Here is a 288,358-nt window from a genome sequence, read left to right as displayed (position 1 = left end):
GAAATGAAAAAGATTGAACGTTGTATCACGGAGTTTTTAATCATTTTCTGAATTTGGTGTTTTGCCCAAAAATGGCCAACTTTGGGACTACGCCCAGGCCAGACCCTTGGATGAAAACTCACCATTTTGAAAACTTAAGATCTCATATGTCTCCTGTATAGTCTGACCAATTTTGAAGACGATCCAACTATTTTCTTCAGCGACAAGGTCTCAAATGTAAATCGATAAAATTTCACATTTGATCCAAAATTTCCGACTTCCTGTTGGATTTGGAATATAAGTGCAAGAGACTTTTTGGAGCAGTTTTACGCAATGTATCGACTCACCAAATTTCATCATTCTACGTTGAAAAAACCTAATAGGAAAGGCCTTTTTGAAAATTTCAAGGGGGCGCCACTGAGCGATTTTGTTAAATTTTTTTGTAGATTATCAAAATTTACGCAAAGTTGCATGTATGTGCAAATTTTGGTGAGTTTTCGTGCATGTTCAGGCCTCCAAATGTAAACTCCAACTGTGAACCGAAAAAATTTCACATTTGATCCAAAATATCCGATTTCCTGTCGGATTTGGAATATGGGTGCAAGAGGCTTTTTTGAACAGCTAGGCATAAGGTATCTACTCCCCAAATTTCATCGCTCTACGTTGAAAACCTGAGAGGAGAGGCCTTTTTGAAAATTTTAAGGGTCAAGGGGGCGCCACTGAGCCATTTTTTGAAATTTTTTCAAAACGACGCAAGATTATCAAATTTTACGCGAATCTGCACGTATGTGCAAATTTTGGTGACTTTTCGTGCATGTTCAGGCCTCCAAATTGGCCATTTTCATTTGCCATGAAAAAAGAAGAATAATAATAATAACTAGGCCTGCAAGCAGGACTGAACGGGCCCTCGCAATCTAGCGCAACTCGGACGTCACGCAACTCGGACTGTGTGCAGGTCAGGGTGGTGGCAGATCCTCCTCTCTAATCATCTCATTAGAACCTAACATGCTCGAAAGTCGCCTATTTACATTCCCACACCCAAGAGATAAAAACCCCTATTGGAGAGAGTACTACAAAAAAGGAGCCACTACTGAGCTGTGCAGCCAAGCCCTTATTCAAAACCAAAATTAATCTTCTAACTGGGCCAATTCGACCAAGTGTGCCAACTATTGTGGCTCTATAAGCTCCCTGAGTCTCTGAAAAAAAATATTTCCTTTAAATGGCGAACAAAGGGTCGTCACGGCAACAGACAGAGACACGTGGACATGGGCCGTAAAAAAGTATTTTAAAAGGTCTTGAAACTACAATGACCAACATGAAAAGAACTGGACATGTTTTGGAAAAACGAGTGACTTTCTATCGCCACTAGTTGGCGCTGTAGGGTTGATGCAAATGACCCCTACAAGGCCCTTCAGGGTATGACTCTCAACAAGCACGGGAAGTTTGGCGCAGATATCTTGTATATCTGCCGAGTTATGACTGTTCAAAGTTTTTGGAGAGAAAAATTGTTGACAGTCATTTTCACTTTCCTGTTTGGACCCCTCCGCTTCAACGAAACTTCAATATTTTTCATCAGGCACCTGAAGACAGGTCTTAAGGTTTCCCTTATGCAGGTTTGAGGTAGATTGATTTTTTCCCTTTAGAGGAGGAGTGTGTCCCGTAAAAAAGGGCATTTCCTGTTCCCACTAGGAGACGCCAGGCACAAATGGTAAATTTTCAATCCAGTCCTGCTCAGGCTGGTATACCTCACACACATGGCAGATTTCAAATAGATTGAACGTTGTATGAGGGAGTTATCAGTCATTTTCCGAATTCGGTGTTTTGGCGAAAAAATGGAAGAATTTGGCGCCCCGCCCAGGTCAGGCCCGTGAATGAAAACACACCATTTTTATAACTTAAGATTTCATATGCCTCATGAACAGTCTCACCAATTTTGAGAATGATCAAACTAATTCCCTAGGTGCCAAGGTGTAAAATGTGCACACTGTAAATCGATAAAAAGTTCACATTCAATCCAAAATACCCGATTTCCTGTAGGATTTGGAATGTGTGTGCAAGAGACTTTTTGGAGCAGTTTTGCACAAAGTTTTGACTCTCCAAATTTCATCACTCTATGTTAGAAAAACCTAAATGGAGAGGCCTTTTTGAAAATTTCAAGGGGGCGCCACTGAGCCATTTTGTTAAATTGTTTCGTAACGTTGCAAGATTATCGAACGTTATCCAAAGCCGCATGTATGTGCAAATTTTGGTGAGTTTTTATGCATATTCAAGCCTCCAAATGTAAACTCTTACTGTGAACCCATGAAAATTTCACATTCGATCCAAAATACCCGATTTCCTGTTGGATTTGGAATATGGGTGCAAGAGACTTTTTGGAGCAGTTTTGCATAAGGTATCTACTCCCCAAATTTCCTTGCTCTATGTTGAAAAAACCCAATAGGAAAGGCCTTTTTTAAAACTTCTTTCTGTCGCCACTAGTTGGCACTGTAGAGTTGATGCAAATGACCCCTACAAGAACCTTCAGGGTATGACTCTCAACAAACACGGAAAGTTTGGCGCAGATATGTTGCATATCTGCCGAGTTATGACTGTTCAAAATTTTTGGCGAGACAAATTGTTGACGGTCATTTTCACTTCCAGTTTGGACCTCTCCGCTTCAACGAAACCTCAATATTTTTCATCAGGGACCTGAACACATGTCTTGAGGCTCCCCTGAAACAGGTTTGAGGTCAATAGATTTTTTTCCCTTGGAGGAGGAGCCTGTCTCGTAAAGAAGGCCATTTCCTGTTCCCACTAGGGGGCGCCAGGCCTAATGGGTAATATTTCAATGCAGTCGTGTTCAGGCTGGGATATCTCATATACATGCTAGAAATGAAAAAGATTGAACGTTGTATCACGGAGTTTTTAATCATTTTCTGAATTTGGTATTTTGCCCAAAAATGGCCGACTTTGGGACCACGCCCAGGTCAGACCCTTGAGTGAAAACTCACCATTTTGAAAACTTAAGATCTCATATGTCTCCTGAATAGTCTGACCAATTTTGAAGACGATCCAACTATTTTCTTCAGCGACAAGGTCTCAAATGTAAATCGATAAAATTTCACATTTGATCCAAAATTTCCGGCTTCCTGTTGGGTTTGGAATATGGGTGCAAGAGACTTTTTGGAGCAGTTTTGCACAATGTATCGACTCGCCAAATTTCATCGTTCTACGTTGAAAAAACCTAATAGGAAAGGCCTTTTTGAAAATTTCAAGGGGGCGCCACTGAGCCATTTTGTTAAATTTTTTTGTAGATTATCAAAATTTACGCAAAGTTGCATGTATGTGCAAATTTTGGTGAGTTTTCGTGCATGTTCAGGCCTCCAAATGTAAACTCCAACTGTGAACCGATAAAAATTTCACATTTGATCCAAAATATCCGATTTCCTGTTGGATTTGGAATATGGGTGCAAGAGGCTTTTTTGAACAGTTAGGCATAAGGTATCTACTCCCCAAATTTCATTGCTCTACGTTGAAAACCTGAGAGGAGAGGCCTTTTTGAAAATTTTAAGGGTCAAGGGGGCGCCACTGAGCCATTTTTTGACATTTTTTCAAAACGACACAAGATTATCGAATTTTACGCAAAGCCGCACGTATGTGCAAATTTTGGTGACTTTTCGTGCATGTTCAGGCCTCCAAATTGGCCATTTTCATTTGCCCTGAAAAAAGAATAATAATAATAATAATAATAATAATAATAATAATAATAATAATCCTTTGCAAAACAATAGGGCCTTCGCACGCTCAGTGCTCGGGCCCTAACTAGGCCTGCAAGCAGGACTGAACGGGCCCTCGCAATCTAGCGCAACTCGGACGTCACGCAACTCGGACTGTGTGCAGGTCAGGGTGGTGGCAGATCCTCCTCTCTAATCATCTCATTAGAACCTAACATGCTCGAAAGTCGCCTATTTACATTCCCACACCCAAGAGATAAAAACCCCTATTGGAGAGAGTATTACAAAAAAGGAGCCACTACTGAGCTGTGCAGCCAAGCCCTTATTCAAAACCAAAATTAATCTTCTAACTGGGCCAATTCGACCAAGTGTGCCAACTATTGTGGCTCTATAAGCTCCCTGAGTCTCTGAAAAAAAATATTTCCTTTAAATGGCGAACAAAGGGTCGTCACGGCAACAGACAGAGACACGTGGACATGGGCCGTAAAAAAGTATTTTAATAGGTCTTGAAACTACAATGACCAACATGAAAAGAACTGGACATGTTTTGGAAAAACGAGTGACTTTCTATCGCCACTAGTTGGCGCTGTAGGGTTGATGCAAATGACCCCTACAAGGCCCTTCAGGGTATGACTCTCAACAAGCACGGGAAGTTTGGCGCAGATATCTTGTATATCTGCCGAGTTATGACTGTTCAAAGTTTTTGGAGAGAAAAATTGTTGACAGTCATTTTCACTTTCCTGTTTGGACCCCTCCGCTTCAACGAAACTTCAATATTTTTCATCAGGCACCTGAAGACAGGTCTTAAGGTTTCCCTTATACAGGTTTGAGGTAGATTGATTTTTTTCCCTTTAGAGGAGGAGTGTGTCCCGTAAAAAAGGGCATTTCCTGTTCCCACTAGGAGGCGCCAGGCACAAATGGTAAATTTTCAATCCAGTCCTGCTCAGGCTGTTATACCTCACACACATGCCAGATTTAAAATAGATTGAAGGTTGTATGAGGGAGTTATCAGTCATTTTCCGAATTCGGTGTTTTGGCGAAAAAATGGAAGAATTTGGCGCCCCGCCCAGGTCAGGCCCGTGAATGAAAACACACCATTTTTATAACTTAAGATTTCATATGCCTCATGAACAGTCTCGCCAATTTTGAGAATGATCAAACTAATTCCCTAGGTGCCAAGGTGTAAAATGTGCACACTGTAAATCGATAAAAAGTTCACATTCAATCCAAAATACCCGATTTCCTGTAGGATTTGGAATGTGTGTGCAAGAGACTTTTTGGAGCAGTTTTGCACAAAGTTTTGACTCTCCAAATTTCATCACTCTATGTTAGAAAAACCTAAATGGAGAGGCCTTTTTGAAAATTTCAAGGGGGCGCCACTGAGCCATTTTGTTAAATTGTTTCGTAACGTTGCAAGATTATCGAACGTTATCCAAAGCCGCATGTATGTGCAAATTTTGGTGAGTTTTTATGCATATTCAAGCCTCCAAATGTAAACTCTTACTGTGAACCCATGAAAATTTCACATTCGATCCAAAATACCCGATTTCCTGTTGGATTTGGAATATGGGTGCAAGAGACTTTTTGGAGCAGTTTTGCATAAGGTATCTACTCCCCAAATTTCCTTGCTCTATGTTGAAAAAACCCAATAGGAAAGGCCTTTTTTAAAACTTCTTTCTGTCGCCACTAGTTGGCACTGTAGAGTTGATGCAAATGACCCCTACAAGAACCTTCAGGGTATGACTCTCAACAAACACGGAAAGTTTGGCGCACATATGTTGCATATCTGCCGAGTTATGACTGTTCAAAATTTTTGGCGAGACAAATTGTTGACGGTCATTTTCACTTCCAGTTTGGACCTCTCCGCTTCAACGAAACCTCAATATTTTTCATCAGGGACCTGAACACATGTCTTGAGGCTGCCCTGAAACAGGTTTGAGGTCAATAGATTTTTTTCCCTTGGAGGAGGAGCCTGTCTCGTAAAGAAGGCCATTTCCTGTTCCCACTAGGGGGCGCCAGGCCTAATGGGTAATATTTCAATGCAGTCGTGTTCAGGCTGGGATATCTTATATACATGCTAGAAATGAAAAAGATTGAACGTTGTATCACGGAGTTTTTAATCATTTTCTGAATTTGGTATTTTGCCCAAAAATGGCCGACTTTGGGACCACGCCCAGGTCAGACCCTTGAGTGAAAACTCACCATTTTGAAAACTTAAGATCTCATATGTCTCCTGAATAGTCTGACCAATTTTGAAGACGATCCAACTATTTTCTTCAGCGACAAGGTCTCAAATGTAAATCGATAAAATTTCACATTTGATCCAAAATTTCCGGCTTCCTGTTGGGTTTGGAATATGGGTGCAAGAGACTTTTTGGAGCAGTTTTGCACAATGTATCGACTCGCCAAATTTCATTGTTCTACGTTGAAAAAACCTAATAGGAAAGGCCTTTTTGAAAATTTCAAGGGGGCGCCACTGAGCCATTTTGTTAAATTTTTTTGTAGATTATCAAAATTTACGCAAAGTTGCATGTATGTGCAAATTTTGGTGAGTTTTCGTGCATGTTCAGGCCTCCAAATGTAAACTCCAACTGTGAACCGATAAAAATTTCACATTTGATCCAAAATATCCGATTTCCTGTTGGATTTGGAATATGGGTGCAAGAGGCTTTTTTGAACAGTTAGGCATAAGGTATCTACTCCCCAAATTTCATTGCTCTACGTTGAAAACCTGAGAGGAGAGGCCTTTTTGAAAATTTTAAGGGTCAAGGGGGCGCCACTGAGCCATTTTTTGACATTTTTTCAAAACGACACAAGATTATCGAATTTTACGCAAAGCCGCACGTATGTGCAAATTTTGGTGACTTTTCGTGCATGTTCAGGCCTCCAAATTGGCCATTTTCATTTGCCCTGAAAAAAGAATAATAATAATAATAATAACTAGGCCTGCAAGCAGGACTGAACGGGCCCTCGCAATCTAGCGCAACTCGGACGTCACGCAACTCGGACTGTGTGCAGGTCAGGGTGGTGGCAGATCCTCCTCTCTAATCATCTCATTAGAACCTAAGATGCTCGAAAGTAGCAAAAACCCCTATTGGAGAGAGTACTACAAAAAAGGAGCCACTACTGAGCTGTGTAGCCAAGCCCTTATTCAAAACCCAAAACTAATCTTCTAAGTGGGCCAATTCGACCAAGTGTGCCAAATATTGTGGCTCTATAAGCTGCCTGAGTCTCTGAAAAAAAATATTTCCTTTAAATGGCGAACAAAGGGTCGTCACGGCAACAGACAGAGACACGTGGACATGGGCCGTAAATAAGTATTTTAATAGGTCTTGAAACTACAATGACCAACCTGAAAAGAACTGAACATGTATTGGAAAAACGAGTGACTTTCTATCGCCACTAGTTGGCGCTGTAGGTTTGATGCAAATGACCCCTACAAGGCCCTTCAGGGTATGACTCTCAACAAGCACGGGAAGTTTGGCGCAGATATGTTGTATATCTGCCGAGTTATGACTGTTCAAAGTTTTTGGAGAGAAAAATTGTTGACAGTCATTTTCACTTTCCTGTTTGGACCCCTCCGCTTCAACGAAACTTCAATATTTTTCATCAGGCACCTGAAGACAGGTCTTAAGGCTTCCCTTATGCAGCTTTGAGGTAGATTGATTTTTTCCCTTTAGAGGAGGAGTGTGTCCCGTAAAAAAAGGGCATTTCCTGTTCCCACTAGGAGGCGCCAAGCACAAATGGTAAATTTTCAATCCAGTCCTGCTCAGGCTGGTATACCTCACACACATGCCAGATTTAAAATAGATTGAACGTTGTATGAGGGAGTTATCAGTCATTTTCCGAATTCGGTGTTTTGGCGAAAAAATGGCCGACTTTGGCACCCCGCCCAGGTCAGGCCCGTGAATGAAAACACACCATTTTGATAACTTAAGATTTCATATGCCTCATGAACAGTCTCGCCAATTTTGAGAATGATCAAACTAATTCCCTAGGTGCCAAGGTGTAAAATGTGCACACTGTAAATCGATAAAAATTTCACATTCAATCCAAAATACCCGATTTCCTGTTGGGTTTGGAATATGCATGCAAGAGACTTTTTGGAGCAGTTTTGTACAAGGTATCGACTCTCCGAATTTCATCCCTCTACGTTGAAAAAACCTAAATGGAGAGGCCTTTTTGAAAATTTCAAGGGGGCGCCACTGAGCCATTTTGTTACATGTTTTCGTAACGTTGCAAGATTATTGAACGTTATGCAAAGCCACATGTATGTCCAAATTTTTGTGAGTTTTCGTGCATGTTCAAGCCTCCAAATGTAAACTCCTACTGTGAACCGATAAAAATTTCACATTCGATCCAAAATACCCGATTTCCTGTTGGATTTGGAATACGGGTGCAAGAGACTTTTTGGAGCAGTTTTGCACAAGGTATCGACTCCCCAAATTTCATCACTCTCTGTCAAAAAAACCTAATAGGAAACGCCTTTTTGAAAAATTCAAGGGGGCGCCACTGAGGCATTTTGCTACATTTTTTCGTAACATTGCAAGATTATCGAACGTTATCTAAAGCCGCATGTATGTGCAAATTTTTACGAGTTTTTGTGCATATTCAAGCCTCCAAATGTAAACTCCTACTGTGAACCCATGAAAATTTCACATTCGATCCAAAATACCCGATTTCCTGTTGGATTTGGAAAATGGGTGCAAGAGACTTTTTGGAGCAGTTTTGCATAAGGTATCTACTCCCCAAATTTCCTTGCTCTATGTTGAAAAAACCCAATAGGAAAGGCCTTTTTTAAAACTTCTTTCTGTCGCCACTAGTTGGCACTGTAGAGTTGATGCAAATGACCCCTACAAGAACCTTCAGGGTATGACTCTCAACAAACACGGGAAGTTTGGCGCAGATATGTTGTATATCTGCCGAGTTATGACTGTTCAAAGTTTTTTGCGTGACAAATTGTTGACGTTCATTTTCACTTTCCTGTTTGGACCCCTCCGCCTCAACAAAACCTCAATATTTTTCATCAGGCACCTGAACACAGGTCTTAAGGCTCCCCTGATGCAGGTTTGAGGTCAACAGATTTTTTTCCCTTGGAGGAGGAACCTGTCTCGTAAAAAAAGGCATTTCCTGTTCTCACTAGGGGGCGCTAGACCTAATGGGTAATATTTCAATGCACTCGTGTTAAGGGTGGGATACCACACATACATGCCAAATATGAAAAAGATTGAACGTTGTGTCAAGGAACTATAAGTCATTTACTGAATTTGTCATTTTGCCGAAAAAATGGTCGACTTTGGCACCACGCCCAGGTCAGACCCGTGAATGAAAACGCACCATTTTCAAAACTTAAGATTTCATATGTCTCCTGAACAGTCTCACCAATTTTGAAGATGATCCAACTAACTCCCTCGGCGAAAAGGTCTCAAATGTGCACCCTGTAAATCGATAAAAATTTCATATTTGATCCAAAATAACCGATTTCCTGTTGGGTTTGGAATATGCGTGTAAATGCTTTTTTGGAGCGGTTTTGGACAAGGTATAGACCCCCCAAATTTCATTGCTCTACGCTGACAGACCCTAATGTTATAGGCCAATTTTAAAATTTCAAGGGGGCGCCACTGAGCCATTTTGTTATATTTTTTTGCAACGTTGCAAAATTATCGAAATTTACAATTTTCCGGACGTATGTGCAAATTTTGGTGACTTTTCGTGCATGTTCAGGCCTCCAAATTGGCCGTTTTCATTTGCCCTGAAAAAAAAAAAAAATAAAAAAAATAAAAAAAAAAATAATCCTTTGCAAAACAATAGGGCCTTCGCACGCTTAGTGCTCGGGCCCTAATAATAATAATAATAATAATAATAATCCTTTGCAAAACAATAGGGCCTTCGCACGCTCAGTGCTCGGGCCCTAATAATAATAATAATAATAATAATAATAATAATCCTTTGCAAAACAATAGGGCCTTCGCACGCTTAGTGCTCGGGCCCTAACTAGGCCTGCAAGCAGGACTGAACGGGCCCTCGCAATCTAGCGCAACTCGGACGTCACGCAACTCGGACTGTGTGCAGGTCAGGGTGGTGGCAGATCCTCCTCTCTAATCATCTCATTAGAACCTAACATGCTCGAAAGTCGCCTATTTACATTCCCACACCCAAGAGATAAAAACCCCTATTGGAGAGAGTACTACAAAAAAGGAGCCACTTCTGAGCTGTGCGGCCAGGCCCTTATTCAAAACCAAAATTAATCTTCTAACTGGGCCAATTCGACCAAGTGTGCCAACTATTGTGGCTCTATAAGCTCCCTGAGTCTCTGAAAAAAAATATTTCCTTTAAATGGCGAACAAAGGGTCGTCACGGCAACAGACAGAGACACGTGGACATGGGCCGTAAAAAAGTATTTTAATAGGTCTTGAAACTACAATGACCAACCTGAAAAGAACTGGACATGTTTTGGAAAAACGAGTGACTTTCTATCGCCACTAGTTGGCGCTGTAGGGTTGATGCAAATGACCCCTACAAGGCCCTTCAGGGTATGACTCTCAACAAGCACGGGAAGTTTGGCGCAGATATCTTGTATATCTGCCGAGTTATGACTGTTCAAAGTTTTTGGAGAGAAAAATTGTTGACAGTCATTTTCACTTTCCTGTTTGGACCCCTCCGCTTCAACGAAACTTCAATATTTTTCATCAGGCACCTGAAGACAGGTCTTAAGGTTTCCCTTATGCAGGTTTGAGGTAGATTGATTTTTTCCCTTTAGAGGAGGAGTGTGTCCCGTAAAAAAGGGCATTTCCTGTTCTTACTAGGAGGCGCCAGGCACAAATGGTAAATTTTCAATCCAGTCCTGCTCAGGCTGGTATACCTCACACACATGCCAGATTTAAAATAGATTGAACGTTGTATGAGGGAGTTATCAGTCATTTTCCGAATTCGGTGTTTTGGCGAAAAAATGGAAGAATTTGGCGCCCCGCCCAGGTCAGGCCCGTGAATGAAAACACACCATTTTTATAACTTAAGATTTCATATGCCTCATGAACAGTCTCACCAATTTTGAGAATGATCAAACTAATTCCCTAGGTGCCAAGGTGTAAAATGTGCACACTGTAAATCGATAAAAATTTCACATTCAATCCAAAATACCCGATTTCCTGTTGGGTTTGGAATATGCATGCAAGAGACTTTTTGGAGCAGTTTTGTACAAGGTATCGACTCTCCGAATTTCATCCCTCTACGTTGAAAAAACCTAAATGGAGAGGCCTTTTTGAAAATTTCAAGGGGGCGCCACTGAGCCATTTTGTTACATGTTTTCGTAACGTTGCAAGATTATCGAACGTTATCCAAAGCCGCATGTATGTGCAAATTTTGGTGAGTTTTTATGCATATTCAAGCCTCCAAATGTAAACTCTTACTGTGAACCCATGAAAATTTCACATTCGATCCAAAATACCCGATTTCCTGTTGGATTTGGAATATGGGTGCAAGAGACTTTTTGGAGCAGTTTTGCATAAGGTATCTACTCCCCAAATTTCCTTGCTCTATGTTGAAAAAACCCAATAGGAAAGGCCTTTTTTAAAACTTCTTTCTGTCGCCACTAGTTGGCACTGTAGAGTTGATGCAAATGACCCCTACAAGAACCTTCAGGGTATGACTCTCAACAAACACGGAAAGTTTGGCGCAGATATGTTGCATATCTGCCGAGTTATGACTGTTCAAAGTTTTTGGCGAGACAAATTGTTGACGGTCATTTTCACTTCCAGTTTGGACCTCTCCGCTTCAACGAAACCTCAATATTTTTCATCAGGGACCTGAACACATGTCTTGAGGCTCCCCTGAAACAGGTTTGAGGTCAATAGATTTTTTTCCCTTGGAGGAGGAGCCTGTCTCGTAAAGAAGGCCATTTCCTGTTTCCACTAGGGGGCGCCAGGCCTAATGGGTAATATTTCAATGCAGTCGTGTTCAGGCTGGGATATCTCATATACATGCTAGAAATGAAAAAGATTGAACGTTGTATCACCGAGTTTTTAATCATATTCTGAATTTGGTATTTTGCCCAAAAATGGCCGACTTTGGGACCACGCCCAGGTCAGACCCTTGAGTGAAAACTCACCATTTTGAAAACTTAAGATCTCATATGTCTCCTGAATAGTCTGACCAATTTTGAAGACGATCCAACTATTTTCTTCAGCGACAAGGTCTCAAATGTAAATCGATAAAATTTCACATTTGATCCAAAATTTCCGGCTTCCTGTTGGGTTTGGAATATTGGTGCAAGAGACTTTTTGGAGCAGTTTTACACAATGTATCGACTCACCAAATTTCATCATTCTACGTTGAAAAAACCTAATAGGACAGGCCTTTTTGAAAATTTCAAGGGGGCGCCACTGAGCGATTTTGTTAAATTTTTTTGTAGATTATCAAAATTTACGCAAAGTTGCATGTATGTGCAAATTTTGGTGAGTTTTCGTGCATGTTCAGGCCTCCAAACGTAAACTCCAACTGTGAACCGAAAAAATTTCACATTTGATCCAAAATATCCGATTTCCTGTCAGATTTGGAATATGGGTGCAAGAGGCTTTTTTGAACAGTTAGGCATAAGGTATCTACTCCCCAAATTTCATCGCTCTACGTTGAAAACCTGAGAGGAAAGGCCTTTTTGAAAATTTTAAGGGTCAAGGGGGCGCCACTGAGCCATTTTTTGACATTTTTTCAAAACGACGCTAGATTATCAAATTTTACGCGAATCTGCACGTATGTGCAAATTTTGGTGACTTTTCGTGCATGTTCAGGCCTCCAAATTGGCCATTTTCATTTGCCATGAAGAAAGAATAATAATAATAATAATAACTAGGCCTGCAAGCAGGACTGAACGGGCCCTCGCAATCTAGCGCAACTCGGACGTCACGCAACTCGGACTGTGTGCAGGTCAGGGTGGTGGCAGATCCTCCTCTCTAATCATCTCATTAGAACCTAACATGCTCGAATGTCGCCTATTTACATTCCCACACCCAAGAGATAAAAACCCCTATTGGAGAGAGTACTACAAAAAAGGAGCCACTACTGAGCTGTGCAGCCAAGCCCTTATTCAAAACCAAAATTAATCTTCTAACTGGGCCAATTCGACCAAGTGTGCCAACTATTGTGGCTCTATAAGCTCCCTGAGTCTCTGAAAGAAAATATTTCCTTTAAATGGCGAACAAAGGGTCGTCACGGCAACAGACAGAGACACGTGGACATGGGCCGTAAAAAAGTATTTTAATAGGTCTTGAAACTACAATGACCAACATGAAAAGAACTGGACATGTTTTGGAAAAACGAGTGACTTTCTATCGCCACTAGTTGGCGCTGTAGGGTTGATGCAAATGACCCCTACAAGGCCCTTCAGGGTATGACTCTCAACAAGCACGGGAAGTTTGGCGCAGATATCTTGTATATCTGCCGAGTTATGACTGTTCAAAGTTTTTGGAGAGAAAAATTGTTGACAGTCATTTTCACTTTCCTGTTTGGACCCCTCCGCTTCAACGAAACTTCAATATTTTTCATCAGGCACCTGAAGACAGGTCTTAAGGTTTCCCTTATGCAGGTTTGAGGTAGATTGATTTTTTCCCTTTAGAGGAGGAGTGTGTCCCGTAAAAAAGGGCATTTCCTGTTCCCACTAGGAGGCGCCAGGCACAAATGGTAAATTTTCAATCCAGTCCTGCTCAGGCTGGTATACCTCACACACATGGCAGATTTAAAATAGATTGAAGGTTGTATGAGGGAGTTATCAGTCATTTTCCGAATTCGGTGTTTTGGCGAAAAAATGGCCGACTTTGGCCGCCCGCCCAGGTCAGGCCCGTGAATGAAAACACACCATTTTTATAACTTAAGATTTCATATGCCTCATGAACAGTCTCACCAATTTTGAGAATGATCAAACTAATTCCCTAGGTGCCAAGGTGTAAAATGTGCACACTGTAAATCGATAAAAAGTTCACATTCAATCCAAAATACCCGATTTCCTGTAGGATTTGGAATGTGTGTGCAAGAGACTTTTTGGAGCAGTTTTGCACAAAGTTTTGACTCTCCAAATTTCATCACTCTATGTTAGAAAAACCTAAATGGAGAGGCCTTTTTGAAAATTTCAAGGGGGCGCCAGTGAGCCATTTTGTTACATGTTTTCGTAACGTTGCAAGATTATTGAACGTTATGCAAAGCCGCATGTATGTCGAAATTTTTGTGAGTTTTCGTGCATGTTCAAGCCTCCAAATGTAAACTCCTACTGTGAACCGATAAAAATTTCACATTTGATCCAAAATACCCGATTTCCTGTTGGATTTGGAATACGGGTGCAAGAGACTTTTTGGAGCAGTTTTGCATAAGGTATCTACTCCCCAAATTTCCTCGCTCTATGTTGAAAAAACCCAATAGGAAAGGCCTTTTTTAAAACTTCTTTCTGTCGCCACTAGTTGGCACTGTAGAGTTGATGCAAATGACCCCTACAAGAACCTTCAGGGTATGACTCTCAACAAACACGGAAAGTTTGGCGCAGATATGTTGCATATCTGCCGAGTTATGACTGTTCAAAGTTTTTGGCGAGACAAATTGTTGACGGTCATTTTCACTTCCAGTTTGGACCTCTCCGCTTCAACGAAACCTAAATATTTTTCATCAGGCACCTGAACACATGTCTTGAGGCTCCCCTGAAACAGGTTTGAGGTCAATAGATTTTTTTCCCTTGGAGGAGGATCCTCTCTCGTAAAGAATGCCATTTCCTGTTCCCACTAGGGGGCGCCAGGCCTAATGAGTAATATTTCAATGCAGTCGTGTTCAGGCTGGGATATCTCATATACATGCTAGAAATGAAAAAGATTGAACGTTGTATCACGGAGTTTTTAATCATTTTCTGAATTTGGTATTTTGCCTAAAAATGGCCAACTTTGGGACTACGCCCAGGCCAGACCCTTGGATGAAAACTCACCATTTTGAAAACTTAAGATCTCATATGTCTCCTGAATAGTCTGACCAATTTTGAAGACGATCCAACTATTTTCTTCAGCGACAAGGTCTCAAATGTAAATCAATAAAATTTCGCATTTGATCCAAAATTTCCGACTTCCTGTTGGATTTGGAATATAGGTGCAAGAGACTTTTTGGAGCAGTTTTACACAATGTATCGACACACCAAATTTCATCATTCTACGTTGAAAAAACCTAATAGGACAGGCCTTTTTGAAAATTTCAAGGGGGCGCCACTGAGCCTTTTTGTTAATTTTTTTCAAAGATTATCAAAATTTACGCAAAGTTGAACATATGTGCACATTTTGGTGAGTTTTCGTGCATGTTCAGGCCTCCAAATGTGAACTCCAACTGTGAACCGAAAAAATTTCAGATTCGATCCAAAATAACCGATTTCCTGTTGGATTTGGAATATGGGTGCAAGAGGCTTTTTTGAGCAGTTAGGCATAAGGTATCTACTCCCCAAATTTCATTGCTCTACGTTGAAAACCTGAGAGGAGAGGCCTTTTTGAAAATTTTAAGGGTCAAGGGGGCGCCACTGAGCCATTTTTTGACATTTTTTCAAAACGACGCAAGATTATCGAAATTTACGCGAATCTGCACGTATGTGCAAATTTTGGTGACTTTTCGTGCATGTTCAGGCCTCCAAATTGGCCATTTTCATTTGCCATGAAGAAAGAAGAATAATAATAATAATAATAATAATAATAATCCTTTGCATTACAATAGGGCCTTCGCACGCCTAGTGCTCGGGCCCTAATAATAATAATCCTTTGCATTACAATAGGGCCTTCGCACGCCTAGTGCTCGGGCCCTAACTAGGCCTGCAAGCAGGACTGAACGGGCCCTCGCAATCTAGCGCAACTCGGACGTCACGCAACTCGGACTGTGTGCAGGTCAGGTTGGTGGCAGATCCTCCTCTCTAATCATCTCATTCGAACCTAACAAGCTCGAAAGTCGCCTCTTTACATTCACACACCTAACAGATAAAAAAAAAAACTATTGGAGAGAGTACTACAAAAAAGGAGGCACTACTGAGCTGTGCAGCCAAGCCCTTATTCAAAACCAAAATTAATATTCTAACTGGGCCAATTCGACCAAGTGTGCCAAATATTGTGGCTCTATAAGCTGCCTGAGTCTCTGAAAAAAAGTATTTCCTTTAAATGGCGAATAAAGGGTCGTCACGGCAACAGACAGAGACACGCGGACATGGGCCGTAAATAAGTATTTTAATAGGTCTTGAAACTACAATGACCAACCTGAAAAGAACTGGACATGTATTGGAAAAACGAGTGACTTTCTATTGCCACTAGTTGGCGCTGTAGGGTTGATGCAAATGACCCCTACAAGGCCCTTCAGGGTATGACTCTCAACAAGCACGGGAAGTTTGGCGCAGATATGTTGTATATCTGCCGAGTTATGACTGTTCAAAGTTTTTGGAGAGAAAAATTGTTGACAGTCATTTTCACTTTCCTGTTTGGACTTCTCCGCTTCAATATTCAAACAAAACTTCAATATTTTTCATCAGGCACCTGAAGACAGGTCTTAAGGCTTCCCTTATGCAGCTTTGAGGTAGATTGATTTTTTCCCTTTAGAGGAGGAGTGTGTCCCGTAAAAAAAGGGCATTTCCTGTTCCCACTAGGAGGCGCCAAGCACAAATGGTAAATTTTCAATCCAGTCCTGCTCAGGCTGGTATACCTCACACACACGCCAGATTTAAAATAGATTGAACGTTGTATGAGGGAGTTATCAGTCATTTTCCGAATTCGGTGTTTTGGCGAAAAAATGGCCGACTTTGGCACCCCGCCCAGGTCAGGCCCGATAATGAAAACACACCATTTTGATAACTTAAGATTTCATATGCCTCATGAACAGTCTCGCCAATTTTGAGAATGATCAAACTAATTCCCTAGGTGCCAAGGTGTAAAATGTGCACACTGTAAATCCATAAAAATTTCACATTCAATCCAAAATACCCGATTTCCTGTTGGGTTTGGAATATGCATGCAAGAGACTTTTTGGAGCAGTTTTGTACAAGGTATCGACTCTCCGAATTTCATCCCTCTACGTTGAAAAAACCTAAATGGAGAGGCCTTTTTGAAAATTTCAAGGGGGCGCCACTGAGCCATTTTGTTACATGTTTTCGTAACGTTGCAAGATTATTGAACGTTATGCAAAGCCACATGTATGACCAAATTTTTGTGAGTTTTCGTGCATGTTCAAGCCTCCAAATGTAAACTCCTACTGTGAACCGATAAAAATTTCACATTCGATCCAAAATACCCGATTTCCTGTTGGATTTGGAATATGGGTGCAAGAGACTTTTTGGAGCAGTTTTGCACAAGGTATCGACTCCCCAAATTTCATCACTCTATGTTAAAAAAACCTAATAGGAAACGCCTTTTTGAAAAATTCAAGGGGGCGCCACTGAGGCATTTTGTTACATTTTTTCGTAACATTACAAGATTATCGAACGTTATCCAAAGCCGCATGTATATGCAAATTTTTACGAGTTTTTGTGCATATTCAAGCCTCCAAATGTAAACTCCTACTGTGAACACATGAAAATTTCACATTCGATCCAAAATACCCGATTTCCTGTTGGATTTGGAATACGGGTGCAAGAGACTTTTTGGAGCAGTTTTGCATAAGGTATCTACTCCCCAAATTTCCTCGCTCTATGTTGAAAAAACCCAATAGGAAAGGCCTTTTTTAAAACTTCTTTCTGTCGCCACTAGTTGGCACTGTAGAGTTGATGCAAATGACCCCTACAAGAACCTTCAGGGTATGACTCTCAACAAACACGGGAAGTTTGGCGCAGATATGTTGTATATCTGCCGAGTTATGACTGTTCAAAGTTTTTTGCGTGACAAATTGTTGACGTTCATTTTCACTTTCCTGTTTGGACCCCTCCGCCTCAACGAAACCTCAATATTTTTCATCAGACACCTGAACACAGGTCTTAAGGCTCCCCTGATGCAGGTTTGGGGTCAACAGATTTTTTTCCCTTGGAGGAGGAAACTGTCTCGTAAAAAAAGGCATTTCCTGTTCTCACTAGGGGGCGCTAGACCTAACGGGTAATATTTCAATGCACTCGTGTTAAGGGTGGGATACCACACATACATGCCAAATATGAAAAAGATTGAACGTTGTGTCAAGGAACTATTAGTCATTTACTGAATTTGTCATTTTGCCGAAAAAATGGCCGACTTTGGCACCACGCCCAGGTCAGACCCGTGAATGAAAACGCACCATTTTCAAAACTTAAGATTTCATATGTCTCCTGAACAGTCTCACCAATTTTGAATATGATCCAACTAACTCCCTTGGCGAAAAGGTCTCAAATGTGCACCCTGTAAATCGATAAAAATTTCATATTTGATTCAAAATAACCGATTTCCTGTTGGGTTTGGAATATGGGTGTAAATGCTTTTTTGGAGCAATTTTAGACAAGGTATAGACCCCCCAAATTTCATTGCTCTACGCTGACAAAACCTAATGTTATAGGCCAATTTTAAAATTTCAAGGGGGCGCCACTGAGCCATTTTGTTATATTTTTTTGCAACGTTGCAAAATTATCGAAATTTACAATTTTCCGGACGTATGTGCAAATTTTGGTGACTTTTCGTGCATGTTCAGGCCTCCAAATTGGCCGTTTTCATTTGCCCTGAAAAATAAAAAAAAAAATAAAAAAAATAATCCTTTGCAAAACAATAGGGCCTTCGCACGCTTAGTGCTCGGGCCCTAATAATAATAATAATAATAATAATAATAATAATAATCCTTTGCATTACAATAGGGCCTTCGCACGCCTAGTGCTCGGGCCCTAATAATAATCCTTTGCAAAACAATAGGGCCTTCGCACGTCTAGTGCTCGGGGCCTAATAAAGGTAATCTTATTAGAAAGGCTGTTCTAAGAAAATAACGGTCATGATTTGAAGAAAAGATGTAAAATGATTACTTATAAAATTACAGTTTTTCTCGAATGTCAGAACACATTTCAGGAAAATGCGCTCCGTTTTGTCTTAATTCTAAACACAAAACACTTTTCTTAAGCTCGCTCCAAAAACTCGCATTCTCTTTGCAAAACGAAACTCTCACTCCAAACCCCAAACTTCCAACCACATAACCCAAACTTTCGCCACAAAACTGTTGCTCCTATGGCCAACACCAAACTTTGACAACAAAATGGTCCTCACAGCTTGCAAAAGTTTAAACACTATTAGATATCTATCGCACACATCAATAAAAATTGAAAACACAGTGTTCAGGGTGTGATGTTCTAAGTACCCCATCATCTGTATAGTAATCAATAGTAAGTCACAAATTATTTTTAGGGGGATTGAACTCCATTTATTGATGACAACCTGTACAAATGCACTTTTCCTAAAACAAATATTTCAAAAGAGAACAAAAGCATACATGGGGATACTTGTCACAAATTCTTGTATGTACAGTAAAGAGGTGCTAGGGTGTCTGCGGGGGGGCCTGTGCGAGGGCCTGCACATCACGTCGTCGGGTGGGGTCAGGCCACAGGACCTCGTCCACATTGCAGGCTATGTTTTGTGTCGCCAGGCAGCGGGGGAAGCAATTTCTGGCATGCTGGACCCAGCCTGAGTAATCCCCCACATCATCACAGGCCAGGTCTATGGCCCTGAGAAGGTTCTCTCTACTATATGGTTCCCGCTCATACACCTTCCACCGCCATAATGAGAAGAACTCCTCTGTGAGGTTGAGGAAAGGTGTGTAGGGTGTCAGACATACTGTACGTTGAGGAATTGTTGGTGTATATTGAACCACTCTCTAATCTGGTTGGTGCGTTGAAAGCCGACGTTATCCCAGATGATGACATAGATAGGAGGAGGCTGTGCTGGAACCAGATTCTGCTGCTCACGGTCAATCAGGATATCCTGTAGCTCTCCCAGAATGTGAGGAGACACTGGTTGTTGACGGACCCAAGGAGAGCATCAGTTTTGAGTCGTTGTGCATTCTCAAGAAGCCAACGTGGATAGAGTCATGTGTCTTCAATTTTGAGTTACCGTGTTTAAGCAATGACGCCCGTGCTTTCATTGTGTTCAACTTTTGATGTCTGAGTCTACCATTTTGCATTTTGTGAGCAAAATGTGTTTAGTGAATGAGAATGTGTTCATATGATTGCGCAAAGTGTGTTTTAGCAAGTGCGAAAGTGTTTAGCCTAAGTGTGAATGTGTTTAGAGAATTGCAGTTGTGTTTAGAGTTGTTTGAAATTGTAGATTGAGGTGAAATGTGTTTATAGTAAAGCCAACTAGCGGCCTGATTTAATAAATGTTTTTAGGCAACTGGTCATTGTGCTCAGAGATCAAGAAATTGTGCTTTAGCAATCGAGAAGAACTGTAATATGTGATCAAGAAATGTTGGCGTTTACAGCAGTAACATCAAAGCATCACAAAGTTGTTCAGAGACCATTAAGCTAATGAACTTGTAATTATGAGGAAAAACTACTCTTACAAGAAATTAATGATAAATTGTAAAAACAGAATACAGGTAGTCCCCGGGTTACGAACGAGTTTCGTTCCTACGGTGGCAATGTAACCCGAATTTCCACGTAAATTGGAATTAAATCTTTAACACTAGAAGTCCTATGGGTTTCCCATTTTGAGACATCCTGGGATCATCCCTAAGACTGACAGAGTGTGGCCTTTCTTTTGTAAATGGGGCCATTACTGATGCACCGAGGAAGGACACGTCAGCCGCATCCCATTTCTATTTTTCTACCCCTACCCCTTGGCCCTTCAAACAGAGCAATAAGGGGTAGGGCTTGAAACGTCAGCCCTACGAATTGGGACACCCCTTCACACTCACGTACGTCATAAGTCCATTCGGCCAGTTGTTACGTAACCAAAAGCGACAATAAAAAGTGCACTAAGTGCACTTATGCGTTTAGCAAAACTGAAAAACGAAACAAACATTACAAATGAAGAAACACAATGAACTACATTACAATTAGTGGTGTCATTTTTTTATTTATTACACCCCTAATTAGTGCACTTTTTATCGTGATTAATCTTTTTAACTCTTACTTTTCTGACTGAATAAAACACATTGAGAGTAGATGATACTGGTCATCAGCTGTTAGAATATTATTTGGATGTATCAAGCTTGTTTAATTTAATTTAAGCAAAGCAAACAAAACAAACACTTGTAACTAACGGAAGTGTCCAAAACACATGCACATAGATGTGGAGCAGTAGTCCAGTTTAATTTAATTTGGTTTTAAATTAAATGTGATATTTACACCATTGTATGAAACCTGAATGATAGTTTTTTTCTGAACCAAGAGTGGTATTTACTAATCTTGCATATTTATTTCCAGCAATTTCATGTGAGGTGCTTTTCTTTTTACCACTGTTGCCTGGTGTGCTTAGTTGTAGTATTTCTAAATATCTATGTATATCAATGTACTGTATATCCACAGCAAATTGTTGATTGATCTTTTAAAAAAAATGTCATGTAGAGAGTATTCAAGCAAATACATGCGAATAAATTAGAATTATTAAAATAGTATTATAGAAATATCCTAAGAAGTTTAGCAGTTTAGTAGTATCAAGTAAGAAGTAACAGTGTCTGACAGTAGCCTGACTCAGGAAGGTTTCACCCAACCCCCTCCTCAGCTAATGGCTGAATTTGCAAGTCAGACCTTCCTGAAAAAAAAAAAAAAAAACGACTGGGGAATCTGACGTCGTAAAGTCTAAATCATGTAAGTCGGGTATGTCATAACCCGGGGCCTACCTATAAAGGCAAAAACAGATTTACTGTAAGAGTGAAAAGAAATGTCAGTCACAAAAGCCATTATTATATTAGGTAAAAGCTATACTATAAATGTAGGGAATATAGAGTTGTAAAACTAAAAAAAAAGTCTGTGGGTATTGTTTTTGGATTGTTTTCAGTGTTTACATGTTTGTGCTTTTTACTGTGACACAATGTCAAAACCAACACACAAATTGGAAGGTCATCAAGAAAAAAAATTTGAGTAGTAGGCTATACCTTTTATATAGTCCTGTACAACATTTTTTGATGATACTTACTAGCTTCAGCTTTTTTCCATCCATTAGAATGGCTAAGGCTTTCTACAGCGGATCATCTGTAACAAACAATCAAACTGATTGGCCAATAATATGACTGAGCAACAAATAAAAGTCAAGATTTCATCAAAAGCCAACTTGTACATTCTCTGGTACATTTGCCACAAACTGCACGAAAAATATGTCACTTTACCACTGACATCTTGGAGAATATCTCCAATGAATCGTGGAAGCTGTTCTCACTACAGAGGGGAAGATGGCAGCATGTTGCATACTAACATGACTTGAGACTGAAACACAACCGCAATTGAATACGATACACGAACGACCAAATATTTTCTCATTTTCCCATGAAATAACTGACTCTTTTATATGTGAACTAGCTGTCATGTCTTAGAGTAATGAGCTAACTTTTGACCCTTATCCAACCTAATAAAAATCTGAGGAAATGTGGTCTTTGTTATCTATTATTACTAGCATTTTTGTCATATGCATCTGAGAGGATGTTAAAGCAAAGCGTGTGACTTTAATACTATGTACTGTAGTGTAACAGATCCATCCATACTGAACAACAGGCTGCCATCATGGCAGTCAGGTGAATGACCTACTACACCACAGTAATCATACCTTAATGCAATTTCTAGCCTCCTGTGGAGAGTCATCTAAAGTTTTCATTACATACAAAGGAGGCATGCGAGATTACTTTTTAAAAAGTCCGTTTTAACTTTAACTGATTTTCAATCGCATTCTTCATATTAATATCTCAGGAAGAAAAGAGAAATTTTATTTACTCAGCATTAAAAACAGATTATAAAACGGTCATGCCTGCAGAAGACTCGCATTTATAAATTTGTTGGAAATGTCATTGCTTACTTTTAAATTTTCTCGTCATTTTGGTCACGAGTCAGTGTTATACAAACATAGCATTAGCATTATTAGCATTATTACCATATTGGCCCGAATATAAGACGGCCCTGATTATAAGACGACCCCCTCTTTTTCAAGACTCAAGTTTGAAAAAACTTTTTGAACACCAAATTAATTTTTATACAGAAAATAATTACAGTACATCAGAAACAAATGATTATAATAGTATATTTAAAAGAAAACGCATGTTATTTTGCCTCATCCAAATTTTAATATCTGAACATTTAAATATGTAAACTAAAGTGCAATCACATTCGTAAATGAATGGCTTCTGGTTTTTTAAATGTAAATAAACCAATCTATTGTGATAAAACAACAAAATTGCAATAACTGCATTAACCTAACCATCAAAGTGAACTCTAAAAGCCGAGTTATACTTCCGCGTCAGACCTACGCCGTCAAGGAAGAACCGAGTTACGACCCCACCCGTGGCCTGACGCGCGCCTCTCGAATTTTCTAACCTTCGCGTCCCGTAGACGTGTATGACGTGGCGAAAACGGACTGTGATTGGTCCGCTCAGACTGTTGTTTCCGGTTTAGCGCCAAATCACCGCCATTGCAGAATAGAATCAAACATTGTTTTCTACACGCAAAAATGGACCAAGCCGACGGGAGTATCATCGAAGAATAAGTCTCGTCAAGACATTATTGTGATTGCCAAATGGCAAGGTCGGCGATTGAAAAAAAAAATGGAAGAACCACTGAGACGTTTGTTCGGAATCGAGTGGCCACACGAAGCGGTGACCCAGTCGGCCAAAATTGCCGACTTTTTATCACTTTATGTCGTATTTTTGGTTGGTGCACTTCATCATTTATTGTGTACATATGTTTGCTGTGAGTCTGTGACTTATTTACGTGTCACATTTCATATACAGTGCCTTGCAAAAGTATTCGGCCCCCTTGAATCTTGCAACCTTTCGCCACATTTCAGGCTTCAAACATAAAGATATGAAATTTAATTTTTTTGTCAAGAATCAACAACAAGTGGGACACAATCGTGAAGTGGAACAACATTTTTTGGATAATTTAAACTTTTTTAACAAATAAAAAACTGAAAAGTGGGGCGTGCAATATTATTCGGCCCCTTTACTTTCAGTGCAGCAAACTCACTCCAGAAGTTCAGTGAGGATCTCTGAATGATCCAATGTTGTCCTAAATGACCGATGATGATAAATAGAATCCACCTGTGTGTAATCAAGTCTCCGTATAAATGCACCTGCTCTGTGATAGTCTCAGGGTTCTGTTTAAAGTGCAGAGAGCATTATGAAAACCAAGGAACACACCAGGCAGGTCCGAGATACTGTTGTGGAGAAATTTAAAGCCCGATTTGGATACAAAAAGATTTCCCAAGCTTTAAACATCTCAAGGAGCACTGTGCAAGCCATCATATTGAAATGGAAGGAGCATCAGACCACTGCAAATCTACCAAGACCCGGCCGTCCTTCCAAACTTTCTTCTCAAACAAGGAGAAAACTCATCAGAGATGCAGCCAAGAGGCCCATGATCACTCAGTGCAGAGATCTACAGCTGAGGTGGGAGAGTCTGTCCATAGGACAACAATCAGTCGTACACTGCACAAATCTGGCCTTTATGGAAGAGTGGCAAGAAGAAAGCCATTTCTCAAAGATATCCATAAAAAGTCTCGTTTAAAGTTTGCCACAAGCCACCTGGGAGACACACCAAACATGTGGAAGAAGGTGCTCTGGTCAGATGAAACCAAAATTGAACTTTTTGGCCACAATGCAAAATGATATGTTTAGCGTAAAAGCAACACAACTCATCACCCTGAATACACCATCCCCACTGTCAAACATGGTGGTGGCAGCATCATGGTTTGGGCCTGCTTTTCTTCAGCAGGGACAGGGAAGATGGTTAAAATTGACGGGAAGATGGATGCAGCCAAATACAGGAAAATTCTGGAAGAAAACCTGTTGGTATCTGCACAAGACCTGAGACTGGGACGGAGATTTATCTTCCAACAGGACAATGATCCAAAACATAAAGCCAAATCTACAATGGAATGGTTAAAAAATAAACGTATCCAGGTGTTAGAATGGCCAAGTCAAAGTCCAGACCTGAATCCAATCGAGAATCTGTGGAAAGAGCTGAAGACTGCTGTTCACAAACACTCTCCATCCAACCTCACTGAGCTCGAGCTGTTTTGCAAGGAAGAATGGGCAAGAATGTCAGTCTCTCGATGTGCAAAACTGATAGAAACATACCCCAAGCGATTTGCAGCTGTAATTGGAGCAAAAGGTGGCGCTACAAAGTATTAACGCAAGGGGGCCGAATAATATTGCACGCCCCACTTTTCAGTTTTTTATTTGTTAAAAAAGTTTAAATTATCCAATAAATGTTGTTCCACTTCACGATTGTGTCCCATTTGTTGATTCTTGACAAAAAATTACAATTTTATATCTTTATGTTTGAAGCCTGAAATGTGGCGAAAGGTTGCAAGGTTCAAGGGGGCCGAATACTTTTGCAAGACACTGTATATGAAGAATCAGATTTGGTGTCAAAAGAGTTGTTTTGATCTTTAATTTTCAATAACACAGTTGACACATGATACATCATCATTGATTGAGAGTGCCTCGGTGCTATTTATGATAACGTTAAAATCAAGGCTCCCAACGCAGTTTGGGAAGTTCCATAGACGCCAGAAATCTGCTATGGCTTCCCACTGGCTGGTTGTAGGACACGGCAAACAAATCGGGCTGGAGGGCTTTGCAGACCTTGAACGCAGTGTTTGACGCCAGTTTGAAGCTAGCCGCCACAGCTAGCTCTCTCCACCCGAGTCTAAAACTCTCTGTGTGGCATCAAAAGTCGGCCAGACCGCCTCGAAACTGTCTTCTGCGTCGCCTGCTCCTCAACATTTGTATGTTCAGTATTTATTCAGTGTTGATGAGCAGAATATTTACTTTCAAGAGTTCCATCTTGCATTGTTTATTTTTTCTCCGACTAGCGGAAATCAACAAGCATGCCCCAAAACCGTACAAACATAACGCCACATCCCTCTAGTGGCTTGCCGGTGAATTACAGAGCAACGCGTTCCCTCACCGCAGAACTATCGAATGTCGAATGACGCCGTAGTCGCTGCGCCGTCACCGCAACGCGGGAGTATAACTCAGGCTTAACTGTACTCTTGAAACAAATCTGAACAAGGAAAAACATTGCAATAAAATAATACAAACTGGTTAAACTTCAGAGTAGCTGAGATCTGTCATGACAGAACATCGCTTCAATGATATCTGGCGCCATCTAGCATCGTGAATGGGGAGAGTAGCTGAGATCTGTCATGACAAAACATCGCTTCAATAATATCTGGCGCCATCTAGCGTCATGAATGGGTATAATGTCTAGACTGCGAATATAAGACGACCCCCTCTTTTCAATCTTGTTTCAATGCAAAAAACAGTCTTATATCGGGCCAATATGGTATAATTATTAGCATTATCTGATGACTTGCAGAAATTATACATTTTTTTTTTCATAAAAATACAGAAAAAGTTACTGGTAAGTGAGAAAGTAGTAATTTATTAGACTAAAGAATCACAAACTCATAAGACAAGGTCAATTTTTAAAGACTTTTTATGCTTGAAAAAAAAAATAATAATCATGACAAACAATTTAGTGCTGAATTGCTGAGATAGCATTAAACCTTTTTTTTTTCTTTCTTTCTTTTTTTTCTTTGAGACGGTTGCTGTCAGGGCATCACGTTGGAGGAGGGGAAAAAATCAGATCGGGCAAGTGTTGCATCATGCAGCAGTGGCCTACACTAGGTCTATTGGGGCCCAAAAAATAGAAACACTTTTCCCACACTGTGAAGCTATGAAAATTATAGCAATAATCAACTTACTGTGAAATGACTACCTCTCTAACATTGTCAATCATACTTGTGTAATATATTCTTTGTAGAGGCATCACATGTGCAGGTGTTCCTAACGTTGTGGCCACATAGAGTATTCAGATTTAGTCTAAAGTATCCCTATGTATGAACAAGTGAAGAGCGTCACTTAGGCCATTTCAACTGCTCTCATGACTGAGTCGGGCGGCAAGAGAGCGGATCATGATGTTTTAACATGTGCTTGTTAAGCCTCAATTATTGAGTCAGGATCCACAGCACTGCAGCACGACTGACCTTTTCAACTCGGCACAGACAAGCTCGGTTTGCATGCATACTGGCATACATGCGCCTGCATGCACGCACGCTCCATATGGCACAATTAACCTTTTGAACTCCACGCAGACTCAGTCTGTGGGGCGCACACATGAACATACAGAGGCGCACATGCTCAGACTTAAACATGCAACGCTGCGTGCTTATGTTAAAGACTCCCAAATAAATCCTTAATTGGAAGCCTCCTTAAAACACCTCACGACATGCTTTGATGGGTGAGAGCGGAAACGGCGGGATTCTCATGAAACGGACAGCTGTGACCATGGGAGGGGCAAAAAATAACAAGATTAACTGCCTCTTGAACTGGATGCTTTAAAGATGTTTTAAAACAAAGACAAAGAGCACAGTAAAGTTGTCATATTAGATAAGGGAACACCTAACTTAACATTGCCTCGCTTACAAACAATTTACATTTTATAGTAATTTATTGAATATGGCAAATGCACAGAAAATAAGCAATATAAATGTTAATTGTGTGTTGTCTGTTTTATTGAGAAACATGACTTTTTGATTCTGCATTGTAAAATCAAAAACAGAAAATGTTGCATTCGCGGCAAAACATCGGCAGCTGGGGTTGGCAGAATCTTACATTTAAAACAAACAAGCAACCAACCAAATTTAAAAAGAAAAAAACATGAAGACAGTAAAATACATGTAAAAACAACATAGTGTTTCGGCCATCACACATTTTATGATAGATTTTTATAGTTTTACTGAAAATCATGGTAGTAGAAAGTAATTTTTTTTTTGTATTATACTGCAATTGACATGCAGTCGTGATGGTGGTGACATCATGTCACGCGTTTTCTAATTGACCTTCTCGCCATTTTAGATTAGAACCCAAATAAGTATTTAGTCAACCACTAATTGTGCAAGTTCTCCCACTTGAAAATATTACAGAGGCCTGTAATTGTCAACATGGGTAAACCTCAACCATGAGAGACAGAATGTGAAAAAAACCCCAGAAAATCGCATTGTTTGATTTTTAAATAATTTATTTGCAAATCATGGTGGAAAATAAGTATTTGGTCAATACCAAAAGTTAATCTCAATACTTTGTTATGTACCCTCTGTTGGCAAAAATGGAAGCCAAACGTTTTCTGCAATTCTTCACAAGCTTTTCACACACTGTTGCTGGTATTTTGGCCCATTCCTCCATGCAGATCTCCTCTAGAGCAGTGATGTTTTGGGCTGTCGTTGGGCAACACAGACTTTCAACTCCCTCCACAGATTTTCTATGGGGTTGAGATCTGAAGACTGGCTAAGCCACTCCAGGACCTTGAAATGCTTCTAACGAAGCCACTCCTTTGTTGCCCTGGCTGTGTGTTTGGGATCATTGTCATGCTGAAAGACCCAGCCACGACTCATCTTCAATGCCCTTGCTGATGGAAGGAGATTTTCACTCAAAATCTCTCGATACATGGCCCCATTCATTCTTTCCTTTACACAGATCAGTCGTCCTGGTCCCTTTGCAGAAAAACAGCCCCAAAGCATGATGCTTCCACCCCCATGCTTTAAAGTGGGTATGGTGTTCTTCGGATGCAATTGAGTTTTCTTTTTCCTCCAAACACGAGAACCTGTGTTTCTACTAAAAAGTTCTATTTTGGTTTCATCTGACCATAACACATTCTCCCAGTCCTCTTCTGGATCATCCAAATGCTCTCTAGCGAACTGCAGACAGGCCTGGACATGTACTGGCTTCAGCAGGGGGGCACGTCTGGCAGTGCAGGATTTGAGTCCCTGGCGGGGCATTGTGTTACTGATAGTAGCCTTTGTTACTGTGGTCCCAGCTCTCTGTAGGTCATTCACTAGGTCCCCCCGTGAGGTTCTGGGATTTTTGCTCACCGTTCTTGTTATCATTTTGACGCCACTGGGTGAGATCTTGCATGGATCCCTAGATCGAGAGAGATTATCAGTGGTCTTGTACATCTTCCATTTTCTAATAATTGCTCCCACAGTTGATTTCTTTACACCAAGCGTTTTACCTATTGCAGATTTAGTATTCCCAGCCTGGTGCATGTCTACAATTTTGTCTCTGGTGTCCTTCGACAGCTCTTTGGTCTTGGCCATAGTGGAGTTTGGAGTGTGATTGACCGAAGTTGTGGACAGGTGGCTTTTATACCGAGAATGAGTTGTGCCACTAATACAGGTAATGAGTGGAGCCTCGTTAGACCTCGTTCGAAGAAGTTAGACCTCTTTGACAGCCAGAAATCTTGCTTATTTGTAGGTGACCAAATACTTATTTTCCACTCTAATTTTGAAATAAATTCTTTAAAAATCAAACAATGTGATTTTCAGTTTTTTTTTCCCACATTCTGTCTCTCATTTTTGAGGTTTACCCATGTTGGCAATTACAGGCCTCTCCAATCTTTTCAAGTAGGAGAACTTGCACAATTGGTGGTTGACTAAATACTTATTTGCCCCACTGTATATGACAGAATGATCAATCAATCGGCGTCATCACTACCGCCTGCTGGGCTAAGTAGATTGTCGTCATCTGACGCCTTAGGTTCAAACATTTAAGGATTAATCTTTCCTGGGTGCCCTCATCATCGCTAACGTCATGAAAGAAGCGATCCTGAACGGATAATTACGCTGGAAATATCACTATTGCTGGTGCTGCTATTGATAAAGTCTGCCATGTCTTCTGTTGCCTTCAGTAAATGAAGTCTCACTTCTGGTTTTGGGAAGACAGTATTGATGGAGTGCTAAAAAAACGACCCCCATCCCCCCCAAAAAAACGCAAATTATTCTCGCATTCACGCATTAGAAATGTCAGTCATTTCCACGAACTCATCCAAAGTTCAAATTCGTCAAATTACACCGAAATCCGACAAACTCTTCATCTGCCCTTTAAGGGTCCTGCACAGAAAAAAATTAATATAATTAAAAATTTGACAATATTATTTTTCTTCCACAATATAATTCTGTCAACAAAAGCTGCCATTATTTTACCATAAATTCAAAGTGTTACTTTTTTACAGTGTGGCCTCCTCAACTCCTCACACAGGTTGCTGGTTGCTGTTGTGCACACTCAACTATCATCTAAAACTGTTGATCTCAACTGTTCATGTCAACAAAGCTCATAATTGCGCCTCGGTGTCTAACTCCATGCAATTTTAGCCTTCTGGTTTGCCAATGATAATCCAGCAGGTAACGAAACTCCCTCAAGGTACATGGCAGACACGTGTTTATGATCATCTAACAGAAATTGGGACCTCAAAGGCCAAGAAAAAACTTGTGCTGGAATGGACTGAAATCTCACAGTACCCGCTGGGCAGCTAAATGACTCAGAGAAGGATTGGGAAGAGTTGCTGTGGTGAGAAGAAACCAAAATTGAGCTATTCGGCATCAAATCGACCTGTCATGTTTGGATCATCCGTACACTTAAGCTTGGACATAATACAGTACCGGTATATTGGTTTTTGCAAAGAATCCATTTGCATTGGACGATCAATGTATTTAGTCACTTTCTATCAAATTTTTGATGGAGACCTTATTTCTGACTGATGTTAAGTATATTTCTACATTCAATAAATAATCATAGAGTTGTTTTCTTTAAAATTGAGGAAATACAAATTCTGCAGAGGATCACATAACTTCCTACTTTACAGTAAATGAAATACTTTTGAAAAGTCCACTAGGTTACACCTTACTGTAGTTTTTCCAGTGTCATCGTCAGTCGTCGTCAACATAGTCAAGGCATTGTCTTACAAACCGTCTCCCCATCCCACCTCATGATCCTCCATATCTTAGGCCACTGTTCAACTCATATTATTGAAACAGGAAATGTCAGCAGGCCTGTTCGATAAGGAGGTGATAGTGAAATGAGCCATACAGAGTAATTAGGTTAGGGTTTAAGCAGTATCTGCTCAGAAAAACAATAGTAATACTGAACATGTGAATAAGTCATCTCATAAGACTGCACTTTGATAAGTTCTTAAGCGTGATACTGTGGATCAGTCGGAAGAAGTGTCCATCCAGCTTAGGTTAGCTTGCTCTTCATATGCAGTGAGGTACAAAATTAACTTCTCAAAACTTCGCTTGTGTCATTTGCCTAGAACATCAGGGATGAAAGATGTACACTGTGTGGCAGGGGTTTTCCAAGTTTTTAGGTCCAAGAACCCCTAACAGTGGAGAAATGTTGCTAAGAATGCCGAGTATATTAATGAAATCAAACAACTACTGAACAAACAAACAAATAAAAACATTATATACATGTTCGATAGAGATTTTTTTAAGTAAATCCAACTGGATTCAAGTGAGAGAAGGCAATGATTTTTAGTGCTGCAACGATTAGTCGATTAACTCGAGTAATTCGATTAGGAAAAAAAAAAGCTTCGAAACAAATTTTGCTGCTTCGAGTATTCATTTAATCAGTGACATTATAATGGTTTGTTTTGAAAGTGTTTGCATATAGTTTTATTGGTTTGGGTGGGTACACTGCCCTCTAGTGGCAACAGTGAATATGACATAACTTATCTAACCTGGCTTAATCTAGCTGCTCCCTGTTAAGACCAACATAAGACATGTTTTTTTTAATGCATTCATAATTTAGTGGGAATGTGTTTGGACGATTAAACTAAGAGTATTGTTTAAAAAAAAAAAAACATTTTACAGCATTTAAGATAGCGGATTTTTGCTGTGTAATAGCAATTGTTGTGCTTAGATCATCATTTTATTTTTTTATTTTTTTAAATACCGTTTGCGGCTAAGCTCAGGTATTTTATTTTTGATTGAAAGTGCAATTCTGCATGGTTTGAAGAAACATTTTTATTTTCTGTTCGGATTTATGCCCTTTTGAAAGTGCAATTTCAGCAAGCATCTAAAATGTATTCTGTAACGCATTTAAATGTTCCTAATCCGATTACCCGATTATTCAAACTAACTAGTTGATCGATTAATCGACTAGTGAAATAATCGATAGCTGCAGCCCTAATACATTCACTTTCATTTTGGATCTTTGGGGTATTTTGTGTGAATCAAGTCACACACGTGCCTTAGTTAAAAACTTACCTGCTTATAGTTTACTTTTGACATAATTGATGCATTTAATTTCTATTATTTCCTGTGGGATAAATTGTTTCCAAATCCAATCATCCCTGAACAGATTACATAGGGCCTTAGAGGTTCACTGTACTTTTGTTTAATAGCCTGGTGTCCCAATACCTTGTCTGTAATGTGTATGTCTATTACTTGTAAACTGTCAGGTTGCACCTGTTTGGAGATTAAAAAACAGCTGACTGGAGGGAACAACTGGTTGCCGAAGTACTCGGTTTCATATGGTTTCCTTTATTGCACATAGAGGAAGTATTAAAAGAGCGCAGGGCAAAATAAGAACATAAAATGATGTGCTCAAGATAATTGGGAAGTTCTAAAATGAGGATGTCCTAACGGTAAAATGAGGCATTTTATGGTTACAGCGGTCTGTTCTCTGGGTCTCATACGTGTGAAACAAAGGCTCACACTTCGGCCCGAAAGTCTTTTTTCGTGCTCGTGCATAATGGTGCCTAAAGCTCAGCCCCGGGCTAGGTTTTAAAGGTCACGATCTCTATGTCGCTTTAGAAGGTCACTTAAAGTTCATGACACTAGGCTGACCATACTTGGCTGCCGCCTCTCTTAAAGGCTTATAGCTGAAATTTGAAATGATAGAGGAGGAAGGAAAAAAAACTGCATCTGGAATGTTCATTGGTTACAGCTGGGCATTGTTGAAGCAATGTGGACCTGGCCTCGTATAGTATGTGAGTATACTTTGTGAATTATGGATGTGTGTGAGCAAAGAGGAAGTAGATATTAATTCATTGTGGTGGTGGGAGGAGGTGGAAATACTGCGGGCACGTGTGTCTCTGATTTTTTTGGAATACAGAAAAATTCCCCCAATTTCAGAATTGGACCCAAACGAACCATATGCATCAGATCAGAGGAGTTTTATTTGTCAGTACAAGTGCAACGAAATTTCATTCCAGCTTCAGCCCGGCTGCGACAGTTACAACATCACATTGTACATGGGGGTACACAGGCTGAGCTGCCTGCCAAATCAATACAGAGAGCGTTCCCAAAAGTGTGAAATGGAACAATGTCAGGTGGTATGACAGTTTCCGCTATCATTACGTGAACAGCTACAGGGATGCCATCTGACAGAAAAATAACCTCTATTGTTAAAGTCCTCCATAATGACAACAAAGGCACTTATTTTGTAGTGTTGAACTTAAAAAAAAAAACATGTTTGAAAGAAATGACTCAGTTGTGATTTTAAGCATGTTTTTGTGTGCGAGCACTGGTGTGTTTTAGCAAATTTTGTGATTCCTCCTTTGCGCTCAAATGGAAGTATTGACGGTGTCGCTGAAAGAAAGCGTGCCCATTTTCTATTATTTTTAAACAGTATTAATCATTTAAGAAGAAGTCTATTGATGCTCTTGAATTTTTGGAATACCTTAAATGGGAGGAACTTAGTCTACTTCTTTGTTTTCTGGATCCGCTATGTCGAGTTTGTACCCTTTCATTTCCACATACTTTAGGTGGGTTTGGTTATCTAATGGTGCTATTGAAACACTAACAGGTTTGAGAAGGTTCTATGCGGTTAAAAGGTGTTTGTATGGTTGGGCACGTCAAGTGAATGAAGCTTATTTTGTAATAGGGAGAACTGGCGGACACGGCGTTGTATTTGACCACATATATATTTTTCTATCATCAAAAATAATCAAAATAGAAATGTTTCAATGTATTCAATTATGGAGTGAATGTGATTTTTAAGTGCTACTGTTTTGTGTGAGTGCAATAGTGCAATGATAGTATACATAAGTAATAGAGGTGTGCATCGACACCGCCCTCATGATTCGATTCGATTATGATTCGGAAGGCCACGATTCGATTCGATTCAGAGGGTCAAGATTCGATTCGGTTCGATTCGGCAATGCATTGCGATGCATTAAAGCCTGGGATGCATTACAATTCTAAAGCAAAGCATATTTTTCGTGAATCATGAGCCAACACAAGCGGACAGACATTAAACAACTTTTTATTGGCTCTTGTGTCACTCCTAGTTGAAGTCAAATGAAAATAGTATACTTTCATATATATCTTAGAAAAAAAAAAAAATCAGATCACAGCATTTAATTAGTGCTTTGAATGAGACCAGGGCGTTCGCTTTTTTTTTTTTTTTTTTTTACACACAGTAGCAGCCTTTCACACAGTGCAACATCTGAACTCCTGTGCAAAATCAGTAATAACAGTGACTGTATTTTAGTCACAATGACCCATCAATAAAAATATTCAAGTAAATATTAAAAAAAACGACAAAGAAAATATTGTAGTGCAGCAGCATCTTTATCGCAATATCAATCCAGGGATCAGTTCAGTTGCAAACAAAACATCAACTAAATTGCAACGTAGAACAAAAGTAAAATGTAGGCCTAGCCTATCTTATATCTATAATATTTCTCGCTCCCTCTTTCTCCGTTTCAGCCATTGTTATGTTATGTCCTATCGCTCTGCTCTCTCGATTACAACTGCGCTTGTCTGTGACGTTACTCCGGTAAGGAAGCGGATTTGGGCTCCTCGTCCCCCCTGCGTAGAGGTTAGATATTGTGCTCGAACCCGACCCGACCCGAAATGTTAAGCATTCACGTTTCGGTGGGTCGGGTCGGGCTGCCGCGCCGGACTAATAAATTATTAAAAAAGAAAAAAAAAAAAAATGCGCAGAGGGCTGTGGCGCAGCCCTCTTTTTCTTCTTCTCCTCCCGTTATTTCGTTGTGTGAATGCTTTTATAATTCTCATAAAAATATGTAGACTATTTAAATATTGAGTAAACTTGCGTTTTTTTGTCTGCCAACTGAGAATTTGTTAGGAAAGACACTTTTATTTATGCACACAAAGGCAAATGTGATCCTTTCGAATCTTCTCCTCTGTGTGTCTGCAAAACCGTGTTTTTTTTATATTAAACTTTCCCAGCATTATTTCGTTGTGTAAAGGCTTTTATAACTCTTATAAAAATATGTAGACTATTTAAACAGTAAGAAAACTTGAAGAAATGAAAATAAATTGCTGCTGCTGCTGCGTTTTTTTTTTTGTTTTTTTTTCGCATCACTCGGCTCGGGCATGCAAATCTATAGTTAATTGATCTGGCCGGTCGGGCTTCAATACCAACGGGCCGTGTCGGGTTGGGCTGGAATTTTTTTAGGCCCGATCTAACCTCTACGGGCTTGCTTTGAATGTAAAGTAGCTCTCTCTACAGGTAAAATGAGAATAACAATACAAATGGGGAAACCAAATCCATTGCATCACCGGAATTGCGCAGGGAAGATTTTTAAACGTACTTATATATTTTAAAATGCGCTGAATCGATTCAGCGTGTTGCCCGCATTGAATCGAATCGTCCCTGCCCCGCATCGGGATGCATCGCCGCATCGATTATTGTTGACACCCTTAATAAGTAATAATACCAATTTGAAAATAATGTATTATGAAACAAGTAGGATGACTTCTTTGGAAGGGGGGCATCATTTTGGAGGAGAGAAGATGCTACCAGACAGAAACAATTTATAAAGTACAGTCTGAAAATACTGCTGATGTTCCGTTTCTAGTTTCCAAATTAAAACGTTCTCTACAGAAGATTTTGTGCTCATTATTGGCTATTTTGTCACAGACAACAAAGAGGGCATTGCAATCACTAACAGAAGAATGAATTCAAAAGTTTATCAGGATGTTTTGCAGGAAAAACCTGAGAACAGTTGAAGCTAAAAAGAGGATGGATGCTACAACAAGACAATGATCCAAAACAGAAGTAAATCAACTTCAGAATGGTCTCAGAAGAACAAAATACCGTATTTTTCGGACTATAAGTCGCACCTCAGTATAAGTCGCACCAGCCATAAAATGCCCAACGAAGGGGAAAAAAACATATATACAGTGCTGCTCAAAAGTTTGTGAACCCCCTCAACATTTTGGAATTTTCTATTATTTCAACCTGATTTCCTAATCGATCAATTCAGTAGTTTTTTTTTGGTTTTTTTAACAGTTGTGTTGTCGAGACTAAATTAAAAAGAGTTTTCATCAACTGATGTAGGTGCAAAATTGAACTGTTTGGTCACAACCAAAACCGCCATGTCTGGCGAAAAGTCAACACTGCATACCACCAAAAGAACCTTCTCCCAACAGTGAAGCATGGAGGTGGGAATGTCAAGATCTGGGCTTGCTTTTCATCCTCAGGACCTGGACAACTCCACATAGTCCAGGGAATCATGAATTCTGAGGAATATTGTCAAATCCTAGAACATAACCTGACGCCATCTGTTTTGAAGTTAAAGCTTGGCAGAAGGTGGATCATGCAACATGATAATGATCCAAAGCATTCCAGCAATACAACCAAGGAATGGCTGAAAAAGAAGAAGATTCGTGTTCTGGACTGGCCCAGTCAAAGTCCTGACCTAAATCCCATTGAAATGCTGTGGCGGGACCTGAAGCGAGCAGCTCATGCCAGACGCCCATCAAACCTCTCTCAACTGACTGCGTTCTGCAAGGAAGAATGGGCAAAAATCCCCCAAAGTAGATGTGAGAGGCTGATTAGTCACTACAGAAACCGTTTGGTTGAGGTAATCTCTGCAAAAGGAGGCGCAATATCCTATTAACTGAAGGGGTTCACATACTTTTGCACACATGATATCTGAGTTTTTCTTAAATCAACCACTTTTGTTAAATAAAGAATGACAATATAACTATTTCTTTTGTTTCAGTCCATTATTTGGAATGTCAGTATTGTGGATTTGGGTATAACTTAACATTTAATAAGGTTATTTTAGTTTTTTTTACAAAAAATCTGACCATCGCTGTGGGGTTCACAAACTTTCGGGCAGCACTGTACATCGCACCGGAGTATAAATCGCATTTTGGGGGGAAATTTACTTGATAGAATCCAAAACATAGAACAAATATGTAATCTTGAAAGGCAATTCAAAATAAAAATACAATAGAGGACAACATGCTGAATAAGTGTACAGTATGATAATGTTACATGATGCATGAACAACGAAATGTAAACGTGGCCGGTATGTTAACGTAACACAGCTATTAAAAGTTATTCAGATAACTATAGCATAAAGAACATGCTAACAAGGTTACCAAACCATCAGTGTTACTCCAAAACACCAAAATAACATGTGAAATGATATAATAACGTGTTAATAATTTCACACATAAGTCGCTCCAGAGTATAAGTCGCACCCCCAGCCAAACTATGAAAAAAAACTGCGACTTATAGTCCGAAAAATACGGTACATGTTCCGGAGTGGCCTGGTCAAAGTCCAGTCCTATTAAGATGCTGTGGCATGTCCTAAAGACAGCGATTCATGCCAGACATCCCAGGAATCTGACTGAACTACAGCAGTTTTGCGGAGAAGAATGGGCCAAGATTAGTCCTGATCGATGTGCCAGACTAATCTGCAGCTACAGGAAGCATCTGGTTGAAGTTATTGCTGCCAAAGCGGGTGTCACAAAATATTAAATGTGATGGTTCACTTACTTATTTTTCCCCTTCTGTCATTGTTTGCATACTATCCTCATTAAAATATGAAAACCTATAAATGTTTGGGTGGTTTTAGTTAAAGCAGACACTGTTTTTATCTGTGTGATTTTGACAGAGATCAAATAACATTTGATCGGTGATTTTATGCAGAAATGGGAGAAACTCCAAAAGGTTCAGATACTTTTTCATACCACTGTATTCATGTGAATTACTAGATACACAATACATTTATTACTAGATCTATATAATGACTCGTCTGTTTTTGCAATCACTGATAATTATATCACAGAACGATCGATCAGTCAATCGGTGTCATCACCACCATATTTTTTCACATGCAACAAAGAGGGCATTGCTCCAAAATGGGATTGATATCATCGGAAAATAAATTCCAGCTTCAGTTAAATGGGGGAGAGGGAAGAATTATGAAATAGTTTTAAAATTAGTTTATTTCGTTTCCTCTGATGAACTAGAATTAATTAATTTTTAAAATTTGTGATATGAACTTTAACCTATGGGAGTTTGTGTGGAAACCAACTTTCCCTATTTTTATGAGTGTTCCAGAGTAAACCCACATAAGCATTTTGAGAACACGCTTTCAAGTGTCAAGACTGTCATGTGTGGCACTGGCATGCAAACAACAACACATAATTTCTATTCCATTAATATAAAACATCAGTCTACAGGTGCTATATTTCACTTAGGACACATCGCACCTCATGTGTGCAGCAGACATAATGAAACTGTAACAATCTGTGGCAATAAAAAGGCTAACAAAATGTTACTGTTATTTGGTCACTGGGAGCCTTTCTGCAGCCTGCAATCACACAAATGTTTCTCATTCTCATTTCTAGGAAAAAAGGAAACACGGAATTATTGAAATTGGAGAGGGTGATGAGCAGAGGCGCAGAATGACGAAAAAATGAATTATAAATCCGCCTGAAATGATCTCTGGTTAAACAGTCTTCATTTAAGATGAACACGACACAAAGGCAGATTTCAGAACCACACGTTGGCTAAAATACTGAGACATTTGGTCAGCAGCAACTGAACCAGGAAGTCAATGTAGAAGCCACTGATGCTAGGGCTGAGTGCCGACTAACAATTATGTTTGAGAGCAGAAACAGAAACAGGATTGATATTCAATGCCAATTTCAGAACTGGTGCTCAAGATTAGAGAGAGTGTGTGCAGAATATTGTGATTTTTGAAATTATATATCTTTAGAAAGGTCACAAATGGGATTTTACACTCATAAAAAGAAAAAAAAAACATCGCATTCAAGGATAGACATGCATATTTTGCAAATGCCTGGTATCATTTTTGGTAAAATATTTCTACGAACTTGGAGCTCTGTTGTGCATGCAACAAGTGTCATGGTGTCAGTGTGTATTGTGTCCAGTTAATTAAACTATCGTTAAAGTTGGTCATTATTGTATATTCACAGACTTCCTAATGATATTGATGGGACACATTCCCCAGACACTGAGCCACGCATGCCGCGATCATACACCGGATTTAGGTTGAGAAACTACGAAAGCCGTACAGCATACAAACAGGAAGGATTGTCTCAGGAGTTATTTGTTTGAGGATTGAAGGTAATTATTATATTTTTCGTACCATGCATGCATTTTGAAACGTAAAAAAAAAAAAAAAAATTAATGGGAGAAATTAACCACTACGGCATTGGCATCATAATATGCAATATTTACGTAAAATAAATGCTAACTGCACGGTTCTTTGCTCTTTTAACAAAGAATCGAGACTATTTTACGTCCATATCTATAAAGAATTCAGGGATTTAAGCATTTATTCACAAAAAAATTAAACGTAAAAAGCTCTTTGTGGTGATAAGGCGGCGCCACAGTGGCTAAGACTAGCAGCACATTCAACATATTTACGTAAAATAAAATGCTAACTGCCCGTTTTTTTGCTTTTAACCAGGAATTGAGACTGTTCTACATCCATATCTATAAAGAATTCAGGGATTTAAGTATTTATTCACAAAAAAATTCAACGTAAAAAGCTCTTTGAGTTTCCACTCGGTCAGCTTTGACGGAGATAGGCCCCGATTAACATCCCGTGTCCTGTCAATTTATTATGAAGTCTATGGTATTTTATCAATTGGCCGGCAGTACGAATCTTTTTCAGACTACAATCAAGGTCAACCGTAATGTTCATTCATAGGGAGTGGACCAATCGCGAAGCCACGCCCCCTTGAAAAACTCAGACAACCCACTGTGTGTCCTTTGGACCCATTGTGAGATTCCTGAACAAAGATCATATATTGTCTTGACATTCAGTTAAACCTTATCCATCCATCACTTGCATTTAGCGAGATTTTTTTTGGCTTTGGAAAAGGTACCAAAAAATTCCTCCCTCCAGTCTTTCAGGGTACCAGGTGACAGAATCACAGGTCCCCCATGCACAGCATGTAACTAACTATCAGGTTTTTCGCAAAGTCAAAGTTAGAAAAAAGATTTTTTTTAGTCACGACCACACATTACATTTCGATGCAACTCTAGTCTTTCCGGCTGGTGTCCGAGTTTTCTGATTCGGGGGTGTGGCTTAGTGATAGGTCCATTTAAAGAGCAGGTGAATCACTCTTTCTGGGCCACCCATTACCATTCTGCGGCCTGGAGGTTGTAACATATAAAAAATCACTAACTGGATCCACAGCTACATTTTAGTTTTTCGAACAATTACAATTAACACAGTAACATGGTTCTATATTGGATTTCTTGGGAGTGGGGGCAGAAATGTCTTCAAATAGACACACAAAACGAATTCCTACTCATCCAGGAAGTCCAAAATTTACTCAGATGTCTATTTTGTCACGCACACACGCAGAGGCATGCACCCATCCATTATCTCTCCTTCCCTTCGTGCACATCTTCTGCTGCTCTGCTCTGCTAACCTCAGCCAGCAGGTTTACAAAGTAGTGCTTTCTGTGTCCTGGCAGCAATTCCTGGAGGGCATTCAGGCAAACAAACCCAGCCAGTGCCCGCTGCATGACTCATAGAGAGGCAGGCATTAAGAGAGAAGAGAGAGAGCGAGACAGAGAAGGGGGTAGAATTGTTGAGATGAGAGGGCAAAAAGGAGTTTTTAAGCCGTTAAGAGCCGATGAGAGGGGGTAGGTTTGGCTGGGAGATTGGAGGGTGGGGGAGAGAGGAAAGAAAAGGAAGGGCGGGGTGTGAGATTAACAGAGGGAGGGGTGAGTCGACAGAGAGAGGGAGATGGGGGCAAACAGAGGGCAACCTCTGCAAGCTTGCATGCACACGAGAGGAGCAGACAGGCACGCAGCCCAGTGAGGAGGCACGAAGAGAGCAAAATAACTCCTGCTCCCGCTCCCTAAACCCCCACCCCTTCATTCCCCTCTATTCCCTCTCTTCATAACACACACAAAAAAAGTGAAGCTCAGCACGACAGCCTCACATGACAGTGACTGGAGGCCAAGTAGCGGCCGAGGGGAGCTGAGGGACAAACAAAACGCAGGCAGTGGAGCCACAAGAGGACTTTTACAAAGGCACGGAGGAAATAAGGTGAAAGGTTGTGCTGACAATGCGAGTTGCGGAAAAGTGATGTAATACTTTCTGCTTGAAATCAGGAAAAAAAATCTTATTAACCCTATCAAGTATACAAACCAACCCAAACTAGCACAAGAGTAACTTTCCAAGAAAACCTGCAAAACTACATACATTATGCTTAAATATAATTTGTGACAGAATCTACAGTGGCAGACTGATTTATGACAAAATATTACATACAGATTGAATACATCAAAATTAATTACATAAAGTGTAATTGCATACTATTGTCGGTTTTATTTTTTTATCCACAAAAATGCAGTAAATGAATCAGTTAAGAATAATGAAAGCAATACTTTCATTTCCTTGCTATGTTTAGTGGTTAGACACAAAATCCATGTCTACCACACTCTAATATAAACTATTGTCGACTTTAAAATTTTAGGGGGTGCAAAAAAGCTATGCTAATGATTGTTCAGTTAGATTTAATGAACACTTTTACATAATGTTCCGTTTAGGAAGGTACTTATACCAAATTGCTATTCCTAATTGAGTAAATACCTGAAACATTAGAAATGCATACAAGTATGATAACTAAAGCACATCGTGCCAGGATGACATGTGCAGTTCTACAGATTGTGTTTTGATGCTTTTTAAGAACTATAATAAAATATGCAATGTGAACTTTGGAAATATTTTAATTCTGTAAACCCGCAATGGGTGGCGGTTCCTCCACACAAACAACACTGTTGTGCTGGGGCATCCTCCCTCCCCGGACCGCATCAGACATGCTCCCCACCCAAAGAGGGTATGATGGGAGTGTGTGTAGTGGGTTGGAGAAAGGTTCTCTCCTGACAGAACCAGTAATCACACCAAAAATTCTCTCAGCATGTGCTGAGAGTACTGCCGCAGCAAGGACATTTTAAAGGTTTTTAAATAGTTAACATGATAGCTGCATAAATATAGTACAATAAAGAGAAGTGAGAAGGGAAGTTGGGAAGCATGCGTTTGGCTCCTAAAAAATATCCAAATACCTTACTTATCCTTAGTTTGTCATGTCAATGTGCAGGTACTAGGGAATTTTATTATAATTTAATTAATCATATCTTTGACGCACTGTTGAGATGTCCTATACTAGTTTGTGTCCTGCAGTTTAGCTGGATCCACAAATGATCAAATGTTCTTTTTGACTTAAAAAAAAGTTATTTGATTAAGAAATTAAATTAACGATGTTTATCCTCAATCTTTAAAAGATAAGGCTTTGAGGGGTTGCATGTTGGGTTTCATTCATTCAATTCCCTTGAAAGTATGAAATTTGGGTCTAGTATTCAGTGATTTCAATTTAAAATGACTAGTTTATTTTTCATAAATGTAAAACTTCAAGACTTATTTGAAATTGACATTCCACATTGTTGCTGAAGATTCTGTGAGGGGTGGCTTTTTAAATGTGTCAAGTACGAGTCATTTTTACGTATCAGAATAAACCACATTACAATGTCATATTTGCTTTTTCATTTTTTATTCAATCAATGTAACATTAAACTAACATAAATAAACATTTTTATGAACAAAAGGCACACAAGTTCAAATATAAACAGAGAACATTTGTACAGTTTGTCTCAATCAAACTTGTCTACTGTTTAAACACTAACAGTCAGTCAGAAAGAGAGACAGAAAGAGGGAGAAGGGAGATACGTTTCATTGCTGCAGCCTCAGCATGAAGGCTATTCACTTCAATTCGATTCCCCCTTTCGAAAGCAAAACGGAGGGCGCCAAGGCAACAACGCCAGCAAGGAACAGTTGTAACTTGGTATGAGTCCTCTGCCTGAAGGTTTACAGTACATAGATGTCCATTTGGAAAAGTCTTATTCAAGCTCACGTCCGTTGACCGGTTGAAGAGGCCCCGAGATTCATCTTCACTAAATAGAAACACGCAACACTTGACTTGAAACTCGAAAAACATACAGGCCAGCAGCTGGGAAAACACACTTTTTTTTCTTTTGGTCCAAGTTATTGGAAGCCTCTGCCGGTTGGCTGCTATCTCCTTGAAAAACTGAAGTCAAAGATGCCAACCACCTACTACAGTGTGAGCTGCAATGAGACTGTGTTCATTTACAGCTGTATGACTACATCAAAATGTTTGTCATGTTTGATTTTCTTGAAAGTTCTCATTAAGTAAACATGGTTTAAGACTCCAGCCAAGTGCAACAGTTGCCAGCTGCCATCCACCTCTGAACACTCAGTACGTTTACATGCACACATTCTTCCATTGGTGGTTCCTTGGAAGCACTCTTATGAATTAAATGTGAATTGATGTATAAAAGGAGCAATTCATAGTTTTAATCAAATTCCAATGTTGACACGTATAAATTCACACATTCATTGGCTACATCCAGTGCATGTGAACGTACTGAGGGAGTCACATAGATTGTTGTCCCTCAACGGTCCAGTCGTATCCAGTTGACAGCTTCCTTTGCAATTGTCTCTCAGAATGTGTTTTAAGCCATTGGGTGGTGTTGGAAGAGGATAAACACCCGAGCGGTCCAAAACAAAGTGTGCTCAGAGGGCTACAGTGCTAGGTACCTCCTCATAATGAATAATGAAGTACGGGTAGCTCTGATCGTCATTGAAGATGACGTAGATCTGAGGGTCCACCCAGTTGTCCACACAGGAGTCATACAGGTCACTGGAGGCATCACGGGGGTTGATGGGCGGTGGTCGCCGCATTGAAGGGTTTCCTACGGTAAACCTGCGCAGAAACCAGGGCATATGTTTAGTGCATGTAGACAATTAAGAGCATTACACGGTTTTCAGACAAGTGTCTGTCTAGAAGGGTATGGAATAATTCAGTATCTGGAAGAAGACTCGTCTAAATTTAATGACGACAAGGCTGCCGCTCTTTTGTGTGCTTAAAGAAGCTTGAATAATATAAGCATCAGAGCATGTGGGTTCATATGAGAACATTGGCCTAATGTGGTAAACGTATATGCCCACGCGACACCATCACTTTGTTTGTGTAGGCTTAAAGAGCGGTAAACCATACATTTTTACCTCGCTCTCTGGGGTTATAAATAAAAGAGAATACATCCAGGACATCTACCACACACTTTAGATCAGGGGTCCCCAACGACCGGGCCGCGGACCGGTACCGGTCCGTGGCGCATTTGGTACCGGGCCGCGCAGAAATAATAAATAATTTATTAATGATCGCATTCTGGCCGATTGACTTTGGCCTGTGCCGCTTAACACACCCTGTCTACTCTAGATATACAACTACAGGATAGGAGTTTGTCATAGAAACGCATTGACTGGACTGTTAGCAGTACATCTTGTTTTGTATATCTATGTACGCTTGTCCTCGATAATAACGTATGACGTAGGTCGTCGTCCATCACATTCGTTCCTGGAAATAATTAGCCCCCACACTAGAATGCCTGAAAAACAGACGTCTTTGGACAGATTTTTTTACGGGAAAAGGGAAAATGAGCCTACAACCTCGCAGAAAACAAAATCTATGCTACTTCCCGAAACCCAATCACTAAAGACCCACAAACTGCGAAGGAGTGGATTCGTGACCCGTATGTGAATAAACCGAGTGATTCGAGTATGTCTGCGCAACAGAAATATCAGCTTGTACAGATCGCAAATGACAGCGACTTTAACTGTACATTTGAGACAACAACTCTACCGAGGTTCTGGATTAAAGTCATTTCGGAATATCCTGACATCGCTAGGAGAGCACTGAAAACTGTGCTACAATTTCCAACATCGTATCTTTGTGAAGCGGGCTTCTCCCACTCTCCCATCTCGCCACCTCGGGACCATCTTGTCTTAACGAAACGAGCTCAGGCCTCCCACTGATTCAGCGGGTGAGTTGTATTTTCCCTGCACTTAACACGACGGGGCTAAAAACAAATGTTATTTTATATTTGCTGAATTTTTCTGCCGCACATTGCTGGTGTTCTGACAAATTTGGCATGCACGTAACGTTAAAAATGACCGCAAATACAGAGATTCCAAAGTACACACTACAAACTTTCTTCAAAGAAAGGAATATTAACTTACATTTGCCACGTAAGCTGCACACACCAACTGCACGCAGCTCTGTCACTTAACGACTTTGCCGTGTCGTTAAGCATTAATTTACGCCATTTTCGCGTTGCACATTTATGTTTATGATGTAGTTTTTTAGCACCGTTGGATAACATTGAGAGTCCAACTGAATATAAAAGAGGGCTTTTTTTCACCACCACAAAAGCTTTGGGAGAAAAATTTTATAAGGGTGCAAAATTTGACAGAACACCTGTCCGTGCAAAAAAGACCCAAATCACACCAGTCCGTGGTGTAAAAAAGGTTGGGGACCCCTGCTTTGGATCCATTACAGTTAACGTCGGTATTAAGTTGACTTGTCTTGAATAATCTGATGTTGCCGCAGTTCTGTTTTTGGTAAATTTAAGAGTTTTTCCACATAGCAATACTATTGACTCACTCTCCATGAGGATTTGTTGTTCTAGTAAATTATTGACCCCCTAAAGTATTTAAAATGGCTTGCCATCCAGATGATGCAATATTAATATCCAATAAACATGCATTTTCTTTTGTTGTTGTTGTTTTCAAGTGATGGATTTGGTGATATGTGGAGGCCGTTTGAAGGCAACAATATTAGGTAATACAGTGAATTGGGACCGAACCAGTCCATGGATAGTGAACTTCCCCAATAAAAATGTTGTACCCCTAAAAATGTAGTAATGTATAGTACATAACCTGCTAACAATTTGGCTTTCTAATCTTGTGTCAAAAAGCCACCGACTCACTCTCCAGTTCTGCACTTCCGGTTGCATGTTACAAAAATAAGAACATCTACACTGTAATAACAAATTTTCTCCTGAGTCTGCACCCAGCAAGCCACTAACTAGCTCCGTATGCTATAGACTGTTGCCAGTTGGGATAGTACCTTAACAGTAAACACATTTTCACACGAGCGGCAGCAGTGTGCAAAGAAGCTGGCACCCCACTTCGCAAATTTGGAAGTACTAACGTAGCAGCATTGTTAGAAGAAAATTGCGAGGTGTTTTGTCAGAGGGCATATAGTCTGCCAAGCGAAGAGATCAAGTTTTCATTGTTGCATGAGAAAAACCATGGCTTTGCTCATTTTAATGAGGAAGGGGAGATTATAGAAGCTGTAAGAAGAAATCTACTGTACTAATTTGTGCAGGAAAGTTTAATGTCGATCTTGAGCTATAGTTCTAACTAAACCACTTGATGATATAATTTAGGCTGAGCATGGAAAACTTTGAAAGCCCCGTTACGAGTGTTATAAAGCTCCAGAAGCTTTGACCACTGTCCTTTATGCCGTTACTTTTGAATACGTCTGCCAAAACAATACGGAATAGAACTTTTTGATATGTGTAGACTAGACCATGCCCTTTGCACAAATTTACTCTGGCAGCATGGTCCAATACACCTAGCATTGCTCCTATGTGCGGGCAGCCCCCACACCACCATAAACTGTACACAATGAATGGGTTTGTCTTTGGTGGACTGCGTGTATATACTACTGGATGGAAGGTATTTTGCGTAAAAGTAAAAATACATTTTCTAAATCGGATGTTAGTTTAAAAACTGTTTTCAAGGTGTGTTCAGGCTTCACATTCCACTGGGGGCTGACAATACTGCGTTACTAATCTGGGAGATACATGATCTCATAAATGAACACGAAATCACCCAACATAAGACATTCTAACAATTTAAGAACTGCTCTCCCAATTTTTTTCAAAAATAGATAGGTAACAGTATTTCACTATAAATAAAGCAATTTTAATTTTTTTAGCAGGTCATATAAAATTATTGTAGGTATTTTTTTGCTAAATAGATTATTCTCCTCTAAACTTGACACCAAAAGACAAATCCATCAAATTGACTTGTGGCGCAAACACATACCTGCCAGTGAGCACTTTGGCCAGGAACATGCAGTGGACTCCTTTGGGTGAGCGCTTGGAGAAGTTGTGCGAGTAAACGGCCTTTCGGGCAAAGTAGGAACCCTGGCCAAACATGGTAGCGTGTTTGCCGCAGACACGTGGGTCGAAGTTGTGCTTGCAGATGCCTTCTACCACGTCTGCCGAGGTCCCATGGAAGAGGTGACGCTCGCTCAGCAACCGGTCCATCTCGGTCATACGCCTGGACATGTACTCCTTCTTCCTGTTGGAGTAGACGTATAGTAGAGGCTATTACACAAATTACATCAGCTGAATTCAACTTTCCTAAAAGGCTAGGCCATCAATTCCTTGACTGAGAACAAAAAATAGTCACACCTCAATCAGACATTTACTGTACACTCAAATATGCTCATCATGAGCTCCATCATGCGGTCTGATTAAAAGCTAGAAGAAAAGAATGTTAAAATATATAAGCTAAAGCACAAATGCAGGCAATTAACTCGTAAAAATCATGAATTTCTAAAAGTTTTGGTCAAAATCTTGTTTGCGCTAAAAACGAATGGTAAGAACCTTCAACCTAATCCGTTTCTTGAGACACACACGCATGCAGGTCGTTTGATGTGAGCGGATCAATCAGGCATGCACAGGCAAAAGCCAGCTCGGCGGTGACCCAAGCGTGACCTCCCATGATCCTACAGCGTGTGACCTGACACAGACGGCCACGGCGCGCATCTAAACAGCCCCTGTGCCTGCATGCATACACACACACGCACACACTTCGATTTGCTGCTGTAAGATTTCATATCGCACTAGGCAGTCCAGTAGGACTGGGGGAAATGTAATAAATTGATGCTCAGAATGGGGCATCACTTTCAGAGTGATACAGCTGCTGTCATTGTGAAACCCCATGTGGAGCCAATCTGTGTGAGTTTGTACCTTTCACAACTGATACCATAGTGGTTTCCCCACTGTGCATACAAAATGAACATCACCGTCACCCTAACATCACTTCATCCACTTCACTCACACATAAACTTCTGCTCATTCTCACAAAGCGCCACCAGAGTTAGTTTCATATGCCCTTTCTTTCTCTTCCCCCTTCCCCCTCACAAGCGTTTCACATCCCTCGCTATGTAATCACATCTCTGTGAGAATCCAGCTGAGTATGAAATATTTGCAACTTAAGCAATACTAATAAAAATGTGGACAAGACGGTTGTTATGATTTCTAAAAAAAAAACCCACCATAAATACATGCCAATGACAAGGCATCTTTTTATGCTTGTATCCATCTCTACAAGTGTTTCCTAATGTATTTCAGCTTCTGCCAACTCAAACATAAAGAAAAAGACCATTTGCAACGAATTACCGTAAATACTGGAATTAAACAACTCATTGAAAAGTGTTTGATGTCTAACAAAATACATGCAAAATAGTATTTTGGCAACCCGCTAAAAATACATTTGAGTAACCATGTCAGATTGATATCATTCTCGGCAGTATGTCCTTAAAGGGTATGACAACACCTGGGGAAATGTTAAAATTCCATCATTTATCCATAAACGCATGCCTTTTGGATTCATATCATGCCACTTCGTGTAATTACACACATCGCAACACCAAGAAAATGATAGAAATTTGGATCGATTTTCAAGCTAAAAGGACCCGCCCAGGAGATCCCGGAAATCTAGCATATTGTGTACGTGATGTCACTACAAGGAAACCAACGGCTCAGTGCTTAGTACTGAATGGCGGCGATGATAGCGGACAATTTTGTTTCTAGTTGCGGCGACGAATCCGACGTAACGAACATTCTTCTAATGGTGACGAGGAGAGTTATGAACCTTTCTTTGGTGTTTTGGGTTATCAATTTGAGCCCAAACGAAAGCCAATGCAGCCTAATGAAATGATCATTGAGAGGAGCAATCACACTGATGAAACACCAGCAACATCGTGTGGGAAACACCGAATGGTTTGTTTTGCATTTCTTTTTGTGAAGCTGATACACCGTGACCGCAAAATAATGTAATGTATAGAATAATTATCATTTATTGCGCTATCATAGGTTTTCGCTCTGCCAACAGACACAAATATGAATGGGATTCGAGGATTTGTTCTATATATTTTACGAGCGATAATTTATACATGTGTCCAGGCCTATATCCAATGCGTGATATGTTTTTATTATAAAAGAGTACTCACTCTGGCCATTTCGAGCTTGGCTGCTCCGCTCCTTTGGTTAGCCTGGGGTGGTCTCATCAGAGCCAGTCGTCCTCCTTCTTGATATCTCTGGACATTTAGGTGGCTGCGCGTGTTTGGTGGCTGCTTTCATCAGCAATTTCTTAGCAAAACCTGATTTCATTTGTCCGTAGTTCGAATAGCTTTCAGGTGTAAAATGCGTACCACACAAAACCGTGCCGGAGGCTGGGTCTGCAAAATTAGCCCTCTTAGCACGGACGAACTTTACTCATTGTCTGCGCAGTCCAGCTCTTTTTCTCGCGTTCGGGAACTCATGGGTACTACATTGCGACAAATGGCTATTTGTAGACCAAATAGCATGACAGGTTTGAACCATTTTAACGATTTTTTGATAAAACACGAACACAACTCTCTCGTCGATAAACAACGATTGCACCTGCCTCGACCTTTCGTTTCCTTGTTATGACGTCTCCGCCCCATTCGGCTGTTTCCGGAATACTTTCGGAAATGTTCGTAATTTTCGATCTATTTTCGATAATTGCTCATGAACGCGATTTATTTTTTTGTTAACTTTATTAATATTTGTTATGTTGCCACATAACGGTTCTATTTATATCTCACAGCCCCTTAGTGTTTTAATACCCTTTAAGTCAGTAAAAAGAAATCCAGCTAAATTGGATCAGAAAAGATGTGTAAAAATAGTTGATGCAGAACTTGAAAACTCACCTTTTGTACTTCTCCCAAAGAAAGGGGTTTTGCACCCGAAGTATCTTAATGATCCTAAACTTGGTTTCAGCCACCGTTTTGTGGAACAAGCTGTACACGGTCCTGTAGCTGCGGTCGTCGCGGGACACAGGCACTTGTAGGAAGTCCTGGTTCACTGCCATGGGCAACCACGTCTCTGGGAAAAGGCTTGGTGGGTTGGCGGTCGTTGGGGAGAGTGGATGCGACGTCATGACATCCATCGATGAGAGAGATGACGAAGAGGAGGAAGAGCTGGACAGTAAAGTTGAAGAGGTTCCACCCAAAGTCCTGAAAAAAGAAAAAAAAATAGCATCTCATTACTGCTCAGACGCAAATCAATTGTGTCAGCCGTTACAGTAAAATAGATTGAGTATGCATAATAAAAGCAAGTGTATTTAATGATCGCACACATCAGCATGAACAGTGATGAAAATATTGGTAAAAGGATTATGAAATCAATCATTAATTTAATTTCATTTTCAATAAATTTTGTGGAAACACTGTAAACTCATGGTCAGCACACCTGCCTCAAATTGTGAGATTTAATCCAACAAATCTTGGCTCGCGCCTTGCTTTGTGAAGTTTGCATGCTCTCTTTGTGCATGTGCGGGTTTTCGTGCTCCATATCCCCAAACCTTGTTGCAAGAACATTTACTTCATGTTCATTGAAGACTAAATTGTCTTAACTGTTGCTGTGAACATAAGTGTCATTGGTTGTGTGTCAGTGTACCCAAGCACTTGCCAAAAGTCTACTGGGACAGTCTCGAGCTCAGTCATGACCCAAATGAGGTTTTATTGTGGCCACAATGTTTTTAATCTGGTCATTCCAATGCACTGTCATGCCTGGCCTTCCACAAAGTATTTTCGAGCTGTCAATGATGGTGCCAATGTGCAACAGAGCTGAGAAACACCACAGAGGAAGGAGAGACAAATAAATTTCAGATTGCAGAGCAGTCATGTGCTGTCAGAAAACCCCATTTTGTCTGTCAACTGGGTCACTAACAGCGATTTGTCAACTTCTCGCTCTCACACTGTAAATGCAGAGAGTGCCATCAGCCATAAGAACGTGAGCCGGTGTGCATCGTCAAGAGACTTTGATCGGTGTGACTCTGAGTTACAGTGACAGTTCTCTCGTCTTGTCTGTTTGGTCTCCATCTCACTCTGCAATCGATGTCTTGATCCCCATGGGGCTTTGAAGAATTGATACTAAGCAAGTGAGAAACGAAACAATAACCAGAGATTGGCGGCGTGGAAATAAGGGAGAGTGACAATGACCTCAACCTTTAGGCCTTGCACAGAGTGTTCCTGACACACATACACTTGTTTTGGACACCACAACTTGGGACATTGCATTCACTGGAAACTCTCGGGAACAACATCGCTCGTTCCAAATTCCAGCTCACAGTCACGGTTCATACTCCATTTAAGCGGTCTGGAACCCATTTAGCGCCCTCCATCTTTCACTTTCTTGGCTGTGTGCCTCTCTTTCTCTTTCTAACTCACTGTCTCTCTCTGTACTCTGCACCCACCGTCTCATCTTCTTTCTTCCATCTCTGACACTCCTATATTTACCCTATTCATAGCTGCCAGGTCCTGTACGAACAGCTCGTTCTCCTCTGCTCAGTGTGGGATGAGAGCAGATGACTAGTGTTGTGCTGTGGATGTGTGTGGGGGGGAAAAAATCTGCAAATGAGGTGGGACGACACTTATTTTGAATCTGATATCGCATTCTTGTAGAGTATCAATGAGTAAGGGGCAGGAATTATCCCATTTCTTGAGAAGATGTCTACGGGGTAAAGTGAAAATCCTGAAAGCTGCTAACTTGCGTTCCGTTTTCCTGTGTTTTTATTTAAGATGCACCGATACTGATACTAGCATGGGTAGGGTGGGCCAATCCGGCCCGAAATGGTGGTATCGGCATCGGCGAGTACCAGCAAAGACGGCGTCAATACCATTTACCCGTCCAGTGTTATAACATTTGACCGCAGCCTTTTTTTCCCTCCTGACGCTCACTACACTCTGTCTCTGTGTTGTGTGATGACACGTGAACACTTTGCATGCCAAGCAGCTATCGCTATTGGCCTGCTCCAGACCAATGAAAGCGTGCCAATAGCTACTCTTGACCGTTGTCGGGGCCGCTTTTTCATACGGAGAAAAAGAGTAAAATGTCGGCGATCTGGACATATTTCCGTTTATAATCTCCGTCGAGTACAATAACTGTATGCAAGATTTGCGGCCTGAAAGTTTCGAGAGGTGGAGTTAAATCGGCCAGTTTCAATACCTCGAACCAGATAAAACATTTGAAGACAAAACATGTGAACGAACACAAAGAGTTTGAGCCTGCAACAGCAGGATTGCTATCCAGAGGAAGGTTGCTGGACCAGAGCAACAATCTCTAGTCAGTTCACTACGTCTACTTTACTTTTATTGTCTTTTCAGAGGAAGGTCGCTGGACCAGAGCAACAATCTCTAGTCAGTTCACTACGTCTACTTTACTTTTATTGTCTTTTACTGAAAGAAATGCCGCAGTAATTTGGGACCCGTTTCCAAAGTAGGGTTGCCACCTTTCAGAAATAGAAACAAGGGACTCCCGCCAAATTCCGTACAGGCGACGAAAAATAGGGACATCCCCAAACTCCTAAAATGCATAGAAATATATCTACTTATATATATATTCAGTGTTTTTTCAATACGGAACGCAACTTTTAAACAAACGATTCCTTATATCAAACGACGGGTGGCAAGCCTATTCAAAAGTGCTGTAGAAGTAAGCTGTAAGTAAGTATGTATGTATAAAGAAGTAGGCTAATAAGAGAGACAGGATGCTGTGGTCAATTATTATTACTTATAATGTCATGTAAGTTGCACTGTTTGGCCTTTGAGAGATTTAAAAACGGTTATTCAGTTCATTCAGAATTTATTATTATGAATTTATGCTTACTTTCTTACTGTTGGGCTAGTATTATACATGTTTTAATTTCACAAATGTAGCACTATTTTGGCCTTTCAGAGCCAAAGGTTTATTCAACTACTGTCTACTAGGGTTTAATAGACTATTCACTTTGTATTAGTCTTTTTCCTGTTTCGCAAAGGCAAGTAGCAGCCTGACAAAGCCATGATAGCAATGATTTCACATCCAAGTATGTAGCTCTTTGAAAAAAAAAAAAAAGTACATATACTAGTATATATATAGGGTGGTATCGGTATGGTATCGGTATCAGCCGATACTGCACTGCCAGGCATCGGTATCGGGGCCAAAAATGGTATCGGTGCAACATCAGTTTTTACATGAAATATTGGTTAAAAGTTATTTTGTTCTAGTCTCATTATGCCATTTCCATCCCAGTAGTCTCAGGAAGCTTTGTGCTGCAGTGACCATTCTAGTTTCTTGATAAAACAAGCCCAGAATCACACCTAATAAAATTTATAGACGGCAAAATGTATAGTGACTTCTCCTTCTCACACACTGTATTTTGTCCGCTCACTCACAAATAACGTGGAAACAAGGTTATGTGTACCACTCGTGCTGGGCGATCTGGTTTAAAAAAGAAAAAAATTAATAATAATCACAAATTATTTTCTTATATAATCTGATCTCAATTGTTTTCACAATATAGTTTTTTATTAGTAGTATTAAAGAATCTACAACAAACACAGACCAAAGTATAGTTTCATTCAAATACGAAGTAAAAAAACAAAAAGCTATCAGCAGTGAATAGTTATGATAATAAATTTTTAAACAACGCATGGTCAATATTTGAAATCATACACCCAAAATTACACAAATACAAAGTGAATAATAAAATAACATAAATGAAAAATAAAATGAAGAAACTATAATGATAAATGAAACATACTGTATTTAAATGCACATTATGTGCACTTGGGTGATTCTCATGTAGCTAACCTCAGCTTTATCTTTGAAGATTTTAGGTCATGAAAACATGAAATAGTTCATTTTTAGTTGAAAGATTGTTATTCTTATTATGCTATTATGTCGCCCAGTTCATGGTTTGTTACCAAAATTGTATTTTGTTTGTTTTTTAATAGGGGTAACCCATCCGATACTCAGTGTCGTAATTTTTGGAGCATCAGATTTGGTCACAAGATCGGCTCCAGTAGTCCTGTGTTTTTAGTACCATCATGCTTTTCGGCTGCTATAAATCGAACCAATAGGCAAATACAGGGCTCCAGACTAACATTTTTTTACTAGGAGCATAGTTGCCCCCAACTAAAAATTTTAGGGCCGCAAGCAGGAGATTCAGAGGCGTACACTGTAAATTGACATGTAAAGTTTTCCTCTAATTTTCACTGTTTTAACCGAAAATTACTTCTTTAATAAATGCATAAACTACAAACTTATGAATCTATATTTTATTCTCTATCAGTTTTGTCATCAACCACTGCTTACGAATTAGGTTCACATGGGAATTTTTTAGGGAGACCCACTGTAACATGGATGCGGAGTGTCCCATTCATGCCGAATATAGATATCAAAAAGAAGTTTAAAAAAGCAGAATCTAAAGATAGTCATGCGTTTAAAGTCAGTGGTTGGGAACCCTCTTTGACCGAGAGAGCCAAAACACCAAACATATTTTAAAATGTGATTCCACAAGAGCCATACAATATGTGTGTGTTAATGTGTCTATGTTCTGTTGCCAGCTTCTCAGAGTCAGTTTTGTGAGCACTGTTTCTTTCGTGAATGCATTTGAATGCATCAGAAGGGAGTGAGAGAATCGTCATGCTCTGCTTTTACAAGCAGTTGCAGACTTGAAATAAATCTTGAGAAAACAAGTCTAACATCGTTACTTGGGATGTTACAATCGATGCGCAGTTGCACACTCAACACTTGGAATATATGAAATAGAAACATGATATGGCGTATGTATATTTCCTGGAAGCGGAAACCACACAAGACGACCAAGGGGGACGTACGCCTAACAGTGGCACGAGACAGGCGCCCAGAGAGGAGCCTGTTTCGTGGATTTCGCTCTCCTGGAGGTGGCGACAATTTGAGAGTCCAAAAAGCCCATCAGCACCAGGATATGTTTGTTAAAAAATGTAACAGCCGGTCACTGAGATCAACCTAAAAAACAATTTGATCTATCTTCTAAAGCTCCAAATCAATCATCTATATGTATATGCCAGATACAGTGTTGAAAGATCCACTTGTATTGTTCAGTCTTGTGAAGGTTAAAAGGTTTAATGGTTGTCAAGGACAGAAGCTGTTAAAGCTAAATCGTGCGGGACCACTCGACTGCCTTAATGTGCCACTATTAAGTTCTGTTTTTTTGTGCATGGCCAAGAATGCATGTTTGAAATCGGATGTCCTTGTATGTACGTGTCATTCACAATATTGTTATTACAAGGACATTGCATTTACTGTGATTTCAGCACTCAGTTATGTGCACATCAACCTGGTTTTGGTGTCTGTGCCATAGTGTTTTTGGATAGTAAACATAGCTCAGGGACCGTTTTTATCAAATCTAATTTTTTACTTACTCTAGGTGGGGTGCGAGCATCACCGAAGACATGAACATGGGCCGCTTCTTGATCTGACGCCTGAACCCAAACATGGCATTCTGCTGGAAGCCCTCCCTTATGTTTAGGATATATTGGTTCTGGAGCGTGATGAATCGGACCTCCTTGAGACCCCTCAGTGTTGCCTTTTCTATGAGCTTTACCACCGGCTAGCAGAAGGGGGAAATGGAGGGAGACGAGATGGACAAAGAAAACAAGATCATTTAGATTCATGAAACGGCTGAGTGTTCTTTGCAGTTAATATAGAAAAATGGGAATTATAAAACCCTCACAGAATGATCTGGTTGGAAAATATGTAAATGGCTGATGAAAGTTGTGTCACAATTGTCATGTACTGTATTTAGTTCGGCCTGCATTGATTCCATCCCAGTTGCTGGCGAACTGATTGATTGGGTCAGAGTTAATGTGTCTGGCCTCGTGGTCATGAGCGTGCTTTACCTCTGAGTATTCCCTCCAGCCAAAGTTGTCTCTGCAGTAGTACTTCCACACTGTGTGACAGCTAGGGGTGGGGCTTGGGTTCGGCGAGGGCATGGTGAGTGGATTCGTGGGAGTGGTCAGACGCCGGACACGGTCAAACTTTAGGTCACAAACCCGCATGGCTCCAAAGTCCAGGGAAAAAACGGAGCCCCTGAAATAAACAGTGGAAAATGAAAATGTTATTGAAAACAAATCTCGGTAATTTGCATTCAGAGGATATGTGGCTCTGTCGTAAATTGGTCACAGTTCATGAAGCAGGCATATTAACCCTGGTGTCCTGGAGCAACATGACCAGACCGCTAATTACTCAGCAAGTGAGTCTGGACAAACATAACTTACGAAATCACGTGAGCGAAGACAAGCAGTAAAACCATGAATGCCGTAATGAAAACATCAATCTACGCAACTAGGAATGAAGTTGTATGTGTTAAAGGATCAAAAGGCCTATGGTGAAATTGCAGTTTAATCCAGAAAAGGAATACAGAAACATGTACCAAAATGATGGTGACCTAACAGTTTGGTCACCCTTTCCCCTATGTCGTGGTTATTATTTTTTTTCCCATCCATGCATCCATCCATCCATCTTCTCCTGCTTATCCCAGGTCGGGTCGTGAGGGCAGCAGTGTTGGCACATATTGGCAAGAGGGGAAAATGCTGTAGCTTGTGTAAAACTTTACTTAAGCTTGTGCTGTCTCAAAAAGTAGATGTCATCACCTTATATTGTGTATGTATGCATGCTTTGTGGGGGAGGTGACAGACCATCTACATTGGTCTCCATATGGCCTCTGGCAAAGTGTTTCTGGGTCAGACATAACACTTGCATGAATCTGGGCATCATATATTGGCACGCTATGCTGCCAGACAGTGGTGAAACCCACAGACATACACACGCACACACACACACACACACACACACGCACACACACACACACACACACACTGAAGCATATCAACATTACCAAATACTGACACAGGTTAAGCCAACAAAACACCAACACTAAAGTTACAGAGCCTTTGACTTTGTTTCCTGTGAAAGTAATTTAAAGTGATGAGTGTCTATCATAACATGTGATAATAGCAAAGACTCTTGAACCATGTCAAACAATCCCCTTCAATTGTGGGTGAATTGAGAAAGTGCAAATAATGTGCACAGCAATCTTTATAAACTAAAATGGAAAAACTCACTTTTTGCAAGTATCAAAAAAAGTGGCACATACAGCTTCTGAATCTATAATTCACAACTGTGTAGAGGGGGCCTATTTTGAAGTGGTTTTTAATTTCTATTAAATTGCCATCACATCGAGGTATAACAAAAACTGGATGAAATTATTTGCATGTCCTTCTGAGAAAAAGGTCTTCTATCCAGGATGTTGCTATAGCCAAGTCAATAACAATATTGGATGTGTTGTGACACCTACAAGACTAAATCCATTGCTTTCAATACAAAAGGCCCTTGTGCAGTGCGTCTCTGGGGTTAAGCTTCAGACCGTGGTCTCCCATTTCACCTCGGATGCTAGGTTGGAAGCCTGCAAATTCCCTGTACTTTAACCCTCACCCAGCAGAGATCATTCATACATTAGATGCGCTAAATATTTGTATTCCAACAATTTTCCATTCAAGGAGGACAAGCAGAAAGTTTTTTTGCCAGGGTGAAATTGCGTATTGTAGTGGTACATGCCTTTACTGTTCATGCAGACGGTGGAGACTTGATTCCCCGTCAAGACATCAATTAACAGCCACTGCACATTTTAAGCTTGGGGAAAAAATGTGTGGGATGCGTGAAGAATGGCATGTGCACAAAAAAACTGGCAAAAAAAATTATAGGAGTAACTTGCTGTGGCAATCCCTGACAAGGAAAAATCAAAAGTCAATTCTTATTCTAGTTTCTTGAGTATTTTTTTTTTTTAAACAGAATTTATGGTCATTCAAAATTTACTAAAGTGAACATGTACAGTATATATGATGTATGAGAGTTGTGGCCCGATTATTTCCAAATACAATGCAAATAAGGAGGCAAGTCATGCTTGCAATCAACTGTATGTATTCACATTTTCCGCTTAGTCATCGTGTGACTGAACGTAAGAGGAAGTGAAACTGGAATTAATACATTAAACACAGGCAGAGTCAAAACCAGAGAATGTATTGTAACATTCATGCAAAACGTCTCGCACTATTAAAGGAATTATTTGATGATGACATTGAAAGTGAACTGTAATTTCAAAATGTTGACTGAGAGGAAGAGAGAAGATCTAGCTGGATGAAAGAGGATAGATCTGAGAAAATGCACAGCACATGTTTTGATTCAGATAAAAGTATATTCTTAATTATTTCTGTGTTTTGATTGAATTCTTTTTTCCTTTAGGTTTTCTCTACTAAAGCCCTGCAGATGCAGCTGCGTAGTCCCTCTTTTGCATTTATAAGAAAACCGGCTGATTTGAGATGTACAGTATAGTCTGTTGCACAACTACAACACACAGATTTTATTATGAGTATGCAAAGTGCCCTTCACAGAATTTAAAGGTGCTTTCTTCATGTCCCTGATCTCCTTTGTGTCTCCCACTGTGTGGCCCTAACAGGCAAATATTTGGACAGCAGACAGGACACTCTGTGATTTTCACAGACTTTTCACTGTGTTCTGCCCTCCTTTGCTCCTGACTGGTTTGTAATGTTCTCAAAATAAAATTCCGCCAGTTAAATTAAGTGCACTCAAACGGGGTGCTTTGGAAATGGAGGCTAATCAAAAGTTTGGAAAGAGACCCGTTTTGGCACCCACTATTGCGACCATTTACCCACTAAAGCTTGATGCCTTGCATGTTTAAATAAAGAAAATCAAACATCTGCTGACGTGAATGAGGTGTGCTAAAGGTGTGGAGGCAGGCAATGTAGAAAAAAACTGCCAAACCTGCTTTGTACCAAGCAGCTGAACGTTCACAGTTGTAAGGCAAAGGGCGAGGCAAGATTGTTGATCAAAAAAGAACAAACCTTTACCCCACATAAAAAAGTTAACAAAACTCACAGCATCGTAAAAAGACTCTTAGTACCTACTTTGCCTGTCCTTTCACGCACACACATGTCTTCAAATTTTCTCACGACTACCCCCTGAACGAACCTGCATACCAGCATCAGTCATGCTACTGTGAACGTCACAGACAAGCAAAAAAAAAAAAAAAAAAAATGGAATGCTCACTCGCATACATTCTTAAGACAGATTCATGTACACACATGCAAGCCTCTTTCAGCCATGCCTGCTGGATAAAACTGTTGATAAGATCGTTTGACGAATGCTTCGTCCAGAAAGAAATACACACAAAAACCCACACTCACCCACATACACAAAGGCTGATGTCATTTTGTTCACGTTATAGGTGCTGAATCTTGAAAAGTTCACACTTAAAACCTTTGCCAAATTGGTTATGTTCAGACTTTTTGTTTGCTGGTGGAAGTTTATCCGTCCACAAAAATTGTGAAGAGGTTGAACATTGACAACCTGGAACATTTTGATGTGGATTTTGATGGTTAGAACTTAAAATGTTGCTGTGCCTTCCTAGAAGTCATTTGTTGATAACACACTGCGTACAGTTTCACAAAAACAAATTTACACTATTCTTGATAAATGATGACACGGTCACATTTAGATTACACTAGTCTATGTGTGCAATGTGCTTTTAAAATCATTTATTCATCTATACACGCTTATCCACAGGAGGGCTGCGGAGGTGTTTGAGCCTGTCCCAGCTGACTATGGGCAGGAGGTGGGGTACACCCTGAACTGGTTGCCAGCCAATCACAGTATTTAAAATAATGTAAATGCTTATTCAATTTGTGCAGTTAAACAACAAAGATGTTTTATGAATGCATGTTCTGAATGAAGAAAGCCAAAATGTGTCCTTGCAAATCCACTATCCACTTAAGTTCATTTAAACTTGAATGGATGGGTGTAGTTAATGTCAGGATTGCACTTTAAGTTTTGACTAGGGGTGTCAAAATTATCACGTAAATGGGCGGTAATTAACTTTTTAAATTAATCACGTTAAAATATTTGGCGCATTTAATGCACATGCCCTGCTCAAACAGATTAAAATGACAGCACAGTGTCATGTCCACTTGTTACTTGTGTTTTTTGGTGTTTTGTCGCCCTCTGCTGGCGCTTGGGTGCGACTGATTTTATGGGTTTCAGCACCATAAGCATTGTGTAATTATTGACATCAACAATCGCGAGCTACTAGTTTATTTTTTGATTGAAAATTTTACAAATTGTATTAAAACGAAAACATTAAGAGGGTTTTAATATAAAATTTCTATAACTTGTACTAAAATGTATCTTTTAAGAACTACAAGTCTATCCATGGATCGCTTTAACAGAATGTTAATAATGTTAATGCCATCTTGTTGATTTATTCTTATAATAAACAAATACAGTACTTATGTACAGTATGTTGAATGTATACATCCGTCTTGTGTGTTATCTTTCCATTCCAACAATAATTTACAGAAAAATATGGCATATTTTAAAGATGGTTCGAATTGCGATTAATTACGATTAATTAATTTTCAAGCTGTGATTAACTCGATTAAAAATTTTAATTGTTTGACAGCCCTAGTTTTCACACATCACATTAGGGCTGCAGCTATCGAATATTTTAGTAATCGAGTAATCGACTGAAAATTCTATCGATTAATCGAGTAATCGGATAAAACAAATATATTTTTAGGTGAAGAGCAATTATACATATACATGAGAAAACAAGACATTTCATGTAATCTTGAACCATTTTCAGTCAATCAATGTCTTTATTTTCGATGTATATTGTTGAAAACAGCCAACAATTGCATCTCAGATGTAACTAGAATTTAAAAAAAAAAAGACTAATTCACTGCTTTCACTCAAAAAACTTTTAGATCTTATTAATATATATATATATATATATATATATATATATATATATATATCTTACCTAAAAATGCCATTACGCTTGATAACACACATCACTTAAAAGTTAGGATTTTTTTCCCACGTGTTTCAATTGAATTTCTCTTTGTGTCAAGCCATTTTTAAGTTCTAGTTAAGTTTTAAGTTAGTCTACTCTAAACTGTAAGTCCTGATAGGATTTTGAGTTTTTGCTGTGTTCAAAATAAATGTATGATACAGGCTGTATTGGAGCACATTAGGGACCAGTGCTACTTGGTGTTTTATCCAGCAATGACGACTGAGCTAAAATTAATAGTTAGCATGATTAAGTTTTTATTTTACACCCTCATCACTCCACAATGCTATGTTATGTTAAAGCCTGTATGTAAGACACGTTAGCCACGCATCGACAGTGGTCTTAATTAATTGAAACCTAGCCCTCCGCAGGGCTAACGTTCCGTGAGCTAGTAGCGACAGTAACGTTAATCTTATTTATTAGCGCTTAGCGCTCTTTATTAGCGCTTAGCGCTGTACTGCTTTAAGATGGCGGCTGTTTACAAACGCTGCCCAGACGCGGCCGAGTCTGTCATTTTGCATCTAGTTCAACATACATGTGATCTCTATGAGACGCACCAGACGCTGCCTGTTACCAATGTAGCATTGTGCGGGCTAGTATTTAGCAACGTCGGCGTCGTTTGTGGCGGCTGTCGGCTGCGGTAAATTTTTTTTTTTTTTCTTCCTCTTCCTCTCCGCACGTGACAGCGCGCTGTCCCGCATTAAAAGTAGTCCTAGCAAAACGTGATGCTTAGAGCTGTCAAAATAAACGATTACTCGAGGTGAATAAAATTACTCGGATCAGTTTTTAAACTCGAGTTACTCGAGTTGCTCGAGTACTCGTTTCAGCTCTACATCACATAGCTGATATACAGATCTAACTATGTTTTAACAAAGTGTTTAAAGGAGTACTATTTCTATTGGCAAAGGTGTATAAAAACGCGCAAACGTCATGTTTGTGGAAGGGCCAGTAGACAACACACTACACTACAGTATGTTTTAGTTGAATAAGTCAATTGAAGAGAGAGCATATTATGTTAGGCTGTCATACATTGTTATCATCCGAAAGAGACAATATGCTTCAGTAATCAATTTGTTAGAAGCACTATTAGAGTGCAGTTGCATCTTGTTCTTGCTTGGCCTTGGCAGGTCTTGTATTGCAGGTTTTTCTTTAGGGATTCTGAGTTACAAAAACAAATTTGGAAAAGGGTAAGAAATGCAGACACTTCTACTGCCTGTGTCGGATTGTTCCTGCGAGAGCATGTTCCTGTTCTGCTCTACACCAGAACATTAAGGTTATGGTTCAGGGTGTCCCCACCCTCAGTTCTCAGGCTTTGCGAATCTAAAACCTGCCCGAGGAACAAAATGTGAAACATCCAGGATGCAGATGGATAACGTAATTTACTGATAATTAAGATTCAGAGGCTGACAGAAAAGAGGGGAAACACTACTTGTAGATGTTGATAAAGAAAAAAACAGACATGCACGTCAAGCCTTCCTTTAAAGATAACAAGCAAATGAGGCATGAAAGATGTAGTGTAAAAGAGAGGTCAATCAATGTTGTCTTCTCATTAGAGATGTACATGAAAAAAATGTTTTAATAAAAAAAAAAAATGAAATCTCATGTGAGGTTCTTAAGATGGAAAGTTTATGCTAGAATTATTAAAAATATATATCTTAGCATTACGTGCTTAATTTTAGCTAATAAATTTAATTATTATTAGTAGTAGTATTATTAAACTGAGTACAGAATTACCAAAAGAAATCTTTATCTTTATTATACTAAATTTCTGATGTCCTGGTGAATTATACGTTGCTATTTTTTAACACGTTGCAATGTTTATTTTTTGAAAAGGGAACTCTGAATCAATAAAACTGAGTTTTGGAACATTCAATGAGGAAATGTCAAATTTGAAAACTTAATCTCTTGAATCATTTTTACCTTTTTTCTTAGAATCTGTGCACCTTCCAACTCAATTGATATTAGAGGTGTGCGAAATTTCTGATTCACATAATGCTACGGTAGATATCACATGTATAAAGAACTAGATGCGAAATGACAGACTCGGCGGTGTTAGTAAACAGCCACCATCTTAAAGTAGTAGACTTCCCTGGTAGGCGAACCTTCCAAGCGAACCAAATTAACTTTTTATCTAAGGTACTCCTGAATTGGCAAAATTTCGACTTGAATCTATCTTTAAAACAGTTTTTAAACTTTCACGTGTCGAAAGTAGACAGAAGGGAAATTATGGAATAACGGTAGCAATTTTAACAACATTATAATAATTAATTGAATGTAGTTTAAAGCCACTGATACAGAATGGGGACTTGAGTATTTTATGCACAGTTTGGAACTGTTAACTTGATACTGAAATAGTTGTTTATTTAAGCCTGAGAGGCTTTTTGCACAATTTTTGTAACTAATGTTTCGAAACATTAAAAGCAGCTAATAGCTTGGGGGGGGGGGGGGGGTCATCAATAATCGATTTATAATCGAATTGTAGCGTCTGAATCTTAATTGTAATCAAATCGTTAAGTGCCTAAAGATTTCCACCTCTAATTGATATATATAAAATTTTGCAAACCATTCCCATCTTTGACTAAAAAAAGAGGAAGGGCAACAATGACCTCACCCTGCTGATTCATAGGATCATGCTAAATAGACACACGTGTGTGCACGCGCACACACAATTATGTTTGCATGCAATCACAACAGCGTAAATGCAAAACGCAATATAGTCTTAAATTGTATTCAAACATCTTGACACAAAATGATCTGGGAGATCAATCTGACTTAAGAGTGGTGACGTGTGCACACATACACACGCACACAGTGTGGTGTCAGGTCACTTTGCCCTTAGTCCTCTGTGACTCTTAATGTCAGTTAATGACAAGCAAGCCTTTTATCACCTGGCTAACAAAAGAGTCCAATCTCATGCTCTCATACGACCACAAACACACACTGAGACACAGACACACACACAGCCCCACACACCCAAACCCAACCCCACCCACACAAGCGTGCTTTGTCATGGGGTGATGCAAAATTAGTTCGCTGTCTTTCAGGTCCGAAAATACAACCTTATTACACACACACACACACACACACACACACACACACACACACACACACACACACACACACACACACACACATATTACAGGAAATGGGCTTGAGACATTCTGTTTTCTAAATCTAACGTCACATGCTGTGTTCTAATCATGGGAAGAATAACAGAAAGTACAGACACCTTCTCACATATAAAAACACGTGTTCAGCAGTATAGTGCTGTTAACCAATGACTGGTCAGCTGGCGATTATGACAGTTCAACTTGTCTAACTAGAAGTGATGACAGCAACATTCCCACACAATGCTGACTTCACGGCTAAGGCGGATTAGGCAAACCCTTCATTCCTGTTTATCATATGGCTGGGATTAATCTGTGCTGTACATACTTTACACATGGGAACAGTCTAACACAGAACTCACACTTACGCTGGGCTTTGCAGCACATAATAAAAAAGCAGAATCACAAAGAGCGCCACATGGCCAATGACAAAACGTGTTAGTGCTGCTATAACGACGGTCAAGCATGTTAAATCATCTCCTGCTCTTGAGCTGGCTATCGATCTTATCATACGACTGAGGTAACCACCGAGATCACCCAGTGTGTGTGTGTGTGTGTGTGTGTGTGTGTGTGTGTGTGTGTGTGTGTGTGTGCGTGTGTGTGCTCTCATGAAAAAGCCTGGCTGGACTGAGCCTTAATAGAAGATCATCATAGAGATGTGGTGCCCAGCTAGCGCAGCAAAAAGCTTGAGCCACCATCAGAAGGACTCGGGCCCCGGTGGCAAAACCAAACGCTGAATGCACCAGAACTGTGATCAGCTCTCAGGATTAACTCTTGAAGTCTAAAAGCCAAATAAGCACAGCATCAATGCCAGTACTCGCTACAACAGCATTATAGTGATGGAAAACGAATTTGATGCGCTCTGCTTAAAGCTGTAAAAAATAAATAAATAAATAAATAAAAATAATAATAATAAAAAAGGAGGAGGGTGAATTTACAAAAGCACAGTCAGTATTGTCACAAAATTGCGTGCCTTTTATGACACCTCAACTATTTAAAAAAAAAAAAAAAAAGTGTATTCCTATTGAGAACAAGACACCACGAAGGAGAACATTTCACATGGTTTTCTGTATGGCCGGAAAAAAGCAGAAAGGACTGAAGGCCAATCGCAGACCTGAACTGAGAAATGTGCTTCCTGATAGGTCTGGATGATATATACATTTTAAGAGTTAATTTGAGATTTTTATTTATTGCAGACAATATAAAAAATAAGTCATTTAAGATTTTTCCTCGGTCTTTTTTCAGCACATTTTGCTCCAATGGCCGTCTGTAGTTTTCTCATCCCTTTTGTTTCCGCCAGAGTGATACGCTGTATGCACCATCGGCGAGGCCAGCCCTGTTTTGCAGGGGCCAAATGCCTACAAACTTATAGTGAAACTGTCAAGTGTGCCTGAACAACTGTATAGAGGTCAACCAGGTACAGGTGAGATAATGAAAATCTAGCAACAAAATATTCTTTACTCCATTAAAATTAAGTTTGGGGCGGGGGGGGGGGGGGGGGGGTTGTGGAAGTGACAAACATATGGACCAGCTGAACCATACAGCTTGATGGCTGATTGATGCTTGGGGTTGTAACAGCTTGTTTGCTATTACAAGGAGCCTCCCCAGACAGTGCACAAAAAATGTTGGGACTAATTCAGTCTTGTGATTTTTCTATAAATGAAAATTATTATAATCAATTGAAATTGGAAATTATATATTGTGTGCAGTTGGCCAAGATTTTATTTTAAGATCATACCGCTGAGCCCAACCCTCACTGTGTCAAAATCACAACTTTAGTATCTGTAGGTGACTGCCTAAACAAGACAAACTTGCTAAGTTGTTGGACTTGGGAGTGGTATTTGACATGTTTAACGAGAGGTCATGTGCTTGTACAATTTAACGCTCAGGTGAAACCCAATCTACCATAAATCCAACTTGCTTTTTGGAGTGAGGATATTTATTTATTTCCTGCATGAGCAACGCCCCCACCCCACTGGATTTTCTTTATTTAAACATGCAAGGCATCAAGCTTCAGTGGGTGATGATTGTGAATGAAAAAAACGTGCATGGAAATGGAATTGCTCCAATATTTGTGGCATGTGCAATATCTGTCACGGGAGTCAGATGAACCTGCCCGGCCGTATGACGGCGGAAGACACTGACAGTCAAATTTGGTTTGACATCACCAGGTGCATATCCTGTTTGTAGAGCACTTTGCATAGAGCTGCAACTGAACTCAACAACTATGGCATAAATCTTCACGCTTGCACGCAAACCAGTAAAGTGGTCCCTAAAGATAAGTCACACAATACTTCAAACGTTTTGCCATTGGGGCTCATGTGATGAATTACTACAATCTTGTACAAAATGCCTAACAAAGCAGCCAAAAAGTATGACATGTCATGCAGTATTTACAGTGCTACAACTACTGTAGGTTTCATTAGCGGCTGATTATAGTTTAACTGCACATAAAGGATGACACAATGTCACAGACATTGGCTGGTACTCTACCTCCAGAGAAAATATTACGGTAAAATGACAGCTCTAAAATATATTATTTTATAATATTTGAGTTAATAACTCTTTTTCTATTTGACACATTTCTTCTTTTTCTTAAACAGAATTATACATATTATATATATTTGCTGAATGCACCTTTATTTCTGCTTGTTAAACGGTGTTTAGAAAACCACAGTTCCACAACAAAGTCCAGTGTATTTTGCTGTGTGTTAAAGTTTACTATAAAACTTGATATATGACAAAAGATTCAAACATTTTGCTCAAATATGTTTGAATAAAAAGTACTTTTTATTCACCTTCATTTCCAAAAATCAACTTATTGCTAACACGTGACATGATTTAAAATTCATTTGACAAGCAAACCAAAGCAAAGCAAAGCATCATAGTTAAAGTGAGAACTGTACGATTGAAAAAAAAAAAAATGGTGAAACACGAAGGGCATTCTTTTCCTGAAAAGGTAAGACGACTTCCAAAGGAAAAGTGTTATATATACACACAAGTACATTGCAGTACATTGCAGAAATGCATGAATACTAGGGGTGTAACGGTACACAAAAATCTCGGTTCGGTACGTACCTCGGTTTTGACGTCACGGTTCGGTTCATTTTCGGTACAGTAAGAAAACAAAATGCAAAACCTAAATGTGCTAGTTTTTCATTACACACCTTTGCACTTTCAACAATAGAAACATTAGCCTATACCAGTACTTCTCAAATAGTGGGGCGCGCCCCCCTGGGGGGGCGCAGAGCGATGCCAGGGAGGGCGCATGTGACCTCGGGGAACATGCTTTTTTTTTTTTTTTGCCGTACTTGAATAAAGTGTACTTGCACATCCACTCAGTGGGTGGCAGTGGCGCTCTCATTTTCAGAGTGCGCGCAGTATTTTTGAACTAAGGAAGAGCACTCAGCACACACAGAAAACAGATATGAAGAGCAGTGTGCCGCCGCCGCTATCGAAAGCCGTTTTCCGACCGGACTCACTCACGCAGCGACCCACTGTCTTCGCCGGCTCTCAGGTCGCCGCCCGAGAAGTGCAATTTTCAGCTTGGGATCGTCACGACAACCGCCCTCACCTACAGTTCTACCTCGGCCGCCGAGAATGCGCTTTTTTCGTGCCGTCTGCGTTTTAGCTTTGAGTTTTAATACAGTGGGTGATGACGAAAGACCACTGTTTACTGTGTCTAAAAATAATTATAGCAGACAGCTAGAAGCCAAATCAATTAAGACGCCACTTAAAGACATTAGACCCCAATCTCATTGATAAGCCGCTTGATTGTTTTTCAGTGAAAACGTGCCGAATATTGCCAACAATCGTCCTGCTTTGTCAGTGTTATATCAGTAAACCAGTGAGCATTGACATTGTTAGCATGCTCATTGCAAAATAACTCCACACTATTGCAAAGGAGGTAAATACTGTGAGCAGCAAAAATAAAAACTGTCCTTCTGTCCAAGGACACTCTTTTTTTCTTTTATTCAGTTTTGTTTTTTTGAGTCCATTTTTTTGGCATATTGTCCTCATGAGTGAATGTTTCTTATCAATTTTAATTTGTTGTTATTTACTGATTTTATTACATTTTATTTTTCTGTATCAAATGGTCAAAAATGTACCTTGAGTGTATTTTTTACAGTTTGGATGTGACTTTTTTTGAAATTCAGGCAAATTGATGCGTGTCAAGTCTTCTCTGTTACAAACAAAACAATGTTAATAAAGTTATACTTTATTATAAGTTGATCTATGTTACTTTTTTCTTTATTAGAAACAAAGGACTCAATGTTAGGCAGATGAGTATTTATAATAGTAATTTTATAGACAAATGATAATATTTACAGTGGCGGCAGAGAGTTTGGGGGGCGCGAAACATTTACGTCTTCCTTGGGGGGGCGTAACAGAAAATAATTGAGAAGCACTGGCCTATACAAAGCTAGAATTTTGCTCAAAAATTATAATTTATTTAAAGATAATCCAGCAACAATTTGCCTTTCAGACCCCAAGTATTGGTCAGCTTTCATTTCCGAAAGAAAGAAGAAAAAAGAAATCCTGTGCTAAAGAGAAAAGCAATCCCAATGACAAAGATTTTAACATGTATTTTACAAATGAAATGCCTCATTGAATCTTTTTTTTTTTCTTATGAACGGTATTCAAAAGCTTTATTGGTGGATTTTCTCAAGTTCAAGCGCCACACAGAAATTCATAAATTTAATTGTGTAAGCACGATCTGTGTATTATTCTTTTTAATTACAGGTGTTTTAGCTCATTTCATTTAAATGGGCTATTATTAATTTTATTATTTGTTTATATTTTACAAATGTGATGTAGTATATTGTATATTTTATGTTGTATAACTTTAGTTCCTATGTGAATATTAGTTCCTACTTGTTTTGTTGTGGTAAGAGGGTTTTCTATTGAACACGGGGCCGTGTTGGTTATTATTATAGCAGAGAAGACAGCAGTAAATCAAAAAAGACAAGTCAACTGTGCCCCGATCTACCACTCAAGAGATCTGACGGACTCAAAAAGTAAGTTACGATTGCATATTAGTTTGAAAATCGACCGGATCCACCGTATTTTTACACGAGTGACCTCCGGCCCAATCCTAGCTACCGGTAGTAGTATTGACGCAGGAGGGCCGCGTCTCGCGTCAAATAATAAACTCTGCCGTTCTTTTCGCGTGTGTCGTGTTGAGCCGCTTCTGGGACGCGTCTAACACGCGGCCGCACTGCAACTGGTGTGCATTGGCTGATTGACTCTAACGCCCGCGTTTCACTGCGTTCTCGCGGCGGCCACATTGTCGTGCCGTTGACATTTCTGGGTTATACTGTCCTACCGTGTTGGTCCTCATTATAGTAGAGAAGACGAAGTAAATATAATCTACACAAAGAAACTGTAACCCGATCGACTCACAGCCTCGAAAAGTAAGGGTTACATTACGTCAGAAACTCGTTAGGTACGCCTCCGTTCCGAACCGAACACCACGTACCGTAACGGTTCAATACAAATACATGTACCGTTACACCCTTAATGAATACAGTAAATGAATGATGCCAACAGACACTAAAATATTCACAATCTCTGCTCTTATTTCGATGCTGTTTTCTTTCTCTGTATCATAGCCCATTTAGCATTCATTAAAATTGAAGTCCTAATATGAACATAACGACTCATTCACACACTGATGATGCAGTGCCAGTGGTGACTATAGGTTTATTTTCTTCCTCAAAGATACTTGATAGGGTTACAGGGATCACAATGGAAAGAAAGTCAATAAAAGTCAAAATATCTCCTTTGAAAAATTATCATTAATAACAATGTCATAATTCACTTAACAAAATATTAGTGATGTTGTAGTAAAGTAGAACTTCACTGCCATATTTTGAGCTTTCTGGTACCTCTTACTCAGATTGCAGAGTGTGCTAGGTAACTAGGTGAAACTAACTCAAAATGTAGTATTTCTAGTGCATCTAGCTCATCAAAGAACATTAACAATGCACACCTTGTTTAAACTCATTTTAGAGGTACTTTTTCCTATTTAGAACAAGGTCACTGTGCATGTTCTCATTGTGTGTGACTATGCATGCATATAGTACAGTTTCACAGGAAACGGCATGCTCCTTTGTCACCCCACCATGGTTTGCCAAGTACTTGCATGTGTATGTGTGTAACTTGTGGGCGTGTGAGAGGAGAGTGAAAGAGAGGTTTATCTCTGTCTGCTAAACTGTGTGCGTGTGAGCGTTGCAAGCCACTGAGCTTCTCTCTTCTCATTCGCGTGAGCATCTGCGTGCGGAGCAGAGAGAGAGAGAGCGAGAGAGAGAGTGTGTGTATGTGTGTGTGCTCTATTGTGTGCATGTCTATGACCGAGGGAGGGATAGAAGCTGCCAAGTGCGGCTGTGTCAGTGACCACACAAGGGGGTCACAGAAGTTCACCACGCTCTGCCATGAGTGCTCTAAAGTCTGCTTAGGACAGAGCTGCAGCCAAGCAGAGGGCTGACTTACAGGAAATGAATCACAAATATCACAGTGGGAGTTGGGAAGTCATATGGTTAGGAGCTGATAGATTACCTTTGCACACAATAATAGAAAAACAACCCTACACATACTGTATAACTAGAGAATTACCGTTTGTAAAAAAGCTATCCTGTCACTTTTTATACATGTGTGTATTTAAAGAAGCCCACATTTATATGTCAAAGACACTTGCACAATGTGTGGATGCTAGCCCTCAGTTTGTCAGTAGTAGTGAAACCAAAGAGTTAAGCATGTAGAGTTTCCAACACAATGAGTGAGGAGTAGCTTATCATCTGCCAGCAGCATATCAGCTTACTGCACCATTGTTGTCATGACATTGGCACCTATCCATTTACCAGGCTGCATCCTTAAATTTCTACAGTATCTAGTGAGGCAGCAATCAACTGAACTTCACAAGCATTATCGACCTCTATTGTCAACCATTTACCAAAACATAAAACGCTATTATATGTTTCAGTGCCATAATGTAGACATAACTATTTCCTGAACACAAAAGGCATTAATTACTATAAACACAATTTTAAAAAGCCCTTTGCTGTTAAAATGTGCTCTTACCTGATGATCAATAAAAATAAGTTTGACTGTGAGAATCGAACAACCACAACCTAAGTTTAGAAAAAGAAACTTATACTGTATAAGGATAAATATGGATATGCATGAATCAATACTCCTCTTAGTGATTTAGATTCCACGTGAGAACCAATTACATTACCACAGCTGCCTAGCTTTGACATGGCTGAACATGTTATATGCTCACAAAACCATCCGTTTATACTATTCTGAAGTGATATATATACAGTATAATATAATTAAATGGGCGGTCAGGCGGGGCTAAGTATGTTTTTAACATTATGTTATCAATGTGTGGATTGTCAACACAACTTAAAAGGTCAAATTCTTGAGTGAATATGTACCCATCTTAAAACTGAAAACATCTGAGGAAAACACACACAAATATCAAGTATCAATGACAACACAAGCTGCTTGGTATGGGTAATGCAAGGGCAGTTACAAGTAAACACTGAGGGTGACACTTACTGGTACTTGAGCCTGACTTGGTCATTGTCCGGGTTGCAGTAAAGTCTCTCCAGCTGTTCCTGGGATTCATCCGCTATGCTTTGCCACGTCTGAGTGTCACTTCTGCGGATCTGCCAGTGGTAAGGCAGGACCGTGTGGTGGTGGGCACAGTCACTGCCGTACACACATTGTCCTTGGAGGAAATCCACACAAATGTCCACAGAGTCTGACTGGTGTGTGTGATACTGAAGCTGGGTCAGCAGCTCAAACACCAAGTCCAGGGAGGCCTCTTCACTTTTATCCTGAAAAATCACTCCTTTGTCAAGCTGCTGGGCTTGCAGGAGTGGGGGGAGGGTGTCCCGGAGGCTAGTGCAGTCTTTAGCAGGGGTGGTGTTGGTGTGCGTTAAGAGGTCATTGCTTTTGATGGCTTCCTCCTGGTGAGTAGCCGGTGGTGCGACAATGGGAAGTACATCCCTGCTGGCTGGCGTTATTTTTCCCGTGGTCCCCGCAGCCCTGAGGCTTGCCTTGGGTCGCTCCCCTCTCCGCTCAGTCTCCTCCAGCTCCGCAGTAGTATCAGCCATCTCCACATCTCCCGTCCCGGCAGCAGAGGCGGTGTCTGAAGCCGGCGATTCTTTAAGTCCACACACCGGGCCAATACAGTTCTGTTTGGCCGCAACTGCCGCGCACAGGTTCCCCGGCGTGCGTCCAGCCTGACTCCGCGGCACAAACACGCCGTCCCCCGGCATGTCGCCGCTGAGCAGAGTGGTCAGGATGGGCTCCTCCAAGGCGCGGTGAAGGCATTTGGGGTCTATTTTCCTCTGCTTCTTTTTGAAATAAGGTTTCACCAGAGGTATTTTGTCCGAAAGTCCCACAATTGATTGTTCCGTGAAGTCCTCCCCATCATCCACGTTTAAACTCACATCCAACGAAATCCCAGTCGGCACGCCGTCTGCAGATTTCTGAAGAATGTGCAAAGTTTTATCCATCTTGCGGTCCTGGGAGAAAAAGGAGACAAAGAGGTAGTCATTAAAGGTAATGCCTATAATCTCTTAATCTTTTCCCAAGGTGAAGTCATCCTGTCGCATAAAGCGACGATTAATAAGCTTGTGCGATGTTAACTGAAAACTCGCCTTTCCTTTCCTGGAAAGAGCCGGCTGGCACAGTCTATGTGCTGAAACGAAACCTTTACCGCATTTAACACCTGCGACACGGCGAACGAACAACCGAGTGATACTGATTAATAGCATCCACATAATTGCACCGAGCACGTCAAGATGAAAAACGAGAACAAAAAATGAGCCATTTGCAACAAGCAAGCGAAGCGGAAAATACATTACCTAATTCATGTGAAGGGGTGGGAGTCACAATCACCAGCTTCGTTCATCTTGTGATAACTGTATAATAATGCCGCTTTTATTCGAGCAATCTGAATGCTTATACAAATAATGGGTCTTGTGCCTCCAAGAAAGAGGGATAAAATCAAGGCTGTGACACCGAACTACCCCCTTCTCTCCCTCTTGGGACGTTGTATTTTGATCACGGGAGTCCGATACGCAGCCCCGGGTTGTCTACGTGCCCCGTACTCATCGCGGCCCCCGCGCAACTTTGCACGTAGCCGACCACACACACAAACGCATAAGCACTCTCTCTCACACACACACACTCACTGCGGCGGAACAGCGACAAAAGACCACCGCACCAGGCGCTGCTTTCTATCACCCACTTGCTAGCTTAGCTTCCCCGCATTAGTTAGAACGATGTTCCTTCGGCTGGCGCGAGGCTTCCTTACGGCCTTCGTAGCTATCGTCTTTCTCCCTTAAACAAGAACAACATAGCATATTGTGTTCATAAGAGTTTGGGGATTCGTAAATAAATAAATAATAATTTTAAAAAAAAACACAAAAAAAAAAGGGAGCGAGAAAAATGCCACCTACCTGTGCGATAAAGTCCCCCTCTCAGGTCTGGACGTTCTTTGGTACGTTACTGCCAGTGAGCATGTCGGCGAAGCCTGGTTAGAGAACTCGGCAATATCCGTAGTTCTGGTAAACCTCGTTGTGCCTCTCAGCTGCCTCCGCCGCTCTCCTGCATGTCCGCCCGTCTCTTTGTGTCATTGAGCCGTTTGGTGAAGTGTAACCAAACCAAAAGGGAGCTCAGCTGTGAGAGGAATCGCTTTGCTTTGCTTGTGCTGCTGACTGACTCTCCTCTGCCGGGACACGTCCCGCCTCCTAACCTGCTGGAGGGTGGGACTCGAGATCCGAGTTTGAGCTTCACGGAGCAAGGGGATGAGTCGTCTAGTGGTAGCCGGAAGGAGTTGCACATTTGGGAGGGTCTGTGCCTTTGTTTCTTGCTTATTATTTACAATGGGTAATTGTATGGTCCATGAGCAGCACTTGATGCTGAATTTGAAACGTCTGTTAAGTGGGTACACACATAAAGAAAAAAAATACAATGATTAATTCCCAAAAGTGGCCCTATTTTCTGGAAAACTTTTTTTTTTTTTTTTTTTTTTAATCGGATTAAGGCCATGGTCTTCTGGTGGCCCTAAAATGAATTGATTCCCTCTAGTGCAGACATGTCCAAAGTCCGGCCCGGGGGCCAAATGCGGCCCGTGGTCAAATTTCATCCGGCCCCCAGCTTAATAAACTTAATAAATTGGTCAACAGTACCGCTACCACCATATGAAGTAGCTTACACACTAAATACTGCTCCTCATTTACCCACTAAAAGGCAGCAGCACTCTAAGCAAAAACACCCCATATGACCCTTTACTCCCAATTTTCTAAAGTGGCGAAAATTAAAAAAAAAAAAAAAGTTGACTGCGACGGCCGACGCTTCGAGGATAGGTGGAAATTGGACTATTTCTTCACTAAAAACGCAACAACTGTCTCTGCGTCATTTGCAAAGAGACAGTCGCTGTTTTTAAAGAGTTCAGTGTGAGGCAATATTACCAAACAATACACGCTGACATGTACGACAAGATTACAGGGAAGATACGTAGCAAGAAATTGATGCAACTTGAAGCTAGTATAATATCACAGCAGCACTATTTCGCAAGAGCCCGAGAGTCGAAAAAGAATGCCACAAAGGCTAGTTGCGAGATTGTTGAAATTTTAATTGAAAAAAAAAATATATATATAGCAAACGTGACACACAGAATGGCTTGCCAAAATTTGCTTGGATATATTGTTCTACGTAAAAGACGTCAGCCAAGGTCGGCCCCCCACATTTTTCCACACCAAATCTGGCCCCTTTGCAAAAAGTTTGGACACCCCTGCTCTAGTGCAAGGGTCGGGAACCAATGGCTCGCGAGCCAGATCTGGCTCTTCTGATGGCTGCATCTGGCTCACGGACAAATCTTTAATTATTTAAAAAAAAAAAAAAAAATTGTTATACTCTTTGCGCATTGCGTGAAACGGTGTTGGTCACCGGTGACTAGAAAGCCGGTTCGCAGTAAATTTAGTGGGAAAGTGGCAAACATACACTTCTTTGTGTCTATCTATTTATCTATCAATCGCATTGGCAACGCAGATGAGGCAGAGACACTGTTCAAGTGGGGTTGCCGTATTTTACTGTCGAAAATACCGTATTGACCCGAATATAAGACAGCCCTGGTTATAAGACGACCCACTCTTTTTCAAGACTCAAGTTTGAAAAAAGGCGTTTTGAACACCGAATTAATTTTTATACAGAAAATAATTACAGTACATCTGAAACAAATGTTTATAACAATACATTTGAGAGAAAAAGCATGTTATTTTCCCTCATTCAAATCTTAATATCTGAACATTTAAATATGTAAACTAAAGTGCAATCACATTTATAAATGAATGGCTTCTGTTTTTTTAAATGTAAATAAACCAATCTATTGTGATAAAACAACAAGAGTGCAATAACTGCATTAACCATCAAAGTGAAGTCTGTAACTGTGGTCTTGAAACAAATCTGAATAAGGAAAAACATTACAAAACAATAATGCAAACTGGTTAAACTAGTAGCTGAGATCTGTCATGACAGAACATCGGAAGATCAGGAGGTAAACTATCGTTTTCAGTTTCGTTTTCCGTGTTGTAAGCTAATTTTAGAAACCCTTTTTGGCTAAAAGAAAAAAAGACGAGGAGTATCGTACTTTTCAGCAGGAATGGACAGAGGAATTTGCCTTTGTGGGGAGTTTTTGGCGATTTAGACAAGACAAGATAATTAAACTGACAAAAGACATGCCTCTGTTGGCAAAAACTGTTCACGATCATACTATCATGATGTCAAATCAAATTGAGGCACAGCAAGTGAAGGACATAAATGCGCTTTGGATGAGTCAACAGACGTAAGCAATTTATCCCAGTTCAGCGTGATTGCAAGGTTTTGACTGTGACAGGGACAACAAGAGGGGAGGATTTATTCAAGTCCTTCACTGAGTTGGCTAAAGAAAAAAATCTACTGATGGATAAACTTGTTTCGGTGAGCATTGATGGTTTTCCCCGTGGATGGAGAGGAAAAACAGAGGATTCATGGTGTGTCTTCGTGAACATGAAAAGAGACACATCCTAAGTTTCTCAACGCCTGCATGAAACTTAACCTAACCAAGTATCAACCAGACTAGAAAGCCATCAGCAAAACCATGCAGCACCAGAAGTCGCATTAATGGTAAGAAATACTCATCATTGATTAGCAACAGCATAAGAATGTTATTAAAAAGAAGTCAGAGACCTATTGTACTTTAAAGTGTTGAAATTACATAAAATGCACACATTACTTGTATTTTTAGTTTTAAACATTGTATGGCTCTCACGGAATTACATTTAAAAATATGTGGTGTTCATGGCTCTCTCAGCCAAAAAGGTTCCCGACCACTGCTCTAATACCTCGACTACCTTTAACTGATCAGCAGCACCAACTAAGTACAATTATATCTCCATTTATACACATTGTTAACATTGGTATAACATACGGTAGCTTAAAGCAGAAGTTCAGAATATTTCAAATTAGGCTTAATCTTTGAGTTAGCGAGGGTTTAATTAGTTGGCGGAGTTGATTTTAACAAATTCTGTGGAGTTTGTTTCCGTCAAGTTAATTGTTAGTTTCTCCAGAGTGGCTAAGCTAGCGCAAGTCAATGGGGCCAATTTGGAACGCCAATAAAAAATGGTACAGATCTACGAACAGATCCAACATAGTCAAATAAATTAAAAATGCATATCATTGTTCCAAAACACCCATGCGGCCAAAACAATGTCACAAAAACTGCCGTTATTCCTTTCATGTTAATGGACTATTTTTTTTTAGATGCGTAATATGACCACAATAGAGAGGAGTGCTTCGGCCACTCAGGCTCACGCTGCATTTGAGGAAGGTGGGAAGTCAGACTTATTACACTGGGAGGGTACAAGTTGCGACCTCAAAGCGTTCCAAGCGAATGCAAACAGCAAAGATAGCTGATCGCGACAATGTTTTTTTTTTTTTTTTTTTTTGTCCATTAAAACACATTTTGACCTCCAGCAGCAAACCTACCTTCTCGTAAGCGATCAAATAGTGGAGGCGTTCCAATGACATTTTTCCAGAACGGAAGTTGGAAATTCTGACTGTCACCTTCCTCGAATGCAGCATCGGTCTGCTGAGTTAATTCACAGCCGGCAACATGGTGAAATGTGCATTTAAAGGCTGTGAAACCAGAATGAAGAAATTGGCAAAGGAAAGTTTCCACAAACTCCCTATGAAAAACAAGGAACAATATAAAGTGGTTAATTGCTGCTGGCTACGACATAAAAAATCAGGGGTGGAAAAAAAACATGTGATATTACTCCGCCCTGCTCCTCTGCAGAGCTTCTGGACTACAAATTTTGCTGTTCAGACTGTAATTATTGACATGCAATGGTAAGTTTTAATAACTTTGTCCTGAAAACATAGCCAACACTGTTGATTGCATGGGTCATTGATGATTTTCATATGTGCATATAAATGATTGGCACTACAAATCTTGCCTTATACTAAAACACCACCAAAACTGTTTGTATGATGTTTACAAAGAAATCTTTGGACATCAAAAATTCTGGTGTATTTTTGGGATGACAGGAAATACAAATTGTCTCTGAATTCAAGTACCTTGGAGTGACACTTTATTCCACACTGTCTTTTAAAAGCCATATTAAAAGAATAAGTAATAGAGTGAAATTCAACCTGTACAATTTTAAACAAATAAGATACTTCATAACACTTGGGGCTGCCAGAATTTTTACACACTCAATGATTTTATGACACATTGAATATTGCATTACATGTTGGGAACTGGCAGGCGTAAATACATGCAGTAGCATAGAATCACTCTGCAAAAAATCGTTAAAGGTCTTTGCCAGAAAACCAATGTCATTCCATGTTTGTAACATTTTAAAAAATGCACTATTTATATAGCCTTGAAAATTAATGAATAAATAAATGGCTTGTCTAATGTACAAGGTGTTACATGGACTCGCCCCATCTCCAATGTTGGACTTTAAAAAGCATAAGGGCTCACAGCAGTCTCAGGACCAGGGCCTCATCTAGAGGTAACTGTAAGATTCCAATCAGAAAAAAGCAGTCTTTGGTCACAATTCTCCCTGTAAATGCCAGTAAAATCTAGAACAGTTTACCACTCGCCATCAGGGAATGTCCTTTATTTCAAACCTTCAAAACTCACCTCAAGCAGTGGTTGAAAGTAAACCAGACCTGCAACCACTGACTTTTAAGTTCTTAGTAACCGATTGTACTGTGCTGTTTTATAGTAACCATTTGTTTTTGGGTTTTTTTGTCTTTTTGTCTCTTTGTGTTACCTGCCTAGGGACTGCGGATGTAATTCAACATTTTTGCTATAAGCCGTCATATTTACCGGTACATCTTTTGGATGTGTCTAATAGATGCTCATCACAGTGCACTGTCCTTTTAAATAAATAAATAAAATAAATACAATTTCAGCCTAAATGAAGCCTAATGTCTTTATATATTACCGTCCCATAAATGTGCAGAATGTTGGGAGCAAGTGAAGTATTCCGCCGCAACGATCTTGAAAACACGCATGTGTAACATGAAGCAGTACATAGTACAGCTTTTATTTTGAAGTCGGTCCATGACTTCAGTCATGCGGCTACTTCTTCCCACCATGTTTTAAAAAAAAAAAAAAAATGCAAGCCTTGGATAACAGATTCCTCGTTTCACAATGGCCAGTGAAGTGCTCGAAAATCGATGTATTTCTATATTAATGGCATATTTTGTATCGATTAAGGAGCGGGTGAATATTCTTGGGAAATCTTTTTTTTTTTGTCACAAATACTATTGTTGGAGTGTATCTGATCTGTGTGTTTACACTGTGCTTGCATTAGCAGATATGTGATTTCTATCTAGAGTTGGAAGAGGCCAAATTCAAATTCTTTTTTGCTGCTACTTCAGAAAGGGGAGGGAGAAAAACAAAATAGAATAGTGCTATCTGGTGTGTGTGGCTGATGCACCTCACGATTGTTTAACATTTTGGTTTGTCAAAGTGTCACTGTAAAAGTGTTAAAACCACAGTTTATATTAAAATCAGTAACATTTCTTTAATTGATGATTGAGTGACATGCTTTCGATATGACCACATTTTAACATTGTACTTTTAAACAGCAAAGAGTAGAAACTTAAACCAAATGCAGACTGAAAAATATTCTGATATTTTTAGTCCAATTAACTACTCAGTTTCATTCTGAACAACTTTTGTGAAGTTCTGCTGGCAAACAAACAGGTGAAGAGAGAAAAAATAGTACAAATATTTTAATTTTCTAATGTTGCAACTGCAAAAACATACCTCCGGTTAAATTCTTTGTTAAATATTGGATCATATGATGGTACAAGACATTTCAAATAGTCAAATATTACAATTTCGTTTGTCTCCAAAGTGTAGTTAGCTTATTTACAAAACACACACACACATAGAAAAAGAAAATGCCAGCAAACTCTTGCAAATTGTTTCAATACATTGGAAGACTGTTTCATTTTCTGTTGTGTTGCAATATTTACTGACCGTGTGTTCAGTCAGCTTCCATTTACACCCTGTTGAACAAGAAATCATTTTTCCTTTTCAGGAACCTGCTGTGCTGCATGGCCTTGTGGCCACAGTTTCATTGTTTGCTGACAAGCTAGTTCCGCTAAACAAGTCACGTATCTAAAGTATGTATTTCACTGAAGGGTGTTTAATGAGCACAAAACAAATGCCAAAGTAATTGCGCGACACTAACAACATCATGAAGTACAGTGAATATTCTGGGAAGACAATTACAATGATGGGGTGTATTCCCTAAATGAAAGCAAGACAGAATACTTGCCTTTTAAAATCGACCTCTCACAATCTATTTTTAAATTTATTTATTTATTTATTTGTTTTTTTATTTATCTATTTTTAAATCTAGACAAATTTGTATTAATTTATTCCAGCGTTAAATTGTTGCTACTTTTTGGGAAGTGCATTGTAAATAGACATTATTTAACTAATTAATTAATTAATTGATTCATTCATTCATTTATTCATTCATTCATTCATCTTCTGAACCTCTTATCCTCACGAAGGTGGAAGAGGCAGAGGTGGGTAGTAACGCGTTACATGTACTCCATTACATTTACTGTACTTGAGTAACTTTTTGAGAAAAATGTACTTCTAAGAGTAGTTTTACTAAGCTTTACTTTTACTTGAGTAGATTTCTGAACAAAACAACGACACTCTTACTCCGCTACTTTGGGCTACACAAGAGTCGTTAGATTTTTCCTCTTTATTCTATATATTAGATTTTTATTTTTATTTTTTTTTGCCAGCGATGCCAAGAGTAGAGACGTGCCTGGTGTATTTCTTGGGTAGCTCTACCGAATTCACTAATGAGATGTCGCAACAATAATCACATGACTCCATTATACCAGTCAGACGCAAGCTTGCCGTTTTATCTTCATGCCAGCCTGTTCCATCATGTGGTGTCTTTAAAGCAAAAAAATGAAAATATTCGTAAAAAATAAAGTATTTTATATAGAGCGCTGCACTCAACATGACTCGAAAGCGTAGATTTTAACCTCTTTAACCTTTTTTATTTGGCACCGACTGACCACGGGAAACCGGAGATATAATTCTTTTAATTTCATGATAGCAATTATGAAGTAACACTTCACTTTTCAAACTCAGAACTATTTTCTCCAATGGAGGGCAGTCATGCTGTTCGGACAAATAATGCTTCATGTTTTTTTTTTTTCTCTCGAATTCAATGATTTTTTTTCTCTTTTTTTTGTATTTCTTTGGCTTAACGTGGTTATGTAATGGGATATTGTACAGTATCATTATAGCAATTAGTCCATATAGATAAGTTTGTGCTCAGAAAAAAATATCATTGTTTAAAAAAAAAAAGAAAAGAAATCTTAAGCAGTTACTCATTACTTGAGTATTCTTTTCACGAAATATTTTTTTACTTGTACTTGAGTACATTTTTTGGACACTACTTTTACTTTTGTAATATTATTTTGAAGTAATGCTACTCTTACTTGAATAAAATTTTTGGCTATTCTACCCACCCCTGGTCGCCGGGGGTGCAGGAGCCTATCCCAGCTAACACTAATAGGAGGCAGGGTACACCCGCCTGAACTGGATATCAGCCAGTCGCAGGGGACATAGAGACAAACACAGCTACGGACAATATGGCGTGTTTAATCAGCCTACAGATGTGGAAGGAAACCGGCCAACCTGCAAAATTCTTCCCAGGGAGGCCGGAGCTGGGATTGAACCAACAATCGTCAGAACTGTGAGGCGGACACTCTTCTACCATGCAGACTGTAAAAAGACATGAAAATATAAAAATAAGTTTACTTGTTTTAATAATAAAATCAATGAAAAGAGTACAAATGAAAGTGGGTATTTAGTGAGTGGTTAGCATCTTCTTTATTGTACTCATTGAACAATCTATTTTCACATTTGTGACCTTAAAGAATACTGTATATTGTGGCAAGTATAGGAGGAAAATGCTATCGAACAGGGGTCTCAAACATTCAGGTCATGGGTGTGACCAGAGCAGGCCCATTAGATGGTCCAATTCAGCCTTGGGTTATTGTTATTGTTGTTGTAGTTTTACATTCAAAATCTTGTTTTTGACCACATTCTTTTAAATTTGAGACAAGCATAGTAATACCAGAATTTTTCGCATTTGTGATAGACACATGTAGGTGAGAGAGAGAGAAAAGTCCACATTCCTGTATGATATAATGAACTTTGTATAACTCGTCTGGAAACAATGCGTGCACATATAATATTATATGGTATATTGTTTGTCAAGTGATTTAAATTTGCATATGGGTATTCTTCTGCCCTCAGCCGAGCGTATGGCTACTCGACTTTGGCAGCGAGCTAAACCGACAAAGAAACTTGGAGGCCCGAACTCCTTCCTCTCATTTATTTCTTTGTGTCAACGTGTGTGCGTGTGTGTGTGGTAAAACTGAAACATACATAAAACACAAATGTTATACACAAAATAAAAGGTTCTATACAATAACATGTTTATGTAAATAACAGAAAACTGGCTCCATTATGAGCAAATGAAATGAAGTGGCTACTTTAGCTTAGCACAAAAACGTGTGGGTTCGCGCCACATAAATAACAACAAAATAACAGAATAGACACACCAAAATTACATCTAACCCACTGTTAAAACGTACAAACTTACAGATTTTGTTTTGTCAAGGGTTCCCAACGATGTATGGTGCAGAGGAGGTGTGTAACGTCTTAACACCTCAAGGCCTCTTTTCCAACTGAAATAAAAAGTTCTTTCTGCCTGCTGCTTACAGCAAGTCGCCACTAGGGGAAGCCGAGCGCAAACAGCAATACCAAAGAAAAACTTAAGATTCTGAGTTAGAATAGCGACATCCTGTGGACGGATGAACAATGTACAATCTTAGAAAGAAATTAAACCCAAAAAGTAGTCAACATAAGACCAGAGGACATAACACTCCCCGCCTGACATCTGCAAGATGTCAGCTCTTAACTAATGAACGATACACAACAATAACTCGTTTTACATGCTATCCTTAGACATCAAAAGCACAACTTCACGAATTGGGCGAATGTAAAACCTATTCTCGCCGTTTCGGAAAATCTTAACCTCAACTTTTCTGACATTACCGTCCTCACTTGGGAAAGATTTTGTGATCAGTCCGAGTGGCCAATTATTCCTATGTTCCAGAGACTCCCTCATTAAAACAACGTCGCCCATTTGAAGGTTCGGCTTTTTTATTTTCCACTTGCGACGAACCTGCAAGCCTGCGATGTATTCTTTCTGCCAACGACTCCAGAAAACATTAGCTAAGTACTGCACGCGCTTCCATTGGGCTTTGAATAGGTCACTGGTCTGAAACTGCCCTGGTGGAATCGGTGGTGTGCCAACCTTTTGCGTGAGTAGCATCGCAGGAGTAAGAATGACTGGGTTTTCGGGATCTGTAGAAACGGCTGTTAGCGGACGGGCATTTACAATTGCGGTGACTTCAGCTAACAATGTTACGAGTACTTCATGTGTGAGCTTCCCATATGGATGTTCAAGGAGCATTGCATTGAGGATTTTTCGGGTGACGCCGATCATGCGTTCCCAGGAACCAGCCATATGGGATGCATGTGGAGGATTAAACTGCCATTTGCACGCACTGTCTTTCAAGAATGTGCCTATTTTGTCATTGTGACAGCCTAGTTTGTCTATTTGGAGCTCTTTGCAGGCACTCACAAAATTTGTCCCACAATCAGATCTCAAGAGTTTGGCACCACCTCGGATGGCAAAGAAACGACGCAGTGCATTAATGAACGACGATGTGTCCATTGACTCAATCACTTCAATATGAATTGCACGTGTACTCATGCAGGTGAATATGACTGCCCATCTTTTAGCATCTGCATTAGCACCACGCGTTTTTCTCACTGTAACGGACCAGGGACCGAACACATCAAGGCCTACATTTGTGAAAGGAGGGTCCGTGGACAGCCTGTCCTCAGGAAGTTCAGCCATTATCTGTTCAGGTTGCCTGCCCCTTAATTTGCGGCATGTGATGCACTTGAAAATCACACTGCTTACTGCTCTTTTTCCTCCCACAATCCAAAAGCCCCCTGCTCTGACTGCTCCCTCCGTGAAATGCCTTCCCTGGTGACATAATTTTTCGTGAAAGTGTCTTATTATGAGCTGAGCAAGATGATGCTTTCCAGGGACGAGTATGGGATTGGTTTCTTCTGCAGACAACTGTGCTTTCTTTAGTCGGCCTCCAACTTTAAGGAGCCCTTGCGTGTCAACAAATGGATTCAGTTTGCTGAGTGGACTTGAGTTTTTTAGAGCTGTGCCTTTTTCAATGCATCCAATATCTTCTGCGAAGACCTCTCTTTGAACGGTGCGAATGATCGTGGTCTTGGCTAGTTGCAGTGACTTTTCAGTTAAATGTTTGTTGCAGTTGTGCCAGCCACGACAGGAAACCTCAGAGTTGTTCTTGAATGATTGAGCTATATGTTGGAGTTTGGCAATAGCCTTTTGCAGCACCTTCCAACTTGAAAACCTTTCAAATCTGGCACTATTAAACTGGCCTTTTGATAGGGTGGTAGTGCAAGTTGTTACCTCAGGACGCAACTCACAGTCAGTCTCTGGGTCTATGAGATCGAAGGTTTGACTTCGAACTTGACTTTGGTCCAACCTGGAGAGGAAAGCTGGGCCTCTGAGCCAGGTGGAGCTGGAGAGCTGCTCAGCGGGCAACGCTCGTGTGGCATGGTCTGCCGGATTTAAGTGTGTGGGCACGTAATGCCACTGGTGAGTTTGTGCAAAGCGCCTGATGCGTTCGACTCTGTTGTGCACATAAACGTGAAAGCGTCTCTTGGTGTTTGAGATGTACCCAAGCACTACCTTTGAGTCTGTGTAAAGATTCACCTGATCGACTGTGACATCCAGCTCCTCTAGAACCAACTCTGCTACTTCCACGGCCAGGACTGCTGCACAGAGTTCAAGTCGGGGTATGGTGATGTCTGGTTTAGGAGCTAAACGTGCTTTGCCGAGGAGGAATCCCACTTCGCTGTGTCCGTCCTCATTTGTGAGTTTGAGGTATGCTACCGCACCTACGGCTTTTGTGGAAGCATCACAAAAAACGTCAATCTCTATTCTTTGGGCTGCAGACAGCGGTATTGAAGTGTACATTCTGGGAATTTCAAGATGTTGTAGGTGTCCGAGGGAACTTTTCCACTTTTGCCACTGTTCTAATTTGTCTTTTGGCAGTTCAGTGTCCCACTCTGAAACATTTGTGGAAATGTCTCTGAGTATGGTTCTACCCCCTACGATTACTGGAATAGCAAAACCAAGTGGGTCGAACACACTGTTGATAACTGACAGAACTCCCCTTTTTGTGAACGGCCTTTCATTTACTCTTACTTGGAACTTGAATTGGTCAGTCAACAGCTCCCATCCTAAGCCCAAACTGCGCTGCATTGGTGGGGTAGTCTGCCCAATGTCAAGACCTTGCATGCCTACAGCACGATCTTCGGTTGGAAAGGCTCCTGTTATGAGAGGACAATTGGATGAGATTTTGTGCAGGCGTATGTTACACTGAGCCAGCATCTTCTGTGCCCTACTAAGAACATCAATGGCCTGCTCTATGGAAGAGAATGACTTTAGCCCATCATCTACATAGAAGTGCCGTTCAATGAATTCTTTTGCGTCACTGCCAAATTCCATTTCTCCTTCTATGGCTGTTCTTTTCAGTCCAAAGATGGCGACTGATGGGGAAGGACAATTACCAAACACATGGACAGTCATCCTAAATTCTTGCACTTTTCCATCAAGGTCATGATTTTGGAACCACAAGAAACGAAGGTAGTTACGGTGGTCTTCTCGTACTATAAAGTTGTGAAACATATGCTCCACATCTGCCATAACGGCGTATGGGTCGGACCTAAACCGCATCAGAACTCCTACGAGAGTGTTGTTAAGATCTGGTCCCTTGAGGAGCACGTCATTGAGAGAAACATTGTCAAGTTGAGCACTCGAATCAAAGACTACCCTAATTTTTTCTGGCTTTTGCGGGTGGTAAACGCCAAAACTAGGGAGATACCAGCACTCTTGATCTGGCGCCAGTGCGGGCGCTGGTTCGGCATGGCCCTTGCTGAATATTTTCTCCATAAACTCAGCGTAATGCGCTCTCATTTCAGGTTTTCTTCTCAGCGTTTTGCGGAGCGACATTAAACGATTGTAGGCCTGCTGCCGATTGTCAGGTAGGCGCCGCCTAGGTGAGCGGAATGGAAGTGGAGCTACCCAGTTATTCGCCTCATCTTTAGCAAAGTTGTTGTGCATAATGTCTAGGAACAACGCATCTTCTGCCGAAAGTGCAACTTTGTCGTCATTTGTTGTTTGTTGGAAAATATGTTGTCCTAGTTCCGCTTGTGTGTTTAGTGGATCGTTTTTGGTGTATTTCTCTTTGATAACGATTGTGTTTTCGCAAGGACTGAGGAACGTGGGACGTCCACTGTTTAGAACGTTCGTCTTAAATGAGTTCAATGTGGGTTTATGAGCTCCAGAGAGACAGACATCACCTATGACAACCCATCCTAAATCGAGACGCTGGGCATGAGGTGCATTGTTTGGCCCATTTACCTGACCACGAACTTTATGAGCCTGAATGATGTCCCTTCCCAGGAGCAGAAGAATGTCTGCCGATGGGTCGAGAGGAGGAATCTGTGAAGCGATTGATCGCAAATGAGGGTGAGCTGCTGCTACCTCAGGGCTGGGAATTTCGTCTCTATTATCTGGAATCTGATCACATTCTGTTATTGTAGGCAGCATCATGGAGACCTTACCATCTACATCTTCTACAATAAAGCCATCAGCTTTGCGACCTCGTGTCTCTGATAAACCTGCACATGTTCTCATGGTGTATGGGAATATGGTACCTTGCACATTAAACATGTCAAAAAACGCAGATCTGGCTAAGGATGAATTGCTCTGATCATCCAACATGGCATATACCCTCTTTTTCTTTTCTGGAGAAGTTCGGCGATATACATTAACTAAACAGATCTTTGAGCATGATTTTCCTTTTACGCCTTGCCCACATACTTCTGTGCAACTGGCTGTGTTCACAGGATTTGGGCCCTCAGACTCCCCGCCGTGACTCTGGGTTGGGGGATTAAAGTCTTGAGGTGTCCATGGAGGTGGACCGACATGCATGGCAGACACATGAGCATCGCTATCACATTCTGAGCATTGGATAATAGCTTTACAGTCTCGAGCCCTGTGATTTGTGGACGCACAACATTTAAAACAAATGGCGTGCTCTTTGAGAATGTTCTTTCTTTCGTCTAGTGTTTTCATTCTAAACCCCCTGCATTTGACGAGTGAATGTGGTTTTTGGTGGATAGGACATTGTTTGTCTGGATCGAGTGCTGTCAATTTAGCCGGACTGATCTCTATTTTATTCACCGCCAATGGAACTCTGTATTTGTCTCGTCTTACTGATGTCTTATCAACCCTTGGATTTATTACGTTTGAACACTGTAACATAAAGCTAGGGTCTGTTCTCATTTCAGCGTAGTCATTTACGAACCGCACAAAATACGAAAAAGGTGGATAGACTGCACCGTTTTCCCTTTTGTATTTGGTACCTTGTGTAACCCATGACTCCTGGAGTCCATATGGGAGTTTTTCAACTATCGGGTTTATGCCCCTTGGTGTGTCGAGAAAGCTAAGACCCGGCAAATAACTTTCACTTTTGGCATACGATAGCTCTAACAGAAGATCAGCAAGCTCCTGCAGTAAGTGAGTGTCTTTGTTGGAGATTCTTGGAAAAGTCTGCAACCGTTGGAAGAGTGAGGATTCAATTACCTCTGGAGAGCCATAAGTCTTGTCTAGCCGCTGCCACAGACGTTGGAGACCTGCCTGTGGATTACTCACGTGGACCGCCCTGATCCTCTGAGCGTGTTGAAGAGACTCCCCGCCGAGCCACTTGGTGAGAAGGTCGAGCTCTTCGCTGGGCTTGAGATTGAGGCCTTCCGTCGCGTTGCAGAACATGGACTTCCAGGACAGGTAGGACTCTGGCCGGTTGTCGAAAACCTTGAACCCCGATGTCAGCAGATCACGCCGTGCTAGATAGGCTGCTAAATTGGACAGTTCACTTTGTGGGGTTGCTGAAGGTGTAGGCTGGTGTGAGATGTCCGTTCTCGCACGATGAGATTGGAGATGCTCTTCGTCAGCGATGTCGATGTGACGCACATGTGGAAAAGCACCAGCTGATTCTGGGCTATTTTCTGGTTGTTGAGAGTCATTGTGCCTAACCAGGTGCTCATTGTTTGGCGTTTGTGTGCCATCTGCTTGGACACGCTGGTCGTCAAAGTGAGCATGCACATACTCTTGTGCACGCCTGATGGAGGGGGGTGTCTTGGAAAATACCCCTTGCTCGCTGAGGTCGACTTTGGCGCGCTCCTCTTCTTCGAAAGTCGCCTCCCAAACTTTAGCTGCGGCGAGCGCTGCTTCTGCTTCACCTTCCGTCTTCAGAGCGTGTAGTGTTGCCTCGATGCGTGCCTTCTCGACCTCCATGTCGATTTGGCGTTTGGCGTACCGTGCTCTGGCGTAGGCAGCTTCGGCGTCTGCTCGTGCTTGTGCAGCAGCTTGACTCGTTCTGGACCGGCGTGAAGAATGAGAATGACTGGCCTCCGACCTGGTGACCACTTGGCTGATAGGTGGTGAAACTTCTTGCTGAGACATCTTGGGTGCTTGATGTGTTGAAAATCTTTTTACTCTTCTGCCCTCAGCCGAGCGTATGGCTACTCGACTTTGGCAGCGAGCTAAACCGACAAAGAAACTTGGAGGCCCGAACTCCTTCCTCTCATTTATTTCTTTGTGTCAACGTGTGTGCGTGTGTGTGTGGTAAAACTGAAACATACATAAAACACAAATGTTATACACAAAATAAAAGGTTCTATACAATAACATGTTTATGTAAATAACAGAAAACTGGCTCCATTATGAGCAAATGAAATGAAGTGGCTACTTTAGCTTAGCACAAAAACGTGTGGGTTCGCGCCACATAAATAACAACAAAATAACAGAATAGACACACCAAAATTACATCTAACCCACTGTTAAAACGTACAAACTTACAGATTTTGTTTTGTCAAGGGTTCCCAACGATGTATGGTGCAGAGGAGGTGTGTAACGTCTTAACACCTCAAGGCCTCTTTTCCAACTGAAATAAAAAGTTCTTTCTGCCTGCTGCTTACAGCAAGTCGCCACTAGGGGAAGCCGAGCGCAAACAGCAATACCAAAGAAAAACTTAAGATTCTGAGTTAGAATAGCGACATCCTGTGGACGGATGAACAATGTACAATCTTAGAAAGAAATTAAACCCAAAAAGTAGTCAACATAAGACCAGAGGACATAACAGGTATTAAAAACAGGTTTGTGAAGATACTAGGGACATAAATATAAAAATGTACCAGTGACATAAATAAGCCATCCATCCATCCATCCATCCATCTTCTGAACCACTTATCTTCACAAGGGTTGCGGGATAACCTGTTAAGATGGCTGCTAATTTTGTAGATGGGTGGCTAATTGTTTTGATTCAGATGTTTTTGATTGTTGTCACACTGTGGTCTGGTTTGTCGTGTCATGGTTATTTCCTGCTTTATTTTGAAGGTCTTTCCCTGCACACTCCACAGAACCAGTGGAACTCAATTCTGATGGTCACAGAGAATACATAACTTTCCACCTCTTTCAGTCACCAGCTCAGATGCTAATTCTTGGCCACTCGGCTGCGCAGGCACAGGTCCCACATAGACTGGGGGTCAGGGGTAATCCTGGGTTGGGGAAAAGACTCTTCTGATCATTGTGTGCTCCACCCCGACTCTGGAACGTCTGCCACCTCTGTTAATGTTTCTCTCCATGTTGCCACACCCTGAGGTTGACCTTAGAGCTGTGCCCTTTTGCTACAACCATCTCCAGAAAGTATTCAGTAAATCCAAAGCCATGTCACTGCCACCACAAAGACCATACGACTGCTCTGTAGATCTGAGACCTGGTTCCACCATCCTCAGGGGTCGCCTTTACTCAGGGGCTGTTTACATGGTGACTCTCCGAGAATACGAAAAATTTCAAATTTGCATTTGCGTCTCCATTTGAACAATGTCGCGATTCCGCATGAAAACGATGTAATATTCATGCCAGGCCCTAGGGGGCAGTGCCGATTTACTGGGCAACAGAGAATGATGCACTTTGACCCCACCAAGCTCCCTCAGCCCGGAAAAAAATATCCCCGCCCACTCGAAGCAATGTCATTTTTCTTTTGTTCAAAAAGGCACAAAAATTAAAATGTTCAACATATTTAATTTAAAAAATATTATTAAAACAGTAAATTAAAGCTGACATTCCGCCATATTTGCTGTTTTTAATGTTTAGTAGCACCGCTGCACACGCCCAATGTGACGTGTACGAGTGCTGATGTTAACAGCGCGGTCTCGCGCCGCAGGAGCCTTTGATATGCGTGCCGAGGAAGCCCCCCTCAACCCCCCGCAATCGGATTCTTCTACTTTGGAGGCAGGATTCAGAATTTTTCGTCTTCGCCTTTCATCTTCGCCGACACCATATGCACGCGAGGCGAGTCTGCAACTCAGTCATTGCGTCTCTGTGTCGCAGAGTCGCCATGTAAACTGCCCCTCAGTTTCCGGTAGGGAGAAGGCGGCCATGACTGAATACATTGAAACTTTGCTAAAGGCAGGGCTTATTCATCCATCTCCTGGGGCTGGAGCTGGGTTCTTTTTTGTGGTTAAGAAGAATGGGTCGTTAAGGTGTGTACAACAGGATTTTAAAAAGTCTTAAATAGCATTATTATGCGAATTAGAATAATATTTTGAGACGATTTGACTATATACAACAGTTTGGCAAAGCGCAGATGACAAGAAATTAGTCTTTTAATCCGCCGTTTAGCCACGCCTACCAATATAGGGCTCTAGCGTCCCCAACAGGTGGATGACGTCGGCAGGGTCATGGTTTCATCTGATTTAGAATTAAACCCATTGAGGGGGAATTATTCAGAACGAGGAAAATTCGACAAAGACAGCCGCAAAATGTCATTGTTTCAGTCTCTGTACTCCAATATTTTAACAGGATATTCTTTTTATCGAAGTATTATATAACGTGCAGTTGTTGTGCAGCTAACATGGCAGGATTTGTCTGAGGAGAACTTTTCTACATTTCCATCCGTGATCAAACGTAAGTAAATAGTCCTCTATTTAAAAAAAGTTTGTAGTGTTTACTTTGAAATCACTGTGTTTGGAGCCTTTTTAACACAAAGTTGCAATTTCTGATGGGGTTGAAAATTTGACAGAACACCGGGCACACGAAAAGGGCAATAAGCCGAGTATAGCGCTCTCCCGGCGGTGATGGGTGATTGACAAGCTGCCAGTCATCGGCCGAGTGGCATTTTCGGTGGACAGTCAGCCACAAAATGCAAGCCACCTCTGTATTAAAACGTGTGCCATGATCCCATTGTTTGACATAATACAAAATACGATGTTTACTCACTTCCTCGTAAATCCACTGGTCCCACAGTAGTAGGGCTTGTTTTGACCAATATGCGCAGTGAACGGGAACCTTTTGAAACCTAAAAAGGCTCACACGCCTCTCCCTGGTGCAGCAACAATTTTCTGCAGCCGTTTGGCTGGTTAATGTGAAAAATAAACGACTTAATCCGCAAAATCAGCTGAATCCGCAGTCCATCTGCATGCTCTGAAGCAATACTGTATTGTGAGATGCTGACCCGGGTGATGTCACATTCGCATTCGTCCTAAACTCGAGACTGAAGCCTCAAGTACCTCATTTTCATGCCGCGGGATTCAAAAATTAAATATATAAAACGATCGCTTCCACACACATCCAAGCGGTCCATTTCACTCAGGAGCATAAAACACCACATGAAATGCAATTACGATCAAGAACCGATACCCATTGCCTCTCATGTCCTCAGTGTTCGATCAACTCCAACAGGCAGGAAACTTCACCTAGTTAAATCTTCGTAATGCGTACTACCTCATTATAATCAGGGAGGGGGATGAATGGAAAATAGGTTTTAACACCCCTAGTGGTCATTATTAGTATTTGGTAATGCCGTTTGGGCTCACATTTAGCGTTTGAGTCCTGCCTTGACTCCAGTCCTGACAATTTTGTCTCATGATTTAAAATAAACACCCTGAGTACTATTTACATGAGTATTGTAGTTTCCCTACTACAAACCCCATGAACTTAAAAAGATAAGGGCAAACTTTTTGTGTGTCTCACATCCAAGAGATTCTAACATAAACCTCCTTGCAAGAAACCAAAGATGTGTGCTCAGACTGGCTAAACTGTTGGAAATAAGGCAAATGGTGTCCAGTCATCTTCCACAGAAATGCTGATGATGTCAAAACAGTGGAAATGAAAGTTGGTCATTAGGAAAGAACAGGCTTACCCATTGTAAACAAGGAGCAGCTGACTTATACAGGAGTAATTGCCTGGATGTGTTCTGACAGTTCTGGAGCAGTCTTCCTTGGATGATATGCGAAAAGACGAGCCCTCGTTCAAGCCTAAACATGACTGAAAGGACACTATCAAACAGTAACCTGCTGATGTCAATTAGGTCTCTTTCAGCACATGAAATAAAAACAAAAAAATTCACCACCACAAGGACCCTTTAATACATAGTTTTTGTAGTCATAGCAAAGATAAAATGGTAAACTCACGACTGGGCGTGTATATAACAAATTAAGACAATTTTACTTGCTGCATAAATACCTGAGAAGGGGGTCAAAGGTCAAACAGCGGCGAAAAACAAGGTCAGATGTCAAGGCAGATTGACAACACACTAGAATACAAATTATCTGCATCCCTGTGTGCATTCATATGTGTTTGTTTGTGTTTAATACAGTTGATGTGTTCAGTGGCGGACTTGGCAATTCTGGGTCATAAGGCGAACATATCCAGGGGCCCTCTTCTTGGGTCAGGGGTTAAAAAGGTGAGAAGGGTGTGGAGGAAATATGTTCCGGTACACTAGGGCTGTCCTAAATGACATATTTTCTCCTGATTAGTCAGCCGACTAGTTTTACGATAACTCGACTAATCTAATAAATTTCTTTTTTTTTACTAATTTAGCAATGAAATTTTTGTTGACGCTTATTAATTCACAAAACCATTTTGGAACACTTAAATTCTTTAATAAATTACAAATAATCATGTAAAAACAATAATTAATGACAAATAAACAATGAGGTTAAATGCTCATAGCATTTACTAGTGCAAAAGAATGGAAAGTAAAGAGATTCAGAACACTGACTTTGCCTTTCCAACATTATTCAAAACAATTCTTAAAAAAAAAATTCTAGCATTATTATTATAGTATACTACTATATATAACAGTAGTATAATAATTATAATAACTATTCATTGTCAATCATATTTGTCATAAAGAGTGTCATTTGAAAGCTATTCTTAGTGTAGAATCTGTATTCTGTAGTATTTACTCAACATATTATAATATTAATTCCAAAGTATGTGGGATTAACTCCAGAAATTGTTATTTACATGATGAACATGACGTGCTTTTATTTTGAAATGTTCACCGGAGGTACGCTCGCTAAACTGCTAACCGAAAGCTTTACACTCCGTAAAAAAACATTCTTCGTCATTGCTTGTCGTGTCACTAATAGATTTACATTTTTTTTTTCGTTAGCAAATGCTGTTAACCAGCTGTTGAGTGTTATTGTATGACTGTTTGGAACTGTACTGCATTGTTTCGCCACAGGGTGTGCTGTCGTGTATTTTATGTTCGTGGTGAAGAAGAAGAAGAAGAAGAAAGTTAAAAGAGGCATTAGCGGCCTGTTCTCAACTTCTCCCTCACTGCACTTTGGCTCTCATGGAGAGCACGTTCGCTCATGTGTTAGAAATAAATGATAGTTGACGTGCAAAATAGCAAGTGAGCTGTATAAATAGCGAGCTTAGTGGCGTGAAAAACGCGGGAGAGTTAAGTGAAGCTAACGAACAGCTAAGAGGAGCTAAGCGATGCTAAACCGAGCTAAGCTAAGCTTAACGGCGCTAAATGAAGCTAAGCAACTGATATTCAGTCCGTCGTCGTGGAACAGTCCATTGTAGTGCGTGTGTGTGGGGGAGAGATAATATAAATGCAGCATTCAAATGGCTTTCTTTTTTGTTTTGTTATTTGTTTGTTTGGTATGCTGACATAATTATACATGACAAATAGTTGGGGGTGCTGCTGGCTCCGGTGGCCCAAGCCCTTGCTCGTTGGGGCAAGGGCAGCTGGTTGGGGGCCCCCTACTGGTTGGGGGCCTAAGGCGATCGCCTACTTCGCCTGAATAGTAGATCAGCCTATGGATGTGTTATATCTTTTTGGAGCTTATCTGTTCTTATCTACACATATTCCATCGTCATGCAGCAGGCTTGACACATTTATTTTATGGATGAGACAACTCAAGAAATAGGAAATGGTGATGAGGCTTCATTTAAAAAAGGGATTTTTGCGACAGTTCGTTGTCCATTTGTACTGTACTACACCGCCGAATGAGCATTTGGCTAAATATAAGTTGATAATATTGCCCAAAACACTTAAGAATTTACTCTGCTGCTTTTGTCAGCATTTAGAAAATGACAAAATATATTGGCTTCAGAGTGAACTATACTTGACCACACCATGGCACTACCACCACCATGTTTCACTGATGAGGTGGTACTGTAAACTGGTATTGTTCACAACAGTGCTGACATCAACGGCTGTCACTGGCACAACTGACATCCTTTTGTCAAACACGCTGATGCAGACAGGCCGCATAAGGTCGCTCGCACACTCTGTTCCCTCCACATCATTTTTCATGGCGACCAGCAAACCTCCAGAACCAAATAGAACTGCAATGAAATCTGTTGTGTAGAGGGCAGGCATGTGAACCTCAATGAAAAGCTGCAGCAGCACTGAATATCCTGCTTTATATGCATTCAACCATGCATGAATAAGGAAAGATAGTTTGTTTCCTTGAGTGATTGCTCTATCCTCTAAAGCTATTTGGAGGATTTTGAATGTATAATAAAGATGTTAATAAAACAGTGCATTCAGTTAGTTGATGTCTAAAATGATTCTGAAGGGTCGATGCATTCTGTTCACCCCTTGTACTTGTGTTGATCCTGCAACTACAATTACAGTGTTAGTATTTTATACATTCCTGCAGGTATTGTCTGTGTGCGTGTCAATTAAGGAGTCACATGGTGAAGCATGCGTATTGGAGATGTTTACAGTTGAGAAAGCAAGGGTCAATATTCGTGCTGATCTCTGCCCAGTCTCATGTTGAGGAAGCACATGACCTTTTTTGCACAGCTCAAGACTTCTAATATGTATAAAACAGCCGGTGGAGGGACCATCTTGGTGTCCCGGTGTGGAGGAACCCGGTGACCCACCCACCCAAACTCTGGTTCAAAGCATGCTATCAAGGATTTCTGCTGCTATGGAGACAGTGCAGGAATGTATGTTTAGGAGTGTGGGGGTGTGTGGCTGCGTGTGTGTGTGTTGGGGTGGGGATAGGTGTGCGTGCGTGCGTGTGTGTGTGTAGCTGGGGCTGCCTGTGTGTGCGTATATGTGTAGTCTTTTTATTATTAGCTCAAATAGCCTGCCATTAATATATAGTTAAGGTTCATGGGGAGAGAATGGAGTGAATGGGTAAAAGAAGAGGGTGGGTGGGAACAAAAGTGGAGGAAGGGGGGTCACACAGTAGCGCTTGAGGGTCATCGAAACACAAGGTTCCTTGGCTTAGGGTCCCTGGTTCAGAGCTGAGTTGGCGGGAAGTAGCAAAACAATATCCGGCATTTCAGGTTGAACCCTTTGTATGCTTCACTCACACACAGGTCACCCAGGTGGCCTTGACAATTTATGCTGATGAAAGGAATTGGTGGTTGTGGTGGGGTTGGACATAGAATAGCCCTGGAGGGGGTGTGTCTCTGTGGGTGATGTGTTGTGTGTTAGTTGGTCTTATTTCACAAAAGCCAATTTTTACTGACATAGTTAAGTCTGCTCAATTTTTCACGGTATTTAGTAAAATACCAGTTTACATGCATTCGTTTGATCTATGCAACCTTATGTAGAATGATGCTCTTGTTAACATGTTTAAAATGTGGGTATTCAACCGGTAAGATGTTACTTGCATTAAAACATTGTATATTTTGTACATAAAGTATTAAAAAAGCAACCGACTTCATATATTTCAAGACTGAATTAAATACATTTTGATGGATATATTGATTGAGCCAAACGTCAAACCGAACTTCAGTGCTGGCATAAATGTAAAGGCAGAAGACAAAAGTATACTGTATTCATGATGTCAACATTTTGTTTATGGTATTCCATCCATTCATAATCTACCTCTTAATCCGGGGTCGGGTCGCAGGGGCAGCAGCTTTATCAGGGAAGCCCAGACATCCCTCTCCCTAGCCACATTTTATTTTCTAAAATAAAAGTTGCAAATTGTTGATCACTTTACTATTTTTTTTAACCTCCACTCACAATGGCCGTTGCCATTGCCACTTTAGAGGCACCTTGCCGACTCGGTTTAAGCATGGGGTCGGTCTCCTGAGGCTGCTCTTCTGTCTCCCTCGCTTGAGTTATGCTCCATGACACTCCCATCATTGTAGCCTCCAAGTCAGCCTGACGAGCGTGAACATGTTTGCATTTCATGGTTCTCTGAGAGCACCGATTTACCCCCATACAAATGCAGTAAAACATATAAATTCATACATTTGTTGTGCTTTTCTGAATACTTAATACTGTGTGAAATTTTGGATGAAACAGCAAAGCTTGCACTCATTGAGTCATGTGGTGTGAAATGATTGGATGTTAGTACTTAAAAAGCTATCTCCTGTTTTACTGTGTGAATTATGCTACCTGACACTTGTGCCACCCTACATTAAATGATCAATACACGAGATCTTTTTCTCTTTAAAGTATAGAAAATTGCTCACTCACACCCCCCACAGTCATGGGTGGTCTTTGTTATATAAACACTTGCTACAACAAAGTGCTTCATCAATGCAATAGAACTGGAACACAAAACAATGTACAGTAACAGCAATATTTAGAAGTAAATCAAATGAAAGAAATGAATCAATGGAAATAGGGCTTTTTACATATTTTAATTCAACTTGATTCATTATTTTGTAACTTACCCATTTTGAGCTACCCACATGTAAGAAAACCTCTTCCTGCAGAGAAATTTTGTGTTTTAATAACTGAATCAATTCCCAAAGTTGTCTGCACATGGTTTATTCAAACACAATATAGACAGCGGCTCCATTGTACATCCTTTTGTTGTTGTTGTAGTGATGAGGACCCCAGGCACATAACTTCGCTTGCTTTCTTATCATAAAAATGACATAGATGATACCGCTTACATACTCTTGTTGAGACTGTGACAAAACACAGCAGAAAAGCATCAAAAATAGAAAGACTTAAATGGTAAATGATTTAAATAAATAAATACAGTAAGTGGTGATCAACTCTGGGTGTGGAAACCAAGAGGGGAAATCTCCCATTACTCAGTAAATGCAACATGTGGAAATGAAGAATAAACCTACCGAGAACCACTGAACGCAGTGTGCTCTGGCACAGTGAGATAACACATTGAAGGTGAAAGGCGAGGCTGGGCAGGTGGGTGGACATGAGCCAACATGTCACTTGGGGAAGAAACAGAGGCTTCCGATTAGCCAAGCACAGAGAAAAGGAAAGGAATTTTAATGATCTACAAACCAGCCCAGCAGGTCTGTTCTACTAGAATGCCACAGATACCTTGTAGTTCTCGGCCTCTATACGTCGAGTGTATTACTTTACATGGACTCCACCTGTTGTTGGCCTGCTGTAAATGTATCATTTAACGGCAAACTAACAGATCTCTAGTATCATTCTCCGCCTTGTTGTTTTTAATAGGATTATCAGACTCCCCTAATCCCGTTTTCTGTTCTTGCAGTCAGTTGTTCCTCTTTACCTTTTCCTTCCCACAAGAGTTGTTTCCACAAGCTTTACTTTATTACCAGTGTGTGCATGTGGCTGTGTCAGACACCATGATCTGCGGCTTTCCTTTCTCAGCCAGACCTTGGCCTCTCCGTCACAGGTTCAAGCCTTACCAGCTCGGTTTCATTCTGATAGCAGATGATTTACGCATTTGTCATAAGGTTGGCAGGACGCAGCCATAGCTTCAAAGTTCCATGGTTCATGGGACTCCACACAGCTTGTGTATGAGAGTTTCATTATCCTACTCTTAATCCTTCTGTGGTGGTCTATTTGATTAAAGAACAGTTCGGCCTTGTCAAACACAACATCCATGAGGCTTTTCTTTCTTTCAAATTTCTTTTTATCATGAGGCTGTCCTTTAACTGTGTCTTACTTTGGGGCTGTGAGCTGGAGCCCATCACATCTGACTTTGGGTGAGAGAACCTTGGACTCCTAGCCTCCAAATTGTTGGGTGGTCCTTTAACATGTTTATTAGAATTCTGGACTATTACCTGACTTCCCCCAAGCATTGTTGCTTTCGTTAACTATGACGATAACAAAAATATTTCATTGACAATTTTTTCATGACGACGACGAGCGAAAAAACGTGTCTCGAGAGACTAAAATCTAATGAGATAAATGCAAATTTTCATCTGACGAGACGACAACGAGAGCAAAATGTGACATACAGTGCCCTCCATAATTATTGGCACCCAGTCTTGGTCTCATCTGACCAAAACACACGGTCCCAGTTGAAGCCTGGGACCGTGTGTATTTTTGTGTGAGACCAAGATTGATCTTTTTGGCAATAAACACTCTACGTGGGTCTGGCGTGCCACGAAAGATGCACATGCTGAAAAGCACCTCATACCCACTGTGAAGTATGGGGGTGGGTCAGTGATGCTGTGGGGCTGTTTCGCTTCCAAAGGCCCTAGGAACCTTGTTAGGGTGCATGGCATCATGAATGCTTTGAAATACCAGGACATTTTAAATCAAAATCTGTTGCCCTCTGCCCGAAAGCTGAAGATGGGTCATCACTGGGTCTTTCAGCAAGACAATGACCTTAAACATATGGCCAAATCTACACAGAAATGGTTCACCAGACACAAAATCAAGCTCCTCCCATGGCCATCTCAGTCCCCAGACCTTGTTTTGTTGGCAAAAGGGGGTTGTACAAAGTATTAACACCAGGGGTGCTAATACTTGTGACACACATTATTTGATGTCAAATAATTTTTGCTTTATGTGGGATTTTTTCCCCACTGAATGAATGCACTTGTATTGAAGGTTGGATTTTTCTCTTTTTTCCATTAAGGTCCCATATTATTTGAATTTTAAAAAATTATTAGAAGCTTAAAAACATCTTTTTCAGGGGTGCCAATAATTATGGAGGGCACTGTAGTTTCTGTCATATATTCACAATGCGGGACATTTTTTTCTTGTGTGATACGTCAGCCTGCATCGTAGCAGTCATTGGGTCGTGCCACTCATGTGAGATGTGTTGCGCCACAAACCCCCCTCCCACCCTCACCAGCATTAGGATGTGCTTCAAGCTTGGCTGCACTCTGGGCTTGCTTGTTTAAAAAACAAGATTTTTTCTTATCTTGGCAAGAAGAGAATATGCAATTTTGAATTAATCATTGTATGTCTGTGCTGACTAATCATCACACACTAAATGTGACTCGTAGCATTAGCATGAACTTTAGCATGGTGAGCATCCTCTTTAACTCTTGGATGCTCGTGTCGTCCAGGTGCACAATTCCGATTTTCTGTCGTTTTTTTGGGCATGCCCGTTCAGACTGCCTTTGTCCATTGAGCCCGTTCAAGTATCACACATGCGCACTCATTTGCAGTCTGAGATGCACTGAGCAACTGACCCGAATACCTAGGCGCTTCAAAACAAATGACGACTCCTGGCCGTGTAAGCAACCTTGAAATATTGATCATATGGAGCAAAGAGAAAACCGAGCATTCTCAGGCTTATCCTCAACCTATTTTATTATGACTGTTGTCAAGCCCAGTCCTTCCCCAAAAACCGTGTGTTCAAACTAGGAGATCGGATTTGAAATGGTCCACTTATATGCGACTTGTCACGTTCAGACCGTCAAGTTAATGCCTCACTCAAGTCGGAAAAACACAAAAAAAATCGGATTCCTGCATTAAGACCTGCAGTATGAACCTAGCCTAAGTAACGCATTATTGTAATGTGATTACTTTCTTTCAGTAACGAACAATCTAACGCGTTCATTTTTTCCATATCCTTAGTGTCTGTGCTTAACTATTTTGTTATTGCCTCATAATTTATGTAGAATGAAGAATATTGCAGTCACATACGAAGAGCATTTTGAACAGAAAATTTTAGAAAGGTTCCCACTGCGCGTTCGTTTCCATTGTAACCACTCATAGTTCCCTTATTGGCCCGAATATAAGACGGTGTTTTTTGCATTGAAATAAAACTGGAAAAGTGGGGGTCGTCTTATATTCGCGGTCTAGACGTTATACCCATTCACGACGCTAGATGGCGCAAGATATCATTGAAGCGATGTTCTGTCATGAAAGTTCTCAGCTACTCTTGAGCTTGTTTGGAGGTTCTAGCAGGGGAGCGCAGCTACAAGTTTAACCAGTTTGCATTATTTTATTGCAGTGTTTTTCCTTATTCAGATTTGGTTCAAGACTGCAGTTACAGTTAGACTTCACTTTGATGGTTAATGCAGTTATTGCAATTTTGTTGTTTTATCACAATAGATTGGTTTATTTACATTTCAAAAACCAGAAGCCATTCATTCACCAATGTGATTGCACTTTAGTTTACATATTTAAATGTTCAGATATTAAGATTTGAATGAGGCAAAATAACATGCTTTTTCTCTCAAATATATTGTTATAATCACTTGTTTCAGATGTACTGTAATTATTTTCTGTATAAAAATTAAATTTGGTGTTCAAAAAGTCTTTTTTCAAACTTGAGTCTTAAAAAAGAGGGGGTCGTCTTATAGTTAGGGCCGTCTTATATTCGGGCCAATACGGTACTTCCTGTTTTGGTCTCAAGTCACACGCAAGTTTTTTGGGACTAAGAAACACATGTCGAGTGTGGGTGTTCATTCAAGCTGAGTGCAGCCAACTGTTGAGATGTGCGGGGGAATGTGATCTGTGTCCGTCCATGAATGAACATGAGCAATATATCCTTCATTCTGGAGGGTTCCAGCAATAGGTTGGAGCCGCTACATGTGGAGCAGTTTCATAGTTTTGCCATTGCAACGGCGCTTCCGCTCGACCTTGCGGAGTAGGCGAGCATTGTTCACATCATATTCGTGTTGCATTATATGAGGTGAAGTGTTTGATTAAGTGTAAAGTGCTTATTGTTGCCACCACGTTTTGTGGCCAAATTGACCGCGTGTGTGTACGGTGTACTTCTGGGTTGTGTGCGGGCATTTGCGCCCACTCCCACCTTTGTGTTTATTGCACTCTGCAATTCATTTGTGTGTTGTTGATTATTGTGCAGTCAATTTGCATTGTTTTACATTGGCACAGATATACTGTTAACCCTAACCCCCAAACTCTGACCCAAAGTTCAGAATTTTTGACATTCGGTTTAATCTTGGAGTTAGCGGGGGTTTAATTAGTTGGTGGAGTTGATTAAGACAAATTCCATGCAGTTTGTCACTTATTTGTTAGTTTCAGGGCTCCGGGGTAGCTAAGCTAGCACGAATCAACGGTGGTTGAAATCATCTCCATCGACTAATTAAACGCCTACTAACTCGAAGATTAAGCCTTATTTGAAAAATTCTGATCTTCCCCTTTAAATTCAATTATCGGTATGTCATTTACATGCGGTGACATTTTTCTCTTGTCATTCTTATGTTGAAGCAGCAAGGGGAGAAAAATTGGTAAAATGTAGCCAATAAATTACTTTTAAAGTTACTTAGTTACTTTAATAATAAATTAATCAGTAAAGTAACTAGATTAAGTTTTTGAGGAGTAATCAGTAATCAGCAATTAAATTACTTTTTCAAGTAATCTGTGACAACACTGATTATAATTAATTGAAAATAATGCACTGTTTTTGACCTTTAGATAATCGAATCAAAAACTTTCAAAGTTATCTAAAGTCTAGCAGTCATCCGAAAAATATACTGTAATAATAGGTAGGTAAAAGTCGTCATTTCATTTTCTAGTCAATAGATTAAAAGTTAAATGAAAAACAGTAACAGTATTTGAACATTGCTTCAAATGCCTCGTCATATTTTTATGCTGCTAAAAAAACTAGTTGCAATGTTGAAACGTCGCATGTCAGGGCCATGATAAACCGGGGACCTTCTGTTCTCACCATTAATGTGACATGAGGTGGTGCAGAAGGAGATTACTGCTTGTACCTAGGAGGTGAGTACATTCCGTTCTTATTCTTCTTAATATTTTTTTAATTCTCATTGGTTCTGAGTAGCCAGGGTAGAGACACAAGGGACCACTTTGGTTCACACACTATTGCAGCTAATAATATATATAATATATATATATATATATATAATATGGCAAATAATACAATTAATCAATTCAAACCCCCCCCCTTTAATTTCCTTGACCGTTAACTATACAATACAGTAATTACAGGCTTTTGAAGCTGATCAATAAAAAAGCTTCACACGTCGCAAACACGCACACACACGGGAAAAGCTCCTACAGACACTGCGCCACACCTTCCCGAAAGAGGCTGAGTCAGGCAGAGTTGTCGTTACTTTCACTGTGTTGAACTCACGCTGCATTCTAATGCCGGATTTAGGTAGAAACAGGAAAAGGACAAAAGTGTTAGTTCATACATGCAGGCAGGAGTGTCTCAAGAGTGATTTGGTCAAAGATTCAAGGTAATTATTATATTTTCGCACCATGCATGCACTTTGAAATGTTGTGAATACAATAAAATGAACAGAAAAAAATAGCGTAGCTTTAGCTTGAAATGTTTACATAAAATGATAACTGCCTGTTTTTTTTTTTTTTTTTTTTTTTTTTGCTTTCAACCAAGAATCCAGAGTGTTTTACATTCATATCTATAAACAATTCTGGGATTTACGCATTTATTTACAAGACTTTTCGATTTAAAAAGCTCTTTGTTTTGTTACAGCCACCACGTTGGATTATACAATAGCCAAATGGTTTCAAATATTTACATAAAATGAATGATAACTGGCGGGTTTTTTTCTTTTGTTTTTTTTTTTTTGCTTTTAACCAAGAATCTAGAGTGTTTTATGTTCATATTGGGGCTGCAGCTATAGAATATTTTAGTAATCGAGTAATCGACTGAAAATTCTATCGATAAATCGAGTAATAGGATAAAACTTACAGTACATATTTTTAGGTGAAGAGCAATTATAAATATACACGAGAAAACAAAGCATTTCATCCAATATTGAACCATTTTCAGTCAATGTCTTTATTTTCGATGTGCATCGTTGAAAACAGCCAACAATTGCATCTCAGATGTAACTAGAATAAAAAAGACTAATTCACTGCTTTCACTTAAAAAACTTTTAGATCTTATAAATTTATAATAGGTTATAAATATATATATATATATATATATATATATACATATATATATATATGTATATACATATATATATATATATCTTACCTAAAAATTCCATTACACTTGATAACACACATCACTTAAAAGTTTGGTGTTTTTCCCACGTGTTTCAATTGAATTTCTATTTGTGTCAAGCTATTTCTAGTTCTAGTTAAGTTTTAAGTTAGTCTTAACTGTAAGTCCTGATAGGATTTGGAGTTTTTGCAGCTTTCAAAATAAATGTATGATACATGCTGTATTGGAGCACATTAGGGACCAGTGCTACTTGGTGTTTTATCCAGCAATGACTACTGAGCTAAAATTGACAGTTAGCATTATAGTTTTTATTTTACACCCTCATCACTCCAAAGCGCTACGTTATGTTAAAGCCTGTATGTAAGACACGTTAGCCACAAATCGACAGTGGTCATAATTAATAGAAACCTAGCCCTCAGCAGGGCTAACGTTACGTGAGCGAGTGACAGTAACATTAATCTTATTTATTAGCGCTTAGAAGTCTACTGCTTTAAGATGGCGGCTGTTTACTAACGCCGCTGACTGTGTCATTTCGCATCTAGTTCAACACACATGTGATCTCTATGAGACGCATCAGACACTACCTGCTTCCACCGTAACATCATGGGGGCTAGTTTTTAGCTACGTCGGCGTCGTTTGTAGCGGCTGTCGGCTGCAGTAAGTTTTTAAAAACATTTTTTAAAATTGCTTCTTCCTCCACGCACGTGACATCAGTGCGCGGTCCCGCATTAAAAGTAGTCCGAGCAAAAAGTGATGCTTAGAGCTGTCAAAATTAAACGATTACTCGAGGTGAATAGAATTACTCGGATCAGTTTTTAAACTCGAGTTACTCGAGTATTCGTTTCAGCTCTAGTTCATATCCATGACAAAAAAAAAAATCCTGGATTTATGCATTTATTTACAAGAATTTTCAACTTAAAAAGCTCTTTATTACGGCCGCCACGTTGGATTACACAATAGCTTAATAGCTTGAAATATTTACATAAAATGAATTATAATTGCCCGTTTTTTGGCTTTTAACTAAAGATCTAGAAAGTTTTACGTTCATATCTATCAAAAAAATTTTGGGATTTACGCATTTATTTATAAAAAGTTTCAACTTAAAAAGCTGTTTTGTGACAGTCGGCATGTTGGATTTTGTATCTCTAAATTAAGACATTTTGACATTTCTGCGTCCATATTAAAAAAAAAAAGAAAGAAAGAAAAAAAACATCTTTTACGTGTTATGTAACATTTCAGTCTATAAACTGTCAGTGCAGCACCATGGAGAAGAAGTGTTGGGCTGTGGGCTGCAAGATGGATGAGGGTGGATCACAGGTTCATGGACAGCGACAAGTTCACTTACCTCGAGGAACTCAAGGAAAAGTTTTTTCCACAACTAGCGGAAGATAAAAGAAATTGGCTCTACTCTGAAAATACTTTTTTTTGCTGCAATTAAATTGTTATATTTAATTTTCGTTTCAGAATATCCCTGGACAAAGATGCCATAGAGCAGAACAGGCAGTTCCTCAACCTATTCCCGTATGAGCCCGTGCTGTGAGTGCTGCCCGCCACGGCCAATGTGCTGAGGATTGGAAAGATCGGGAGCTACTGGACCAGCGTAAAGAACTTCATGGTCAGCAACTAGGCCTGCACCTGAACTTGCTAGCGCTTGTCGGGTTCTTCCCCGGGACATTTAGGACCGCGCCAAGCAAATGAGAAAGACGATGACGAGGAGATCTTGGCCGGGCTTGCCTTGGAGAGACCGACCGGCAGGAAGAGGAGCAGAGTCGAGGAGGGCAGGAAAGAGACGGCGAGGGACAGGGACTTGTACAGGAAGCTGACCGGGTCTCACAAGTCATAAGCAAAGAGGCTATGTGATTGTTGAAAGACGTGTGCCAGATAGCTGACTAAATGTGCTGAGCCAATGGTGACATTGGAATTCAATAAATTCAGTAAGTTGTCATTGAATATAGAAAAATGCAAATTTTACTTTTGTTGAGTAAAATTAAGATTATTCTGCATGCTTTCCTGAATTATGAAGTTTCTGATGTGAAAATTTAGTGATTCATTCAGCTATTAAAAACGTCAAAATTGCACAAAATTAAATTTAAAAAAAAAAAAAAATTGCTATTTCAGCAAAACTTTATATATGTTAAATATTGCTTTTGATCCTGAAAATATAGGTGATTATTTCTGCATTTGGTGATTTTTGTGCATCTAGCGTGAAATCTGAGAATTTTATAGCCATTTTAAGTTTTGTTATATAAAAAAAATAATTCATCGGAATTTTATTAGGGAACAACTTTGATTTTTTTTTTTTTTTTTTTTTTTCTTTTTCTTTATGCCACTACTCATGGAGACTCATATATGCCTAAGGGAGGTGCCTGTTTTGGTTTTAGGTTGCCAGCGGCTTTGGTTTGGAAAATATTTGTGTATTTGTATAGTTTTAAGTTTTTTAAAATAGGCCAGCTATGGATTGGCCCTGAGCCATGTCCCTTCAACCGATATAGTATTAAAAGTAAATTGCCGATAATTATTGTTTTTCCATTTGAGAAAATTTAGTATAATAGTATAATTATATATATTTTTAAAAAATCTTTTTTCACATCCCCAAAAAAACCAGGGGGACAGTTATCGGGTCGGCCAGCTTTACCAATGAGGTGTCCCTTATTTTTTGGGGGGGGGATGGCCAACCCTAGTTACAACCTAAAGTCTAATATTTCTTTCATTATATATTTTCATCTTGTACTGTTTCTTTTAGCTGCGCATTGTCCCCACTATTGTATATGTATGTTAGATTGTTGTTCCAATCAGATTTAAGTCTCATGTGCTCGTTCGCCAATATAATCTGGCCAGGTCCTTCAGAATAAATACAGCTGGCTGGTGTAACTCAGTCTATATATGCACTGGGACTATTTTTTGAAACCAATTACTTTTTGAATTTATTACACGAGTGTCAGCACGCAGGCTTTTGATGATGTGGGCATTTTTTGAATTCTGATTAGTTGTTCGGATAAAAACTTGTTGAGGCCAACTTTAATGAGCACAACTCATCTACAGTACTGTCATCGGTTCAAATCAATATGTTTGATAATTAGTATAACTGATACTATTGTCTCATTAAGGTGCATTTCTTTTTTTTTTTCTTTTTCTTTTCTACTATGTGATTAGATAAATATTGGCTCTGAACTAGGGATGGGAATCAAGATTATATTCCGATACCATGGAATCATTTGGCAATTTAACTAACGATTCTCTTATTGATTCCAACCAGCACAATTTACGTTTCGAAATTTACGCATGCTACACACGCTCGGATTGGTAAGCTCGGCTACATGAATACTCACAAAGAGACCTCTCATCACGTTTTATTTGGAGAGAGTCGTTGCTGGGTGATTTGCATTGATTTTCACAGGCCAGGTCATTATTCATGAGACTACTTAAAGAAATGGTCATTTTTCCCAAAAAGTCCATTAAAGGGTCTATCGTATTCCTCGTTGAATACTCTATAAGAAAAATATAACATATATGCATCTAAAATAAGCCTAAATGATTTCATTAGCAATTTTAACACTCCAGTTAGAAAGATTCCATGGGTATGCGTTCGTTCCCATAGCAACCAGTCAGTTTCCTTTTATTGTCCTACGTCATGCGCGCTGCGTATTCTGGGACCGAGAATAGGCGTAAGGTGCGCATTTCGAGCAGAGGACGGCCACCTGTTAGAGGAAGTATTAATCTGTGTGCGTCCATGAACGAATCTAAGTATTTCCTCTTCAAGCCATAAAGTTCTTATGGTAAATTAAAGCCGTTATGAGTGCGACCGTTTCGTCTTTTTACTGTTACAGCAGCTGGTTGCTCCCGCGCACCACACATATACCCACACATTCCAGTCTTCTTCCACACACATACAAATACATCAACATCTTTTCACGCATGCTCTCATCTGCTCATTGAGTGATAGTCACATAAACTGCCATTGCCTGTATATAGTTGTGCCTGTTGCCAAGTTGGATTAAAAGTGCCAAAGACCAACTCCACTCTCCGCTTCTTGTGTTCGAATGAACCATAAAACATATTGAACCCAGAACCTCAAACAATCCATTAGTCCAAATTACAATCGATAACGGAATCGATAAAGATTCGAATTGTTAAGCAATATCGATTATGGAATCGGGATCGTAAAAATCTTATCAATTCCCATTCCTACTCTGAACTACTTCAATAATGTATCAAATTTTTTTGTATACTAGTACTAGATAGTTTCTACATTTTGACCTGGAAGTAGTTGTATTTTTATCTGCTACTCCCTCCACGTCCCCCTAACAGTTCAAATGTCTATGTAAGATGGAAAATAAGATAAAAGTACAGGTAGATCGCGCTTTAAATTTGTAACTGCAAAAACTGTCAAATAGGCCAGTAAACACACCTATGCACACACATAGCATTCCATTACCAGGAAATAAGGTGATTGACTGCTGTGACACAACAGGTCAATGTGTATCACACATAGTATGTACCGCAAACACACACGGAAGACTGTGTGCAACATCTTACCAGCTGTGCAAGAACCTGTGCAGCAACGTATGCTGGTACATCAACGGTCATTCATGATGGGTGGAACAAAAACGTGCAAGCACGTGTGACTGCTCACATTCAGCTCCATCGCTTGGAGTTAATATCTAACACTAGTTATTATGCAAGTGCTGAAACACACAGAACTGTGCAGAGGACAATGCTGTGTGTGTACATTGTGGCTCTTGCTAGGAAACAGGGGGAGGAAGCAATAATCGAACGCTCCGTTTTGCATGGCAACAGAAGTTTTTGTTGTCAACATTGGGTTGTATCCTGGAATAGAACAACTGTTTTTGAACACAATTCAATAAAGACTGTAACAAATGTGAAGTTTCCTGTCAGGAGTTCAACAGATGTTTCTTCCATGTTTTTCAGATGTTTCATCCATAATATCCTGACTGAAATGCACATTGTAACTAGTGGTAGAGTTTATTTGTAGCTGCACTACTTCTTTAACTGTTAAGGGTTTTTTTTCCCATGAAAAGGCTAACTGTGAGACAAAGGGAACATCTAGGAGCTAAATACCAGATAACCTGGAATTAAAAAAAAAAACAGATCTAACGACCACAAAGGATGGTGAGATAACAGAAATCAGAGAGGAAGTTATCTCTCTGAAGGGTGCAGTAAATGTGAGAGGAGGACACTGAAATAGAGACAGGAGTGGGAGTAAACACAGTAAAAGGAAGGAAGGAGGCGGTAATGTGGAAAATGTGTTGCCTGCTGCTACTGACTTTTTGCAAAGCCTGTGTGAAAGAACTCCATGATTTACTAAAGGGTAACAAAACCCCTTGGATAATTCATGTGAACTGTGGGAGCCGTTTTAGTCATTATGATGCATGACGTTTACAAGGTCACAGCTTAGGTCACGTGACATTACGTGACATTGTCAAAAAACCTTTATATATTTACTAATTTTCACTGTTCAACTCTTTCAGGGACAGTGGCCACTACTGTGGACACCTATAAAAAAGTTGACACTTAAGACTTTTAAACCGTAATATCAGACAATTGGATTCAAGTCACAGGGACTCGGACTCGAGTCGGCTCAAGTCGCAAATTTGATTAATCATAACTCGACTCGGGCTTGGAGAAAAAAAAAGCACACTCAGACTCAACTCGCTTAAGCTCAGAGGGTCGGAGACTCGAAACGCGTGAGGCAATAACTCGAGACTCGACTCGACTCGTGAGACATTGACTTGAGAGTCAACACGTTGACTTGGATTGCAGATTGGTTCCCACCTGCCAGTGATCCTTTTGGCGGCTCTTGCTGCCAGTGTTGTTAATAACAGCGTTAGAATATAACGGCGTTACTAACGGCGTTATTTTCTTCAGTAGTGAGTAATCTAATTAATTACTTTTCTCATCTTGGCAACGCCGTTACTGTTAGTGAGGCGGGAAAGGCGTGTGTTACTATGCCTTACGATGTTTGTTGACAGACGCGAGAAAAGTCTGGAAAAAGACGGACTCACGGAGACGAGAGAGCAGAGCAGGAGTGGGGAGGAGGCAAGGGAGTACTGTGACGCCATTGCAAACGTGATGCTAATATGCTAGGTGGCTCCAATAATACCTGACTGTAGCCGATAGCCTTCAAACTACGTCCAGATGATGCTTCAGTAGATATCACATATATACAGAACTAGATGCAAATGGCAGACACGGAGGCATTAGCAACATATATAATAAAGAAATAGGTGCGTTAGTAAACAGCCGCCATCTTAAAGCAGTAGACTTCTCATGAAGGCTCTGTTGTAGAGAACCTTCCTAGTGAACCTAAGTCACTTTTTATCTAAAATGCTCCTAAATCGGCAAAAGTTAACTTAAATCCATCTTTAAATGATGAAAGAGTTTTAAAACTTACACATGTCGAAAATAGACGGAAGGGAAGTAATGCAATAATGGGAGCAATTTTTCCATCTTTAACAGTTGATTCACAACATTAAATGACTTCCACACATAGCAAAGGTTATTATCTAGTTATCGCAATATCTGCAATACCCCTGTGTCTGGTTTAGTTTATGGTAAAGATTTTTTTTTTTTTTGGGGGGGGGGGACGTGAAAATTATCACCAGTTACTTTGGCAAGTAACTGATTACTCTTACATTCAGGTAACTGAGTTACCAACGCAATTACTTTTTGGGAGAAGTAATTAGTAACTGTAATTAATTACTTTTTTAAAGTAAGATTAACAACACTGCTTGCCACACACTCACGGAACATCATAGCAATCAACTGAGTGCAGACTGAGACAGCAGATGCATCGTGACAAGTTCAGTAATGCCAGTTCTCAAGATGATTTATTTTGCCTACACAATGGTGAAGGCTTTGATGTACCTGTGTCTCGACTTGACTCGACAACCTTTTGACTTAACACGACTTGTCTTTGCAACCTTTGACTCGGCTCAACTTTACTTGACATAACCTTATGACTTGACTCGACAGGTATGACTCGGGACTTACTTGTGACTCGGATCAGAGTGAAGCGTGCAATTGTCTGCTTTACCGGGCAATTGCCTATTTTTGCTCATTAAAAAGGCTTACATATTAGCAATTATTGTTATATATATTTTTTTTATTTATTAATCAATATTGTATAAATATTATTAATTTTAAGACAATCTTTTTAAAAATTAAATTAAAAAAATACATTCATGAAATTATAACGAATAAAAACAGAAATACACTCTGGTTACGGTCCCAAGGAACACGCTTTTTTCATAGTGTTTAACTCATTGCATGCCACTGATATCGATTGATGTCCAAGTCATTTAAACTGGAAAGACTGACCGTGAGTGCTCATGTTTCAGTGCTATTCCAGTCAAAATAGATAGGAAGTCTAGCGCAGTCAATGGCAGCCAATGAGTTCAATTAGTCCCCTGTCAGGCTTAGTGAAAAAATATATTGCATGAAATGGTTATTGTGAAAATAAAACTGTATACCGGTAGTTGACTTTTTTTACTAGGGTAATTTTTTTTCTTTAAAATGAAGTCGGGTGGACAGGACTGAAGGACAAAAAAAAAGACAGCTAGACTATATACAGATAGTGAGAGGGAAAGAGAAACGCCGATTGACCTGGAGAGAGAATCCAAATCGATTTCGCACCTCAGCAGATATTGTACAGTAGATACACATAGCAGCACTTGACCCATAGTTCTAACCCCAGCTGTCATCCAGGGAATATCTGGAAGGCTTCCAGGAACATTCAAGGTGATGTCAGGAATCATTCTCAGCCTGATGGGTTTATAAGGGCAGGAAACAAACAGGAAATATTACTCTTCAGTATTGACTGTTTTCTTTGTGCCCACAAATCACAATTTTACCTAAATGAATGTTCAGTGCTGTACTTGAGTTTATCATTTATGTTTTCTGTAGGAGCCAACCCACCTTTAAACTAAGCATCCATGATGCACTGGAGTAGACCTCTAGCTTTATTTTAAGAGATTTCTCAATAATGTGTAGATTGACACCAATGTTCATATGTTAATATTTTCAAGGCAATGTAAGAATGCAATCACACAATTTGGAGTTGTAACGTGTTTTGTTTTGTTTTTTTGCACCATTTTACCAGTCCCTTGTAAAGGGTTCTTTGGAAAGCCAAAGTGCTATCAAAACTATGCTTTTCGCGTTGCTAGGCAATTAACTATTTTACTAGCCAACAAAAGATTTCAGAGAAGACATTATTTAATCAAATTCTTACCCCAAAAATATCTCATTTTTAGGGGGGGTGTAGATTGGAAACAGGATGTGCATATATATATGCTGCTGTATTTACACATGTAAAATTTGATTATACATGATTGATTATACATTTATGCATTTCTGCTCAAATTCTGTCTGTACCCTGGTAAGGCTTTCAGGTCAGCTGAGTTCTTTTGTAGGCTAGGCAACATTTTGTGCCACTCTTTTTTGTTTTTTGTTTTGATTTTATTGAATGAATAAATGTCACATTTTACATTATTGGAAAGATGGCCCTGTTAGTGTCCCCTTCATATATTCAGCAAAGTTAGAGGAGAAATAACAAAGAAAAAGGAAGGGGGTGCTCCTCTCCACTTTCCAAATGAGAAATATGACCCTGAATCAACTCAGGGCATTCTGACCTCACTTTCTTTTCATTGATGTGAACTCTAATGTAACCGTACACATGACCACAGCAAAACCTGGTGGCAACATAAACAGATGGAAGATGGCGGCAGCCAACAGGGCCTTAAAACTAAATAAACAATTTTAACATCTGGGTTTTTTACGCGTCAAAGATGCCACACAGAACTTGGGGGGGGGGGGGGGGGGGGGTAATTACGTCTGGCCGTACTATGGGCCCTATGCCGTTATTTTGACCTTTGATTAAAAATAATAATCTTGTCTGTTTATTAGCACTGACATTTTCTAAAATTTAGCCCTAAATGATTACCTTGACTGGTTCATGAAGATCCGATGAACAGCTTCCTGCGGAGGACTTGGGTGTCCTTGAACAAGGCATTGAATCCCCCACTTGCTCTGGGGTACTATTCCTTTGTATTGTTTCATCAGCCCTCCATGCTTGTCCATTTAAAACCAGCCAGTGCCATATATGAAAATACATTTTCCAAGTAAATAATGTAAAATGGCTTATTCTTTTGTTTTCTTCTCAAAAGTTGTTGTTCTTCTCCACCATTAATGTGCGCACACTGCACACAGTCACACTTGAACACGCCATTCTCATGCTGTTCATGCGCTCCCATGCATATCAAAAGGCTGTCTACTTTTCTGGTGTCAGACCCATCTAATCTTCATGCCAGCAGCTTCATGACCTACTGCCTAGCGTGCTACTGTCTGCATGCTTATGTGTGTGCATGTGTCTGGAGGGTCCAGGACTGCCAGCTGTACGAGAAACATGCCCAGGAAGCGCATTGCCTCGCGGTACAGACAGAGAGGGGCAGCGACCCACCTCTTTCCACACTAACACTTCCATGTTTACACGAGCACTGCGTGCATGCGTGTTTCTGTGTGTGAGATAAAATACAGGCGGAAAGCATTCAATGCAGCAGTAGTAGGGGGTTGGCAGAGGTGACTTAGAGGGCTTTCACATTTCATTAGGACAAGCGTTCACACATGTAAACGCACACAACCTCTTGCACACTTGGTCCACCTTGGTTCACTCCTCATCAAGCAACCCATTCACTCACGTTTGTTCACTGCCCGCTCACATGCACACATGAACATCACTCCTCCCATGAGAGCATAACCTCTGTCTCAATCAGCTGCAAACACACATCCACATAGTAATACTCTCTCATGCAAACATGTCAACCTCTCGCAGTTTAATTGAACTTGAACTCTCGATTCTTGCACGCGTCCAACATATCACCCAAGTCCAAGTGCCACACATTACACATCAGAAGATCAAGTCCATCCACAATCTTTGAGTTTCATGATATTAGTTAGTGTGCCCCCTTGTTGCTTTGAGCACACATCTGCTCTGGCTGGTGTTTCACATTCAAATCATTAGCTGCATATCCTATGAGAAAATCTGAATCGAGTAATGCTGCTTTTAAATTGCACAACACTGGCATGACTTTACTTAGTCGACTTGATATGAGATCATCAGTTTTGCCACTTAAAAACAGGCCGGGCCTTCTTTATATTTCTCAGCATGTGTCTCTTATTGAGAGAGAAATTGTATTCAAGATGAGACTGTGGTCAAACTGGTGACTGGAGAATATTACTGCAACAGCCAGAGCCAAGGTATCTATCAAGCTAAACATGTTTATTTTTGTCATTACTAGCCATATGTCTCACAGTGACATGGCTTTTAGCATGACCAAGGAGTGTGGTTTACACTAGAGGTAAGATCGGGCCTAAAAAATCCAGCCAGACCCGACTCGCGGGTATTAAAGCGTCCCGAGCCCGATCAATTAACGTTAATTAATGTTTTATTTGAAGGCCCGAGCCTGAAAACCCCCAGAAATTTTATGTTTTATTTGTAGGCTCGAGCGCGAAAACCTCCCGAAATTTTATGTTGTATTTGGGAGGACTCAGGAGAAGGAGGAAATGCGGGGATGCGATGCATCAGTCAGACCTGGACAGAACACTGCTTGGAAAAATGGAGTAGGGATTGTTTGCGTTTTGTGTGATCATATTTGTGAAGATGCCTGTGCATAATGATAACAAATTAAAGCCTGTCTTTTTTAACGAATTCTCCCAGTTAAACAAGACTGTAAGATGCCTATTCAATAAACATTTATATCTTTTATATTTGTGTGTCTGTTCTATCAGGCAGATAGTGGATTTGACATTTATTTTAATTTCTTTGAGTTGGCAGGAAAAAAAAACGTTTTCTTAATGTTTAAATTACATAGTATTTTTATGATCAATATAAATGCATTTACACAAGGAAAAAGCAGTGGAAAAGTTTGTTAAATATATTTCTCGTATGAGAGCAAAGCCCCACATTCGTTTTCTGTATAGCATCTTCAACAATCCATTTGAAGCCCATCCATACCTCACTCCTACCGGTGCATGTTTGCCTTTTCAATTCCCCCGTCTTTAGTTTGTTTTTCACTTCTTTCTGCTCTATATCGAAAAGGAAACACTATGATGTGGACACGCGGAGGGCGCCAGGGCGGGAGGGGAAGATTAAAAAGAGGGTGGGGTCACGGCGTTCATGTGCGCAGGCATGCACTGGCCCTGTTTGCAAATACCACACAGCGCCCTCTCTGTTTTATCCAAATTATTTATTTTATAACAAGTATTCCTGAGTTTAACATCCATACATCGTTTTAGTAGACATATATAAGTATATATTTATATTAAACAAAAAGTTAGAGAGAAGTCCGGCCCAAAATGCAGGTCGGGTCGGGCTCTGGCTTAAGATCTTACCTCTAGTTTACACCGCTAACTTACTTGGAGTATCACTTGGGCACCCTTGGAACTTGGATGAGATACCTATTCAATAATTCAATTAAGTGGAAAAGTGATGATAGTTTGTGCATAGCTAAAAATTCGCACATCCCATAGACTTCATTATCTATTGATCTGACACTTTGTCATTCTTTGCGTCACACCTTAACATAGGGGGCCGAGCTTCATTTATTAATTGCTAAAGATGGCACACACTCATGTCGGATTTAGGCTTTGATTTTTGAAGAACTACGAAAGCAGTACAGCATACAGGAAGGATTGTCTCAAGAGGTATTTGTTCGAGGATTCAAGGTAAATATTATATTTTTCATACCATGCATACATTTTGAAACGTTGTGAAAAAAAATCGATTAGAGAATGGGAACCGCTACGGCATTGTCGTCATTCTTTGACATATTTACGTAAAATAGATGCGTAATGTCACGTCTCGGAAGTCTTGTTAATGTTTTGTGTTGATTCCTGTCAGTTTCTTTTATTTTGGTAGTGGCGTGCCTCCTACAGTTAACTTTACTTCCTGCCCTTGCCAATCAGGCGGATTGCGTCCACCTGTGACCCTCTGTATAAATAGCCTGCTTCTAACCTTGCCCAGTGTCGGTTTGTCTGCTATCCTGCCACGTCCTACGCCACGTCCTTGTGTAAGCCCCTTTTTTGAGAACAATTCATGTTTTTGAACCAATGCCTTTTTTGTTTCTAGTGAACTATACTCAGTTGATTGAGGTCCAGCTGTTGCTGTGAATTTTTGTTGATTAATGTCCAGCCGTTGCTGTGAATTTTTGTTAACTTCCCTTTTTGAACTTTATGAACTGGAAAATAAATCTTTGTTTGGATTGAACTGTCGAGCATTTGGGTCCTTTACTGCATCCTTGTCATGTAACTGCCCGTTTTTTTGCTCTTTTAACAAAGAATTGAGACAGTTTTACGTCCATATCTATAAAGAATTCAGTGATTTAAGCATTTATTCACAAGAATTTCGAATGGAAAAAGCAATTGTGGCAGCCCCCCGTATCATAACAAAGAGCTAAAAGACTAGCATCATTCTTCGACAGACTTAAGTAAATTCAAACTCTCCTTTTTTGCTTTTAATCAAGCATCTAGGCTGTTTTACGCCCATATCTATAAAGAATTCAGGGATTTAAACATTTATTCTCAAGAATTTCAACGTAAAAAGCTCTTTGCTGTGGACTTGTGGTAAGGCGGTGCCACAGTGAACTTAAAGACTAGGCGCACATTTACATTACGTAAAATAAATACTACCTGCACGGTTTATTTTGCTTTTAACCAAGAATCAAGACTGTTTTATGTCCGTATACATATAGAATGGCTATCTCATACGCATTTTATATTTATTTAGATTTTATACTTGCAAGTCACTTTTGAGATTTTAAGTTATCATGCACTGCAAAGGGAAATGCTCCAAGGCATAGTCCAATATTCGTTCATATGCAATATTCTATGTGCAATACTTACTCACCTGCAATATTCAAAGCCTTAACTGTCAAACTGCTGCTAGTTCACTTCGATTATTTGCACTGCCTGAACATAGTGCTATTTCGTAGGCATTTTATATTTATTTAGAATTTAAACACTTGCAAGTCACTTTTGAGATTTTAACTTATCGTGCACTGCAAAGAGAAATGCTCCAAGGCATAGTCCAATATTCATTTATATGCAATATTCTATGTGCAATACTCACTCACCTGCAATATTCAAAGCCTTAACTGTAAAACTGCTGCTAGTTCACTTCGTTTATTTGCACTGCCCGAACATAGGGCTATCTCATACACATTTTATATTTGTTTATTTAGATTTTATACTTGCAAGTCACTTTTGAGATTTTAACTTATCATGCTCTGCAAAGGGAAATGCTCCACAATTTCATAGTGCAACTGTATAATATCAATAAAGGGCTATTCTATTCTATAAAAAGTTGTGATTTTATATAGAATTTATTAGTAACCTATTTATATATTATAAATGATTTTGCATGCTTTCCTCAAGTATGAAGTTTCTGATGTGAAAATTGAGTGATTTATTAGCTATTAAAAACTTACATCAAAATAGCACTAAATAAAAAATATTAAGTTGCTATTTCAGGCAAAAACTTATATGATATATTAAATATTGCTATTGATCCTGAAAACATAGGTGACTATCTCTGCATTTGGTGATTTTTGTGCATCTAGTGTAAAATCCGAGAAATTTATAGCCATTTTTAAGTTTTGTTATTTAAAAAATAATTAATCGGGATTTTATTAGGGAACAACTTTGAATTTTTTGATGCCGCTGCTAATGGAGATTCATATATGGCTAAGGTAGGTGCCTGTTTTGGTTTTAGATCGGTAGAAGCTTTGGTTTTGAAAATATTTAAATTTGAAGTTTTTTAAAATAGGCCCCCTACGAATCAGCCCTGTTTTCTGTGTCGCGTCAATAGGTTATGAAGTTTATGGCACATCCTTAGCAACCTACAGCTTAAAATTAAGTGGTGAAATGTCAAAGAAAGTGTGGTTTGGTATCAACAAATCTCTCCTGGGTTCATCAATTAAATGATGATCTGAAGAACTCGAGACATTCCAATCCCGTTGGTAAATTCTGCAGTCTGTTTTTGTGCACAAACATGAGTAAACGTGTCCTGCATAGTCTGATGTTTTGGGAGTTGAACATCTGATGTTCAACTCAACTTGGCTCAGTACAATTCACACATTGAAGTATTTTACATAGCACACAGAAATGCAGACTGCTCTTTGGACTAGCTGAAGAAGAATTCTCTTATCTCACACATGTTCTGCAACTGCACCATCAGACAACCAAAAAGGCTTTCCATATGCTGTGCTGCACACATCAGAGCCCCAACACATCACAAGCATGTTGGTTGGTTGATTCACTAGAAATTATAGCCAACAGCACAGCTGCAAACAAACACACATGCGATTAAAATCCTATAATCTGTGAACATTTAAAGACTGCTAAAAGTATTTCGGATGAACCTATGAACTCATAGAAAAGTTTTTTTTCCCCCTGTAACTTTCGTAGCCATTGTATAGCTGTTGGTGTCGAAAAACTCAAGAGGCTTGGCCTCAACCAGCCTTGAGATGAGAGGAAAAGAGGTGTTCATGTTTATAATGATAGACATGCACAGTTCAGAAACATTTGTTATTTTCTCATTAGCTTTTTGTACCATTGCTTTGGGTCAGAGGTTTTGAGTATTCGTTCACACAAAAAAAACTTTCAAATAGTAGTTGGTGGGAATATTGGCCTTTTCCTCCTGACACAGCCGATATAACTGAGACACATTTGTTGGCTGATTTTTTTTGCACATGCCTGTTCAGATCTGTCACCTATTTTTCAATAGGCTTCAGATAAGGACTTTATATAATGGTCACTCCAGAACACTGAGTTCATAATGCTCAAGCCACTATGTGCAGTGTGCTTCAAATCATTGTCAATTTGGAAGATGCATTTGCATCAAAGCTTTGTCTTCCATTTGACATCTTGTGATGTTACTTTAATATAGCTTCACAGTGTTCTTTCCTCATGAGTCTATTGATTTAGTGAAATGCAAATAGTCCTACTTTATGCAGAAACATGATGCTCCCAATACTATTATTTTACCGTTGGGGTGGTGTTCTTTGGCTGGCTAGGATCTTGCTTTCCCTCAAAACAAAAATATGATCGTCATGACTAAATAGTTAAGTTTAAGTCTTGTCACACCTTACCAGGGGTGAAAGTGGTTAGAATTTCTTGCCGGAACTCCCCGACGTGAAGGTCGCCACGGAGCCAGAAGTTTTATATATTTATTTTTCATTCAAAATTTTATTTTTTCAATGATTTGCAAAATAAAAGTTAACAAAAACAACAATAACTCCAACCTCCATCTTCTAGTTTTTATTTTCCCTCATTTCCTCACTTACTAAATGCCAAATCTCAATTTTAACTACTTAAGATAGGTTGTATATTAAAATTGAAGTTAACGTAAACATTTACTTTTCTTTTTTAATAATAAAGATATAAGTAACATACATTCAGAAAAATAAGTCCAAATGACATATTATGCAGAGTAAAATGGAATATATTTTGAAGATCGCACAAACAATAACTTTTTCAAACCATAAGGAAATGGAAAAAGTAGCCTAACATAAATGAACAAATATAAGTCCATAATGCACATTGACAGCTAAGATGTTCTGAATCTCCCCATCAAAAAAGCCCTTGCAGAGCTGCCTTGGTAACAATTTACAGACCACCGAAGTATAACACAATGTTTTTTGATGAGCTTACCAAAATACTGTCTTCCGTCTGCATGGACTTTGATTGTGTTGTTTTAGTGGGTGACTTTAACATTCATGTTGATAATCCTGAAGAAGGATGCGCTATAGAGCTTTTAAATATTTTTGATACATTTGGTTTATCTCAGCATGTCACAGTTCCAACACATAACAGAGGGCACATACTGGACTTAATAATATCCAAAGGTCTTAACATCTCTGAGGTCACAGTGAATGATGTTGCTCTGTCTGATCACTACTGCATTATGTTTAAAATGACCACCCCTGTCCATCCTCTGAAAAGGGAAACAGAGGTGATTAGGAAGCGTTACATAAGTGATAACACATGTGCGTTATTCACACAGGCCTATGCCTCATCATTAACCTCAGCAATAGCTCCAGTGGAAGAACTTGTAAATAGTTTCAGTTCCAGTGTGATGACTGTAATGGACACTATTGCCCCGATTAAGACAAAAACTTTGTCAAGAAAGAAGAGGTCACCCTGGAGAAATGCCATACTAGCTATAAAACAAAAACAAGTTTGTAGACGAGCAGAACGCAGATGGCGAAAAAACAAACTCCTAGTTTTTTATGATATCGACAAAGAGAGTCTTCGCAAATACAACCAGGAACTGAAAAATGCTAGACAATCATATTTTTCAGAGATCATTAGTAGAAACACCAACAATACTCGCGCACTATTTTCTGTTGTTGACAAACTGACAAACCCACAAGCATCAATACCTCAGGAATTGGCATCTGAGGTGTCCTGTAATAATTTTGCAGCATTCTTTACACACAAAGTACTAAAGATTAGACAGGCTGTGTGCAACTCCGGATTAACAAATGTTACACTAAACACCTCCCAAAATGTCCCCCACGTCAATCTTAGACAGTTTAGCCTCCTGGACTATGCCACTTTAACAGAAATTGTGTCGAAATTAAAGCCCACAACATGCTGCCTTGACATCCTTCCTTCAAACTTTTTCAAAACTGTTTTTCATTGCATAGCCCCAGACATACTTCAGATTATAAATACTTCCCTCCAAACAGGAGAGTTTCCTCAGACTTTAAAAACTGCAGTAATAAAACCTCTCCTAAAAAAACCTAATCTGGATGCCTCAACCATTAGTAATTACAGGCCAATATCAAATCTGACATTCCTGGGGAAAATTATCGAAAGGGTTGTGTTTGAACAGATCCAGACTTTTATGATGCAAAACAATCTTTTTAACTCATTTCAGTCTGGATTTCGGCCACAACACAGCACCGAGACCGTGCTTATCAAAGTCCTAAATGATATTCGTCGGAATACCGATGCAGGCAAATCATCTGTTCTGCTACTATTGGATCTCAGCGCCGCATTTGACACGGTTGATCACAACATACTACTCAGCAGATTGGAACAGTGGGTAGGGCTTACTGACACTATTCTTCAGTGGTTCACATCCTATTTACATGATAGAGATTTCTTTGTGTCAATTGGAAACTATCAGTCAGAACGAACCAAATTCACGTGTGGAGTCCCTCAAGGGTCAATTCTTGGACCACTCTTATTTAACATCTATATGCTTCCGTTAGCTCAGATAATGGAACAGTATGACATCTCCTATCACGCCTATGCAGATGACACACAACTGTACATTTCTGTGTCCCCACATGATTATAGTCCCTTAGTCTCCCTGAGTAAATGCATTCGTCAAATCAATGAATGGATGTGCCAGAATTTTCTCCAGTTAAATGTAGAGAAGACAGAGGTGATCATTTTTGGGCCAAAAAAGGAAAGGTCAAAGATAAGCAGCCAACTTAGCACAATGTCACTAACAGCTACAAATCAAGTCAAAAACCTTGGCGTAATTATTGACTCAGACCTAAAATTTGATAGCCATCTAAAGTCAGTCACTAAATCCGCTTATTACCACCTAAAAAATATAACCAGAATTAAGGGGCTTCTGACTCAACAAGACATGGAAAAACTTATGCATGCATTCATTTTCAGCAGATTGGACTACTGCAACGGTATATTTACAGGTCTTGATAAAAAATCAGTCAGGAAGCTGCAGCTAGTACAGAATGCTGCAGCCAGAGTCCTCACAAATACAAGGAAGCTGGACCACATTACACCGGTTTTGAAATCGCTACACTGGCTTCCAGTGAGTCAAAGGATAGACTATAAAATACTACTGCTCGTCTACAAAACACTTAATGGCCTTGGACCAAAATACATGCTTGACTTGTTAGATTCCTATGAGACATCTAGACCCCTAAGGTCGTTTGGAACGGGTCTTCTGCATGTTCCAAGAACAAGAACCAAGCAGGGTGAGGCAGCATTTAGTTATTATGCTCCTCACCTCTGGAACAAGTTACCCGAACGTCTGAAGTATGCTCAAACTGTTAGCTCCTTTAAATCAGGGCTAAAAACGCTTTTGTTTGGCACTGCATATCCATAACTGTCTATATATTTCAACCTACCTGCCTTCTATTCCTCTTGTGCTTATCTCCATTGCTGATTTCAATGATTATTATTAGTAGTAGTTTTTGCTTTATTTTTATTTTTGTTTTATTTTTATTTATTTATTTTTATTCTGTGATTAAATGCGATCATTTGTCTTGATTTTTACATTGTGTTGATTTAAATGTGATTTTTATGGTCTTCATGTGATGTAAAGCACTTTGAATTGCCTTGTGTTGAATTGTGCTATATAAATAAATTTGCCTTGCCTTGCCTTGCCATCAGAGCAAATAAAACTAAATATGATAAATATGCCTCCTCAACTCTTTCGTTGCTCTTAAAGATTTGATCCATTTTATGTTTTGCCCTTTTCTTGTCACATCAATTCAATAACCTTTTTTTTTTTTTTTGCTGTTCCAGAAAACCAATCAGAACTAACTATCTCTGCTGATCACCCAATTGAACGGATAAATGAGTCCAGGCATTTTGCTTTGCTGCGTGCATTCGCACATTGATGTGACTCATCATCGTCAGACTCTGATAACTGCAGCAGCTGCAGAAACCTCCATGGCGTCCGTGGAATAAAATAAATACTAAATATCGGCGGAAACAGATTACGCTACACAAGCACTTCATTATGCTTGTTGTTAACACTTGTGTATGTAAATCTGTTGTTGGTAGACTGTTTTCTTCTTGGAGATTAAATGCATGTGTGGCACCTTAGCATCATTATTATTATTTTTTTTTACATAGCGTTTTGACAGCTGCTGTCATATTTTCTGAATCAAAGCACCATGTACTGGAACAGCATTCCGGCCCTGAATCTTATACCGGAACTGCGTTCCTGACCGTTCTGGCCCACTTTCACCCCTGCACCTTAGGACATGTCTTCAAAATGAAGTTCTTTATCCCTGTACACATTTGCAAACTGGTTGCCTAATCTTTTTTTGGAGTAATGACCTTTTCCTAGCAGAGAGGCCTACAGTTCATGTTCTTATATGACTTTTTTCACTGTGTGTAATGACACTCTTAGCTACTCTGGCACGATCCTCACAGGGTATTTTGCCTTTGTTCTTGATATGCAAAATTCGAAACAAAGCATGGGCATCTCTGGGGCACAGAACCCCCCTCCTTTCTTTGTTCTATGTCCGGAAAATTGATGGGGGAAAAATATTACATTTTGCTTTTGTTATGTATGATTACTTCTGTGGCATAGATTGTAACAACTTCTATTGTTTTTATGTCTCTGAACAACTTCTATTGTTTTTCACCTTGTTCCCATAGTTAGGACACGCGCTTGAGTAGGGAATCTCACGAGATAACTTGTTCTGCACCATAGTACACGCCTGGGTCTCATAGTTACACGCCTGGATCCCATAGCTAGAAGGGAATCTCACGAGATAACTTGTTTTGCACCCATAATGTTTACCATTTGTTGCATCTGTTGCAGCACAGCTCATTTGTCCCATGTGAAAAGCCCTTTTTCAAGGGGGCTGGACCAAAAGTAGCTTAATGTTTGTGATTGGGCGGGGCCACGCCGCTCGGAGACAGAGGTTGGCCTCTCCGTCTCCGCGGGACGCGTCCCTACAAAAACCGGACATTTCCGGGCGACCCGTGAAGTCCGCCAGCGGGTCACGTACAGATCGCCTGGCTTTGTTCCTTCACCGGCTTACCGGAGTGTGTTGGCTCCCCGCTCATTTGTCACGTTCAGCGATTTTCATTGCTAAGGGAAATTTCGTTTTGCTGTAACGGTAACGTGGGGATTCTGGGGTTGACAAACTCAAATCTAGCGTCATCGTTGACATTTGTTGATACATGTTTGCTTGCTCTTGTGGGATTGTAATCAATAAATCTCATTTATTCTGCATTTTATAATCAATAAACATTGTCTATTTTGCAAAAGTGTGCCTGTTACTGATTCACTGCGAACCTGGAAATTTTGGAAAACAAAAATCTAATGGTGTTTATACTCACATATAAAGAAATTGAACAGACATTCACAGTACCTTCAGATATCTGGAAATTTCACCCAAGGATGACTCAGACTTTTTCACGTCCAAGCCCACAATTCTTCTGTGATATTTCGGTTGAACTCTTTTGACTTTCTCAATTAGTTATACCAAAAAGATGTGTGTTTCAGGTGTACCTAGCAGGTTTTCCTGGAATCAATCAAAATGTTGTCATAAACAGAAGTTTTGAAAGACGTGACATTATCAGATGAGGATGATAATGGAACAGTGAGATAGGCAGGAAGGTCAGAATAGCAAGTTTCACTGGAAGCAGATGTTGCGCTAGACTTTTTCGTTGTCTGTCATTTTGACTGACAGGGTCATAAAAATCTGGTCATAATCTATTTTTACCCGTCACTTAAATTTTTTAAATGTTAATAATGACATATTCAATAGTATTTAGTTTTCATTCATCTTTAATTAATATTCTGTCCGAACAAGCTTAACAGAGAATCCACACCGCGCCATCACACATCAAGCAGCTGTTCGTGCATGTCACTCACACATACGGGCAGTTCACCCCGACTCTCGGCCGTGTAAGCAATGTTGAAATATTGCTTATATGGAGCGGAGAGAAAACTGATCATTCTCAGGCTTATCCTCAAACCTATTTTTATTTTTTTATGACTGTTGTCAAGTCCGACCCTTCCTAAAAAAGCCGTGTTCAAGGCAAGCTAGGCGCTAATAACGCACTGCTGCATTGCTATCGTAGCTACCGTACCATCTCTCGCTTTTTGATGACGTAATTGCTGCATTAAATCCGATTTGCGGGACCGCCGCGACAGTCTGGAAAAATGTGGCCCAGATCGGATTTAGACCACATACGAAAGTGACCCAAATCGGGTTTGAAATGGTCCCGTTCTATGCGACTTGTCACGTTCAGACCGTCAAGTTAATGCCTCACTTGAGTCGGAAAAACACGAAAAAATCGGATTCGTGCATTAAGACCTGTAGTATGAACGTAGCCTTAGTTCGGACGCTCAGTTGCCTTGACATTTTTCTGAGTAAGGCCAACGACGTCATGCATCAAGAGAGACAATAGCTAATTAATATGCTCACTCGCCACCCTGTGGTCTGGGGTGTGAATTGCAACCTGTCAAAATGACGGATGGACTTCAGTTTTTTCCATCACCGTTTTAAAAAACCGGTCAACAACGGAAAGTATTCGGTTAACGCGACCCCTGACTGGAAGAATGTGGAATTAAAATAATTACATCCCAGAGGATTTTGAAATGTGACATTTTTGGACCAAGAGTAATCTACTACTAATATTAAGAATTTCCAGTTAGGTTAAATTTATATGGGCCATCAGAATGGACCTACTGTAAGGCACCATTATGACAAGCACTGAATACATTTTGTTTGGCCTTCTCCATGGCTGTGGACCAATGGCCAAAACATCTAGCCAAAAAGTTTCTCGATCACATAAAAGTCTTTACGAAGACAGCTGAGATACATTATGTCTGAACTGACATGAAGAACCAATGAAAATGTGAAGACTGTTGAGAGGTATGATGATCTTGGATGAGATCATAATCTTTTTCACTACGCACAGTCCGTCAAAGATGTAATCATTTAATATTGTTTTGAATGCCGTATGTAGTGGTGCGAAACAGCACTTCTTCATAATGTAAAATTCTTTCAACTGTGGAGGCCTTCCTGTGTAACTAAATACCATAAAAATGCAATGTAGAAAAATGAATGTCTTTGACAATAGAAAAAAGAAAGACTTAATTATCTTTGTAAAGTCACATTTTAAAATATTGCTCTCATGTGAAATCTTATCAGATTTTATAAATTATCATCAATGAGTGTGTAGTTGTGTGTGGGGGGGTGCTGGGGCATGTTTGCAGGCGTTTCCGCTTTCAGGTTACTAGTCAATATTTAAATGTAAAAGCCTGAATGATTAACTAATAGTTAAAAGATTTTCAAGGTTTGTTTTCACAGAAAAGGTATCTAGCTATCCATTTCTGTAATGTTTATCTCATCATACTCATGAGTGAGCTGGATCCTATCTTAGCTGACTTTGGACTGGTTGCCATTCAATTGCATTACACATATGGATGAGAGGGGGGAAAAAATCACACTAATAGACAACTTCGAGTCTTCAATTACCTTAACATGCATGTTTTTGCAATGATGCAGGAAGCTTGAGCACCTGGGGAAATCGGTGCAAGCACAGGGGAGAACATGGGAACTCTACAAAGGGAAAACAGACCCAAGACTCAAGCATTGAATCTTAGAATTGTTAGACTGATGTGCCACCCACTAGTTTTACTGTGCCGATTCATACATTGAGTATATACATTTAACTTCTGTATGATACACTGTTTTACTGAACTATAGGAGCATTAACAACTGTTTATTGAGTTAGTGTGGGTGTGTGTTTGGCACCGATCCCTACGTCTTTGTTTGTGCTGTGTCCAGCACTTCCTGTGTCTTTGTTTATAGCCCTCTGCTGCTCTTTTCACACACTATTGATAAGAAAGACACACATTTTAAATGCTTTTGGCAGAAAAATGGCCATAAACACACACAATGCTCTAAAATCCGCTGTGGTGACCTTTCAGATGCCGAATTCTCCAATACCAAAATGTCAACATATTTTGCTGCTGCTTTGCTTCTGCTGCAAACTGAGCTGGCAGCAGGTTAGCCCTCATGTCGCTACACATTGTCGACATTCACGCAACACATTCTGTCCAGAGCATGTACAAGCGTGAAAGTGCAGGGACCAGAGGTATTGTGTTAATTGCAATTTGTGTCGAAGTGGTTTAAAGTACATTAAGGTTTGTGTAAGGAGGTAGTTATATTTGATTAGTAAAATTATTCTTTTTAAATATATACATATATATATATATATTAACTTAATAAAAGTGTATTCATATTATGGCTGCCACTTTGATGATTGATTAATACGCTACAAATGCTAGTTTGTTGAGTAGTATTGTAACCCACTCTAACAACACACTGTGCTTAAACATGAAAAGTAAAGAAAAAAATAATTTGTTTATAACAATGTTTAAATTCAAATTTATTGCACATAGGTTTTCAGTTTTGATCGATTTTAGCGACACCGGTGGACAAAAGCGGTAGCGTTGTGTCTTAAGGAAGACTGCCTTTCCCATGAGGCCTAGCGCACACCTGCATAGTGTCGTAAAATTATGATCTCCTTGTCGCCTGCAGATGGTTTAAAAAACATTTTTGTTTCCAGCGGCTGTTTGAAGGATAAATATTAATAAGGTTATGAATCCAGTGGTGGATAAACAATAGCATATGATGGTTACCAACTGTGTTGCTTAGTGTGGCTAACCTCCCCACCCCACCCGAACTCGTCAACGCGTGAGTCGGGGGCGGGAGGCGTCACCCCAAAAAGTGAAAGCCGTAACAATGTTTATTCTTGAGTATCCTCCTTGAGTTTTCCCTCCTTGGACAAAACTTTTTGTCTGTTTTGTTGCTCTGCCATCTTTGCCGAATTCGCGCGAAAGCATTTGCATCGACTTCCGTCTTTATAATAAATGGGGAAAGGGGGAAGTGACGTATGCCGTAAAGCAGTCAGCACATTTGTAGTTTTTTTGTGTGGTAGGGTTCCTGCCACCCTCCTCAATGATAATTAGTGCCGGCGAAAGTGATACAGACCCCCTCAAGATATAAAAGCGGTGTCATTCAAGTAGTTGTCAACATACCATCACAAATGTTATGAAAATATTTAATAAAGGTTGAAAAGTTACCTATTGTTGCTTTAAAGGGTATGACAACACCTGGGGAAATGCTGATATTCCATCATTTATCCATAAACGCATGCCTTTTGGATTCATATCATGCCACTTCCTGTAATTACACACATCGCAACACCAAGAAAATTATAGAAATTTAGATCGATTGTCAAGCTAAAAGGGCCCGCTCCCGAGATCCCGGAAATCTAGCATTATTGTGTGTGTGACGTCATGACAAGGAAACAACCGGCTCAGTGCTTAATACTGAAATGCGGCGATGATGGCGGACAATTTTGTTTCTAGTTGCAGCGACGAATCCAACGTAACGAACATTCTTCTAATGGTGACGAGGAGAGTTATTAGTTATATAGGTTATATGATATGATGATGGTGATATAGTTATCAATTTTAGCCCAAACGAAAGCCATTGCAGCCTAATGAAAGGATCATTGAGGGGAGCAATCACACTGATGAAACACCGGCAACATATCTTGTGGGAAACACCGACTGGTTTGTTTTGCATTTCTTTTTGTGAAGCTGATACACCGTGACCGCAAAATGATCTCATGTATAGAATAATTATCATTTATTGTGCTATCATAGGTTTTCGCTCTGCCAACAGACACAAATATGAATGGGATTAGAGGATTTGTTCTATATATTTTACGAGCGATATTTTATACATGTGTCCAGTCCTATATCCAATGCGTGATATGTTTTTATTATAAAAGAGTACTCACTCTGGCCATTTCGAGCTGCTCCACTACTTTGGTTAGCCTGGGGTGGTCTCATCAGAACCAGTCATCGTCCTCTTTCTTGATATCTCGGGACATTTAGGTGGCTGCGCGTGTGTAATGGGCGCCGCATCTGCTTTCATCAGCAATTTCATAGCAAAACCTGATTTCAATTGTCCATAGTTTGAATAGCTTTCAGGTGTAAAATGGTCACCACACAAAACCGTGCCGGAGGCCGGATCTGCAAAATTAGCCCTCTTAGCACGGACGAACTTTACTCATTGTCTGCGTATTCCAGCTCCTTTTCTCGCGTTCAGGAACTCATGGGTACTACATTGCGACAAATGGCAATTTGTAGACCACATAGCATGACAGGTTTGAACCATTTTAGCGATTTTTTGATAAAACACAAACGCAACTCTCTCGTTGATAAACAACGATGGCACCTGCCTCGACCTGTTCTTTCCTTGTTATGACGTCTCCGCCCCATTCGGCTGTTTCCGGAATACTTTTGGAAATGTTCGTAATTTTCGATCTATTTTCGAAAATTGCTCATGAATGTGATTTATTTTTTTGTTAACTTTATTAATATTTGTTATCTTGCCACATATCAGTTCTAGTGGTATCTCACAGCCCCTTAGTGTTTTAATACCCTTTAAAGTTCGATACAGATGACATTATATCATAATGTACGGTTTAAACATTATATTAATGTTATTAAGTCACCTAATGATTCTTGTGTACAAAATTAGAGGAAGCAACTTGGACATAAACAATGCAAATATCAAACATTACGAACATTGTTATTGAGTAAGCCTGGACTGACTGGTAACTTCCACATTATGGTCTATAAATTATCTATGCTCTTTGTTTCTATTTACTATGCCAAGCATATCTGAATTGAGCCAAAAATTTTGAATTTTGTCCTTTGAGTGCTGGCAACCTAGCTAAATACATGCCATTAGAGACAATTTGCTTCAGCAGTGACCGACCATATCCAGAAGGGAGTGGAATGAAACAGCATGGGATAGCACATTATGTGGCCTTGGCAGAGATTGATTTGTTGAAATTGTTAATTGGAGTCTAATTGGAGAGAAAAGAACGGTGGCTGCTATGTGCTCACCGTCTGTACGGCCAAACAAAAACAGAACAGTCCATTCTTATCTACTTGTTGTATGAGCACACAGTGAAATCTGAAGTTTATCGACGCGAAGGAATGGAACCACGTGAGAGTTTGTTTTGGGACTGAGCTGTGCCTGGAGGGTCACCATAACTTTGTAGGAAGCTGAGCCTGTGTCATCGCAATCCGGATAGTTATGTATCTCAGTGCCCAGGTCTGGCTGACCCAATTAATAATCTCTACACCTCCACACATACAGTGTGAGTCACACCTCAGAAACACATACTCACTGCCAAAGGAGAAAAAAGTCCTTTGTTAAAAACGAAATGCCTCCAGAGTACAATTGGGTTTCAAGGACTGCTTCAGAAATATTTAAAGATAATTTAGGAATATTACATATTCGTGGGTGTGCTTGCTTGTAGGTGTGTATGTGTGTGCATGTGAGATAGAGAGGGTGCGGCTGTAGACAAGTTTATTTGTTCTCTGTGGTCACACGTGTACAAGCACATGTGTGTGCAGCTGGCATGCATGCACACAGCTAGCAAGGAGAGGAAACATTTTATGGCAAAAGTGGGCACAAAGTGTAAACACATGTCTTTTAAAGGACAACTATTTCACTCCCTCCTTTCCCCTCCATCTCTCTTAAAGAAGCCCAACCAAAACCAACACCCTCAACTACAGCCGATCACGTACTCTTCCGTTTGAGCTAACAGAGAAGGGTCATTAATCAAAAGAAAACAACATAGGTACATTACAAATGTGAACTTTAAACATGCAGCCGTTTTGACTAAACTTTTGATTTATAAATGGAGGGTGGTGTTACTGTGGAAGATGTGAAATAGATACCTTGGGTAATAGCAGCATTATGTCATTGTTTAAAAATTTCGGGTTGGGGGGGTATTTTGTCATATTTAGTTTTTCATGCCACACCTCATACGGCTTTTCTTTTCATCCATACATGAGTGAGATAGAACACTACATTGTAGCTGCCTGCAGGATTATGAAATGCTGATTAGACAAAAAGTGGAGAATTGTATTTCTCAATCCATTTTCTATTGAGCGTCTCCCCATTGTAGTTAGAGATTGAGCCTATTCCAGCAGACTATAAACCAGAGGCGGGGAACACTCTGGACTGTTTGGATACCACCTAAAAATATGGGCAATTTAGAAATATTTGTTGTACATGTGGTAAAAATCACTGCACAACCACATTTTGCTTACTAAAAAGCATGCAAGGCTCTGCAAATGAGCAGTGTTATAGGGCAATAGAAAGTAATTTTAGTTGCTGTTTGGGTGGGACTCAAATATTGCTTGTTCTGATCTAGTTATAGTCTCATTTCATGAGGAAAGTCACCGTCATGGGCTCCATTAGAGCCTTTTCAGCTTTAATAAGGAGAAGAGAGCTGTGCACTGTGGAATGTTCCCATTCTTGTGGATGCAGCACGCAGGGGAAATGAAGAAAAAAAACATGCCCATGAGCTCCCTTTCTGTGAACCCTTTCACTTTGGAACAGATGCCACATGTCAGTGATAAAACATTAGTAAAATGCCATTCCGCTTCAAACCATCAAAAGGCGCATGTGACCACATGCCTGCTTGTTCATACTTCAAACCAAATATGCAAAATCATTTACTGTATTCACCATCAAGGTAATTGACATTTAAACAAACCACTTGAGAAAATGAATTATAATTTTAAAATTACTGTATTTTCAAATCCAAACTAATTATAGGTCTGTCAGCCTCCTAGATCTACTGTAATTTGACATCACTACTGCCTGTGAAATCTAATGTCTCACAACCACTATGTTTACAAACACACACACACAGACACACACACCCCTACATACTAGTGTTGTGGCATGCAGATGTAAATAGGGCTCCCACAGCTTAGCTTTAGGCAAGTGTCACAAAGTCATTGAAAAGGAAGACAAGGGCTCTACTTTAGGTGATCTGTCATGCACACACTGCAGGCTACAGTCAAAGCATTGCCGGGCATACCATCCTGAGGGTGTCTGGTGTGTGCGTGTGTTGGTCAGTCAGTGTGCCTGCGGTATCACCAAAGCAAAGTAATCAACATGAAAAAGAATGAGTGAACCTGGCATTGTGTTGGCAGGCCATTTGGGATCTCTTCCTGCTCCTCCTAGTTTCCTGCTTCTTGCACCCCTGAAGTGCACAGTTAATCCTTAAGCTCTACCCCCATTTAAAGACAGGGACATCACGCAAACCTGCCTGGATGCATCACACTCGCTCACACGCACACACGCAGCCTGCTGCTTGCTGCAAACAGAGTTAAGAAAGAGAACGGCACAGCAGGGGGCTAAGCTATGATGTGAGGGCAGCAGCAGGTCAAATATTTGTCTGCTTATTTTCAATTGGTCTCCAGCAGCAAACAACATGTCTGTGGATGACGACATAGGGATGACAAAGGATTCATGAGCAGCTGCTTGATTACATTGTGCAAGTGATTACTGGAATATTCGGTAAACATTTCAACTGTAAAGATATGAATTTGCCTACTACTCAAGGAGCATGACCAATTAACCTGCCAATTTTAACAAATACTAATTTCAATTTGGATAAACATTTCTATATTAATTTCTCCATCTATTTTCTCAAATGTTTTTCCTCACTGTGGTCAAGGTTGCACTAGTAGAACTAGTAGAAGAAACGAAGCTGAGTCTATGTAAAAGTAAAGCAGGGAAGTGTTGGCAGTGTTCACAAGGGACCAAGTGGGAAAAAAGATGTTTTCTACATTCTTAATTTTTTGTTTGTTTTTCCTAAAGAACAAGAGAAAAATATTCTGACAGCATTGATATCAATGTGCTATTTCAGTTTTGTAGGTGTCTTTCAAGTACATTCTTAACGACTGCTTAAAAACTACAGGGGAAAAAATATCATGGATGTCAGCTGATCACACTTAAGTTTTTTTTTTTTTTTCGTCATTCAAACAAACCAGGAAGTTGCACACAAACAAACATACATACCAATAAGCCAGCTGTAGTCACGCGGTCGTAAATGGGCTCCCCCTCGGCCTTGGATTTAATGGAAGTAATTAAAAGCTAATCCATTTTGTTTGTCACTCGGTATTGTGACAAAGTTTGACTTGAGCCTGCATGTTGTTTCGTGTTTCTATGAATCTCTTGTTAGTGGAATGTAGTAAGTAGCTGGAAGCAGACAGAGAGCACAGTTCAGTACATGAAAAGAGAAGTGGAATTTACAGTCCTTTTAGAAGAGTGGATATACTGTATATACTGTATATATATGTATATATATTAGGGCTGTCAAAATTATCACGTGAACGGGCGTTAATTAATTTTTTAAATTAATCACGTTAAAATATTTGACGCATTTAACGCACATGCCCCGCTCAAACAGATTAAAATGACAGCGAAGTGTCATTTCCACTTGTTACTTGTGTTTTTTGGTGTTTTGCTGCCCTCTGCTGGTGCTTGGGTGCGACTGATTTTATGGGTTTCAGCACCATAATTATTATTGACATCAACAATGGCGAGCTACTAGTTTATTTTTTGATTGAAAATTCACTTTATTAAAACGAAAACATTAAGAGGGGTTTTAATATAAAATTCCTATAACTTGCACTAACATTTATCTTTTAAGAATTACAAGTCTTTCTATCCATGGATCGCTTTAACAGAATGTTAATAAGTTTAATGCCATTTTGTTGATTTATTGTTATAATAAACAAATACAGAACTTATGTACAGTATGTTGAATGTACTATATATCCGTCTTGTGTCTTATCTTTCCATTCCAACAATCATTTACAGAGAAATATGGCATATTTTATAGATGGTTTGAATTGCGATTAATTACGATAAATCAATTTTTAAGCTGTGATTAACTCTTAAAATTTTAATCGTTTGACAGCCCTAACATCTCTCTCTATATATATATATTTATATACATATATATACATACATATACATATATATATATACATACATACATACATACATATATATATATATATATATATACTGTATATATATACATACATACATATATATGTATATATACATACATATACAGGGGTGCACATAAGTGGTCCGCATGCGCGCATGCGTACTGGACGTAGACAAACGCGCTGGCCCTCAACGGCTGCCATATGCTTTTGCGTACCGATGGCTGACCACTGTATTTGCGGCGGACACGAGAAAATAACTTCTCAAAATGTCGAAGAGGCAGGCCACACTGAGTAATTACTTCCGTGTTCCCCCACCCCCGTCAAAAGACCGACAGACGACAGAGACGTCACCGGAGCTACCGAAAAAAAGGACTTTTGCTGAAAAGTGGCTACAGGAGGTACCATGGTTAGAAGCAAATGATGCTTGCACGGAAATGCGGTACAAAATGTGCTGTGAGAATCCCAATGTCGCCGATAAGAGCAGCGCATTTTATGTAGGGTCAAAGAATTTCAGCCATCCAAACTTTGAAAAGCACGAAAAAAACAGAGAGCATGTGGCAATTAAGCAAACTATCGATGTCAAACAGGACCCCACTCGCCCTATGGACAAGGGCGGAATAAAGGTAATGAACAGCGACATGCACTGACAAACGTGTTTTTGCTCGCATTTTACAAAGCTAAACATGCACGTTCAATGAGGTCTTATGAGGAGGACATCCCACTTTTAAAAAGGCTTGGACTTAATGTGGGAGCCGCATAATGCCCTTTATTTTGAATTGGTGCTTTTTATTTCTTTACATTTCACTTCAAAGTAATGGCAACTTTGTTGTGCCAGTTGATGTTAATCAAGCATTAATTGTTAATATAATTAATTAAAGTTAATTGGCTCTAAGTAAAGCTTGTCATAAATTTATCGCATCAGGCGGGTCGGCTCTCAAGCTCAATGAGGACCAGGTCACATCTCCAGGTCCTCCTCTGAGAACTTGGGCAAAAAAATTATGTGCACCCCTGTACATATATATATATGCGCAATAGTCCTATCGCAGGATGTGCGATTATTATTATTTTTCGAGCACATAAACCTTTGGTTTGCTTCATAAAAGCAGCAAGTATGCAGAGACATAGCTTCCTGCATTCCTTTCATATACAGCAATTTTCATCACTCACTGATAAACCCTCTTAGCCTGGATTAAATGTTAAATAATAGAATAATAAAAATAAATATAATTAAAGTAAATGAAAGCACCTTAAATCTATAATGGAACGACAAAAATTACAGAAACTAAGATAACATTTTGATAATGAAGAATATGATAAATTGTTTAAAGAACATAAAATAAAGAGAAAAAAAAGAAAAACAAGACGGGCAACTCAGGAAAATCTCATTAAATACTGAATGCAATACACTAATACAATAACATGGTAAATCATGGTAAGTCTTCCCAAACAGAGCTATTCAAGCTATTTTCTCTGGTGAAAATTCTAGTTTTATTATTGCAATATATATCGCAATAAATTGCAAACCCCCAAAAAGTCACAAAGTTTTATTCAATATTGTTCAGCCCTAGTAAGTAGAATACTTTTTTTCCTCAGCCACCTCGTGATCCCGCTGCTGTTCAATGTCTAGCCCACCAGGAGGCATTTTGCTCGTCTTGTTCTCCGTTAAAAATTGCCCTCCTCGCCCGGTTCCTGATCGACTTTTTCCCTTGTGACCTCCAGCGTCCGCCGCTGTTTGCCATCCGGCCATCTGAGAGACACTTTGCTTGGTTTGTTCGCTGTGCAAAAGTCAGCCTCTTTGCCTGGTTCTTGATTGACTTTATTTTTAAAAATATGTATAAATACTGTATACTGTATATAAAATATACACATTGGTGTGTGCGTGGGGGGGTGTATCATCTTCGCGTCGCCTCTGCAATACGACGATGACCTTCAGTCTTCACGCACCGTTCGAGCATGTTGGTGAACTTTTTATTTACTTTTTTCATGTATTTGTTTTTTACTTAGAAGTATCCTAGTTGGAATATCCTAAGCATTTTGGAAAAAACTAAATATACCTCTCTTTGTGCACGTTCGCATGTGACCCCGCTGTGAGTGTGTGAATATTTTATATTTGTGTAATTGTGAAATAGCCAAGCTTGGTGTTACTGAAGAATGATTGTAATCTGTTTCTACACCAGGGGTTTCTAAACCGGTCTTCAAGGGCCACTCTGGGTTTTTGTTCCTGCCGATCAGTCACCATCACTTGTCACCATCATCACCAGACAGTTGAACCAATAAGGTTTCTATAATACCTGACTGCAATCAACTGATTATACTTGTAAAAGGCGTCGTCCTGTTTTGTTGGAATGAAATCCTGCACTTACAGCGGCCCTATATGGAATAGTTTGGAGACCCCTGGTCTACAAAATGTGTCAAAGTCACCATACGCATTGCTTATATCCACGAGCTTCCCAACGACACACTCACAACTCCGCCAGTCAGAGCAAATACTTAAAATCAAAATATTGAAGATTCACATTGGATCGAGTCAGCTGCATATTAATGACAATTTGCACACCTGCAGAATAGCTTGAGTAGACAAACAAAAATAGCTTGAAAGAATACATCTAATACATCTTCAACACAAATTGTTTTGCAAAACTGGTAAAATGTCCCCCAAGGTAATAAAACAAAAATGTCAAAGAAAATAACATTTTAACCTTTATTTTACCAAGTCAATTTGAGATGAAAAAAGCTCCATTTCAAGGGAAACCTGGGCACCTGGTTATATACATGGTTACAAACAGAAAATGATATCATTAAAAACCTTAAATTAACATTAAACCTTTAATATAGATATATAATTAATAGCACTGACATCTTGAAGAAGCTGTCTCTTAATCCTGTGTCATGATGCATGTGTAAACTGTATCATGCAAGCATTTGATATACAGTATCTTCCTCTCCAAAAGCATTTATTCTAAGTAAATACAACAGGAAGGACATACGCATCCACAAATGTTGACGTTGCAATAACAGAAGTTGATGTAGCAGGAAAATAAGCACGAGTCAATATGAAGGAACATTTTGCAAGGAATCAAATGAACCATTTGCTGTGTCATGTTACTGCACTGCGGTCAGCAGACATTTCCCAATGGCCTGTGCCTGCCGTGGAGAAAAAAAATCTACAAAAAGGGACGGACGGACAGACAGACAGACAGACATGTTGTGGCAGGCTAGGCAAAGCCGATGCGGACCAAAGTGCGACTCGGAAGCTGAAGTAGAGTGAAGTGGTATTTATTAAAGACATGCAAGGTGTGGGGGTGCTGATACAGTGTATGGCTGTGGCAGGCGGCGTTGTTCTGTCAGGAGGCCTAGCTGGGTGGGTGTCCTGAAGGCAAAAGATCGAATCAATGAAACTTTCAAAAACAAGAGTCAAGAAACCACAGGCTTGAGTTGGCCGATGTACCAATGGTGACTGGCAGAATCATCTGGCACCTGTTTGCTGCCCAGGCCGCTCCTTAAAAGCAGTGTTGATTATGATGAGCTGCAGGTGCACTCCCAGGTCTGCCAAGGTTGAACTCATGCCACATAAAACAGGAAGTGTAACAAAAATAAAAGCCAGTAGAGGGGAGTGTGGGCTAGGACCACCACAGCACCCCCCACCCCCAACGGACGCCACCGGGCGGCCTGCCCGGCTTCCCAGGGTTAGCAGCATAGAAGTCCCGCAAGAGGGACGGGTCCAAAATAAGGCTACGGGAGATCCATGACCTCTCCTCAGGGCCATAGCCCACCCAGTCCACCAGAAACTGGAACCTACGGCCGCGAGACCAGACATCAAGAATCTTGGAGACTGCAAATGTGGGGTGGCCATCAATGAGAAGGGGTGGGGGAGGTGCAACGGCAGTAGGGCACAGGTCAATGGAGGAAACAGGCTTGAGAAGGGAAACGTAAAAGGTGGGGTGGACATTCATGGATGCTGGGAGCTCCAACCGAACGGCAGATGGGTTGATGATCTTTGTTATTTTGTAGGGGCCCACGAAGCGGGGGGCAAGTTTGCGTGACTCTACCTGCAGGGGGAGGTCCCGGGTGGACAACCAGACCTCCTGTCCCACCTTGTATTCTGGGGCTGGGGAAAGATGGAGATCGGCCAGTCTCTTGTTTTTCTCGGAAGTGCGAGCGAGGGCAGCTCTTACAGTCACAGCAGGAACTGCTACTTACTTTTCCTGCTCTGGGAACAACGGAGGCTCAAATCCTTTACAAGCCATGAAAGGGGACATACCAGTGGCCAAGCAGATGAGTGAGTTGTGGGCATACTCAACCCATGGAAGGAAGGTGCTCCAGGAGACCGGATGGTGGGTGGTAACACAACGCAAAGCAGCTTCTAGGTCAGGGGTGGGCAAACCGGTCCTCGAGGGCCGCGGTGGGTCCTGGTCTTTGTTCCAACTGACCCAGCACAGATAGTATAACCAATGTGGTTTCAGCAGAAATGAGAAGCACCTGACTGCAATCGACTGATTGCACTTGTAAAATAGCAGATTGGTGAAAATGTGTCCTCTTAATGGGTTGCAACAAAAACCCGCATCCACAGCGGCCCTTTGTGGAATAGTTTGCCCACCCCTGTTCTAGGTCCTGGTTGGCCCTTTCTGTCTGGACGTTGGTCTGGGGATGGTATCCCGAAGAGAGACTGGCTGTCGCCCCCACCGCCTTGCAGAACTCTCTCCACACCACCGAGGAGAACTGGGGACCACGGTCTGAAACAATGTCTAAAGGGATGCCATGAAGCCTGAAAACATGCTTGACCAAGAGATTGGCGGTTTCAAGAACAGAGGGTAGTTTGGGAAGGGGAACATAGTGAACAGACGTGGAAAAATGATCGATAATGGTAAGTATAACTGTGTTACCTTCAGAGGGAGGCAGACCGGTTGCAAAATCAACTGCGATGTGGGGCCAAGGTCGACTGGGAACAGGGAGAGGGCATAACAGACCAGCGGGTGGCTGATGGGAGGCCTTCCCTCGAGCACAGACAGTGCAGGCATTGACAAAGTTGCGGGCATCTTTGGCCATACCAGGCCACCAGAACGATTGCTTGAGGAAACAGAGGGTCCTATGGACACCAGGGGGGCAGGTTAGCTTGGACGAATGGCTCCATTCCAGGACTTGAGACTGCACGCCAGATGGGACATATAGGCGGTTTGGGAGACCATTTCCTGGATCCGGATCAGCCTTTTGAGCTTCCCTGACCAGTGATGTGATCTCCCATCTAGCTGCACCGACCACACAGGACGAGGGAAGAATGGGTCCAGGGTCTCCTGAGCTTGGACATGTTGAATGCAGCCGTGAAAGTGCATCAGCCTTGCCATTGCGTGAACCGGGGCGGTATGACAACGAAAAATTGAACCTGGCAGGGAACAGTGACCACTGCAAGACCATCCTGACATGATGCCGATGCTCTTCTATGGAGCGTGAAAACACAAGTATGTCATCAAGGTAGATAAATAAAAACGGTTCAGAATATCCCGGAAGATATCATTCATGAGTCGTTGGAAAACAGCAGGAGCATTTGTGAGACCATAGGGCATTACCAGGTACTCGAAATGAACAATTGGAATGTTGAATGCCATCTTCCACTCGTCCCCCTCACGGATTCGGACGAGGTGATATGCAGTTCGGAGATCCAGCTTGGTGAAGAACCTGGCTTGACTGAAGGGCTCAAAAGTAGGGTCAATTAGAGGCAAAGGGTACTTATCTTTTATTGTTATCTTTTTTAGGCTGTGGTAATCAATGCAGGGCCGCAGGCCGTCATCCTTCTTGCCCACGAAGAAAAAGCCTGCGCCGACAGGGGAGGAGGAGAGACGGATGATACCAGAAGCCAAGGAGTCTCTGATGTAGTCTTCCATAGCCGCTCTTTCAGGGCCGGATATGTTGTAGAGCACAGGTGTCAAACCGATTCCAGAAAGGGCCTAGTGGGTGCTGGATTTTGTTCCAACCGATAACGCGCAGAGTTTAACCAATGAACTTCCTGCTGAAACAAGCAGCACCTGACAAAGTTTAAATGATTACACATGTAAAAGATCTAATTGGTGAAAAGGTGTCCTCTTCATTGGTTGGAAAGCAAACCTGCACCCACTAGGCCCTTTCTGGAATCGGTTTGACACCTGTGTTGTAGAGTCTGCTTGTTGGAAGGGGAGCCCCGGTAGGAGATTAATGGCACAATCATAGGGGCGATGGGGAGGCAGAGTGTGGGCGAGGTCCTTGCTGAACACTGTCGCCAAGTAATGGTACACGGTGGGCACATTGGAGAGATCAGGAGGCTCTGGAGGATGGGCCGGCTCTTTGGCCGCTCTGCCAAGTGCGTGTGCTGAGCCATGGCATTCCAGGTGGCAGCGATTGCTCCACCCCACAATCTTCCCTGCTGTCCAATTAATGTTTGGGTTGTGAAGTTTGAGCCAGGGAAGACCAAGGATGACATGTGCTACTGGAGAGGAAATAATAAACAATTGTATTGATTCATGATGATTTCCTGAGACCCTGAGCATGAGAGGAATGGTGCGATGAGTTACCGAAAACAGCTTTCTACCATCCACTGCTTCTACTACTTTGGGGGCCTTGAGGGGTTCGAGAGGGATTTTAGCTTGATTCGCCAATTCTTCGTCCATAAAACTGTCATCAGCACCAGAATCAATGAATACCTGAAGTGGCCTAGCGTCTAAGCCATGAGAGATACTAGCAGGGAGAATGAGTCGAGACTGAGAGCAGGATTCGGAGGTTTGGCTCACCAGGGTGCTTCGTTTTATCCGGTGAGCCCGGTCTTTTGGTTGTGCAGGGTAGGTGATTGCAGAGTGTCCAATTTGCCCAAGTTCCATGGGTTCTTCCAACTGAAGAGGGGATGTCGGTCACCGAGTGTCACTAGGCAATGGTTTGATGTTATCGGCAGAGGGTGACAGGAGTTGCGGAAACAGACATGACTTAACAGCTTTCTCCCTCTTACGTTCTCTAATGATTATCTATCTTTATTGCTAAGGAAATTAGCTCCTCCAGAGTGGAAGGCTCATCCCGTGTGGCCAGTTCATCCTTTATTTCATCTGCCAAATTACGTGAAAAGACAGATACCAAAGCGAGCTCAACCCAGCCACTTTCTGCAGCCAGAATACGAAAAGCAATAGAGAAGTCCGCCGCTGATTTGGAACCCTGCTGGAGGGAAAACAGGCGGTTTCTGGCTTCTCTCCTACGAACAGGGTGGTCAAATACCTTGCGTAGTTCTCCAGAAAATGTGTCAAAAGAGCTCAGCACCGGAGAATTCCTCTCCCAAAGTGCGGTTGCCCATTGACCAGCCTTCCCTCTCAGCAGGTTAATACAAAAAGCAACCTTAGCAGCATCAGAGGCATAACTAGAAGGCTGTAAATCAAACACTAGGTTGCAATTAAGCAAAAAAAGACTACATGAACCCAACTCCCCAGTATAACACTCAGGAGTCGGTATAAATACGTTCGGCCGAAGTGGGGGTGACGGCCCACCATTAAATCTACTCACGGGCACATTAGGTCCGGCCCTGGGAGGCTGTGAGAGTTGTGTCTTGACCTGCTGCAGGTCCATAGAAATTGTCCGCAGCGTCTCTGCAAAGCTACGTAGCATCTGTTCATGATTACCCAGCATGTGCCCTTGGTGTCCGAGGGCTTCCTGAAAGCCATCGGCGGTCGCTTGGTCCATTTTGTATGGCCAGGTGATTATGTGGTGGCAGGATAGGCGAAGCCAATGCGGACTAAAGTGCGACCCGGAAGCAAAAGTAGAGTGAAGTAGTATTTAGTAAAGACATGCAAGGTGTGGGGTTGCTGATCTGGTGTATGGCTGTGGCAGGCGGCGTTATTGTTTCAGGAGGCCTAGCTGGGTGGGTGTCCTGAAGGCAAAAGATAGAATCAATGAAACTTTCAAAAACAAGAGAAACCACAGGCTTGAGTTGGCCGATGTACCAATGGTGACTGGCAGAATTATCTGGCACCTGCTTGCTGCCCAGGCCGCTCCTTAAAAGCAGTCTTGATTATGATGAGCTGCAGGTGCACTCCCAGGTCTGCCAAGGTTGAACTCACGCCACATAAAACAGGAAGTGTATGCCATGCACACCAATTTGATGTAGAGTGCAGCGTATGGTCTGAGCGCTAACAGGCTGACCCCCCCCCCCCCCAACCCACCTCTTCAATCTCTGCAGCAATGCTGACAGCACTCCTATAATGAGTCACATGACATTTGGGAAAAGGACAAGCAGTACTCAATTTGGACATTTAGGGATGTACGTAGTTTCTAAGGGGTGTACTCACTTTTGTTGCCAGGGGTTTAGATATTAATGGCTACATTTTGAGTTATTTTGAGGGGAAAATAAATTAACTCTATTATAAAAGCTGCTCACAGACTACTTTTCATTGTGTCAAAGTGTCATTTTGTCAGTGTTGTCCCATGAAAAGTACTTAAATATCTGCAGAAATGTGGAAGCAAGTGGAAGCTTCCATGATCCTAATAAATTTAATAATTAAAAAAATATATATACAGTACTGTGCAAAAGTTTTAGGCAGGTGTCCTGCCTAAAACTTTTGCACAGTACTGTATATTACACATATATATTACCGGGGTGCACATAATTTTTTTGCCCAGGTTCTCAGAGGAGGACCTGGAGATGTGATTTGGTCCTCATTGAGCTTGAGAGCCGACCCACCTGATGCGATAAATTTATGACAAGCTTTACTTAGAGCCAATTAACTTTAATAATTATATTAACAATTAATGCTTGATTAACATCAACTGGCACAACAAAATTGCCATTACTTTGAAGTGAAATGTACAGAAATAAAAAGCACCAATTCAAAATAACGGGCATTATGCGGCTCCCACATTAACTCCAAGTCTTTTTAAAAGTGGGATGTCCTCCTCATAAGACCTCATTGAACGTGCATGTTTACCTTTGTAAAATGCGAGCAAAAACACGTTTGTCAGTGCATGTCGCTGTTCATTACCTTTATTTTTTGTTCTTTTTATGCACCAGGTTATATGTGACAATATTACCAATAAATTCATATTATTTTAAAAATTTAGTTTTATTTTTGTTTCATATTGCACGCTATATAAAACGCTGTAAGACTAGTCACCGATTTGTAAGGGCATACGTCACTATTTGTAAGATTTCCAACGGCCTCGGGTTGACAGGTATGGAATCATAAAGACATAAATCTACCTCCATACCCCTTCCACTCTCAGTAAAAAGGATACTCCAACATAAGGCACCGTCATGTTTTCATTTGTAGGGCTAAGCTTTCACCTGTGGAGGGCGACATTTTAATTCAACGCCGTATCGCCCTAGCGTGAGAAAAACGAGAAGAAGAATGCTAACCCGTTTACTTCCGGATAAATGCTGACGCATAGCCGTTTACTTCCGGATAAATGCTGACGCGTCTCTCTTGAGCTCTCCTAGCGACGTGTCAGTCCTCTTGAGTCCGCAGCCCAGCAGTCAAAAGGGAAGCTCACTCACTCCTTCCAATTATGGCTCCTAAAGTCAACAACAAACAGCAATCGGAGGAAGACCTTCTTCTCCAAGACTTCAGCAGAAATCTCTCGACAAAGTCCACTGCGCTGTTCTACGCAAATGCACTTATTGTTTCTGCCATTCCAATCTGTGAGTAACTGCTGCTAATTTGCTAACTGCAACAAGACGGAGCTATCAAGCAACTAGCATTCACGAAAAGGTGTCTAAAAGTACTTAAACTTATAACTTTTATACTCAGCCTATTGTGAGATATGAAGTTAGGAACTGCTAACGTTGGCACAATAGTGTTACTACTACTCGTAGGCTTGCTTTAAAGCTTAGAATAGGCGTATTACTTTAGTCTGTGAGAGCTAATCAGTGTGACATCAAATTTGATTCTATTTTGTGTCTCTAGGGTTGTTCTGGAGGATTTGGCACATGGATCTGGTCCAATCTGCAATTCTATACACCGTGATGACCCTGATCAGCACCTATCTGGTGGCCTTCGCCTACAAGAATGTCAAATTTGTGCTCAAACACAAGTGAGATGGGCATTAAAATGATATATAAAACACATTTTTGAATTAGAGTATAAAGTTAACAGTGATAGCATCATATTTTATGAATTTTGCAGGACTGACGTGAACTCAATGCGATAGTTGCTGTCAGTTGCCTATTTGCCCATAGTTTAGGGACACCCTAAACCCTATAAGTTCATTCAACTGAATAATGACTTACTAGTCATTTGTTTATGTTGTTCTGAGACACAAACCACCCCACACAGCTATTATTTTTCATTACCATTCAGTGCTTGAAACAACCTACTGGCCATTTCATGTGAACTTCACTTTCCCGGTGCTTTTAGAGTTGCTCAGAAACGTGAGGATGCCGTTTCCAAAGAGGTGACCAGGAAGCTGTCAGAGGCCGACAATCGCAAGATGTCCCGCAAGGAGAAAGATGAAAGGTGAAACATGCTTCAAGAGAGTTTATAAAAAATTATATATGGCGGAAAACACTCGGGTGACTTGAAGTTCCGCTCTGAGACCCCAAATTTGGCTAAATTTCAAAATTGTCCGATATGCATGTGTGATACATCATTAGAAAGCTTAAAATCTCAACTTTCTCGGGGGAGAAAAATTTGGAACTGGAGGGCATTTTAAAAAAAAAGTTTTTTTAAACAGCAAAACCCTATCTGGAGGTGAGAGCACGCAAGAGCAGAATTACAGACGCCACGACTTTAACGAGATATTATCGCGTACTTACTTTGTTTCGATCCAAAATCTCGATGTAGCATGTATTACTGAGTGTCAAGACGGCTGTGAATGGCCAAAGCTGGATTTTGGGGGGATTTTATGGGTGAAACATGGTAATATAACGAGGGTCGCAATGCAGAAATCGCAGACGTCAAGGAGTGGTCGAGATTTTATTTTTCATATATTTACCCTTTGAAACGTTATTTTTTTCAATTTTTCTTTGTTTGGATCAAATATTTATCATCTAACGTATAGGAGAAAATGCGACAGTGAAAAAAATACAATTAAGCGATAGCTATTAGTAGAGGCGTCCGAAATTTCCAATTCTTAGATTATTCGCGATTCGGCCGTGGAAGATTCGAGAACGATTCACAAATATCCAAATTCCGATTATTGAATTATACCAGGTAAAGAGGAAGTAAAAAACAGTCAGCGCGGTCTTTGGGACGCAATGAGGAACGGACATAGAGTAAATATCATGTTAAAAAAAAACAATCATACCTGACTGCGGCTGACAGCCGCTACAAACAACGCCCAGTTGCTAGTTGCTACATACGGCTACAGTAGATATCATATATATGTAGAACTTGATGCAAAATGACAGATGGCGTAGGTGTTAGAACTTGTATTACTGAACAGAGATGCGAAATGAAAGACTTTCCGGCATAAGTAAACAGCCGCCATCTTAAAGCAGTAGACCTCTCTAAAAGGCTCTGTTGTAGCGAACCTAATAAACTTTTTATCTAAAATACTCCTAAATCGGTAGAATCTTGTCTTGAATCTATCTTTAAATGATGAAATAGTTTTAAAACTTTGACAAAAGTAGACCGAAGGGAAATTATGGAATAACGGGAGCAATTTTAACAACTGTAACAGTTGATTCACAACATTAAATTAATTGAATGTAGTTTAAAGCTGCTGATACAGAATGGAGACTGGAGTTTTTTATTTACTGTTATTTTTGTATATTTGCTTACTGTTATATGTTAACTTGATACTGAAATAGTAGTTTGGTTTAGCCTGAGAGGATTTTTGAACAATTTTGGAACTAATGTACAATACATTAAAAAAGGAGGGCGAATCGGAGCCTCTGAATCGTAACCGTAATCGGATCGTTAGGTGCCCAAAGATTCCCAGCTCTTGTTATTAGGTAGATATGCGTGGCTTTTTTTACAAACGCCTTTTTTTTTTTCATTGTGACGTCATTTGTTTAAAAGTTTAAAACATGCGAGTGAATAATTATTTTTTTATTTTTTTAACGAAATATTACACATCAGTTAATGATTCTAAGCTAAAAATTTCAGACATTTTGAATAATAAATATAATTACCTTCGTTTTATGGTTGGGTTGAAGCAAAAGCGGTTGCGCGACGTCTGTAAACGGGGGTTTCCAGGATAAAACTGACAAATTAAAAATAGTCGGGGGCTTAATGCGCCATGAATCTGCTATGGCAGCATACAGACATATTATTCTACCAAACACAACAGTTATTTTGGCTTAAAATACAGCAGTTTCTATTAAAGAGGAATGCAAGAGTAGAAACGGCTTTTTTAGTCTTGTCTGTGTTTTGCGCCATATATATTTTTTCACATATTTTTTATTTATTTTTCACATAAAAATACGAAGCAGAATACAATATAATTTACTCTCAGTTTTAAAGGCTGCATCCGCTTTTTATCCCCAGAATCCTGTGGAAGAAGAATGAGGTCGCCGACTATGAGGCCACCACCTTCTCCATCTTCTACAACAACACACTTTTCCTGGTGCTCGTCATCGTCGCTTCCTTCTTCCTGCTCAAGAACTTCAACCCCGCTGTGTATCCTTTTCTCATCGTGCCGCACTGTTCAGAATATAATGCCATACACTTCAAAATATATTGACGGGGAGCGCGGCGATTAATAGGGGGCCTATGTCAAAGCTGACCGAGTGAAAACACAGACAGAGACTGCCACTGTGGCGCCGCCTTATCACCACAAAGAGCTTTTTACGTTTCAAATTCTTGTGAATAAATGCGTAAATCCCTGAATTCTTTATAGATATGGACGTGAAACAGTCTCGATTCTTGGTTAAAAAGCAAAGAACCGGGCCATTAGCATTAATTTTACGTAAATATGTCGAATGTGCTGCTAGTCTATAAGCCACTGTGGCGCCGCCTTATCACCACAAAGAACTTTTTACGTTGTGAATAAATGCGTAAATCCCTGAATTCTGATAGATATTAACTAAAAAATAGTCTCGATTCTTTGTTAAAAGCGAAAAAACTGGCAGTTAGAATTCATTTTCCGTAAATATTGCCAGTTATGACGCCAATGCCGTAGAGGTTAATTTCTCCCGTTGATTTTTTTCACGTTTCAAAATGCATGCATGGTACGAAAAATATAATGATTACCTAAAATGTTTGAACAAATCAATAGTGATAGAGAAACACTGGCTTTCTGAAGCAGTGAATCAATATGAGGCAATGTGTCGAAATGGTTCAGTGTTATGAAGCATTTGCCATGAATCAGTGTGGTGAATCACGACACCGCTTCACCACTGCTTTCTGTACCACTGAAGTGAATGTTTTGAAATGGTTCAATCAGTATCAGTATCAATCAGTATAAATCAGTGTATAGTGTGTCAATGAATGCCTATACTATGTGCAATTGCAAATTAATCTAATGTGTTATCTGATATAACTTCACTTTACTCTCACTCGTTCTCAATATGCTGTAATGCGCGTAAAAGCTCTCCTCCTCACAACCACAAAATTTTGAGGGATATTTCCCCTATATATTAGCATTGTGACTCTAAACCAAATTGACTGACTCGACCCCTCCCTACCTGAGTGACACGTCGACGGACACAGCCGACACGCGTGTGACGTCATAACGCTTCTCTCCGCCCGTCTGCGTGGCTGTCGCGCGCCCGGTGGGCCTTGCGTGCTGCTGGATGTGGTAGGGCATGCTCGGGTTGGGGGTTCCGGTGCCGGGATTGGCGATGCGGCGGCGTAGGGTTGGTCGCCAACGGGCTTACACTCATAAGAGATTCACACGATTACTGGGTTCTAGATCACAGAACTGATTTGTGTACACTCTACCCCTTTCAATCACTTAGCTTATAGTCTTATAGACACCCCCACCCCCATTCTCCTCTTTCACTGGCCAATTGGCCCCCACATGGTGTAAACCGGAAAAACATCTCGCTGACGATAGCACCAGCATATTAGTAACTAGTTTAGATGTTCAATGTATTTCTTGTTGTTGTTTGTGTATGTGTTTCTTTTCTTTCTTCTCTTGTATTTCTTTTCTTCTGTCCCCCCATAATCCCTTCCTGTTCGCTGCTTTGTCATAATAAAAAGGTATTTTGAATGATCACAATGGGAGTATGTCAGACTCTCCATGTGAAACATTAAAACTGTTCAGAATCCGGGCACTTAGACTTCCATTCTCTGTGTCAAACAGCTGAACAGGACAGGTTTAAAAAAAAAAAAAAAAAAAAAAAAAAAAAAAAAAGAATGTGTTGAAATGGTTCAATCAGTATCAGTATCAATCAGTATAAATCAGTGTATAGTGTGTCACTGAATGCCTATACTATGTGCAATTGCAAATTAATCTAATGTGTTATCTGATATAACTTCACTTTACTCTCACTCGTTCTCAATATGCTGTAATGCGCGTAAAAGCTCTCCTCCTCACAACCACAAAATTTTGAGGGATATTTCCCCTATATATTAGCATTGTGACTCTAAACCAAATTGACTGACTCGACCCCTCCCTACCTGAGTGACACGTCGACGGACACAGCCGACACGCGTGTGACGTCATAACACTTCACTTCCGCGGCCAGATTTTCCACTGAATGAAGCGAGACATGGTACAACGTATCGGGATACTTGTTGCCGCGAGCGCTTGACACTTGTCGGACGTCTGCTTCGAGCGTGACGTCACTAGCTGTTCCACCGGATCCAGCGAGACATCGGGACGACTGATTGTGATACTTCTGCTGCGAGCGCACGACACTTGTCTCGAGCGTCTGCTTCGAGCGTAAAATCACTACAAATCAGTCCTGAGACAATCCTTCCTGTTTCTATTCTATACGGCTTTCGTACTTTTTCAACCTAAATCCGGCCTTGGATCGCTGCATGTGTTTGAAAATAACTGTGACCGACTGAAGCGTAGTGTGGGACGGCCCCCTACTTGAAGGCATGGTGCAGTGTCTGGGGAATGTGTACCATCAATATCATTATGAAGTCTTATTATAATGCTCAATATGAAACCAAAAAAAAAAAAAGAATGTCTTTTGCCTTAACGCTCCTTTTTTCAGCAATTACTTCTTGTCAATCGGCGCTTCCTCCGGACTCATTGCGCTGCTGTCGACCGGTTCCAAGTAAATAAGGATTATGATGGTGTTAATGGAGGGAGAACGGGTGGGATACTTTTCGCTAAAGTAGGGAATGGGGAAGAATATCACATTTCAACTTCATGAAATTCATGATAAAAATCTGGAGGCTCTCATTCCAGGCGCAATTTTTTTTGTAACAATAAAAATGACCCATTGTATTTGCTCATTGTCTGTGTTAGATGATCATTTTACTCGTTTTTTTTTCTTCTTTTTTTTCTTCCTTAGTTTAGTTAAATATAACAATAAAATAATGGCAGACTATTTCCATTGACAAAGCTGCATTTATTCAGGCACGCTTTATTTATAGAAAATTTTTATGCACGGCAAGTAACACGCATGTGCATGGCAAGTAGCCTCGACTAAAATCATGTTGCCATCCACAAATGGATATTTGTTTTCTGTCTTAATAAGAATGAAAACATTCCGTTTGAGAGGAAATCATAGTTTACTCTTTCAATCATCTTAAAGTGTAAGTCTGTCATTTGTACACATTAAAGATGTTATGGAACTCCTGTGGTCAGGGACACACAGTTGAGTGGCAAAAAGTTTAACACAAACTCGGTTACAGTCGTCCTCCCTGCTTAATCAACAGACAGTACTCTCGGCTTTTAAAACAAGTCAAATGCCTTCGCAAAGTCCCTCAAACTTTGAATCGATCATCATTACTGCTACATTAGTATTCCATGTATCCATGTATAGCCATTAGGGCTGCAACTAGCAATTATTTTCATAATCGATTAATGGGACAATTAAACGATTAATTAGATAAATGTCACTTTTTTCAATTACCTTCACAATTTACCTTGAAGTTGTTTTAGGCATGTTGTAAGTCACAATGAAGACGAAATGGATGACTATTTCCTTCCAAAATATTTTATTACAGCTTCCTGACTTCACTGTAGTCTACAATTGTATCAGTTATCAAATTTGTTTATAACTATTAATCAATACAATCGATTAGTTGTTGCAGCCTTATTAAAATGCTAGTTCAGACAGATGTCCGAAAATTGGCAAAAACGTGAATTGTTGTTTTCCAAAGTAAAAGCAGATTTTGGTTCATGTCCTAGTGTGACTTAACAATACAATAATGGAGAAATCTGATATTTAAAACTAAGAAGTTATGTTTGTTATAATTTCAATAATTTAGAAAGGTTTAAGGGGAAGAAGGTCCTAAACGATTAATTGGTTATCAAAATAGTTGTCGATTAATCTGCTCATCGATTTGTTGTTGATGAATCGATTAATTTTTGCACCTCTAATAGCCATGTATTCACACATATTGGTCCATACTATAAAGTAGCAAACCATTTGTATGGTATGATGTGGTTCATTTTTATTTTGTGCACCTACCTGACCATCATGAGAGAACAACTGTAGCAACAAAATGTCAAATTACCATTTTGCCCGATGACCCACAAGAACATCCAGATGAGCAGAGGACACTATTCAAATGTCATTTGGAACATGTAGAGTTAATACTCCTAAAAATCTGACAAATTAAGCTTGAACTGTTTATTGTTAGAAATGAATTGTCTTTCAGAATACACTTTTGATAATAAGTGCCTAATCACAAATGTAAAAAAATTTACATTTTCTATAATAACAATCAATAACCATGTACAGTAAAATACAAATTTTCAAATGCAAGAGGCCTCTAGATGTTGATTGATATGGCGCAAGGCTACTATACCATATGTTGCATTCTATATACCTTGTTAAACTACAGCTCCAAATGCCGGCTACAGCACAAGAATAGGACTCACGGTACTTCTAGAACATGTCAAAATACTGGCTACTGCCTGGATCTTAATGAAATCAGGAAGAAATAATATGTGAATAGCCGTGTATGTTCCATATATTAGTAAATTGCAATGCAGGTTTCGTTGGGGCAAAATGAATCCACTTGGATGGAAGAAGGTGTACACTTTTCTTCTCCTGACATTCAGTTCCTCTATTGACCACATGAGAGCGACATCTTTCCATCTGACCAAAGGAAAGTGGAGAGATTCATAGTGAAATTATTATACACAGTTATACTCATTTGTTTGAAAATATTTTTTGCAATTGTATCATTGATGTTCATATTAAGCCTACGTGACTTACAGTGGGGTGCACGCAATTAGTCGATTTAATCGCGGTAAGCAAGTTAGGATTTTGTCCAAGCATCCTATTTAATATCTTAATTCTGTGAAGAGGCCATTGCAACCACTTTCTTGAGTTATTTGACATCCGTGTTTGTGTGTTTGGTGTATTTTGGTCAGGAATTGTTTAGCAATATAATATAAGCCAAATAAATTTGAGAGTTTGGATCATATGGAAGCATACAACTAGCATTACACTGAAATTAATGCAAATTTCACACTGCACCTGTGAAAGACTCAAAAGGTCACTCCTTCACTTCTCTACATAACGAGCTGTCTTGTGAATATTCTGCCTTCAGATGTCATATCAGAGACGTAAAGCAAGAAAAATGGGACTCGGGCATTAATACAATTTTGTGTAACCAAGTATTTTTCATCAGTCATATTCATTACATTTCAATGTTTACACCCCACTCTTAAAATGCAGGGTTTTGTGAGATAAAAATGAGACCAATGAAATAATTTAAAAACTTTTTTTTCTCCTGTATGACTTCATTAAAAACCGATCACTTTTTTTTTTTTTTAAGAGAAGTAAAAATAACCAATTTAGATATTTGCCGCACAGATTTGCACTGTGCGCACCACATACTATGCTACGTGCACAATTAAATTACTGGTATTTGGAACGGCTCATAATTCCATAAATAAGGAGCATCTGATGAAAAAGAACCCCAAGCAGACCACAATCAGTATTTTAACATTGATGTGGAGACATTTTACATTGATTGTAAGTTTGAGTTAAAGCTGTGTTGCTACCAATGCAAACACAGTAACAATAATATCCCTATAATATAATAAAATACAAATCAATGCAGGCTTCTCTGTTCTGATTTGGATGCTGCTTTTTTTGTGGCGTGAGCATGAAAACGTGGCTAATTTTTCCTCCACTACTAAAATTTCGAGTGGCTTCAAGCTAGGCACTTTTTTCGTGAAACGTTCCTAATGTGCCACTCATCACATTTACATTGAGAGGTTGCAGTAGAGCAGGGGTGGGCAAAGTATGGCATGTGGGAGGGATATGGCCCATGCAATTCTTTTATCTCGCCCACCACACATTTACATGTGATCAATCAGTCATTTAAATTAACTTCAGTTTATTTGATCATAAATAAAATACACAAAACCCTATTTTACACATGTAATATTTTGAGTAAATATAAATAATATAAATCAATTTTAAACACGAGTTCTGTTGCCACAGTGAGTCACTCACAGGGTTTGTTTGGCACAGTTTTTATTTGTACACCTTTCTGGTACAACCTACCCATTTTTATATGGGTATATGGGACACTGTACCACTGCTTCACTACTAAATCAAAAATAATGATTTAAAAAAAAAAAAAAAGTATTAGTAAAATAAACTTTTATAATTTTACATTCTTTTACATTTTCCTTCTCATCTAAAAACCTGAACCATTTCATTTGTCTTTTTATATACTGTGTGTGTATGCATATCACACACACACACACACATATATATATATATATATATATATATATATATAGTACAGGCCAAAAGTTTTGGACACACCTTCTCATTATTGCGTTGTAAATTCTCACTGAACGGAATAAAACTATGAATGAGAAAGTGTGGAAATATGTACTTTGCAAAAAAAGGTGAAATTGCTAAAACTGTATAGTATTCTTTTTTAATATTCGAATCTTTAAAGTAGCCACCCTTTACTCTAATTTCTTCTTTGCACACTCTTGCCATTCTCTTGATGAGCTTCAAAAGGGAGTCACCTAAATGTTTTTTCTGACTTCAAAGGTATGCCTTTTCAGGGTTGATTAGAATATACATATTGCTTTATCAGTGGGGTTGGGACCTTCATTGGTGTTGCATTGAATGAAGAGTTTCTTAACATTCGGCCTGTAATGTACATATACATACACACACACACACACATATATATATATATATACATATATACATATACACACATATACACTCACCGGCCACTTTATTCGGTACACCATGCTAGTAACGGGTTGGACCACCTTTTGCCTTCAGAACTGCCTCATTTCTTCATGGCATAGATTGTGGTTATTGGGGTGGGTGGTTATTTGAGTCACTAGCCACGTTTACATGCTGACTTTTATTCATACCGATTCAAATCATTCCGATTGGAAATTTCACATCAGCTGTTTACATGTCACTTCATCTATTCCGATCCAGCGTTTACATGTGACTGCCTTTATTCCGAAAGGACGTTTGACAACTGCCGTCTGACATGCGCAGATTAATCAAAACAAAGCGTCACGTTGCAAAACATGGAGATCGATCATCAGATCAGCTGCTGTTTTAACTTTTCGAGTGGAAACAAAACTTCAGAATGATACGCCGTTCATTTAAAAAGTTGTGTGGGTGCGCTGTGCGTGTGCTTGGAAGCCATGTTGCAAGTGACGTTACTTACGTCACCAAGTGACGTCACCACGTCAGTACGGAGCATGCGCAGAAAGAACGCAACCAGACACCATTCCGCTTCCCTGTTTACATGATATAATTTTACTTCTAATCGGTTTGGGAAAAGGAATATTCCACCCCTGTGAATCGGAATGAAATTCCATTCGGTTTGGGCCTGTTCATTCTGAATGAGGTGTTTATATGGAACACATTTATTCGGTTTGAACAAATATTCCAATTGTAATTGGAATATTTGGCTCCATGTAAACGTGGCGACTGTTGCCTTTCTATCAGCGCAAACCAGTCTGGCCATTCTCCTCTGACCTCTGGCATCAATAAGGCATTTCCGCCCACAGAACTGCCGCTCACTGGATATTTTTTCTTTTTCGGACCATTCTCTGTAAACCCTAGAGATGGTTGTGCGTGAAAATCCCAGTAAATCAGCAGTTTCTGAAATACTCAGACCAGCCCTTCTGACACCAACAACCATGCCACGTTCGAAGTCACTCAAATCACCTTTCTTCCCCATACTGATGCTCGGTTTGAACTGCAGGAGATTGTCTTAAACCATGTCTACATGCGTAAATGCACTGAGTTGCCGCCTTATGATTGGCTGATTAGAAATTAAGTGTTAACGAGCAGTTGGACAGGTGTACCTAATAAAGTGACCAGTGAGTGTATATATGAGTCATGAAAAAGTATGTCCCTCTGGCAAAGAAGTGAATTTTGGAGTGTCTGTTGCCAAAACGTGTGATCGTCACAGTCATTGCCAAAATCCTCTTAAGTATTCACTCACTTATTTGTCATGCCCATGTACTTTGTTTGTATTAAAATATAGATAAAGCTGTCATGACACTGCATTCTCACAGATGTGCCGTGTTATCTGTAGTTTGATCAAATGTAATACAGTATAGTATACAGGTAAGTTGAGCCTTAAAATCTTGTTTTCTGATACGGATTCCTGGGGTCACAGATTTTGTTTTCCATTATGTTGGTATTTGTACATGACAAAATCGCCAAGAATATAGCCAATTTTTTTCATTAGGCAAAAAAAAAAAGTTTGCTCACCCTTGTTCTAGACTTACTTAACAAGTTGCTCGTTATGTTCGAAAACAGGCCACGTGGACTAAGATAACTAAACTAGAAGCGTCAAACAGAGGTTGATCAGGTTCGCACGTGAGATGAGCCTCGCGGGACCAAGCAGGTTGACTCAAACAGGTCATGCAATGCGGGATCTGTTCCAGTCTGAGGCAGTTCCTTGTTAGCTGTGTGAGAAGTCTGTAGCAGCACTTGACCTCTTGATGGTCCTACAAGCAAGGTCTAAGAGCGGTAATCCTTCTTACTGTACGGCCTGTTGCCCAGAATATGGTCGATTTCTGTCACCACGTGAGAGTTCATCTTGGGAAGGACCTGGATGTCAAACACATGATGAATGACTGCAGGAGCATGTAACAAATATACAGAGATAGTGTTTGATTTAAAGGAAACATATGAAATTGCAATTCACAAGAAGTCATCGTATAATGTATTCAAACGTTGCTTTGGATAACACTAAAAAAAGCCAAGAAGTTAAAAGCAATTTTCTTTGAATCAATTTCTTATGGTCATACCAAAAGGAAGTGCAGCACACTGAGTATGTTTTAGCTATTAATTGTGAATCAAGCCTCCTTGAGTGGGCATGTAAACATACCGTGGACATGCACGCATGTTCTTACCTGTATGGCCCCAAGGTTCTCGGTGAGCTGCTCAGGATTGGATGTTCCCAACAAGACTGAACTTACGCCTTCATTCCTTAAACACCATGCTGCAGACAGATGATGGGGTTGAAGTATGAGATACTGTGGTCAATATTGTCGCTTTTTATTGGGTGATGCTCTTTTAATTGTCTTCAATGGATGTCTGCAATCTGCATATTTTTTTTCCATATGTGCACAGCTACCTATTTTACATTGATTTTGAAAAAAAATGTGGAAAGTTAGGTAATGTTATTGTACTTTACGAATAGAACCATATTTGAGGTCTGCGCTCTTTTAACATTGCAAAAAGTATAATGTTGCTTTGACACACAAGTTTAACTCATTCCATGACTATACTCGTAACTCAAAACACTCATATCTCAAATGGGCAATTATGATTTGAGATATTCATATATCATTTATTAGAGGGTTTTGCAGATGCTAGTTTTCTTAACTCGTCTATGGTGTTTTGCACTGTATGTTAGCATTGAGCTATCACAACAATCACAATAATTCATTTTCCAAGGCTACCATTTTCATCTTTTATCTTTATCATGATGCACAATTTTTCACTCCATTCTCAATTTTTTGCCCGCCAGTCAATGGAGTAAATTGACCAAGCTGTTCATAAATAACAAAACAATCCTACTCTTGAATCCAAGTGGTTGTTCTTGTTTCGCTTGGAGCCTTGATTACAGTAAATTTGGCAAACTTGTATGCAGCCGTGGGACCATAGTCTGGCTTACCAACAGCCAGTTGAGGTAGCGTGCAGCCCAACTTCTCTGCAATGTGGTTAAGCTCCTTTAGTTTGGCTTGCTGCTTTCGTCCATCTTCGCTTACAATTTTTTCCTTCAGCCACTGATATGACTATAATAGAGAGAAGGATTGGGAGATACAAGGTAATGATGGGTTTTAAAAGTGACGTTACTTTCTTATCTTACCTCATGTGAGTAGGAGTGATAAAAGTTTGATTTTTAAGAAAAAACAGCCTTTTAAAAAATCATTAAATGTTGGGGGGTTGAAACTCATACATCCATTTATCCATCAATTATTTCACCAGTTCTTTAGAGTCTATCCCAGCAAGAGGTAAAATACAACTAAGACCAGTTGCCATCCAGTGGCAAGGCACATAAAATATAGATAAACACACATCCAAACCCAGAACCCTGTATGTAAGTGACATAGTCTGTTACACAGACATAGTCTCTAAAACACCATGCACAAATCCAATTAGTGTGCGTACTTTTATGGACGCCCTGGAAGTTTCAGGAATGCCATTCTCATACTTCCCCGTGATGATGCCGCACGCCAGTGGTGACCAAGTCATCGCACCGACTCCTGCAGCCGAGGAAAAGACAAATAGGACTATTTATGTCGACAGGAATTGTGGAAAGTAGAAAATATGACAGGTGGACAGCAAAGAAACCTTGCCTATTTTGTGATACAGTTCAGGCAGTTGCACTTCCACTTTTTCCCTCTGGAAGAGATGGTACTCTGCCTGCTCGCACACCGGCGGGATCAGATTAAACTGTCTTGCCACAGAGTAAGCCTCCTGCAAGAACAAAGGCAGAAAAAGCATCAGCATGTGAGATGGATTCATTAGTCTGCTTTGTCACTACAGAAGCTACAGTAAGGGAGGCGGAAAGAACCAAAGAAGGACAGACGTGATGAGACAGACTTAAAAAGAGGGGAGAAGGAAGCAAGAAGGCTCATCAAATAGCAATCAGGCACAGATTCAAATATCAACTAAAATCAGCAAATCAATATTCTATCTACTTCCAACAACAATATAGCACAGTTATAGAATATTCCAATTTTGGTCAACGTTGGGTATTTTATAATTTCTTTCGTTACAGAATTTCCCATTTTTAATGTTTGTTTGTTTTTTAATTGTATTTTTCCATACTTACCATTATCTCCATTGCCGTCCACCGTGACGTTCCCCAGTACATTGCCATACCTTGGTTGATCACATAAGTCATGGCCCGGACGATCTCTGTCACATAGAAGAAAATCCTCTCTTAGTTGCAGTAAGGTGGTGATAATACTGTGAAATGTGTTTTGTGCGCAGGTTTTACATTCAAATTGCTGGATTAAACACTTATGGCTTATAAACATAATTTCCATATCAAGAAAAAAATATTACACATATTTTTAAGTAAATTACTTATTACTGATGGTTTTTAAAACATGAAAAAAGTATGTACTGCAGTAGATTTTAAAAAATAATCTGCTGTATATGTGTACACAATAATATTTTATCTTTTTGTTTGATTTAAAATTAAATTATTAATGATATAAAAACACATTTTTATTTATTTTATTTATTTGAACTTTTATTGATGTGGCAAGAAAAGTTGTTATTCTCTTGCGCATGTATGTACGTTAGTATAGGCAGCAGTATTGGCTTGATGGAAATGTACCTCATCTTGGTCTCATTTAGAAAGTTGAACCCGGGTTATAGTTAAGTGTCTATAAATGATAATAAGCAGCAATTGAATACAAACAGGACAACACACATGCATGTCTGCATTTTTGGATGCTGTGTTCTGACAACTGATTGCCGATCCCAAGTCGCCAACCAAACAAGCTCACGTTGTGAAGCTTGTGTTCAAGCCTGCCGCAGCTCTAATGATGCAATTAGCTTCAAACAGTGCTGACACCACGAGCCAACAAAAACTCAGACTTGGGGCAGTCATTAGGGCCATTTATCATCACACTGGCTTCACTCTAATTATACCACAATCCTCCTCAGTGAGAGCATCCACCTACTATTACATCTTCTAAGCAAGGCAATGTAGTTCGAAGGTTAAGAACAGGCTAGGACGGAAACACAAATACTAAGTAAGATGAAGAAAATGGAATAGACATCACATTCTGCAAATGAAATAAAATACCAATACTTCCTGACTGAATGATAAAAAGAATTGTTGGACAAATATTGCCTCTATTGTTTCGTAAACAGTTAAGAGAATATTCCCAGCGCACAATGCAAGGGTCATAATGGCATGCAAGAAAGACTTTAGTATTAAAGTTGTTTTTGATTTAAATTAATACATATTTTCAAATTCAGATTATTATAATGAGTCAACAGAAATTAGATAACAGACAGCAGTAAAAACAAACGCAGTGTAATAAAAATGATACCCAGTTGTTAGCCGTGACTAACAGCAGCCGTTGTCCACTCACAGTGCAATCCAGTTGCTGGAAAACTGACAAATTTGTGAGTGATGGGTGTGTGGGAGGCAACACCACAAACCTCGCTAAGCATCTAAGACTTCATCACAATATAATGTGAGAAGGTTGAGCAGCGGCATGCAAATACACAAAATAAATATTAATGTCAATCCTCCGCCAGCTGTCTAGATTCATGTGTCATTTGACTCTAACATCTTTATTCCACCAGAAAATGGCAGTTAAACTCAAGCAATCCAGCCAAGTTGTAATATTACTCCTAGTAAGCAGTATCAGAACTGTCTGTGCCTGCACCAGTACATAAAAGAGAATTCTAACAATTGCTGTATGTTTTTTAAACAAACACCACCAGATGAAAAAGTCATACAATATTGTTTAATTAAATACAAAGCAGATGTAATTGCAGGAACCCATGGCTTATTCTGTTGCAGGAATGGTAACAGGTGAATACAACGGCATTACGCCATAATGGGGAAAAAAATCTGTTTGTTGTGCCTTTGTTACATGTCATGGGCAAAGATAGGAGAACAAATATGTACAATATATTTAAGCAGGGGTGGACTGGAACTGAAAACTGGAAAACAAATTTCGAAAAAGTCGATTATAGTATTTTCCTCGATTTTTTTTTCCTGAAGAGCAACTTTATTCATCCCGAGGGAAATGTGATTAATCACACAGTTGACATACGATTAACTAGATTAAATTTTTTAATCATTTGACAGCCCTAATTATTATACATTTTAACTTGAATTCTCACTGAGAAATTAACAATTTCAATGAATTACAATAAACATTTCAAGAAAAATCCTGTATACATAACCTTCATTGGAAAGTATTAACCAGAAAACAAAATGATCTATAAATGATTAAAAATAAATATCATATCAATTTAACTACCTAAACTTTAATGTAAAACCATTCATTTTATTCATATTTTGTTATATTTCTTCTGAATTAATATGGCTGCTGCGTGTGCATACGTTGTTTTACAGCTAAAATATTTTTTCTTAGGAGAAAGATAGTAGGACTAGCATACTGTAACTTGACACGATTGCAAACGGACATGGACTAGCTGGCACTAACCCTTTAATTGCCATTTATTTCATTTAAAATGTAGCTACCTGGTGGATACCAAATGCCAATATACCTAGCAAGTAACCCTTTTCGTCCCTACTTACTTGCCCTGCGCTTGTCTGGGGAACTTCCACCAGCTCATCATTACCCTCTCCCTCGTCTGTTGTCTCTCCCTGCACCGGTTGCACGTGTGAGCGGCTGCCGCTCCCACTCTCACCACCGCCGGGGGCTGGGCTGTTGCGAGCCGGCGTGGCTGTTGCAGCCAGACTGCTGCTTGCGAACATGTGTGTCAACTTTTCGATGCTACGCTCTCGAGTTTTTTCAGTTTTTCTCTCTAACCTTCTCCGCGCCACCCTTCTCTTTTCTTTTTTAGCTACCACCATCCATATTGTTTATCCACGCTCGTCGCTATTTTGCTTCTACAAAGAGTAAGGTTTTACCAAAGTAGGCTACTCTGTGCTTTCTTCGTTCTTCTCCTATCAGATTGGCGGTTAACAGCCAGGCGCATTGCTGCCACCTGTCGGATTGGATGCAAACTGTAGATAATCATAGAGGATAGGGGGGACAAAAACAGTGATGCATGTATGGCGGCCGCCGGCCCTCTGGATGGCCGGCGGCCGTTCTGTGATCCTCCAGAAGCTACAGATTACCAGTCCGCCCCTGTATGTAAGGAATATCGTATATATTCCTCTTTGATTCCCTGATTCTCTCTCATTGAACACTTGACTCAGGGGTGGGGAACCTATGTCTCGTGAGCCATATCTGGCTCTTTTGATGAGTGCATTTGGCTCTTCGCCAACCCGTCATTTTAAATGTGGAATTGGCAGGCTTGCTTGACATGAACGAGTTGTGATGAGTGAATGGTGCATTCACTTCATTGATTTTGGACACACTTCAAATGCAAGTCGCAATTAGGGATGGGAATCGAAATCCGATTCCAATTCGGAACCGGTTCCGAGTGTTTCGAGGCGTCGACATCACAATGAAAAAGCCTTAACGATCCCTTTAAGGATCCCTAAAGACGCATATTGCGTCGTGACGTGTCTTGTTGTCCAGACGCATCAAACTAGCATGGGGCCATAGCGCCAAGAACCACTCGCTCCAAAGTTTGGCTACACTTCACCAGGAAAAAGGGTGAAAATGAAAGGTTACGATAGTTTAGCACGAGCATTGCCGCTGTAAACATAACAATGACAGCACGTAGGTTCGAACGCTCGAAAGTGTGTCTTCACTTCACGAGGAAAAATTACAACAAAGCGACTTGCAGTCATTGCGAGATAGAAATAACTGCATCGGGAGGGAATAGACTGCACTGTCCTCACCGAGACGCTAAGGCTCAGTCCTGGCTATACAGCTAGCTAAACTCCCAAATGACAATGCAGAAGACGTTGGTATAATTTGCTGACTTTATTCAACCATCACTTGAAACTAAAAATAGAAATGAAACAAATCAATTTCGTCCCCAATAACAAACAGGTTTGCATCAACGCAAATCAGCGATGATTAGCTGCTAACACAGTAATAACAAACAGTTAGCATGCGTTCGCTAGCATTAGCACATCGTTTAAACCACTACACAACTGGATTTAAGTGTCCGATCGTGAGTGGAAACACACAGCAACAACACAGAAGATGATACATACAGGCGTTGGCTCTGTAGATATTTTACAAACATTAACAAAGGTAGGCTCGTGGCAGTGTTTCCCTTTCTCACTAACTCGCTCACTCACTTGGATACGCATTTCTTCTTCTTCGGTGTAAGCGCGCTCTTCTTCACGTGAGCGCGCTCTTCTTCGCGTGAGGAAGCGCAAGGGCGCCACCACTTGAGTGTGAAAGCACCATAAAAACTAAAAGGCATGCAATTCAATATACTGGTAAATAAAAACAGGGGTCCCCAAACTACGGCCCGCGGTTCCATATTTGGTCCGGCCCCCTGAACAATTCCAGAGAGCATTTTGAATTTTTTTTGTTTTTTTTTCCTCCCTCAGTAGTGTTATTTATTTCCTGGCCTTTTTCAGTGAATAACTCAGAGAGGGTTATTTGATTATTATCTATTTAATTAATAGTGCTATTATTATTTATCATTATTATATTATTATTTTTATTTTATTTACTTTTGTTCCGTGAAGAATCCCCAGAGGGTTATTTGATTGTGGCTTTCTGAAAAACAATAATTTTTTTACATTTACGCACTCCTGCAATCGTCACACTTTTTCTGTTACAAACTGACCCCGGCCTCTCATCAGAGAAGGGAAAAGTTATTTTGCCCTCACAGGAAAAAGTTTGGGGACATTGCCAAAGGCAGAACAACGACCTATATGCCAAAATATACCAATATTTTTTATTTCTATTAGAAAAATGTTTCAGTAAAATGTTACACATTCTTGTGCATTTGCCACTTATTGCCACAGTTAACATTGAGGCTTTGGGCCTCTTTTGACCTCGTTGTGAGTTTGTAAGGTTGTGACTTCTGATTAAACAAACATGATGCCAATCAAACTGTTTGTTCTTCTTTTTTCCGAAATGAGAATCGATAAGAGAATTGATAAAGAATCAAATCGTTAAGCAATATCGATAATGGAATCGGAATCGTAAAAATCGTATCAATTCCCATCCCTAGTCGCAAAAATATGCTTCAATTCATTGTCCATTGGTGGTCCTCCTGTCGTGAATTGTATGGAGATTAGCGTTACAGACTGTGCCTTGCGCATAAGTCTCCGCCCAGCCAGCAGTGGGACTGGCTCCTCCCAACTCAATGCCAAGTGAACAGTAGTATATAAAAAATGCGTAAGGGAAAATGAAACCACTAAAGTGAACTTTGTGGCACCGCAAGTCACGTCGGTTTCGTCAAGTCGGTTTGACTTTTATGACTTTTCGCCTGTCAAATTGTCGCCAATTTCAGGAGAGCGAGACTCACGATCGCCTGCCGTGTCTCGGCCACTGTTATGCACATGTCCCCCTGGTTGTGGTTTCCACTTCCAGGAAATATACACAATTCCACACCGTGTTTCTATTTCTTATCTCCCAAATGATGAGTGCGCAAATGAGCAACGATTGTAACATCCCAAGTAACAATGTTCGGCTTTCGTTGTTGTTCTCTCAATATTTATTTAAATTACAACTCGGCTGAGCATGTCCTCACTCTAACTCCCATGTGAGGCGTTTAAATGTGTTCATAAAAAAAAAAAAAAAAAAAAACCTAACAAAAAACAGCACTTACAAAACAGACTCGGGCAAGCTGGAAACAGAACATAGAATATACAGTATTACGCAGTATATGACACATACACACACACACACACACCCCATATTTCTCTCGTGGAATTTCATTTTAAAATATGTTGGGTGTTTTGGCTCTCTTGGTCAAAAAGGTTCCCGATCCCTGACTTAACTGCACAGTGGTTGAAAATCAGAAAAGTGACAAGCCACCCAACCCTTCCCCTTTTCTGTGTGTGGCTTTCAGTCAGAAAACATCCCTGGCTTGAAACAAAAATTTTCTCCTTTTTTAAATATTTGTTTTAAAAACAAATACTACTTTTCTAAACTGCTTTTTGGACACTTTCAATTGTAAATGAGTGAAATTACATGGCTGAGATAATAAGTGTAATTACCGTATTGGCCCGAATATAAAACCGCCCTGATTTTAAGACGACCCCCTCTTTTTCAAGACTCAAGTATGAAAAAGACTTTTTGAACACCAAATTAATTTTTATACAGCAAATAATTACAGTACATCTGAAACAAATGATTATAACAATATACAGTGGGGAAAACAAGTATTTGATACACTGCCAATGGGAAAACCCATTGGCAGTGTATCAAATACTTGTTCTCCCCTCTGTATTTGAGAGAAAAAGCATGTTATTTTGCCTCATTCAAATCTTAATATCTGAACATTTAAATATGTAAACTAAAGTGCAATCACATTCGTAAATGAATGGCTTCTGGTTTTTGAAATGTAAATAAACCAATCTATTGTGATAAAACAACAAAATTGCAATAACTGCATTAAACATTAAAGTGAAATCTAACTGTAATTGTAGTCTTGAAACAAATCTGAATAAGGAAAAACATTGCAATAAAATAATGCAAACTGGTTAAACTAAAAAGAGTAATTGAGATCTGTCATGACAGAACATCGCTTCAATGATATCGGGCGCCATGTAGCGTCATGAATGGGTATAATGTCTAGACCGCAAATATAAGACCCCCTCTTTTTCAGTGTTATTTCAATGCAAAAAATGCTGTCTTATATTCGGGCCAATATGGTATGTGGACTTTTAAAAACAATGGTTTGAAATCTAACTCAGACTGCTGCTGCCCACCTTCCATAGGGGTGTTGCTGTCAGGTCGGTTGGCAAAAACAACGTCAACGTACTCCAACTGCATCCTCTGTAAAGACCCTTTGAGTCCTGAAGGGCACACAAGAGGGTATTTAGAGGGGAAAGAGTTTTTATCAAGCCAAACAAGTTATGTTTTCAGTCATACCTTCAATTATATGTTTTCTAGACAGTCCTCTTTCTGTCTCTGCTCTGATGGCACAAAATAATTAGCTCATTACAAAAATGTATTTGGAGAATAATTTCATCATGACAGAATAAGAATTCAATTATGAATGTGGTTGTTTGGATAGGTGGTTTCGGAATAGATGCAAGACAGTGGAAGGTGCAGTGTCTGAAACTACTTACTTTCCTCCCCAGTAAAGTTTGGTTGTAATGACCAGGCTGGACCTCCTACAGCAGGAAATGAGGGAACCATGAATGATGGTTGTTGTATTGATTTTAAGACCGACACTAAATTCTGCTTTCAGGATCAATGAAGCAGCTCTGTTTCTTTCTTCAGCTAGTCAATTACTGTAGTCTTCTAAACATACAGTATGTTTAAGTTGCATCACTTTTCTGGTCATTATTTTACATTTACTGTACTGCAAATTGTCATATACGCACTGTTATATTAAAACTACCTCATCCACTTGCTGCTAGTCACTTATTCACTTTATTCCCAATCTGTGTACCCTGTGAACCCTGTAACTTTTGTTTTTATATTAGCCTTATTGTACTTTTATTTTATATGGCGCACGTTTATGGCAAAGCTTTAAATCTCATTGTTCTCCGGATAATGGCAATAAAGGCTTTCTTATCTATACTGTTTTATTCTGTTTGTTGTTCATTTGTTTCAATTTGAGTCTCTTTTATGGCAGCATGACTGAGCTTTTGTACAAAAATATTGTTATTACCTCCAGCACTTCTTCTTGATAATGGTTCCAAGAATCACTTCGGCTCTGCGAGGCAAAAATAAAATGAATAAAATACAACTAGAATTATTGGTGCATTTGGTCAAAAAATGGTAAAGCACACAGGAATGTGACAAATGTGCTTTAATGGACACCCCATAATAACAGACATCTCTATATTCAGGGTTCCCCAACCAACGGTCCATGGACCCGTACCGGTCCGCGAACTACTTGGCACCGGTCCGCAAGAGAAAAAAAATATTTCTGTTTTAAATCATGTGCACCATTGACATTCAATTATAGAAATCAGGATCAAACGGCACACTGCACCTGCAAGATCAGTACAGTCTCAAGCCCAATCACACTGTAAATAAAACCTGCCCATTTCGGCGGGAACCTGCCCAATCTGTCAACACTGCTGCACCTACGCACTGACTTTGCATACGCTCTTCATACAACAAACATGACGGCACACTGTGACTACGTTTCAGAAACACTTTTTCTTTCCGTAGCAGTGCCAATGGCGCTGTATTTATGATAAACAGTCTCGGGAGCCATCAGAAAACTGTGCGGAACGCCAATGGTGCCTTGTGTGCACCGGTCATAAAGGTTTTTCAGATGAGCGACATAGTGCGACATTTTGTATGTGGGAGCAGCCATTTCCTATGCTTTGGGACGCTCAAAAAGTGGCTATCCCACCACGTTCTCGCAGAAACTAGTACAGCCATTTCAATCCTGCTATCCTTGCAATAATAAAAGTCACGGCTTTCTTGTGCGACAGTGAAAAAAATATGCATTTATAGTTGCGATTTTGTTTCCTGGCTGCAGCGACGTCTGTCTTTTACCGTTGTACACACCCCCACCCTTCATTGGCACTCCACCGTACGCGAGAAAAATTGGAATGCTTTTACCGGTCCGCAGTGAGAATAAGGTTGGGGACCGCTGTCTTAGTTGGTTTTAAATAACAGATATGCCAGTCAATATTTTTTGGAAAAGACACACCCCCCACCCAAAAAAAAAGTTAAATAAAATAAAAATAAGAAATAACAGTGAAGGAATAAAGTGGAAAATCTTACAAAAATAAACCCATCTCATTTTAAGAGATTCAATCAGAAAAGCAGTTTATGCATGCAGACAAGCAATGACAGGTAATTTCATCGAATTCGGAAAGATAATAAATTACGATGTAACTTTACTCAAAAGTTTGCAGGAATATGGAAAATATATTGCTTCATTTTGTAACTTAACTAACACCCAGCAGACATTCAGAAATACAGAAATGCACTCATAACCAGAAAAGCTTCCACGACACACACCTGCCACCAGCATAAACTTCGGCGGTGTCGAACAGGTTGACCCCACTCTCGTAGGCAATGGTCATCAGCTGCTCTGCAACCTGGAAAAAAAAATAACAGATCTAATTAAAGGGGAAGTTGAGAATTTTTGACATTAGGATTAATGTTCGAGGTAGCAGGGGGTTTAATTAGTCGGCGGAGTTGATTTCAACAAATTCTGTGCAGTTTATTAGTTATTTGTTAGTTTCAGGGTTGCGGAGAGTCTAAGCTAGCGCGAGTCAATGGTACAATCTTAGCAATTCAAGGATTAACAACTACCCGGCCAAAAGGCCAAATTCAGTGCGTTCACATTAGTCTTAACCCCTTGTACTAACACAATTTTGAAAGCTGTAAAAAGGCTTCCAAACACAAGTTGAGAATTTATTCAGGTCGATAGCAATGAAATTGCAAGGCAAAACAGCAAATGGCCAGGCAAAACCCAGGCGAGGAGGCAAACTGGATCCAGGGTCACTATATCACAAGTCAACATAAGATTCCTGAGAAAAATGACAATAATTAGTTAAACAGTTAGTGTTTTTTGAAGGTTCTCGCAGGTCGGGCTGTGGGCCGGAAGACGATTGTTGTTTAGGATAATCCTCTGTTGCAGATTGGGCTGTATAGTTTGTGTGTCACAGTTGCTGAGTCACCGTTACTAAGGCAACCGGAGTTGGAGGTGTTCAAATTCTCAGCCTTAATCTTCTTGTTATCAGGCATTCCTTGTGGCAAAACAGGATGTCCCGCCATATGTTCTGGACTGTCCTGAAGAGCTGATTGCGGGATTTGGTGGTGCAGACGTGGGCTTGTAGATGTCTTGCCTATCACCTGCTTGTAAGCATCAATCTCGCTCAATCAGCTTCATTACGCATGCGTTGGGCTTCCGTAGTCAGCAGTCATCCTTATCTGCATGTTGTCTCGGTGCTGCAAATTCCAATAACTTCAACTCTGCTCATACTTCAGATATATTCTACTGGTTTTCTTAAAATTTGATTTAAATGCTATTTATTTACTATATTGGGTGTGGTAAAATAATATGAACAGTCAAACGGTAAATACGAGAAAATATACTATTCCCTTCACATGCCAATGTAAAACAACATATGCACGCTTGAAAATCACTGATGACCCATGCATTCAATAGTGTTAGCTATGTTTTCAGGAAAAAGTTATTAAAACGTACCATTGCATGTCAGTAATTGTAGCATTAACAGCAACATTTGTAATCCAGCAGCTCTGCAGGGAGCAGGGCGGAGTGATTATATCACGTTTTTTTTCACCGCTGATTTTTTTATGTCGTAGTCAGGAACAAGTAACCAGTTTATATACTAGTTCCTTGTTCTTCATTGGGAATTTGTGGAAACTTTCCTTTGCCCATTTCTTCTGTTTCCACAGCCTCTAAATGCACATTTCACCATGTTGCTGTCCTTCAGTCAACTCAGCAGACTGATGCTGACTTCGAGGAAGGTGGGAAGTAGGAATTTCCAACCTCCAACCAGGAAATATATCATTGGAATGCCACCCGAACTGGGAGGTCTTGGTCGTGAAGTCGGGGAAAAAAAAGTATTCAGACCTTAAAAAATGCTTCAATCTGGCGTCACTTGACAAAATGGACCCGTCGAAAAACACAATGTCAATAGTAAAACTAAAGAATGCAGTTTACAGTGTGTGCTATTCACCTCAACCGTCATTTTTTTCTCCACTAATTTGATCGCATACAAGAAGGAAGGTTTGCTGGAGGTCAAAATGTATTTTGATGGCCAAAATAAAAAACAACTTGACGCGATAAGCCATCTTTTCTGTTTACATTCGCTTGGAACGTTATGAGGTCGCAACTTGTACCGTCTGAGTGGGATAAGTCCGACTTCCCACCTTCCTCAAATGCAGCATAAGCACGAGAGGCCGAAGCACTCCTCTCTTTTGTGGTCGCATAACACATTTTTAAAAATTGTCCTTCAGAATGAAATTAATTACCACAGTTTGGCGTGACATTGTTTTGGCAATGGCCGCATGGTGTATTTCTAACAATGATCTGCATTTTGAATTTATTTGATTATTTTAGATTTGTTAGTATGGTTTTATATTTGCATGCTAAGATTGTACCATTGACTCGCGCTAGCTCCGCCACTTCGGAGCCCTGACACTAACAAATATCTGACAAACTGCACAGAGTTTGTTTAAATCGTCTCCACTGACAAATTAAACCCCCGTTAACTTGAAGAATAAGCCTGATGTAAAAAAAAAAAATTGAACTTCCCTTTTAAAAATTAAACATGTTTGAAAGCCAAGGTTTTTTTTTCTGTACCCAAGTTGGTCTTTAGACCAAGAAAGATGCCCCCTTCGTATGCAAGAATGAATCAATACACTGCATGCATATTAGTGCTTTTATACGTGATTTGGTTTAACATCGAAGGAACAATAAAAGGCACCCAACTGGAACGTGTGTATATGAGAAGATTAAATGAGAATTTTTTTATTTACAAGTACTCCTATTTTATATTGAAATGTGCAACTTCTATGTTTTAGTCCATAAAATGTCCACATTGTATACCAGTATGATGAGTTTCCACATTTCTGTGCAAGTAAATGTCACATGTAATATACTGCAAGAAAAAAAAAAATCCATTGCTTAAGTAGTGGTATATCAATAACTGTCTATTTAGTAAGTTCAAAATAATGAACGAAACATGCAACACATTTAAATATTATTTAATGTGGATCCTTGTTGGCAGTGTTAGAAAATATTGTTTATACATCAGCTGAAATGGATTATCCCTAAACTCAATGAGTTTCTATTAAATATGCACAAGACGAAGGATGAAAACATGACAATCCCATAAAACTTGTGCTAAAAAAAATGATCTTCAGGTTTTATTGGAGCCAAACTACTTCCATGTGAGCTTGAAGCTGCATGAGCTCAACTAGAAAAATCAATTTTAGTGAGCCAATGATGAAATAGTAAGTGTGTTGTCATCGCACAGCTTCAACCTCAACTCAGGTCTTCACTTTAATCTCTCTTAAAAGCCTCAACAGCAACCAGTTAAACCGAGAACAGGAAATATACTGTACATAGGGATGTTGTAGCAGTACAGCTGCTTCTCGGGAGGGAAAAACAAAGCAGAAGTCTTTTTGTTCTTCAGACCAGATCAATAAAAATTTTTTTTTTAAAGTTTTAGTGCTGCACTGACTTTTCCAGATGAGAGGCACAAAACTGAATCTTAGAAAGCACTACTTTAATACTATATATCCTTTACTATTGATATGCTAAAAGTCTCACATCTCTTGAGCAAGTTTGACAGTGGGAAGTGAAATAATGGAAAGCAAAATGGAAATGTAAAACATAAAAAAAAATTTAAAAATCCCTTTAGTCTATGTGACTCACTAAGGCATTGATACAAATTGAGCAGAAGACAACGAAGAGTGTGATAGGTTCATCATTTGTCTTAAATATTTTGGCTGTAAAGTGAAGGTGAGCTGTGCAAGGACATTAAAGACATGAAAGAAAATGTATAAAAATTTGGAAGAGGCTGTCAGATGGCACAAGCCCCATGGGTATCAAGACAGATGTGTGAGAGGCCTGGCACCTGGTGGTCCTTGTTAGTGCGGAGCATCATGCTGGACATGCAATTGTACCCAAGTATTACCTGTCGTATGAATCCCTAACTAGAGGGAAATAGAACCACTCCCTTGTGGGCAGTGTTGTTAATCTTACTTTAAAAAAGTAATTAATTACAGTTACAAATTACTTCTCCCAAAAAGTAGTTGCGCTAGTAACCCAGTTACCTGAATGTAAGAGTAATGAGTTACTTGGAAAAGTAACTGGTGATAATGTTCATGTTTTTTTTTCTCAAAAAAAAACAAAAAACAACAACAACAACAGGTCACACAATGTGAAGTTTAAAGGGGTTTTGGGACAATTGGCCCTAGCCCAATTTTTTACCCAAAACTTAACTAGACACAGGGGTATTGCAGATATTGCGATAACTAGATAGTAACCTTTGCTATGTGTGGAAGTCATTTAATGTTGCGAATCAACCGTTAAAGTTGGTAAAATTGCTCCAGTTATTGCATTAGTTCCCTTCTATTTTCGACATGTGTAAGTTTTGAAACTGTTTCATCATTTAAAGATAGATTTAAGTTAAGTTTTGAAGATTTAGGAGCATTTTAGATAAAGAGTTACTTAGGTTCGCTAGGAAGGTTCTCTACAACAGGGGTCCCCAACCTATTCCACTAAGGCACACTGTGGGTGCAGGATTTCATTCTTACCAAACAAGATGACAACACTTTTTCCCCAATCTGGTGTTTTACAAGTGCAATCAGTTGATTGCAGTCAGGTGTGGCTTGTTTTAGCAGAAGCCTCATTGGTTCAACTGTCTCTGCTGGATCGGCTGGAACAAAAACCAGGACCCACAGTGTGCCTTGAGGACTGGGTTGAAAACCCCTGCTCTACAACAGAGCCCTCCTGAGAAGTCTACTGCTTTAAGATGGCAGCTGTTTATTAACGCATCTAGTTCTTTATACATGTTGCTAATGCCGCTGTGTCTGTCATTTGCATCAAGTTCTATAATATGTGATATCTACCGTAGCATCATGTGGCCGTAGTTTGTAGGCTATCGGATACAGTCAGGTATTATTGGAGCCACCTAGCATCGCGTTTGCAACGGCGTCCCAACTCCCTTGCCTTCTCCCCACTCCTGCTCTGCTCTCTTGTCTCCGTGAGTCCGTGACTTTTCTCTTGTAATTCAAACAACATAGTAACGCATAGTAACGCACGCCCTTACCGCCTCAGTAACAGTAACAGCGTTGCCAAGATGAGAAAAGTAATTCATTAGATTACTCACTATTGAAAAAAAAATCACGCCGTTAGTAACGCCGTTATATTCTAACGCCGTTATTAACAACACTGATTGTAAGTATCTTGGGTAGGTCAATTTCTAAGGGAATAAACTTTACTCCATAAGAATATGCCCCTTTGGTGGTTGGATTGGCTTCTTTCTTTGCCTCCAGCAACTCCTGTTGCTGCTCTGGTACCAAACTGTATTGGTTTATCCTTTCCTTTGGACTCACCAGCAAGGCCCAGAGTGTGAACTTGACATCTGGGCAGCTCGAGTTCCCCATGTTACCCTCGCCCAGGCTTGTAGCTGATCATCCTGACAAGCGAGCTGTAAATACTGCACCAGGCAGAAAAGAAAGAAACAAGAAGACTCCAGGTCTTTGATTTGCAAGCTGGAAAGAACAATGTGGACCATGTGGACCATGTGTCCCGGACAGACGCACGACCTCCAACATATTGACAATGCCTGCAATACGGCAGTCATTGACCGAGAACTGACTCAGCTGAACGTTGACATTGTCTGCCTTCAGGAAACCCGCCTAGCTGATAGAGGTTCCATCAGAGAAGCCAACTACACTGGCCTTCTTGTCACAGGGTGACCCTAGAGAGAAATGTGTGGGCTTCGCCGTGAAGAACTTGCTGTCTACAGCAATCAAATAGAGGAACAGAGAGCTCATATCCAATCTTAGCACTACACCACCACCTCTTAAAATGGACAGATGACCCTGCTGCTGATTTACGTGTGTTTTGTATCTATAATGTTGTACTTAACTGTTTGTTAATTGTACTGAAAATGGGTGATGTATTGCAACTTCTCAGCACCAATCAGCAGGCTTCTTAATATACCCTTCAACAGTGGTGCACCTAACTGACAACAGGGGAGAACGTTGGCACAATGAGCAATTTTAGAAACATAAGGAAGATGATTACAACAATTGTGCAATGAGTCAGAGGATTTGTTTCTCTTGGTTAGAAAACAATAAATGAAACATTTTGACGACTGCATCACATGACACTGCGTATCTGTCAGACTGGCTACTGACAGACTGGAGTGTGCTACTGGCCCAGAATATCTACTGGATAATAGCACAGACATGTTTACCAAATTCCAAAACACACGCTGTGTGGGCTGCTCTGGCACGAAAATACAGTGGTGTCATGTTTTTGGGCAGTGTGTGTGGGCGCAGTCTATAAAAATAGGACCTATGTCTGCATCAGTCAAAACAATTCAATTTTCCAACTCATCACTCTTGTCTTAAACTATTGACAGTCAATGCTGCTGTTGCTGAAAGGTCCACTTCAATATTTAACGGAGGGTAAACATTCAGGTCCAGTTTGAAATGTTTCAATGCTGTTAAAATAAGCCATATATTAGAAAAGCATTTGAGCTGCATAAATCCCTATGATGGATTACAGAAGGACTCAAGCCTGATTGTGTACCTGCTGACCAAGTCTTTTAATATAAACAGAGTAAGAAATTATCTTTAATTAAAGGCCAACAGTAAAATCCACCATGTCTAGCCAAGCTCATCGATCACAATAACGTTTCTTATTGCCAGGAGGTAGTCTAGGGCTAAAGCTTATGTGTATGTCCCTCCTTTAAACTAATGAGACTTGAGGCACTTCTTCAGTGGGTTGTTGTCAACACAAATATGGAACCTAAAAAGGGGACTTGCTAAGCAGAATAAACACATACAATCAGGATGAATTACAGCATAAGATAAATACACGTCGTGAAACATTAACCAACGAGTCAAACGTGTGCGCGAATAGGAAGGTTCGTCATGATAGCCAGAAGTGCAATGAAGGTGATTGACGGTGAGATTCTAATATTACTGTTTCTGTGTATGTCGCAGTGTACACTGAGTGCACACGTGCTTGCGAAGATACTGACGGGTGCCCTGAGATATGGATGACATGACATTGACCCATATTAATGACAAAACACTGCAACACTGTGACAGTAATACTGCGCATAGGGTTCCTTGCAGATGACAGATGATTACCGATTATATTGGATAGCCTACCTATCAACAACATGAATGGAAACCCCCAAATGTCCCTAATGAAGCCCCCAATTAGCAGAGTGTAACTTTCTGCAAGAGTCAGCTGGGAGAAGTCCCAGTTGACCTGTGACATTGAATAGCTATAAGCAGGGGTGAAAGTGGCTAGAATTTCTTGCCGGAACTCCTGCGACGTGAAGGTCGCCACGGAGCCAGATTTTTTTTTTTTTCTCTTTTTTTTTTTTTTTTCTCTCTTTTTTTTTTTTTTTTTTGGGGGGGGGGGTGCAAACTTTTTCAACTACTGAAATGCAAGAAAACTGTTTTAGCACAGTTATTTCTATAACACATAAATAAACTGATTTTCATTCAAAATCGTATTTTTTCAATGATTTGCTAAAATAAAAGTTAAGAAAAACAGCAATAACCCCAACCTCCATCTCTTAATTTTTATTTTCTCTCATTTCCTCACATGCTAAATGCCAAATCTCAATTTTAACTACTTAAGAACATAGGCTGTATATTAAAAATGAAGTTAATGTAAACATTTACTTTTTAAAAAATAATAATAAATAAAGATATAAGTAATATACATTCAGAAAAATAAGTACAAATTACTTATATTATGCAGAGTGAAATGGAATATATTTTGAATATCACGCAAACATTGACTTTTTTAAATCATAGGGAAATGAATAAGTAGCCTAACATAAATGAAAAAATATAAGTCCAAAGTGCACATTGACAGCTAAGATGTTTGGAACCTCCCCATTAGAGCAAATAAAATATGATAAATAAGTCTCCTCAACTCTTTCGTTGCTCTTAAAGATTTGATCCATTTTATGTTGCATTGCCCTTTTTTTGTCGCATCAATTCAACAACCTTTTTTTGTTTGCTGTTTCAAAAAACAACTTTTTTTTTCTGTTCCAGAAATCATGCACATTTGAACCAATCAGAGCTAACTATCTCTGCTGATAACATGTCAGTATGTCAGCCAATTGAACGGATAAATAAGTCCAGACGTTTTGCTTTTCTGCGTGCATTCGCACATTGACGTGACTCATCATCGTCAGACTCAGATAACTGCAGCAGCTGGGGAAACCTCCATGCCGTCCTTGCAATAAAATAAATAATAAATATTGGTGGAAATTCCATTTTTTCACAGGGTGTTATAGACAAAGCTCTTTCAATGTGTCATATGTACATGAAAAAAAAAATGAAAGATGTGAAAACGTATCATACCTCATCTGTTATCTGACCCCCAAAAGTCACCCATGTACCTGGAAAGCAAACAGAGTGACAAATGCCTTTAGACCATAAATAACATAATATGAAAAATGCAATCTGCATCAATTTGTGTGCTGTGAAATGCAAATGTGAACTAAAAAAGGCTGCCATGTTCCCAGCAGAAACAATTTGTCCTGTGTGAAATGATTACATTTGACTTCCTGTTTGCGCTTCATAAGTGATGCATGTGTGTGACTGAGTGCCCACTGCCTCACAGTGTGCATAATGAGTGAGCATATATGTGTTGCTGATTAGAGGGTAAACAATGCTGATGGCATGCAAAAGGTGAATCCCCACAAGGAAAGACAAATTCTGAAGCGAATTTCATCACTGATTTATTTATACAGCTTTGTTGTAGATAAAAACAGAACCAAACTGAGGACTTTCCAGTGTCCCTAAAAAGCTAGCAACAGAAATACCATAGCATTTGTCAAACCTTAAAATTAGGGTTGGAAATCTGGCAAAATGCCGATGCGATATGTAGACACATGGGTTGTCATTTGATACAGTAACGATATCCAATTTGATACCACGTAGAAAAAGGCGATACGTTTTTTTTTTTGTTTGTTTTTTTTAATCTACACATCATTTATAAGGTAACCAGTGCTAAAAAAATAGAAATTCCCTAACTGTTTCCTTGGTAAAATGCAATTTACCGTGGGGCAAATAAGTATTTAGTCAACCACCAATTGTGCAAGTTCTCCTACTTGAAAAGATTAGAGAGGCCTGTAATTGTCAACATGGGTAAACCTCAACCATGAGAGACAGAATGTGGGGGAAAAAAACAGAAAATCACATTGTTTGATATTTAAAGAATTTATTTCCAAATTAGAGTGGAAAATAAGTATTTGGTAGCTGTCAAAGAGGTCTAACTTCTTCTAACGAGGTCTAACAAGGCTCCACTCGTTACATGTATTAATGGCACCTGTTTTAACTCATTATCAGTATAAAAGGCACCTGTCGAAGGACCCCAGAGACAAAATTGTAGACCTGCACCAGGCTGGGAAGACTGAATCTGCAATAGGTAAAATGCTTGGTGTAAAGAAATCAACTGTGGGAACAATAATGAGAAAATAGAAGACATACAAGACCACCAATAATCTCCCTCGATCTGGGGCTCCATGCAAGATCTCACCCCGTGGCGTCAAAATGATAACAAGAACGGTGAGCAAAAATCCCAGAACCACACGGGGGGACCTACAGAGAGCTGGGACCACAGTAACATAATGCGCCACCAGGGACTCAAATCCTGCACTGCCAGATGTGTCCCCCTGCTGAAGAAAGTATACGGCCAGGCCCGTCTGCGGTCCGCTACAAAGCGTTTGGATGATCCAGAAGAGGACTGGGAGAATGTGTTATGGTCCGATGAACTTTTTGGTAGAAACACAGGTTCTCATGTTTGGAGAAGAAAGAAAACTGAATTGCATCTGAAGGGACCAGGACGACTGATCTGTGTAAAGGAAAGAATGAATGTGGCCATGTATTGAGAGATTTTGAGTGAAAATCTCCATCCATCGGCAAGGGCATTGAAGATGAGACGTGGCTGGGTCTTTCAGCATGACAATGATCTCAAACACACAGCCAAGGCAACAAAGGAGTGGCTTCATAAGAAGCATTTCAAGGTCCTGCAGTGGCCTAGCCAGTCTTCAGATCTCAACCCCATAGAAAATCTGTGGAGGGAGTTGAAAGTCCGTGTTGCCCAACGCCAGCCCCAAAACATCACTGCTCTAGAGGAGATCTGCATTGAGGAATGGGCCAAAATACCAACAACTGTGTGTGAAAAGCTTGTGAAGAGTTACAGAAAACATTTGGCCTCCGTTATTGCCAACAAAGGGTACATAACAAAGTACTGAGATGAACTTTTGGTATTGACCAAATACTTATTTTCCACCATGATTTGCAAATAAATTCTTTAAAAATCAAAAAATGTCATTTTCTGTTCTGGTTTTTTTTTGACATTCTGTCTCTCATGGATGAGGTTTACCCATGTTGACAATTACAGGCCTCTCTAATATTTTCAGGTGGGAGTACTTGCACAATTAGTGGTTGACTAAATACTTATTTGCCCCACTGTATATTGTATCGTAGTGCTTTGTTTTGGTGGGGGTGGTGCAATTATTTGTCTGAATATTGTCTAGTTCTTTAAACACAACAAGTAGCGGTAAAAGTATGCAACGTTTCAATATGATTATGCAATGGTAAATAAGTTTTAAACGTGTTGGTAATGTATATTCGGGAAGTCAAGGAATATCTTGAAAATTATTTCCACGTGAATATGTAGCGTTTCGGTAGCAAGTCATGCATGCTACCACAACAATCTTAAAAACACGCTGGCCAGCTTCAAAATAAAAGCCCATTGAGTCATGTGTAACGTGAAGCAGTGCTTCATAAGTCTTTGTTCTGAAGTCATACTGCTATTCGTCCCTGCTACTTGCTAATACCTTTTATGTGAACCCTCATCGTGTTTTAAAAAAGAAAACACTATTATGCAAACGTTCAAAGGGGGGGTGTTTGTATACACATATTTTGGTCGATTCCAGAGTGTTTCTTGAACTTTATTGCCTGCTGTGAGGACAATTATCTTTTTCCTTGATTCGTACTGCATCGCGTAACAAACAATTTAATCTATTATCTCCCTGCATGTCTCCGATAAGTCTTTGGTAAGAGGATGTGACGAATGAACACAACCGCATGCTGGTAAATTGGAAACAAAATAAGGATGTTCTTTCAGCAGTAAAAACTCGTAGTTGGAGGCAGAGCTTGTTGGCAAGTGCTAGGGGAGCTTCGACGAGAAATATTTACTGCCAAGACCAATTTTATTTTGTGTGAGATTGAGAATCGAAATGTCATTCACATAAAGGATTGATGGAAATGCAGGAATTCTGATTCATAGAGAGTCCAGTTTCCATATGAAATGCTGAAGCTGGCCTCGTCGGGTTGGTCAAGCAGATCTGTATGGAAATTCCTTCGGGCTTGGGCTTGCTGTTGTGGGGTCAAATAGAGCAAAGTTTTAATGCAGAATTAGTTTGGCTTGATTATTACCAAGAGAAAACGTCTCTCTTCATGTGACTTTTGATGCCTTGAACATTATATTAACAGTGTTTGAATCTGAGTTTCAGCATTCCATGTTTTCCCTTGTGTTTCGGTGAATTTTGTCCAGTTCGTTCGTCTGAATTTCTCCAACACTCAAGTAGAATAATGGTTACGTGCAGGGCAGATCACCACACTGAGACAGCCCTCGCGAGAGTGAATTACTTAATCATTTACTGCTTCTTCACCACATTGCTGCCTTTGACATGATTGATCACAATTTATGATGACATTACCTTCAACCCTGTATTTGTATTATAGTTCATGTACAATCTGGCATTTATTTAAAATCATATGTAGGCCACTTTACTGCCATTTTTCTTTACTTTCCCCGTCCCCTATCCGGGCTGGGAATTTTCAGGTATTGCGGCCAGGCAGACAAGGTGGACCCAAATGCAGGGAAACAGAGGCGAGGCAAAATGGTGTAGTGGTAAGTTGGTAACTCAGATGGCTTTAATAAAATTTAACAAACAAAAAAAAGTACAAACAAGATCTCAGGAGATCAACCAAAAGACAGAGAAACAAAACAACTTACTGTGTAACAGGATTTTGATAGGAAAAGGCACATTGGCATAGACGAGAAATTGACAAGGACTGAACAGAAATTGGGAGTTTAAAAACACAGACAAGGGGTAACGAGTCAATGAGGCACAGGTGGGTGACAAGAGAGTCAGCGAATTGGTCAACACACATAGAGTAGGCACAACAGGTGAAATCAATGGGAAATCACATGGACAAAACATACTACGACACAGAACCGAACTCAATTCATGACCGGAATTGAGGCCAGGATGCGACAACCAAAGCTACTGTTTTGACTCCACACTGACTGACGAAGCCAAGCTCGGAAATAGACGTCTATCCCATGAGGCAATCTCGGAGGAGTCCAGAATCAGGCAGTGAGGAAGGGCTGGTTTCCCAGGAATCTACCTGTAGCACATCATCTCCTCGGGTCAATAAAGAGGTTTAGATTAGGGAACCCTGTCGTCTTTGTCAGCTGTGGGCCTGTGAAACCATTTGGTATATTGGTGTGATTAAGGGCTATGTTAATAAATGTTACTTGACCTGAATCAATGATTGCAAAATGTCCACAGGCCATGATATGATTGGGATTTGTTTATGTGTGCCCTGCAACCAGTTCATGGTGTACCCCACCTATATGTCTGCCGCCCATACAGCAAAACAGTATAGAAGTTTGGAAAGTAACAGAAATTTGCCATTGGATCTGTTGTAGTAACATTTTGCAGATGGGCCCTGCTGCTTCTGACATGACTGCAGCAGCGCTTTAGCTATATATTACATCGCCATTATTGTTGATTTGAGAAATTATTAGGAACCGTAACCATGGAAACCACCGCATGCCAACTATGTATGTCTGCGGCTGTTATGCGATTCCACAGTAGAATGTTTATCTAATAGTTTTATATATATTTCTATGTTTTGCACAAACCTGTGAAAAGTGTGTGTGCGTGTTTTCAGACAGCCCTTTAAGCTGTTTTGAGTTGGGTGCAATTGTAATCACCACTACGGATGTCCAGTCATTGCATTGTGTCTGAGTGGGAGGCTCACTGTGGAATGAAAACCCTGCAGAGCTTGAGTGTCAAGGCCACTGAGCCCACTGAGCTGGGTTCAAGTGAGTTTTTTTCTTTTTGATGGAAATTGAATCCCCATGAGTGTCTAACAGCTCCTTTTCACTGGTAACTGGTTGAAAATGCCGGTGAATATGCTTGATGTTGCTATGCAACATTTTTATATCTGATAAGTTTGTGAAGTTTGTTCCTGAAGCTGGGAGGCATTTAAAGTCAACAGGTAGCGTCAAAGTTGGTTCTGCCAAGCTGTCCTCACTTATAAGGAAGTGAAAAAGTCTCACTTTCCAAATTTTAAAAAATAAATTTATTATTTATTTTTTTACAGACAACTTAGAAGCCTCATCTCAAGAGGTGTGTATAATGAACAGTGGAAGGATTACACCCTGTTTCTCCAGAGATGGAAGATAAGAATGTGTTCAACTAATGGATTTCCCTACTTCAAGTCTGCTGAGAATGTATATTCCAAAGTCACAGAAAGGAAGGTTGTCCTATTCAAACCTCAAATTCATGAGGCCTTTGTTCAGGAGATGACCGGACCAGTTGTAGTTGATACTGTAGATTTCATGAAACATTTGCTCAGTCACCAAACCTTGGCTGGTCCAGGGCTCGTTTACATGAAATATATGTTTCCTGATGCATTTGATCAGTACCTGTTTGCAGTAATGGTCACAATTGCCATTTGCTTTGTGGACATAATTTTCAGGCACAGAAAAAAAGAATAGAGGTTCCAGTCAATTTGCTTGTTTCTGCATATGCATTATGTGGTCCTCACGGCTAATGTGTGTTATGACCTTTAGCAGTTTAGTTGGTTTTCAGTTCATTGGTGAACCCATCCGGATAAGAATCGACCTCAAATTTAACAGGCTTGTGACCAACATGCTTCTCCTTTTTTAAATTGTCCTGTTCAGCAGAATGGGAGTCTGAGTGTCCTTATGGTCTAAACAGTTTTAATGTATGACATGGGTGTATGATATACTCTCATACTTATTCTTCATTGTGTTTCGTTCATTAGGAGAAAGCAGCGAGCTTTAACGGTTTATGGAGGGACAGTAAGGAAAATAGAAGATGAGAGACAGAGACAGAAGAGAAGAACAATCAACAACAAGAAATACATTAAACGCCTACACTACCTATGAATATAGTGGTGCTATCGTTGGGTAATTGTATTTCCAGTGGACACCATGTGGGGGGGCATATGACTGAAGAGAAAGGGGGGGGGGGGGGGGGAGTGAGTCAAAAAGAGATGTGATTTAGGTGGGGTGGAGCATACACCAATCAGCAATGTGTGGTGTGGAACCCAGTATTATGTGAATCACTTGTAAGAGTGGAAATGCTGACTTCTTATTCTATGCTGCCTAATCGCTAATCCTGGCACTGACAGTTTCTCTACTTGAGTGAGTATAATTGCACCCAGTCATTACCAACATGCTTCTCTGTACTTTAAGGCAGGGGTCCCCAACCTTTTTTGCACCACGGACCGGTGTGATTCAGGTCTTTTTTTTCACGGACCGGTGTCAAATTTTGCAAAAAGCCCTCTTATATTCAGTCGGACTCACAATGTTATCCAACTCTGCTAAAAAACTATTTACCTCATAAACATACATGTGCAACACGAAAATGGCGTAAATGAATGCTTAATGACACGGTGAAGTCGTTAAGTGAGAGAGCTGTGTGCAGTTGTTGTGTGCAGCTAACATGGCAAACGTAAGTTAATATTCCTTTGTTTAAAAAAAACGTTTGTAGTGTGTACTTTGGAATCGCTGCATTCGCGGTCATTTTTAGCATTACACGCATGCCAAATTTGTCAGAACACCAGCAATGTGCGGCAGAAAAATACAGCAAATATAAAATAAAATTTGTTTTTAGCCCCGTCGTGTTAAGTGCAGGAAAATACAACTCACCCGCTGAATCAGTGGGAGGCCTGAACTTGTTTCATTGAGACGAGATGGTCCCGAGATGGGAGAGTGAGAGTAACCTGCTTCACAAAGATACGATGTTGCAAATTGTAGCACAGTTTTCAGTGCTCTCCTAGCGATGTCAGGATTTTCCGAAATTACTTTAAAGGGCAACTGAAGAGCTTTTCGGATTTCGCTCTTAAGTGTTTTACCCAGTTGAATTGTATTAAATGCATCATTCGCTGTCTCAAAAAGTCACATTAAAAAAAATATATGAATAAAAATATATGATAATTGACCACGTAGTTTTTGAGTTATGGCCATAGCAACACCATAGCAACGAGGGACGCGCCGTCCTGCCGACCGCTACCTCATTACGTAACTTCCAGGAAGCCTCGCCACCACTCTGAACACGGAAATGTAGCACCACGCTATCCTCGCCATATATTGCAAACATTTTCTGGGTTTTGCTCGCGGGATTCGTCATGCCATCTCGATGTGTAGCGATGAATTGCTCACAGGAAGACTCGAGACTCTAGGAGTGGTCCCAAAAAAACTTCTCCTGCAAAGGTTTGGACCGTTTTTGTGAGCATGCATACAGGTCCCCAATCGGCTCATTGTTTTCATAATTTCAGCCACGGCCCACGACAGCTTTGAAAACCTACAACAATGCAACCTTGGTTTTACAAAGAGGTAAGTAGAACATTGCTGGCTTTTTTTGATAAACGAGGGGGACTCCTACTGCCTGTTTGTTGAAGTGCGACATTTTTGTTGTTGTTGCTGTTGGTCTGTCATAAGTAGATAGGTTGGCTGACATGTCATCTACTTATGTGATTTTATTACTATATCAGTAGGTATTATGTAAATTCAAATGTCCCCAGCACCAAATAGGTCCTTGGCTCGTTGGTTTTTGGCCTGTCACAGGGTAGATATAAAGCCTATAACAACAAAACAATCCACCTGCCAGGCCCTAATGTATCAAATACATCTCAATAAAACAATAACTTGTTATACTTCAACATCAAGGTCTGCCTATTTGAAGAAGGAACAATAGCATCAAATAGATGCTGCTTTGACTGGGGCATTATTATTTGATCACCAAGAAATGATTATTAAATTAAAATTAGGATTCATCAAATATTTTCATGCTGCTGTGATTTTTTTTTTTTTCTCTAGGAAGCCAAACATAAAAAATTAAGTGGCGGAAACCCTCAACACGATGAAAAAAGTGTTGCAAGTCAGTCGCCACCCAGTTTCCCAAAATCGAGAGAGAGTGGGTCGAGTCATATGATGACCCAAGTGATGCGGTGTCCAGCGATGACGACTGAAGAGATCCTATGAGGCCTGCCAGATGCTGAATTTCTTCCGTCTGCGACATCAGATGACGATGACTTAGGAGAAATAAATGTAGCAAATTTTGATGACATGAAATCATAAACTAGTCATATATACAGTACACATTTTTTAAAAGAAAAATCGAGTTACCTTCATATATAATACATATTTATCATATAAATACATATTTCCCACTGCCATTATCATTTTTCAATGTTGTGTTAGTCCGTTGCTATCCTAACTTTGTTTTGCTTACTAAATTTATACTTAGCTCATATGTTGTGTCACAATCTGACAACGAAAGCTGATGCTGATTCAACATAAATCTGGTATCATTTATTATTGTGGCCTATTGAATATTTTTTCAGAATGTAATATAATTACAATGTATTATATACCAATAGAATACATTAAACAGTCAACAAAATGTGTCAATGTTGTTTACAATTTATGGTTTTATTTTTTTAATGTAATTCATGCCCCTGTCAGTGCTTCAGCCTCCTCAAGTTTGGCTCTCACGTCTGGGATCTCCCTGATGACACAGGCATACTCTTGGAAGGGTAATTACTTGACGGTTTACAGCAACACCTGGAAAATAAAGTCATTTTGTCATTTATTTTGAAAAATCAATAACATATTATTCATTTAGCCACATTTGGGCTAGCTTTACCACATTTAGATCGGTAGGAGCAGTCCCATTACCTAATATCCAGTTTTAGCTATGTGGAGAGCAGGGAAAAATATACAACCATGTCATCGCATTCTCTCTAATAACAAAATCACGATACTGGATTTAGGCTTACCACTCACTCTCCCGTTCATGAAGTGTCGAGCTGTCAAATGGCGTCATGACGCCATCTGCTGTGTCAAGTAAATCGCAGTCATCTGATGCCTCAGGTTCAAACATGTAGGGAATAATTGTAGTTCATCTTTCCTGGGAGCCTTTGCCATCGGTAGCGTCACGAAAGAGCGATCCTGAATGGTTACCTTTGGTGGAAATATCACTGACATCGTTGTTGCTGCAATGCTAGCTGTGGATAGTCTTCTCTGTTGCGTCGGGGAATCTACGTCATACTTCCGGGTTTGCGAAGGGACCATTAACGGAGTGCAAAAAACCTAAAAAAACGTAAATTATCCTTACAATTACGTGTTGATAATGTCATGGTTGTTTTGACGAACTCGTCCAAAGTTTATATTCGTAAAATTACACCAAAATCCGGAAAGGTCTTCAGTTGCCCTTTAATCCAGAACCTCGGTAGAGTTGTTGTCTCAAATGTACGTTTAAGGTCACCGTGATTTGCGATCTCTACAAGCTGATATTGCTGTTGCACAGACATGCTCGAATCACTCGGTTTATAAACATACGGGTCACGAATCCACTCCTTCGCAGTTCGTGGGTCTTTAGTGATTGGGAAGTAGCATAGATTTTGTTTTCTTCGAGGTCTTGGGCTCGTCTTCTGGCTCGTCAGGTGCCCTTTTCCCCGTAAAAAATCTGTCCAAAGACGTCTGTTTTTCAGTCATTCTAGTGTGGGGGCTAATTATTTCCGGGAACAAATGTGATGCGCCCGCCCTACGTCATACATCATTATCGAGGACGAGCGCACATAGATATACAAAACAAGATGTACTGTTAGCAGTCCAATCAATGGATTTCTATGACGACATTCTATCCTGTAGTATTATATCTAGAGTAGACAGGGATATTGGTGTGTTAAGGGGCACACGCCAAAGTTAATTTGGCCAGAATGCAGTCGTTAATAAGTTATTATTTCTGTGTGGCCCGGTAGTAAATGCGCCACGGACTGTGACCGGTCCGCGGCCCGGCGGTTGGGGACCCCTGCTTTAAGGGGTTTTCAAGACAGAAAAGGGTGTATAGCAAAGTACTAGTAGATGAAGAGACAGATGAGCAAAAAGGCAAACGGTCACTTAGCAGCTTTTGTAGTCTATCTTTATATCTCTACAGTTGGTTTGTTGAGAAGATCAGTCATTACGGACGGACTCAATGCTCCCTAATTATGACAGTTGATTTGGCTCATATAGCCTCTACAGCTACTCATCTATAGACTTCCCTATCTATTCTTGGTTAAAAGCAAAAAACAGCCAGTTATCATTCATTTTAAGTAAATATTTCAATCAAAAGTTATGGTATTGTATAATCCAAAATGGCAGCCGTCACGAAACAAAGAGCTTTTTAAATGGAAAATTCTTGTAAATAAATGCTTAAATCGCGGAATTTCTATAGATATGAACGTAAAACAGTGAACGTAAATATTTCAAGCCAAAACACTAATTTTATCCATTGATTTTTTTTTTTTGGTCGGTCAGTGACAAGTGAATATAATGATCAGACAAAAATAACGAGATGAAGTAAAGTGCCGATGGTCCAGACAATGCTGATTGTGAACTTCTACGCGGAGTGCACGCGTGTGTCTAACCAATCAGCAATGTGTTGACATGTGAGTTACGCACCTAAATCCTGGTGGCTATTGTAATTTGCAGTGAGAGCAGATATGCACATGAATTTTGTATTGATCATACAAAATACTTCATTACCTGACTCTTCAAGGTCAGTCACTTTTGAAAATAACTACAGTAATTACGATGGCATTTGGAATGGTGTCATTCAAATGAGGGAAATTGTTTCCAAAGTGACAATTCAATTCATGGAAATGTTTTCTACCGGGTGTGAAATGATTGTATTCATTGTCATGGAACTGTTAAAGGCTGTAAATGACTCACCTTGAGCAAATAAATTAGAAATAAACATTTAAAAGGGAGTATTGAAGAGGTGATATGTTTCTAAAAGTGGTGGAAGAAATCATATAATTTTCTACATCATAGTATTCTTGATGCAAATTACTTTAAAGCAGGCTTGAAAACGTTGAGTATGGTAAGTAAATGAGAGGAGAGGACACAGCAGTTTCTTCTATCGTCACTTCTATGTGTCTGAGTGACACTGTTGCAATTGTATTGATGTACACTGTTGTCTTTGAGTAATATTCTAATGAGTAGCTTCTTCCTGAAGTGATTAAGAAATTTATATTTGCAAAAATGACAGTTCCACATATAATCAAATTCCACATCTAAAAACTAGATCCTCTAGCAACTTTACATTTTCTTACTTTCATTACATAGATAAATTGTAACGTATCATTTCCATTCATTTTCACCATCTCTTCTAAAGCTACTGCCTCTCCCCGTTTATGAAATTGGAAGCTATAATGCCATATAAGCAGGTATAATATGGTCACAAATTAACCCATCACACTTCTCCAGATGTGACGCCATGCTAGATGATTATTTAAACTCAGAAGTGTTGTTTGACCTTTAAAGCTCGTTTTTGCATGACTGTTGGAACATTGGATTTTGGAGGCTTTGCTCTAACCTGGGTCTTTCATTTTTCTTTTTTAAGTTTTCAATTTTTTAAAACTCTTTAAGCTTTCTTTTTTTGAAGAAAAACAACAAACAAACAAAATTTGATAAATGCCGAGATTCAATCCTCATGTAGTATGCACAAGGGCATCCGACAGGCATGCGCTCAAGTGAGAGATGTCAGAATGAGGGGGCAGCTGAACTGTGTTGTTCCCTCAAGCAATTTTGGGGCGATTAATGCCTTTTACAAGGGCACCCTGAAAGTAGCCATGAAACACACTAGCCACAGGTCTAAATTTCTATTTTCATGAACAAGTACACACATACACCCCCACCATTACCACAAACCCACATACATCCGGATTGATCTTGGCATCATCTGATCGGTTTTTCTACTTAGCCCCTTCAAACGCTGTTATCATCGAGTCCACCCTGGGCGCAGCATGTGGCAGACTGTTGGCATTCTACTGACCTTTTCTATACTGCACAGCTTCATCAAATTGAAGTAGACCACTTAAACTAATGTGAAGTACCGTAATAAATCAAAACAACTATTACAAGGCGTTATTTTTTTTCTTTAGCTTGTTGGGGTACTCTTTCCTAACATATGGCCTTGCTCAATAATGCTGCTCTGCTGTGCGTCATGCCACAGTAGACAAATTGGTTCATATGGTTCTCGCAAGGTTCAACAAACACGGCTCTCTTATGTGGCAACATTTGTTTTCTTTTCATTGTACTTCCTCTTAATGGTGTTTGAGTCTAACTACAGATTTTTCCTCATGAAATTACATTTATAATGACTTGATGCGCCGTTTAACAAATGAGACAAGTAAGTTTACATACCGAGTCCTAGGCAAGATACTCTCAGTCCTGACTTTCCAAGGTTCCTACAAAAACAGAGGAGATCTCGTTAACTCAGTGGAACATGAAAAAGCTTATATCACACAGTTGCATACATACTGTTACAATGAAATACAAATTCAACTACTAATACCATTAGGCTCACATTGTCAGACAACATTGATGACGATATTCCCTCAAGGCAAGTTGTTTAGCTACTGTACATAGACACACTATGAGAAAGCCTTTCTTATTTTTAATAAAATGAGCTAACAATCTGAAAAGCTGTAAATGAAAAAAAACAAAAACAAATTTAGACCCTTAAACTGCCTGGAAGTGTGATATAATTCCAGCTCTTCTTGATGATGCGGGAGTGTACGGTAGAGATGTCCCGATCCGATATTTAGATCGGATCGGACGCCAATATGGGCAAAAAAATGCGCATCGGTATCGGATCGGCCGACACAGAAAAATTCCGATCCACACTTCCTATCCAGTTTTTTTTAAAGACCGGTCCGGGTTGTCCAGCGCACCGATTTACATAATCCATTCCAGTTTTTGCTTCGGTTTGCTTAAAATCCGGTCCGCATTTTATGGCACACCTTCAAGACACTACATTTACATTACCGTCTCCCAATTTACCGAGAGACTTTATCGGTAAAAATGTCAGCTGTGTGGGATCATTTCACCCTAAAGGACGACAAAGACGAAGAGGCAGAGTGCAACATATGCCACAATAAAGTCAAGCGTAGTGGTAAAGCTTAAAAAAGTTTTAATACAACCAACCTAATCAAGCATTTAGCGAAATACCACCACAAACAAAATGAGGAGTATGTTAAGAAAACCGAAGACAAAAAGAAAGGTCCTATGCAACTAACACTGGCAGAGACTTTTGCTATGCGTGACAAACTGGCACTCGACAGTCCCATAGCCCAGGGAATAACAAGAGTCATTGCCGAAGAATTCATTCTGGATGACGAGCCATTATCTCACGTGAGTAAAAACGCACCATCCAACACTTAGAACCATGGTACAACATGCCCAGCCGTCATTACATCCTTGAGCAATTCGGCCGTGGAAGATTCGCGAACGATTCACAAACATCCAAATTCCGATTACTGAAATATGTCAAGTAAAGTGCAACTAATACACGGCACGGTCTTCGGGACGCAATGAGAAACTGACCGCATTGCGTCCCAAAAGTAAACATAATGCTTGTCATAGAGCCGGGTAATGCCAGTGCTCAACTCACGGCTTTAGCTCAACTCATACCGCTGGATAAAAAACACAAGAATACTTGACTGCTGCTGACAGCCGCTACAAACTACATCAACATTGTTTTACTGGAGATAATAGATATCATATGTATATAGAACTGGATACAACACGACAGACTCGACTGCGTTAGCAACATTGAAGTATTGAAAACCAGATGCGTTAGTAAACAGCCGCCATCTTAAAGCAGAAGACTTCCCTAGTAGGCTGTTGTGAACCTTCCAAGCGAACCTAATTAACTTTTTATCTAAAATACTCCTAAATTGGCAAAATCTTGACTTAAATCTATCTTCAAAACAGTTTTAAAACTTTCACATGTCAAAAGTAGACGGAAGGGAAATTATGGAATAACAGGAGCAATTTTAACAACTTTAACAAGTGATTCGCAAAATTAAAATGAATTGAATGTAGTTTAAAGCTGCTGATACAGAATGGGGACTTGAGTATTCTATTTACTGTTTTAAAATGTTAACTTGACACTGAAATTGTCGTTTACAGTGCCTTGCAAAAGTATTCGGCCCCCTTGAATCTTGCAACCTTTCGCCACATTTCAGGCTTCAAACATAAAGATATGAAATTTAATTTTTTTGTCAAGAATCAACAACAAGTGGGACACAATCGTGAAGTGGAACAACATTTTTTGGATAATTTAAACTTTTTTAACAAATAAAAAACTGAAAAGTGGGGCGTGCAATATTATTCGGCCCCTTTACTTTCAGTGCAGCAAACTCACTCCAGAAGTTCAGTGAGGATCTCTGAATGATCCAATGTTGTCCTAAATGACCGATGATGATAAATAGAATCCACCTGTGTGTAATCAAGTCTCCGTATAAATGCACCTGCTCTGTGATAGTCTCAGGGTTCTGTTTAAAGTGCAGAGAGCATTATGAAAACCAAGGAACACACCAGGCAGGTCCGAGATACTGTTGTGGAGAAGTTTAAAGCTGGATTTGGATACAAAAAGATTTCCCAAGCTTTAAACATCTCAAGGAGCACTGTGCAAGCCATCATATTGAAATGGAAGGAGCATCAGACCACTTCAAATCTACCAAGACCTGGCCGTCCTTCCAAACTTTCCAAAGGAGAAAACTGATCAGAGATGCAGCCAAGAGGCCCATGATCACTCTGGATGAACTGCAGAGATCTACAGCTGAGGTGGGAGAGTCTGTCCATAGGACAACAATCAGTCGTACACATCACAAATCTGGACTTTATGGAAGAGTGGCAAGAAGAAAGCCATTCCTCAAAGATATCCATAACAAGTCTCGTTTAAAGTTTGCCACAAGCCACCTGGGAGACACACCAAACATGTGGAAGAAGGTGCTCTGGTCAGATGAAACCAAAATTGAACTTTTTGGCCACAATGCAAAACGATATGTTTGGTGTAAAAGCAACACAGCTCATCACCCTGAACACACCATCCCCACTGTCAAACATGGTGGTGGCAGCATCATGGTTTGGGCCTGCTTTTCTTCAGCAGGGACAGGGAAGATGGTTAAAATTGACGGGAAGATGGACGCAGCCAAATACAGGAACATTCTGGAAGAAAACCTGTTGGTATCTGCACAAGACCTGAGACTGGGACGGAGATTTATCTTCCAACAGGACAATGATCCAAAACATAAAGCCAAATCTACAATGGAATGGTTAAAAAATAAACGTATCCAGGTGTTAGAATGGCCAAGTCAAAGTCCAGACCTGAATCCAATCGAGAATCTGTGGAAAGAGCTGAAGACTGCTGTTCACAAACACTCTCCATCCAACCTCACTGAGCTCGAGCTGTTTTGCAAGGAAGAATGGGCAAGAATGTCAGTCTCTCGATGTGCAAAACTGATAGAAACATACCCCAAGCGACTTGCAGCTGTAATTGGAGCAAAAGGTGGCGCTACAAAGTATTAACGCAAGGGGGCCGAATAATATTGTACGCCCCACTTTTCAGTTTTTTATTTGTTAAAAAAGTTTAAATTATCCAATAAATTTTATTCCACTTCACGATTGTGTCCCACTTGTTGTTGATTCTTGACAAAAAATTAAAATTTTATATCTTTATGTTTGAAGCCTGAAATGTGGCGAAAGGTTGCAAGGTTCAAGGGGGCCGAATACTTTTGCAAGGCACTGTATTTAAACCTGAGAGGCTTTTTATACAATTTTTTTAACTAATGCACGAAACATTAAAAGCATCTAATAGCTTTAGGGATTTGTGGGATTTTCCACTAAGGTTGTTGGTGTGTTTTGCTTTTTTAAGACAGTTTACAGTATTATTTGCACGTTTTACTTACTGACTATGCCATTTCTGTTTGTTATTTATAATGTTTTGTGTTTGTCACTGAATAAACAGGTCAGTTTCTTGTTACCAACTATTGTGTGTTTTTCAAACTCACCTAATAAGCTGGCTAGATGTTATCAAGAGTACTAAAACCTTTTTCAACATGAGACTGACAACTAAGTAAGGAGGCTAAATAACTTTAAACTTTAACACATGCTCAGATAGGTCGGTATCGGTATCGGTCAGTATCGGTATCGGATCGGAAGTGCAAAACAATATCGGTAGCGGATCGGAAGTGCAAAAACCTGGATCGGGACATCCCTAGTGTACGGTATAATGTCACCTCAAGATGGAAAGTCTCACTATACCAAAGTAGGCTTGTTTTGTCAAAAATGTGTAGTTGAAATGCTTTGAACACAATAAAACCAACATAATTGTAAAATATGTCATGTTTGTTTATATATTGCGGAAAACACAGACAAAGCTGAAAAAGCATATTCTGCTCTTGCACCGGTCTTTAAAATAAACTGCTGTATTTTAAGCCAAAAGAACTGTTGTGTTTGATATACCAATATGTCTATATGCTGCAATAGGACTTTTATGGCGCATTAAGCACCCGAACTATTTTTATTTTGTCCGTTTTACTCTGGAGACCCCCGTTTACAGACACCGAGCAACCGCTTTTGTTTGAACCCAGCCATAAAAAGAAGGTAAGTAATTATATTCATTATTTGAAATGTCTATCATTTTTAGCTTAGAATCATTAATTGATGATATTTAGTTTAAGAAAAAAAAAAAAATTACAAAATCATTCACTCGCACGTTTTAAACTTTTAAACAAATTACGTCACAATGAAAAAAAATCGTGTCTGTAAATAGGTCATGGATATCTACCTCGTAACTAACGCTTAGTTGATTTTTTTTTCTTTTTTTTTTTTGTTACTGTCGCATTTTCCCCGATATTTTAGATGATAAATAATTGATCCAGACAAAGAAAAATTGGGGGTGGGGGGGGGCGTTTGAAAGGGTAAGTATTCGAAAAAGAAAATATTGACCACTCCTTGATGTTTGCGATTTCTGCATTTCAACCCTTGTTATATAACCGTGTTTCACCCATAAAATCCCCCAAAAGTTAAGCTGTAACCATTCACAGCTGTGTCTTGACACTCGGTGAGTTTTTGGATCGAAGTACGCGATAATATCTCGTTAAAATCATGGTGTCTTCAATTATGCTCTCACCTCGATTTAGGGTTTAGAGGTTTAAAAAAAAAAAATCTTTTAAGTGCCCTCCTGTTCAAATTTTTTTTCCCCTGGAAAATTGAGATTTTAAACTTTCCAATGATGTATCACACATGCATTTAGAACATTTTAAAATTTGGCGAAATTGGGGGTCTCAGAGCAGAACTTCAAGTCACCAAGTGTTTTCCACCATATATACAGTATGTTATCTACATATATGTAAACAGTACAAAAATATGTTGTGGGTCCAAGTATTATTCGCGATACCCAGCCAGCTTGAATATCAGGTTTTCATTCGAGATTTGGTCACGCCACATGTATTACAGATCATTGTAGTCCACATGATTTGCTTGCCGGGAATGAAACCTAATTTAAGAGATTTTTTTTTTCTTTAGGGTTGGTTAAAATAGCAGTTAACACACCAAACCGAATACTTTGCAGTAACTTGTGGGGTAAATACAAAATTATGCCTGCCATTACCAAAAGAAATTTTGGTGAGATTGTGTTTTCGCGAAGAATTTATAAAACATGACAAAAGAGAACAGTCGTGGAAGAGAACATAATAACTAATTAAATTTAGCGCGTATTCTATCATCCAGTAATCAATGTCAATTAGTTCGAAATATGACCAAATCAGAAGTTGACCCAACTCATGGAGTAGGTATTAGCAGAGGTCCTTCCCCTGACCATCTTATTGGTTTGAATGTTGTGTCCATCTAAACACGAGAAATGATAAGAGAAATAACACTAACGAAGGAAAGAGGATCATCAATTGGGCAGAGAAATAAGGGCTATCAGAAGAGAATAGGATTTGCCACCTGGGAGACGCATTGAGAAAGTCTTCATCCACTTCATTTGTGATCTGTCTCAAAAGGCTTTTGAAAACACTTATAGGTACACATCATCACCACTTAGTGTGTGTCCATGTACACACACACGTATGCTTTCACAGTATGCAGTCGTCCTGGCCCATCAAATATTTATTGAAATTTTAAACCCCCGTAATCGCTTTTCCAAATAGATCTAGCATAACAAGCCTTCCCTGTCAACGAAGCTATTCATCTCTACCTAAACATGTCTTCAATTCACCATATGATGAACATTAATGACTTTCCCCAATGCCACCACCAAAATGACAACATCCGCCTCCCGCTGCATGAGAAAAAAAGATTCACTCCCTCCTTCTCTTTGCTGCTACTTCCTCTGTAGTTGTATCACTGACTTCTCAGCTTCAAATAAAACTACCAAATAATGTTGCATGTTACAGTGGTACCTCTACATACGAATTTAATTCTTTCCCGGCCCTTTTTTGTGAGTCAAAATGCTCGTATGTCGAGCAGGATTTTCCCATAAGACTACATTATAATTCGATTAATTTGTTCCACAGCTCAAAAACCTACGCTAAATCCTTAATAAATACTGCAAGTACAATTACAAAGAGCAAATACAAATAGAAAAACAAATTATAAATACAAATCGGAATAGAAATAATAATAATAATAATCAATCATTAATTTTAAAAAAGCACTTTCATTGTCACCTTAATTTATAGACAAGTTTCCTGAGCAAAACATGGACGGCGCATTCTTTGACATTTTCTGCTACAGACTTCCGGTTTAGACAGAACAACATGAAGTGCAGTTGAAGTAAGCAGTGTGTAGACAAAGATAAAACTGCAAAATCAAACCAGGGGAACCACGGAATCTTCAAAATTGGATTCAGCATGACGTGGATGAAGCTCCAGGACTTTCTGTGTTGAAATTGCGATGCTGCCGTAAATCGTTGAAAAAAGTTGACAAATGTCGAGCATGTCGTCATTTGTCAACCTTGTCAAAATAAAAGGTTGAGTCAAATTTTACGGTGGATGTCGAAATGATAGTATGTCGATGCGATTGTATGTCGACGTACCACTGTAGTTTCATTCAATCACTCTGTAATTGGTTGAACAACTGAGTCAATATGCAAAAGATGATCACGGTATGTCATTGTATATTGAAACATAAACATACGTAGTTAATGACACTCTTCACAGTGAATAATTATTTTGAGACCGAATACCGTATTTTTTGGACTATAAGTCGTACCTGAGTATAATTCACATTTTTGGGGGGAAATTTATTTGATAGAATCCAGCACCAAGAACAGACGTGTCATCTTGAAAGGTAATTTAAAATACAATAGAGAACAACAGGCTGAATAGGTGTACGGTATGCTAACATTATATGAAGCTAGAAGTTAAATCGGGCCTAAAAAAATCCAGCCCGACCCGACTGGCCCGCGGGTATTAAAGCCCGACCAGGCGCGAGCCCGATCAATCAACTTGATTTGCTTGCCCGAGAATGAAAAAAAAAAACAAAATGTTATGTTTTATTTGTAGGCACGAGCCTGAAATCCCCCCCGAAATTTCATGCTTTATTTGTGAAGACTCAGGAGAAGGAGGAAAAGCGGGGATGCGATGCATGGTTGCGTTTTGTATGATCACCGTTTTTGACGATGCCAGTGTATATATGCATAATGAAAACAAATTAAAGCCTATCTTTTGTAATGAATTCTCCCAGTTAAACAAGACTAAGATAGATATTCAATAAACATTTATATCTTTTATATTTGTGTGTCTGTTCTAACAGGCGGATAGTGGATTTGACATTTATTTTAATCTCCTCGAGTTGGCAGAAAAAAAAACGTTTTCTCAATGTTTACATAGTCTAAGTACATATCTTTATGATGATTAGAAATGCATTTACACAACGAAATAACGCTGGAAAAGTTTTCTCGTATGAGATTAAACCAAATTCATTTGCATTCAGTGAAGCCGACACAGGTTTCTGTATAGCATCTTCAACAATCAATTTGAATCCTTTCCATACCCCATTCCTACCCCAGTTGTTTGCTTTTCAGTTCCCCTGTCTTTAGTCTTTTTATACTCCTAGCTGCTCCATATCGAAAAGGAAATACCAGGATACTCGCGGAGGGCGTCAGGGCGAGAGCGGAAGATTGAAAAGAGACCGAGGCCACGGCGTTCACGTGCGCCGGCATGCACAGCACCTTCTCTGTTTTATCCAAATTATTTATTTTTATTTAACATCCATACATCGTTTTAGTATAAATATATGAATATATATATATATATATATTTTTTTTTTTAAGTTAGCGAGAGAGAAGTTGGCCCGACCTGACCGTAAATAATTACACATAAGTCGCTCCAGAGTATAAGACTCTGCCAAACTACAAAAAACAAAACTGCGACTTATAGCCCGAAAAATACGCTACTCTTTTTCGACTTTTTAGATTTTTTTACCTTCAAATCTGTATTCTCAGCAACATATGGATGTGGATCAGGTTATGACAATGATGATAAACGTGTACAGCAGTGAGCAGTGATGTGCATAAACGCGTTCAATGAAGTTGTTAATGAACACGTTCATATCTTGGACGAACATTAATTAAACGTATCACATTTCTGTCTCATGAACGTTATTGTGCTCACGCTTATTCTAGCGATTGTGAGGGCGAGCCGTTTATGGCAGCGAATAAGCGTTCTTTTACATTCAGTTGGACTCTAAATATTATCCAAAAGTGCTAAAATAAACAAGTTACATCATAAGCATACATTTGCAACATGAATACAGTGTAAATAAATGCTTAAATGCACGGGGAACCCTTTAACGGTGAGAGAGCAGTGTGCAGTCAAGTTCAGTACAGCCACATGGTGGGATGTGTTTGTGTTTGAGGAGAACTATCCTTCGTGTGCGTCCATGACCAAACGTAAGTAAAATTTCCTCTCTATTTTGAAAGTTATTCGTGTTTACATTGGAATCACTGCATTTGCGGCTGTTTGTAACGTTACGTGCATGCGCAGAACCACAAAGTTGAAATTTCTGATGGGGTGCCAAATCTGTCAGAACACAGGCCCAGTACCAACATTTAAGTGAGTTTTACGAACAAGTCAGAACTGACTCAGATTTGAAATTGAATATGAAGATTAACACTGAAATTTTCAGATTTAAGTGAATAAAATAATTGCTGTCTGTGGTTCAATTCCCACTCTGTCAATAATAGCTTGCAATAATTCTTGGGGAGAAGGAAGAAGAAAACTACAATAGTTCTTTTTTTTTTAACCATTAACTTTGGTTCAAAATTTAGAATTTAGAACAATGAACTGAACAGTCCATTTTAAAATTTGTGAAATGCAATTTGAACAAGTTTATGTAGAAAATAAACTTTCCCAACACTGGCAGTGAGGAACACGACAATAATTCTCCTAAAATAATTGACGTACGAAACCACCCGTTGATTGCATTAACGGCTCTTGTAATTAATTTTCCAATCAAGACGAATAGGAAGGAAAATGTTGAGTAGATGTGAAATCCTGGTTCAAAAGAAGTCTAGACAATTTTTGTGTGTTTCAACGGTCCAACATTTAAGAAAATATTTACATTTGTTGCAAGTCGTAGTAAAAAAAAAGAGCCGTGGGGAAGCACAAGAGACAACATGACGCACATTGCCAGCCAATACAAAAAACCAGCTGAGAGAGCAGCGTGAGCATACGCCGTCGGTCACTTGTGCCCTACAGTGAAATTTTTACAGGGTTGCACAATCGGTTGTCATGAAAATCTGGTTACACAGTTTGGCTTTTACTGGTGACATCCAAACACTTCCAGACCAAACTCAAATCTTTCATGTGTGCTGCAGCAAATCAGTACCTCTCAAAGTGTTGCATGTTAAAGATTAATTATTTATTTCCTGCTTTCATGATCAATTTGTGTGTCAGCACCTCTGGCTTCTTAAAGCATCTGTTTTCCTGCTCCCACACAGCCACCTTTCTCATGAATGGAGGTAAACGTTAAGAAAAAAAGTACATTAGGGTAATTTCAGGGTTGCAGTGGCTTGTAACTGGGGTGGTACTTTCACATCCTTTAAAATATTTGGTGTCTGCCTCATACAGAAAGAGAATATTGAAACTTTTGGGAGCAATTTTCTACATAAAGCACATTTTTAATCAGGGATGGTACATACGTTTTAAAGAGAAGAAACATCGATGTGTTAGAAAGATTAACATGGGACCTGAAAAATGAAACTTGTTGCTGTAGGACATTTTTAACAGGAAACCTTCACAAATAATACATTTGCTCTTTTTATTTTTAAAGATATTTATCCACAGATGACAACTTTTTAAAATATCAGAAGTTAATGATATTATTATGACACGAAGCATTACAATCATTTGATTGCCATTTCTGTTTTTGTTTTTAAAAAAATAATAGTGTTGGGTAAATCATACTAAAGGGTAGAAAAGCAAATATTGCAAATACTGTAGTTTTGTGTTCATCAATTTACTGTACAAGTGATTTAGCTCTGACTGCAAATAAGACCAAATAAGACAAGAATTGTCAAATGTATTTGAAAAGGCAGAAATATACACTCACCGGCCACTCTATTAGGTACACCTGTCCAACTGCTCGTTAACACTTAATTTCTAATCAGCCAATCACATGGCGGCAACTCAATGCATTTATGCATTTAGACATGGTTTAATACAATCTCCTGCAGTTCAAACCGAGCATCAGTATGGGGAAGAAAGGTGATTTGAGTGACTTTGAACGTGGCATGGTTGTTGGTGCCAGAAGGGCTGGTCTGAGTATTTCAGAAACTGCTGGTCTACTGGGATTTTCACGCACAACTATCTCTAGGGTTTACAGAGAATGGTCCGAAAAAGAAAAAATATCCAGTGAGCGGCAGTTCTGTGGGTGGGAATGCCTTGTTGATGCCAGAGGTCAGAGGAGAATGGCCAGACTGGTTTGAGCTAATAGAAAGGCAACAGTGACTCAAATAACCACTTGTTACAACCAAGGTAGGCAGAAGAGCATCTCTGAATGCACAGTACGTCGAACTTTGAGGCAGATGGGCTACAGCAGCAGAAGACCACGCCGGGTGCCACTCCTTTCAGCTATGAACAGGAAACTGAGGCTACAATTTGCGCAAGCTCATCGAAATTGGACAATAGAAGATTGGAAAAACGTTGCCTGGTCTGATGAGTCTCAGTTTCTGCTGCGACATTCGGATGGTAGGGTCAGAATTTGGCGTCAACAACATGAAAGCGTGGATCCATCATGCCTTGTATCAACGGTTCAGGCTGCTGGTGGTGGTGTAATGGTGTGGGGAATATTTTCTTGGCACTCTTTGGGCCCCTTGGTACCAATTGAGCAACATTGGTGGAGTATTGTTGCTGACCATGTCAATCCCTTTATGACCACAATGTACCCAACTTCTGATGGCTACTTTCATCAGGATGATGCACCATATCATAAAGCTGGAATCATCTCAGACTAGTTTCTTGAACATGACAATGAGTTCACTGTACTCAAATGGCCTCCACAGTCACCAGATCTCAATCCAATACAGCATCTTTGGGACATGGTGGAACGGGAGATTCGCATCATGGATGTGCAGCCGACAAATCTGCACCAACTGTGTGATGCCATCATGTCAATATGGACCAAACTCTCTGAGGAATGCTTCCAGCACCTTGTTGAATCTATGCCATGAAGAATTGAGGCAGTTCTGAAGGCAAAAGGGGGTCCAACCTGTTACTAGCATGGTGTTTCTAATAAAGTGGCCGGTGAGTGTATATGTACTTCATATGAGAGCAAAACAGATAACTGTCGTAAATAGCAATAGCAACACAATTGTATACAATTTGGGTGACAACAATAAATATGTATCAGCAAAGTTACAGCTGTCTTACAGGTTATATACAATGTGCCCGCTTGTGCAACACGTAATTGGAAATAAACAGAAATGTAGAGCTGATTAAAGGAATGTATGGAGATTGACAGGCATCACTCATCGATTAAGCGAAACAGTTTGAGCAAGATGAATTGAAGGTTGCTTATTTCAAAAGACAGAAGAAAAGAACCATTTCATACAAGCTCGGACCGGATAAGAAAAGCGTTTTTCTTTATGTTTAAACAGTCAACTGAATCAAATGAAATGACCAAAAATCAAAGTGTGCATTACTCTTGAGCCAAATAATGAACTAGTTCCTCATTCAAATCTATGTTGAGTCAGCTCCATACGTGCCATCCTGGGATTAGTCCTCAATAAATAAACACTTTGTGAAAATGACTGTGTTCAGCTGTTTGGTGACCCAATTGTATTTCTTTAGTAAGAGTCAGTGGTTTTACAAAGCTGTAAGACACAGATGCACTAAGTCACACATTACTGAGACACACACAAAAAAGTAATTTCTTGGAGGCTCGTATAGTCACATTGATTCATAATATAGAGAAGTGATATTTAATAACGGGTATTAACATATTCAAAGGAATGAAACAATAAAATGTTTGCTACAAGGATGTTGAGATTGTTTTGTCTAAGCACAGGGACGCTTTCGGCCACTTAGGACTCGTGATGGAGATCAGGAGAAAGAAAAGCAGCGAAGGTCATCAGGCCATATGGAGGTTGCTTGGTATACCAGACTCACCGCTGTTCCAGCGATTGAGTCTGGCGACCGTCCGGTGGATCAAATTCCGAGGGCGGAGCAAGCCACAGCAAACAGGCAGCAGAGTGGATCAATCAATTAACAATAAAATCGCAACTATTAGAAATAAAATAAATGAATCACTTCCAGTTATTAGGTCTGATAAAGTGCAGACAAAGAATTCGGAATCTCCTATAAAATCCTCTAAAATATTAAATAACTTTACCACTGTAGACCAAATTGATGTAATTTCAATTATAATGTCCTCCAAACCATCAACGTGCCTCCTCGACCCAATCCCAACCAAACTTTTCAAAGAGACCCTGCCTCTAACTATTGACACTATCTTAAATATAATAAATACCTCATTAGTTACTGGCTACGTGCCGCAGTCCTTTAAATATGCAGTTATTAAACCGCTCTTGAAAAAACCTACTCTTGATCCTGATATTTTGGCCAATTATAGACCTATTTCTAACTTACCATTTCTCTCCAAAGTCCTTGAAAGAGTGGTAATTAAACAGCTCTGTCAGCACCTACAGGACAATAGTTTATTTGAACAGTTCCAGTCTGGCTTTCGAGCTCATCATAGCACTGAAACCGCATTAGTTAAAGTAACTAATGACTTGTTACTTGCCGCTGACGTTGGATTAGTCTCGATCCTGGTTCTGCTGGACCTGAGCGCAGCCTTTGACACAATCGACCATAATATCTTATTGCAGAGATTAGAATGTGACATAGGCATTAGAGGAGCAGCCCTATGCTGGTTTAAATCATATTTATCTAATAGGTACCAGTTTGTCAATGTAAACCAGCAATCATCATCGTACTCTAGAGTTAGTTATGGTGTGCCGCAAGGATCTGTCCTCGGGCCCATCTTGTTTACGCTGTATATGCTTCCTCTAGGTAATATCATCAGAAAACATAGCATTAACTTTCACTGTTACGCTGACGACACACAACTGTATCTATCAATTAAACCTGAGCAGGTCAGGCAAGTAGAAAAACTAAGCGCCTGCGTCCGAGATATAAATACCTGGATGAGCACTAACTATCTTCTACTTAACCCTGAAAAGACAGAAGTCCTCATAATAGGCCCGAAAAGTGTTAGAGACTCTTTATCTGCCCAGATAGTCACTCTGGACAATGTAAGTGTAGCCTCCAGCACCACAGTTAAAAACCTAGGAGTTTTATTTGACCCTGACTTATCGTTTAAAGCACACATTAAACAAACCTGTAGAACGGCTTTCTTTCACCTGCGCAACATTGCCAAAATTAGAAATATTTTATCTAAAAGTGATGCAGAAAAATTAATTCACGCGTTCGTTACATCGAGATTGGATTACTGTAACTCCCTACTTGCAGCTTGTCCTAAAAACTCTCTAAAAGGTCTTCAGCTAGTCCAAAACGCAGCAGCAAGACTTTTAACAGGAACCAATAGAAGAGAGCACATCACCCCTGTGCTCCAGGCACTTCACTGGCTTCCAGTCGAGTTTAGAATTAAATTTAAAATACTCCTTCTTACATTTAAGACCATTAATGGGTTGGGGCCATCTTATCTCACCGATGCTCTCGTCCCATACCGCCCCAACAGAACACTCCGATCTCAGAATGCAGGTCTACTGGTAGTTCCCACGGTTTATAAAAGTACTGTCGGAGCTAGAGCCTTTAGCCACCAAGCCCCTGTTTTATGGAATCAGCTTCCAGCTAGTATTAAAGAAGCCGAGACAGTCTGCACATTTAAGATTAGATTAAAAACGTTCCTATTCGACAAGGCTTATGGTTAGGCTAGTTGAAGTCGGAGTAGACTCACAGTTTAGTTTAAGCTGCACTAGAAGCTATAATGCTGGGGGCAGTACAGCCGCTGAGTTCTATCTCCTTTTCTTACTCTACCTACCACTTGTCTTACTTTATTTCTATTTTCCAATGTTAATATCTAGTTGTCTAGTCCCTTCATCACTAGTCACCCGGTGTCCCCTTTCCCCCCTCCCCTCTGGGGAGGGGCTATTTTTCAGCTGCAGCCTCCTGACTGTCCGGACCCCTGGCTGGATTGACGTCCTCGCTGCTACCCCCGTCTCATCTGACCAGAGGGACCTCTTCTTGCTCCTTTACTCCACTGTATTTTTACGGACTACAATTTCGCTTGCTAATTCCCATTAGCCGTTCTGGGGTTCCTGTCTATCCGTCCTGGGAGTGGATCTCTCCTGACTGTGGTACTCCCCAAGGTTTCTCATTTTTCTCCCAATTGACTCTGGAGTTTTTGGAGTTTTTCCTTGCCGGCATGGAGGGTCTTAAGGATAGGGGATACCCAGGACTTGAACTGTATCTATTCATCTTTGTTGCTTCATTTCTAATTGTGTATCATATTGCCTCTGTAAAGCCCTTTGAGACCTCTGTTGTGATTGTGGGCTATACAAATAAAATTGAATTGAATTGAATTGAATTGAATCAGCGACGGGCAGACGTGACGTTGTTAAAGCGACAAGTAATTAGCGTGAGCGGAGAATGGAGATGTTTATTCAACATGGCTAGCGCGAGCCATGTTGACTGTTGTCAATGACTTGTGTCGATGTGTTTTTGATCATTTAGAACTGGTTTTACTGCGGATTGGAACATATTCTCGGCTCTCCCGTTCGCCATCTGTGTTGTCGTAGAGACGACTTTCAGCGCGCAAGAGTGGCGTTACTCGTTAAGAACACGTCACGCAAATAAACGAATCTGATTGGACGGTTGATTTTGTACTTGTTCGAGAGGCCGTTAATGGGCTGGGTCCCAGACTATTTCTCACAGTGTTTGAAAAATACAGGGAGAATAGTCTGGCGGTGCCAGGCAAATATGGAGGCCATTCGCTTTGGGAACTCCCTAGGACCAGAAGACAGTAAAGGGCACCAGTCTTTAGGTCGGAGGACAACGTGGGGGCGGCCAGCAGTCCGGCAACATCGACAGTAGACGTGTTAGATTATCATTCATCACATGTGACAATAATGACCGGGAATTCCATGAACATATGACCAATCACATGAACGCACATCCTCAGTTCCTCATCCTCATGTATAAAAAACCGGGCAAGCCAGAAATACTTTGTCAGTCTACTCCGATCTTTTTTGGGCTAGGACAGGAGTAGTTCACTGACCCAGAATGCATCTTAGACTCCTCTGTCAAGTACTTAGGGCAATAAATTGTTGACTTTTAACATGTCATCGTTATTGGACTCCTTTTACGAAAACGAACACGCATCAAACCTTGAGGATTAATCAGTTAACAAGTAATTTAAAACACAGTTTCCTTTAATAACTAAGGAATAGTAGTTAGAATATATTTCATTTGAATTAGCTTATCATTTCTACTTTGTGTTTAAGAATTATTAAGAGGTGGTGCTAGCACTCATCTTCAGCCAATCACAGGTCACGTAATGGAAAACAATCTTTCTCCCTCGCAGTCACTCATCCCAATTTAAACCCTGGACAACCAGAGTCATAACATAATTGTGACTGAGTTCATCACAGCCAGTGAGGCATCAACACTACAATGACAACCATTTGGAAAAAACCTTCACAGCATACGACGCACAAGGGGTATAACAATATAAAGGGCAAATTGTATACAGCGTATACTGAAAAGTTGGAGAGCTGAAAATATTGATTTGGATGAATGACCTCGCATCATATTGTATGTCTAAAAAAAAATACTGTTTCAGCAAGGTGCATGAAAACCTATTTATAACTTTAATGGAAAATGGGGATCCATTCTGAGCAAGTTGCTGTCTTGAGTAACAACAAAAGTTTATTTCCCGAGGCAACAATTTCCAAGCAGTCATCAGTAACATTTTACTTTTTTTTTTAATAATTCACAATTGGAAATATTAATCAGAGTTCTTGAGAGGAACAGTTCCATTCTGTTATTTTTTTTCTATGTATTATTAATTTTACAGATGTGTTACTGTATCATGTGGATATTTATAGTGCAGTACAGTGACCTTCCAAAATCTTTATTTTTTTATTTTTTTTTTAACTTTTGTAAACTGATAAGGTTGGCTGGTAAAGGTTCCCAGGAGAATTAGAGGGGATTGGTTTGTACAGTATGCACAATTATACTTGCATCATGTCCCCACCAACTGCAGAGCAACCAATTACCAAGACTCCTCGAATAACCTTCAGGTTCCTCCCTGTAGGATGGTCAAAGCGGCTTTCTAAACTTTTCTTGCTCTTTTTTCACACGTACGTAACACCTTAGCACCTCTGTGTCTACTTGGCCTCGTCCCTCCCCACCTCTGGATTTCTGTTCGACTCTGTGTCTCCCGAGGGTTTCATTATCAAGTTTGCTCAGCTAGACTGCTGATTCCCTGGGCGCTCAGTGTGGCCTCGTCACCAATAAGGCTTAAATAAAATATCTTTTTTCATGACATGCCAGGACACATACCTCCTAAAGGTCCTCTATGGAGTTCATTCATATGCTTTGTTCATTTTTTAAATTTGGAATAATTCCAACCAGTGTTCAGACAAGCCCAGCCTCTTGATTTTCCAGGGAAACTCATATATTTTACAGCTTTTTGCCCTCCCGGTGGTACATTTGTCTCTTATTTTCAATGGTTTTTAAGTTTACTCCTCATTTAGTCATGGCTTTTAGCTTGTACTACATCACAATTTTTCAGTTTGACTGATTCAGCCATTGTACAGTGCCTTTCTTTTTCCAGTGTTTTATTTATTTATTTTTTTAATCGTGCTCATTGAAAATAATTCCCCGTCATCACATGGGTGATCATGATTAAAGCTGTTCCCGATTTCACTTTGGTTGTTTAATAAATCCTATTTTTGTTCCCCATTCTCTCTCAGACAGAAAATGAATTGACCAAGCTATAGTGAATAATGTGCTCATTCTATTGGGAGGAAAATTAAGCACACACACCCAATTCCGATTCAACCCTTTACTATTTATTCCACTGTTCGTCTCTGGAGGTCTTAGCTGGCTGGGGGTCCAGTCTTAGGCCAAATCCCTATTTGATTGACAGCTAAATGAGCAAATCAGCAATCTTGTTGTTTAACATCCATGGGTAGAATTTTTCACTTTACATTCTATTGTACTGAGTTCAACTAGAGACTTCTCCAAGCATCCTAGTGCCACTTTCTTTGTTAAAAATGACTAGTAATAACGTATTTATGGTGTATTTTTTCTTTTGTAGCTTCCTGTGTTTGGAAACTGACTTCTGTCACTCTAGTTCCTTTCCCTACCGAGGAGTGGGTGCCACTGTGCCTTTAAACTGTCACAAAGCACTCTAAGGCAGACACACTTTGAGCTTCACTTCCAAGAAATGCCAGCCGGCCTAAAACTTTTTGAAATGTTATATTTCAAAAGGTAGCTTTTTGTGCCAAGAAAAAAAGTGCTCCAACAATACTGTATGCGATTACAGTTCAGCTCCCATCTATTTTCTTTTTTTTTCTCAATTAACTTTTTGCTGAGATGACACAATAATCCATCATACACAGTTTATTTTCTGCTTATTACAAAAGTATTTGGAATTCAAATCCATTAGCAAGGCCTCTAATGAAAACCTGAGACAGGTCAGCTCACAACCAACTAACAATGTCCAAAAGGCATCTTCTGCAAGTAGTCTTGACGCAAAAGGTTACTATGGAAAAATAGTACATATTGGACATTTATTTAGTGAACATTTGACACATAGTTAATCAAGCATGATTATTACAATTTAACTATTCTATCTACCATTCTTAGCACTCTGTGCCTCTTCTAGCTTTGCTTGAATATTACAACCTCAAATGCCTCACATTAGATTATCATGACTGACAGCATCCACACAGCAATGAAAACAAACTTGGTCGTCTCCGGCAAGAAACTAATGGAAGATGACAATGACATTTGACAACCTCAGCAGTTTTCAACAACAACAAAAACGCAAACTCCATGCACTAGCATAATTGAGGAAAACTGATGTAGTTACTTGAAAGACAATGAGGCAACATAAAATATAAAATCGCAGCATTTAGATAGATTCAAATAAACAGATGTATTATTTTTTTGTGTAATTATACTACATTTTTTAAATGTGTTATATTCCAGGAATTCTTTTGCATGATCAGCACATTAGAAAGAAAAAGCTGACACAGTTACATTAGATGCACCTGACATCAGCCACCAAGCTAGTGATTTAATTAATGCAGCATTTACAGGAAATGGAGAAACAATGCTAATAGATTGTCAATGACAAGGACATAGGTTTGCATAGGGAAAGTAGGGACATAACACTACCAACTTTTCAGGATGCTCAAATTGTCCCCGCCAACTTATAAGCAACCTTATTTGCATTATATAATGAGTTCAGCCATATAGGCAATTTAGATTGTCTTCCCATATGTTGTAAGGATAGAATAGAACCGACCCTTATTCCGTGAATTACTGTACTGTCATTATGTTCAGACTTACATTTATCCCTTTTCACTTGCTGAATGTGCTGGTCCATTTTCCCCCTCAAACGCATGTTTGATTGGCTGATGACTTGACCCCTCCACCTCTCCCTCCCTCCCACGACACACACCTGCACACTCACACAGCCCCGACAGATTCATGTCAACAACATGCCAACTCTTCCACCTCCTTGGAAAAGGATGGATGTTAGAATTTTTTTCCGGTAACATAAGGTAAAAAGATATTATGACAATGGGGGAAACACCACTAATTTTGCTACTGAAAGTTTGGGCCTGCATCAGAGTTAACATTAAACTGTGTGAACTTGCTAACCTGTAAAACTACTGTGGTCAGGCCAGCCTCCACAAGGAACAACGAAAGCAAGCTAGCTGTCCCTCATTTGAGTCATTGTTTGCGCTATGTGCATTACGGTAATGCAACGCGGTGGCTTCAGAGTGCAAGTCCCTTTATTAAAGAAAACGGGGAGCTACAGTAGGGCAAATAAGTATTTAGTCAACCACTAATTGTGCTCCCACACAAACGTTCTCCCACTTGAAAATATTACAGAAGCCTGTAATTGTCAACATGGGTAAACCTCAACCATGAGAGACAGAATGTGGAAAAAAAAACAGAAAATCACATTGTTTGATTTTTAAAGAATTTATTTGCAAATCATGGTGGAAAATAAGTATTTCCTCAATACCAAAAGTTCCTCTCAATACTTTGATATGTGCCCTTTGTTGGTAATAACGGAGGCCAAATGTTTTCTGTAACTCTTCACAAGCTTTTCACACACTGTTGCTGGTATTTTGGCCCATTCCTCCATGCAGATCTCCTCTAGAGCAGTGATTTTTGTGGCTGTCGTTGGGCAACACGGACTTTCAACTCCCTCCACAGATTTTCTATGGGGTTAAGATCTGACACTGGCTAGGCCACTCCAGGACCTTGAAATGCTTCTTACGAAGCCACTCCTTTGTTGCCCTGGCTGTGTGTTTGGGATCATTGTCATGCTGAAAGACCTAGCCACGTCTCGTCTTCAATGCCCTTGCTGATGGAAGGAGATTTTCACTCAAAATCTCTCGATACAAGGCCCCATTCATTCTTTCCTTTACACGGATCAGTCGTCCTGGTCCCTTTGCAGAAAAACAGCCCCAAAGCATGATGTTTCCACCCCAATGCTTCACAGTGGGTATGCTGTTCTTTGGATGCGATTCAGTATTCTTTCTCCTCCACATACAGGAACCTATGTTTCTACCAAAAAGTTCTATTTTGGTTTCATCTGACCATAACACATTCTGTCAATCCTCTTCTGGATCATCCAAATGCGCTCTAGCGAACCGCAGACAGGGCTGGACGTGTACTTTCTTCAGCAGGGGGACACCTCTGGGAGTGCAGGATTTGAGTCCCTGGCAGCGCATCGTGTTACTGATAGTAGCCTTTGTTATTGTGGTCCCAGCTCTCTGTAGGTCATTCACTAGGCCCCCCCGTGGTGTTCTGGGATTTTTGCTCACTGTTCTTGTTATCATTTTGACGCCACGGGGTGAGATCTTGCATGGAGCCCCAGATCGAGGGAGATTAGGGAGATCAGTGGTCTTGTATGTCTTCCATTTTCTAATAATTGCTCCCACAGTTGATTTCTTTACACCAAGTGTTTTACATTTGCAGATTCAGTCTTCCCAGCCTGGTGCAGGTCTACAATTTTGTCTCTGGTGTCATTCAACAGCTCTTTGGTCTTGGCCATAGTGGAGTTTGGAGTGTGACTGACTGAGACAGTGGACAGGTGTCTTTTATACCGATAATGAGTTAAAACAGGTGCCATTAATACAGGTAACGAGTGGAGCCTCGTTAGACCTCCTTAGAAGAAAGACCTCTTTGACAGCTAGAAATCTTGCTTGTTTGTAGGTGACCAAATACTTATTTTCCACTCTAATTTGGAAATAAATTCTTTAAAAATCAAACAATGTGATTTTCTGTTTTTTGCCACATTCTCATGGTTGAGATTTACCCATGTTGACAATTACAGGCCTCTCTAATCTTTTCAAGTAGGAGAACTTGCACAATTGGTGGTTGACTAAATACTTATTTGCCCCACTGTATCCAAGAATGGGTCCACTCCAGGGGGACACTGACATGAACATGAACTTACACAAAAAAAAAAAAAAAAAAAAACACATCAGAATTTCATGAGAGTACTTTGGTTAGAGTCTTGGGGTAGTCTAGTATGCCTCAGATGTAGATCGGACCTTGGATATGTTTTTTTTTTTTTTTTTTTTTCATTTTTGTTATCCCCCAAATCACTTTTGTATTACAGTACTTTAGTTTGAGTCTAAGGGTGCTCCAGTGTCCCTCAGACATGGACCCATTCTTGGATAGCTCCTCGTTTTTTTTGTTTGTTTTGTTTTTTTAGATAAAGAGACTTGCATTTCAAAGTGTTTCTTTAGTAAGTTTTTGAAAACAAAGGTTTTAACCGAACGTTGTATCACCTGAATCAATACACATGAAAGTTTGGATTGTCAATACAGATAAATTTTGCATTGATCATTTAGCTTAGCAAATAATTGGGTTCATATTTGTGAGAAATGTAGCTCTGATCCCTGTTCAATAATCTGTGTGGTCTTATTAATGTCCAGTCCCCAGGAAAAAGGGTACATGCAGGTTATGCTGTTATATCTTCCCTTCCAATGTTGAGACCAAATCTACACCCTTGGGTAATGAGACCAAAGAGTCATGGCTTCTGATCAATTATTCAAAACAATGAGAATTTCTTTCATCGTTTGTGTCTCGAATTTTTTTGCTCATTCCAATCTACTTGCTGAATAGACAGAATAATTAAGGCAAAGTCAACACAATTCATATTCAGTATAGAGATAAAAGAGAGAAAAAAAATGTTAAAATGAACATGTGCTCGTACATGTATTGCGTTCTGTATGTGGTACTGCAACACCATTCACAATATTGAACATAATATGCTATGAAATATTATATTAATATATACAGTATATATACTGTACATATACAATATATAATATTATATATTATAGAATATTTAACATTGTCTTTAGCCTATTTATAAAGCTACGGATAATTTAATGAACTGATTATTGACCTAACAAAGTTTACTTTTACTATAGACAAGTTTAGTTTTGATGTGGCACTAGGTAGATTAGATAGATAGACAGGGATTTTAAATTACATATCCCGGCATGTCAATGCTGTCTGTAAAACACATTGCATTCGATATCAATATTTTGTCCATCCCTAATTTCAAATTTAGATGGTGTGGTTTATGGCATTGTAGCTCATGTAAAGACATTTTAATAAAGTGTGTGTAATTTAGCAAGGAAAATGCTTTTGTTTACAGAAATGTGCACATTCCCCAAAGTGCAAACAACCAACGTGTGCATTCACTCGCAGGGGCGTTGAAGTAGGTTACAGTTAGTCATGTGTGTTGGGGAAAAATCAGAGATAGCACATTTGGTCACTGTTGGTGTGGAGGATGTGGGGGCTGGTAGGTTGGGATACAATCAATAAGTCCCACAAAGCAGTAGGATCCAATTGATGGCGACATTGCTCAATAGTATACTTTATATACTGTACACAAACAAATACCTTGAGTGAATACCGTTATATAGTACATGTGCTCATTTTAATTTCTCACATGGGATGAATACAGTATCGATCTATAGATCATTATTGCTGTTTATATTCATTCTTTGCGAGGAGATGAATACTCAGTCATGAAACAACCTATAATTCTGAGTATACTCGGGGGAAACAATTAGCCATCTTCATCATTCAGTTCAACTTTTTTTTATCTGTATATACATACATTAGAATAATACTTTATGCAAAAAGTAAACACACTCCAGTCAACGCCTATATTTTCCCGCAAGTGTTTGGCCTCATTTTTCTAACTCCATAATCCATATTCAAATGCATATCAGGCATAAAGCAAGCCATAGTATGTGATGTTTTGGGGGGGGGCTTTTTATAATGGTTAGCTGATTTTTGCTATAACAGCGGGGTTTAGGGATCATTTGTCACAATGATTTTAAAAAAATAATAATAATAATAATAATCCAATCTTGGTGGCAACTAAAAGGTCCTTGTAGGAAGAAAAACACATTAGTATTTAAAAAAAAAAAAAAGTAATGGGAACATTTGACCTTTTATTTCTCAAACTATTTTTTTGTTGCAGCCCACACTGTTGATACAATTTCCCTCACAGGGCCGTTAGGACTGTGAAATCTTAGAAATGTTTCAATGCTTTATCATAGTATTTAATACTGTATATAATACATCAGAATCGTCTTTATTGGGCAAGTATGTTGGGGGAAAAATGGAATTTATCTTTGCAATGGAGAGCTGCACTAATGTTGTATAACATTGAACAAGCCACTATAACAAGACTACATTTAGACAACACATAAGCAGAGAGAACCATTGGAACCAAGATGTGAGTATAAAAGTAGTACAAAGGTGTTGTGCAGTGACAGCTGTGCAAGTGACGAAGAGAGTTGTCCAACCATATAAAGTGACCTAACTGTGACATAGCGACAATGATGCAACTAATGCACTTATAACACAATATAAAGTGACAGTAGAATGTGATGCATATCAACACAATATAAGGTGCCAGTGGAATGTAATGCTGATCAACACAATATAAAGTGACAGTAGTATGGAATACTGATCAACAGCTCCCGTGTAATGTACATACTGGCCAAAGTCTAACTAAATGGAAACGGCACATACAGTATCTTTGCTCTGTTTTGGTCCCTCACGATAAGCCTATTGAAAATTCTGCCAAATACACAATGCCCTTGGATATTTTCCCCAAAATGAGGTCTGCTGCATGCAGTGAATGCAAACTGCTAATGAGTTCATATAGAATTTGACCACACTAAGCTTCACCACTTCATCCTGCATTATTCACTACACCGCTTTCCTGCTCAGTCAGTCGTGAACTCACTGCAGCAGTTGTTATTATAACATAGAACCACTGCAGCCTTTTAGAGCTGACTCTTTGAACTTAAAGAATGTACAATGATCAGCCACAGCATTGGGTCAGCATGCACTATCTAATGACATCCGATGCATCATCTGAGAAGTAAAAGAGTAAATACAACTGATAAAATAAACTGTTAAAATCATATTCATTCTGTAAGTGTAACTTGAAATTCATTAAACAAAAGGACTTCAACATCTTTAGGTTAAGAAGTGCCAAAAGTGTTAAACACACATGCAGTATATCCACATTCAGATCTTGCCTAATGTGCTTTTTAGGTGTTGAGCTATTGTACTAATTAGATTTTCAAGGAATATGCTGACCACTTAATGAAGCCTTTTTCTCATCGCTTAATAAGTAATGATCTCTAGTGACCTCTTTATCTCTTCTGTTTATCTTCACCTTTCCTGCTCTTTTAATCCAAAAATCTGTCAATCTACAGTATACTACAGTATCGCATTATTATGGGGCCTGAGTTCAAGGCAGGAAAAGGGCAGAAGCAAGGGAAGGGATATAATTACAGACCAAGCAAGGGGGCTTGGAATAGGAAAGGGTTGTTAAATAAAGCTACAATTATCAAAATGTGAGAGTACGTTGCCTTGCAGATATATCCGGCCCTAATCACGTGTTTTGCTCTCTGTAAAAATACTGGAGCCTGATGAGAATAAAGAACGACGTTTAAGAAAATTAGATGTTGGGGGTGGGGGGTAATTTTGAGTCAGTGATGGTGTAATGGAAAATTCGCCTGACGTCGGAAATGCAGTGCAAGATCGATTCCCATAAATAAGTGTTAATGTGAGAGCGAAATGATTTTCAATCACTGACTGGCAACCAGTTCAGGGTGTACGCTGTCTTTCACCCGAAGTCAGCCAAAATAGGCTGTAATGACCCAATCCAGGATAACTAGTGTTGAAGATGGATGAAACTGAAATAGAAATCTTTACAATGACTGGAATTACATCTTTTTTTTCTTCTTACCTGATGCCCAAAAGTCACACTGTGTGATATAATTAGTTAAAACCTAAAACTTCTTCAGGAATAGGTTACTTATTGCAAGACAGTAGGTGGCAATGAAACAGCATTCCCGTTGGTATTAAATGTTGGCTGTTTGTGGGAAACTCACTAAAATACAAATAAGCCTATGGGGTATTCTGAAAAAAAAAATTGAGACTCTAACGAGCCGGATGATGAGGTATTGAATTGGCTAGAATTGATCTATAGAAACCATATCTGTCCATAATCAACCTCAAGGCATAAGAGAACATCACCGAAGACAGTTGTCCAAAGAGTCTCTGAAATGTTAAGAAGTAGCCATTTAATCAGACAGCAATCGAATTCCTTAACTGACAGAATCTAAGCACACTGGGTTAGCCTTGCACCTTTTAACAGAGGCTTGTGAAAATCAGGCGACAATATTGTGTTGGTATTTGGCTTGGCCAACTTTCAGTATATACAGTGGTGGATGAAGTACTCACTTTTTTTTTTTTTTTACCTAAGTTCAGATAGAGGGGCATAACAATTACTTAAGTAAAAGTATCTAAGAAGAAAAATACTCAAGTATAAAAGCACTCGCTTTAGGATTTATTAGACGAGTAAAAAGTAAAAGTACTTTTTCCCGTTGCAAAAATTTGATACATGATATCTGAGCCAATATGCAAAGAAAGAACAGAAAATTCATTGACGGCTAAATTTTATTTAAAACTGTAGCGTGTACCGCAGGCAGTGTTGTTAATAACGGCGTTAGAATATAACGGCGTTACTAACTGCGTTATTTTTTTCAGTGATGAGTAATCTAATTAATTACTTTTCTCATCTTGGCAACGCCGTTACCGTTACTGAGGCGGCAAAGGCGTGCGTTACTATGCGTTACTAAGTTGGTTGAATAAAAAAAAGTCTGAGAGAGACTGACTCACGGAGACGAGAGAGCAGAGCAGGAGTGGGGAAGACGCCATTGCAAACGCGATGCTAGGTGGCTGCAATAATACCTGACTGTAGCCATAGCCTACAAATTATGCCCACATGATACTGGAGGGTAAAGAATTGGGCTAGGGCCAATTGTCCCCAAAACCCTTTAAACTTCACATTGTGTGAGCTCTTTTTTTTCTTTTTTTTCTTTTTTTTTTTTTTTTTTTTAGAAAAAAAAACATGAAAATTATCCAAGTAACTAATTAGTCTTACATTCAGGTAACTGAGTTACTGACGCAATTACTTTTTGGGAGATGTAGTTGGTAACTGTAATTAATTACTTTTTAAAAGTAAAATTAACAACACTGACCGCAGGCAACAATTTGAAAAGTAGTGGAGTAAAAGTACAGTTACGTACTGTAAAATGTATTGAAGTAAAAGTAAAAAGCACCACTTCATGTTTGTACTCAAGTAAAGTACAGATACAGTGGTACGTCAAAAATGGTATAATGTCTGGGTTATAAAATCGCGCCAGCAGCCCTCCCTGGACAGAAAGCACCAGTAGGCAACACGGGAAAAGTCTGTAAAAGTGTCCAACCCGTGTCATTCTCGGGACATCTCTAAAAGTGTGACGGGAGTAAATCCCGCGTCACCTTACACTACATACGAAGTTAATTCGTTCCAGGACCTTGTTTGTAAGTCAAAATGGTCGTATGTCTAGCAGAATTTTCCCATAAGAATACATTATAATTGCATTAATTTGTTCCACAGCCCAAAAACCTTCACTAAATCCTTAATACATACTGCTGGTACAATGACTAAAAATAGAAATAGTAATATAATGATAGCAATAATAATAATGATAATAGTACCTGTAATAATGTAAAGAATCGGGTTTTAAGTGGCGAATGTGTTTGCGTGGTATACCTGAACGCATCGCGTGGCTGATTGACAGAGTGAGATAGGTCACTTTGTTTACTTCGTTCAGCTGCGGGGGACAGTAGGCGCGTTGTGTTGCACAAGTTGATGGAATAAATGATTAGAAACCTAGTTGTGATGAGTTAATTTTGACTACACTTATAAGATTAGTCAAAACTTTTCTTTCATCCCAGACAATTGTAGGTGATTTAATTACCTGACATGTTTCAGCGAACACTTCCGCCTTCGTCAAGGGGGTCACTGGTGTTGGTGTGACGCATCTTAATCAGTTGATGGATGAAGGCGTGACTCACGTGTCAAATTGACAGTCGAGTCACGCCCTCTGCTAACCATTCACTCTTCCAGGATGCTGTTCCAAGTTGTAGAGAACACATACGCCCCCTTGTCCCTGTTGATGGTCCTTGGGCCCCGCTTGCGGATCTCAATGGCCTCCCTGATCCAGCGCTAATGTTTTTTTCTTCAGTGCGGATGACTCTGGCCTTTTCCCAGTCCATGATGTGGTTTTCCCTTTTGCAGTGATGGGTGATATGTGGTGTTCTTGTTGCGATTGTTCCGTTATTACCCTTGTTTGTCTCATTGTTGTCTCCTTTTCACATTTCTTCTCATGTAATAAAGCTCCTCCCTTTTTCCTTGATGTATGATATGTATTTATTGCATGATTTGCATGGAATTTCATATATGGAGTTGCATTTGTTTTCTGGGTGGATTTTGTCCTTTGGATGGACCAATATCTGGTGGAGTGTTGTGTGTGGTTTGACCGGTGTGTTTATGTTGCATTTTTTCATGACCCTTTGGATACGTTCCGTGACTCCCCCCACGTACGGCAACGTCCCGAAAGACTGAATGGTCAGCAGAGGGCGTGACTCCCCTCTCAATCTGACAGTTGAGTCACACCTTCATCCATCAGCTGATAAACACGCGTCACACCAACACCAGTGACCCTCTGACGAAGGTGGGAGTGTTCGCCAAAACATGTCAGGTAATTAAATCACCTACTACTGTCTGGGATAAAAGAAAGGTTTTGAGTGATTAGAAACCTGACGAAGTTGGCGATTTCTTTGGCGATGTCACAACAATAATAAGTGTCACCTTAACTTGTAAAGACTGGCGAACGTAGGTCGGAGGAGGTCCGTCGAGAGTAGACATTTTACGGCCGTGTTGTCAAGCCAGTTCACGGATGCGCACACCACGCTCATATTTTTCTATCATTTCCATCTTCACTTCACTGGTAAGCATCACAGCATTTTTCCTTTTTTTTCACCACCTGCACTAACATTCTTGGAACCCATGTTGATTTCTCTCACAAAAAAATCCGCTGTGCATCTTACGGGAAAACAAAGAAACTATGGCGCTGTCATTAATCGGCGTATTTCGAGCATGTCGTCGGATTTGGAAACAAATGGCGAGTCAGATATTACGTCAGATGTCGAAAAGATCGTGTGCCGAAGCGATCCTATGTTGAGGTACTACTGTACACACACAAAAAAAAAATGTACTCAAGTACAGACTGAGTATATACAGTTGGTCCATTCCTAATAAAGTTGCAGTCATTGTTTCCTTTGACCCATGACATTATAAAGTAAGAGAAATCATTTGACTTTTCCAAATTGATTGCAAATGTATTATGCTAATGTTTCACTTGTCTGAACTCCATGGGAAATGTAGTAAAGAAATAAAGGATTATGAAGCCAAATTAAATCTATTCTCTATTTATATTGTAAATATCCAAACCACACACATGCAAGCATTTCAGGAGTTAATTTGCAAAGGGTATAGATGTGGCATGCAAATAATGACTGCACCGCTGAGCTGCAGTGGTGAGTACCTTGATGAAGGGAAAAGCTCTCCAAAATCTCTCTAACAACTCCCGTTTGCCCTTAGCATGACTTCAACTGTGACTCACAATTCCAAAGCCAAAGTCCTTGAAAAAGAGATACTGCTGACCAAGTACTTGGTAATTTATTTATCTGGAAAGATAGTATTCATTTTCAGTTACAATCATGTGTGAAATTATTCCAGTTGTGTCTGCCTATTCTGTAAGATGATGTAACTTTTTTAAAGAAAAGGATGGAAGACAATAAGCTTGAGATGTATATTACATCTAGGCAGTCTATTGAGTAAAGTCATCTGATTTCAGGGTTTCATCAAATGGCATTAATGTCAACAGGAATACTTGAAAATGTGTGCCTCACTCCTTGGGGAAGATTTACTTTGGTGCTGGCACGAATGCGGAAGGAACGAAAGTGGAAAAGAAGCAGACCAAATCAATCTTTGTGGAATTTGACAATTAGCTAAGGTGCTCCCTGGCACACAGAGTCATTGAATATGTGTCCATATGTTTCATCAGAGCTCTCAATCACATCATCTCATCTCCATCTACTCAGTGACTCTAATGTTACATATAGTGTACATTCATGCTCAATTTTTTAATTTCCTCTGAATTTAGAATGGCTGATTTATGGTTGCATTCATGTTACAAACAAACAATGGCATCATCACCTCCACTATCTGTAAACAAAATAACACACATACCACATCTGCATTTTTTTCCCAGTACTAGGCTAAACTTCAATCCAGAGTGTATAAAACACCACCGCAAAACCTCCGCTAAGACACACAAACACACATTTGAAAAAAAACCCACGCAGCAGCTCGCTCGCAGAATTTTCTGTAATTCGCATCTCCATGGAGACAGAAAGTCAATTACACGGCCTTCATATGGATACACACACACCCGGTCCCTTTTCCTGTAATGTAGCTTGGGAAACATTAAACAAAAACATCATCACCATGCATATTTTACGAGGCCACTTTGTTTTTTGTTTTTTTTGCCATTCTGTTTATTTTAATTTTCTTATGTCTTCGTGTGGAGGTTGCAAATAACCATGCAATTGCAAACATCCCCTAAGTAGTGACACATTGAAAATCAAGAATGAGAATCATCTTTATTGGCCAAGTGTCTTTGGAACATATAAGGATTAAAAAAAAAAAAAAAGAAAGAAAGAAAAAGACTGGGTCGCTGAGGGGTATGCTGACTCCTTAAATGAGGAAAGGGAAAACGAGGGTGTAAGAGGGGAAAACACAATCTATGACTCCATTGTGGTCACAATGTGGAATTAGGAAAGCACATAACCAACAAAATAAAGCCCATTTCAGATATAATATGAAGTCTGGTAATGTAATGGTATTTAGACAGTACGTACTATGTATGAACACAATTTGCTCTCAGCTGACACGACCGTTTGCTGGAACTTTATTGGCCAGCGACCTAGTCACAAGGCCAGTATATTATTGGCTTGCGCTACCTTTGAATGCAGCCAGTAACATACAATTGCAGCATGCAGAAGTTGATGATGCTGCTACAGTGGTATGAAAGAGACTCTGAACCTTTTGGAATTTCTCGCATTTCTGCATATAATCACATCTTTGTCAAAATCACACAGATGAAAAATCAGTGTCTGCTTTAACTAAAACCACCCAAACATTCATAGGTTTTCATATTTTAATGAGGATAGCATGCAAACAATGACGGGGGAAAAATAAGTAAGTGAGCCCTCTCCCTAAGGAGACTTAAAGAGCAATTGAAACCAATTTTTACCAAACAATTGAAGCCAGGTGTGTGCCAAATCACTGATGAGTGGTTTGAAGCTGCCTTGCCACTATGAAACACACACCTGGTAAGAATTTACTTGATAAGCAGCGTTGTCTGATGTCATCAAGAGCTGTCTGAAGACCTTTTATCAAGCATTGTTGATTTATATAAAGATGGGTCAGGATACAAAACCATCTCTAAAATCTGTTCATCAATCGACAGTCAGAGAAGTTGTCTACAAATGGAGAGAGTTTGGCACTGTTGCTTCTCTCCCAAGGAGTGGCCGTCCACCAAGATGATGGCAAGGGTTCAGCGCAGAATACTCAGAGAGGTAAAAAAGAACCCTAGAGTGTCTGCTAAAAACTTACAGAAATCACTGGTACAGTCCAATATCTCTGTGCACACATCAACAATATGTGAAATTATGGCCAAGAATGGTGGTCATGGGAGGACTCCACAGAGGAAGCCACTGCTGTCTAAAAAAACATTGTTGCTCGTTTAATGTTCGCAAAAAGGCACTTGGACACTCCACAAAAGTTTTGGCAAAATATTTTGTGGACTGATGAAACCAAAGTTGAAATGTTTGGGGGTAATACACAATGTCATGTGTGGAGGAAAAATGGAATAGCTCACCAACATCAACACATCATCCCCACAGTGAAGCATGGTGGAAGGAGCATCATGATCTGGGGCTATTTTGCTGCCTCAGGGCCTGGACAACTTGCAATCATTAATAGGAGAATGAATTCAAAAGATTATCAGGATGTTTTGCAGGAAAACATGAGGCCGTCTGTCAGACAGTTGAAGCTAAAAAGAGGATGGACGCTGCAACCAGACAATGATCCAAAACACAGAAGTAACCCAACTTCCGAATGGTTTCAGAAGAACAAAATACACGTTCTGGAGTGGCCAAGTCAAAGTCCAGACTTGAACCCCATTGAGATACTGTGGCATGACCTAAAGACAATGATCCATGCCAGACATCCCATGAATCTGACTGAACTACTGCAGTTTTGTAAAGAAGAATGGGCCAAGATTAGTCCTAATCAATGTGCCAGACTGATCAGCAGCTACAGGACGCATCTGGTTGAAGTTATTGCTGCCAAAGGGGGGGCCACAAAATATCAAATGTGATGGTTCACTTACTTACTGTATTTTCCCCCTTTCTGTCATTGTTTGCCTACAATCCCCATTAAAATATGAAAACCTATAAATGTTTGGGTGGTTTTATTTAAAGCAGACACTTTTTTCATCTGTGTGATTTTGACAAAGATCAGATCACATTTGATGGTGATTTTATGCAGTAATGTACGGAATTTCAAAAGGTTAAGATACCTTCTCATACCACTGTATCACGTGACTACACTAAGTTTCCTCATTTATTTCAATTGGGGTAGGAATAACATTTGAGAAACAATAAAGAGATAACCTATTGAATAACTTAATAATATACTAGATTCGCCAACTGTCACCAATCGTAGTGTTTAGGAAGAGATTGTTAACTTTTGAATTGGATGTCACGGGTTTCTGTGGCTGAGCAAATGCAGTACAAGTGTTCATAACGTATTTTATTCGTATTATTATTATTTTAAATGAATGTTGTGATTGAGGATGTGATGTGTTCAGTCTGGTCTCTTACAAATGAACGGATCTGAAAAGCAGAGGTTGTCAGAAAGAGAAGGTGTGCACGGCTCGCATCACGATTCCAACACCTCTCAGTGACCAAGGGAAAAGGGAGGGAGCGGAAGTGAATGAGTTAGAAGGGATTTGTGAAGTACTATTGACCAGTGTTGTCACGAACACATTACTAAGTAACGAGTTACTGTATTCTGCTTACTTTCTTTCAGTATTAAGCAGGGGTGAAAGTGACCCGGAACGAGGTGGAACGGCGTACCGGGATGAACTTTTCAGGCGGAACGCCGTTCCGGCATTCGGTGCTTTGATCCAAAAAATATGACGGCAACTGTCAAAACCCCATGTTTGAAAAAAAAAACCTGCCTCGCTGCCACACACGCATCTCCAATAAGAACAATCTACCAATGTCAGATTTACATACACAAGTGTTAACAACAAGCATAATAAAGAGCTTGTGTAGCGTCATCCATTTCCACCGATTATTTACTCTCTGTAGTTCTTCCCAGCATCTCTCTGTATCTGATAAATTGGGGTTAGATCAGGCCTAAAAAATCCAGACCGACCCGACCCGGGGGTGTTAAAGCGCGACCCGGTCCGATCAATTAACTTGATTTGCAGGCCCGAACCCGAAAAAATACCCCAAAATTTTATGTTTTATTTCTTAGGACTCAGGAGAAGGGATGCGATGCGTGGTTGCGTTTTGTGTGATCACATTTGTGACAGTGCCTGTCCATAAAGATAACAAATTAAAGCCTGTCTTTTGTAAGGAATTTTCCCAGTTAAACAATAAACAGTTATATCTTTTATAGTTGTGTGTCTATTCTATCAGGCTGATAGTGGATTTGACATTTATTTTAATCTCTTCAGGAAAAAAGTTTTCTCAATGTTTAAATAGTCTATAGATTCTCTCTCTCTTTCTCTCTCTCTCTCTCTCTCTCTCTCTCTCTCTCTCTCTCTCTCTCTCTCTCTCTATATATATATATATATATATATATTTATATATATATACATATACTGGACTGTCTCAGGAAATTAGAATACACAATATTCTAATTTTTTGAGACAGTCCTGTGTATATATACAGGACTGTCTCAGGAAATTAGAATACACAATATTCTAATTTCCTGAGAATATTGTGTATAACTGTCTCAGGAAATTAGAATACACAATATTCTAATTTCCTGAGAATATTGTGTATTCTAATTTCCTGAGACAGTCCTGTATATATACACAGGACTGTCTCAAAAAATTAGAATATTGTGTATTCTAATTTCCTGAGACAGTCCAGTATATATGTATATATATATATATATATATATATAGCATATATATATATAGCATATATAAAGCAGTTTCTGCTCTTGCACTCCTCTTGCAGAGTGTTGTATTTTAAGCCAAAACAACAGTTGTGTTTGATAGAACAACATGTCTATATGCTGCCATAGCAGATTCATGGCTCATTAAGCCCCCGAACTATTTTTAATTTGCCCGTTTTACCCTGGAAACCCCCGTTTACAGATGTCGCGCAACCGTTTTTGTTTCAACCTAGCCATAAAAAGAAGGTAAGTAATTATATTTATTATTCAAAATGTCTGTCATTTTTAGCTTAGAATCATTAATTGATGTCTAATATTTAGTTCAAAAAAAGAAAACGACCTTAAAAAATTATTCACTCGCATATTTTAAACTTTTAAACAAATTACGTCACAATGAAAAATTTGGCGTCTGTAAAAAAGTCACGGATATCTACCTCATAACTATCGCTTAACTGTATTTTTTTGTTACTGTCGCATTTTCCCTGATATATTAGATGATAAATTATCGATCCAAACAATGAAAATTTGAAAAATAACATTTAAAAGAGTAACTATATGAAAAAGAAAATCTCAACCACTCCTTGTTGTCTGCGATTTCCGCATCGCTACCCTTGTTATATCACCATGTTTCAAACAAACAAACTCCAACCTCTCCACAATGGCCAAGACCAAAGAGCTCTGTAAGGACATCAGGGATAAAATAATAGACCTGCACAAGGCTGGGATGGGCTACAGGAAAAGCAAGCAAGCAGCTTGGTGAGAAGGTAACAACTGTTGGAGCGATTATTAGAAAATGGAAGAAGTTCAGGTGGCCGTCAATCTGCCTCATTCTGGGGCTCCGTGCAAGATCTCACCGCGTGTGGCATCACTGATCATGAGGAAGGTCAGCCCAGAACTACAAAGCAGGACCTGGTCAATGACCTGAAGAATCACAGTCTCGAAGAAAACCATCGGAAACACATTACGCCGTCATGGATTAAAATCCTACAGCGCACACAAGGTCCCGCTGCTGAAGCCAGTGCATGTCCAGACACGTCTGAAGTTTGCCACTGACCATCTGGATGATCCAGAAGAGCAATGGGAGAAGGTCATGTGGTCGGATGAGACCAAAATGGAACTTTTTGGTCTAAACTCGGCTCGTCGTGTTTGGAGGAAAAAGAAGGATGAGTACAACCCCAAGAACACCATCCCAACCGTGAAACATGGAGGAGGAAACATCATTTTTTGGGGCTCCTTCTCTGCCAAGGGTACAGGACGACTGCACCATATTGAGGGGAGGATGGATGGGGCGATGTATCGCCAGATCTTGGCTGACAACCTCCTTCCTTCAGTGAGAGCCCTAAAGATGGGTCGTGGCTGGGTCTTCCAGCATGACAACGACCCAAAGCACATAGCCAAGGCAAGTAAAGAGTGGCTCCGTAAGAAGCATCTTACGGTCCTGGAGTGGCCTAGCCAGTCACCAGATCTGAACCCTAACCCAATAGATAATCTATGGAGGGAGCTGAAAGTCTGTGTTGCCCGGCAGCAGCCCCGAAACCTGAAGGCTCTGGAGAAGATCTGCATGGAGGAGGAGGTCAAAATCCCTGCTGCAGTGTGTGCAAACCTTGTCAAGGACTACAGGAAACGTTTGGTATCTGTAATAGCAAACAAAGGTTTCTGTACCAAATATTAAGTTCGATTTTTGTGATGTATCAAATACTTATTTCATGCAGTTAAATGCAAATTTATTATTTAAAAATCATACAACGTGTTTTTCTGTTTTTTTTTTGTATTAGATTCCGTCCCTCACAGTTGAAGAGAATTTATGATATATATACACACACATATATCTATTATGATCATTATAAATGCATTTACACAACGAAATAACGCTGGAAAAGTTGGTTAAATATATTTCTCGTATGACAGCAAAGCGTCACATTCGTTTACATTCAGGGAAGCCGACACAGGTTTCTGCATCTTCAACAATCAATTTGAAGCCTTTCCATGTCCCACTCTCCTTTTTTATATTCCTTAGTTTAACATCCATACATCGTTTTAGTTTACATATTTTTTTGTTTTGTACTATTCTATTTTATTTGGGTGGTTAAGAACCCCTTCCATGTTAATGTGCACTTATTTTGTTCATTTATGTAAGGCTACTTATTTATTTCCTTATGATTAAAAAAAATCTTTCTTTGCTCCATCTTCAAAATGTATTCCATTTCACTGTGCATAATATAAGTCATTTGCACTTTTTTTTAAAAATGCATTTTACTTATATCTTTATTTAAAAAAAAAAAAAAAAAAAAAGCCAGTGTTTACAGTATATTATCTTCAATTTTAAAGTATATCCTGTGTTCTTCAATAGTTAAAATTGAAGTTTTGCATTTAAATTTGAGGAAATATAAAACTTAGATGGTGTTTTAGATGGAATTTTGCAAATCAGTGAAAAAATACTATTTTGAATGGAAAGCTGTTTCTTATTTATGCCTTGTTCCAGTGTAATGCAGCAGCCTAATGCATGTATGAAACCTATTAATTCATTCAGTCGCTTAAGCTCACGAAGGTCACGGGGACGCTGGAGCAAAGGGAGTTCCGGCAAGAAATTCTAGCCACTTTCACCACTGGTAACGAGTAATCTGATGCGTTCATGTTTCCAAGCCAGTAATCTGATTAAAGTTAGTTTACTTAGTGTCTGTGCGTTACTATTTTGTTATTGCCTCATAATGTATGTAGAATGAAAAATACTGTAGTAATGTACGAAGAGCATTTTAAATAGAAAATGTAAGATAGGTTTGCACTACGTGTTCATTTTCATGGTAACCGCTCATAGATACTTCCTGTTTTGGTCTTGGGTCACACGTGCTAAGTGATTTGGGACTGAGAAAGGCGTGTGCCAGCACGGGTGCACATTAGAGCCGAGAGCAGCCACCTGTTGAGATGTGTGAGGGAATGTTGATCAGAGTGCGTCCATGAATAAACGTGAGTATTTTTCCTTCATTCTGGATGGTCCCAGCCATAGGTTGGAGCCGTTACAACGCCGGGTAGACGTCACTCCCGCTCGTCCTCGGCAACCATCGTGTACATCATATTCGTGATGCACATTTTTGCCGTGAGTTGACATGTTCGTTTAGCATCTTTGGGATGTGTTGTAAGTCCTATTGAGTGTAAAGTGCTTAGTTGCCGCTACGTTTGTGTGTACGGGTACTTCCGGGTTGTGCGCGTGCATCAGCGTCCGCCCCCACCTTTGTGGTTATTGCACTGTGCAATTCATTTGTGTGTTTTTGATTATTGTGCAAACAATTTGCATTGTTTCACATTGGCACTGATGTGCTGTTAACACTAAACCTTAACTCGAAATTCAGAATTTTTTACATTATGCTTAATCTTCGAGTTATCTGGATTTAATTAGTCGGTGGAGATGATTTCGACAAATTCCATGCAATTTGTTTCAGGGCTACGGAGTGGCTAAGCTAGCGCCAGTCAATGGTGGTTAAAATCAACTCCATCTACTAATTAAACCTCTGCTACTCGAAGATTAAGCCTTATGTGAAAAAATCATATCTTCTCTTTTAAATTAAATTAATGGAAAGTCATTTATATGCGATGACATTTTTCTGTTGTCATTCTGATGTTGAGGTGGCAAAGGAAGAAAAAAATGGTCAAAAGTAAGCAATAAATTAAGGAGGGAAGTTAGTTACTTTGACAAGTAAATAATCAGTAAAGTAACTTGATTACTTTTTTGAGCTGTAATCAGTAATCAGTAAATAAATTACTTTTTCAAGTAATCTGTGACAACACAGCCTTTGACTTTGTATGTTTGAGTAAATCCATGTCCATTATATATCACATAACCATTGTCTCTGCCGTCTCATGACAGTCTAAGGCAGGCAAATTAATGCAGGAATAAGAAGAGGAAGGGCCCTGGAGAGGAAAATTGCAGGGCCAAGCAGTCTTTTGATGCATAACATCCAGGAGAGTGGAGCAATATCATCATTTCAATGCAAATGTGCCAATGGAAGTAACAATTGTTTTGAATCATGATGGCTGCATGATTTTCTATCAGTTTTGATTGTCTTTGGCCTCCCGGGCAGCAATCATCCAAATCCGGTGGTCCATTTTTGCAGAGCCAAGCTGACAACTGCTCTAAGTTGGCATCCATTTTGTGATGGCAAAAGTTCCCCAATCCACAGCCGGCATGTGGTTGAGCTCTCCTATTGCCTAAGTCTAAGTGGCAGAAGCCTTGGGCATTGTCCCAGTCTTTCTAATTGCCAAAATAGTTGCTTTCAAACTTTGCTTTGAATCAGAGAACTAATTACAATCAGCACAATACGTGCAATTAGGATTTCAATTATATTCCATCCGAGCAGGTCTAAGCAAATCTCCTTCACCCGTTCTTCTCATCAAGAAAATGTGTCCTATTGTGTTAAAAGAGCACATGATCAATTGAAGATCAATGACTTTAAAATTTTGCAGGAAATGTAGAAAAAGGCTTAGATAGATCGGACAAAAAGACAACACAAAGTCAGCAAGCAGGGCAGAAAAAGCAGACAGGAAGTATGAACATGGAAAAAAATACATCCGCGTTGGTTGAGAGTTAGAAGCAGAAGCAATGTATTGTAAGAATGTAATGTGTATTTACTCACAAGGACCTCAATAAAAGTCAAATAGATACTTGAGATAGTGGTATATAAAGTGTGCACATTTTTTCTCTCTACCTCTATCCCAGTACGAAGGTGGATGTACACAACTGCATCAATTCCTTATGTTTCCACCATTTGTAAAAAAAGAACAAGGATGTGGATGAAAAAAGAATGAAAGCAAGTGGCCATTTTGGTTTATTTGATTAATTTCACTTATAAAACAGCTCCACTGTGATTCAAATGCATTCGAACTTGCTTTTCTACCTCAATTTCCTTTATCCAAAAAATGTATTGACACTATTATTATTGTTTCTGAAAAATGTTTTTGCACAATCTTGTTCATTATCAAATGCTCAAATAGAACATGATCAAAACCAGGGGTGTGACAAAATATCGAAATGGTGATATATCGCGATACTTTGTATCCCAAAAGGTTATCGATATGCTCCTGTCAAGAATCGAAATATCGTTTTAAAAAGGTGTCAATGTTTTTAAAAAATAAGGAACCAGCAAGTTGCTACCAAAATCTTCCACTTTAATAGTGTCTCAGTTAACTCTAAGGCTGCCTTTGACGGTGCTCGACGCCCAATCCATTTACTCTGGGAACGTTCGTTCATTCAAAACCAGAGCATTCACAGTCATTCGGGGCATTTTTTGTAACCTGTGACCTGTAAATGCCCTGAATTTTCGGGGCATTTACAGGTCACTTGCTGTTCATTTTAGGGCATTTACAGGTCATTTCCTGTTGAGTTCAAGTCACTGCCTATTCATTTAGGTGATTTCCAGGTCACTTTCTGTTCCGTAACAATAAACAGGAAGTGACCCATAAAATACCCCAAAATCAACAGGAAGTAACTGAAAATCAACAGGTAAATTACCTTAATGGCCCAAAATGACCTCATTGCCGCACTGGCTGCCACTGAAATAATAGTTTGAAAACGTAAATAAAAAATAATAATATAAATAAAATACATAAAGGAATGTATAAATAATAGACTGTACATTCATATGATACATGTGTGGAGGTGAGTGTACGTGTACATAAATACATAGATGAAAAAAAGTTTTTAAATATGTCTTTAAAACTTTTTTCTTATAACAAGATACTTTAAACAAGATTAAAAAATCTTCGATGCACTGACTGTGATGAAAAGTTGAGCAGCAAAGTAGTGAGGGAACACTGTAAGAAATCGTGTGTAGCGTGTGCATGTGAAAATTATTCCCCAAACGGTATTATCATTAGAAGTGGGAACCTCTTGGTACCTCACGATACGATACAATATGCGATACAAAGCTCACGATAACGGTGATCTGACGATATGGCGATACAACGATTATCGATACATTGGTACATTGGTCGAGGATTTTCTACAAACAACTAATAAACAGAAAAACAAGTTTCTGCTGTGAATTGGAGTGAGTTTATCACTAATAGACGTCCAATTCATTTGAACTGGGACGGTGGCAGCGAATTCGTTCATTCGCTGCCATCCCTCCCACTTCAAACGGATCGAACGTCTATGGCCGTCAGTGGCAGCCAGTGCAGCAATGAGGTCATTTTGGGCCATTAAGGTAATTTACCTGTTGATTTTCAGTTACTTCCTACTGATTTTGGGGTATTCTATGGGTCACTTCCTGTTTATTTTAAGTTACAGAACAGGAAGTGACCTGGGAACCACCTAAATGAATAGGCAGTGACATGAACTCAACAGGAAATGACCTGTAAATGCCCTAAAATGAACAGCAAGTGACCTGTAAATGCCCTGAAAATTCGGACCGAATGACTGTGAATGCTCTGGTTTTGAATGAACGAACGTTCCCAGAGTAAATGGATTGGGCGTCGAGCACCGTCAATGGCAGCCTTAGAGTTAACTGAGACACTATTTGATTGAAAATTTTGGTAGTAAGTTGATGGTTCCTTTTTTTCAATTTTTTTTTAACATTGACACCTTTTTAAAAACGATATTTCGATTCTTGACAGGAGTATATCAATAACCTTTTGGGATACAAAGTATCACGATATATCACCATTTCGATATTTTGTCACACCCCTAATTATCATAATATGGCAAGTTGTGCCATGCTTTTTCTGAAATTTGCATGATCGGGATCTGGCAGAGGACAGTAAAAGTGCTTGTGTAACTTGAACATTGATATACTTGATGATAGTGCAGGGGGCAAATAGGGCAAGTCCTCTTTCTTGCTGCCTCCATCCTATCAACAACTGTACTAATCCTTCTCACACCTAAACCTTTCACACACCTCACACCCACATTTTGAATCCAGCCAAAGGTGTTAATGTACTGTAGTGAGCTGTCAAGCCACAAGGCAAAATCTAAAGCACTCTCGGAAGCAATCACATGGTACAGCTGGCTAGCTAGGCTTCGGGCGTCATCATTTTCGGAACCTCCCCTGGATTAAGCGAGCCCCGGTACGCGCTTCGTGGAAACGTCCCTTCCTTACTCAACACACACTTCGATGACTCGGCGCACCTCGTTACATCGCTACCTTAAGGACTGGAAAATAAACATTATTGTTTGAACTGAACTGTCGAGCATTTGGGTCCCTTGGTGCATCCTTGTCATTTACTGTACAGTATTTTCTTTGAAAAAACTGGAGGACAAAATCGAATAAGAAAGAGGCAGACTGTAATAAATCAGTTTTCTTTATCAAACAGTTGTTCATAAATACAAATCCCCAATTTCAAAGCAGACTCTCTTGTCTGACAATTTACAGTATGAATGGAAGTTTGTGTTGAAAGGAGACTAAGCAGTTACATGAATGGGTTTACGGGTGTGGTCAACAACTTTACCATCTAACAATAACTCAAGTGCTAATATGCTCCTTCAAAACACAATAAAAACGGACACTTAAGAAACTGATTAGCATAATGGCTTACAAGCTCAATGCTACGTGCTAAATAGTAATGTCTCATCAACAAAGAATACAAACAATATAACTGACTTCATTTACTCACCTCTGACGGAGGCACACTGGATCTAACAACACACACGACCCAAGACATTCTAACTCTTGTGTAAATATTATTGATCCAGCAACTAAACCTGAGTGTAGCAGTGAACTTTCTCTCTCTCTCTCTCTCTCTCTCTCTCTCTATCTCTCTCTCTCTCGATCTAATCATTGGCGCGCGCAGCCTCACATTACAGACAACGGCTCAAAGCTGCCAACAGAAATTGATTATCAAATTAGTTGGCAACTAATTTATAGAATAGAATAGAACGCCTTTACTGTCATTACACAAAGTGTTATGAGATTCAAAGCTGCCCCATAGAGTGCACACACACAATCTCCAATATGCAAAATAAAATATATATTTACACAACACAAGATAAAACAATATAAAATGCATCAGTGAGGAGTCAATGACTTGTAATGTTGTTATTAATTGATTTTAATCAATTTAATCGATTGGCTGTTGCAGCCTAAACACTCAAAAGGCTGAAATGATTCAGTAAGGCTGAAGCTATGTTGAAATGACATTTTCTTGGAGTGATTACAAAATTTTAAAAATAGAGTGAGGTAAAACAAGCCGTTTTAGGAAAAGTGAAAGTACGACACTGTAAGTTGAACAGGCACAGAGATATTAATTTTTTTCTCTGGGTGTTGGGTCACTTGACCCAGTCTCACGGTGTCTCTTAATTAGAACACTAACATAATTACCCGTGAAGTCAATTCTTCACCCTTATTTGTCTCTCAAACAAAGTTAACCCACTGTAAAATGAAAAAAAAAGGAAATTAAAAAAAAGAAGAAAAAAAAACAATGCTTAGCTTCTTACGTACTTTTATATTCATGTTTTTTTTGCTAGTACCTTTTGTTCCTTTAAGAATATGTTGCAAAAAACGAGGACAAAAAAAATAATTTCTTTGATAAAAATATTGAAGTCTCCAGTAATCTCTTGTGTTGTGCTGACATATCACGTGACAGTATGCTTAAAATCCTTTTTATACTCGTGTCCGCTGGTTTGCAGTGACTTCTTTGCGTTATATGTATTTCTGTTCTAATCCTGATCAACGTGTGAGAGAAACTGCTGAATGAGAAACATCAAATGTGACGTCTTTGTTGTGTTTTGATGTGATGCAACGTGGCTCTACTTTGATCTTCTCGCAAATATTATAATCTTTTCTGGAGGAGAAAACATGTCAACGTGTTTTCTATTTCAGTCCACCTTTTCAGTCTTATAGTCATCATCTTCCAGGGTTGTCAATCTGCTGATACTGTGATACAGAATTACAGGGAATTAAAGTATTACTGATAACAAAGAGGAGAGTTTTAATTTTCACTGATTGCAGATATGTGCTCATGCAAATCCGCTAAATGAAAAGCTCTATTCTCATAAAACAAATTCAATCACACATGCGCATGTCCACCTCTACCAGGTTGACTTCTCTTCCTTTCATCTTTCCTTTCATGTACAAAATATCTTCTATATCGACTAACACAACAAGCATAGTTTTGATTAGGAGTGGGAACCTCTTGGTACCTCACGATACGATATGATTTGCGATACAAAGCTCACAATAACGGTGATCTGACGATATGGCGATACAATGATTATCGGTACATTGGTCTAGGATTTTCTACAAACAACTAATAAACAGAAAAACAGTTTCTGCTGTGAAATGGAGTGAGTTTATCACTGGTAGACATCCAATCTATTTGAACTGGGAGGGTGAAACTATTATTTCATTTTCTAATGATACCATATGCATTTATAGGGTTTTCTATACACTTATATTCTATAGACATACAGCAATGCATTTTAAAAATGGGATGGGGCGTTACAAAACTTTTTACTTTACCCAGTCGGTTATGGTCACCATTAACAGCAATAAGTGAAAGCTAACGGTCTATACATACAGTGTATGTGATACTCTGTGTAGATAGAGGATTTGGTCAAACAATATTTTCTAAATTAGTTCCTTCCTAACAGACACAAAAAAAAATAATCAATGAATCACTCATATGGTTGAGACATCCACCTAACCAGTAGGTGGTTCATTTTTCACATGAAGCTTCGAGAAATGAACCCTTTCTCGAACCAATTGGCTCGGGTGGTTCAATGCCTCATGATGCTTCATCTCGCCATCACTACCTTGAGGTACAAAAACAAAGATAATGAAAAATCACAACAACAGCTGGACTAGGGATGGGAATCGAAATCCGATTCCAATTCGGAACCGGTTCCGAGCGTTTCGAGGCCTCGACATCACAATGAAAAAGCCTTAACGATCCCTTTAACGATTCCTAAAGACGCGTATTGCGTCGTGACGTGTCTTGTTCTCCAGACGCATCAAACTAGCATGGCGCCAAGAACCACTTGCTCCAAAGTTTGACTACACTTCACCAGGAAAGAGTGTGAAAATGAAAGGTTACGACGGGTAAGCGCTAGCATTGCAGCCATAAACATAACAATGACAGCACGTAGGTTCAAACGCTCGAAAGTGTGTCTTCACTTCACGAGGAAAAATTACAACAAAGCGACTTGCAGTCATTGCAAGGTGGAGATTTGCTGACTTTATTCAACCATCACTTGAAGACTGAAACTAAGAATAGAAATGAAACAAATCAATTTCGTCCCCAATAACAAACAGGTTTGCATCAACGTAAATCAGCGATGATTAGCTGCTAATAACAGTATGGTTAGCATTCGTTCGCTAGCATTAGCACATCGTTCAAACCACTACACAACTGGATTTAAGTGTCCGATCGCGAGTGGAAACACAACAACAACAACACAAAAGATGATACATACAGGCGTTGCCTCAGTAGATATTAACATTAACAAAGAACGTCGGCTCGTAGAAGTGTTTCCCTCTCTCACTAACTCGCCCACTCACTTGGATACGGCATTTCTTCTTTGGGTGTAAGCACGCTCTTCTTCACGTGAGCGCGTTCTTCTTCAAGTGAGGAAGCGCAAGGGCGCCCCCACTTGAGCGTGTAAGCGCCACAAAAACTAAAAGGCATTCAATTCAATGTAATGGTAAAATAATACACGTTAACCGAGCAGTCCCCAAACTGCGGCCCGCGGCCCAAATACGGCCCGCCTCCACATTTGGTCCGGCCATTTTGAATTTTTTTTTTTCTCAGTCTTGTTATTTATTTTCAGGCCTTTTCCTTGAAGAATTCAGAGAGGGTTATTTGGTTATTATCTATTTAATTAATAGTGTTTTTATTATTAATTATTATTATTATTATTATTATTATAAAGAATCCAGAAAGGGTTATTTGATTGTGGCTTTCTGAAAAACTATATTTTTTTACATTTATGCACTTCTGCAATCGTCACACTTTTTCTGTTACAAACTGACCCCGGCCCCTCATCAGAGAAGGGAAAAGTTATGTGGCCCTCACAGGAAAAAGTTTGGGGACCCCTGCTTTAACACATATTGCCAAAGGCAGAACAAAAACCTATCTGCCAATATATACCAATATTTTTTATTTCTATTAGATAAATGTTTCAGTAAAATGTTACACATTCTTGTGTATTTGCCACTTATTTCCACAGTTAACATTGAGGCTTTGGGCCTCTTTTGATCTCGTTGTGAGTTTGTAAGGTTGTGACTTCTGATTAAACAAACTCGATGCCAATCAAAACGTTTGTTCTTCTTTTTCCCCATATTAGAATCGATAAGAGAATCGATAAAGAATCGAATCGTTAAGCAATATCGATAATGGAATCGGAATCGTAAAAATCCTATCAATTCCCATCCCTAAGCTGGACACCAAACAACAGAGTAAACCCCACAAAGAATTCGATTGTCAAAAGGTTTACACAAGGAGGTGGCGTATGAGATGGCAGGATACCAGACAAACCGACACATGGCAAGGTTAGATGCAGACTGTATATACAAAGGGTCACAGGTGGATACGATCAGCCTGATTGGGAAGAGCAGGATGTAAAGGAACGCCACAAACAAAATAAAAGCAGAAAATCCTACATAAACAAACACAAAACATTAAGGAGAATTCTGAGACATGAAAGTAAATAAGTCAATGACATAATTTATATCAGCGCTGTACCCACAAGAAAAAAATGTCAATCAGCAGCACTTTTTTTATTTGAATGAATATTACCTTTGTCTCATTTGTATACTGAAAAATTATTTTTATGTTTTAGACAGAACTTTTCTTAAAAACTTTAACTTAGTTTTATGTACTTGAAATACAGGGTGTCCATTCAGTCTCTTTACCATTTCAAAAATTCATTAAAAATGCAATTGATTAAATATTTTATTCAGATTTGTTCTATTGTATTCAGCGTTTATTGAAGTTTTTTTTTTTTTTTAATCTTTTAATACACTTCTACATGGGCACCATTAGTTACACGAAGCACATCAGGACGTCACTCGATTTCTTGCCATGTTCGCTGTAGCATAGCCTCATCAATTGTGGCAATGGCATCAGTAATCCTTCGTTTAAGGTCAATAATGTCCCTTATCTTTGTTCGATACACGATATCTTTAACATAGCCCCATAGAAAGAAGTCCAGGGTAGTGATATCTGGTGAACGTGGCGGCCAAGGAATTGGCCCATCCCTTCCAATCCATCAGTCTGGAAATGTTTGGTTGAGCAACCCACGAACATGCACCCCCCAATGTGGTGGTGCACCATCTTGCTGAAAAATGATGGTTGGTTGAAACATTTGCAGAAAATGATGTCTCAATGAAGAAAAACACACAAATGCAGTGTAATAAAAAACTTTAATAAACACTGAATACAATAGAACAGATCTGAATAAAATATCTAATCAATGGCATTTTTAATAAATTTTTGAAATGGTAAAGGGACTTTATGGACACCGTGTAGTATAGTTATAGACTACAGTTAAGTTAGGAAGCTGTAATAAAAAATATATTTTTGAAGGAAACAGTCGTCCATTTTGTCATCATTCTTAATCACAACCATACGGAGTTTAAGGCGGGGGACAGGGGGAGATGCCACCCGATGGTCGAAAAGTGTCATTGAATGTAATTAACTTTCGCGTATATGATTTTAAGATTAAGAGTTATCCGGTAAAATATTGTCTATAAAAGTTGTAAAGCAATAAAACAAACAACAAAAATGAATGAAATGAACAAAAAAATATATTTTTTTATAATGGGTTAAAATTCTTCTTCAAACATATCATGGGACTAACACCTTAGACCACAGGTGTCAAACCGATTTCAGAAAGGGCCAAGTGGGTGCTGGATTTTGTTCCAACCGATACAATGCAGAGAGTTTAACCAATGAACTTCCTGGTGAAACAAGCAGCACCTGACAAAGTTTAACCTGATTACACATGTAAAAGATCTAATTGGTGAAAAGGTGTCCTCTTCATTGGTTGGAAAGCAAACCTGCACCCACTTGGCCCTTTCTGGAATCGGTTTGACACCTGTGCCCTAGACGGTCATTTGCTTTGCTTAGCCAAAACCATCCAAGGACCGAATGGGCAAGATGGATATACACATTTTTTCAAACCTAAGCTTTCAAAAGTGACAACAACTACTGAGCAAGAAACAAGGATTGAAAATGTGGACCATGATACGCCAGAGGGCACTGCTGAAATGGTGAGCGGAGTTTCAATTTGCCCCACTAAAGACGCTAATGGTACAAGAGAGCCACCACCGGCGGGTGTACCATATTCAATGGATGACAATCTTCTCGAAAATTATAGCTGTACTAATCAGCCTGATTTAGAATTCCCCTCAAAAATTATGGGAAACAAAAAATGCTAATTTTCAACTTATTATAAATTTTCTTGTAAGTTAATTTAATTGCTGACACTGTGTTTCGGGGTCATCAACATGTTGTGCCCTCCCAGCCCCAAAAGTCAAACTCCGCCTATGCTTACAACCTGCCCCTCAAAAAAAAAAAAAATCAAGTTAAATTGTGAAGGTAATTGAAAAAAGTGATATTTATCCGATTATTTGATTAATTATTTAATTAATCATCCAATTAATCGATTCTAAAAATAATCTTTAGTTGCAGCCCTGCCTCTATTGTTAAAAGTGGCCACACTTGGGACAGTTGTATTGGTCACTATTCTCTCTTCTCTATCGTATTTACCTTACTAAACCTATGTTTTAATAAATATATTACTGTATACAGTATAGAGTACTTCTGTTTCCTGCTATGCAAGTGTTTCTCACGTCTGTTCCAAAGTGAATGATGTAAATAGGAGTCAAAGACATGATTTCCATGGCAACATGAAGAGAGCGTTGGTTAACCATGCAGTTATTTGAAACATGACCAGCATGCATTGAAAATTGCATCACCCACGTTACTACTTTAGTACTTACAGTGTTTGTTACATCGGTGTTAGGAAGAACATATAAAGCACATTACACCAAAGATAAAAAATACAGTGATATAAAGCACTTACTCATTTCCATGAATCAGTAATGTGACCTCTCACATTATTATGCAGTGCCAATATCTGAGCAGAGGAAGTTTAACAAAGGCGACCAAGCAAAATGAACTGCATGCAGGACTCTGACATGAACATTTGTAGATAATTGAAAAAATACGATGATTGATTCATGTATAGAAATAATGTTTCTGCCAGTGTTGTGCCTCAAAAAATTCAATGACTGAAAGTTTATGAACATGTTTGGGGTTCATGTACACTGAATGTAGTCTATTTTGCCATTGTGATTTTTTTTTTTAAAAAGAGTTACTGTAAGTCTAATACAAATGAGAAGATTTTGGAAGGCAGTTCATTTTCTTCTAAATTGTCAAGTTTTGTTAAGCAACGAGGACAAAACCTAGCCCAAAAAGCTATAAACTAAAATGAATTTATTGGTGGACTAAATGAGAGTGTAAGTGTCAACTCGCTGCCATCGATAGTCACTTTGCGCATGTGGCATTGAAATGCGAAATGTGCTTATAAGGTGAAAAACACACAACCTGTATATATCTTTGTTCTATTATTCTTTTGACTTTAAACATCAACTTGAGAATTATTACCACCACCTTTTCACCGCCATGATACAGTGCACATGTCTCTATTGTTTTTTTGTTTTAGTTTTTTTTCTGTAATCTGGATACAATTGGTCAAACAGCAGCTTTACATTTAAAGAAAAGATCAAATAAAACTTCTGTTCAGGGCCATATTTCAAAGCAACACTGCACTAATTCGTACCTCTATATTGGGATTTAGAACTACTGTGTTGTAATGCAGAATGTGTGTTCAAGATTACATTGCAGTCTCAGTTGTCTTTTACCAGGCTTCTTCAGTTTTACCACCTCCAGGTATTGTTTGATTGTCATGGGATGGATTGTGGTGCAACACTCAATCTTATAAAGTTGTAGTGCGCCTTGTAAAATAGCATTTCGTTGTTAGAGGTTTTACTCACTGGACTGAGAGAAAAGAAGCACTTTATTCCAAGTCTCGTCAGCTGACTGACCCTTCTAACAGGCTTCTGGATAAAGCATAAAGGGTAAAATGGCTCTGAAAATGATACATTATTGAAGACGAATCCTTAAAATAGCATAAAATGGCATAGGGGTGTGGGGGTGGGGGGGGCGGCGATTGGACAACACCACCAACAACACCCACAGGTAAGTCACACACACACAAAAAAAAAAAATCAACCAAACGTATGTCAGCAAACTGGGCTGGAGTCTTCTTTGCAAATTTTAACTTACACATACAAAATTTTTTGAGGATGTGTTTGGATGGTAACATTCACAGGTAACGGGAAATACCAAATTTGCCCTCATGAACAATGATTAAATTGTTCTCATTTAGTCCTTGCCCTTTTTGCAACTCATACTAAAGCATTCGAGACTAGTTGCCTCTTTTCCTGAGAAATTAATTTATTTTACTGCCACTCCCATTCACACCGAGAGACTATAGTCCATAGTCCCTTCTATGACCAACAGCATCATTGTTGTTTACTAGGTTGGGAATTGGCAGTAGCATTCATGGTAAATATAGTCTGCCAGTTTGGTATTTTAATACTAATGGCAAAACTGTGGACAAATAGTTAGCATGTATCCCTCACAGGTGTTAGATCAAGGGTTCAATCAAAGGGTCCGGCCTTCCTGTGTCGATTTTTCATGTTCTACCCAAGCCTGCATGGGCTTCCGGGTACTCTGGTTTCCTGGTTTCCTCCCACATCCCAAACCATGCATGGTAGGCTGACTGAACACTCCAAATTTTATGTTAGTATGTGTGTTGGGTGGTTGCGTTTGTGGGTGTGGGTGTGAGGGGGGGGCTGGCCATAACTTCTGAATTACTCTACCTACTGCCCATATTTAGCTGGGATTGGCTCCAGCACCCCTGCAACCCTGGTGAGGATAAACGACATTGGGAAAAAAAATGAACAAATATGCAGAATGTTTCTCTTGTCCAAGCTCTTCTGCTTTTAATACAAAATGACATGAACGCAAATGTAGCCAACCTACGGAAGCAGGTGGCGCACATAAGCCCTAGTTCACTCACTGATGAAGATGAAGGCAGACTTTGGCAGACTTTCCCTGTAGTTTTAATGCTGAAGGCTTTCTGTCTGCACAAAACAATGTACTCCTGAATGATCAGGGTGAACATCATATTGTACTCATGTTAGCATTCCTTTTGTTTATACAGAGAATAAATTCTGGCATCCTCCTCAACTACTGCGTGCTAAATTTCAATGAAAAACTGATAGGTTGGTAGCAACTGCTGGATTTCTGAACATTTTTCTGTCAATCCTCTTGGAATATGTGCTCCACAACTCACTTTAAAGTGCGTATGACAGGATTTTTTTTTTTTAAAGTCTTAAATAGCATTATTATGTGTATTAGAATAATATTTTGAGACAATTCGACTAAATACAACAATTTGGCAAAGCGCAGATGACGAGAAATTAGTCTTTTAGTCTGCTGTTTGGCCACGCCTACCATTATAGGGCTCTAGCGTCCCCAACAGGAGGATGACGTCGGCAGGGTCATGGTTTCATCTGATTTAGAATTCAGCCCATTGAGGGGAAATTATTCAGAATGAGAAAAATGCAACAAAGAGAGTAGCAAAATGTCATTGTTTCAATCTGTCTATTCCAATATTTTTACATGATAGGCCTATCCCAAATTGCTAAATAAATGGTATGGTCATGACAAATAACAGTCTTGTGCTAAATGGAATATGAAATATTAAAAATGCATTTATTCAGTAAGACATGGCAAAATTACTCCATAATGGTCAAAACTGTCGACTTCACCTTTACTGTCGCACCTCCCAAACGATATTTTATGCCACCATAGTTAGTCCGTCTTTTTTCATTTCCCTGCCCCGGCTTCAGAGAACGTAAACAAACCAAGAGCCGTGACAACTAGCCGACATGCTAACCCGAACCGAGTGACGTCTCAAAGTCTTATTTTTTTCGCTTTCTGAAGCGAAAAATCCCACAAAACTAGCCCGGGTCATGTTACACGGCGGCGGGGTTGTCGGTTGTCTTTGCATCGATCGGCAACCCACCGGGTGGTGAGCAAGTTACAGCTCGTCGTTCCCTTGCTGTGGGCAGAGAGCGCATTTAAGGGGAAGCAGCTAGACAATGACCGCCGGACAAACTGGCCAACGTCGGAGGAGCGCGTAACTTCCACATTGTCAACACGAATATGGCGTAAATTAATGGTTAACTACATGGCGAAGACGTAAACAGTGAGAGAGCGGTGTGCAGTGGTTGTGTGCAGCTAACAAAGCAGGATGTGTGAGGAGAACTTGTCTACATGTCCGTCCATGATAAAACGTCAGTAAATATTCCTTTATTTAAAGAAGGTTAGTAGTGTTTACTTTGTAATCGCTGTATTCGCGGCCATTTTAACACAAAGTAGCAATTTTGGATGGGGTGGAAAATTTGACAGAACACCAGGCACACGAAGAGGGCAATAAGCCGAGTATAGCGCTCTCCCGGTTATGGGATGTGCAACAAGCTGCCAGTCGTCGGCCGAGTGGCATTCTTGGTGGACAAAGAGCATTGTCAGCCACAAAATACAAGCCACCTCCATATTAAAACTTGTGCCTTGATCCCAGTATTTGACATAATTCAAAAAAACAATGTTTACTCACTTCCTCGTAAGTCCAAAGGTACCACAGTTGTCGCACACTTGTCTTGGCCGACCTCGGGGTGAACGGAAACTTTCTGAAACCCAAAAAGGCTCACACCCATCTCCCTGGTGCAGCTACAAAAGCCAGCAGCTGTTTGGCTGGCGTGATGCGAAAAATAAACAAATTAATCCTCAAAATCAGCTGAATCCGCAGTCCATCTACATGCTATAAAGCAATGGTGTATTGTGAGAGGCTGACCCAGGTGACGTCACATTCGCATTTCTCCTAAACCTGAGACTGGAGCCGGAAGTTACTCATTTTCATGGCTCGGGATTCAAAAACTGAATATATAAAACGATCGCTTCCACACTCATCCAAGCAGTCCATTTCATTCAGAAACATAAAACACCGCGTGAAATATGAAATAAACATGCTTTTTGGTGTCATACGCACTTTAAGATAATGTCTTTTGCCCCAAATCAAGGGCGTAGGTTTGGTCTCAACATTGGTAGGGACAATATAGCAGCATAACCTGCAGGTACCCTTTTTTGCTCAGGACAGGACATTAATAATACAAAACAGATAGGGGTTAACGGTAGTCAGTGCTTCATTTCTCACTAATATGAACATAATTAATTGATGGGCTAAATGATCAATGCAAAATAAATCTGTATTGACTTATATTAACTTTCATGTGTACTGGTTCAGGTGATACACATTCAAACCTTTGTTTTCAAAAACCCCTAAATAAACATTTTGAAAACTTATATAAATGTTTGGATTTTATAAGCAAATTTAAAATGCAATTTTTGAACATAACTGAAATAGTATTAACATACACAATAAATACAAACTTGTTTATCTCTTAACTATCCAGGAATGCAAAAAATAAACATTTGTCTTAAAACAACTCAACGTTTGTCGAAATGAATAAATTAAATATAACTGAAAAACTTCAAGGAAAACAAAAATAAATAAAAATGGAGCCTTCCTTCATGTAAAACATTACCGCTTTTGTCCACAAACACAGTCAAACTCAACAAAAAAATAAAAATTTTTGACCTCGATTATGATTGATGTATAATTATCTGAAAACATTTCTGTATAGACTGCAAGTAAAAATATTTTTAAATAATATAATGCAGAAAATAAATTAATACGTTCTAAATAAATAAAGTCATCAGCCAATCACACGTCCGTTTCAGGGGAAAAATTGGACCGGCACATTCAGCAAGTGAAAAGGGGTAAATGTAAGTCTGAACATCATGAAAATAATTCACTTAATAATAGTATGGTCAATTCTATCCTTACGACATATGGGAAGACAATCTACATTACGTATATAACTGAACTCATTATATAATGCAAATGAGGTTGCTTAAAAGTTGGTGGGGACAATTTGAGCATCCTGAAAAGTTGGTATTGTTATGTCCCTACTGTCCCTATGCAAAGCTACGCCCTTGCCCCAAATACTATATGTGTGATACAATAAAAAAAACATAGTACAATGGCCTTTGGGATAATCATATAATGACTGAGATGAAGCTAAGTAAGTCCATCAATTACTGTTGCTGTTGACTGACCTGTGGAGCGACCAATGAACACAGAACTTGTACAGAGAGTGCAAGACTGAGTTAGATCAGATACAGCTTGGACACTGGCAGCTATATCATGTGAATATATGCCAATCATGTTTGTTGTCAAGCCTGACGGGTCAATACAGCCTTTAGTCACATCCTGTCAGTAAGTGTCATGTAATTTCTCAGTTACACACATTCATCTGTCACTCACATTCATATTGAGAAACTCCAGAGCGATAGTTTGCGCTACTCTGAAGATCAAATGAGCAATGATTTGTTTGAATATTTATCGAAGCCTCAAATGCAAATAAATGAACAGCTTGAAATGTCCAATAATGTCTTTCTACACTCCTGTATGAAACAATACAATTTTCTTCTTTTCTTCCTGTGTGCTTTCTTCACTGCACTATTAGTGTGTGTTGCTGCTGCCGTCAACACTCAGCAATATGGTACAAAACCCATACACTGGGCACCTGTCTCCCAGCTCTCATTACTGGTCCAGCTGCGCCACAGCCCACTTGGATTACATATTGTCCACCAAGTTAGTAACTTAAGTAGGGTTCTCAAAGGAGTGGACAGTGAAATAATTGTCCTTAAAATGACCTGCATTCCAAAACTATCCATTTAAGACCCTGGACACTGTTTAGCCTTGCTGCATTACACACTGGTCACCAATGAATCACAGGCAATAGCCCTATCTGATTTTATAGAAAAGGTACATTTCGGGATGTCAAAATCACATATTTTTTCACCCAAGTCCAAGTCACCTGCTTTTGAGCATATGCCGCTGGACCGTTACAAATACCTCAACAATGTGTTAAGAAAAAAGAAGAAGCATAAAGGCATACTCCACACATGGTCCTTTTTGTACAATGCTTTCATTGTGTTAACTTCCCACGACAGCTATCAAAATGTTTACCTGCCTACATTGTTTATTTCCACCACCACTGTTTCTGCTTTGTTGCGATGTTAGGTGGTATAAAATATATACTAATATGTATATTTGTGTTTCTTTTGGCAATATCCTTGTACATCTGGAATGTTTTACAGTGATCCTTTGTTTTTCACGGTTAATGGGGACCAGAACCCGCATTAGCATTGGAAAGAGATGCATATAAGATGTTTTTTCACTATTTTTCACAAAGTATGATTTAAAAAAAGATACGTACACTACCGTTTAAAATTTGGGGTCGCTTAGACACTACTACTTTTGTACCGTAGTGTATCATATGGGATTTTTCATTATGTACACTACGGTTCAAAAGTTTTGAACCGTAGTGTACATAATGAAAAATGTGTATAGTGTATATATACTGTGTATTATAATAAATGGTTTTTAAGCACTTCAAAAGTAATAATTATGATAAGTTTTAAACATGTTATCGTCTCACCAAATTATTTTTAAACAAGAATAAAGTACTGTACTGTAGTGGAAAAATGCTTGGCTTTATTAAATGCTTCTGTTACCTCCTACCTTACCGTTTATTGCCTCGAACACAACACATCCAGATGCCTCGAACGTCATCACACACACACATTCATTCCAGCGCGCGCTTCCTTAATCAACACACCCCCCACCCACACAATGTGCACACAAAGCCTGTCTGTTCCAAGGCAGCACTTCATTGAAATCCTCTCACCTACACAAAATGAGTTGCCACAGCAACTGTTTAGCAAGTTAAACGATGATTGACACATGCGGCGCTTCAGAAGCCCGTTACTCTGGCAAGATCAAACATAAACATCTATCAACATCGTTAGAGCAGGGAGATGGAGGGAGGGAGCAAGAGCTAGACTAAGCGATCAGCTGGGGACAGCTCATCTGTATTTTAATTTTTTTTTTTTTTTAATTGAAAAAAAAATCCGCAATAGACTGAGGGCGCGAAGTTCGAAGCGCGAAGTAGCGAGGGATCACTGTATTGCTTTGTAGCCCTTTTAAATTCATAAATAAAAATAAATACACCTGGGAAAAAAACAGATCTTTGACACACAATTCCAATCCTCTGACAATTATGTGATCAGAATCACCTGATTGGATCGAGGACAGCCCTAGTCAAAACCCCTAGCTAAATTTTCTCCTTGAGCGACTAATAAATCCAAAGTTCACTCCTGCTCTCACCAAATGTCAGTTCGATTAAACCCAGTCGCTGTGACATTATTGAAAAGAAGCACTAAAGACAACGGATAGAGGACAACGTGTGCATACTGTATGTGCTACAGTATGCTGAAGAGGTATATTGGTGGCCACCATCAAGCACTGAATAGCACCACTTTCCACCTGCAATCTGTCGAACTCCCCCACACATTCTCTGCATTGCGCAGAGAACGGCATTCCACATAAGATTCTTATCTTGAGTCCAAGAGAGTCAAACACACAGGTTGGCAGGGGTCAAACTGGATTCAGACGATCTGCCCACACTGCAATCTGTGTCATCAAACCACAGCAAAAGACAGGGAGGTGTGTTTTTGATGCGTGGGAGAGAAGCAGAAGCTATCTATTCCATTCATGGCCCTTGAAAGCTGGTGGGACATATGACACACAGATAGGAAAAGAAAAACGTGGCCTGAAAATGACAACCATTTTACAGCATTTATTCCTAAATCTTGAAAGATGATTAAGAACTAAATTAGTACATCGCTTTAGTAAAAAAAAAATTTTTTTTTAAAGTGGGATACATGAACAGTAATTGTGGGATAAACAACATAGCTGAGTCTGCACATTGTTCATGTGTGAAAGCTCCAAAACTTTGGACTTGCAAACTGATGAACCTAAAAATGCTATTCAAGTTGGAATGCATGGTCAGAAAGTGAAGAAGGTACTGAAATTTCATGTTCGGTTTTTATGTCATTTTGTAGTGACAATGTGATGGTATGGAGAAGCGTCTCCATCACTGGAAGAAAAGCTTAGCTGTCATTTGTTTATGCAAGAATGACCAACGTAATCACATTGGCTGACACGCACAGTATGCAATGGAATCCATTTACACAGCAATATGTGACCTGGCAGTGTCATGTTTGTGTGCGTTCTCAGTTCCTGTTTTTTTTAATTCAGCACCTGATTGAGCCGGATGGGCAGGGCCGTGCGACACACCTGTGGTGCGTTAGGAACGCTCAATATTTACGGACGCCTGTCATCATCTGCAAGTGTCGGACTATTACTTACTTACAGCTGTGCGCGTCATCTTGAGATCTCTTGTCTACTTACTGTTGTATTATCTGGTATCACATTGTTGTGTTGGAATTTTTGTTGGACTTTGCTATTATATGTTTTTGCCTTTTCTGGCCATTGGTGCCTTCTCCTTAGTTCTCTCACCGACTCGGTTAATGCCACTTTTGTTTGTATTTTTCTCGCGTGTTCTGGCGTGATCATTTTGTAATCATAAATACTACAAACTTCCACGTCGTGTTTGGATCCATATTTAACGGATCACCAATTCATAACAGGTTGGCTCTCTGGCTGCAGTTGGATCCTCAACACACATCTAAGGCTCCTGAGCTTTGTTAAAAGAAAACTCTAAATGGAATTAACACATAAAATTTCGTCATTCTAAGACTTCTAAGACAACGTCAGAATTCCGCCCAAAACACCAAAGTTATCAAGTTAATTGCAACAGCAGAATAAGCTGTTTAGCATAGACACTCTCCTAAAAATCAAAGGACTCTTTTGAAAGGAAAACAAAACAAAATTTCACCAGTGTGAAACTTGTCAAGAGGTTTTGCATTACAGAAATAACTCTGACAAAAAGTAACTTTTTGCTTTGTATCAATAAAGTTATATAAGTACATCTAGAGTGACCTTGTTTTTGCCAAATAGTGAGCCTATACTAAGCTCAACTGGTCTGCCTTCTCTTAATTCATTGTTAGAATGAAGCAGGAGATGTGTATTCTTTTTTACACTTGTTTAATACAAAACCATTGTACTCTATAAGTTAAAACACCATTAAGAAATTAAATAATCAGGCGCACGTTAAAGATCATTCATAACAGTTTCTGATTTTGAAGGATCTCTGCATCACCTTTAAAAAGGTAACCTCATTATGGTGCTCCCAAATTTACTAGGAGAGTTCATATCTTATGAATCCTGTTCAGCATTTGTTTTTCTACTATGACTAAATATTCATAAATTGAAAAGTTTTTGCATTTGAGAAAAAGGATAGGAGCAAAAGTGTCGATACGCAAACACACACACCTGTATTTCATGCCAGTGTGTTTCCCCGTGGACTCTTTAAGTGAGATGTGGCGTGGCGTGAAGGAGCCAAAGCTCCGAGCGATGATGGCCACAGTGCGGAACTTGGCCCTGGCTTGGTTGACCACACTGGGACTGGTGGCGTTCTGCTTGCTGTGGTCCCCATTGCCCCTCTTCAGGTTGTGGTCAGTGCAGGCGATGGACACCTGCATGGCTGAGCTTCAGGCAGCGGGTAAAAGTAGTGACTCTTGAATTCCGTCTTCTTTCGTAGGAAGTCTATTATGTTCAAGGTTAAGTTTTGCAGGAGACAGATGGCATCTCCATGTGCATCACTTTGCACTACGTGTATTCTAATCTAAAACAAAAATTAAGCTTTTGCTCTTGTCTAATTCTCTTCGAGTCTCTTTTTGCAGAAAGAAAGAAAGAAAAAGAAAGAAAGAAAGGATACGGAAATGTCAGTCTTGAAGTGTCTGCATGTTTTGGTCGCTTGCCAAGTAATCTCCAAGTTATTCCTTCGCCGGACTTTCTCTTCTCAAGTGTGATGCCGCTAAAGCCGCTTCCAGCTGCAGAATGACAATCAGAGGAGCTAGAGGGAGCGATGGCAGGAGAGGGAGAGATGCTGCGCTCTCACTGTGATGAGTGCTGGTTTGTGCTAGAGGAGGAGGAGGGGAGAGGGTCAGAGTGGAAGGAGGAAAAAAGATGGGGGTGGGGGAGTCATCTCCAGGTCCTGCTAGGGTGCACAGTTTTGCCATTTCACTTAACCAGCGCACTTTGTCTTCTGTTTCTTTCCTCGTGATCTTCGAAAGGTGTATCATTGCCCAAATTTACCTGCCCCTAAAACCCATTCCTGACTCCGATGTTGCACTTCCAGCTCCTGTGGCTCTTGCTTTCCTCTCCTCCATCGACAGCGTACCACAGGAGAAGCGAGAGGTTTGTGTTTCAGCACACAACTCCCACTCTCTGTCTTCTCTTGAGCTCCCACTGCATCTGTCTCACTCACCAGGCTGGTAGACCTTCCTCTGCTGCCCCACAGCCTTTAAACATGTTCACATTCTATCCATAGAACTTTGTTTTATTATTCGAATCTTTTTTTCATATGTTTTCCTCATTTTAGGCTTTACCAAGCACTCAGAGCAACGCACATTTATCTGAATTGTTGATGTTGCTTTCCCCGCTCTTCCTAGAAAGAATTCTACAGTAAGTACAAAGAGCAATGCGGGCACTATCCTTTGAATTGAAGCAGAAATGGACTGTATTATCCCTTGATCGAGAAAAAAGCAACAGGAAAAGCCACGACGATTTATGCAATAGAAAAAAAACATGTATAAACATTAATTCATCATATTCTCTCCTGATCCCCTCACACGTGCTCTACATCTCTGCAGCTCCCACAGGCAGCCACAAATCAAAGTGAACTTGCGAGATTTGGGTATAGATGGGGGAGGTGTGGAGTTTTCAGAATGTAAAGCTAGAAAATGACTTAATGCAACTTGCAACTCAACTCACTGGAGCATATACTAGTACAGCGTAGAGTTCTTAAACGTTAGAACATTACTGTCATGTCTCAAAATTCATGTTAATGTTTTGTGTTTGCTTGTGCGGAATTTCCTGCTTTTATTTTGGTAGTGACGATGCGCCTTGTTTCAACTTTACTTCCTGCTCTTCCCAATCAGGCTGATCGTATCCACCTGTGATCTTTTGTATATGGCGGAAAACACTTGGCTACGTCTACACTAGGACGGATAATGGCCTTAAACGTGTAATTAGTTGGACTATACGCAGGGGTGCACATAATTTTTTCGCCCAGGTTCTCAGAGGAGGACCTGGAGATGTGACTTGGTCCTCATTGAGCTTGAGAGCCGACCCGCCTGATGCGATAAAATTATGACAAGCTTTACTTAGAGCCAATTAACTTTAATTAATTATATTAACAATTAATTCTTGATTAACATCAACTGGCACAACAAAACTGGCATTACTTTGAAGTGAAATGTAAAGAAATAAACATAAAAGCACCAATTCAAAATAAAGGGCATTATGCGGCTCCCACATTAACTCCAAGCCTTTTTAAAAGTGGGATGTCCTCCTCATAAGACCTCATTGAACGTGCATGTTTAGCTTTGTAAAATGCTAGCAAAAACACGTTTGTCAGAGCATGTCGCTGTTCATTACCTTTATTCCGCGACTTGTCATAGGGCGAGTGGGGTCATGTCTGACATCGATAGTTTGCTTAATTGCCACATGCTCTCTGTTTTTTTCGTGCTTTTCAAAGTTTGGATGGCTGAAATTCTTTGACCCTACATAAAATGCGCTGCTCTTATCGGCGACATTGGGATTCTCACGGCACATTTTGTACCGCATTTCCGTGCAAGCATCATTTGCTTCTAGCCATGGTACCTCCTGTAGCCACTTTTCAGCAAAAGTCCTTTTTTTCGGTAGCTCCGGTGACGTCTCTGTCGTCTGTCTGTCTTTTGACGGGGGTAGGGGAACACGGAAGTAATTACTCAGTGTGGCCTGCCTCTTCGACATTTTGAGAAGTTATTTTCTCGTGTCCGCCGCAAATACAGTAGTCAGCCATCGGTACGCAAAAGCGTATGGAAGCCGTTGAGGGCCAGCGCGTTTGTCTACGTCCAGTACACATGCGCGCATGCAGACCACTTATGTGCACCCCTGACTATACGGTATGTCAGCTATACTAGTATGCCTATTATCCGGAGTAGTTGTTAGACGGATAATTAGGCAGGTAACGTTACTCACCGCCTATGCACCGCCAATTATGGACTGCTGTCTCCATACAACATTCTGATACTCAGGAAGGGACGTCATGCCATTGCTGTTTTTAGTGCGAAAAGCCGAGCGTGCTCTCCCTTCACTCTCCCTCCTGCGTGATGCGTTTAATTGCGATCACGAAAAAAACAGTGATCACAAAATAATGACAGTCTAGAATGTGTAGTAATTTCGAAATTTGCCGTGGGCAAGCAATGAGTTTCCGGTTCAGAGGTAGACTGCGCGGGCGATGACGTAATACATTAAGCTTCTCCTTTCTACGGATGCGTAGTTTGCGCAAATGCAGGCATACCTTGCAGAAGCGGCTGGGCCTTAAACGCACCTGAAACGAAGTGTGGACGGGTATAAAAATATTCGGTAAAATACCCTGGAGAAAATTATCTGTTCTAGTGTAGACGTAGCCTGACTTGAAGTTCCGCTCTGAGACCCCTAATTTAGCCAAATTTCCAAATTGTCCGATATGCATGCGTGATACATCATTGGAAAGCGTGAAATCTCAATTTTCTGGGGGAAGAAAAATTTTAAACAGGAGGGCATTTTTTAAAAAATGTTTTTTACACAGCAAACCCCTATCTGGAGGTGAGAACACTCGAGAGCAGAAAAAAGCCGTTTCTGCTCTTGTACTCCTCCAAAAGAACTGTTGTGTTTGATAGATCAATATGTCTATATGCTGCCATAGCAGTTTCATGGCACATTAAGCCCCCAAACTATTTTTCATTTGTCCGTTTTACCCTGGAGACCCCGTTTACAGGCACCACGCAACCGCTATAATTTCAACCTAGCCATAAAAAGAAGGTAAGTAATTATATTTACTGTATTATTCGAAATGTCTAAAAAAAAAATACGACGCTAAAATTATTCACTCGAATATTTTAAACTTTTAAACAAATTACGTCACAATGAAAAAAATAGTGTCTGTAAATCGGTCACGGATATCTACCTCATACAGTAACTCTCACTCAATTGTATTTTTTTTTCTGTTACTGTCGCATTTTCCCCAATATTTTAGATGATAAATAATCGATGCAAACAAAGAAAAATTGAAAAATAAACATGTTTAAAAGAGTAAATATTTGAAAAAGAACATTTCGACCACTTCTTGCTGTCAGCGATTTCAGCATCGCGACCCTTGTTATATTACCGTGTTTCACCCATAACATCCCCATAAAGTTCGGTTGTGGCCATTCACAGCTGTGTCTTGACACTCGGTGAGACATGCTATGATGAGATTTGGATTGAAACAAGGTAGGTATACGATAATATCTCGTTAAAATCATGGTGTCTTTAATTATGCTCTCTCATGCGCTCACCTGGGGTTAAGGTTATGGGGTTTAATTATTTTAATTTTTTAAATGCCCTCCTGTTCAAATGTTTTCTTCCCCCAAAAAATTGATATTTTAAGCTTTACAGTGATGTATCACACATGCATTTAGGACAGTTTTGAAATCTGGCAAAATTGGTGGTCTCAGAGCAGAACTTCAGGTCAGCTGAGTCTTTTCCGCCATAAACATTTTTTGAGTGAACAGATCTCGAAATACGTTCAAATACAATTTATTGACATGGTTATAAGTCTACGACTGACCAAACTCTGATAGGTTTAAAAACAAGAAATTTTCCCCTAAATGGTAAAAAAAAAGAGGGTATTGGTAGTGTGGTGGTTCATAGAGAGACAATCAATTTGAAGGGCTAGCAATGTGTAAGCCATGTCCAACTCTTTTTATCAGAAAACATACTATTTGGCAATTTAACATGTGGCCGCTTTTTCATTTTTCTTATTAAATCCAATCCCAGGTGCTTTGTAATGAAATGTTCACAATCACAGTCACCTGCCTGTCTCTCGCACATATAGCAATGCGATTAGATGAATAAACTCTATCCCTTTAATTCCTAACCATCCATATAATGTACACTGTGCTCAACTCTAACACGCTGTATTATTCCCTAAACTTAAAGCAAAAAAGTGCTGAGTGGTCTGTGGATAGCAAACCGACTTACTGTGCTGGAGTGGGTGGAATACATCTATACAGAGCCACCAAAGCAAAACAGAGCAACACAATGAGGTCGGGCTGGTTTATAACCCTGCAAAACTGGTACACGCAAAACAAAGTATGTCACAGTCCAATAACATGAATTAGCATGAGCGTTTCCAAACTGGTGTGTTTGCAAACCCCAAAACTGTTTTTTATCCATCTAAAGAATTGCACACTATTGTCATGAAAGGGAGTATTTTAAAGATTTGTTAGATGCAGCGTAGTTGCAGGCAGCGGCGTCTTGTGCAGCAGCAGTCGACATTGGATGCATCGTAGTCAGCTCCGGTTCTGAGGGAAGTTGTAGCATTACTACCAGAGGTAGCAGCGAAAAAAAAGTTATTCGCATCCTTCACAAAATTTTTGGGTTTGTATGTGTTTTAGGGATTGTGATCTTTGTGTAATAATGCACTGTGAAGCAGACAGCCGGCTGCGAGCAGCATCGCGTGGTCCCCGCAGCCGGGAGGTGCTTCCTTCGGTGTCAGTGTTGTCAGATTTTCTTACCATCTGAAATTGCAACTTTGCACATAACGTTACAAATTAAGTGAGTCCAGAGCAAACACCATATATTTTTTTGCATAAAGAAAGGAATATATACAGTACAGTGGTACAGTGGGGCAAATAAGTATTTAGTCAACCACTAATTGTGCAAGTTCTCCCACTTGAAAATATTAGAGAGGCCTGTAAATTTCAACATGGGTAAACCTCAACCATGAGAGACAGAACGAAAGGAAAAAAAACAGAAAATCACATTGTTTGATTTTTAAAGAATTTATTTGCAAATCATGGTGGAAAATAAGTACTGGGGCAATACCAAAAGTTCATCTCAATACTTTTTTTATGTACCCTTTGTTGGCAATAATGGAGGCCAAACGTTTTCTGTAACTTTTCACAAGCTTTTCACACACTGTTGCTGGTATTTTGGCCCATTCCTCCATGCAGATTTCCTCTAGAGCAGTCATGTTTTGGGGCTGTCGTTGGGCAACACGGAGTTTCAACTCCCTTCACAGATTTTCTATGGGGTTGAGATCTGGAGACTGGCTAGGCCACTCCAGGACCTTGAAATGCTTCTTACGAAGCCACTCTTTTGTTGCTCTGGCTGTGTGTTTGGGATCATTGTCATGCTGAAAGACCAGCCACGTCTCATCTTCAAAGCCCTTGCTGATGGAAGGAGATTTTCACTCAAAATCTCTCGATACATGGCCCCATTCATTCTTTCCTTTACACAGATCAGTTGTCCTGGTCCCTTTGCAGAAAAACAGCCTCAAAGCATGATGTTTCCACCCCCATGCTTCACAGTGGGTATGGTGTTCTTCGGATGCCATTCAGTATTCTTTCTCCTCCAAACACGAGAACCTGTGTTTCTACCAAAAACTTCTATTTTGGTTCCATCTGACAGTCTGACATTCTCCCAGTCCTCTTCTGGATCATCCAAATGCTCTCTAGCGAACCGCAGACGGACCTAGATGTGTACTTTCTTTAGCAGGTGGACACGTCTGGCAGTGCAGGATTTGAGTTATTGCGTTACTGATAGTAGCCTTTGTTACTGTGGTCCCAGCTCTCTGTAGGTCATTCACTCGGTCCCCTCGTGTGGTTCTGGGATTTTTGCTCACTGTTCTTGTTATCATTGTGACGCCATGGGGTGAGATCTTGTATGGAGCCCCAGATCGAGGGAGATTATCAGTGGTCTTGTATGTCTTCCATTTTATAATTGCTCCCACAGTTGATTTCTTTACACCAAGCGTTTTACCCATTGCAGATTCAGTCTTCCCTGCCTGGTGCAGGTCTACAATTTTGTTTCTGGTGTCCTTCGACAGCTATTTTGTCTTGGCCATAGTGGAGTTTGGAGTGTAACTGACTAAGATTGTGGACAGGTGTCTTTTATACCGATAATGATTTAAAACAGATGCCATTAATACAGGTAACGAGTGGAGCTTCGTTAGACCTTGTTAGAAGAAGTTAGACCTCTTTGACAGCCAGAAATCTTGCTTGTTTGTAGGTGACCAAATACGTATTTTCCACTCTAATTTGGAAATAGATTCTTTAAAAATCAAACAATGTGATTTTCTGAGTTTTTTTTTCACATTCTGTCCCTCATGGTTGAGGTTTACCCATGTTGACAATTACAGGCCTCTCTAATCTTTTCAAGTAGGAGAACTTGCACATTTAGTGGTTGACTAAATACTTTTTTTGCCCCACTGTATGTTACAGTATTACCAATAAATTCATATTTTTTTAAAAATTGAGTTTTATTTTTTTTCATATTGCACGCTAAATACAACGTTGTAAGATTAGTCACCAATTTGTGAGGGCATACGTCACTATTTGTAAGATTGCCAACGGCCTCGGGTTGACGTATGCCCCAAAAAACTGGGGTCAGGGTTACATTTCCCACTAATATGCAGATGTGTTTCCTTTGTAAAAAAGTTAAAACTATTGTTTTCGTGGGAGAAAGTCATTTTTCAAAAAAGGGCGATTCCTCCTTGCTTCCTATAAACGAAATTCTTTTTTTTGGGGGGGGGGGGGGGGTGCTACTGAACCTATACATGGATCTACATGTTTGCCTACATTGTCCTTCACCACAAGATTAATAGGTTGCTTCAATGGGTTTTGTCTTTCATCTTCTTTTGGCCTATTTTCATCTCTAAAGTTCATCAGTGGGTTGAACAATTATGGGGAAAAAATTCTTAGTTGGGAATAAACTTTTTATCTCGATTATGATTAACATATGATTATCTGAAAATAATGTCTGCATAAACTGCAAATAAAAATATTTTCAACTAAATAATGTAGAAAATAAATTAATATATTTTAAGTAATGAATGAATGTACTAATAGGCATTTCGTTTCAAAAGTGTAAAGTCACAACATTCCCTAGCCTTCTTTCTTCGAAACCAGGCCATTTACAAGAGGAAAAAAAGCTGCATGTGTTTTTTTTGACTGTCAGCGCTCTCCTGTGAAAGACAGACTGTGTCCTGGGACCTCTCTCACTAAGCAGCGTCTTGCTCACGTTTTGCTGGTTCTATAGTTTCCAGCAGAGTTCACCAAATTTCTCACAGTTCAATTCATGATAACAGTAGAAAACAAACTGTAAATTCATAACTAGACCATAAATAAGTCTGTCAATCTTAGTTTCAGCTAGCTATTTTTCTTATTTCATATATGAAAAATATATGTATACTTATGAATATATACAGTATATATATATGATAATATGTATGGCGAAAAACACTCAGGTGACGAAGTTCCGCTCTGAGACCCCCAATTTGGCCAACTTTCAAAATTGTCCGATATGTATGTGTGATACATCAGTGGAAAGCTTAAAATATCAATTTTCTGAGGAAAGAACAATTTTGAACAGTAGGGCATTTGAAAAAAAAAAAAAAAAAAGGTCTTTTCTGGAGGTGAGAGCACACGAGAGCAGAATTACAGATGCCATGACTTTAACGAAATATTTTACCTTGTTTCGATCCAAAAACTCCATGTAGCATGTATAACTCACTGAGTGTCAAAATATAGCTGTGGATGGCCACAGCTGGATTTTTGGGGGATTTTATGGGTGAAACATGGTAATAAAACAAGGGTCGCGATGCAGAAATCACAGACATCAAGGAGTGGTCAAGATTTTCTTTCTCATATATTTACACTTTTAAACGTTTTTTTTGGGGGGGGGGGTGGATTATTTATCATCTAACATATCGTAGAAAATGTGACAGTAACAAGAAAAATACAATTAAGCGATAGTTATGAGGTAGATATCCGTGACTTTTGTACAGACGCCATTTTTTTCATTGTGACAAAATTTGTTTAAAGGTTTAAAATATGTGAGTGAATAATTTTTTTAAGTCTTTTTTTTTTCCCCCCAAATATGAGACATCAGTTAATGATTCTAATCTTTCTAAGCTGATTCTAAGCCTTTGTTTTTTATGACTTGGTTGAAACAAAAGCGGTTGCGCGACGTCTGTAAACAGGGGTTTTCAGAGTAAAACGGACAATTTAAAAATAGTTCGGGTGCTTAATGCGCCATGAATCTGCTATGGCAGCATATAGACATATTGTTCTATCAAACACAACAGTTGTTATATCTTAAAATACAGCAGTTTCTTTTAAAGAGCAGTGCAAGAGCAGAAACTGCTTTTTCAGTCTTGTCTGTGTTCTCCACCGTATGTATATATATATACATATATATATATATATATATATATATATATATATATATATATACAGTGGGGAGAACAAGTATTTGATACACTGCCAATGGGAAAACCCATTGGCAGTGTATCAGTGTGTATATATATATATATATATATATATATATATATATATATATATATATATATATATATATATGAAAAGGACTTCTAATATCCCCTCCTCTTCAAAGGGGGCGGAGGAGGCGGCATATATTTCTGTCGAGGTTGTGTGTGTGCGATTGTGTTGGGAGGGGGGTCTAGTCATCAGCCAATCAAATGTGCGTTTGAGTGTGGGAAAATGGACCTGCATATTCAGCAAGAAAGAGGGGTAAACGTGAGTCTGAACATAATGAGAATAATTTACTGAATAACGGTAGGGTCAATTCTATCCATATACATATGGTACGACAATCTAAATGACCTACTATAACTGAAGTCATTGTATAATGCTTATAAGATGCGTAAAGGTTAGTGGGGACAATTTGTGCATCCTGAGAAGTTGTTAGTGTTTTGTCTCTACCGTCCCTATATGCAAACTTAGGCACTTGCTGTAGAGTCAAAAATGGAACTCCTTCTGTTTTCATAATGTAATTGACCCTCATAAAGGAGTGCTAACAGTGGCACATACTGTATGAACTACTACTTATGTACAGTGCCTTGCAAAAGTATTCGGCCCCCTTGAATCTTGCAACCTTTCGCCACATTTCAGGCTTCAAACAGAAAGATATGAAATGGAATTTTTTTGTCAAGAATCAACAACAAGTGGGACACAATCGTGAAGTGGAACAACATTTATTGGATAATTTAAACTTTTTGAACAAATAAAAAACTGAAAAGTGGGGCGTGCAATATTATTCGGCCGCTTTACTTTCAGTGCAGCAAACTCACTCCAGAAGTTCAGTGAGGATCTCTGAATGATCCAATGTTGTTCTAAATGACCGATGATGATAAATAGAATCCACATGTGTGTAATCAAGTCTCCGTATAAATCCACCTGCTCTGTGATAGTCTCAGGGTTCTGTTTAAAGTGCAGAGAGCATTATGAAAACCAAGGAACACACCAGGCAGGTCCGAAATACTGTTGTGGAGAAGTTTAAAGCCGGATTTGGATACAAAAAGATTTCCCAAGCTTTAAACATCTCAAGGAGCACTGTGCAAGCCATCATATTGAAATGGAAGGAGCATCAGACCACTGCAAATCTACCAAGACCCGGCCGTCCTTCCAAACTTTCTCCTCAAACAAGGAGAAAACTGATCAGAGATGCAGCCAAGAGGCCCATGATCACTCTGGATGAACTGCAGAGATCTACAGTTGAGGTGGGAGAGTCTATCCATAGGACAACAATCAGTCGTACACTGCACAAAACTGGCCTTTATGGAAGAGTGGCAAGAAGAAAGCCATTTCTCAAAGATATCCATAAAAAGTCTCGTTTAAAGTTTGCCACAAGCCACCTGGGAGACACGCCAAACATGTGGAAGAAGGTGCTCTGGTCAGATGAAACCAAAATTGAACTTTTTGGCCACAATGCAAAACGATATGTTTGGCGTAAAAGCAACACAGCTCATCACCCTGAACACACCATCCCCACTGTCAAACATGGTGGTGGCAGCATCATGGTTTGGGCCTGCTTTGCTTCAGCAGGGACAGGGAAGATGGTTAAAATTGACGGGAAGATGGATGCAGCCAAATACAGGAACATTCTGGAAGAAAACCTGTTGGTATCTGCACAAGACCTGAGACTGGGACGGAGATTTATCTTCCAACAGGACAATGATCCAAAACATAAAGCCAAATCTACAATGGAATGGTTAAAAAATAAACGTATCCAGGTGTTAGAATGGCCAAGTCAAAGTCCAGACCTGAATCCAATCGAGAATCTGTGGAAAGAGCTGAAGACTGCTGTTCACAAACACTCTCCATCCAACCTCATTGAGCTCGAGCTGTTTTGCAAGGAAGAATGGGCAAGAATGTCAGTCTCTCGATGTGCAAAACTGATAGAAACATACCCCAAGCGACTTGCAACTGTAATTGGAGCAAAAGGTGGCGCTACAAAGTATTAACGCAAGGGGGCCGAATAATATTGCACGCCCCACTTTTCAGTTTTTTATTTGTTAAAAAAGTTTAAATTATCCAATAAATTTTGTTCCACTTCACGATTGTGTCCCACTTGTTGTTGATTCTTGACAAAAAAATTACAATTTTATATCTTTATGTTTGAAGCCTGAAATGTGGCGAAAGGTTGCGAGGTTCAAGGGGGCCGAATACTTTTGCAAGGCACTGTACATCATGTTGACAAGATGAAAGATATGGAAACATCATTTATAATTCAAAAAGAGTATTACTTAACTTACAGTCAGATCAGCAGTCAGCCTACTGTGCATGCAACTATTTGGGACAGTGCATTCCCTATATTATTCTTGTACTTGTGCCTTTGTCTCAGGCCCTCTGATACATTTTATGACATTAATAAGCAGGGCAACATCAGGCCTTCAGCTGTCTGCCATGTGACCAGAAACTGCCCAAAGTGCTGACTGTTCTCGGACTGCAGTAGTTGTGGCAGCTGTTTTGTTGAGGCAGTGTTGGCATTGAGAGGTGACACTGCTGTAATCCAGTGAAAAATATTTTTTAATCAAAATTTGCTCAATATATTACTCTTCAGTTGCTCCCTTCAGAGCCTGCATTTAAAGGTTGCCATGACAAAGCATCAAGGCTGTTCATATTTGATGCACTATGTTTTTTTTTTTATTACCAAGTACTTCCACCTGATGATGCACATATTCCAAATTCCATTAACGCCAGATCACTATTCATGCTCACATTGATGATCACTGGGTAGGAATCAAAACTCACACAGCACTAAAAAAAATGTTTCATCAACAAAACTGTCATACACATTAAAACTGATTTGTTCTGATTTGCTCAGTTGAACGCCCTTGAATCATAAATATCATGTCGTTTCCAAATAATCAAGGATGTATTATACCATCGTAAAATATTTATCAACCTCAAACCGTTCCTGCCACCCCATCAATATTTTTCTAGCTTCAACCCATGGTTGTGTAGGACTATTTAAAATTTAACAAAAAAAAATACACCTGTTTCACATAAAATATCAAACACGGTCTGCATTTGAACCACTGTTACACCTATTATACTATTACATATACACATACACTATTATACCTGTTGCGATGGGTGCAATATACATGTGCAGGTCATGAGGTTATTACAAAAGCAAATAAATAAATTAGTGCATTTTCTGCAGGGGAAAACAACATAAAATTGAGTGAATGTGACAGATTCAGAGGGAGGGATGTGCCAAAATTGTCATGCGGAAGGGTAGTGGCTACAAGGCGCTTCGGGAGCGCTCAAGAAGTAAAATGGCCTCATTCCAGTAAGCAGTCATTTGCAGTGAGTGTTGAACTTAGGTCCCTAATGTAAAAAGCCACTTAAATTTGATATAGGCCATTGTTTACAGACAGTTCAACCAAGTAGCCATTAAGCAAATTTCACTAACCATCCAAACTTATATTGTCTTCGTGAAACACCGTCTTGCGCACAGTAGCCGATAGCCTACAAACTACACCCATATGATGCTATGGTAGATATCACATAATATAGAACTAGATGGAAATGCCAGACACGGCGGCATTAACAACATGTATAAAGAACTAGATGCGTTAGTAAACAGCCGCCATCTTAAAGCAGTAGACGTCTCAGAAAGGCGCTGTTGTTGAGAAACTTCCTAGCGAATCTGTTTTTATCAAAAATGCTCCTAAATCGGCAAAATCTTGACTTAAATCTATCTTTAAATGATGAAACAGTTTAAAACTTACACATGTCGAAAGTAGACAGAAGGGAACTAATTAAATAACGGGAGCAATTTTGACAACTTTAACGGTTGATTCACAACATTAAATGACTTCCACACATAGCAAAGGTTACTATCTAGTTATCGCAATATCCGCAATAACCTTGTGTCTAGTTAAGTTTAGTGTAAATGTAACACCTATGACGTGATTACAGTCAAATAATTATGCTATGGGCTAGTACTAGGTTCGACTACTGAAGCAATATATGCATAAACCAAATAAATGACTCAGACCAGTTATGGTTTGAACTGCCGGCCTGTTTTTTATATACAAACAAAACACATACAACATACATACAATGACGTACAGTTAACAAAGAATTGAAAAATACAAATTTCAAAAAAGGAAATTTGTATTTTTCCGTGAAGTTCTCTTCCTATATTATAATCAGTTAGTTTAACCCTAACCCAAGGGCCAATTGTCCCAAAAACACTTTAAACTTAACATTGTGTGACCTGATTTTTTTTTTTTTTTTTTTTTGAGGGAAAAAAAAAATGAAAATTATCACCAGTTACTTTGCCAAGTAACTAATTACTCTTACATTCAGGTAACTGAGTTACTAACGCAATTACTTTTTGGGAGAAGTAATTTGTAACTGTAATTAATTACTTTTTTAAGTAAGATTAACAGCACTGACCATATCACAAGTCAACAAAAGGTTCTGGAGAAAAATGACAACAATTAGTTCAACATTCAGTCTTTTTGAAGGCTCTCGCGGGGGGGGGCCATGGGCAAAAGAAGGTTGTGTTTGGGCGTTGTTTAGGATTATTGTCTGTTTGTGGATTGGACAGGAGGATTCGGGAGTTACTGTTGTCAGGGCAACGAGGGTTGTGGATTTTGCCACCTCAGCGTCAAAGGGGCTTTTGGAGTCTTTTCGGTCGTGTTATTAGTTGGATATCGGGCATTCTCCGGTGTTCCTTGTTTTGGGACAAGGCGTCCCGCATTTTGTTCTGGACTGTCTGGGAGAATTGATTGCGAGATTTGGTGGTGCAGATGTGGGCTTGTCAGCGTCAATCTTGCTCAATCAGTTGCATGATGCACATTTTGGGCTTCCATGATAAGAAGGCGTCATTTATCTCTTATGCCCTATATTCTGCTTGTTTTCCTTAAACTATGGTATAAGTACTATTTATTTTATATTGGGTGTGTTAGAGTAATACAAACAGTCAAACAGTAAATACGAGAAACGATACTATTCCCTGATTGATTATATTAAGTGTGTTAGAGCACAGGTGTCAAACCGATTCAAGAAAGGGCCGAGTGGGTGCAGGTTTGCTTTCCAACCAATGAAGAGGACACCATTTCACCAATCAGATCTTTTACATGTGTAATCAGTGAAACCTGGTCAGGTGCTGCTTGTTTCAGTAGGATGTTCATTGGTTAAACTCTCTGCACGGTATCGGTTGGAACAAAATCCAGCACCCACTTGGCCCTTTCTGGAATCGGTTTGACACCTGTGTGTTAGAGTAATACAAACAGTCGATCGGTAAATACGAGAAAATGAACTATTCCCTGATTGATTATATTAAATGTGTTAAAATTAGGAGTGGGAACCTCTTGGTACCTCCCGATACGATTTGCGATACAAAGCTCACGATAATGATGATCTGACGATACAACAATTATCGATACATTGGTCAGGAAATCATTCTAGGATATTCTACAAACAACTAATAAACAGAAAAACAAGTTACTGCTGTGAATTGGAATGAGTTTATCTTTAGTAGACGTCCAATCCATTTGAACTGGGAGGGTGGCAGCGAATGAACATTCATTCATTCCCTCCCACTTCAAACAGATTCAACGTCTATGGTCGGTAGTGGCAGCCAATGCCAGGCAATGAGGTAATTTTGGGCCATTTACAGTAAGGTCATTTACCTGTTCATTTTCAGTTACTTCATGTTGATTTGGGTGTATTTTATGGGTCTCTTCCTGTTTATTTTGAGTTACACAACAGAAAATTACCTGGGAATCGCCCAAATGAATAGGCAGTGACTTAAACTCAACAGAAAATGACCTGTAAATGCCCTAAAATGAACAGCAAGTGACCTGTAAATGCCCTGAAAATCGGACAGAATGACTGTGAATGCTCTGGTTTCAAATGAACGAACATTCCCAGTCGAAATGGATTGGGCGTCGAGCACCGTCAATGCAGTCTTAGAGTTACCTGATTATGGTGGAAAATTTTAGCCACTTGTTGGTTCATTTTTATTTTTTTTTAGACATTGACACCTTTTCAAAACGATATCTCGTTTCTTGGCAGGAGCATATCGATAACCTTTTGGGATACAAAGTATCACAATATATCACCATTTCGATATTTTGTCACACCCCTAGTTAGAATAATGCAAACAGTTAGACGGGGTCTACGAGAAAAGGTACTATCTCCCTCAGTGACGAAGTTTGATAAATTTAGGAAGTGAACATCTGTGTCTTTTGTATAAAGAAAAATGAGGAGGTCATTAAATACAGGGTGTTTTCACATTACAGGGCAGTAGTTTAATCATTACTTGTATTCTCTTTTTTTGATTGTTTTGTTTGTTTTTTGTTTTGTTTTTTTAGGGCTGTCAAATTTATCGCGTTAACGGGCGATGATTTTTTTTTTTTTTAATCAACCACGTTAAAATATTTAACGCATTTAACGCATGCGCGGAGCGACCCACACACGCATTACCGCAAACAGCATACAATGGTGCTGTTTTACATATATGCAGTGCTAAGAGACAGCATCAAGTGAGTGGAGTAGACACAAGCAATCAGTGCAGCCGTGCTTTTAATTAACATCTCTCACACTATAACTATAAATAGTTTGGGAATCGACGTGGGGAAGAATGGTAAAAGTGGATCTTTTTCTAAAAACTACGTATTGCACGCAACGCAGAGAAGATATAGCATTTGCGCGCACCACACACACGATGCATTTGGGCAGAAGTTAAATCGCTACAGCATCATTTACTGAAAGCTTAACAAGTACACTAGATGGCAATATTTAGTCACAATATACTAACTCACATTTATCCTATAAGATTTACAAGTCTTTCTATCCGTGGATCCCTTTCACAGAAAGAATGTTAATAATGTTAATGCCATCTTGTGGATTTATTGTTATAATATACAAATACAGTACTTATGTACAGTATGTTGAATGTATATATCCGCCTTGTCTTATCTTTCCATTCCAACAATAATTTACAGGAAAATATGGCATTTCATTTCATTTTCATTTATTTTCCCTTCAGGCATGACAAATCCAAACAAACATACAGCATTTATATGTGTTTACAATTAATTCAACCCGAAAAGAAAAGGGCTGACGGGAGAAGCCGAAGCTTATTGAAACCTGTTAATTATCGAGGGTTGATTGAATATTTGCTTGATTGATTGAATATTTGCTTGTGCTCATATATACCTAATACATACATAATACATATTGCCATATTTTTTCTTATTTGATCTAACCAGTAAATGATTATTGCTTGCTATACTAGGTATAATGTTTAAGTGTTACAAAGTGTTAAAAAGGGTCGGGGTGACAACTGCCTTGCTTCATGGCCGCAACATTGCGTAACTAGACCTTCTAGGACATCTTCAGCATCTTACGTCTGGACTTTCATCTAGACTTTCGAGGACAATCTTCCATTCGAGGACATCTTCCATGGCCGCAGCGTTGCATAACTGAAGTGTCTGGGTCATTCTGACCACTTTACCTAAGTGCCCTTGCTTACACACGTGTATTTAGTTAGTTCCACCTACATGCTCACACATAGCCAACCAAAATCACATGGGTGTCTCCAGCTTGCTTTCCCCCTCCCTTTAGGGTGGCACCCTTCTGTGTTAGGACAAACCCCTAATAAAAGAAAGAGCAAGGAGGTTTTTTTTAGATCAATTTTGGTGACTATACAGTGTAATCTAGCATTTCTCTGTCTAGTTCCTCTCCTTGGCCAAGAAAACTGAGTGTCTTCTCTCCTTATTTTTGGGTAATTTTATAAATGCCTACCTAAGGGTCTATTTTTTAACTTGACAAAACCCGTCCCCAGTATACCATAAAGGACGCAGAAAATGTGTCCTTCGCCTTCGACTGTCTGTGCCTTTCTGACACAGACACGGCATATTTTAGAGATGGTTCGAATTGCGATTAATTACGATTAATTAATTTTTAAGCTGTGATTAACTCGATTTAAAATTCTAATCGTTTGACAGCTCGGTTTTTTTTTTTTTTTTTAACATAAGCGAATGCCATGATCGATTTTCAATGCTGCGATCTCTACAGCGACTCTAGTTTGACTTTTAATTTGATGAAATTATGCACTGAGAGGTACACAAAAGCAAGTTGTGTCAGAGAGTATATAATGAGGACCATTTGGTTTAACATACAATAGCTGTGAAATCTGTAGCTGCTTAACATCATGTTGAAATTGGATGACGATATACACACTGGAACACATCAGTCTTCATGCTATTGTTTATGCTGCTTCAGGAATTTAAAAAAAAAAAAAAAAAAATTTAAAAAGAAAAGAAAAAAACCTCTTTCAGTAGGCTCAAACTCGAGAAAATGAACAGCAGCGCTGGAAGGAAACCGAAACCAAAACAGGTTAACAGTAAAATTTCTGGATGCTAAATCCATAAGAATATTATGGTGATGAGTTTTGGCCTTACATCCCATACGCTTGTAGTGAGCATCATTCATTTCCTGCTCCAACTACTAACTCAGCATGTTAGTCAGGCAGAGCACACAGAGCCGGTGAAGGATAGTCAATTTTCAAGTGACCCATCACTGAGCTGCATAATTGGGTTTAGTTGACTGTAATCATGGCTCATTTCATATACAGGAAACAAATGAAAAAGTTCATAAAATATTAAAGGTGTACAAAGCAATGCAATTCAAATATAGTGCAAGTACTGTAAGATACTCTCTTGAATGGAAAAAAAGCTGAGGGGAAGAATTGTACACCTTACCGTGAAATTGAAGTTTTTAATCTTCAGTGGTTGAGCAATGACCCGCACTTCAGTAAGAAAGTAAATTGATGAAGAAAAAGTAAAAGAAGTGTAGTTTGACCCTTTAAACCCAGCGAGAATTGTTGCCCTGTGTGATGTAACATGAGATTTTTGTTTGACATTCAAGTCACTGTTTGTATCAAGTTACCTTATTAAGCATCAAATGAGGTTATAAAATTGTTACAGAGAAAAGGAATACATATGAAAATTTTAAAAGTGTATACTGAATAGTAGAATATGAGGTGAAGAATAATTTAGTGTAGTTATCCTTTTAATTTTATGTTCAAGTTTTACAAGGGATAATTGTCTGTTGGAGGGAAGTGTTTAACTTATTCAAAATGAAAACTTGAAATTACCAAGAAGTGAAGATTTCTGCTCTTCCTAATGATAAAAACTAACGTGTGTCATTTGCGTTCCTAATCATCACTCATCTCTGCTATTAAGTTAAACACAATACAGTAATGATGAAATTTAAAATAATGAAAATTGAGAAGGCATACCTTTTTCATAAGTGAACTGTGTCATTTGTAACCAAATGCCTGATATAATATAGCTCTTCTCCAACTTGGACCATGTAACCTAATGAGAATGTACTCCCACGCCACGGCAAAAGAGTCTTCAGATATGGACACTTGATACAGAAGAGTGGCAACAACCACAGAAAGCCATCATCTCGGTAATAGCATTGCTATGGAAACCGTATGGAGGTGTGTGAGTCTGTGTACACATTGGCAGTTCTTTTTAACAGAGCGGAAAATTCATAGCAAATTAAAATCACATACTGGCAAGTACATTTATGCTAGATGGTAGCGCTCAAGCAAAGCCAGGTGTATACGCTGAATATATGCCACTAACGATCATTTTTACAATTGATTAATTAAATGATTAATCGATTCATCAGACAAATTTCACTTTTTTTAATTACTTTCACAATTTAACTTGAAGTTGTTTTCAGCATGTTGTAAGTAACAATGAAGACAAAATGGATGGCTATTTCCTTCAGAAATAATATTTTAATACCGATCTCTGACTTAACTGTAGTCTACAACTGTACTGTATTAAGTACATAAAACTTGTTATAGTTTTTAAATAAAGGTTCTGAGTATAAAACAAAAAGAATTTTTCAGTAGACAAATAAGACAAAACAAAAGTCCTGTTCATTCAAATTTTTTTTTTTAAAGTGCTGATTTTTATCGTGTGGGTAAAGCGCTGATATGAACTGTGTCAATGACTCATTTACTTTCTTTAAACAAACTAAACAACAAAATCGAATAAGGAGAAGGCAAGCTGTAATGAATGAAATCCAATTTTAAACTACTCCCTCGTGTATGACAATTTACAGTTTGAATGGAAGCGTGTGTTGAATGGAGACTCTCAGCTGTTATATATATGGGTTCATGTGTGTGGTTTCTTTGTATAAAAAAAAAAAAAAAAAAAAAGAAATAAGACAACTTTACAATGTAACAATAACTCAAGCGCTAATGTGCTTCTCCAAAACACAACATCAACGGACACTTAAGACACTGATTACCGTAATCGCTAACTAACTTAGTGTGCCATGCTAAGTAGTAGCATCTGATCAACAAAGAATACAAACAATACAATTGGCTTCATTTACTCACCTCAGACAGAGGCACACTGGATCTAACAGCAAAAAAGACAATCTAACTCTCGACACTTCGTAAAGTTATTGATTCAGCAACCAAACCTGAGTGTAGCAGACTAGCAGTGAACTCTCTTTTTCTTGCTTTAATCACTTCTTTTTTTTTAATAAATCAATAAATAAAGCATATTGAAACAATAGCATATTTAACTTTTATTAATTAAAAATACACATTGCAAAGTTTTTGTTTTTGTTAATAACATGGTCACTGACCTGACACCTTGCTTGCTACCAAGTCACGTTGGATAAGGTGCTATTAGAAACGGTAAAGTTACTGTTGACAGAGGAAGCGTTAGCATGGCACAAAAATTCGAGGTCAAAAATGAAGATGATTATGATAGTTTATAATAGCGCCCAATGAGGAAAAGTTGCAGATTTAGACTTTAGAGAACTTCAAATAGTTTGCATTGTAGCCATATTATTGTTTGTTGTTGCTGTTGACCTAGAGCACTGTTGAATATTCGTGTGCAATTTATTTGAGTGTTGTGAAAAGTGGGTTTTAAACCGAGGCTTATTGAATCTTTTAGTTTTCAAATGTGTTTCTTTGTGTAAGTGCGGGGATTTGCGTAATAATACACGGACACTTTAATTTCCAATACAAAAACTCCAATACACACTGTAGGTGAACATAAAAACGGGACGAGGAGCCACTCTGTATGGGGCCTATTTTCAAAAAATTTAAATGAAATATTTTCAAAACCAAAGCCGCTAGCGACCTAAAACCAAAACAGGCACCTCCCTTAGGCATATATGAGTCTCCATGAGCAGAGGAATCAAAAAATTCAAAGTCGTTCCCTAATAAAATCCCGATTAATTATTTTTGTATAAGTATAAAAAAAAATAAATAAATGCTATGACGACACTCACTGCCGCGGGGAACGTACCCTTCCATGGAATTGGGCCACCTTTCAAACTAAATTTCTCGAGCCTCGGGCTGTAGAACCAATGACAAGGCAAAGGGCAAAATAAAAAAAAAAATTTTTTTTATTAAAATTAATTATGTGAATGTGTATTTTTTGGCCTTTCGGTTTACGGCCAAGTATTTCCAATATTCGGTTTCGGCGAAGAATTTTGCTTTCGTTACATCCCTAATATAAGCATATGTATATACTGTATATATATATATATATATATATATATATATATATATATATATATATATATATATATATATATATACATATATATATATATATATATATATATATATATATATATATATATATATATAATTTTATGAAATTATGCGCTATATTTATTTATTTATTTGTACACACATACAAATATTTCAGCCTGTCAATTACCTTATCTGTTAACATTAAGCAAGTGGACTTTTGATTGATTGTTCACTCTTTCATAGATTGGAAATTTAATGAAATAAGATTTAGCTCAAGGTAATGTATTTCACCCATGAGAGGGCAAAAAAATAAACCCTACATCAAGTTAATGGGATGTTGAAGACTCGGCTTGAAGATGATTTCTCACATCAGAGTTAGGTGCTTGACTTTAGCTCTGCTAATTACTGCATCAGCTGAGGACGATGTTGTGAGTTAGTGTCTGGTAATAAAGATTAGGTATTTGAATCTTTTCCTTTCAGTGATGTTTCTAGCAGATGGCTCTGGAATATATGTGCCACAATAAGCATCACGCTGTGTTTTACCTCACCCCATAGCCTGCACCAAATTCGAGCATATAATTTCATTAATTAATAATGCACAGGAACTTTATTAGATCTTACATTAATATTTTAAAACATAAAGTTACATTTTATTTTTGTTTTATTGTCCTCAAATTTAACAACAACAGATGTTGTCTAAAAATTCACCTACATCTTTTAGCACTCCAGTCAATCTGACTTGTAAACCATAAAGACAGTTGGAAGGACTTTTTCAAAGTGACATTGCTTTGTTTTGGGGGTTTTTTTCCGATAGACTTTCCGAGGTACTTCCCCCTTACATCCATATTTCTGCTCGCGACTTCTGTTTTACACGTTTTCTAATCAAAGCAACAGTAGAGCTGGAGTGGCATTACTCATCAAAATCCCTCAAAAAAGATCATTTAGAAATATCGCATCGATCTGGACATGGGAGGACAACATAAGGAAATGGCTAAGAGTCGCGACAACCAAAATAGTGTTGTATTTTTATGATTTAATGGCATTGGATGGAAACACAATCAAGGACCTGAAAAGCTCCGAAGCATCCAGCTGAATGTGTTCTAATACATGAAAATGAGAATTTTGTGTTCATGAAGGCAAATGTGGAACCAAGAAAGTGCCACCACAAAGCAAGAACGGGTACAATTATGTTCAATTTGACTACAATTCTGTGTTGCGTCACAGCTGAGACAACATTGGCTTTGCATTAGCTTCAACGACAAAGAATGAAAAAAAAAAAAACACTCATTGGAACGGAAGACAATTTGATGTGCCTCACAACTACACTTACATTGATGGACCTATATTGAGATTACGTGCGTTCTACTTTGATGATGGAAGGCTCAATTTATGCTCTACCTTTGTTAATATTTTTCTAATAATTTCATAAATTGTGATTTATTGACCTGTTTCGCACATGTACCATTTTTTTTTTTAAATAAAAAAGAAATTGAATCATCTTGTCCAAAAGTTTTATTGTGATCAGTCTCTGCAATAAAAAAAGAATGACATACTATTTGTGTTTATATGTGGCGGAAAACACTCAGGTTACTTAAAGTTGCTTAAAGTTAAGACCGCCAATTTGGTCAACTTTTAAAATTATCCGATATTCATGTGTGACACATCATTGGAAAGCTTAAAATCTCAATTTTCTGGGGGAAGAAAAATTTTGAACAGGAGGGCTTTTTTTTTTTTTTTTTAATGTTTTTTAAACAGCAAAACCCTATCTGGAGGTGAGCGCACGGGAGAGCAGAATTACAGACGCCATGACTTTAACGAGATATTATCGCGTACTTATCTTGTTTCGGTCCAAAAACTCCATGACGATAGCGCCAGCATATTAGTAACTAGTTTAGATGTTCAATGTATTTCTTGTTGTTGTTTGTGTATGTGTTTCTTTTCTTTCTTCTCTTGTATTTCTTTTCTTCTGTCCCCCCATAATCCCTTCCTGTTCGCTGCTTTGTCATAATAAAAAGGTACTTTGAATGATCACAATGGGAGTATGTCAGACTCTCAATGTGAAACATTAAAACTGTTCAGAATCCGGGCACTTAGACTTCCATTCTCTGTGTCAAACAGCTGAACAGGACAGGTTTAAAAAAAAATAAATAAATAAAAAAAACTCCATGAAGCATGTATCACTGAGTGTCAAGACACAGCTGTGAATGGCCACAGCTGGATTTTTGGGGGGATTTTATGGGTGAAACATGGTAATATAACAAGGGTCATGACGAAGAAATCGCAGACATTAAGTCGAGATTTTCGTTTTCATATATTTACCCTTTTAAACATTTTTTTCCAATTTTTCATTGTTTGGAACGATTATTTATCATCTAACATATCTGAGAAAATGCAACAGTCACAAAAAAATACAATTAAGTGATAGTTATTAGGTAGATATCCGTGACTTTTTTACGGACGCCATTTTTGTCAGTGTGACATAATTTGTTTCAAAGTTTAAAAAAATGTGAGTGAATAATTTTTTATAGTCGTTTTTTTTTTTAAGCGAAATATGAGACATCAATTAATGATTGTAAGCTAAAAACGACAGGCATTTTGAACAATAAATATAATTAATTACTTTCGTTTTATGGCGGGGTTGAAACAAAAGTGGTAGCGCAACGTCTGTAAATGGGGTTTCCAGGGTAACACGGACAAATTCAAAATAGTTCAGGGGCTTAATGCGCCATGAATCTGCTATGGCAGCATAAAGACATATTGTTCTATCAAACACAACAGTTGTTTTGGCTTAAAATACAGCAGTTTCTTTTAAAGAGGAGTGCCAGAGCAGAAACTGCTGTTTCAGTCTTGTCTGTGTTTTCCACCATGTACATGTGCGATGACCTCATAGTAGCATTACTATAACCTAACTAAATAGAAATTACCTTATAATATTTCCTCGTAACAACTAAATCCATGTAAGCCCTTCTGCAGTCGGCAACTGTAATATTTGTAATTTCGCCTCATTTTGGTCACTCAAGGCATATCAATCTACACCCCATGTTAGCACAGACTGCACAGATTGTTAGAGTTTTGTCCACGAACGATCAACAAAGTGATAAGAACAAACATGCAATCTCTTAGGTGGATCTTTTAGGGTTAGTTCTACTTTCTTACCAGCAACATGTAAATGTGAACTTATGAGACAATAAAAATCCTTGAATCATTAAAACTGGTGCTTTGAAGCTGAACGGTGTTCAAAACATTCCACTTCCAACTACATATACAGGCGCTTCTAGGAGTTCACACAACCAGGCACAGCACAGAAAGTCCCGGAGTGTCAACTACGTCGTGCCGAATCAATTTTTGCAGAATCCGTGCGTTCCGCTGGTTTGATTTGGCAGTTTAAAACTTTGCCTACTTTAACCGCAAATCATGGTGTTCTGTCTAAACTGGAAGTCCGAAGCAGAAAATGTCAAATAGGCGCCACCCATGTTTCATTCAGAAAACTTGTCTATATTATATGTTTCTTGTATGTTAAATACTGTCTAAACAGATTCATTCATTTTGAGTTTACCCAGCAAAAGTCATTACACATGACGCAATAATTGATCTCTATACTTCATGGATGGATGTTAAACATTGATTGGGAACAAATTAAAGAGTACAAAAATAGAAAGTTTATTTGGATGGTGCCTCATGGTTTTCACTGAACTGTTTGCCATCCAATCACTAAAGGGGAAAAATGTGTATAACACTTTGTTAAAAAGAAATGTTAAGTTTACAACACTCTCTATCACAATATTGTAATAATGCATTGTAAATGAAAGAGCAAGGTTGTGATACAGAATGTGTCTTTATTCCAGAACTGTGAAACAAAATGTGCAGTAATGAAAACGAGATAGGAAAAACCAGAGAGAAAGGCAAGAACACACTTTTACATGTTCCTAAAAATAGTCAAGGGTCATCTTGGAAAGCAGTTGCAAGTGATCTGTTTTCTGACATTTTGCTTTGCTTTTTCAGCAGTGTAGTGAGCAGCCCTGAATTGCTGCAGCTACACCGCATTGCTGCACCAAAGCCAGTAATGTTTAGTGTGAGTGCTTCTTTACAATGTACATATAGAACCACTGAGGTCTGTATAGTGAATATATATACACAAGAGGTTTGTCAAGGAGATATCCCACACTGTCCGTCTTTTCTTCAAATAGGCCTGAAGAGAAAACACTGGCACTTTTACGAACGAGATATAAGATCCTAACCTAGAACAAAGAACACAAAAACCTGTGTGAACGGGAAGCTTTTTCACTGCAGTCTGAAGAGGCTCACAAAACAAAAAGTGCTGATACAAGTCTAAACTTTGCATGAGTGCAAGGCTACACAGTGACCCATACAATGTAATGTATGGCTTTATACTGTAACGAATGGTAGGTCCGAGGAAAAAGAAACAGGCACAGCAAAATTGTAGAGTGGCTCAAAACTAAACTTTGCAGGAGGAAAAAAGGCACGCTACAAGGAGCACGGTGTGCAGTAGACAAGAATGCAAAGGAGGTAACTGTTTTGTTTTGTTTTGTTTTTTGAGGGGGGGGGGTATGTTATGTGGAAGTCTGGATGGATACTGCAATTCCATCTCTTGAACCATGACTAAAAAAAAAACTTTCAGTTCACAGTGGGTCACACTCTGACACCCTTTAAATAGTTTACTTTCAAACGATTCCTCCTCTCTCGGCACACACACAATGCCAGAGGACCGATCTGATGCATCATCATGAGTTGACATCAGATGACCGGCAATCAATAGGAGCCCTGGCAAAGCACTGCTTGGAAAAATGTGTACAATCGTGTATAAGGAGATGTCCATGAGAATATAGAAAGGATCTAAGGGTGTCAGAGCTTATATTTGTCGCAGTGTTAATTTTAGATCCACCTTTAAAATGAATCATAGGAAGTGAAAGTGTCCACATGAACTAATGTTCAATCTTTTGCCACCACACACGAGCGCATACAAAGGCATCAGAGCCAACGTGTCGCGAGTCCACGGCTCCCCCTAAAGGCAATTCTCGTAACATGCAGCAAAACAAGAATTGCGCAAACTGCTTGATACAGTAGATCCTCACGTTTAATGTAACGTGCGTAACAGCCCACTGAACACACCCACATACCCCCCCCCCCCCCCCCCCCCCCCCGTGTTCTCCCTCCAGAGATTCTTAATGGCACTTTATCACTCAAAATGGTACATCTGCCCTTATCACATTGATCTCATGTACACGCATTGGCAGGAAGGTGTAGGTGCTATTTGCCAAAATCTGCAGGATACAGTGTCACCTTGAACATGAGGGGGACGATTTAAATCAGAGAAAGTGTGCGTGTGTGTGTGCAACTTTTATCAATAGGCACAATGCTATCCCTTTTTGCACAAGCCAGTGTGAGGGAGCAAAATGTTATCATCAGGCAGCGACGAAAAACGTTTGCTCTTTACAACACCTAGGCACATTTTGGGGGTCATGTGCTCAAACAAAAAATCAAAAATTAAATCCGCATTTGGGGAAGGGTTGCTTACCAATTAAAAAATATCATTAGGGTTGCATTCTTGCACCTATTATTATTTGATTTGTTTTAATGTAATTTTTATTATTTTTATTCCCCTTTTTTGTCTTTCTCTCTAATTTATAACTTACAGTGGGGCAAATAAGTATTTAGTCAACCACCAATTGTGCAAGTTTTCCTACTTGAAAAGATTAGAGAGGCCTGTAATTGTCAACATGGGTAAACCTCAACCATGAAAGACTGAATGTGGGGGGGAACAGAAAATCACATTGTTTGATTTTTAAAGAATTTATTCCAAATTAGAGTGGAAAATAAGTATTTGGTCACCTACAAACAAGCAAGATTTCTGGCTGGCAAAGAGGTCTAATGGCGTACCGCACGCAGGCTATTTTTAGACCGTGACGTCGTAAAGCGGAAGTAAAGCCGAAGTGGGACATTATAGACCCGCCCTCGCATAGACCCAACGTAAAAAGTGCTACTTTTTTGCCGATCTCGCATTGCTTTTTTGGAACTTGTAGAAACGACTCTAGACATTACGACACATGAAGGATGTTTTCTTCATACGTTTCCAGAAACCAAAAACTCGGGAGGACAAAATGTGAAAACCGAATCAACTTGCGCGGACTTTAACACCAACTCGGCGAATCCATTCACGTTTCATATGCAGTAAGCATTATGTTGGGTTGGCATGGTCTTTCAGAGGACAAAGAGGCAGTGACGTGCGGTCAGGGGAGGCAGGTGAGGCAGAACCTCACCTGTCATCATGACAAAAAAATAATTATAGCATCAAATTTATATGAATATTTGTCCATTGCTCTTTATGTATGACTCATTTCAAACATTTTTTATAGTCAAAATCGCTGAATTTGCCTATTTCCTGTTCAAATAAAGAAATGAAACGAGAGGTGCGGCAGCAACGAGTAAAGCCTCACCTCTGATTGTGCAATCCATAACAAACTGGGTTGATACATGGAATTGGAGCGTGCTGGTTGCCGTACATCTGCATGTCGCCGTTATAATGTTTCCAGATACGTTTATTTGACCTGATTTTCCACATTCTGGCTAATGTCTTTATCCCTTAAAGTTTAATGTTTGTTAGCGACATATTTAATTTTGCTGATGGGACATAAAACCGCAGTGAAAAGGCACATGCTGCGGCAGATAGTACTCTGCCGCACTGCAAGGGGGCGTACGTGAAACTGGACTTTCCGTTAAATGTGGACGCGATTAACACAACACCGGAGCTAGAAGGTTTGCTTCAAACTACGGGACAGAAGATAACTCGCGCTTTTCAAACGGACTGGTACACCCGAAAAGACTGGCTATGTGGCTGTCCTTCGAAAAAATCGGCTTTGCTGCTTTCCCTGCCTTTTTTTCTCAACTTGTGCCAATGTCTGGACTAACACGAGATATTGTGACATTAAAAAACTACGACGAAGCCTCAGCAAACATGAGAGCTCGACCACTCACATTCAAAGCCTGATTGCTTTAAAAACTTTTGGAAGCTCAAGGATCGATTTGGCTTTGACGAACAGCGGAAGCTCAACGGTAGCATCCTCAGTGCTAAGGTAAAGAAAAGAGTTTGAAAGACCTTATTAATGCAACCTGCATCCTAGCTAAACAGGAGTTAACATTTCGTGGTAACGATGAGCGTGTAAGCTCTTCTAAACGTGGCATATATGTAGAACGATTACATGGTTTTGCTGAGAAAGATGAAAGGTTAGCTAGACTTTTGGACACATCCACTGTGTTTTCTGGCTTGTCAAATAGAACACAGAACGATCTAATTGAAGCAATCCTCTCCATTGAGGCGGAGAGATTTTTTTTTTTAAGTAAAGGAAAATAAGGAGGACTTTTACAAAAAGGGTGTAGGTTTGCATAGGGACGGTAGGGACATAACACTACCAACTTTTCAGGATGCTAAAATTGTCCCCACCAACTTTTAAGCAACCTTACCTTTTTTGCATGATATAATGTTCAGTTATATCAGTACTTCTCAAATGGTGGGGCGCGCCCCCCCAGGGGGGCGCAGAGCGATGCCAGGGGGGGCGCGAGTGACCTCGGGGAACATGCTTTTTTTTTTTTTTTTTTGCCGTACTAGAATAAAGTGTACTTGCACATCCACTCCGTGGGTGGCAGTGGCGCTCTCATTTTCAAAGTGCGTGCAGTATTTTTGAAGTAAGCAAGAGCACACGGAAGAGACTCATGCAGAGCTGGACTCACGCAGCGACCCACTGTCTTTCTCACGTGTCCGGCCGAGAAGTGCCGTTTTCGGCTTGGGATCGTCACGACCACCGCCCTCACCTACGGTTCTCCCTCGGCCGCCGAGAATGCGCTTTTTTCGGGCCGTTTGCCTTTGACTTTTAATATAGTGGGAAATGAGGAAAGACCACTGTTTACTGAGTCTAAAAATGATTATAGCGGAGAAGCCAAATCAGTTAAGACGCCACTTAAAGACATTAGACCTCAATCTCATTGATAAGCCGCTTGATTGTTTTTCAGCGAAAATGTGCCGAATATTGCCAATTGTCACAATCGTCCCGCTTTGTCAGTGTTATATCAGTAAACCAGTGAGCACTGTGGTGAATCAGCGAAAATAAAAACTTTCCTTCTGTCCAGAGACCTTTTTCCCCCCTTCTATTCAGTTTTGTTTTTTTTTCGGTCAAATTTTTTGGCATGTTGTCCTGAAGAGTAAATGTTTCTAATCAATTTGAATTTGTTATTATTTACTGATTTTATTACATTTGATTTTTCAGTATCAAATGGTCAAAAATGTACCTTGAGTGTATTTTTACAGTTTGGATGTGACTTTATTATTTTTTTTTTTTTTTAAACTTCAGGCAAATTGATGCGCATTAAGTCTTTTCTGTTACAAGCAACACAATGTTAAAAAAGTTATACTTTATTATAAGTTGATCTATGTTACTTTTTTTCTTTAATAGAAAAAAAAAGGACACAATGTTAGGCTGAGGCGTACTTATAATAGTAATATAGACGAATGATACTATTTACAGTGGCGGCAGAGAGTTGGGGGGGGCGCGAAACATTTACGTCTTCCTTGGGGGGGCGTAACAGAAAATAATTGAGAAGCACTGAGTTATATAGAGAATTTAGATCTTTCAATAGTTCCATATGTTGTAAGGATAGAATTGACCCTACCATTATTAAGTTAATTATTTTCATTATGTTTATGTTTGCTAATAAAAACCAGACATTTATTCAGGAAGTTTTCAAAATGTTTCTTTAGTATTTTTTGAAAACAAAGATTTGAATCGAACAGTGTATCATCTGAACCAATGCATGTAAAAGTTATTATCAGAAGATAAGGATTTATTTTGCATTGATCATTTTGCCTATTAATTAATTAGGTTCATATACATGAGAAATGTGGCCCTTTGTCCCCTGCATCCAAACTGTTTGGTCTAATTAATGTCCCGTCCCCAGCAAAAAGTGTACCTACATGCAGGTTATGCTGTTATATCGTCCCTACGAATGTTGATACCAAACCTATGCCCTTCCAAAGTAATGCCGGTTTTTGTGGTGAAGGACAGGTGCAAGAGCACAAACAGTTTTCATTTCAATCTTATAAAAAAATTTAAAAAAAAAAAAAAATTTAAAAAAAAAAAAAAGAAAAGAAAAGAGCTTAGACCAAGAAAAATACAATAGAATATTTAAAAACTAAATGTTGGCCTTAAATAAAATATTCTTTGTTTTTCTTTTCACACTTTTTGTTTAGCAATCTGTAATAAATTGATTAAAGTATCAGAATTAAAAGTTTTAAAAACAACTGAATATTTCACTAAAGGTCAGAATTGAATTCTGTGGCTTTGTACACCACTCTTTAATCTCATTTATGTTGCATGAATTATAGAATTGCGACGACCAACACATTGAGGGTGTGGGGCAAATGCATGTTATTTTCTTACTTTTACGTATCGATAATATGTACCGTGTGTGCGTGTTTTGTGAAGAATGCTGATGAGATATGAAATAACCAGTAGCCAATTGAATAAGCTACCGTTTTTGGTTTATATATTTGGAAATCTGACACTAAAGGAGTCAGTGCCTCACCAACCATGAACCTCACCGCACGTCACTGCAAAGAGGTAAGCCATTTTTATATTTTTAACTTATTTTTTTAGCATAACGTTGTGCCGTACTGCTTCTGTCTGACAATGAATGACCTGAAAAGAATTACAATGGTATCTGACTGCCACTGTTACCGTTTCTGCAATATATATGAAAAATAACTTTAGTAAGGGGGAAGTGTAAATAAATTATAGGATTGAGATGTGTTATCAATGAAAAAATTAAAAGTGTTCGTTGGCTGTCACTGAGTAGCATTTGCGATCGCTACACAAAGCTAACTAAATTACCCCCAAGAACGGTAAGAGACGTAGGACAACCAGAGGATATATAAGAAAGACAGGGCTGATGGTAAAGGATAGCTTGTTGAAACAGGAGAATGTCATTGTCACTCGCGTCAATAAACAAGCTAAAGCTATGCTTAGGTCGCCTCGTTTTTTTCGTCATTTTCAGCCTTCGACACTAAAGCCATCTCTTTAACTGAACATTTTTATGTTCTTCCACATCTTTGCCAGTGAATTTGGCACCAGGCACATCATTTTCGGAGAGAATTGGTAGGTTTAGCTTTGTAAACATCTCCTTCGTACACGATTTCCATTCATTTCCTATTAGGGACAAACGGTGGCTTGTCCTTACTTAGCAACAGTAGCTAATTTCATGAATATTAATGAGAGGAAGTGACGTGTTGCTTGCGGTATGCCATTTCTTCTAACGAGGTCTAACGAGGCTCCACTCGTTACCTGTATTAATGGCACCTGTTTTAACTCTTTATCGGTATAAAAGACACCAGTCCACAACCTCAGTCAGTTACACTCCAAACTCCACTATGGCCAAGAAAAAAGAGCTGTCGAAGGACACCAGAGACAAAATTGTAGACCTGCAACAGGCTGGGAATACTGAATCTGCAATAGGTAAAAGGCTTGGTGTAAAGAAATCTACTGTGGGAGCAATTATTAGAAAACGGAAGACATACAAGACCACTGATCATCTCCGTCGATCTGGGGCTCCATGCAAGATTTCACCCCGTGGCGTCAAAATGATAACAAGAACGGTGAGCAAAAATCCCAGAACCACATGGGGGGACCTAGTGACTGACCTACAGAGAGCTGGGATGACAGTAACAAAGGCTACTATCAGTAACACAATGTGCCGCGAGAGACTCAAATCCTGCAATGCCAGACGTGTCCCCCTGCTGAAGAAAGTACACGTCCAGGCCCGTCTGCGGTTCGCTAGAGAGCATTTGGATGATCCAGAAGACGACTGGGAGAATGTGTTATGGTCAGATTTAAACCAAAGTAGAACCTTTTGGTAGAAACACAGGTTCTCGTGTTTGGAGGAGAAAGAATACTGAATTGCATCCGAAGGACACCATACCCACTGTGAAGCATGGGGGTGGAAACATCAGGCTTTGGAATTGTTTTTCTGCAAAGGGACCAGGAAGACTGATCTGTGTAAAAGAAAGAATGAATGGGGCCATGTATTGAGAGATTTTGAATGAAAATCTCCTTCCATCAGCAAGGGCATTGAAGATGAGATGTGGCTGGGTCTTTCAGCATGACAATGATCCCAAACACACAGCCAGGGCAACAAAGGAGTGGCTTCGTAAGAAGCATTTCAAGGTCCAGGAGTGGCCTAGCCAGTCTCCAGATCTCAACCTCATAGAAAATCTGTGGAAGGAGTTGAAAGTCCGTGTTGCCCAACGACAACCCCAAAACATCCCTGCTCTAGAGATCTGCATGGAGGAATGGGCCAAAATACCAGCAACAGTGTGTGAAAAGCTTGTGAAGAGTTACAGAACACGTTTGGCCTCTGTTATTGCCAACAAAGAGTACATAACAAAGTATTGAGATAAACTTTTGATATTGACCAAATACTTATTTTCCACCATGAGTTGCAAATAAATTCTTTAAAAATCAAACAATGTGATTTTCTGGGGTTTTTTTCCACATTCTGTCTCTCATGGTTGAGGTTTACCCATGTTGACAATTACAGGCCTCTCTAATATTATCAAGTGGGAGAACTTGTACAATTAGTGGTTGACTAAATACTTATTTGCCCCACTGTAACATTTATAATTACTTAGTCTTACTAATGACTTTCTAATGTCCTTACGAGCTTTTGAATCAATTCCATTGCACTTCTTCTGAACACTATATGCATTCTGATTCTGTTTTCACCCTACTTCTTAGCCTCTTACTATATAATCTTTAGTTTTTGACAATTAATTGGGTGATAAATGTAAAGTAAATAGTACTGTCTGTTTGTATTGTATTCACATCTATTACTTTCTTATTAGAGACTCACACTACAATTGAAAAAAATAACATCTTTGATACCTGTTTCTTGATTTTTTATGATCATTTGATTTGGAAAAGTCCAGAATGCCCCTTTTTTTTTTAAACGATTTCTGTTGCTCAAAAACACCTGGCATTGTGGACGGGACACTTTGGATAGGTTCATACTGCAGGTCTTAATGCACAATTCTGATTTTTTTGTCATATGTTTTTTAGGCGGGCCCGTTCAGACTGCCTTTGTCCATTGAGCCCGTTCAAGTATTACGCATGCGCACTAATTTGCAGTCCAACACGCGTTGAGCAAACGGACTCGCATGCACAGAACCAACAAAACAAATGACTACACATGCTGGCTGTCATCCGTCATTCCAGGGTGATTATGTTTTGATTTCCAAAAAAAAGGCCACAAATAACAGACATTAATAATCCCTGTTTAGTCTTATTGTCAAAGTTTATGTGGATTGATAGAACGCATGCACCCGCGTGCATGACACACACACGAGCCTTATGTGTGTTCGGCAGTTTGCCCCGGCTCGGCCATGTAAGCAATACTGAAATATTGCTTATTTGGCGCATATATAGAAAACCAAGCATAATCAGGCTTAACCTTTACTTCATTTTAATTTTTTTACGATTATGATCAAGCCTGCCTCCTGCATAGAAGCCGAGTTCAAGCTAGGCGCTACCCCTAATGCACAGCTATCACTGCCTTCCTGCCTGCCGCTCTTGCTCTTTGCTGACGTAAATGCTGCATAAATTCCGATTTGGGTGACTTGACAGTTCAAACCACCGCAACATTCTGGAATAATATGGCCCACATTGGATTTAAACCACAAACGAACATGACCCAGATCGGATTTGAAATGGTCCACTTTTATGCGATCTGTCCCATTCAGAACGTCAAGTTAATGCCTCACTCGAGTCGGAAAAACACGACAATGCACAAATTGGATTTGTGCATTAAGACCTGCGGTATGAACTTAGCCTTTGTCTCTATAATATTGGATAAATAAGTAAGCTTTCTGACAACATTTGCTTTCCCCCTCAAATTGAATATACAGTGAGGAAAATAAGTATAAGTAGAACACCATCCCTACTGTGGAGCATTGGGGTGATAGTATCATGCTTTGGGGTGTTTTTCTGCACATGGGACTAGACGACTGCCCTGTATTAAGGAGAGGATGACCAGGGCCATGAATAGTGAGATTTTGGGGACTAACCTCCTTCCCTCCATTAGAGCATTGAGAATGGGTAGTGACTGGGTCTTCCAACATAACAATGACCCTAAACAGACAGCCAGAATAACCAAGGAGTGGCTTCGTAAAACGCATTTCAAGGTTCTGGAGGGGCCTAGTGTCTCCAGACCTAAACCCGATAGAAAATCTTTAGAGGAAGCTCAAACGCTGTGTTTCTTATTGACAGCCCAGAAACCCGATTGATCTAGAGAAGATCTGTGTGGAGCAGTGGTGCAAAATCCCTGCTGCAGTCTGTGCAAATCTGGTGAAAAGTTACAAGAAACATTTAACCTCTGTAATTGTAATGAAATATTAACATTGATTTTTTTTCAGCTGTTCAAATACTTATTTGCAGCAGTATAATACAAACAAATTGTTTAAAAAAAATCATTCACTGTGATTTCTGGACTATTTTTTTTTTCTACCATGAAAATTTCAAACCAGCCCATCATTTCTAAGTGGGAAAACTTGCAAAATCGCAAGGTGTTCAAATACTTATTTTCCTCACTGTAGAAAACAGCTTTGCTTTCATTAATCGTGTTTGTCAGCCGTGTGAGGAACTCACCAAGCAAGTGCGACACACACCCGCCAAACATGGATGCCCTGAACAACAATCTTGTATCAGCTTTTTAGGCTACAGTACATTTTATTTTATCAACATACCACATACACAGTAACGATCAAGGGAGCAAGAGAGAGACTATGTTTGATCTTTGTTTAGCATAAAACAGTGAGAAAAGAGGTTACTTTTGATGACTTGGGAATTCCTTTTTTTTGTTATTGTTGTTGATGTTGTTGTAATTAGCCCTGCTATTGATTGGCCACCCAAAAGTAGCTGAGATATGATCCCGTTCACCCACTACCCTAATGAGGACAAGTGATAACAACCCTTTCAGGGACAGTGGTCACTTCAGTGGACATATATTCAAATGTTATCATTAGCTTAATTCATTCTATGCCAAACCAGGTATATGTATCGGATTCACAGGGTGTCTGTTGTGGTAGGTAGTACAAGAAAGAAATTGAATTTGAAAACACCTATTGACCGCAATAGACGTCCAATACATTTTAACTCCCAGTTTAAAATTTATTGGACGTTTATTGCTGTTAATGGCAGCCAAAGGGTTGAGTTATGTATGGTAACAAGAAATGTGTAAAAAAAAAAAAAAAAAAAAAAAAAAAGAATAAATAAATCAATAAAATTCCCAAAGCAAAATACACACGGGTGACAATTATTTGAAATCCTCTTAATTCTTCTTTTTTCCCCAATTCTTTACAATTTGTTTTAATTCATGAAGTTTTTTTAATTCATTTTTTTATCATTCATTTAATTTTATTTAGAAATATTTATTATTTATTTATTACTATTATCTCTTATTATTCATGGCAAGTTTTTTTTTTTTTTTTTTTTTTTTTAAATTGGTAATAAAATTATTGATACTTTTTTCCCCCCAAATAGAACCCTCATTTATTTCATTCATTTTATGTAAAATCATTATTTTTACTTTAATTTTTTTATTTGCCATTACAAAATTCACACGAGGAACACTAATACTAAAACTGGATGTCAAATGGGGACCGCAAAATATTGTCCCATTGGTCACAATTTGACCCTAGGCCATGAGTTTGAGAACCCTGTCCTATATGAACGTAATAAAAACATTGTGCATGAAAGGGTTAAAGATCAAGGGATTTTGGATCCTACCTTTCTTTGGAAAGAACCAACGTGAAAATGGATGTATGCATGAGCTCTAACGCAAAAATAAAACTACTTAGAAACAATGACGCAACAAAAGCTTCTTAAATTAGTCATTACTAAATTGAGTTTGAACAAATGTATGGAGCCTTGACTTCCCCCATTCTAAAATTGAGCGAAGGGTTGTATTGGCACTTGCCCCTTTTGGACTCGCCACAGAGGAGATTAGGGAAAGTAATTAAGCACAGCATACCACAAAACTCAAAGCAGATTTCCCAGTCAGGTGCTCTCTTTCTTGCTGTCAAAAGTAATTTGTCTCGATGCTGCTTGAGAGCCAAACGTTTTACAGGATCTTCTTGGATCAACCACCAGACACTAACATTTTATTTATGATACATTAGATATGAGATGTTTCCAACAGAGTTAACACTAGACCCATTTATTTTGGTGATACATCACGGTTGGAAACTAGCATACGTGTGTGTGACTGGAGTGCTGTGTGTGACAATCGTGTGCAATTAAACAGGTTTGGTGTAGCTTAGATTTTGGACTTCAGAACACATTATTTTGGTCATAATATTAATGAGGTGTTACGAAAGGTCAAACTGCTATCTGGCTGCATTAACCAGTCCACCAAAATATACTACAATAATGCTAAAAATATGATGGAGTGAGGACTCTACAAGGATTTTCTTTCACAATGTCCTATCATGCTAAAACCAGAAAACTGTTAGTTATTAAAGTCGAATGTAGAAATTGAGTTATGAATGTTAAGATGACAGTTAATAGAGAGCAAAGTAACAGACTGAACAACTTTAGTCACCTTCGCACTCTGGTCTGTCAGCACCATTTAGTCAATTTGATGGACTGACAAATATCCAGACTGTCACCACACACACACACACACACACACACACACACACCGACACCTACACACACTTGCACAACACACACACACGCACACACACACACATTTGTGTACACATGACATATGCTTGATAATGTGACCTAGTGTATCCTGGGGGTCCAAATATCCCCTAAATGGCACTGCCCTTATTAACACGACTACCATTTCCAGTAATATCATGGGCATGTAATCAAGCCAAGTCAGCAACTTGATTGAAATGGTGTCCACTCCAATTTGGTACGTGTGATTAACGTTAAGCTTTGGGCATTAATTTGACCGTCTACAGTAATAGCATTTAGGTTAAAAGCGGATATACTATCTTTACGCCTCTATGTAATTAATTCAAGTCATTTTTGGCTGATACATGACAGTGGCTCAGTGGTACCTGTTTAGCTACAATGATCATTTTGGAACTGTCGCTGACGCATACAACAATTGAACCTCAATAAACTCAACTGAAATCTGTGGTTCTGGAATTGTTCTGTGAATTAACACGAAAACAAACAAGCCCTTGGGGCATCCAGCTGCTTTTCTATATGCTGTACATAGATTGTTACCAAAGCAATGAGGACAACCTTTTCAATACATACATATACCACACACATACCCCACACATACACTTGATCCCACATATGCCAAGATCCTAGGGCGAAGTGCTAACAGCACATGGCCATATGAGCTCTTAAAGCCAGGTCGACCCAAAAGGGATACAGCTTGGCAGCACACCCAGCCCCCTCTGCGATGGAAGGCTTTACGGTCTCATATTCTCATTTCTTGTGCACCAACACAACAATGGACTACATTAAGGTCATGTTATTTTTGCCCTCATTGATAGTTGGTCAAACATATCTGAATAATATTCCCAGCCACATTTGAGAGGACTAAAATTAAAGCTCATGGAAAAGGCTAAGCGTTCGCTCAGATTGTTTTGTGGGTAGCATCGGGCTCAATAAGTTGGGAAGATGGATTTTCACCAGAGAAATATTATTTGGTATCTCTTTTGCATCAATTTCTAACTTCTGTCTATATATTCGGAGTCGTTTCAATAACACCTGTCTCTCCCATCAGGATTCTTTCCCAGGGTTCTTGAGTCAAGACTGTCTTCAACTTTTATTTACCGTATTGGCCCGAATATAAGACGGCCCTGATTATAAGACCCCCTCTTTTTCAAGACTCAAGTTTGAAAAAGACTGTGTACACCAAATTAATTTTTATACAGAAAATAATTACAGTACATCTGAAACAAATGATTATAACAATATATTTGAGAGAAAAAGCATGTTATTTTGCCTAATTCAAATCTTAATATCTGAACATTTAAATATGTAAACTAAAGTGCAATCACATCTGTAAATGAATGGCTTCTGGTTTTTGAAATGTAAATAAACCAATCTATTGTGATAAGACAACAAAATTGCAATAACTGCATTAACCATCAAAGGGAAGTCTAACTGTAACTGTAAGGCAAGGCAAGGCAAGGCAAATTTATTTATATAGCACAATTCAACACAAGGCAATTCAAAGTGCTTTACATCACATGAAGATCATAAAAATCACATTTAAATCAATACAACATAAAAACCAAGACAAAAGATCGCATTTAATCACAAATAGAATAAAAATAAATAAATAAAAATAAAACAGAAATAAAACAAAAACTACTAATAATAATAGGGATGGGAATCGAAATCCGATTCCAATTCGGAACCGGTTCCGAGTGTTTCGAGGCCTCGACATCACAATGAAAAAGCCTTAACGATCCCTTTAACGATTCCTAAAGACACGTATTGCGTTGTGACGTGTGTTGTTGTCCAGACGCATCAAACTAGCATGGCGCCAAGAACCACTCGCTCCAAAGTTTGACTACACTTCACCAGGAAAGAGTGTGAAAATGAAAGGTTACGACGGGTAAGCACGAGCATTGCAGCCATAAACATAACAATGACAGCACGTAGGTTCAAACGCTCGAAAGTGTGTCTTCACTTCACGAGGAAAAATTACAACAAAGCGACTTGCAGTCATTGCAAGGTGGAGATAACTGCATCGGGAGGGAATACGATTGCGCTGTCCTCACAGAGAGGCTAAGGCTCAGTCCTGGCTATAAAAAAAAAAAAGTCCCAGCTATGCAGCTAGCTAAACTCCAAAATGACGATGCAGAAGACGTTGGTATAATTTGCTGACTTTATTCAACCATCACTTGAAGAGTGAAACTAAGAATAGAAATGAAACAAATCAATTTCGTCCCCAATAACAAACAGGTTTGCATCAACGTAAATCAGCGATGATTAGCTGCTAATAACAGTATGGTTAGCATTCGTTCGCTAGCATTAGCACATCGTTCAAACCACTACACAACTGGATTTAAGTGTCCGATCGCGAGTGGAAACACAACAACAACAACACAAAAGATGATACATACAGACGTTGCCTCTGTAGATATTAACATTAACAAAGAACGTAGGCTCGTAGAAGTGTTTCCCTCTCTCACTCACTTGGATGCGGCATTTCTTCTTTGGGTGTTTGCGCGCTACAGTAGTCCTCAAACTGCGGCCCAAATACGCCCCGCGTCCACATTTGGTCCGGCCATTTTGAATTTTTTTTTTTCTCAATCGTGTTATTTATTTTCTGGCCTTTTCCTTGAATAATTCAGAGAGGGTTATTTGGTTATTATCTATTTAATTAATAGTGTTTTTATTATTAATTATTATTATTATTATAAAGAATCCAGAAAGGGTTATTTGATTGTGGCTTTCTGAAAAACAGTATTTTTTTACATTTATGCACTTCTGCAATCGTCACACTTTTTCTGTAACAAACTGACCCCGGCCCCTCATCAGAGAAGGGAAAAGTTATGTGGCCCTCACAGGAAAAAGTTTGGGGACCCCTGCTTTAATACATATTGCCAAAGGCAGAACAAAAACCTATCTGCCAATATATACCAATATTTTTTATTTCTATTAGATAAATGTTTCAGTAAAATGTTACACAGTCTTGTGTATTTGCCACTTATTGCCACAGTTAACATTGAGGCTTTGGGCCTCTTTTGATCTCGTTGTGAGTTTGTAAGGTTGTGACTTCTGATTAAACAAACTCGATGCCAATCAAAACGTTTGTTCTTTTCCCCCAAATTAGAATCGATAAGAGAATCGATAAAGAATCGAATCGTTAAGCAATATCGATAATGGAATCGGAATCGTAAAAATCCTATCAATTCCCATCCCTAACTACTACTAATAATTGAAATCAGCAATGGAGATAAGCACAAGAGGAATAGAAAGCAGGTAGATTGAAATATATAGCCAGTTATGGATATGCAGTGCTAAACAAAAGCGTTTTTAGCCCTGATTTAAAAGAGCTAACAGTTTGAGCATACTTCAGACGTTCAGGTAACTTGTTCCAGAGGTGAGGAGCATAATAACTAAATGCTGCCTCACCCTGCTTTGTTCTTGTTCTTGGAACATGCAGAAGACCGGTTCCAGACGACCTTAGGGGTCTAGATGTCTCATAGGAATCTAACAAGTCAAGCATGTATTTTGGTCCAAGGCCATTAAGTGTTTTGTAGACGAGCAGTAGTATTTTATAGTCTATCCTTTGACTCACTGGAAGCCAGTGTAGCGATTTCAAAACCGGTGTAATGTGGTCCAGCTTCCTTGTATTTGTGAGGACTCTGGCTGCAGCATTCTGTACTAGCTGCAGCTTCCTGACTGATTTTTTATCAAGACCTGTAAATATACCGTTGCAATAGTCCAATCTGCTGAAAATGAATGCATGCATAAGTTTTTCCATGTCTTGTTGAGTCAGAAGCCCCTTAATTCTGGTTATATTTTTTAGGTGGTAATAAGCGGATTTAGTGACGGACTTTAGATGGCTATCAAATTTGAGGTCTGAATCAATAATTATGCCAAGGTTTCTGACTTGATTTGTAGCTGTAAGTGACATTGTGCTAAGTTGCCTGCTTATCTTTGACCTTTCCTTTTTTGGCCCAAAAATGATCACCTCTGTCTTCTCCACATTTAACTGGAGAAAATTCTGGCACCTCCATTCATTGATTTGATGAATGCATTTACTCAGGGAGACTAAGGGACTATAATTATGTGGGGACACAGAAATGTACAGTTGTGTGTCATCTGCATAGGCGTGATAGGAGATGTCATACTGTTCCATTATCTGAGCTAAAGGAAGCATATAGATGTTAAATAAGAGTGGTCCAAGAATTCATCCTTGAGGGACTCCACACGTGAATTTAGTTCGTTCTGACTGATAGTTTCCGATTGACACAAAGAAATCCCTATCATGTAAATAAGATGTGAACCACTGAAGAATAGTGTCAGTAAGCCCTACCCACTGTTCCAATCTGCTGAGTAGTATGTTGTGATCAACCGTGTCGAATGCGGCGCTGAGATCCAATAGTAACAGAACAGATGATTTGCCTGCATCGGTATTCCGACGAATATAATTTAGGACTTTGATAAGCATGGTCTCGGTGCTGTGTTGTGGCCGAAATCCAGACTGAAATGAGTTAAAAACATTGTTTTGCATCATAAAAGTCTGGATCTGTTCGAACACAATCCTTTCGATAATTTTCCCCTGGAATGTCAGATTTGATATTGGCCTGTAATTGCTAATGGTTGAGGCATCCAGATTAGGTTTTTTTAGGAGAGGTTTTATTACTGCAGTTTTTAAAGTCTGTGGAAACTCTCCTGTTTGGAGAGAAGTATTTATAATCTGAAGTATGTCTGGGGCTATGCAATGAAAAACAGTTTTGAAAAAGTTTGAAGGAAGGATGTCAAGGCAGCATGTTGTGGGCTTTAATTTTGACACAATTTCTGTTAAAGTGGCAATAGTGTCAATTACAGTCATCACACTGGACCTGAAACTATTTATAAGTTCTTCCACTGGAGCTGACTGTAGACTGTAGTCTTGAAACAAATCTGAATAAGGAAAAGCATTGCAATAAAATAATGCAAACTGGTTAAACTTGAGAGTAGCTCAGATCTGTCATGACAGAACATCGCTTCAATAATATCTGGCGCCATCTAGCGTCGTGAATGGGTATGACGTCTAGACCGTGAATATAAGACGACCCCCACTTTTTCAGTCTTATTTCAATGCAAAAAACACCGTCTTATATTCGGGCCAATACGGTACATAATTTTTCATTGACAAGTTTCCGAGCTTTGCTTCCGCATTTCTGCTCGCGACTTCCGTTTTCCACAGTCTCTAACCAAAAGAACAGTGCAGCTGGAGTGGCATCACTTATCAAAATCCCTCAAAACAGACAATTTGGAAATACCGCATCCATCTGCCATCATCACGACATGGGATGACATGTTCATGAAGGCAGATGTGGAACCAAGCCCGTGACACCACAAAGACCGGGTGTTTATGTAGCCATGTTGCCGCTGTGTTATGGAAGGTGTTTTCGTCCTGTCCCTGAATTTTCATTTGTCCAGTGCTCCAAAAATACTAAAGCTAAAATCTTACGCATGAAACGACTTGTTGTCTTTGATAGTTATTACGATGTTTGTATGTTTAATATTTTTTACTACAACTACTCATATGCAGAGTTTAAAGGGGTCAGGGGGAGCAGCCCCCCTGATGGCCGAAAAGTGTCATTGCATGTAACTGACTTTACTATATATGATTTTAAAATTCGTTTTCCGGTAAAATATTGTCTATAAAAGTTGTAAAACAATAAAACAAACAACAAAAATGAATGAAAAGAACAAGAAAAGATATTTTATAATTGGTCAGAATTATTTTTCGAACAGATCACATGAATAGCACCTTAGACGGTCATTTGCTTTGCTTAGCAAAAAAAAAAAAACCCCGAGGACCGAAGAGGCAAGATGGTTATACGTAATTTTTTCAAACCTAAATTTTAAAAAGGGACAACAACTACCGAGCAAGAACCAAGGATTAAAAATGTGGACCATGAAACACCAGAGAGCGCCACCAAAATGGTGAGCGGAGTTTCAATTTGCCCCACTAAAGACGCTAATTGTACAACAGAGCCACCATCTGTGTCTTGCCAATGTGGTTACCCCCGTCTAAAACACACACATTAGTTAAGAGTTCTGTCGACTTAGTAAATTAATTGAAGCCAGAAAAGAACCTCAGTTATAAATTTTGGACATCAACGTTTATTAAACTGGAGAAACTTCATACAGGATTTGAATTACAGTAATAGCAGTTGTAGGTCATCCTACCAGTAAAACAGTAAAACATTGCCTTTTTTTTTTTTTTTTTTTTACATTCAGTAAGTATGTTACGTTTTACGACAGAAAAAAAAAGTTGTTTTTTTTTTTTTTTTTTTTTTTTTTTTTTTTTTTTAATGGATGGCCCATGTTTTAAAACCACGTATATAACTACATCACCAAATCAGTGCAGCGCAGTGGCTCCGCCAAGGGGATACAATTTTTGATGGGGGTAACCACATTGGCACGACACCGGCGGGCCTACAATAGTCAATGGATGACGATCTTGGCAAAAAGTATAGCTGTCATAAACAGCCTGATTTAGAATTTTACTCAAGAATGATGGGAAACAAAACACGCTCATTTTCAATTTATCATTATAAATATTCTTGTATGTTAATTTCCCCCCCTGCCAACAACAGCCAACAGTAAAACCCTGCCTATGCAACCACTGTACTGCTGTGGCTGCAACAAATGCTACATTTGCTGCTAGCCTGTAATTGCTAATCAGTACGTGTAGGGTGACACAATTTTATTCAATTTGACTACAGTTTTGTGTTTTGCGTCACAGCTGAGATGTCATTAGCTTTACTAAATCAAGTTATAAAACGATAGAGAAATGGAAAACAAAAAATCATCTACAACAAGTCATACATTGGCTTCTTACTCTAAATGCATAAATGCAAGAGTTACAAGTTTTTGTTCATTTGTTTACTAGTGGAAAACGCTGTTAGACAAGGGAAGACAACTTGATGTGGCTCACAACAACAATTACTATACGTTGATGAACATCTATCAAGACTATGTGCATTTTACTTTGATGATGGAAGGCTCGACTTATGTTCCACCTTCATTGATATTTTTGTAATCTTATAAATTGTTATTTATTGACCTATTTTTCACATGCACCAATGGTTTTAAATAAAACAAGAAATGTAATCATGTCCAAAAGTTTTACTGCAAATAATATCTGCAATAAGAAAGAATGACATACTATTTGTGTTTATATGTACATGTGTGCTGAGCTTTCAATACCATAACTATAACCAGATGAAAAATGCCTTTTTTAGTATTTCCTTTAATATCAAAATCCGTGTCGGCCCTTCTACGTTCGGCAACTGTAATAATACTTGTAATTTTGCCTCATTTTGGTCACTTAATCGGCCGGCATATCAATCTACACCTCATGTTAACACAGCCTGCACAGATTGTTAGAATTTTGTCCAAGAACGATCAACAAAGTGATAAGAACAAATGCACAGCACCATAGGTCCTGGAGCTTCATCTATGTCGTGCTGAATCCATTTTTGGAGATTCAGTGGGTTGATTTTGCAGTTTTAACTTTGTCTACACACTGCTTACTTCAACCGCACTTCATGTTGTTCTGTCTAAACCAGAAGTCTGTACCAGAAATGTCAAAGTTGGCACCTCCCATTGCTGTACATGAGTATAACTTGGTAGCCCAAAGTAGATGTGAGAGAAATAAATGAGAAGCACTCAGTCATTTCTACTACTAGGTGAGATATTTCATGTATGGACCAAAAAGACAGGGGTGACTGAAGGATCCGACAGCTTCATTATTATTATTATTATTTTATATATATATATATAAGTGTGACATAGACTCAAATTTGAAGAAAGCTCAAACATCCTTTCATATTAAAAGTCTAACACATATAACATTTTCCATAATATAAATACATGTGCACCACAGATGGCCAAACGAACGATCAATCTGGGTTTTACATGACAATCAATAGGTCTTCCTGTGGTGCTGGCGTTATTGCATAATCAAGCTACCATTTAAAAATAGGCACATGGGACAGTAGATCAATTTAGCAGATTTCTGTTATAGTCCATCATCCATTTATTCTCTATAGTGCCTGTCCTCATTAGGATCTTGGGTCACCTCAAGCAGGTTCACCACAGACTGGTCACCAGTGAATCACAGAGAATGAACCAATCACTCAACCGGCCACTGTGCCCACTACTATTGTTCTCTTCTCAAACTATTTTTTACATTGCAGATTCCCTTGTCAATACAAAATAATCTCATTTATAATCAATAATTACGGATCAACCAACAAAGTGAAAAATCAACATGAAAAAATAGGAAGTGACAATGCAAGAGACAACAACCATCTGTTGCAACGTAATTTAAAATGAGTTTCTGAAGTTAGAACTGCACATCACAATAGTGCTGCAGAAACACGCACACAAGGAAACACACATTGACACATTGTTACCTGTACACCATGCCTGTCTGACTCTTGATGGAGTCGTGCAACGACAATGTGTGGAAGTTGAGAAACTCCTCCAACTGTTTGAGCTCTCTCGCATTGTGAGGTCTTTTGGCGCTCCACAGCATCAGAGGCACACAGGTTCGGGGGCCCGCGCATGTCTGACCTGCCAGCCTCCCTTGACCGAGGCCCTGAGCCTGGACTGCGCTCTGCCTTCTGGACGCCTTCTGCTTGGGGTTGGGGATATCCGGGCATGTTGCTTTGTACAAATACATCTTTTCAGTTGATCCAGTCTTTCAGCCAAGTTTTCTCTGAGCGCATCCACTAACGTGCCCGCTCGGAATAATCCAGGTAGGCCTGCCACCCACACTGCGGTGGGCATGTGATTAAAGCTCAAAGTGAGTGATTTGTCTCTGGATAAATTCCCTCATAGAGATATCCTCTTGTTTGAAAAAAAGTAATACTAAATCAAAGGGAGAAATGCAAAAATTTCCGGGTTTTGTGGGAAAGGTCCATCATAAAGCACACATGTGCTCCTGCAAGAGCGCTGTCACATATGTTCTGTATGCACATGCAGATGAAGAGAGCAACACATACTGTACATACACTCTCTATCTCTCTACACTCTTTCACGCCCAACACACACACCCCAACACACACACTGTCACTTTGCCCCCTGCATAGCCAGTCTGCATTAGAGGCACACTTTAGTTTTGCTCCCTATTAAACGGTCTGGGAATCTGGGACGTTTTTTTCCACCCTCCCTCCCTCTGTTTTTTATTCTCGTCCTCACTCTGTTTTGTTTGTGTCTTTCAATCTCTCTCCATCCTTTTGCCCCATCTCTCCTCCGCTTCCTCTTATCCTCTCTCACCCTCGCTTCCTCCATCATCCCCCTTTTGTGTTCCAGTATTCCTCCTCCGTCACTTACTCCTGAGCTCCTCCCTTGACTATCCTCCAGCATTTCTCTTTCCATTTTCAGGCTTCCCATCTGGAATATGGCACTCTTGAAGGTGTTATTTTATTATTCCTTTCATCCATGTCCATATCCATGTGTTTTCCTTCATTTTGTTTTAAACAAAAAGTCCTTACTTCCTCTTCTTTTTCTGCCTCTTTGTAAACAAAGTGCTCCATGAAAACACACACATACACAAGCACACTCGCAGCCAACAACATGTTCGGTACATTTGCACACTGTCTGGAGGCAATGTTTTTGTAATGAAGTGAACCACAAAATATCATGAGGTAAGCCTCTACCCTGCTCGGTTAGCGCTCTCTCGCTCTCACTGTCTCTCTTACACACGCACACATACAGTACATGGCATAGAGTCTCGGACCTTTGAACTTCTATTGCTAATAGACAATGACATCATGTGTGGTTCTAGAGGATTATTGGACTTGGGAGAAGTGTCATTCTTGCATTTATGTCTTCATTTCAGACACGCAATTCTGAAGTGTCATAATTGTACCCATTATTTTTTTTTCTTTCAAGTATTGTATGTTAATTGTTCATTGATTTCAAATGCCATGCTATTCTTACTGTCGTCATCTCACATTTTTTTAACGCAGCTATTAGGCATATACTGCCGTGACAACCTGTTGTTTTTGACGTTGGGCTCAAATGAAATTGCCGCCTGTTTCTTCTTAAATTTTTTTATTCGGCAACCCGGCCACAAGTCTTCAGTGTAAAGTTTATAATTAAAGTGCCTGTGACACAATTTAAAAAATCTCGAATAGTATTATTATTAAAATTAAAATCAGATTTTGAGATGATTCGAGTATATACAACAATTTGGCAAAGCGCAGATGACAAGAAATGAGTTTTAATCTG

At 39.5% G+C, this 288,358-nt stretch overlaps 5 protein-coding genes across 8 annotated transcripts; 1 reads left to right on the top strand and 4 right to left on the bottom strand.

Moving 5' to 3' along the window:
• Positions 1-42,395: 42,395 nt before the first annotated feature.
• Positions 42,396-73,604, bottom strand: tiparp (TCDD-inducible poly(ADP-ribose) polymerase). Of its 2 annotated transcripts, none has more exons than XM_057838933.1 (7): positions 73,360-73,604; positions 71,447-72,420; positions 55,753-55,942; positions 55,276-55,463; positions 49,756-50,061; positions 46,836-47,093; positions 42,396-43,644 (listed from the first exon to the last, which is right to left on the bottom strand). In XM_057838933.1, the coding sequence occupies exons 2-7, from the start codon at positions 72,409-72,411 to the stop codon at positions 43,455-43,457; spliced, it is 2,097 nt and encodes a 698-aa protein (XP_057694916.1). In that variant the 5' UTR covers positions 72,412-72,420; positions 73,360-73,604; the 3' UTR covers positions 42,396-43,454. The 2 variants fall into 2 exon arrangements, with proteins under 2 accessions (XP_057694916.1, XP_057694917.1); XM_057838934.1 differs by lacking the exon at positions 73,360-73,604 and adding an exon at positions 72,763-73,231.
• An 89-nt stretch (positions 73,605-73,693) lies between these two features.
• Positions 73,694-87,369, bottom strand: LOC130917488 (uncharacterized). 2 transcript variants are annotated; one of them, XR_009063477.1, is made up of 4 exons: positions 86,050-87,369; positions 84,832-84,956; positions 81,138-81,224; positions 73,694-73,836 (listed from the first exon to the last, which is right to left on the bottom strand). XR_009063477.1 is itself a non-coding variant. In XM_057838937.1 (2 exons), the coding sequence occupies exons 1-2, from the start codon at positions 86,974-86,976 to the stop codon at positions 84,927-84,929; spliced, it is 957 nt and encodes a 318-aa protein (XP_057694920.1). In that variant the 5' UTR covers positions 86,977-87,369; the 3' UTR covers positions 84,813-84,926. The 2 variants fall into 2 exon arrangements, 1 of the variants encoding a protein (XP_057694920.1); XM_057838937.1 differs by lacking the exons at positions 73,694-73,836; positions 81,138-81,224 and having other exon boundaries at positions 84,813-84,956.
• LOC130917487 (uncharacterized) lies at positions 81,799-84,080 on the bottom strand. The gene is made up of 2 exons (XM_057838936.1): positions 82,111-84,080; positions 81,799-81,882 (listed from the first exon to the last, which is right to left on the bottom strand). The coding sequence occupies exon 1, from the start codon at positions 83,434-83,436 to the stop codon at positions 82,459-82,461; it is 978 nt and encodes a 325-aa protein (XP_057694919.1). The 5' UTR covers positions 83,437-84,080; the 3' UTR covers positions 81,799-81,882; positions 82,111-82,458.
• A 54,763-nt stretch (positions 87,370-142,132) lies between the features above and the next one.
• ssr3 (signal sequence receptor, gamma) lies at positions 142,133-148,027 on the top strand. Its single transcript, XM_057838095.1, has 5 exons — positions 142,133-142,360; positions 142,626-142,752; positions 143,076-143,174; positions 145,149-145,280; positions 147,770-148,027. The coding sequence occupies exons 1-5, from the start codon at positions 142,228-142,230 to the stop codon at positions 147,834-147,836; spliced, it is 558 nt and encodes a 185-aa protein (XP_057694078.1). The 5' UTR covers positions 142,133-142,227; the 3' UTR covers positions 147,837-148,027.
• Positions 148,028-148,073: 46 nt separating this feature from the next.
• On the bottom strand, positions 148,074-287,204 carry kcnab1a (potassium voltage-gated channel subfamily A regulatory beta subunit 1a). Of its 2 annotated transcripts, XM_057838094.1 has the most exons (15): positions 242,146-242,968; positions 241,701-241,973; positions 185,204-185,247; positions 173,035-173,072; positions 164,947-165,026; positions 163,634-163,678; positions 163,086-163,130; positions 162,886-162,929; positions 162,723-162,809; positions 156,039-156,124; positions 155,560-155,680; positions 155,372-155,466; positions 154,875-154,995; positions 154,108-154,196; positions 148,074-153,802 (listed from the first exon to the last, which is right to left on the bottom strand). In XM_057838094.1, the coding sequence occupies exons 2-15, from the start codon at positions 241,907-241,909 to the stop codon at positions 153,713-153,715; spliced, it is 1,194 nt and encodes a 397-aa protein (XP_057694077.1). In that variant the 5' UTR covers positions 241,910-241,973; positions 242,146-242,968; the 3' UTR covers positions 148,074-153,712. The 2 variants fall into 2 exon arrangements, with proteins under 2 accessions (XP_057694077.1, XP_057694076.1); XM_057838093.1 differs by lacking the exons at positions 241,701-241,973; positions 242,146-242,968 and adding an exon at positions 286,537-287,204.
• Between the last annotated feature and the right edge of the window lie 1,154 nt (positions 287,205-288,358).

Source organism: Corythoichthys intestinalis, chromosome 6 (assembly GCF_030265065.1).
Source record: "Corythoichthys intestinalis isolate RoL2023-P3 chromosome 6, ASM3026506v1, whole genome shotgun sequence".
In the NCBI taxonomy this organism is placed as follows: Eukaryota; Metazoa; Chordata; class Actinopteri; order Syngnathiformes; family Syngnathidae; genus Corythoichthys; species Corythoichthys intestinalis.
This window is presented reverse-complemented; position numbering and strand designations above follow the sequence as displayed.

Bases quoted from the DNA above. Each gene is read 5' to 3' on its own strand.
- tiparp (XM_057838933.1), bottom strand. From the start codon at position 72,411: ATGGATAAAACTTTGCACATTCTTCAGAAATCTGCAGACGGCGTGCCG. The intron at 55,464-55,752 runs GTAAAGCACGCT...CCCTTCTGCTAG, and splicing joins GCTGGAGGGAATACTCAGAG to CCGGTGGTAAAGCTCATAGA. The intron at 47,094-49,755 runs GTGAGTTTTCAA...CTACTCCAACAG, and splicing joins CTTTGGGAGAAGTACAAAAG to GAAGAAGGAGTACATGTCCA.
- LOC130917487 (XM_057838936.1), bottom strand. From the start codon at position 83,436: ATGGCTGAACTTCCTGAGGACAGGCTGTCCACGGACCCTCCTTTCACA.
- ssr3 (XM_057838095.1), top strand. From the start codon at position 142,228: ATGGCTCCTAAAGTCAACAACAAACAGCAATCGGAGGAAGACCTTCTT. The intron at 142,753-143,075 runs GTGAGATGGGCA...CGGTGCTTTTAG, and splicing joins AAATTTGTGCTCAAACACAA to AGTTGCTCAGAAACGTGAGG. The intron at 143,175-145,148 runs GTGAAACATGCT...TTTTATCCCCAG, and splicing joins CGCAAGGAGAAAGATGAAAG to AATCCTGTGGAAGAAGAATG.
- LOC130917488 (XM_057838937.1), bottom strand. From the start codon at position 86,976: ATGAGAACAGACCCTAGCTTTATGTTACAGTGTTCAAACGTAATAAAT. The intron at 84,957-86,049 runs GTAAATGGGCCA...CTCTCATAACAG, and splicing joins CTCATAAAGTTCGTGGTCAG to GAGCCTTTCCAACCGAAGAT.
- kcnab1a (XM_057838093.1), bottom strand. From the start codon at position 286,805: ATGTATTTGTACAAAGCAACATGCCCGGATATCCCCAACCCCAAGCAG. The intron at 165,027-173,034 runs GTATGATACGTT...TTTTTTTTCCAG, and splicing joins GGGGTCAGATAACAGATGAG to GTTGCAGAGCAGCTGATGAC. The intron at 155,681-156,038 runs GTAAGTATGGAA...TTGTTCTTGCAG, and splicing joins GGACGGCAATGGAGATAATG to GAGGCTTACTCTGTGGCAAG.